Here is a 263,888-nt window from a genome sequence, read left to right as displayed (position 1 = left end):
CGTTTAATTTCTAAATCCTATTTTTCTTTGCCTAGAGAGTGGAAGTTTCCCTTAAGGCCTACATCAAGTTCGCCTTTACCATAAAATCTCACTTAAGGGTGCTATATGTCAATTATATCTCAATAAAACTGGAAGAAAAGAAAATATCACTTGAGGGACCAGTTGTATCAGCCATAGTAACAGAAGGAAATAGATGGTACACTCAAATTAAGAATATATGGTGATGGTTTAATAAAAGGAATGGATAGTTAGCAGTCAGGGTATACTCATAACATATAGTATAATACCCCAGGGCCCTTTCTATTCCCAAGTCCAAAGAAATGAGGAATTAGGAAATTCTGTAGAGAGAACCACCTTAAGAGGAGCTGTGACATTTGCTTGAAGGAACAGGTAACCAAAGGCAATCTAGAAGGAAAGCAGCTAGGGAAATGAATAGCCTGACCTAATATTACCCTTAGACCTGAGCAAAGGGAGCACCTACTCCAGCCCTCCTTCAGCTGCACAAAATCCTACAAGATATGGAGTCCACAGGGTCAAGGGGCATGGTAACCCAGAACTCATGCCCTCCATTCTAGACCATGCTCTGGATACACAGGATCCTGGGTTTCCCTGCTCAAGTGGCCCCAAGTCTGGTTCCAAAAACTGCTTAGGCTTTCCCAGGGTCAAGGCAGGTCAGCACCTGATGTGCACAACTGTATGCCTGGGGGGTGGGCCAGGAGCAGCTCTTTGCCACAATAAGAGGTGAGGGAAGGGGTGGGGGGAGCACAGAGCAGAGCTGGGTAGGAGAAGAATAAGGTTGGCTTCAGGCAGAGACCTGTTTCTCCCCATGTCCCTACATTCCTCTGTGTAACTCTGATAATCTGGAGACCTCAAATTTTGAACCTGGCCTTTCAGATCATTATTAAAATATATTCATCAAAATAGGAGGCTAGAACATATATTATTTGACAGTTTGTTTTTAAGCAATTAGTGTTCAGTAGTTAAGATATGGTAACTGGGCCTCCATGTGTACTCTTGCCCCACATCTCACACATGTGCCTACCCTGACTTCATTCTCCTCCCCAGGACACCTGCCTAAATGCAACCTTGAACCAAACCAGATGTCAGAGGGAAGAGAGTGTCTGTTGATATTGTCCAGGCTGCAGATGTCTCCAGGAAAAATTGGAAAAGATGAAGTTTGTGTCTAGAGAGGCTGGCATACCAGCCCACCTAATCCCATCTATTGTACCAGAAATATTTCTCTGCAGCAGAGTTCTGAATTTGCATATATGCTGACTTTTTTCACATATGGTAAATTGTCTACCCAACCACACAGTTCCTTGAAGTTAGAGAACATGTTTCATATTCCTCTTTGGTACCCTCTCCAGATTCTCAAGTAGTGTTATATATGTAATATATATCAGTAAATATCATTGGATAAAATAAACTGATCTTTGTTCCTACCTAAGACAAATGAATTAACTACAATTAATCAAAAATATTGCCTGGGGCTTCCCTGGTGGCGCAGTGGTTCAGAATCCACCTGCCAATGCAGGGACATGGGTTCGAGCCCTGGTCTGGGAAGATCCCACATGCCATGGAGCAACTAAGCCCGTGTGCCACAACTACTGAACCTGCGCTTTAGAGCCTGCAAGCCACTAATGAAGCCTGCATGCCTAGAGCCTGTGCTCCACAACAAGAGAAGCCACTGCAATGAGAAGCCCCTCACACCACAGTGAAGAGTAGCCCCCGCTCGCCACAACTAGAGAAAGTCCGCACACAGCAAAGAGGACCCAAGGCAGCCATAAATAAATAAATAAATAGATAGATAGATAGATAGATAGATAAATAATTTTAAATATATATATATATTGTCTTTGCTTTACATCTAGGCGTAGAGTTCAACCCAGTTATCAATCTACAGTACTTCCACTCAGTAGCATTTTGTGTTGCTACAGCCTAAAAGTATCAACTATAAAATCAAGTATGAGTTGAGTCATAAAAAAAAAATTCTAGGATTAAATTAATATAACTTTATATGCCTGCCAAAAGCAATAATATTACCTTGTTTGTAAGAAAACATGTAGTCAACAAATGAATCATAAGACAAATTTACTAACTTGTTTTTCCCAGCAAATATAGCCTCTAATAACATGTAACATTAGTAGTTCTGAAGAAACACACACTGCCCACACCACTCAACACCATTTCCCTCCCCCACACCAGTTATGTATGTATCCAGTAAGCAAATACTTGGGAGAAAATAAACACAGGATTTGTTAAACCATAGGCAGTTTTCCCTGGAACTAAAGATAGCATGTTTTATAGTTGCATGGCAACAATGAACAACTGAAGATGACAAGTAGGCAAGGAAACAACCCTTATTTAGCTGAAATTCAGATAAATCCTTTTAGGAATAATTGGAAATAAAGAACTGGAAAATGCGAAGAGGAAAAGGAGGTGAAGTGATATAGTAGGAAGAATAAGATAATAATATGTAGTTGTTTGCTGAGCACCTACTGTGTGTCTGGCATAGTGTTCACTATGTTACATGCATTGTCTCGTCCATCGATACTTGGAGGAAACCCTCTGGCTTGGAATCCAACTTACTCTGCATCTCTAAGGTTATGGTAAATAAAACAGTAAAGAAACAATAATAGATGTGAACAGTAAACTAATTTAACATAAGTCCTTCTATAATAATATAAGTATGAAAAAGCTGCATGGGATTTAGAAAGTCTCATTCAAAATTCACATATTTTAATCATTCGAGAACTGTATTCAGAACTGAAAATAGTAATTAGTTGGCATATAAGCCCTTGATGACTCTTCAGAGTTGGGCAAATAATTTCCTTTATATAGAATCCAAAATAGTATTTAGAGTAAAACAAATATTCTCGATAAAATCGATAACTAAGTAACCTTTGAAGATAACCATTATAGTGATTTGAAGGTCAGGATGCAGCAAAGGCTAAAAAAATGTAATTTCTCTAAGGAAAAATATCTCACATAAGAGTAGAAATAGTGGAGCAATTATATTACATATCAAAAATATGAAATCTGGGGTTGCTTCCATTTGCTGGGAGAAAAGGTGACAGATTGTCAGCACCTGATAGTCATTAGTGGTGATGAGATAATTGTCTCCAACTGTTCCATTTTTAATTTCAAATACATGCAAATAATAGGTTCTGAAACAGGGCCAAATATTTTTCAGTTTGTTCCTCGGTTTTATTGGAAAAATTATACAGTAATAGTTATCCAAAAATATTTTGCCACATTTGATAATTAAAATTAGAATACTGAACTTACCCAGAAAGTTTTAAAACTAAGAATTTAATCTGAAAACTAATCAGTATAATATAACCTCCGTCATTTAACATAATATAATACAGGTTTTGCTGTAATTTTAGCAGAGACAGGGCTGAAGTTTTTATCTGCCAAGCAGAATGCAGAGAATGTTGATTTACATGACATACATATAAATTCAAAATCCAAATGGAGTTTTTTTATATATTTATTTTTTTTTGCGGTACGCGGGCCTCTCACTGTTGTGGCCTCTCCCGTTGTGGAGCACAGGCTCCAGACGCGCAGGCTCAGCGGCCATGGTTCACGGGTCCAGCCGCTCCACGGCACGTGGGATCTTCCCAGATCGGGGCACGAACCCACGTCCCCTGCATCGGCAGGCAGACTCTCAACCACTGCGCCACCAGGGAAGCCCCCAAATGGAATTTTTAAGTGGGCATACTGCTTTCCATTTTCAAGAGTCAAGTAAACAAATAGAAATGATGAGTTTATATATTTTAAAAAAGGAAAAAATCAGCCATAAGGGAATGTTACACAGCGATGGTACTGTTTTCCATACTTGCCACAACTGTTATAAATCAGGGAAACTGTTCAGGATACCGATTAAGTGCATGAGTATTGGATTAAGTGACCTGATTCAAGTCATCAAGACATTATATAATAGTAATTGACTATGATTTGGAACAAATCTTTTAATCTCTTGGCTAATTTTTCATACTTGAAGGTATTTACTTTTTTTTTTTTTTGGCCTCAAAGCGTACAGGATCTTAGTTCCGCCACACCCACTCCCTCTGCATTGGAAGCACGGAGTCTTAACCAATGGACTGCCAGGGAAGTCCCTGAAGATATTTACTTCTTATGGATACTGTGAAGGTTACATGAAATAACATATAGATCAGGTGGCATAACACCTAGCACATAGTAAGGGATTAAGGAATATTCGTTATTACTGCATAATAGATAACCATAACAAAAATGAATGACATGCTGTAATGTCCTATAGTATTTTCTGAATCAAGTATGTGTTCTATGTTTGATAAGCTTTCATATGGAATATTTCATTGTACTCAAACTTTGAAAATAGGCTATCTGAACATGGTATATATTTAATTATTCAAAATAATGAATCAGACTATTTTATTCCAAATATTTTGGATGAATAAAAGTTGGTTTAAATAGTGAATATAAATTATAAGAGAAATGTTAAGAAAAAAACACTTTCAATCCAATCATTTTAAAATATAATAGGAAATTTCAACAGTTTAATTATGGCTATTATTACATGTTTATCTGCTCATTAAATCAAATCCTGAAGTACATTTATTTGGCAAATGAGTATTGCGAGTTATAAAATAAACTGGAAAATTATCAAACAACCTGTCTTCATGATTCATTGTATTTAATATTTCTTTAATTCAGAATAGTCTATTTCTAAATTATTTCAATTTATTGTGTTTCAAAGACATGTTGCATTATCTGCCTCCTTGGACATTTTTCTTAAATAAAAATATTAACAAATAAATTCCACAAGATATCTATTTAAATTATTCAGCATAAATTCAGTCCAACATGTATTGAGAAATTGTTTTGTAAAAGGCCTGACCTAAATGTTGGGAAAGAAAAGTGTATTTTCAGGAAGACCCAGTCTAATGAGGAAGAGTTATGTAATTGTGAATTATACAAGGCAGATTATAATGAGCTCTACAAGGAAATAAGCAGAATGAGGGAAAGATTGATTCTGATCAAAGAGATTAGGAATATCTCATATTTTAGGTAGATTTCGATTTTGACAGAAGATGGGATTAGAATGGTATAAGAACTACATGAGGAGAAAACCTGAGGGGATTTCTTTCTGCACAGGCCAAATATTAGATGTGAATGGCTTATGTTATATATGTGCCTAAGTTTGGAATAAATGTATAAAACTGAAAAAGCAGGTCAATACTAGATGATAAATTATCTTGAATACTAGGAAGAAGTTTGAATTTTATTTTGTAAGCAATTGATGATAACCAATGATGTGATTAATGCAGAACACCAGACCAGCAATAAGGATACCTGGTCCAAGTTCTACTGCCACTTAGCTCACGTGCACGTCATTCATCAACTCTGGGCATCAGTTTCCTCACTTGCATTTTAAAAAACAAAACTGAGAGTTGAACTGAATCATCTAAGATTCCTTTAAATACAAAAGTAATGTAATTCTGGTGAGTTCCCTGGTGGTCTAGCGGTTAGGATTTGGCACTTTCACTGATGGGGCCCGAAACTGGGCCACTGGTTGGGGAACTGAAATCCCATTAGCAGTGAGGCGTGGCCAAAAAAAAGTAATATAATTCTATGATTCAATATAAAACTATGGGACTACTTTCACTTTTTATCATTCTGTATAATTTACAAGCTGAAGATGGATTATTCCTATTTAAATAGAAAATAGAAAAATTTAAATCATATCATCCTCATGGTTGTTAAATGATGATTCAATTTTGCTGAAATCTGGCTCTAAATCTATAACAAATAAACATTTTCTTTCTGGAAATTAAATAAAATATATTCTAGCACAGGGAACTATACTCAATATTTTGTAATAACCTACAAGGGAAGAGAAGCTTAAAATATATATACATATATATATATATATATATATATATGTATAACTGAATCACTTTGCTGTACACTTGAAACTAACACAACATTGTAAATCAACTATACTTCAATTAAATAAATGAAGACATAAATACATAAATAAAATAAATTCCCCCAAAGAAAGTTTATCTCATCTTCTGCCATTATAGCACTTTCTTCTCTGCCAGGATCTCAAATGCTTTGAAAAAATACAGACTGCCATAAAAATTCAAAGCAAAATATTTAGGCACAGTATCTGTCATTTAATAAATATCTGTGAAATTTTTTTCTCTTTCCTTCCTATTTCTATTATTAACTTTAACTCAAGACCTCAATATTTCTTAACACAATCATTGGATCATCTTGCAATTGGTCTCATTTGTCTTGTGCTTTATCTTTCCTACATTTGCCATACTTCTGTGAGTGATCTTAGTAAACTTAAATCTAATTGTGTTGCTTCCCTGTATAAAATTGCTTACAGCAGTAGTTTTCAAAGTGTGGTCCCCAGACCAGCACCATAAGCATCACTCACAAACTTTTTATAAGTGCAGGTTCTCAGGTCCCACCCCAAACCTATGGTCCATGTTTTAACAAGCTCTCCAGGTGACTCTGATGTACCCTAAATTTGGGGATAACTGGCTTGTAGGATAAAAATGTACCTTAGGCTAGGATACATCCAGCACCAGTTCCTCATGTATTCCCCGGCCTCTCTCCCAAATCACACCCTATATTTTAGCCTTGCCATTATTTTATCTGGCCATTCCTTAAATACTATTATACTTCCTTTTGCTCACTGTACTCCTGGAAAGCATTTTCCCAACATGGTAACCTGATAGCCCCCTGCTCACTTTTCACAATTCTGCTGAAGTGTATCTGAAGTATTGTAGCAGATATAGATATTATATGGAACTTCTGATAAGCCCCAATAAGAGAATTAGAATGCAAAGCCCTAGGATTGTGCAGTAAGGGCATACTTTCTAATGCCAACAACCATTCTCCCTTTGAAAAGCAGCTCCTGACTTGCTGATGGGTGCTGGTAGAGACTCATCACCTGATGGAGGGACACCAAGTGATTACACAAGCTGAGCTGCTCCTCATGAAGTGAATGTTACTTGGTCAACCAAATCATACAGTTGAAACATGCACTCCATTATTTTTTTGTTTGTTTTTTGTTTTTGTTTGGTTTTTTTATTTATTTTTTTTTTCCATGCACTCCATTATTAATGGAAATAATAGAATAATGCATTCCATTAAATAGAAATGATATGGCAACACTGGGGCCAAGTAAAGACCACTTAGAAAGGGGGAAAAAACACAGGCCTGGATCTGCACAGTATTGCTGGCACCAGCCAGAAATGGAAAGCTATTGCATGACATCCCACTTGGGGTGGGCCTGAAACACATGGTGAAGGGAAATCCCCCCAATATGCAGAACTTTGGGCTGTTCACTTGATGGTCCACTTTGCATGGAAAGAAAAATGCCCTGGTATCTATTTACTTTGGCCACATTCCCCCAGGTACTCTAGCTGATATGTAAATTAACAAAGGGAATGGGTGAGTTTAAAGTCATGTGAAGAGCCCAAGGGCACAGAACTCCAGGCACTGCCTAAGCACTATTGATCATTCTGGTTTGCTGCTTATCCATTAAGCAACTTCTTTGTCAGAGTATTACCTTTAAGTCCTTAGTGAGAAGCACAATGGGAGAAGTAATTCAATAGTACAAGGATTTTAAAGGAAAGGTGGAGGAGGAATAAATATCCAAGGCCTACCAGTCAGTCTACATTCATTTTCATCACCACCTCAACAACGAGGCTTTGCATGGCCCTGATAATACTCTACAGTTATCAGCATCTGAAACCTGGACTGTTGCATCCATTTTCAGAAGTGAAGCTGGGACTTCCCTGGTGGCACGGTGATTAAGAATCCACCTGCCAAAGCAGGGGACACAGCTTCGAGCCCTGGTCCAGGAAGATCCCACATGCCGCGGAGCAACTAAGCCTGTGCGCCACAACTACTGAGCCTGCGTTCTAGAGCCTGTGAGCCACATCTACTGAGCCAGCATGCTGCAACTACTGAAGCCTGAGCACCTAGAGCTCATGCTCCGCAACAAGAGAAGCCACCGCAGTGAAAAGCCTGCGCACCACAATGAAGAGTAGCCCCTGCTCGCCGCAACTAGAGAAAGCCAGTGTGCAGCAATGAAGACCCCAAAATGGCCAAAAATAAAAAAAAAATAATAAGTAAATTTATTTTAAAAAAAAAAGAATCCACCTGCCAATGCAGGGGACATGGGTTTGAGCCGGGTCTGGGAAGATCCCACATGCTGCGGAGCAACTAAGCCAATGAGCCACAACTACTGAGCCCCAGTGCCACAACTACTGAAGCCCGCGTGCCTAGAGCCTGTGCTCGCAACAAGAGAAGCCACTGCAATAAGAAGCCCACACAACGCAATGAAGAGTAGCCCCAGCTAGCCGCAACTAGAGAAAGCCCACGCACAGCAACAAAGACCCAACGCAGCCCAAAAATAAATAAATAAATAAATAAATAAATAAATAAATGTATTTAAAAAAAAGTGAAGCTGCAAGTAATATCTATTACAAGGTAATGCAGGAGAAAGATAAGTGCAGACTTAAGCTTTTCTCCAACTAGTCCTTTCACTGCTGCCTCACCAGCCTGCCACCCATCAATCCTGACAACCTAGTTCAAGACAGTTCAAACTCCATAGGGTTCCTCTTATTTCCACCTCGTTCTGTAGTTTCTCTAGGGTTGATTATCAGAGAGGGAGCTTGCAGCTCCTGCTGTTATCCTATCTTAGCCAGGGACTAGAAACTCTCAAATTCTCATGAATGCAATACCTGGCATATAGTTTGCTCTTAAATGTTTAATTACTACTGAATGAATAAATCCTGGCACTAAGGCCTGAAACTAGAATTCTAAGTTCATTTCCAGTTGAAAATATGCTATGATTAATAATAACTAATATTTATTATTGAGCCAAACATGATTATAGGTGCTTATTTCTTTAATGAAGTAATGCATGCAATAGATGAAACAACTATGATTTCCTTTTGTGTTCTGAGAGGGAACTAAGAAAAAGAAGCATAACATAAGCCTTCTTCACCCACAGGTTCCACACCCACGAATGGAAAATATTCAAAAAAAATTCCAGAAAGTTCCAAAGATCAAAACTTGAATTTGCTAAGCTCTGGCAACTATTTACATAGCATTTACATTGTATTTACAACTATTTGCATAGCATTTACATTGTATTAAGTATTAAAAATAATCTAGAGATGATCTAAAGCATAGCGGAGGATATGCTTAGGTTATATGCAAACACTACACCATTTTATATAAGGGACTTGAGCATCCCCAGATTTTGGTATCCATGGGGATCCTGGAACCAATCCCCCATGGGCTATACTTTTTTACAATAATAACGTAAAACTTAAATGTTCACTATGTGTGATGGTTAACTTTGTGTCCACTTGACTGGCCTAAGGGATGCCAAGATAGCTGATAAAACATTATTCCTGTGTGTGTCTGTAAGGGAATTTCTGGAAGAGATTAGCATTTGATTCAGTAGACTGAGTAAAGAGATCTGCCCTCATCAATGTGGGCAAGAATTATCCATATCAAATCTTAACCAATCATTGAGGGCAATCAAGGGAACTAAAAGGGAAAGAAAGGGCAAATCACACTCTCTCTTCTTGGGCAGACACATCCATCTTTTCCTACCCTGGGACGTTGGAGCTCCTCATTTGAGGGCCTTCATACTCTGGACTACTCCAGGAGCCTCTGATTCTCAGGCTTTTGGACTTGGACTGAATTATACCACTGAATTTCCTAATTCTCCAGCTGGCCTATGGCAGACTGTGGGACTTCTCAGTTTCCATAACTGCATGAGCCAATTCCTACAATAAATCTCCTCTTATATATATATATATATATATATATATATATATATATATATATATATATATATACCAATACAGATATATATCCTATTGGTTCTGTTTCTCTGGAGAATCCTAATTCATACACTAGGCATTATGATTAACCTAATAGAGCTAATATCTTCCACATAAATTTAGTCAACTAGTACCTTGGCGTTTTTTCCTAGGAAAAAGAAGAAACTAGTTTTTCTGAAAATGTATTTTCATGAATTTGGTGTGTGGTTTTTTTGTCTTTTTGTTTGTTTGTTTGTTTTATTATATATTTATTTATTATTTATTTATTTTGGCTGCACCTGGCCTTAGTTGTGGCACTCAGGCTCTTCGTTGCGGCATGCAGACTTCTTAGTTGCAGCCTGCAGACTTCTTAGTTGAGGCATGTGGTCTCGTAGTTGTGGCATGGATACGGGATCTAGTTCCCTGATCAGGGATCAAACCCAGGCCACCTGAATTAGGAGAGTGGAGTCTTACCCATGGACAACAATGGAAGTCCCTAAATTTGTAAATTATGCATATACACACAGCACTTAATGCAAATTAATTTTCTAATAATTTCCTTTTTTTTTTTTTTTTTTTTTTTGCGGTACACGGGCCTCTCACTGTTGTGGCCTCTCCCATTGCGGAGCACAGGCTCCAGACGCGCAGGCTCAGTGGCCATGGCTCACGGGCATAGCCACTCCGTGGCATGTGGGATCTTCCCGGACTGGGGCATGAACCCATGTCCCCTGCATCGGCAGGCGGACTCTCAACCAGTGTGCCACCAGGGAAGCCCTCTAGGTATTTTTTGATTTCCTCTTTGATTTCTTCAGTGATCTCTTGGTTATTCAGTAGTGCATTGTTTAGCCTCCATGTGTTTGTATTTTTTATAGATTTTTTCCTGTAACTGATATCTAGTCTCATAGTGTTGTAGTCGGAATAGATACTTGATATGATTTCAATTTTCTTAAATTTATCAAGGCTTGATTTTTGACCCAAGATATCACCTATCCTGGAGAATGTTCCACGAGCACTTGAGAAGAAAATGTTTTCTGTTGTTTTTGGATGGAATGTCCTATAATTATCAATTAAGTCCATCTTGTTTAATGTATCATTTAAAGCTTGTGTTTCCTTATTTATTTTCATTTTGGATGATCTGTCCATTGGTGAAAGTGGGGTGTTAAAGTCCCCTACTACGATTGTGTTACTGTCGATTTCCCTTTTAATGGCTGTTGGTATTTGCCTTATGTATTGAGGTGCTCCTATGTTGGGTGCATAAATATTTCCAATTGTTATATCTTCTTGGATTGGTCCCTTGATCATTATGTAGTGTCCTTCTTTGTCTCTTGTAATAGTCTTTATTTTAAAGCCTATTTTGTCTGATATGAGAATTGCTACTCCAGCTTCCTTTTGATTTCCATTTGCATGGAATATCTTTTTCCATCCCCTCACTTTCAGTCTGTATGTGTCCCTAGGTCTGAAGTGGGTCTCTTATAGATAGCATATATACGGGTCTTGTTTTTGTATCCATTCAGCCAGTCTATGTCTTTTGGTTGGAGCACTTAATCCATCTGCATTTAAGGTAGTTATCGATATGTATGTTCCTATTACCATTTTCTTAATTGTTTGTTATTGTAGGTCTTTTCCTTCTCTTGTGTTTCCTGCTTTAGAGAAGTTCCTTTAGCATTTGTTGTAAAGCTGGTATGGTGGTGCTGAATTCTGTTAGCTTTTGCTTGTCTGTAAAGGTTTTAATTTCTCTGTCAAATCTGAATGAGATCCTTGCTGGGTAGAGTAATCGTGGTTGTAGGTTTTTTCCTTTCATCATTTTAAATATGTCCTGCCTCTCCCTTCTAGCTTGCAGAGTTTCTGCTGAAAGATCAGCTGTTAACCTGATGGGGATTCCCTTGTATATTATTTGTTGTTTTACCCTTGCTGCTTTTAATATTTTTTCTTTGTATTTAATTTTTGGTACTTTGATTAATATGTCTTGGCATGTTTCTCCTTGGATTTATCTTGTATGGGACTCTCTGCTTCCTGGATTTGATTGACTATTTCCTTTCCCATATTAGGGAAGTTTTCAACTATAATCTCTTCAAATATTTTCTCAGTCCCTTTCTTTTTCTCTTCTTCTTCTGGGACCCCTATAATTCGAATGTTGGTGTGTTTAATGTTGTCCCAGAGGTCTCTGAGACTGTCCTCAATTCTTTTCATTCTTTTTTCTTTATTCTGCTCTGCAGTAGTTATTTCCACTATTTTATCTTCCAGGTCACTTATCTGTTCTTCTGCCTCAGTTATTCTGCTCTTGATTCCTTCTGGAGAATTTTTAATTTCATTTATTGTGTTGTTCATCATTGTTTGCTTGAGCTTTAATTCTTCTAGGTGCTTGTTAAACATTTCTTGTATTTTCTCCATTCTATTTCCAAGATTTTGAATCATCTTTACTATCATTACTCTGAATTCTTTTTCAGGTAGACTGCCTATTTCCTCTTCATTTTTTTGTTCTGGCGGGGTTTTTCCTTGCTCCTTCATCTGTTGTGTTTCTCTGTCTCCTCATTTTGCTTAACTTACGGTTATTGGGGTCTCCTTTTCACAGGCTGCAGTTTTGTAGTTCCTGTTGTTTTTGGTGTCTGCCCCCAGTGGGTAAGATTGGTTCAGTGTGTTGTGTAGGCTTCCTGGTGGAGGGGACTGGTGCCTGTGTTCTAGTGGATGAGGCTGGATCTTGTCTTTCTGGTGGGCAGGTCCACGTCTGGTCGTGTGTTTTGGGGTGTCAGTAACCTTATTATGATTTTAGGCAGCCTCTCTGCTAATGGGTAGGGTTGTGCTCCTGTCTTGCTAGTTGTTTGGCATAGGGTGTCCAGCACTGTAGCTTGCTGGTCATTGAATGGAGCTGGGTCTTAGCGTTGAGATGGAGATCTCTGGCAGAGCTTTTGCCGTTTGATATTACATGGAGCCAGGAGGTCTCTGGTGGACCAATGTCTTGAACTTGGTTCTCCCACCTCAGAGGCACAGGCCTGACACCTAGCCGGAGCACTAAGACCCTGGCAGCCACACGGCTCAGAAGAAAAGGGAGGAAAAAAAGGAAGATAGAACGAAAAAATTAAATAAAATAATGTTATTAAAATAAAAAATAGGGCTTCCCTGGTGGCGCAGTGGTTGAGAGTCCGTCTGCCGATGCAGGGGGCATGGGTTCGTGCCTCGGTCCGGGAAGATCCCATATGCCGTGTAGCAGCTAGGCCCATGAGCTATGGCTGCTGAGCCTGTGAGTCCAGAGCCTGTGCTCCACAACGGGAGAGACCACAACAGTGAGAGGCCCGCGTACCGCAAAATAAATAAATAAATAAATAAATAAATAAATAAATAAATAAAATTATTAAAAAGAAAGAAGAGAGCAACCAAACCAAAAAACAAATCCACCTATGATAACAAGCACTAAAAACTATACAAAAACAAAAACAGAGAGCCAGAACCCTAGCACTAATGGTAAAAGTAAAGCTACGGAGACAAAATCACAAAAAGAATCATACACATACACACTCACAAAAAGAGAAGAACAAAAAATATACCTATATCTATATATATATAGAAAAGGAAGAGAGCAACCCAATCAATAAACAAATCTACCAATGACAATAAACTCTAAATACTAAACTAAGATAAACATAAAAGCAGAAACAAATTAGATGCAGAAAGCAAATGCCATGTCTATAGTTGCTCCCAAAGTCCACACCTTCAATTTTGTGATGATTCGTTGTCTATTCAGGTATTCCAGAGATGCAGAGTACTTCAAGTTTATTGTGAAGATTTAATCCACTGCTCCTGAGGCTGCTGGGAGAGATCTCCCTTTCTTTTCTTTGTTCGCACAGCTCCTGGGGTTCAACTTTGGATTTGGCCCCGCCTCTGCACGTAGGTCCCCTGAGGGCATCTGTTCTTGCCCAGAAAGGACGGGGTTAAAGTAGCAGCTGATTAGGGGGCTCTGGCTCACTCAGGCTGGGGGGAGGGAGGGCTATGGAATGTGGGGTAGCCTGTGGCGGCAGAGGCCAGCATGATGCTGCAACAGCCTGAGGCGCCGTGTGTTCTCCTGGGGAAGTTGTCCCTGGATCACAGGACCCTGGCAGTGGCAGGCTGCACAGGCTCCCGGGAGGGGAGGTGTTGATAGTGATCTGTGCTTGCACACAGGCTTCTTGGTGGTTGCAGCAGCAGCCTTAGTGTCTCATGCCCGTCTCGGGGGTCTGCACTGATAGCCGCAGCTCGCGCCTGTCTCTGGAGCTCGTTTAGGCAGCGTTCTGAATCCCTTCTCCTCACGCACTCGGAAACAATGGTCTCTTGCCTCTTAGGCAGCTACAGAGTTTTTCCCGGACTCCCTCCCGGCTAGCCCTGGTGCACTAGCACCCTTCCGGCTGTGTTCACGCAGCCAAGCCCAGTCCTCTCCCTGGGATCTGACCTCCAAACCCCGAGCCTCAGCTCCCAGCCCCCACCCGTCCCAGAGGGTGAGCAGACAAGCCTCTCGGGCTCGTGAGTGCTGGTCAGCACCGATCCTCTGTGCAGGAATCTCTCTGCTTTGCCCTCTGTACCCCTGTTGCTGCGTTCTCCTCCGTGGCTCTGAAGCTTCCCCGCCGCCACCCCCTGTCTCCTCCAGTGAAGGGGCTTCCTAGTGTGTGGAAACCTTTCCTCTTCACAGTTCCCTCCCACTGGTGCAGGTCCCGTCCCTCTTCTTTTGTCTCTGGTTTTTCTTTTTTCTTTTGCCCTACCCAGGTAAGTGGGGAGTTTCTTGCCTTTTGGGAGGTCTGAGGTCTTCTGCGAGCGCTCAGTAGGTGTTCTGTAGGAGTTGTTCCACATGTAGATGTATTTCTGATGTATTTATGGGGAGGAAGTGATCTCCATGTGTTACTCCTCCGCCAACTTGAAGATCTCTCCTCTTTAAAACTTTTGATTGTAAATCTTTTCTTTACTTTTTTTTTTATTTTTAAGAGGTAAGAATTTCAATTTACAAGAATATGCAGGAATGTTTTCTACTATATATAAATCAGCAGCCTGAGAGCTATAGAACCATATGTCCTTTAAACTCTTCATTTGAAAAACTTCAGTCAAAGATAAATTTTTAGTTTAACATAACTTAAAATGTCTAAGTAAATTTTTCTTTTAATATCATCCTGTCAATACCTAGTATTCTTTATACAGTGTCATATTCTATTAGGAAGCAATAAGTATTCTCCATTTACAAATAGGTAAAACAAGCCTGAAAAGAAATTTGATTGAGGCTCTATAGCTCCGAAAGCCAGGATCAGAGGTCAACATTTGACACCTTCTAGTTCCATTTTCTTTCTTTGACATTATCTTCTGCATTTTTGGTGTGAAATAGGAAACATAATATTGACACTATTTGAAAATTAGGAAGTAAATCTTAATTAAATGTATTTTTCTTGTTTTCAGTAAAGGTTCCCATCTCAGGACTTTTGTAATTGCTATTCTTTTTCCTTAAATGCTCTCCTACCAGGTCATGGACAGCTGCCCCCTTTGCATCATTGAGGTCAAAGTGCAGATGTCACTCTTCCCAAAGAGACGTTCTTTGAAAGCTCTACCTAAAAAGTAGCACTCTTCTTTCCCTACCCATTATCACTTTTTTTCTTAATGCTTATCATCATCCAAAAAAATACATTATTCTTTAACTTTTTAAAAATGTTCTGTGATTAGAACATAAGGTTTTTAGTGGTAGGACTGTATCCCAACACCTACAACAGTGATATACACTCAGTATGCTCAGTAAATACTTGTTTAATGACTAAATGAAGGTTTTTTAAATAAAATTATAAATTTTATTTTGATACCTTGACATTTTTTAAATAAAAGCAATGTGTGAAAATTAAATCTTTTGTTAGAACCCATGAGGTCAAATTTTTTTTTTTTTTTTTAAAGGTAATCATAGGCTCCAGCTCAGGCGGGGGCTTCAGACACGAATGCTCACTGGGTGCCCCCACCCTACACCCTCTTTCCTGCTGCTCCCTCTGCCCCACCCCTCCTTCCCTCCCTCCCTCCAGCTCTTCAAGTTCCCTGTTGCCTGAACCCAGAGCTGAAATCTGATGGAACCACCACAATGTTCACTCCTAGACTCCTGGTTTTCCAGAAGATGAAATACCCAAGGTGGCATTGCTGATCAACTGAGGCAAGGAAGGTCTGTTGAATAACGTGATACTGAGACAATTGGTTATCTGGATGGAAATAATGAAACTGGAGGCCTGCCTCATACCATACAGAAAAAGTATATCTAGGTGGATTAAAATTTTTTAAATGAGGGCTTCCCTGGTGGCGCAGTGGTTGAGAGTCCGCCTGCCGATGCAGGGGACGTGGGTTCGGGCCCCGGTCTGGGAAGATGCCACATGTCGCGGAGCGGCTGGGCCTGTGAGCCATGGCTGCTGGGCCTGCACGTCTGGAGCCTGTGCTCCGCAGTGGGAGAGGCCACAACAGTGAGAGGCCCGCGTACCGCAAAAAAAAAAAAAAAAAAAAAAAAAAAAATTTTTAAATGAGATTTTTTAAAACCCTGAAAACTCTTAGAAAATATAAAAGAATATCTTTTGGACTTCAGGGTAGGTAAAGATTTCTGAAGACACGAAAGTCCAAATCATAAAAGAAAAGATTGAGAAACCAGATTAAATTAAAAATTAAGAGTCTCTATTCACCAAAAAATGCCATGAAGAAAACAGAGGACAAGCCACAAACTTGAAGGATATATTTGCAACACATTTAGCCAACAAGTAATTAATATCCAGAATATAAAGAACTACAATAAGAAGTAACCCAATAGAAAATGTAAAAGACAGGGATAATGATTTCACTAAAGAGAGAATACAAATGAGCAATAAGCATGTGAAAAGCTGCTCACTTGCTGGTAATCAAGGAAATGCAAAACAAGAGCACAATGAGATGCTGGTTTTATATTCAGTATATAAGAGATCTGACAATACAATTTTAACTACTTTGGAGAACAGAAATTATGTGAGCTTGGACACGTCCTAAGACATGTGGCTCTTTACCCTAGAGAAATCTGTGCACATGTGTGCCAAGGGCAATGGACAACAATTTTCTCAGCATCATTATTCATGGTAAGCCAGACCCGAAGACAACCCAAATATCCATCCTTGGTAGGTGGTGTGTGCTCATACAATGGAATAGTATCCTGCAATAAAAGCGAACTCCAGTTCCAGGAAACAATATGGATAAATCTCATAGACATATTAAGCAACAGGCAAAACACAAAAGAAAGTATGACTCCCACCATGTAACGCTGAAAAACTGACAAACCAACTATATTGTTAGAATGAAGAGGAAAGTATACAGAAAGCCAGAAAAAGATTATTGTAAAATCAGGTCACTGGTTACCTGTAAGGGAGGGAAGGAAGAGGTTAAAGTTGGAAAGGGCACACACAGTGTTTTGGGGTCCTAGCAATGTTAGAATTCTAGACTTGGTAGGAAAAACAAGTCAGGTTCTACGTGCCCTAGAAGGTAGCACACTGCTCACACTCCCTGGGGGAGACTTACTCACATGGCCACACCTGATTGCAAGGGAGGCTGGGAAGTGTAGTCCATCTGTCTGTGTCCACTGCTGCCATTCCCAGGCCCAGAAGAGCACCTGGCATCTGAGTAGTTACCAGTCAAAATGTGTTGAATGAATACTGGCTGTGAGACTTTGGACAAGCAAATCAACCTCTGAAGACATTTGTCCCCTCTCTTGTTTAATACAATGTGACTTTAAACAGGGGTCATTAGAAAACAACTTTATGTCTATAAATGTAGCATGTGCTCCTTGAAGAAAAAAATTTTTTTAATTTAAAAATTAAAATGAAAGCAACAGGGGCTTCCCTGGTGGCGCAGTGGTTGAGAGTCTGCCTGCCGATGCAGGGGACACGGGTTCGTGCCCCAGTCCGGGAAGATCCCACATGCCGCGGAGCGGCTGGGCCCGTGAGCCATGGCCGCTGAGCCTGCGCGTCCAGAGCCTGTGCTCCGCAACGGGAGAGGCCACAGCAGTGAGAGGCCCACGTACCGAGAAAAAAAAAAAAAAAAAATTATCTGCCCAAGGTTACAAATGTTAGTTATTGATAAAACCGGATGCCTAATAGTATTCTTCCCACCAACATTTTTCTTTCCTTCATTAGTGGATCATATTTTAAACAGACCACCCTCTAGTGTTATATTATTATGTACTTTATTTCAGCTTTCAGAAGTAAGCAAAAAAATTACTCATAAAAAAATAAAGGCATATCCATTTTCCTTCTCCAAAGACATTTTTAAAACACATCATTACTAGCTCAGGCATTTTAATAATTCCACTAATATGAACAACTAATGCATATTACAGGCCTTCCCTGGTGGCGCAGTGGTTAAGAATCTGCCTGCCAATACAGCGGACACAGGTTCGAGCCCTGTTCCAGGAAGATTCCACATGCCACAGAGCAACTAAGCCTGTGAGCCGCAACTACTAACCCATGTGCCTAGAGCCCATGCTCACAACAAGAGAAGCCACTGCAATGAGAAGCCTGCACACCGAAACGAAGAGTAGCCCCTGCTTGCCGCAACTAGAGAAAGCCTGTGCACAGCATCCAAGACCCAACACAGCCAAAAATAAATAAATAAATAAATTAATTAATTAATAATAAAAAACATATTACAAGCAACTTACCTATCACCCTTTCAAGAAGGTTTTTTTAATCTGTTAGGATTTAAACCTTATGAGGCTCCGGTATGAGACAGTAATGTGCTGCTCCACAGTCCTACTCCCCAGTGAAACTGGTGAAAATTACTTTTTAAAACAACTATTTCAAGTCTCTAGAGGGAGGGACTTCCCTGGTGGTCCAGTGGGTAAGACTCCAAGCTCGCAATGCAGGGGACCTGTGTTCAATCCCTGGTTGGGGAACTAGATCCTGCATGCATGCAACTAAGAGTCCCAATGCCGCAACTAAGAGTCCAAATGCCACAACTAAGTCCCGGCGCAGCAAAAATAAATAAATAAAATATTTTAAAAATAAATAAAATCTCTAGAGGGAATTCCCCTGCAGTCCAGTGGTTAGGACTCTGCACTTTCACTGCCAAGGGCCCAGGTTCAATCCCTGGTCAGGGAACCAGATCCCGCATGCTGCAACTAAAGATCCTGCGTGCTGCAGCTAAGACCTGGCCCAGCCAAATAAATAAATAAATAATTTTTTAAAAAGAAAGAAAGAAAGAAAGAAAAGCTACTAAAATTTTGTAAGAATAGTAAGAACCTGTGGTATTTGAACAAAGACCCACACTATCCCTCCCCCTTCCAACTCAGTGAGATGGAAACTCCACTCCAGATGGGCACAGCCAGGAGTATCCTGTTCCTCCAGTGGGAGGAATTATAACCCAGTCAGAGGGTTATCTTCCTGGGAAGGCAGGATGTCAGTATTTCTCATCCTGTCCCATTACCTGTGGCTGAGGCTAAGTTCTGGGTGAGTGTGAGGGAGAGTTGGGGGATCCCTCCTTCTACTCCCACATTAGGATGGAGGATCTACCTTGGGAACAGCACAGCTGAGGACACTGGAGCCCTCAGGGCCCTTATACTGGTTCATGGGGCAGAGTTTCCATGCTTGGAGAGACAAGCTGAGGAAACCTGGTGTCACTCTCAAATTGCCCCCCACCCAGCAGCACTAAGCTCCTAAAGCAGGAGTGTCACTCAGAAAGATCGGCAACATTGTTCCTACCTGCCAGCACTAGTTTGACTGAGAGAGGAAAGAGATAAGTGGGCGGAGCCCTCCTGGGGTGAGAACAAATCTCAAACAAAATTTCAGAACTATCCTTTCAAAGGAATCTAATTTGATCAGTTTGTGGAGCAATTTATGGCCCAAGGGCTGTTGTTGAAAACAATAGAGTATCAATCAGCAATTAGTGTAGCTTAACAGCAGGGTGTGGTCAGGGAAAGAGACAAAGAAAGCCTTATTAAAATCACTGTCATCCCAGGGTGACTGAGCATACTCAAGGCTGCATCCTCTGAAGAGCAACACCAGAGGCTTCCCATCACATGGGGAAAATAGACTTTACTAAATTATTCAGCCAGTCACTAAAAATGTAAATAACAAGTCCTAAAGAAGGTGGGGACCAGTACCTAGAGTTGCTCTAATATATTATTGAAAATGCTTAATATAAAAAATAAATAAATAATAAGACATACAACGAAACAAAATATGACCCCTACACCAGAAAGTAAGAAGGCACAAGAACTGCATGTGAAGCAACCAGATGTTGGATTTAAAAACTTCAAAGTAGACAATATAAATATGTTCAAAGAACAAAAGGAATCCATGATTAATTACAGAAGATATGATGACCATGTCTCATCAAATAGAGAATGTCAATACAGAGAAATTATGAAAAAGAACCAAGTGGAAACTCTAGAGCTGAAACAACAATAACTGAAATAATCAGCTCACTAGAGGGGCTCAACAGTAGATGTCAACTGGCAGGAGAAGAAAATTAGCAAACTTGAAGACAGACTGATGAAGTTTATGCAATTCAATAGAATAGAGAGAATGAAGAATGAATAGAGAGAAAAAAGAGTGAAGGAAAATGAACAGAGCCTTGGAGAAATGTGGAACACCATTAAATGCCTCAATATATGCAAAACTGGAGTACCAAAAGGAGAGGAGAGAAAGAAAGGAGAAGAAAAAATATTTAAAGAAATAATGGCTGGGGACTTCCCTGGCGGTCCAGTGGTTAAGACTTTGCCTTCCAATGCAGGGAGTGCAGGTTTGATCCCTGGTTGGGGAGCTAAGATCCTACATGCCTCGTGGCCAAAAAACCAAAACATAAAACAGAAACAATATTGTAACAAATTCAATAAAGACTTTAAAAATGGTCCACATCAAAAAAAAAAATCTTAAAAAAAAGAAAGAATGAAAGGAAGGAAGGAAGGAAGGAAGGCTGGAAACTTCCCAAATTTATTGAAAAACATTAGTCTGTATATCCACAAAGGTCAACAAACTCCACACAGGATAAGTATGGAGATCCATAGGCATCATAGTAAAAATACTGATGGCCAATGACAAGAGAAACTCTTGAATGCAGCAAGAAATAAACTACTCATCACTTACAAAAGAACCCCAATAAAATCAGCTTACTTATAACTGGAAATAAGGGAGACCAGAGACAGTGGGATAAGATGTTAAAAGTGCTCCAAGAAAAAAATCTGTCAACCAAGAATCCTGTATCCAGCAAGGCTACCTTTCAAAAAATGAAGGCAAAATAAAGACATTCTCAGATAAACAAAAACTGAGAGAATTTGTTGATAGCAGACCCACATTACAAGAAATACTAACAGAAGATCTTCAGGCTGAAAGCAAGTGGCCGAAGACAGTAACTCAAATCCACATGAACAAAGAGCCCTGGCAGAGGTAATTATGTAATTATAAAACCCAATGCAAATCCTATTTCCTCTCCTTTCTTTCTCTTAACTGATTTAGAAAGCAATTGTATAAAACAACATACATATAACGTATTGACCATAATATATAGAAATGTAGTATATTTGCCAACGACAACACAAAGGAGATGAGTGAGAACAATGCTGTATTGGAGAAATTACAAATACTAAACCAGTCTTGCACTCCTAGAAAAAATCCCACTTGGTCATCATGTATACCTTCTACAAATTTAATGAGAATAAATGTATATAAGCCGGCAACTAATTTTTAAATAATACTAAGGCCCCATTATCAGTTAAGTGTTCTAGTTTTAACTTCTGAAAAATTTCCTTAAAGATTTATGAGTCAAATATTTTGGAAAAAAAGGCATAAAATGTTTAACTAGCCCTATTGTATAATTACTACTCTGAAGTGGGCTGTGCCAATTTTCTAGGTTGTTTTAATAAGTAAGGGAGTGTAATTTATAAAAGCCAGAGTAAAATATAATTTCCCCAGTTGAGAGAGGTATGTTTCTGAAAGCATTCGGTAGGAACACAATTAGCTGAGGAATTTCGGTTGTTATAGGAAAAAAAAAATGTTTTAGGCAGAGCAACCCTAAGAAGTCAGATTTTTCTTTTTCTTTTTCTTTTTCGGATTTGAGACTTTAAAATCCAAACTTGAAAATACCGGGGTTACTTTCTTTTCTAGTTTATGCTTCCTCCCCCAGCTCTGTCCCACCCTCGCCAAAGGCAAAGCAAGGTTATTACAGAAAAGTCAGAAAATCCAAGTAAGGCAAACAGGAATCACACACACACACACACACACACACACACACACACACACACACACACACACACACACACACACACACACACACACACTCCCAATACAGATGCAGGGGCAGAGGCTGATCCGGGCTGTGTGGGTCACACCTGGGCACCTGCTGGCCACCCTGTGGTTTGTAACTGACCTTCTGTCCTTAACAACCCGCAAACAGGAAATCTCTGGATGGTTTCAAACTCCACTCCCCCGCCCCGCCCCGCCATAAACACCACAGAACGGGAACAACTTGCTGGAAGTTAGAAGCTTGTTCAGAAGCAATCCAACTCAAAGAAAGTTTCTGAAGAAACGGACAAAAATAATCAAAGCCCCCCCGCCCCAACTGAAGCTAGCCCACGGAAGAATAGACTCTCAGAAACCCCTGCCTGGGGCATACGCGTTTCCAACCCAATTGTCATCTTAGTCAAGCGGTTTTTAGATTATCGCTTTTTCGGGACTCTGACCCGGGGACGCCGGGGTTGGCAGCCCAGCCACAGTGGCCAGGCCCTCTGAGAAGGCCCAGCGCCCCGCCCTCCCTTCCGGCCGGTGGGTCGGCCCGGCCGGCCTGAGCCAGGCTGCGGCGCTGGGGAGCGCGGGCCTGGGCGCTGCCCCGGGAGAGCCCGTGAGTGCGCGGGATGGGGTGGGTGAGGAAGTGGGGATCCCACGCACCGAAGGGCACGAAGAGCCCGGGGATGCGAGAGGAGAGGCCCGGGCGATGGGGTCGCCGGAGGTTGCGGTGGGGGGAGGTGGTCGGCGCGTGTGTTCCTGGGCGTGGGGTGGGGAACTCAACCGGAGGGACGGGGCTGGGGGGCGCGGGAAGTGGGTGGGCCCGGAGATGGCACCCAGTCCTACCGGAGGCTGGGGAGGGGGGCGCGCAGAGCTGGGGAGAGCGGGGCCCCCCTGTCGGGGCTGGGGGCCGCACAGCCCTCGGGTGGGCTTCGCCCGGAAGTCAGCGTTTATGGTCACTAAAATGATGGCTGCACGAAGTAAAAAAGAGTGATAGTCTTTAACAAGGAATAAATATGGCTTGCCAGTCCCTGCTTCCTAGAAACTTTTCAGGGTCGCTCATTCTCACAGCTTCAGTAAGATGCTTGAAAATTTATTTTTCCTTTGTTAGACATAACAGGTATATGAAGAAAGGCAATTAAGAAAAAAAGAAGCCTAGCCTCATTCCAAATGTTTCATATTTTTCAGGTTTTAGAATTCTCAGTTAATCCCATCTCTTGAACCCCTTCATTCCCAGTCCCAGAGATGCAAAATATATACTTCTGATTAAAAATATTGGGCAACCTTTAACCTATTAAACGTAACTAAATATTTCCCAAGCTCTTCTCTGATACAGATCTCCTGTTATAATTTAGTGTCACAGCAGTACTTCTGGTCCAGATTTTTTGTCTTCATCTCAGTGCCACCCCTCTAACAGAAACAGGAGTGGATTTCTTTGCCTCTGGTTTTCTCATGCTTAAGGTTGCATCCAAAATTTCTCATTTTCCTCTGTCATTCACTTTACTCTCCTTTTCTTTACCCAAATCTCCAGTTTCCTCTTTATAAGAATGGCTTAAGAACTACATTCACATAAACCAAAATTCTAACAGCTACAGAGATGATGTACCAATCAAATTTTAGTTGTAGGAAAGGTAGGTAAACATGTTTATCAATTAGCTTACTGAGATCCACAGTACTTCAAAACTATCCAGGTATCCAAGAACCTGGTTGAGTTTAAAGAGAACATTTTAAAATCAAAAGTATCTTCATAACTTAAGTAAATAAGAAAACTTTAAAACTCTTACATTAAGTCAAATTCAGTAAATAAAAATTGGGCACTTACTACAAACTAAGGCATTATTCGATATTGATATACTGAAAGACATGAAAAATATTGATATACTGTTTTTCTATAGCAATGCAAATTAATTTTACTACTAGAAGAATAATTCTGTACTTAAAAAAATACTTTTTAATCCAAAGGTTATCCATCTATCTAATCTACAAATCATTTATTTAACTTGGGAGAAAATGCTTAATCAAGGAAATTACAATAAATGACAGTGGGTTTAAAATAGAAACCACACCTACCACTCTGACTGATGCTTTTCAGCTCTTATCTCTTTAGACCTGTGAGAAAATTTCCATGATGTTCGTACTTCCCTAAGGAGTTTTAAATGTCACTCAGAGAAAAGTTATAAAGGAATCATTTATGAATTAGATGGAATAATATGCACGATTAGCTGAATTCTCTGGTATTTTCAAGCATTTTCCACTTGCAACTAAAGTATATGGTTATTCCCAACAATTTTACTCTTAGGTATATACCCAAGAGAATTGAAAAATTATGTACACAAAAACTTGTACAAAAATGTTCATAGTGGCATTATTCATAATAGCCAAAAAGTGGAAATAACCTAAATGCCCATCAACTAATGAATGGATAAACAGAAGGTGGTATATCCATACAATGGAATATTATTCTGCCATAAAGAAAGGAACAAAGTACTGATATATGATGCAACATGGATGTACCCTGAAAACATTATGCTAAGTGAAAGAAGCCAAAAAAAAAAAAAAGAGCCAAACATTGTTTGATCCCATTTATAGGAAATGTCCAGAATAGATAAATCCATAGGGACAGAAAGCAGATTAGTGTTTGCCAGGGGCCAGAGGAATGCGAAGTGAGTGCTAATGGTTATTCAGTTTCCTTCTGGGGTGATAAAAATGTTCTGGAATTAGAAAGTGGTTGCACAACTCTGTGAATATACTAAAACCACTGGATTGTACACTTTAAAAGGGTAAACTTTTTAGCAGGTGAATTATATCTCAATAAAGTGGTAAAGTATGTGGTGATTAAAACCTAAGTATTGAATTTCTAAAAGAAGACAATATTCTGCTGAAAGGTGATAGGGTCCAATATACCTTGTATACCAATCATCCTGAAAATCACTTTTGAACCAAAAACATTGGTTCAAAATATCATTCTCACTATAGCTATAAAACAGAAAACAGAATAACTTTTTTGTAGTTGTTGTGGTACACGGGCCTCTCACTGCTGTGGCCTCTCCCGCCGCGGAGCACAGGCTCCGGACGTGCAGGCCCAGCGGCCATGGCTCACGGGCCCAGCCGCTCCACGGCGTGTGGGATCCTCCCGGACCGGGGCACGAAGCCGTGTCCCCTACATCGGCAGGCAGACTTTCAACCACTGCGCCACCAGGGAAGCCCCAGAATAACTTTTTAAACGTAAATATATTTAAAAAATTAAAACACCTAAGAATGCAATCTATACATATGAAAAAGTAAAACACTTATATGCATAACAAGTAGTAGCAACATCATTCATAAGCAGCAGTTAGTGTTTATTTTCCCCATATTTTGGTTTAACACCATAGTGGTAGTTTATTCTTTTTAGGGAAATTGCATATGGTACATATAGCATATTATGAGTAAGTTATAGAAGGCTGTGTAATTGGAAAATTAATTCCAAGTAACAATATTTCCTCTAAAAACACATTTATTATCAAACAAATTATTTTTAACTAGTGGACAATAAAATGTACCTATAATTTATTAAGTCCAAGATATATAGTCAACTTGCATAAAATTATATGTGGCATTTTAAAAACAACCTATTTCTAAAATATCAGTAATTCAGGCCAATTGGGATTTCCACAGGAGATAAATTGCCATTAATATCCTTTTTATGAAGAAAAGGTCTGCCTTAAGAACATTACAACTATGTTATTAAGAAATGCTACAGCATACTTTAAAAATCAAAATGGTGAAATATATGTATTAGGATATCCTTTTATGGGTACCAGCCCTATAGCAGCATTTCATATGGTGACTTTAATCTAGTTAACCAGATTTCCAAGTGACTTTGAGTTTTTATTTTCTAGAAATACGTATCACATGTATAGTTTCGTTAAGGATTTAAATTTCCATTATAAATGAGAACCTATCATACTGATAATGTAAAGATATAAGACATAAAGTACTTGGATAACCTAGTACTTTATTAGAAATATATCTACTAACTCCACAGAAACAAGTTTTACATGTAAGCAAAATACTAAAATTTTCTGATTCGGGAGAAATGAAATAAAATACAGTGAATGGTTTTCTCTCCTTCTCTAACTGTAAAAATCCCTTTTGCCTTTTTATTTGACCCGTCTCTATTCATGCAATTTAATGAACCCTCGAAATAATTTACATGTCTTTATACAGAATTCACATGTACATCAGTAAATGGCCAGTCCTTTTATATTTTCAGTGCCTTATCAAAATATGGGTAACAAAGTTTTTCATTCTATGAGGCAGGAAGATGTTTCCTAAGTACTTCTTTGGATGATGAGGATATAGTATCTGGGAAGGACACCTCAAATTCTATTAGAAGGTCACCACGTTGCTCAGGATTTTTTGGAAACGGTAGCCCATATCCGATAATTCTTCGCCTCATTCCAGGTTTCACAATATCATTTATTGTCATAGGTATGGTTCTTCCATCCATTGTTGGCACATTAAATGAGCAGCCACACAATGCCTAAAATGGACCAAATAAAATTAACAAACTTCAACACGTAAAAGTCTAATCAAAAATATTACCAGCTGTAAAGGACGATACCTCTAAGGCAAATTTTTAACCTCCAAAAGAATATCAATAATTATAAGACTTTTTCCACATTAGAAAGTCCCTTCAGGACACATATAATCAGACATTTTACAAAAGAAGGAAAGGAGAAGGGGAAGGAAAAGAAAAGGAAAAACGGAGGAAAGAATGTCTTTCACATTGCCCTGGAATGAAATGGATTGTTTGAGGCTGCTATTACAACATTCAAGATGCAGGGATGGAATGGGAGAAGAGAAGAGGGAGAAATTTAGGACTAGAAAGAATAAGATAGGAGCAACTACAAACTTCTCTGGAGGGAAAATGTTAGGACAAGAAATATACTAATTGTTTTAGTCAATAAATATTTACTGAGTACCTACTATATGCCATATATTCCTGTTAGAGGCTGAGCATATAGGGACCATGCACACAGACCCCACCTCAAGGAACGCACAAAGAATTCAGAAGCAAACTAGTAATTATAATACAGTATAAAGTTGGCACAGAAGTATGTGCAGAAGTCTTTTGTGAGAGAAAGGGCACCCAACCTACCCCCTTAGCTTCAGGGGGTAAGTTTGGGGTAAGCATTGGACCAGTAGCAGGTGTTGAGGTAGAGTGAGGAACAGCAGTGTTCCACAGAGTACAGCTCAGACAATGACACAGAGGTATACAAGATAAAAATACATCAAGCTTAGGGAAATGCATATACATTGAGGGTTAGAAATCAGATTAAAAACAACCTTTTATTTTAAGATAAAGAGTTTAGACATTATGGTAGATGCTATGTGGAGTCATTTAAGAATTTTAAGCAGGGAACTGATATGGCCTTATTTGCAGGATTACAATCCAATTTGAGAAATAGTGCCTAAAAATAGAACAAATACGAACTAATGTATTAAAGCAGTACCCTCATAAATTATTTTGTCTTTTAATACTTTTTTTGTTATATAGTTATTAACCCAAGTTAACAATTTTGGAAAAATCCTATACATGGACTAAGGTGATGAGATTACAGTGCAGATCTCATAAGCCATACCCGTAAAAAACAGAGTAGAGTTAATCCAGACTAGGCCTCATAGTGTATAATTCACTTAAAATTGTGATTTAAGTTGTAAGTATAAATAACTAAACTTAGAAAGTATAATCTTATCCATAAATGAGGTATAATAGTGGTACTACCTCAGAAGGTTCTTATGATAATTTTAAAAATAATGTGTAGTAAACATAAAATTAATGTTAGCTATTATTTAGATAAATGCCCTAAGATCACATGCATAATTCTGTTTGGTTTCAGAATCCTATGTCCTACCAACTTACCTCTCGTAAACTAATTCTAGCAGTATAAATTATATTTGATCCATCCCTTTTGAATTTTGGGTGATCTTTATCTTTAATGACAAAAACAATGTCTGCTGGAATACTAGTTGGTGTTTCATCTCCTTCCCTTGGAAAAGTAATTTTGGTACCTTCTTTCCACCCTTTTTTTATCTCGATAGTAAGAATTTTGTCCTCAGTTCTATAACTCCTTCCATCAGGGTTTAACCTTTTTCGAGAAATCTTCATCCGTTTGGTACAACCACTATATATTTCTTCAAGTGATACTCTAAGTTCATGAATAACTGGAGGATCTTGTTTGAGGCGGGATGGCCCCACAGAATTCCTGTCTCTTGGATATCCATTCATGCTGAATCCAAAGGCGCTAAAAGGATCTCCATCTACTTCCATCTCATCAGAATCTCTACCACCACCCATCCGTCTTCCAAAGAAAATTTCAAAGGGGTTGGAACCTCCGAAAAATGCTGCAAATGTGGCATGAGGATCGCCATGAAAGGTGTACCGGAAGGTACCTCCTTGTCCATCAGTACCTCCTGCTCCTCCTTTCAACCCTAAATGAAGAGATAAGCATGATTAGAAAAATGCTTACAACTCTTGAACGTTAAACTTTCAACAACTGTATTACTAATAAACTTTGGCTAACTTAGGTTGCTATTTATTAATATTGGCCAGAAATGCCATTATAACTGAATACAGAACTGCTACATAACTTCCAATCATTCCACCCTAAGTTAACTTTTTATCTTTCAAATTCTTCTTCCAAACCCCATCTTTTTTTTTTAACTGTTTTTTTTAAACTTCATTGGTTTTTTTTTTTAATTTATTTATTTTATTTTTATTTATTTTTGGCTGCGTTGGGTCTTTGCTGCTGCAGGCGGGCCCTCTCTAGTTGCAGCGAGCGTGGGCTACTTTTCATTGCCATGGCTTCTCTTGTTGCGGAGCACGGGCTCCAGAGTGCAGGCTCAGTAGTTGTGGTGCACGGGCTTAGTTGCTCTGTGGCATGTGGGACCCTCCCGGACCAGGGCTCGAACCCGTGTCCCCTGCACTGGCTGGCGGATTCTTAACTGCTGAGCCACCAGGGAAGCCCCAAACCCCATCTTTAATGATAATTTATTCCTGAGTCTTTGTTCCACAGGTAAAAAGAAAATAAATAAAAATCGGGAACCTCTTATCTCATAAGCTACTGGTTTGATAACCTAAAGTATATGAATTTTAAGTTTTTAAAAGATTTTTTTTTTTTTTTGCGGTACGCAGGCCTCTCACTGTTGTAGCCTCTCCCGTTGCGGAGCACAGGCTCCGGACGCACAGGCCCAGCGGCCATGGCTCACGGGCCCAGCCGCTCTGTGGCATGTGGGATCTTCCCGGACCGGGGCACGAACCCGTGTCCCCTGCAACAGCAGGCGGACTCTCAACCACTGCGCCACCAGGGAAGCCCCAAACCCCATCTTTAATGATCATTTATTCCTGAGTCTTTGTTCCACAGGTAAAAAGAAAATAAATAAAAATCGGGAACCTCTTATCTCATAAGCTACTGGTTTGATAACCTAAAGTATATAAATTTAAGTTTTTAAAAGATGTCATTCAAGGGGTGGGGGAGGGAAGAATTGGGAATTTGGGATTAGCAGATGCAAACTAGTATATATAGGATGGATAAACAACAAGGTCCTACTGTATAGCACAGGGAACTGTATTCAATATCCTGTGATAAGCCATAATGGAAAAGAATATAAAAAATAATATATATATATAACTGAATTACTTTGCTGTATAGCAGAAATTAACAACATTGTAAATCAACTATACTTTAATAAAATAGAAAAATAATAATAAAAAATAAAAGATGTCAATTGAAAGGTCTTCAGTAATCAATGCAAAATACGTAACCTAAATCTTTGAGTACCATTATAATCAGTGAGCACAAATCAATAATATAAAATACCGTATTTATACTAACTATCTGTATTTCAGATCACCTTTCACTGTTTAAGAATTAAATAGAACTCATTTGTGGCAGAAAGGGAAAAAATTCTAAAAACAGAAAACCCTATGAAAAAAATTTTAGACACTAAAATTGTTATCCTATCCTAGATAATGAAATTCTTTATCTAGGCATACCATGTGATAGCATTAATTTCAACAGCATGTGAAAAGACTGAAATCATGAGCTGTGAACTCTTTTGACATGTAAGGCCTTTGGGCTGGTTATTTCTGTCTATTATGGACAACCTGCTTCAGACCCCAAGATAGTGACCCTTTGATCCTCTTTTTTAAGCTCAACTAAGTAATAAGTAGCTCACAAGAGATTACATATTTGAAGTAGCATTTTCTACTACATAATGAAGGAAGATTCTACTAAAACCCACAGAACAACAGTATAGTGATCTTTTAAGGGATCAATACTGACAAGGATTTATATCATTACAGTATCAGCAAAGTTTCTGAATGAGCCTTATGGGCATTCCTGACCAAGGAAACAAGCAGGAAAAGAATACAAAAATTATGAAACTGTAAAAAAAAATTCAAGAGAATTAAACTAAGAGATTCCAATATATTCAAGCAGTGACCAATTTGAGGGCAAGAAATACATTTTATTCATTTTTGCATTGCTCATGCATACAGGTCTGAAAATGACAGGCGCTCATGTTTATTTATTTATTTAAATTTATTTATTTATTTATTTTTGGCTGTGTTGGGTCTTCGTTTCTGTGCGAGAGCTTTCTCTAGTTGCGGCGAACGGGGGCCACTCTTCATCAGGTGCGCGGGCCTCTCACTATCGCGGCCTCTCTTGTTGTGGAGCACAGGCTCCAGATGCGCAGGCTCAGTAGTTGTGGCTCACGGGCCGGCCCAGTTGCTCCGCGGCATGTGGGATCCTCCCAGACCAGGGCTCGAACCCGTGCCCCCCGCATTGGTAGGCAGACTCTCAACCACTGCGCCACCAGGGAAGCCCCGCTCATGTTTATTGAATAAAGGGAATGAACTAATTCTTAAAGCCTCCGAAAAGAAACTTTAAAATGTCTTTTGAGTGCCAAGATATTTCAGAAAAGGCAGAAGCAAAAACAATATAAAGTATAATCACACATACACATATATGAGAAATTTAATAATAAAAAATTCTACTGAAGTCACTCAGCATGATTTCACAGAGTTTTACGTGTCTTATTCTATTTGGCAACTTCCATTAAAAGGTATACATGTACTCTACTTCATCCAACAGTGTCAGCTGATTTTTAAATTTTTACCTTCATCCGTGAATAGAAATCTGGAGACACAAAAAGAAATCTAACAATTTGAAAATTGTCAATATATGTATTGAATGATACATCCAAATAGCACTCAGGGATATGCCTTGTAGAATCAGAATGACAAGTACAAGCAGGACAAGAACTTTTAACACACAGCTCATCCAAAACTTCTTTTTATAAATTTTAGTGGTATAGTTATAACTCCAAATGTTAAAAAAAGCTAGTGGCAGATTTTTTAAAATGATATATATATATCATATAACTCAAGGTCATTACCAATGTGATTAAACCAATGCTAAATTATTTCAATCACTTCATCTTTCATCCCACAAATAGAGTATAATAATTTAAGAGTTAGTAAAGTAAATTGAGTGAATTAGCCTGCTCAATCTAACCCTCTACAAGACAAAATCTAAATGTTTTGGACCTATAATGGATTCATGAAAAGAAAGAATAACATTTTAAGTTATTACATCATGGGTTTGGCTTTTCTCTAAAAGCCCTTCCTTCCTCTGCCAAAAATGGTAACTCAATCAGGATTACAGAGTCCCTGAGAAGATTCACACACAGTCTGAAGTGACGTTTATCAAAGCTAACAGCCAACAATGCAGCTTTGACACTAAACAGTCAACTACGTATCCTCTATGACTGAGAAAAATCCTACCAAAATTCGCACCAATACAACATGAATTATTATGCAAGTATCACTTGCATTGTCCGGCACTTGAATTGTAACAAGCCTGTCATCAACTACACAGTCAACTCTTTACTACATACATTCTGACTGCTCATGGAAAATTTTAATATTCAGCTAGATTCCCTCTGCTATCCAAATTTTTTTCTAGACACCATCATCACTCGTGTGAGCAAGAAATGCACCCCAGAGTCAACATTTACCTATGTTGTACCGACAGCTATTATTTAAAAAACAACCAATCAACCAATTTGCAATCCAGAAACAATTATGTGTCTGGGATACTATCCATAACAATGATATCCATTAGTTAGTTGATTAAAAGTTTATCAAAAGAAGCAGCATTGGAGAATAATTAGGATTTCAAAAAAAAATTATAGGACTTTAAAAACTTTCTTTAAGGAGATCTAATATGTAAAAACCCAGATTTATAAAAATACTTACAGAGTTAACTAGCATAATGAAATTCTTTAGACAGCTTTGATTCATAAAAATATAATTTACTCATTTTTTAAAATATATAGTAAATAAAAAGATTCAGTTGATTAACTATATAAAGAATAGAAGCTGCAAGCTAGTATAAAGATTAATATACTAAACACAAATTTGATCATATAAATACTACCTTTCAGTATTTAAGTTATTGAGTAAAACATAAACAATAAAAAAAGAAGGCATAAGGAAAAAGAAATGTTAGAAAACGAGACTACTATGAAAATGTGTTATTGAAAATCTTTTTTTTTTTTTAAGTCTTTTAATATAAACTTCTGTTGACATCATGGAACAATTCAGAACTAAACCTAAAACTTTAGGGGAGAGACTGGATCAAAATCCAATTTTCAATTTCTGTAGTTCTATGTTTTTTGTTTCAAATGATTCAACTATCGAGAAACGTCTCCATATGGAAAAATAGTTTTATTTATTACATACAATGAAATTAACCCATTGTAAATATACAGTAGTTTTAGTGAAGTTGTAGAATTGTGCAACCATCACTACAATCCAGTTATAAAACATTTCCATCAACCCAAAGAGTTCTTTCATTTCTATTCGTAGTTAACCCCTGTTCCCACCTCTAGCCCTAGGCAACCACTGATCTGCTATCTTTCTCTATAAATCTTCCTTATCCATGCATTTCATACAAATGGAGTAACAGAATATGTAGTCATTTACATCTGACTTTTTTAGCATAGTTCATGAGGTTATTCCATTTAGTAACATGTTTTATTAAATCAGTCCTTTTAATTGCTAAGTAGTATTTGTGTGTGTGTATATATATACATATACAACACACTTTATCCATTCACTAAAAGATGATACTTTCGGATTTTTTCATTTGGAGCCATCACAAATGGTGCTGCTGTGAACACTCATGTACATGTCTTTCTATGGACCTACATTTTCATTTCTGTTTTACAGATTCCTAGGAGTGGAAATGCTGGGTCATATGATAATTTCAAAACATCTCTATTTTTATCCAACCTTTAAAAAACCCAGAATTTAAAATTGTAGATATTAGAGGGGCTTCCCTGGTGGCTCACTGGTTAGGAGTCCGCCTGCCAACGCAGGGGACACGGGTTCAATCCCTGGTCCGGGAATATCCCACATGCCGCGGAGCAACTAAGCCCGTGCGCCACAAATACTGAGCCTGTGCTCTGGAGCCCACGAGCCACAACCACTGAGTCCATGCGCCACAACTACTGAAGTCCGCACGCCTAGAGCTCGTGCTCCGCAACAAGAGAAGCCACCGCAGTGAGAAGCCTGAGCACCGCAACAAAGAGTAGCCCCTCCTCGCCGCAACTAGAGAAAGCCTGCGAGCAGCAACAAAGACCCAACACAACCAAATCAATCAATCAATCAATCAATCAATAAAATTAAAAAAAAACCCACAACCAAGTAGATATAAAAAAAATTAAAAAAAATAAAATTGTGGATATTAGAGATTTTCAAAACACAAATATACTGTGGGATCACTGGTTCTGTTAGGTCCTAAATATATAAATTAGCATGTTCAACTCATACAATTCTCAGTTCATGGTTCCTTATTTCCACAGTCTCAGGCCTTGCAAAAGAAAGCAATAATTGGGGGAAAAAAGTATATCAGGTAAATTAGTAATGGCCCCACAGTCCTAAAATTATTGTTATGTTACTTCTAGAGAAACACATAGGGCTATGGAACCAGGCCTGCAGGCACAAACAGATCAATGACAGGCAAAGACACAAAAATATTTTCCCACATTTTAACAGTATACGTAATGAGGTATTTTAAATAAAGGATAACTAAATATAATACTTTTCTGTAAAGGAAGATAATTTCTAAAACATAATCGAATAACTTTCATTTAACTGTATTTTAAAGTAACATAACTAGAGAATGATATTTCTGAATAATATATTTCAATGCTTTAAAAAACTTATTCTTCCCTTACTATTACCTCTATTGCTTATATCAATTACCTGAGTCAAGAACAAAAAAAAGATTTGGGGTACACAGATGATCCTGTTTTAGCTTTTTTTTTTAATTCATTCACTGATGATGCTCAGTAAAAATCAAACTGGAGAAATATCACCCAAGAAAAACACTATTAAGAGGTAATATTAAGCCAAGAAAAATGTATCATTTGGTGACTTGAAAATTCTGCAAATATCCTTAGTAAACACTGAATCTTATGGTTTAGTTATAGACAGATTTGAGCTATTTGTGAGATGGGGATTAAATCAGTGGATATTTGCTTTTTCATGGGAATTTATTGTGTTACTCCATGTTTGTAGATTTCTTTACAAAATTACAAAATAACTTCTTCAGAAAGAGTAGTATATGGTTAGTAGTATCTCAGAATCCTGCTTAGGTTTTGAGAAGAACCAAATCATAGCATTTTGAGTAGTATGGCCATAAGGAACCAACAGGATTGAACTGCCCACTATTTGCTTTTTTCAGCAAGTACTCTGTAAGAACCTGACACTGCAGGTCCTCATCACACCAAAACTGGCAGCAGAAACTGCAATTTGGGGCAACTCAGATCAAAAACAAACAACAACAGCAAAAAACCCTCTGCACAATCACCCTGCTTATCTAAATTTAACTCAAAATAAGCAGTCACTACTTCACTATACTTCAGGATATATTTCTAATTAGGAAAATTTAACATTAAATGCAATTAAGGAAGCAAAAAAACCTGAAAAAAGTTTTCATAACTACAATGATTTTAAAAAGAACATCTGGGGAGAAAAATTAGTAATAAAACAACTTAGTCCTGATATAAAACGCTGAAAATCCCAGAACCTGTAGAAATTAAAGTGTTTTGTTAAATTAGCAATTTAAAATAGTCTTACTTTATAGCTACATTTATATGGAGATGATGGACAAACACTTTAAAATCCAGAATAATAAAAGGATAACCTTCAATTATTCCCATTTACTGTATTCAACTAGTTTCTGATCTCACAATCCAAGAAACAAAAGTGCGGCAGGGAGAGGAAAGGGAAGTTATCATGCCTTCCTCTATACCTAGATAGTAAAATTTTAAAAGAAATAATGTTACCTTAAAGTAAATCAATAATTGTTCTAACTAGGTGGCCATTTTAGGTCAAAAAATTGTATTTCTGAGATCTCATTTTCTTGGCACACAATTACTGTTTACAATTAAGCTAAAAACTTGTTCTGGTATTTTATGACATCAGGAAAATTCTTTCCTCTCCAGGCAGAATGCCAAAAACAACTACAGCTAAATGCCTGGGCCTTCGGCTTCTCAGAGAGACGATTCTGTCCTGTTTAATTTAAACTAGCTTTGCCATAAGAAAGGCAAAAAACTTCTTTTGTTTTCGTGAATAAAATATAAACTACCCAGAATTTGAACTGCCAATCTTAAGATTTTAAATGACTAAAGAATCTTTATTGGTTCTGACAGAAAATTCATTAGAAAATAAAACAGGTTGCATAAGACTTTTGACACAATTTCTTAATGAGTATGGGAATTTAAGGTTTCTTTTCAAATATAATGTTAACATTATAAATCTAATGGTAGAATAAACATATTACAAAATGTCAAAATCCAAAAAAAGGCAAACAAATACATTTCATTCATAGCTATGTAACATTCATTCATATGATCAGAGATGAAATCTTGTTTTCATCCATTATTTGCCTTTCTACTTTTGAAATGTCAGAGAATTTAATTTAATAACCAGAAGGCTGAGAGAGAAAAAAGAGAGACAGAGCTGGAGAAACAGAAAGATGTACACTGAATACTTACCTTCCTCCCCAAACTGATCATATATTTCTCTCTTTTTAGGATCACTCAATACTTCATAAGCTTCTGCGACCTCTTTAAATTTTTCCTCTGCCTGAGGAGATTTGTTCTTGTCCGGATGAAACCTGAGGGCTTGTTTTCGGTAAGCTTTTTTAATATCTTCATCGGAAGCTCCTTTTTCAATTCCCAAAATGCAATAATAGTCTTTCCCCATTTCGAATGCCTTGAAATGAACTTAGATTCCCTTTGTGAAAGAAAACAGCGTCCCCAGTCTTAGCAATACAATGATTCTAAGAAAAATAAACCAAGCTGGGTATTTTAAAAGTTAAAGCAAATCAGCAATTCAGCTTGGCTGTCTTAAGACAGCAAGCAGACAGTGTCTCTGTATTTAATTCCTTCCCCAACAGCTCACTTACAGATAAATATACACTACACAGGAGACGGCCTCCTTCTAGATCCTCCCATTTTCACTACGTGTCTCTGTACTTTCTAGAACAGCAAATGCTACAGGACGTCACTTCCCCAGCTGCCTCTAGTGAAAGTATTGAGCTAGGTTTTCTCCTCCTCCACGATTAACTATTCATTTTCCTTCTGGCTCTACCATTTTTATGTCCTTTTTAAGAGGCCAAGTGGATTAAGAAACCTATATTTCAGCACAGAATGTCCTAACTACACATTTATTTACTCCATTCTAGGTAAAAAAGCAACAATAAAATCATTATAGCCATTAAGTATCTTACCATTAAAATAAGTTAAAGTTATTATACAAATAAAAATACTTATTTTAGGTATATTAATTTCAACTTCAAGTTATTCAAATGTAAGATATACAATACTAAAATATGGTTTGTTTACATTAAAATTGTCAAATAATTTGTGTCATTTTCAAAATTCCTAGGGTCTATCAATCAGAAATGCCAGGAATTTGGCATTGTAAAATTCTACATATCATAAATAGCAAAAGCAAGGTTTTTAAGTGAGTAAAGGACTTAAATATGACTTTAGCTGATGATTTTAACTTTTTTTTTTTTAGTATACAAGAGTTAATAGTTCAGGCAAACTAATAACTTCTGAAAGCTTCATATCTGATTTTAGTTACTTCAACTAAAACAGAATGAGATCTGCCCTCCCCACTCCTAGGGTCACTATTTAAAGAATTTTTGTTCTGCTTCAGGAAAGATAGGAGAAAGTATCAGGTTACAGACAGTAAAAACTCATGTTTCTTTTAAGACTTTAACTGGATCAGCTTAAAATCTGGATATGCTATTTATGAGGCATAATATGAGAGATATTTTTTCTTTTAAAAACACATTTTCCCGGGCTTCCCTGGTGGCCCTGTGGTTGAGAGTCCGCCTGCCGATGCAGGGGACACGGGTTCGTGCCCCGGCCCGGGAGGATCCCACATGCTGTGGAGCGGCTGGGCCCGTGAGCCATGGCCGCTGAGCCTGCGCGTCCGGAGCCTGTGCTCCGCAACGGGAGAGGCTACAACAGTGAGAGGCCCGCGTACCGCAAAAAAAAAAAAAAAAAAACCCTGAAAGTATATAACTAGTCATTCAACTGATACCATCTTCACCTTCTACTTTGGCTTTATTCACAGACAATAAAAAAGTAAGTTTTATTTCTTCAATTCACAAATCATTTCTCACTTTACAATAAAATTAGTACAGAGAAAGACAGTAAGCCTTCTAGAGTCTCAGAAGAAATTACTATTAAAATTTAGATCATCACTGCAATACTTGAATACAAATGATTTCTAATAGTTTACCGATGTTCCTGCTGAAAACTTTTTCTGTCAATATTTAGTTCTTAACTCGGTACAATCAGAACTGAAATTTCTCATTTAGTATTAATATTAGTAAATTATGACTTCCATTCCCTGATACTTCTTATCCAAGAATAAGCCAACTGAGGCTCTTTTATACCTTGTTAACGGTGCTTGAGATATTTGAATAGTGGTTATAAAATCTGCTAAGGTGCATCAGGGAATATTGACAGTGTAGTAGGTAAAAGCATAGATGTTGGAGACAGACTGCCTGTATTAGAATCCTGGCAACACCACTTACTAGTTGTGTGGCCTTGGACTTAACCGTTCTGTGCCTCAGTTTCCTTATCTGTCCAATGGGATTAACATTAATACCTACTTTGCAGGCTGTTATGAGGATTAAATGAGATAAATGTGTGATGCACTTAAATGTGGATAGTGCAGTCCATGCAAGTGTTAGCTACTGTAATGATAACAATGATTTCATCATATGAACTAGAAGAATTTTTTCCTGGAAAAATGATTACTATACCATATGTATAACAAAATGCCCTTATTTACAAGCACACACATCCACTCACAGAAAAGCTATCCAACTAAGAAGAATTGGCTTTTTCCAAATATTCCGGTTATTTTCTACTTACTCATATTGACTCTCTGTTAAATTTAGAATCATTAAGACATCCTATAGGTAGCATCCATTGTATTCAAATGCAGTGTATTTCAAATACCGTAACCAAGACAGTGTGGTATTGGTGAAAGAACAATAGATCAGGAAAGGCAAAAAGGTCAATAAAACAGAATAGGGAGCCCAGAAATAGATTCATATAAGTATAGTTAACTGATCTTTGACAAAGGAATGAAGGCAATATAATAGAGGAAAAAATGTTCCAAATAGTGTTTGAACAACTGGACATCCACTTGCAAAGAAATGAATCTAGATACAGACTTTATACCCTTCACAAAAATTAACTCAAAATGGATCACAGACATAAACGTAAAATACAAATGATAAAACTCCTAGCACATAGGAAAAAATCTAGATGACCTTGGGTTTGGCAATGTTTTTAAAATATGATACCAAAGGAACAATTCATGAAAGAAAGAATTCATAAGCTGGATTTCATTAAAATAACAATTTTCGGGCTTCCCTGGTGGCGCAGTGGTTGAGAGTCCGCCTGCCGATGCAGGGGACACGGGTTTGTGCCCCGGTCCGGGAGGATCCCACATGCCGCGCAGCGGCTGGGCCCGTGAGCCATGGCCGCTGAGCCTACGTTTCCGGAGCCTGTGCTCCACAACGGGAGAGGCCACAACAGTGAGAGACCCGCGTACTGCAAAAAAAAAAAAAAAAAAAAAAAAAAAAAAAAAATAACAATTTTCTGTTGACAAAGACACTATCAAAAGAATGAAAAGGCAAGCCAGAAATGAGCTATCAAGCCATATAAAAACATGGAGGAAACTTAAACGCATATTACTAAGTGAAAGAAGCCAGTCTGAAAAGGCTACATATTATGTAACATTTTGGAAAAGGCAAAACTATGGAGACAATAAAAAGATCAGTGGTTGCCAGGGGTTAGTGGGAAGGGAAGGATAAATAGGTGGAGTACAGAGGATTTTTAAGGTAGTGAAACTACTCAGTATAATACTGAATGGTAGGCAAATGTCATTATATATTTGTCCAAACCCATAGAATGTACAACACCAAGAGTGAAACCTAATGTAAATTACGGACTCTGGGTGATAATAATGTATCAGTATTAAGTTCATCTTTCCATCTAGTGGGAGATGTTGATAATGTGGGGGGGGCTATGCATGTGTAGAAGCAGGAGGTTTATGGGAAATCTTTGTACCTTCCACTCAGTTGTGCTGTGAACATAAAACTGATCGAAAAAATAAAGCCTATTTGTCAATTTAAAAATAAATGGATAGGGCTTCCCTGGTGGCGCAGTGGTTGAGAGTCCGCCTGCCGATGTAGGGGACGTGGGTTCGTGCCCCGGTCCGGGAAGATCCCACATGCCGCGGAGCGGCTGGGCCCGTGAGCCATGGCCGCTGAGCCTGCGCGTCCGGAGCCTGTGCTCCACAATGGGAGAGGCCACAACGGTGAGAGGCCCACGTACCGCAACAACAACAAAAAATAAATAAAAAAATAAATGGATAAAAAGTTGTGTTTATATTTTAAAAATATATATCTTTGATTTGAGAGTCAGAAAATCCCTCCAGCCTTGATTTGTTGCTGCCTCATATACCTCAATCATACTACATTACTTGAAAGATGCCTAGGGAAAACTATTATTTATCACTGAATCTTCAATTCCTACTAGTGGACTAGCATAAAGGGGCTACAAATGTCTAAAGTATAAGTTAAATAAAGACCTAAGAATTTCCATGCTTGGTTCCTAATCTCAGCTCTGCCATTTAGTAGGTAATTTAGGCAAATCATTTAATTTCTTTGAATTCCTATCTCACAAATGTTATTGTGAGAATCAAATAATACATGCATGAAATTTAGTGCATGAAAGCACTAAAATTTATATAATGACATACACATATAAGTTGTTTTCATTATTTTAAGCTATACAAACTATTCTGCCACCACTTGGAGGTCTATTGACCAATCATCTCTCTTTACTGAGGAAATTTTACTTGGTATAAAGCATTAGAGTAACTACCAGAATCACCCCCAAAGGACTCAGGCATCCTCTAAGATCATGCCCCTTGCCATGTTCCCTTTTCAGACCTTTATCACTGAATTTTAGTCTCTTAGTATTAAAAAAATAACTGTGGGGCTTCCCTGGTGGCACAGTGGTTGAGAGTCCGCCTGCCGATGCAGGGGACACAGGTTCGTGCCCCGGTCTGGGAAGATACCACATGCCGCGGAGCGGCTGGCCCTGTGAGCCATGGCCACTGAGCCTGTGCGTCCGGAGCCTGTGCTCCACAACGGGAGAGGCCACAACAGTGAGAGGCCCGCGTACCGCAAAAATAAATAAATAAGTAAATAACTGTGCTATGTCTTCTCTGTAATAATAAGTTATATATTAGTTTACAGTTTATCAAACACTTCCGTATGCTTTCTCATATGTCATCTATATATATGCACACACATCTGATATTGAAAGTAGTGATAAGATTTCAAAGAGCTTTTCAATGGCTAGCAATTTAATAGTGAGTAAAGATATTTTTTGTTAAATTTTTTTCTTTAATTTACTTATTTATTTTTGGCTGTGTTGGGTCTTTGTTGCAGAGTGCAGGCTTTCTCTAGTTGCGGCAAGCGGGGGCTACTCTTTGTTGCGGTGTGTGGGCTTCTCATTGTGGTGGCTTCTCTTGTTGTGGAGCACAGGCTCTAGGCACACGTACTTGAGTAGTTGTGGCACGCGAGTGCAGTAGTTATGGCTCATGGGCTCTAGAGCTCAGGCTCAGTAGCTGTGGCGCACGGGCTTAGTTGCTCCGCAGCATGTGGAATCTTCCTGGACCAGGGCTTGAACCTGTGTCCCCTGCACTGGCAGGCAGATTCTTAACCATTGCACCACCAGGGAAGCCCGAGTTAAGATATTTTAAACAATACTTAAATAGACATTGTTCTAATATTAACATAAGGAGTACTACCAGGCTGGTGCCCTAATATTTGGCCTGCGTTTTAGATAATACCTAAATAATTACATATAATCAAACTATGGCCATCTAATAATAGAATATATTTTACCTCTACATTTTATACTTTCCTAAAACTCCTTCCAGCACTGAGGAATCATTATAGATTTCTTATAGCAAATTGCTTGACTGCTAGTTTGGAACTTAGATTCTATATTCTCTTTCCTGTGGAAAGGCTTCAAATTTTGAGCATAAGTTATAAAACCTAAAAATTTTGTCATGGTTACAAATGCAACTTTAACTTTAGGGAAAAAAATTAAAAATTTTTGAAATGATTCATTTCTTACTCCATCCACATTACAAAACAGAAAAAGCAAACTTAAGGCAAGTGTCTTTAAGTCATTAAATGCCATCTACTTAAAATTAAACTGTTCTGGAAACCCTGTCTTTTTTCTTAACTATAAATGTCTTTCTTTGGGTAATTACAGTAATTTGGACTTGAATTTGGAATTAGGCAGTCAATAATAGCACGTGAGTGCCCATTTTATAGTATCTGATGGGTTCTACAAAACTTGTTTTAAAAGGTGGCTATGACCATAGGGAACATTCTCCATTAATAAAGTATCTCAATCATTCAGCAAATGTTTACTGAGTGCATACTATGTGCTATAAACTAGACAGAAAACATCCTTGCTCTCATTCAACTCATATTCTGGTGGGAGAAGACAACCAATAAACAAGTTAAATAAGAAATAATAAAATTTCAGATAATTTGAAGTACCTTAAAGAAAAATTTTAAATGTTGCTAAGACAGAGATGGAAAGTGGCTACTTTAGCCAGGGTGGCCAGGGAAGCCCTCTCTTTTTGGCTCCCTTTTAAAAATTATACTAAAAATTTGGCACTAAGGTAGGTAGTTATTTTGGCTAGAGGAAAAGAAGAAAGTCTGGGTATCATACTTTAAAAAATATAATGCTTTCAGAAAAGCAAATGGGCCAGTAAGGAGTTCTTAATGACCTCTTTGATTCTATTATCAAGAAGAGATGTATTCAGCTCTCATCATCTTTTCCATTTATTCCCATTCCCCATGTAAAAATCTGTACATATCCCTTCAAATCTACAGCTGACAATCAAATTAGTTTGATACAAAGACAGTAAACAATTAAAGGCCAAATAGGTGTTGTGTAACTATTATAGGAGTAAAGGGACCATTGAGGCAGAGAGGAAAGAGCATCAAACTTGGAATGAGAGGATTTGGTTCCAGTATTCTTAGTTTTGCTACTCAGCATTTATACAAAATTCTGGAAAAATCAGGTATTATTCCCTTATTCTCCAAAATGAATAACATCATCCACCTCATTAGATTGACATATAGAATGAGACAATATGGAAAGGGCTTTACGAAAAGTAAAATACTATACAAATGTTAATTATATGCTCATTTTGGGCAGAGTGGTGGGGATGGGAAAGGTTTCAGAAAAAAAAATGTGAGGATCTTGAAAGATTAATACAATTTAGAAAGAAAGAGAGGAAGGGGGAGGGTTTGTGATTTGGACCAAGAACTCAAAGCCCAGAAGCAAAAACAGCAAAAAGAATGGTCAGATTAAATCGTATGATTTAGGAAGGCTCACTGTAGGAAGCTGACAGATAAAAGTTATGGTCAGATTGCTGAAAGTTTTGAATGTCATTTTTTTACTTAATGACTGCTCGTTCATGTTCTTCAAAAAGTGCTAATTTGTTAGGTCTTTGAAATAAACTTTATTCAAAAGCTTGCTTCATTTCTTAAGTGTCAATTTACTTTGAAGCTAGTGAAATTACTTTTTTAGTTGTCTTAGTAAGCTAGTGAAATTAATTCTCTTATTAAGGTAAAAAATTTCACTAATATTTGTAAGCTTCCAAGAGCACCAGTAAAAGATGTCAAACTAACCTAAAAAGTTGATAGGAAGAGCTTTATCAATCATAATTCGCCTTGGAATACTGTCTATACTGCCTAAATTTCCCAGTACTTTAATCACTATAGTTATATTAGTAATTCCCAAGTTTTCAAGTTTTGATTCTGTGTCATTGCTTTTTTTTTCTTGTGCCAGTCTTCTGTGTATTTTATTTTTATTTTTATTTATTTAATTATTTAAAATTTTTGGTGTACTTCAAATTTATTTATTTAAGGCTGCGTTGGGTCTTCGTTGCTGCACACGGGCTTTCTCTAGTTGTGGTGAGTGGGGGCTACTCTTTGTTGCAGTGCGCAGGCTTTTCACTGCAGTGGCTTCTCTTGTTGCGGAGCACAGGCTCTAGGTGTGCAGGCTTCAGTAGTTGTGGCACGCAGGCTCAGTAGTTGTGGCACACAGGCTTAGTTGCTCCACGGCATGTGGGATCTTCCCAGACCAGGGCTTGAACCTGTGTCCCCTGCATTGGTAGGTGGATTCTTAACCACTGCACCACCAGCGAAGTCCTTCATTGCTTGATTTTACAATACTTTTCCTGGCACAAAGCACTATAATAGAATTTACACATTCAATTTGACCAACTTAACAGTATTTACCAAGAAAAAGATTTAAAATAATATTAAAACAAATTTTTAAAGTACACGCCTTTAAAAAAAGTAAGTAAAATAAAACTGCTTTAATCATTTTATAAAAAATACTAGAGTTATCTGGAGATACTCATGCATAAGAAATATTTTCTCCTTTTTAAAAAAGCATTTCCTTTTTGGGGAGTGTAGAACTGATTTTATTCCGTGGTGATATTAAAAAGTTTCCTAATAAAATAGCCCAATAATAACTTGCCCTTCTTTCTAACTCTCTTTTATAAGAAGTCACTGAAAAGCTTACCACAGGACTAATGAATATACAGTGAGCTAATGTCATACTTTCCTAACATTTTAGAATTAAAGTGTTCTGGGACTTCCCTGGTGGTCCAGTGGTTGGGACTCCGCACTTCTACTGCAGGGGGTGTGGGTTCAATCCCTGTTGGGGGAACTGGGATCCTGCATGCCGCGCAGGGTGCCCCCCACCAAATTTTTTTTAATTAAAAAAAAAAGAATTAAAGTGTTCTGTACAATATTTTTCAATATTGAATCAGAAAGCCAAAAGAAACTATAGAGTTTCTAGGTCACCTTAAATGGGTGTTGTAAATTGATATTTGATTATGTTGAAAGATCACATAACTTAGAGCAGTGCTGTCCAGCAGCGAGCTACAAATAAAGTGAGCTACAAATGCAAGCCACATATGTTACTGAAACATTTTTATAATCCACATTTTAATAAAAGAAACATGAAATTTTAATAATGTATATATTTAACTCAATAAATCTAAGATATCATACACTGCAACATGTAGTCAATAAAAAATTATCAATAAGATATATTTTACAATTCTTTTTTTGTACTAAGTCTTCAGAATCCAGTGTGAATTTTACACTTGCACAACATCTCAGTTCAGACAGCCACATTTCAGGCACTTACCTTCATGTGGCTAGTGACTACTGTATTAGACAGTGTAGATCTAGAGGTTCCTTCCAATTCCCAGTGCTATGATCCAACTTTTCAGGAACCTTAACCTATAAACTTAAGTATGTCATACATACACATCTCTGACATGAACATTTAGGGAAAACAGAATCTTAACAGATGAATATTAAAGAAAAGTTCATTTCTGGGAATTCCCTGGTGGTCCAGTAGTTCAGACTCCACGCTTAGGTAACTAAGATCCCACAAGCCACGCTGCATGGCCAAAAATAAAATAAAATTAAAAAAAAGTTCATTTTTACTCATAAAATAGTATTCCAGTGCTGACTTCAGCTGTACATATAATTGGCATAGTGCCAAGAAGATTAGTATGGCCCCTGCCCAAGGATAACATGCAAATTCGTGAAGCATTTTATATTTTTAAAAAAGACAGAGGGAATTCCCTGGCAGTCCAGTGGTTAGGGCTCCAAGCTCTCACTGCTGAGGGCCCAGGTTCAATCCCTGGTTGGGGAAGTAGGATCCCACAAGTTGCTGGCGCGGCTAAAAAAAAAAAGATAAATATGTGAGGTGATGGATGTGTCAATTAGAGGGGAGAAGTCCTTTCACAATGTATACATATATCAAAATTTCACAATGTATACTTTAAATATCTTACAATATTGTCAATTATATCTCAGTAAAGTTGAAAAACAAAACATCCCATTTTTCATCTGCAAAAAAAGGACTTTTTGTGAGGACTTTTTCAAAGTAATACTTTACTTTTAGGGTAAAGTAGTGGGGATGGTTCTATTTACACATGCTCACTCAGTATATGCTTTCACAGTGTTGAAAGTAAAAGCAACACTGGGAAATGAGGAATTTATGCGATTTTCACTTTATTCTTTTCTAAAGTTTCTCCTCTCACAAGTAACTAGGGAAGGCATCAGAATCACCTGGAAAACTTAACTGGCTGGCCAGAGAGGAGAGCACTCTGTGGCCAAAGTGAAACCAACAGCTTCTCAGGGTAAGACAAGTAGTAGAGGGGAAAAAAATGATTGTAGCCCAGAGGTAAAGCAGGAAAGGAGAGGATAAGCTGCTGTTTCGCCAAACTGTTCGGCTCTTAGGCAAGACTGCAATAAACTGATTATCTCGCAAGTCTGTTTAGCTCTCCAACTGTCTACAACTCAATAATATGATTTATTTATTTATTTATTTTGGTCGTGCTGCACGGCATGCAGAACTTCCCCAACCAGGGATCGAACCATGCCCCCTGGAAGTCTTAACCACTGGACCACCAGGGAAGTCCCTAAAATGATTTATTTTAAATTTAAATCAGTACCTAACCTTAAGTATGAAATATCTTTATAATATGTTGCACCTGTGAAGGCATAAATAATTAAACCTCTGCTACAGTGGAGACTAAAATATGATACAAAGACTTTATTGCTACCTACCAAATATTAAGTATTAGGACATGTATAAAATAAGCCAACCTGTTGTATAGTTAGTATCCACCAACTGCTATAAAATTAGGCCATCGACTGCCTAACTCCAAATACAATGAGCCCAAAGTACTGTAATTGCTTAAAGGAGGACATTTATAGGTAAAAGAAAAAGTAGGATTTCAAGAATAATTTAATTTTAACTGGATGGGTTTTAATGTTTGAGTTTTTAATATTTTAAAATATAGCCTTTTTATTATTAGGCTAAATCAGCAAGTAAAGGCAACAGTTACTGAGATCAAAACAGTCTAAGTCATGATCCCTTCCCATACAATATAAACATAAAATAGTACCTATTGTCTATTGCTGTTTTCCCCATACAGTGGCAGAGTTGAGTAGTTGTAGCAGAGACTGTGTGGCCCACAAAGCCTAAAAATTTTATTGTTTGGCCCTTAAGAGAAAATGTTTGCCAACCCCTGCTTTATACAAATTATCCTTTAACTGGAGGGAGAGGGCAGGCTAAAGCAGCAGTGAACACAATAAAATTTTGTTATATCTAGCAAATTAAAAAAAAAAAAACAGTTTTCACTGTAAACACTTAAGCTTATAAAACATCAGCCTGGCTGATGGTAAAATAAAACTTGTAAACTAAAATTCTCAATCTGGGCATGTTCACTAAGGGGAATATATTAGAAAACTTAGGGTAGTGAAGTGAGATGTTTATCAAAAGAGGGGCATGCTGTCTCAGTATCTCCATTTTTTTGTTTTTTTTGCTGTACGCCGGGCCTCTCACTGTTGTGGCCTCTCCCGTTGCGGAGCAGAGGCTCCAGACGCGCAGGCTCAGCGGCCATGGCGCGTGGGCCCAGCCGCTCCGCGGTATGTGGGATCTTCCCGGACCGGGGCACGAACCCATGTCCCCTACATCAGCAGGCGGACTCTCAACCACTGCGCCACCAGGGAAGCCCAGCATCTCCATTTTTGATGAGACCTAAACCCCCCCACACCCCTTAGTGTGACACTAATGGACACTCAAGTTTGGAAACTACTGATTTAGACACAACTCAGAGTTTTTATTAGCTTGAGAGAAAACAATTTGTTTTCCTCTTAAATCAAAAGGATAAATTTTGTAAATGGGGTGTAAAAGGGTTTCAATTTTTATTTTAACTACAATTTTAGAAAACCACATACTGCAAATGTAAAGAATGTAAAGAACGGATCTTAGTACCTTGTAGGAATCTAGACGGTCATTCCAATTAAAATTAGTCTTGCTTTTTTATTCCCATTGCAAAGATAGAAAAACACAGTGCTCAGAGTGTAGCTGGAACATTGGCACCCCATATATGTTAATAGAATAAAAGTCTCCATATCAATATAGTGATTAATATTAATGCCATTGAGCTGAGTCATGCAGTTTTTAAATTATATTTGCCTATCCCCAATTTCTCATTTGAATCTAATAGAACTAATCATACCTCTATATTGTTCAGCTTGACCATCTAACTCATCACTCCTGGCCATAAATGACTTTGGCTGGTTCCCAAAGTCAAATTTATCCTGTCTCATTATTTAACATATTTATATTCTATAAAGTTACGTGAATGCTGAATTAGCAAATATTGAATCATTGCCCCTGAAGGAAATGCTGGGTTAAGTCAACTCATGAACACATAACCTTGTTTCCCGTGTATTTCTGTAATGAAGACACTTTATTTATTATAACACTGAACTCATGGTCAAATAGTAGTGTAACTCCTACCTGAATGAAGCTTATCTAACACATGTATTCCCTCCATAAGGCACATCACAGACTTCTTGTGCTTAGGAACGTCAGACAGCACTTCAGCACCACATTCAAACATCTCTTTAAACAGTAAAATCACCAAAAAAAAAGGCAGGAAAACGCAAAAAATGCAAAAATGCACTAAATAGACTACAAAGACTTGTTAATGAGAGCTGATATAAGAAGGCTAAGCACTGCCTTGCTGGATATCAGCTGGGAACATAAGACAAATTTTTTTTGCTGCTCTGCTCATGCACATGCAAATGGCCAATAAAGCACCCTGATTTCAGGGTTACAAATAAATTTTAGTGAGTGGGCAAATCTGAAAGAACTGGTGAATATGAAGGATCAACTGTATGATGATGTACTACTACTGATAATCTAAATTAATTATGATCATTTAAAATATTATTTTTAAGCAACAGCAAAATGAAAACTACACAGTCACCCAAAGTAACGTCTTTAAAGTAATATTTCTTTGGTATGTATAAATTGAGTGGGGTGTGTTTGTATGTGTGTATTTCCCTCTTCCCCACTCCATACTCAGCTTAGTACTACTTGGAGACTCAGTCTCTAACTGGGCAAATCTGATCCCAACTTGGGTTAGGTTCCACTGACCACAAGTTCCCACATTTTTCTCGGTATCTCTACCACTTATCATAACTACATAACCATCTGTTTTCTTATGCCCTACTCACTGGGTTGTAGCCTCCCTACAACCCAGTTTTTTGTTTTTTGGGTTTTTTTCTTTTTTTAGAACATTTTCCTAGTATAAGGTCTTGTTATACATTGCTGTTCAATTAACTTTTACTGAGCGAATAATTCAATGAAATGAGAAATTACAAGGACCTAAAGTATGATGACTATGATATAAAAAGACAAATGGGCAAATTTAATAGAGGTAGAATACATACAATTTGCCAACCAACTTTATGTGGGGGATTTGGAAGAATTTTAGATTGCCCTGGTTTCTTCTTCTTCGTTTTTTTTTTTTTTTTTTTTTTTTTTTTTTTTTTGCGGTACGCGGGCCTCTCACCTCTGTGGCCTCTCCCGTTGCGAAGCACAGGCTCCGGACCCGCAGGCTCAGCGGCCATGGCCCACGGACCCAGCCGCCCCGCGGCACGTGGGATCTTCCCGGATCGGGGCACGAACCCACGTCCCCTGAATCGGCAGGCGGACTCTCAACCACTGCGCCACCAGGGAAGCCCCTTCGTGTTTTTTTTTTTTTTTGGCCATGTGGCTTGCGAGATCTTCCCGGACCAGGGACTGAACCCAGGCCACATCAGTGAAAGCCTGGAATCCTAACCATTAGGCCAAAGGTATGCAGAGTTGTGCTACTAATTAAAGTATAGAATATAGGAAGAGTACATTTCAAGAAAAGATGAGTTCCATTTAGTTTCCTATAACCTCTTCACCTATGCTACTTCTTTATTTTTTAAAAAAAATATTTATTTGGTTGTGCCGGGTCTTAGTTGTGGCATGCGAACTCTTAACTGTGACATGCATGTGGGATCTAGTTCCTTGACCAGGGATCAAACCCGGGCCCCTTGCACTGGGAGTGTGGAGTCTTAACCACTGTGCCACCAAGGAAGACCCTATGCTACTACTATACTTGGAAAATTTTATTGCTTGATAAAACTGCATTCCTAATTACTACCTGTGTTGGAATAACTTGTTCCAACTATAATGTAAGATCATACAGGGCAAGGTTTATTTACTTTTTGACTCCTAAAAACCTAGCACAACAATATCAATTGAATTGAATGTGGATGAAGATGTCCAGGAGACAGTTGGATATTCTAAACTGGGGCTTAGGAAAGAAGTCTTAGCTGGAGATAAAGATTTAGAAAAGATCATAACACAGGTGTTATTTTAAAGGGTAGAAGAATAATTTTTAAAAGAATCAAAGACAGAACTTTGGGATACTAGCATTTAGGGGGCACATCAATCAAGAGGAAAAAATGAAAAACACTAAGAAGGAACAATCAGAGATCAACCAGGTGAGAATGGTATGGCAGACACTATTGATTATGAACCACAAAGCCATTCCTATCTTCTTTCTGGATAACAGATACCTAGTTTCTTCCAGAATAATGAACTCAAGGAAGGTCAGTGCCTCCACCAGCCCCTGGGGAATGACTCATGGTTAGTTTAAGTCAATCATAGTAATCACATTTCCTTTTGCCAGTGACTGGTGTAGGGGTGGCCAATGAGATGTAAGGGAAATGCTCTGGGGAACTCTGGGGGAGACTGTCTTCTCCATAAAGAGATACCTACCCCAGAGAAACCCCAGCACTGCCTTTCTGCTTTGGGATGATTAAACTATGGTGCTTGCTATCTTACAATCCTGAAGGTAAACATCTGTGACACGGTGAGAATGCCAGAGTACAAAGAAAGCAAGAGCCTGGGTCCTTGATAGTGTTGTTGCATCCCTTAATCAATATTAGAACCATCTATCATTGGTCTTATTGTTAAAGAAATTCTGTTACTTGGAGCTGAAAACATCTTGATATCACTGGTGTCCCAAAACGAAAAGGAGGACAGTGTTTCATGAAGGATATAGGAAAGTCAAGAAGGGTGATAGAAAAGTACCCACTAGACTGAGAATGATTTTTGTTTCAGTAGTTATAGCTAATCATAGTAAGCACTCAAACATTAACTATGTGCCAGCATTATTCTAAAACTTAATACATATAACCTCATTTAATCTTTCACAACAATCCTATGATGTAGATGGAATTGTGGGCAATGAAAGCAAAAGCCAGAATCCAGTGAATTGAACAATAAGAGATATGAAAATGGAATAGGAAATTTAAGCTTTTAAAGAAAGTCATCTGAGGGAAGAAGAGAGAGTTGTAATAAAGTAGGGATAAAGAAGGTTTTAAGATGGTCAAGTGAGGGACATCCCTGGTGGCGCAGTGGTTAAAAATCCGCTTGCCGATGCAGGGGACATGGGTTCGATCCCTGGTCTGGGAAGATCCCACATGCCACAGAGCAACTAAGCCCGTGTGCCACAACTACTGAGCCTGCGCTCTAGAGCCTGTGAGCCACAACTGCTGAGCCCATATGCCACAACTACTGAAGCCCACAGGCCCTGGAACCTGCATGCCACAACTACTGAGCACACGCACCACAACTACTGAAGCCCGTGCTCTGTAACAAGAGAAGCCACCACAATGAGAAGCCTGCACACCACAATGAAGAGTAGCCCCCCACTCGCTGCAGCTAGAGAAAGCCCACGTGCAGCAACAAAGACCCAATGCAGCCAAAAATAAATAAATAAAAATTAAAAAAAAAAGATGGTCAAGAGAGGAAAAAATAGAGAGGAAAATGAGATATATAAAAATACATAAGAAAGGAAATAATTGCTTAATTAAGGTCTCAGAGGAAATAGGAGGGTTTGGTGCCAAGATTGGAAATAGATGAAATTTGAACAAAATTAGAAGTAGGGCTCTGAGATTAAGACAAAATAAATAAGGAAAAAATTATAAATTTGAAGGCAAGAGGACTAGGAAGACTAAAAAGTTTATAGATGCTATCAATCCTCTTAAAATTTTTTAAAAAGGACATCTGCAACTAAGGAGTTGAGAATAAAAGTAGGGCATTTGACACAGAATGGTAATGGTTTGACATAGTAGTTAAGTGAACTAGGAAGGAAACTAATCAGAAACAAGTAAAGGATTACTAAATCTCACTGAGGACCCAGCCAAAACCGGAAACCATGACAAGATGAATCAATATTCATTTTATTCATTTCTTCATAAGGTGGGAAGGTGAGAAGCCACTGGAGAGTTTTATGCAGAAAAATGATGGGATTACTTTGACATCTGGAGTAGAGAAGCATGGTAGGCAAGGATGGAAGACTAATTAAGAATGTATTGCAATAATAGTTCAGGTGATTTGGGCCATGATGTAGTAGTGGAGGTCCTACTTTATTTTAAAGGTAGAGTCAATAGGATTTTCTGATGAGTCAGATGTGGAATGTGAGAGAAATCAGTAATGACTTCAAGGTTTTTCAGCTTCAGCAAGCTAAAAGAACAGAATTGCTGTTTACTAAAATAGGAAGACAGAAGAGCTACAGGAGGAAATTGGAGAGTACAATATTGGACATATTAAGTTTAAGACGCCAGTTAAGCTTATAAATGGTAATGTCTAATAGGCATTTGGATGAGTTTGGAATTCATAGAGGCAGTACAGAGGGAAGACAAAATATCAGTAGAGGTGAACTTTAAAACCACAAGACTAAAGGAGAGTATACTAGAGTGAATGTAGATAGAAAAAAAAAGGGTCCAAGGAGAGAGTCCTAAGATTTACAAATATAGTAGTAACAATAACTATTACTAATAAGGTAAGGCCTCTCAGCCTCAGAAGATGAATCTTAATTATTCAAAACCAAGTATGATACTTGCTCGAGTAAGCCAGTAATTCAGCTCTGAGCAGCACAAGGTTAATCTAATGAGCAACCAGAGGAAGGAGGTAGTAGTGTTTCCTTGTTTTTAAAGGGAAGAAACTTTCTTTTTCCACTTTACAATCATGCCTGCATAACACTGGGAACTGTGGCAACCATTATGCAATCATTAGGGGCACTAAGCCACATGCTGAGGATGGCAGAGGGCAAAGATGAAAAAAATATGGATACCTCATGTGTTGTTGAGCTGCTAAATCAACCAGCCCTAGAGTGACTCTGCACCTGGACTTTTTAGTTATTATTTAATAAGGGTTTTCATTACTTATAGGCAATTGTATCTGGTTACCATAATCTCATTTAATTTTCGTAACAATGCTTAGAGCACAAAGAACAAAATGAGACTCAAAACAGATTAAACATGGCCAGGTTAAATAACTTGGCACATAGGTAGCAAATGGTAAATTGAAGCTTAACTGACTCCAAAGTCTATCTTAAGTGGTTTAGAGTAGATTTAAAGAGTGGACATAACTGAAAGACAAAGGGGAATGGGAGTTGAGAATTCTTGAAGTGACTGGCAAATAAGGCCAGGAAGTAACAGAGATTGAAAAAAAAGAGAAGTGTCAAAAGACTAGAAGAACAGAAGGAATACATTAGTAAACAGGCGATTAAAATAATAAGAGGTTTTCTTGAGAGAGTACTGGAATTGAAGATTTTTATTGTTTGAGTAGTCTGGATGAAGACTAGATGTAGGCTGTAGCTATGAGTAGGGAGGAAATTGTATTTTCAGTGGTCGAGGATTGATTTATTAATATTTACTAGCATCCATTATGTGACACATTATTTTATGCACTTAAGATACAGTGGTGACTAAAATAGACCCTGTGGAGCTCACACTACGGTGTGAAAAACTGACAACAAACAAGTAAACAACTAGAACTTTGGTGTGTATGGAGTTTGGGGCCAGCATAATCAGAGGCACTCAGTGGTATCTGATTTTTGATGAAGTTCCCTGGTTGTAGCTGGGCTAGCAACTGAGGCCTTTACTCATAAAGTTACACATAGAACATTTTACTCAGGGTTACAAACAGAACACAAGATCTGAATGACAATTAGGATGACAATGACTGGCAGTTATGTAATTATTTCAAATAATTTTACATACTCACACTAGGAAATAAATGTTTAAATGAATGAGTGGTCTGATTAAGCTTCTGCCATTCCAACTCTTCAACCCATTGCTTAATAAATTACAGACTATCCTTTTTTACTTCTTCAAAGGATTTTTTTTTTGGCCACACCAGGCAGCTTGTGGGATGCTAGTTCCCTGACCAGGGATCGAACCCAAGCCCTTGGCAGTGAAAGCGCTGAGTACTAACCAATGGACCGCCAGGGAATTCGCTAACCTTTTTTAGAGTGATGCAAATTACGATCTGAAAACAAATATAGAGTCTTTCCAAAGTGATTCATGGTTTCATTCAACATTCACTCACTAGAATAAGGTCCATGAGGATAAGGGTGTTTGTCTATTTTGTTCACTACTGTATATCTAACACCTAGAACAATGCCCAGCATTTTCACTGAACTGAATAAATGAATAGATTAATAAGCATCCACTAGATGCCAGGTAGTATATTCATCTCAAAAGTAAATAAGGCAGTTCCTAACTGGTCTGCAGGGCAGAAATGGAGACACAGATGTAGAGAACAAACGTATGGACACCAAGGGGGGAGAGTGGTGGAGGGGATGGTGGCAGTGGGATGAATTGGGAGATTGGGATTGACATATACACTAATATGTATAAAACGGACAACTAATAAGAGCCTGCTGTATAAACAAATAAAATTCAAAAGTTTAAAAAAAAGTGTAAATAAGGCAGTTCCTGCACTTAAAAAGAGTGTACCATTTAAAGACTCTAACTAAAATAAAATCTCTTGATCTTCACTTATATCAAAGTACAGTTAAAAAAGCAAGGTTGTTAAGAATCTAAAAGTAATACCTCTTCTGGATAAAAGGAATTTATTGTAGACTTCATATGCTTTTATACAGTTTTTTTTTTAATTTATTATTTTTTTGGCAGCATTGGGTCTTAGTGGCTGCATACGGGCTTTCTCTAGTTGAGACAAGCGGGGGGCTACTCTTCATTGTGGTGCGCGGGCTTCTCATTGCGGTGGCTTCTCTTGTTGCGGAGCACAGGCTCTAGGTGCGCGGGCTCAGTAGTTGTGGCTCTCCGGCTCTATAACGCAGGCTCAGTAGTTGTGGCTCACGGGCTTAGTTGCTCCGCAGCATGTGGAATCTTCCGGACCTGGGATCGAACCCGTGTCCCCTGCATTGGCAGGCGGATTCTTAACCATTGTGCCACTAGGGAAGTCCCGATATGCTTTTAAATTTAGAAAATAAACTACCATGCTATCTTGAAAATTTATAGTATTTGTATTATAAGGTACTATAATTAGATAATCTGTTATGAAGAATATTATGGTTAAGTCACAGGAAAATAGTAATTTCAGATACTTTAAAATTTTTTATTCCTTCTTTTCCTTCTCAAGTCCTTTCAAATACACTCTTTTAAAAATGAAGTGAGAATATCAGTTAATATGAAGCAACATAAAAGAACAAACAATCAGAAGGCAAATTCCAAAGAGATCATTGCTATAAATAGAGACATGGAAATGTCAGGACAGAGAAGCAAAGTTCCACTAAAAACAACAACAAAATTGTATGCCAAGTGAGTTTTATATCTCACACCCACCCATCTTCAGTTAAGGATTTCATCGGCAAAGATCCTCCATCTTCTAGTAATCTATCTCAAAAACTAAATGTGAGTAAAGGCAGATGTCCTGATTTAAAAAATCAAGCTGTTTCTGGTTGTGCACAGAGTTTTCTTCCCCTTGAACCTAAGAAGCAGAAAACCTCTATCTGAAACTTAACCCAATCACTGCTGCTTCAAAGAGAACTTATTTCATGAAATAAAGAGCACTGGACTAGGAATCTAGTCTTGGCTCTAGTCTTGCAATTCATCTTGTCACTTTGTACATACCACTCAAGCAATCTGGGTCACAGTTTCCTCCATAAAATGAAAGAAATGGACTAGACGATCCTAAAAGTCTTTCCAAGTTCTTAGGAAAAGTTCGAGTGAAGCTACTCTTCTGTGCCACCTAGCCTCGAAGGCCCCCAACATTCGTAACCACATATTCAACAATTTGTTTTTAGCTCTAGCTTTGCAGCAAAATAAGTATGATTACATATAAAACTCAATTCAATATTTATCAGGCTTCTACCAAAAGAAAAGCACTAAGCCATACTGGGCAAGCCGAAGAGTGAAAGCCAGTCCTTGACCACAGCCCTCTCTTACACAGAGGGGAAACGGGAAAGGACAAGATCTTTGTATTCAGAACATTTGCTACAGTCTAGCTGGGGAGACAAATTTTAATTCAGCTTAATTATGCAAATACTTATTAAATACTTTTTGCATAAAGAGTCAGTTTTCAAACTTTGATGAGCATAATTATCTAAGATGCTATTCTTTTTGGCCATGCCCCATGGCTTGCGGGATCTTAGTTCCCCAACCAGGGATGGAACCCAGGCCCCTGGCAGTGAGCGTGCCTAGTCCTAACCACTGGACCACCAGGGAATTCCCCTAAGACACATTTAAAAAAACGTAATTTCCCATAAAAATGATTCACTACATCCAGGTGGGGCCCAGGTATCCACATTTTTAAAAGCACCCCCAGATGATGCTGGTGGCCCTGTTCAATTAACATTGCCATTAGCCTAGATCAACAAAAAGTTGATAGGTTCAAAAACAGAAAATGTTTCTAGAGCTTGAGTTCTCAAGACTATATGCCCATAACAACTAGAGAACAAACTGCAAGGCATTAAAAATAAGCAAAAATCTGATGGAGCATATAGACTTTGTATTTCAGTGGTTCTCAAGTGTGGGCTGCACTTTAAAAAAATCAACTGAGGGGGACTTCCCTGGAGGTCCAGCGGTTAAGACTCTGCACTCCCAATGCAGGGGGCCCAGGTTCAATCCCTGGTCAGGGAACTAGATCCCGCATGCATGCCGCAATGAAGATCCCACATGCCGCAACTAAGATCCAGCACAGCTAAATTAAATAAACAAATAAAATCAACATAGGAAGTTTTTACAGATACAGATATAGACCAGTTAAATCAGAGTTGCTGGGAGTGGTAGTTGTGGCTCAGCTTTCACATTTTAAAAAAATCTCCCTGTAACAAATGCAGACAACCATTAAATTAAGGGCAAAATCACTGGAATTGGTTAGTCAGGTTAAGTTTCATGAAAAAAGATGATTTTTTATCAGACTCTTTACTTGGCTAAAAATTTAATGAAAAAGATAAATGTAACAGAAGAAGTGAAAGGAACTGATGTATAAATAAATGATCTAAGTAGGGGAGGAACAAATAAAGATGCTTTTGACCACAAAATAAAGGGAGACTAAGAACAGTAAATATATGAATTTTTTTTAGACATTTTGGTTTTGAGGCAACATACAAATAAGTCTTAGAGGTAACTGCAGACACGAGTTTGGAAACGCATTTAGGGAGTGAGTATAGGACCAATTTAATGTAAATTATGAAACCATACATATATATATTCTGCAGTTTCATCAAATATGATATTCTACAGCATTATATTCCAGCTTTATTACAAATTATTGAAATACATGCTATAGAACTAGCTAAAAATCACTCAAGAATTGAGTGGTAAAGTCCACTTTGAGACAGATGCTTTGAGTCCCAGATATTTGACCTAGCAACATCTCTAAAGTAATGGGAAGCTGGGAGTGTTATGGCTTCCCAGCAGGCAGCTCTAAACTTTTCTCACTGAATACTGATATTCAATTTTCTGTATATTCTATGATGCTACATTCTGTCTCCTATGATCCCAAAGGACAGATCCTGCTTATAGACAGGATGCCAACAGATGTGTGCAATTAGCCAAACACTCTATATATATTCAAAGAGGTCCTTTGTATGATACAGAAAGGATATTCACTCTCACTAGATTTGAAGGACCCTGTAAAGTTGGAAATGGTACTTCAGCAAACCCCACCCTTCTCCCTCATATGTCTTCCACCTTCAATGAAGAGGTCCTCAAGGGCAGAGAAAATTTATTATATTTTCACAAAGAACCTTTGTCTCAAGCATTAATTGTTCTAAAAGATTAAACTATAAAGATTTTCCTCAGAATTCTCAGAAGAGTCTAATCTAAAAACTCCTGATATGCTTCTTTTAGCAGATGGGTTATTTTGTAGAGGAATACAATATGCAGACAAACAGTACAAACATTATCACAGGGGCTGTGTGGTAATATAGGGGAAAAATTAAAATTAATCAATCCTATCCTTGTCTTGAGAAGTCTTACAATCTAGTTAGTGATGTGTACTACAAACACGTAAACCCCCTGAACAATGTATTTGAAAAATAACACTAATCATCATCAAATATACAGGTATATACGTATATATACACACACACCATAAAGCACTATATACTTTAGTAAGGCATATTACTAATCCACCCAGTGCAATTAGCAATACAGAAAAACAAGCTTCTATAATGTTATACAACACACGGGTTCTTTAAATTTTGTAAGTAATCTACTTTTATTACCTTACATTAAAAGCTGCCTTCCCATGAAGAATTTTAGCCTAAGTCTTGATAAAAACGAATGCAAATATTTTATTTTCCCTGTTTTTTTTTATTTTTTTTTATTTTGCGGTACGCAGGCTTCTCACTGTCGTGGCCTCTCCCGTTGCGGAGCACAGGCTCCGGACGCGCAGGCTCAGCAGCCATGGCTCAGCGGCCATGGCTCACGGGCCCAGCCGCTCCGCGGCATGTGGGATCTTCCCAGACCGGGGCACGAACCCGTGTCCCCTGCATCGGCAGGCGGACTCTCAACCACTGCACCACCAGGGAAGCCCTAATGCAAATATTTTAAACGTCCAAGTAAGGAATACCAAATTGTGACTCATACCCTAGAAATTACAAAGAGATACATTTCATAGATTTTTAATAGATTCTTCCATTCTTTCAAGTCAGGCTGCCTAGGTTCAAATCTCAGCTCTAACATTTACTAACATGTGACCTTGGGCAAGTTCGCTAACTCATCTGTACCCCAGCAAAATGGAGATTTTAATAGCGCCTATCTCATAAAGCCAATGTGAGGATAAATGAATTAAATACATGTAAAGCACTTACAGTGCCCAGTATATAGCACTTTAGAGTGTGCTATGCAGTAAAGACACAGAAAAAGACATAGCCCTTACTGTCATGAACCTTATAATCTAGTGGGAATTCTAAACAATAAATGATATTATGGTATTATTACCATGATATGGTACATGAATACATATAGGAATCCCTAAATTTGATAGTTCTGGACAGGTTTTCTGGAAAAATGGAAAAATTTCAACAGGCAACAGTGAAATGGAAGAGGTGAGGAGTGTTCCTGACAAAGAGAAAGATATGTGCAAAGGCCCAAGGGCTCTACAGTTATGAATAGGTGGGAATGACAAGGATGGCAAACAGCTGGATTTATGGCAAATCAATGGTCATGAGCAATATCCTAGAGGATTTGTCAGTGCTCTAACAGCCTTTCAATCAGGACATACTATTAAATCTGACATCCAAATCAGAGAAGAAATTTCTAATAACTGAGGGTGAGATGATACTATGGTGACTTCTGAAAGAGAAAAGACAGAAATCATGGTGTAAAAACATAAGACTTTTTTATTATCCTTTACTTTTCAAAAACAGATTAAACTGCTGTCTCTGGTACGCTAGTAAAAGGAAGTTATGTGACTTACCAAAGGGCACATGGGTCAGACTTGAATCTAGATCCTCTGGGACCAAGTCCAGAGTTCTTTTCACTACATGGGGCTGCCTCCAGTTTCAGACACTAGTCAAGCTGTTGTTCTCCACAAAGTTCCCTAGTTACATTTGTGTTAACAACTTTGTCCTTTATAATGCAAGTACTGATAGTTCTTGCTTCCATTCACACAGTCTGAAACAGAATCCTACAAACTCAATCAGAAAGGATACAAAAGTCATTAAGACCAATGACCAACATTAATGATCAAATACCCTAAAACAACATCCTGGACCACTTACTTTGAACTAACTGGCCACTTTCCTCCTCACATTTAACCTGAATCTGTTGTGACTGTGCACTGAGAAAATACAGGCCTGGTTCAAATGACACACAGAATACAGCATAAATTTATCAGCTCCTTTTGGCTAAGGGTTGTTAGCAGGTAGGTGATAGATATAAAGATGAGGCAGGAAGTCTGTACAATTTTGCCACTCTAAAATGCCTATCCAAAAAGCTATAATGGACTGTTTTTCTCCAATAGCTATAAAACAAGAATCTGTTAATATTCCACACAGATTTAACTAATCCAACAGTGGAAAGTTATGCTGAGAAAGAATCAGTCATTTGGTAACCAATAAATCAGAAGGTAAAATGAAGAATGTTGCCAGTATATTTAATAGCCCAACTTGTACTATCTTTACTAATCTTTTCATTCTGTTATTTGATAAATCTAAATGCCCCAGCTAGACTCTTATAAGCTTAAAAACATTGACTTTTGCTTCATCCTGAGAATGAAATATGGAATACTAACTTCTATGATAAGACAGTGACTATAAAATAGAATTCAGCTGAAAATTTAGCCAATCTCTCAAAGCACAATAAACCAGTTTTAGATTAGCTATGATACATCCACTTTTAAGAGGATTTACATTGCAAAGGGAAATGCATTTAGTCAAGAAAAGTCTGATTTCATCAGTTATAATGAAATTATCTAGAGTAACCAGCAAACTACAAATGGCTTTGAGAAGACTGAGTGGACTCAGAACTAATTCATATATAACCAAATCAAGTCACTGGTTATAGTTTTCCTACGATTCAGTTGCTGTTACAGGATCCTGGGTTTACCAAAACTAAGATTTGAACATAGTGTTTAATCCAAAAAATTTATAGAAGTGGAGTACCATGGATTATCCTTTCCTAATTATGAAATACCAGAAGCCAAATTATATGTTTAATAAAGCCAATTTCCATTTGATAGCACTTTCCAGTTTCTGAAGAGCTCACAGAGATACCTCATTTGAGGATACCAACGCAGGTTATGATCATTATGTAGATGAGAAATCTGAGACACAGAGTCTAAGTTCACTTGACCAAGGTCACAAAATAAACTAAAATGTAGAGATGGATTTTTTTTTGACATTCATTCATTCAACAGATATCTAGAATGCTAAGACTATGTGTTAGGGACTAGTCAGTGGTAGAGACAGACAAGGTCCTTGCTCTCCAGCAGTTTACAATCTAATGGAAGACAGACAATAAACAAGTAAACACATACGACATAATTTCCGATAAATTCTATAAAGAGAGCATGGTAATTGGAGAGTGATTGCAGAATGGCACAACAGAGGTCAGAGATGGTCTAGGGAGATGACATCTGAACTGGGACCCAAATGATGAGGACAAATCATCCATGTGAAGGTCTATAAGAACATCTGAATCAGGCAGAGGAAAATGCAAGCATAAAGCCCTAGAGGCAGGAATGTCCTTGGACAGTAAGGTGGCTCAAATGGAATGAGGAGCAGAAGTGTTTAGATAGTAGCCTGATTACATGGCGCCCTTAGGCCATTCCAGGAGATGGGATTTAAAGTGCAACAGGAGAGAAGACTAGGTGAGATGATCTCATTTATGTTTTAAAGAAAGCTTTTAAGCTGCTATATGAAGAAACAATTGTAATACATTCAAGTAGAGGCACCCCTGAGCTTCAAGAGTACTGGTAATGGTCTACTTTTTGGAGAACATTCCTGGAAAGGAGATACATGGGTGCTTGTTACATTTGAAACATTACATACATACATTATATACTTCGCTGTACAAAGTTTTATAATTTTTAAAAGTAAATTGTAAACATGTAAGGGTGGAAGCAGAAAAAACAACTAGAATGCTACTGTAACAGCCCAAGACTGAGGTGATGGTAACTCAGGAGTAGTGGAGATGAAAAGTAGTGGAATGTGGAATATACCTCTGAAGCAATGTAAATAGGTCTTCTTGATGGAAAAATCAGGGGTTAGCAATCAAGGCTCACCAGTGATTCTCACTGTGGCGTGATTTTGCCTCCCCGGGGACATCTGCAATCTCTGGAGACATTTTTGGTTGTCATAATTGGTGTGGGGGGTTCTCATATTGGCACAGGTGCTACTGGCATCTATGGGTAGAGGCCAAGGATGCTGCTAAACATACTACAATGCACAGTAGTGCTATAAAATAAAAAATTACCTGGCCATAAAGTGTCAGTAGTGCTAAGGGTGAGAAATCCTAATCTTGACTGATTCCAAATGGTTCCCATCCTAGAATACCCGTACTTCCAGGAGACTCTACCAAAAAAACTAGAAATGGAGGTCTTTACTTATTTTCAATGTTTAGAGATAACTAAAATTGTGGTATACATGAAACAAAGTTTATTTCTTTGGAGGTAAATTATATCACTCTGTGACTAACACTATGTTGATCAGGACTAACTGGTATATGTCTAATTAATAAAATATGAAAAAATCAACTACTGACTAATAAATGCCATTTATTGGACAGACTTTCTCAAAGCACAGCTGAAGAAATCCTATTTAGCAATACCACCCAACACTGCTTATACAGTTTTTCTTTTTACCAGTTATGCTTAAATCTGTAGTCCAACACATTCACTGCTTTTCCAAATACAAACTCCCCCCCCCCCCAAATCGAAATAGATGGCTATGCACACTGAAGGACATAATCAGAGCTGTAAATGGATAAAACGGTAGGAAAAGCTAATTATGGGAAAATGATGGCCCACTTGTACCTGTGTGCATGTAACTGTTATCAGACTTACTTTGGGCCTTGAGCAAGTGGATACATTAATTTCAGGTATAAGCAAGACTGCAGCACACGTTTCTCTTAATTACTCTAAGACTAGCAATGGGAAAAGTACTCTTTGAGACCTAACTCACTAAACACAAAATACCAAAGTTGGTAAAGTTCATTTTACTTCATTTTTTGTTATCTAAAGGGAAAGAATTTGGGGGAAAAATAAAATCACTGTGATCGACTCCTAAAGCATTCTAATGGGTCTGAAACTACTACCACTAATGACACGATATGCTCCAGAAAGAAATTACCTGGTAACTGAAGTAGATAACAAAAAACAAAATAATCAATATCATCATCATCTAGTCCTGGGATGACAATACAAAACATCCGAGTTCTCACAGGTTGCGGCTGAGGGAAACTATTTCGAAGAAGCCACAAAGCCAATTTTGGTCAAGAAATGGACGCTGTTTCTTATCTATAAGGATCTCAATAAAACTGGCCATGGATACATACGATACTAGGTTACTGAGTCTGGCTAAAACTGAATTTTAGGAACAATTACATTTTTAAAAAGGTAAAGAAAAAGGCAGTCATATTGTCACAGCCTCATCCAAAGAATTTACACAAAAACTTCGAAATCAGCCCGAGAACTAAGGCCTCCGGCCTAAATTCATCCCCACTTGTGACAAAACTCAAAACTGACAATCTAGAAGTAAAATGCAGGGACACTTTACTACCCTTAAAATCATGCCGCGTTCCCGCTATGCCGGGCGGACGTTTTCGGGAGCATCACCGCGCGGCGGCCAAAGCGCGCGTCTCCCAGATGCCCTCCCGGTGGCACGCTCTAGACACTGTTGCGCCGCCGTTACGCCTATCGACGTCCCCCACTTCCCCATTGGTACACAGAATGACCCTCGGCGGAAAATTCACCCATTCTACCTCCCTGAGGCGGCGACCGATAAGAAACTACTCCTTTCCTCCAGCCTTTCAAAAATTCAAGCAGACGGCGGCCAGCTCACCAGTCTTATCCACTAACCCAGAGGGATAACCGCACCACCTCAACCCACGAACGCACATAGAGGAGGCGCCAATAGAAATCCCATTCTCGCGAAATCTAAAGACAATTCTCGCGATATCTCGCTGCCTGTCTTTTTTCAGCCCCACCTCCACACCAGCGCGTTGCTTCAAAACATCGCGAGATTTTCTTCTTTCAGACTCCGCCCCTCTACGGCACGATGGTCGCACAAGAATGTGATACAGCCTCGACGGCCGCCATTTTCTTTCTTTCTTAGCAGTTGGCTGAGAGGTCCCTGCGAAGAAGCGGTAGCGGCCACTGTAGAGTAGGCATGGCAGATTATTCAACAGTGCCTCCACCCTCCTCTGGCTCAGCTGGTGGTGGAGGCGGCGGCGGTGGTGGTGGAGGAGTTAACGATGCTTTCAAAGATGCGCTGCAGAGAGCCCGACAGGTAAGTCAGGACCGCGCGGCGAGACCCCGACAGCTCACGGTAATTGGCCGCTGGCTGAGTAGGCCGCTACTTCTTCGCGCATGAGGAAGAGGAAAGAAGTGCCCTTCCGCCCTCTGAAATGTGACGAGACTCACGTTTCCCCGCGTTAGTAATACCGAATGGAGGCTGGAACTCGGTTTTGTGTTCTTGGTGTCTAAGCCACTTTGAACCCCAACGTGTGCTACGCGAAGATGGCTTTAGATTTTTCTCCCGTTTCTGCGGTGCTCGCGCTTTTTTCTCCAAGGTGTTAGCATTTTTCCTCGGAGTGAACATCCTCTTCCATGGGGTAAAGCGCGCGTAGTTTTACACAATAGTATGGAAGCTTCTAGTAATGAGTTTGGGAAAGGACTAGGGTCTGTCCGCAGGAGCCTTGGTAAGGGAAGGGATCTGTCATTAAAGCAGTCTTTAGAGCTTCCAACCCGTTTGAGCTCTCCCGCAGTTAATCTTTCGGTACCATACACTTTCACACCTTCAAGGAAGAGAATTAGAGGAGAGCACTCGTATTCCGGGTTGGAATCCCTTTTCAGGGCGGGATTTACGCGTGTTCTACGGTTCCTTCCCTCTTCTCAAAATGGCTTCAGGGCCATTATACCCTAAGTTTCAATTTGAATCTGCCTCTCAGTTCAGAGTCGTAAACTGACCAGACCTCTTTGTATTACGTAGGTGCGTACATTTGCCCTCAAGGCACCACTTTCCCAAACAAAAGCTGTAAAAAAAAAAAAATTATATTTCAGGATTTTATTTGAACTTTATCTTTATTAGATAGTCCCTTAATGTAATTTTAAAACGTGTGATGTTGGTATGGACTTGTGTCTAAGTAAAAGTAAGAATCATATTTTCGTTATGACACGATGCGTGTTAGATGCTAGACATTTTTAGAGTACAGTGTTAAGCTCATGGTAATCAGAATCCAATTTTGTGGTATATTTTGATTACATTAGGAGTTCACTTCGTTAACTTATTTTTCACTCCCCGGTTGGATTAAAGGATCATTTGAGTCAAAATCCATAAAATCTGTAGTGATGTAGCAAAGCGCTCATATTTTTATAATGTGAACACATTATTTAACAAAATGTACCTGTACTTGTATTTAATCAGAAAATTTCCAAGGAGTCAACAGAAGGTCATCATTAACCCTAATTCTGCGATTTATTCACCTAATTCTTATTTACTGCTTCTGAACATGTTTAGAATAGTGACTGAAACATTTATATAATGACAGGAACTCTGTTAGAAGGGTTTTATTAGATTGGATTGGAAGACTCACCTGAATTATTTTATCAACCAGCATATTGAATTAATTTGTGACACACACTGTACATAAATCCTGGAGCCTTTTAAATGTGTTAATTGGGTTTCTGCCTTCTATGAAGCTGTGATGGTCAAGGAACCAAAGACAAAAGAATAGAAGTATCTGATTAACGCTTTCAAACAGTAGACAAAATATGGGCACTGTTCATTCATCCATTTGTTCTGTAAACATTTTAGAGTTCTATGAATCAGGTACTGTACATAACACCAGGGATTGGGGTACCTAACTGCCAAAGTAAAGGACTGATATTTCAAGCAAGGCATTAAAGAATGAGTGAGAGTTTGACCAGTGGAGAAAGAAGCAGCATGTGCAAAGGTATGGGGGTTTCGGGGATGACAAGAACCTAAGAGTGAAGTCACTGGAGGATAGGGTTGGGTGGGGGAAGGAGGGTGGAAAATGAGGTGAGAAAAGGTACAGGTGGATACAACTTCTGAAGACAATTTTCTTATTTAGACTGCTTTTTTAAGTATAGAAATTGTCCTCAAACTATGAATTTCTTGTCCTCTGTTTATATGCCAATAGCTGCCCCAGTGCCCTTTCTGTAATATAATTTACAAGTGTCTTTGCTGTAATTAGATTGTTTCTACAGAATTGATCTTAAATTTGAGATTCTCATATTTAGCATTTGAGTTGAATTGCCCCTTCTGGTTACATTTGAGAATGCCTCCGTATTTTGGTTGTAGAGCTGCTTGTCTGATTATGTAAGTGGAGTATAGGGAAAAGTGCTTGGGCTGAAGGGACAAATTAGGTTAATCCCTGAAATACTTTTTTCCTTATCTATATTAAATGGATACTGAATTATATTTCCAAAATCTCCATCTAACCTTAAGTTTCTTTTCTTTGTCTAGAGTATTGTGCTGTGTTCTTTGGAAGGAAGAGGTATAAGAACAGCTTCTTGCCTTCAAAGAGCTGCATACTGCTTGGGAAGCTATTGGCATTTCAGCTGGATAGTTCTTTGTTATGCAGGAAAGCAGAACAAATGATTAGGATCCCTGGTCCCTATCTAGTAAATGCTAGTAGCATTTACTCTAGCTGATTGTTGCCATCAGGCAATTGAGGCCGAGTTGCTCAGTCTTTTTTCCAGAGAATTCTAGTAGCTTATTTTTTTACTGTGAAATTTCCAGATTTTTATAATATTCTGTGAGCTAAATCTAGCACAGGGGCACCAGACTGCTTCTCTAGTTTAGGGTTTCCAACCTGTGTACTTTAGAAATTTATATTTGGGTATTTCACACTGTAACTGCAGAGGGTGATGTTGAAACTCTTTGATTAGATATTTAGTGATCACACTGATAACAAGTTCTGTCTTTGAAACACTGGAAAGTTGAGCTATATCTATCTACTTTTTTCCCCTTAAGGTTATAAGAAGATAGAAGTGAATCAGAGACTGAGACTAAGTATAGTGGTAGATAACAGGTTATGCAAGAATATCAATCCTCATCACTTCCCCTCTAAAAAACTATTAAATTAGTCGTTAAGTACTCAATTCTTGAAATCTCTTTCTTGATAATTGTGAAAGTAATTCAGACTGTATTATGTTTGAATGCAATGAAAAATTTATAAAATAGAACTGTTGACTTTTTACTTACCATTAATCTCTTCAGTGAAAACTAGCATTTGAGTGTGTGCGGGGTGGGAGGGGGTAGTTTGGTTGTTTTTGTTTTTCTAACACATTTTGAGATGGGAGAGCAAAGCTTGATTATGATAATAAGCAAAGATTTCTGGGCTGTAAAGAGGGGACAGTGCTTAATAAAGGGGTGGGCTAGTAGTATTTCTAGCCTCTTCACATTTCTGGTGCATAGGAATTGAATCCATTAGGACCTTGCCCATAGTAGGTACTCATTATTTATTGAATTGAATCAACAGATACCTTTAATGAATTAAAGCAGTAATGAAATTTTGTTCTGAAAATAATTATGTTCTTTCAAAGTGTATATCTTTGGCCAGTACAACTAAAAACCTGTTACATTTTTTAAATTGAATATTTGAAGTCTTGTGAACCTGCTTTATAGTTGAATTAAAGTGTGCTGATTTGTTCATAGTAACTGGCAATTTATATGCTACATATTAGGCTCTGTGCTAAGCATATTTATATTAATTCATTTAATTCTCACAACTATTCTACAGGGTAAGTGTAGAAACTATTTATCTCTTTTGTACACAGAAGATGAATGAGGCACAAAATGCTTAAGAAAATTTGGCAAGGACACAAAGCAGTAAAACCAGAATTACCACTGACCCCAAATCACGGTTGGACCCCAAAGCCTAAGGAAGCATGTAGACTGAAAATTAGGAGATAGTCATTTTGGGCATTTAGGTAATTACTTCTGAAAATCAGCTTTTTGTGTGTTGTTGTTTGTGGTTTTGTTCTTGTCGTTTTAACCTCTAAAATCAGGTGGTATGACTGAATAATCTCAAATTTCCTTTCAACTCCAAAATTCTTGGATTCTAGGAATAATTGATGAAGAAAGATGGAAAATGCTAAAACATTGAAAGCACAAAAAATATTTACTCATTTGAGAAGCAGGGAGGGTCCAAATGGAAAGCTTGAATTTTTATTGTAAATTGAAAATGAAAGAAGTTACCTACACTTAATTCTACTAGTCTCATAAGAATTTTATATAGTTAGAGATTGGATTTTAGGAATTACTGTTTCTCTTAAATTCTGTGAAGTGACCTAGGAAGTGTATGTTTTCTATTGATCTTGGAGAATTGATTAAATCTGTGTTAGTATTTTTTTCTAAAAGTTCTTCTCTAATGTTTTCGTATTGGTTCTGAATTTTTGAGATGGTGTTAACTGGTTCTTCTGAGTGAACTAAGGATCAATTTTATTTTCAGTTGGATATTTTTAGAACTATTCAGTGGATAGGGAGGTATAAATAAATATCCTTTTTCTGTGCAGAAGTTCCTTGGAGTTCAAGGAGTGCTGCTTTGCAAACTCAGTGTTTATAAAAGCTAACTGCAGAAGGTATTACCAGCCTAAACCATTTTCTTTCATTACTGTTAACTCTTTCCTTGGACCAGAAATATTTTCCTCATAACATCAATGCCTAGGAGTATGTTAAATTTCCAAAGGAACAGTTCAAATGCTGATTGCTTTAAAGCTGAAGGGTGGAAAAGCAGTTCTCAGGTGTGATGAGGAAAACTTTCAGGAAAGAAATAAGATTTTAATTAGATCAAAGATTCGAATAAGCTTTTGAGAAAGTGAAAGATGATTAAGATAGGTTAGAGTGACCAAAGCTATAAAGTCAGGAAATATATAATTGTATACCTTTTTTGTTGAGCATTTTTATATTTAATCCCAATATGCTTTGTGGTGGGTGTTTGCATTTACAGATGAGAAAAGGGAAACCTAGGAATCCTAGGAAATACATTTGGTATATGGGAACTGTTATATGTTTAGGACTTAAGTGATACATATTGGATTCAAGTCGTTGGATATGCTTATCCTTTCCAGTTTTCTAATTATAATGAAGCTTGAGGCACTTGGTTTAGTTCCACATCAACACCCTTTTAGAAGAATTCCAGTCACCAAAAGTTTCATTTTCTGTTTAATTTTTATCATGGATAATTTCAAGCATACTCAGAATTGAAAGAATAACGTGATGAACTCTAATGAGCCCATCACCCATCTTTGGTGATTACCACTTGTAGTAACTGCCAAGGAGGTGTGTAGAAATTGGGACTTCTCCACCGTTGACTTACTGTGTAACATTGTTAAGTTACCTCTTGAGATTTTTTTCAATTGTAAAATGGATATCTATTTCACTAAGTACTCTACCTCATAGAATTGTTGTGATGATTCAGTGACAAAATGAGTATAAAACATTTATTATAATACAGAGTTTGGCCTTTTGCTGGCACTCAGCAATTTTAGTTCCATTTCCCTTTTCATAGAAAAATGCAGTAAATAACCCCTGGTTGTGCCCCACTTATGACTTGAGGCTGGTGTTTCTTATACGACGTTTGCCCCACTCTAAAAGTTAAAAGTCTCTAACAATGAAATGAGTTGTGGTTCTATAACAGAGGCTTCCTTAGACGTACAACTTCCCAGGCTTCCTCCACACCTCCTCGTTCCCTTAGAAAAAGATTGTCCAGGGCTCCCCTGGTGGCGCAGTGGTTGAGAGTCCGCCTGCCGACGCAGGGGACATGGGTTTGTGCCCCGGTCCGGGAAGATCCCACATGCCGTGGAGCGGCTAGGCCCGTGAGCCATGGCCGCTGAGCCTGTGCGTCCGGAGCCCAGGCTCCGCAACGGGAGAGGCCACAGCAGTGAGAGGCCCGCGTATAGCCAAAAAAAAAAAAAAGATTGTCCAATAGAAGTATAATGCAAGTTACATGTTTTGTTTAACCCAACATATCTAAAATATTACCATTTTAACGTGTTCAATATAAAAATTTTTGAGACACTTTACATTCTTTATATTTGTTCCAAGGTTTCGCTATCTGGTATGCATTTTACACTTGAAGTACATCTCAATTTGGACTAGACATGAAATACTCAGTAACCAAATGTGGCTAGCATTTTACCTTATTAGACAGCACAGCCTTAGCATGTTCGCATTCTCCCTATACCAACACATAGAGAGTCATGGGAGAGAGACATGGAGAAGATAGAATTAGGATCCATATTTTCCTCAAAGTTATTTGGTCAGTCTTCTAAAGATTCTTAATTGATTACTTCTTTGTTCTTATAGAGATATATCAGAAGCAATTCCAGATGATGATTATTTGTTAACTCTCCGAAGTTATTAATGATAGTAATAAATTGAACTGTAATTTTAATTTGTCTATCAAATTAATTTTCTTAGGTGATAGATACTTAGCATATATTAGGAAATAATGTAGTTATGATGCTATCTTTAATAACGGTGTGTTTTTTGTTTTTTAAGATTGCAGCAAAAATTGGAGGTGATGCTGGTACATCACTGAATTCAAATGACTATGGTTATGGGGGACAGAAAAGACCTTTGGAAGATGGAGGTAAGTTATAGCCATAAATATTTTAAATTGTTTTACACAGAGTTTAGTTGAAGTGATTTTCAGTATTTTTCAAATGTTCTTTTTTTGAAACATTGCTTTTATCATAAGGTTCCTAAAATTGTAAGGGTTATATTGGACTCAAAAGGAGAGGGGGGGAAAGAGACCTAGACAAGGTAGGTAAAATTTGAGTTAACCAGCCAGTTTTGTCTTACTAGAGAACATCATTTTCCCTCTTTTAGGATTGTGCCAGATTGATAGTTTGCACAGACGACTTGTTAATGTACTGAAGAAAACAAAAATACAAAATGTTTAGGAAACATTTCATGGGTTTTTCTCATCATACATGAATTAATCTGAGATGCTGTATTCTCATTACTTTGTTATTTCAGATTTCACTTTAAAGGTTGAAGTTGCTATAGTTTGCTACTTTAGTGTGTTGCAGGTTATACCATTTTTTGTTTGTTTTAGTACCTTGTTTTGTGTTTCAGGTTTAACTCAAAATGTGGCTTAAAACAGTAGATAAACAGTGCCTTGTATTTTTTAAAAACATAATTGTTGAACCTTCTGAACTTAGAAGTCTGCACATATTTTTTTTGTTTTAGATTTGATGTATGAATTTCGATACATTTTCTTTTTGCCCTTTTTTTTTTTAAAGGAGGATTCTGAATGAGCGTATAGAATGTATTTGTAGCTTTTGACCAGGAGTACTTGGTTTCCTTTTATTTAAGTGTCTTTCACATTTATAGTGAGGTTTTAATATACAAAAAAAATGAGCTAATGATGCTTCAGATGTTGTATGTAATGTATTCTTTTTATTTTATGTGTAGATGGCTCTTGGACAAGTCCGAGCAGTACAACACACTGGGAGGGAATGCCCTCTCCTTTTAAAGGCAGGAATTTTTATTTATTACCTGTGTTCAGTATGTAAACGTGAAATAAACCAGTGGATTCTTAAATGGACACAAATATTTCTTGGATTATGTGTCTGAATTTTTGTTGCACAACATTCTGATGTTTAATCATTTAAGTTTGAAGGGGGGAGGAGAACGTAGTACTTTGAGCTGTAGGTTGCCTATTCTAAGGTACGCATTGTATTCATGTGTGTAAAGGATGTAGATAAAGATGAAGTCATGTAGTTGTTTGAGTTTCTTTTGAAGTTTATGCTGTGAAATGTTTGGTTAGGAACAGTAGAACAGTTTAGATTGAGATTGCCTTGTAATGTGATTTTTTACTTACTTTGTATAGCTTTGTGTTCACTGTCAGATACACTCAACTTTTGATATGTCAAATTTTCACATTTTGATAGGTTTTTTTCCTTCCAATCTTCAGTTCCTACAGTGGGAAGCATCATTAGACTTTAGCATGTGATGTTTTGCTAAGTAACGGACTAAATACTTTGTCTTGTATCATTCTAAAGTGCTTAACATACATTAAGGTCAGTGATTTGATTCAGTAAAAAAGAATTTTTTTTAATGTCTGTGCATCTTTTAAACATGAAGAGAATGAAAGAAATGCCGTTTTCTTTTGATCACTAAGTGTTCGGGTTGAGTTTTGGCAGTTTTGGTTCAAATGATAAACCATACCCTCAGCTATTTCAGTAAATGTTTATATTGGTATTCTTGATTGGGCATGGGGGAGCTAAGTCTTATGTTTGTACTTACTGGCAAAAAATTAAAAGACTCTTAATTTTGCAGATCAGCCAGATGCTAAGAAAGTTGCTCCTCAAAATGACTGTAAGTATTTATTTTAAATTGGGTTAAAAGTTAAACTAACTGTGGATTTTAATATTAGGGCTTTGTTCCAATGTTTTGTTGGGTATCTTTGAAGTTAGTTGAAGGCCATAAATTATCTTTTTGTATGACTTTATTTGTAAAAATATACCTCCTATCTCCCACTTCAATTATGGCCATGTATCAATATAATTTAAGATTTAGTTGCTAAGTCATTTTACATGTTCAGTTTATTTTATAGCTCTGTTTTTGAAGTACAGTTGTTATATATTTCATTATGGTTTATCATTGGATATTGAATGTAGTTCTTTGTGCTATGTAGTAAGAACTCATTGTTTATCCATTCTGTACATATTAGCTTACATCTGCTAACCCCAGCCTCCCACTCCATCCCTCCCCCAGCCCAGCACCACCCCCCACCACCATAAGTCTGTTCTCTGTCCACTAGTCTGTTTCTGTTTCATAGGTAGAATCATTTGTGTCAAATTTTAGATTCCACATATAAGTGATATATTTGTCTTTCTCTTTCTGACTTAGTGTGGATATCTAGTTGCATCCATGTTGTTGCAAATGGCATTATTTCATTCCTTTTTATGGCTGAGTAGTATTCCATTGTATATACGTACCACATCTTTATCCATTCATCTGTCAGTGGACGTTTCGGTCATTTCCATGTCTTGGCTATTGTCAGTAGTGCTGCTATGAACATAGGGGTTATAGCTCCATTTCTTAATCTTTGCTTATGCTGCTTGAAAAAGGACAGTTTTTTTTCTGTGCTATTGCCAATAATGTCTGCCATTTCACTGAGTTTCTTGCCCACTCTCAGTGTTAAGTATTCTGCATAAAATTTTGTGCTCTTCAGGGTGTTGTCTGTGTGTCAGGGAAAGATTTTAGAATTGCTTAAAATGATTATATTGTTAAATATATGTCAATTAAATTAAATTCTCACTTTAATTTTTTGGTAGCTTTCGGAACACAGTTACCACCGATGCATCAGCAGCAAAGGTATAGTCAAATAAAAGCTTTTCAAAGAGCATTTTGCAAGTTTTAGTTGAACTGTATGTGAAACACAGCCAAGTTAGTATATAGTGAATATGTGTCTGCTTTTTTTTTTTTTTTTTTTTTTTTTTGGTATATATAGTTCATTTCCCTTGACGCAAATAGGTGATAGCAAATGATCTGTTTTCTTGAGTGAGATACGTTTGTAATTTGAAAGGATGGGTGGAACTAGCCACACTTTAGAAGAACTAAGCTGAATTAAAATAACTGTTAAAATGATATCTCCTGAACTGCACCCCAACTCCTTTTTGTTCGTGCCTTCAGACTGTTCCATCCACGATACCTTCCTCACTTGATGTGTATGACCTTGATTAAGATACTGGGTTTAACTACTCAGGCCCCATATTTTGACTTTTGAGTATTTTAAGTATGTGCCTGGAAATCTAGTTTAAGCTATTAGGAGCCATTAGATTCCCATTTTTATGTTTACCTTTTATTTGTAAACAAATTATCTTTCTTTGAAGGAAAATGTTGGTTTCTGTTATTTCTTAGCAGGTCTGTAATGACAGAAGAATACAAAGTTCCAGATGGGATGGTTGGATTTAGTAAGTAATCTAATTTTTTGAAAGCTATGAAAAAACATAATCAAAACATACTTTAAAATCTTTCAGCAAATAATTTTCTTTTTTCTTACTAGTAATTGGCAGAGGAGGTGAACAGATCTCACGCATACAACAGGAATCTGGATGCAAAATACAGATAGCTCCTGGTAATGTTATTCTCTTGCTATTATTTTCAAAGTGACAAGAAAACTAGCATTTTTAAAGTTGCTAGTGAAAATGATGCTGTTAACGTTTTCTTGGCCTAAGATTTTTGTTTGTTTTTAATTGTAGACAGTGGTGGCCTTCCAGAAAGGTCTTGTATGTTAACTGGAACCCCTGAGTCTGTCCAGTAAGTACAAAAATCATGTTCCAGCCCTTCCTTCCTACTGAAGGATATTGTCCCTGCAATTGAACTGACTTTCTCCTGCGCTATTCCTTTTCCCCTTAGAAAATTTCTAACAGCATATAAACATGCTTGAAAATCCCTCTAAACAGAAAACCATCCCTAAACCCCACATTTCTAATTCTCTGCTCTCTTTTACCAAAAAAACTCCGTAAAAGTTGGTAGCTCTGCTTGAATCTTCAGCCTTGATTTCTTTCCCTAAATTCCAGATTCATATCCAGCTGTTTCCTTAGTATACTGTCCAATTGAATGTCTACTAGACAGCTTTAAATGTTAAACTTCAAATTGTTAAAAACAGAATCATTGTTTTCCAGCCCATGCTTTTTCTTTTACTCAATCTAGTTCATCTCATTTTAGTGTATGAAAACTCTGTTTTAATACTTTATCTTTCTCTAAAGTCTCATTTATCGATAAGCATTTTTTCCTTCCCAGTTATTTGGAATTCAGCCTCTTCTTGCCACCTTCTATACTGTCACCTTATCTATGACACCAGTTGCCTATATTACCACAATGTGTCTCCATTCTTTTTAGCCTTGTCTAATTATAGTATAGCCATATTGATCCTTTTAAAATATGAATCAATTCATATCACTACTTTGCTCAAAGATCCTCTAATGCTTTCCCATTTAGAGTAGAAGTCGGTGTCGTTATTATGGCTTGGCTTACCTGCCACCTTTCTCACTTCATATTTTACCATTCTTCCAACTCACTCTGTTCTAGCCCCATTTAGCCTCTTTTCTATTTTTTCAGCACACCAAGCGTGCTTCTCATTAGAGTCCTTTGCACTTTCTGTTTCTTCTCCCTGGAACGTTTTTCCCCAGATATTTTCACAGTCACTCCTCTACTTCCTTCAGGTCTTGGTTCACATGTCTCCTTATCAGTAAGGTCATTCATCTTTCTTTCTTTTTTTTTTTTTTTTTTTTTTTTCGAACTTGAGTCTGCTTCAGTGGAAGCGCAGAGTCTTAACCACTGGACTGCCAGGGAATTGTTCATTCATCTATTTTGCATAAAATAGCATCCCTTCACATACATACACACAACCTGTCCTCCTTATCTTGTTTTGGTTTTCTTTATAGCACTTAACAAATGATATGTTGTTTCTTTAACCTGCTATTTTTACTTATTTAATGAAGTTAAGCCATGCCAGCAAGGACCTTGTCTTTTTATTTCACTGCTGTAACCCCATTACCTAGAATAGTACCTGGCATATAGTTGACATTTCTTAAGTATTTGTTGAATGAACAAATAAATTTTAACATGTGAGTAACCAAAGTAAAGGTTTAAAAAGTAAACACATTGTTTAATTTTTGGAAGAATGAGCTTTATTCTGAGATAACTTTAGAAGTAGGGTGTGTCTTCTCGGAAATTTTGGACTACTCTCAAAAATATTGATTATATTGATACCTAGAAAATTTATTGTGTGGTTTCAGTCTTTGACACTCATGGCATTTTCTTTTAATTGTTAAAATTTAGTTTTAGGCCACCTTATCCTCAATTGGGATGGGAGGAGTACCTGATTATATTATTTTGTATTGGCTATTAATTTGTTAACAGATCAGCAAAACGGTTACTGGACCAGATTGTTGAAAAAGGAAGACCAGCCCCTGGCTTCCACCATGGTGATGGGCCAGGAAATGCGGTTCAAGAAATCATGATTCCAGCTAGCAAAGCAGGATTAGTCATTGGAAAGGGGGGAGAGACTATTAAACAACTTCAGGTATTACTGTGTTTGTAAAATGATTACTTTTTGTCTGTTTTGAAGCCTGTTTTCTTCCTCTCCCCTTTTGTTAATACATCTGATTTCTGTGATTAACAGGAACGGGCTGGAGTTAAAATGGTTATGATCCAAGATGGACCTCAGAACACTGGTGCTGACAAACCTCTTAGGATTACAGGGGACCCATACAAAGTTCAAGTAAACTTAAGTTTATATTTTACAAAGAGGGATTTGGGGTGGATGGCAGAGGGGGAACACATGCATGAATAATTACAGTGTTTTGAGACACGATTCCTAAATTGGGTAATTTTTTCTACTTCAGCAAGCCAAGGAAATGGTGTTAGAATTAATTCGTGATCAAGGTGGCTTCAGAGAAGTTCGAAATGAGTATGGGTCAAGAATAGGAGGAAATGAAGGAATAGATGTAAGTAAAAATACCAGTTTAGAACTGGTTGAATGCTAGTCCATAAATAAAATAAGGTTTTTCCTGTTTTGTTTTACATAGCCTTCTCTTAACATTGTACTGTCTTTCCCCCCCACTTTCTATCTTAGAATACAGAATGTGTACTTTGTATCTTGCCATCCTCTTTGATATAAATATAGTACTTCTATGGTTTGGGGCAGATTAATTTTTCAGGAAATGGCTTTCCTAATTCTTAGTCCTCTCTGCGTAAGGTCCCCATTCCAAGATTTGCTGTTGGCATCGTAATAGGAAGAAATGGAGAGATGATTAAAAAAATACAAAATGATGCTGGTGTTCGAATTCAGTTTAAGCCAGGTGAGTACATATATTTATTTTCTAAACGTTGGTGGCAGTTACTTTTGACACTGATTAACTTAATGCTAAATTAATCCAGTTTGTTCCTTTGTTTAAAGATGACGGAACGACACCAGATAGAATAGCACAAATAACAGGACCTCCAGACCGATGTCAACATGCTGCAGAAATTATTACAGACCTTCTTCGAAGTGTTCAGGTTTGATAGAATGTTAAATTTTCATTGTTTTGTTTTCATTTAAAAAATACTTTTCCTTCATTAAATGTGAAAGTCCCCCTCCATATTTTTTTTATCCGAATCTGTTTGGTGATACTTTATTAATAGCTAGAAAGTTTAAATTGCTTTAAGGTAAACATTTTGGAGCAGGATGTCAGCTACATAAGTGCACTGCTTTATTCACCACGGCATAAAAGGAATAAATGGTGGTGGACATTTCTTGATTATTTGGGCCAAGTTGTGTCCCAACTTCTCTAAACTTCTCATTTAGGAAAATGAAAGTTAAGGGAAATAGATGTGTAATAATTTTACTGTGGAAAGAAGAGCATATTTCTGACTTTGTCTTTCCCCTCTTTTAGGCTGGTAATCCTGGTGGACCTGGACCTGGTGGTCGAGGAAGAGGTAGAGGTCAAGGCAACTGGAACATGGGACCACCTGGTGGACTACAGGAATTTAATTTCATTGTACCGACTGGGAAAACTGGATTAATAATAGGAAAAGGCAATGTATTTAAAACTATTAATGTGTGGTTAATAATTTAACGGTTCTGTTGCTGTTGTAAATGAGTAGCAATAATTTTTTTCTGACTGTGTTTTAGTAGAAAAGTGTTCTTATGCTGATAGTAACACCTAAAGCCTAAATGAAGGGCTTTATATGTACTTAAATCAAGAGTAGGATTTGAATCACGTTGGCTTCTAGAGAAGGGAACCAACAGTATAATTATCAGTGTAAGAAATTTTTCTTCTGACCCAGAAAGTGGTTAGTGTTTTTGTTTATTTTGCTGTTTCCTGACATGTTTTTAAATTTTTGAATTTTTAAATCATTGTGTTAGTTTATATATACATTGCTTAGAAAAGCAATTTCTTTGAAGCAAATATTTTGATGTTATAATTCATTTTAAGGTTGGGTGCAGACATACTAAGTTATGTCTTAAAACTTAAATGTTTGAAATGCTTCATATAATTTGATTTAAAGTGTAGAATAAATGGAAACTCCTAGGAGAATATTGGTAAATGGGATACTGTTCATATCTTCCTTCTTAATTGTGACCAGTTTGTTTTGAATAGCTCCTCTTGTATCCTTTGAATCTTTAGAGAAATTACTGTGCTTTGATTTTAGGAGGTGAAACCATAAAAAGCATAAGCCAACAGTCTGGTGCAAGAATAGAACTTCAGAGAAATCCTCCACCTAATGCAGATCCTAATATGAAGTTATTTACAATTCGTGGCACTCCACAGCAAATAGACTATGCTCGGCAACTCATAGAAGAAAAGATTGGTGTGAGTATGCTTTAAACTTCCAACAGGGGCTTCCCTGGTGGCGCAGTGGTTGAGAGTCTGCCTGCCGGTGTGGGGGACATGGGTTCGTGCCCTGGTCCAGGAGGATCCCGCGTGCCGCGTAGCGGCTGGGCCTGTGAGCCATGGCCGCTGGGCCTGCGCATCCGGAGCCTGTGCTCCACAACGGGAGGGGCCGCAGCAGTGAGAGACCCGCGTACCGCGCAAAAAAAAAAAAAAAAAAAAGATAAACTTCCAATTGATACCACAGATCCTGTTAGTTAAATAAGACATTAATTCATATGTTCCTGTAAGTGCTGTACAGAAAAATGTTAATTTCTACTCTAAAATTATAGGTCTGGTTACATAATAGAAACATACAATATAGAAGAGATTTTCCAGCAATGAAAATAACCCAGTTAATACACAGTTACAGGTGTTCAGAACCTTGTACTTGAGGGTGGGTAAATAAGAGGATAGCATTACTTGAGTTATGGTATTAGGGCTGGTGGAAGATTGTGGAATATACCTGAAGGAGACAGTTAACAGGAAGTCACTATTTATTAAGGGCTTGCTTATCCAACTTTGGTGAAGCAAAGGTGAATCCGATGCCTCCCCCCTCAGTAAAGTAGAAATCTATAAATCCTAATTCTTAGACTGGCTGACAGTTGTCTGGGGAGTTTTAAAATGTCGACCGCTTGGGTGCTTTACACCTTGACACATATAACATACACAGTTCTGATTCAGATTGTCTGCAATAGGACCCAGCATCTAATTTTGGAAGGATGTTCCAGGTGATTCTGATGCATGATCAAATTTGGAAATAGTGAGGAAATAGTGCTTTACTGTGTTTCTTTTATTTTACTATGAAGAATTAACGTGAAGGAGCATCTTAAATTATTAATAATAATTAGAGTATCTTAGGAAAGTTCTTCTTGATGTTTGCCATGCTGTGAATGGGGTGTTTCTCTCTGCTTGGAAAAACAAAAATAGATGTACAAAAGACACTTCAGAATACGTTATAGGGACTTCCCTGGTGGCTCAGTGGTTAAGAATCCACCTGCCAATGCAGGGGACATGGGTTTGATCCCTGGTCCGGGAGGATCCCACGTGCCGCAGAGCAACTAAGCCCGTGTGCCACAACTACTGAGTCTGCTCTCTAGAGCCTGTGAGCCATAACTACTGAGCCCACATGCCACAACTACTGAAGCCCCTACGCCTAGAGCCCATGCTCCGCAACAAGAGAAACCGCCGCAATGAGGAGCCTGCATACCACAATGAAGAGTAGCCCCTGCTCACGGCAGCTAGAGAAAGCCCTCGTGTAGCAACGAAGACCCAACGCAACCAAGATAGATAGATAGGTATGTAGGTAGGTAGGATAGTTAGATAGATAGATTTATTTTTTTAAAAAGAATACTTTATAAAAATATACACAAACATAAGTTCTGTGGTATGGAGAATAAGTATAATTGTTCAAAAAAATGAAGAAAATAATTGTTGGACTCAGTAATGGCAGGAATTGATGCCAGAAAAATGAATAGTGCATCTTCGTTTTGGATTTTGCTATCATTATGCATGGATCAGCATTGCTTCTGGATTGATGGACAGACTAGATACGTTGTTCAAGAGAAGCTCTTAAGAAGAACTTGGACTCTTGAGTCAGGCTATTTGGATTCAGAATACTCTGGATCATTTACTGACTGTGTGACCTTGGGGGAAGATATTTACACTCTTCTTTGCCTCTTTTTCATCTGAAAGTGATGATAATCATACCTACCTTTTAGGGTTACAGGGATTAAATGTTTGAAGTATGTGTGTTTATCACTTAAAAGAGTGCCTGGCACAAAGCCCTGTAAAAATGTTGCTACCTTTTTTCAGTAATCCTTTTTTTTTTTTTTTTTTTTTACTATTTGGAAAGGAAAGGTTATGTATAATTGAAGTGAGGGATAATGACAGCAGTTTGAGACTTAAAGAGACAGGTTATTATGAAAGTCTTGAAGTTTGGCTTTATTGTAGTGAGAAAATTGATAACCATATATAGATTAAGCATTTTTGTCCAAGTTGTCACATGGTGAGTATTAACTGCATGAAAGGAATATTTTATTTTAGAACAGTTAAATCTAGTGGTCCTTACAAGTTGGATTATCAAAGAAGAACTAAGCATTATTAATTACGATGTGGCATGAAATGGATACGAAATATCCTGATTTGCTAAATCAGTTAAAAAGGGAATCTTCATGGTATTCAGAAAATTATGATAAAGGATAAGGGAGGAAATAAATTATTTATTGAAATGGGGCTCAGTGACAGGAAGGCTGTGAGAAGGACTGGTTTGTTGAGTGAGAACTTGTTACATTATTGGGGAAGTATTCAATAGCCAGTTCACGATATGAGACCTAAGCAATTTGAGGACTGTATTGTCAGCATGGTTCTCTGATTACAATATTAAGTGAATAGATGTAGAGTAGATGCAGAGAAAGAAGAGCTAGAGGTAAGAACTTGATATTTGATAAGCTTCCATGATTAAGATGATAAAGGGCTAGTAAAAGTAAAAATTGTGCAAGGAAAGGGAAATAATGGAAAAGGGAATAGCCTGAAAAGAATAGAAGGTAAAGTTAATGTTTCAGTTCTTTGCTAATGCTGTTGATTTTAATTAATTTTACATGCCTCATTAATATGGTAAGAGTTCAGAAGTTTTGCAACATGAGTGAAGAAATGAAGGAAAATCATAAATTTTAGATTGCTTGTGGTTAGGTAAAAGGGTAGAAATAGAAGGTTATTTGGCCTTTGAAATGTTTAACCATTACTGTCTTTCTGATTTTTGTTTGTCTTTTGCTTTTTTGCAGGGCCCAGTAAATCCTTTAGGGCCACCTGTACCCCATGGGCCCCATGGTGTCCCAGGCCCCCATGGGCCTCCTGGGCCCCCTGGGCCTGGAACTCCAATGGGACCATATAACCCTGCACCTTATAATCCGGGACCACCTGGCCCTGCTCCTCAGTAAGTTTTAAGTTTGGTTCTAGGTTTTTCCTCAAAGATTCTAGATTTTGGGAAACTATTTTAAAATTGATTTCTGTGTTTTCAGTGGTCCTCCAGCCCCTTATGCTCCCCAGGGGTGGGGAAATGCATATCCACATTGGCAGCAACAGGCCCCTCCAGATCCAGGTAAAAGATGCTTATCATTTGGGTGTAATCTGTGTTTTTGTTTGCCACTCCTGTTATAGTTATACATTTTCTAGTGTTGATTCTACATTGTGTGCATTTTCTGCACTTGTTTCACTCCTTCAGCAGAAGTGTTAGGTTCTGGTTCTACTACAGTGTATAAGACTGTTGTGAATATGGTCTGTTTTCGTAGGTCTTTCTCTACCTGCATTTGGTTTTCTCTACTTTAGAAGAGAAAGTAGAAAGTATAACAATGCTAAAAGCCAAAAGTATAGGAAGAAGTACAGTGTCTTAGGTTTTAGATGCTAGTGTCATCAGATGTATTGTATGTTAATTGTGACATTATCCATGAAAGAATAGTGTACATTTATTTATAAAATTGTGTGAGAGTCAGTTGGAGTGTTTAATCCTTGGGCATTAAACTTCCAAATTCTCAAATAAGATATATAAGTTGCCTATTTTAGTATTCCTGATATAACTTCACATTAGTAAAAAGCAGGCCTGTATTAAATACCTGCATGTTGGAACTCTCAAATTAATTTAGTTAAATATTCTCTCTGTTCAGATGTGATTTGTATCTGTTACATTTTATTCTATCCATGAATCTTTTCCCACCCTGTCGTTTTCTTTCCATCACGGTCAAAGAGCATTCATTGAAACCAGTAACTTTTATAAATGATCCTTTTTTTTCCTTCACCTACTACATACCTCTTAGGCCTCTTTCACTGGAGTAGTTTCAAGGAAGGTCCTTTTCACACTAGTATACTTATTTTTTAGTTTTTGTTTTTTTTGTGTGTGTGGTACGCGGGCCTCTCACTGTTGTGGCCTCTCACGTTGCGGAGCGCAGGCTCCGGACTCGCAGGCTCAGCGGCCTAGCTGCTCCTTGGCATGCGGGATCTTCCCGGACCGGGGCACAAACCCGCGTCCCCTGCATTGGCAGGCAGACTCTCAACCACTGTGCCACCAGGGAAGCCCTATACTTATTTTTTTTAAAACTAAAATAATTTAAATGAAATTGTTTTAGTGAATTTTATTAAACATTTCTGGAGTTAAGGGTGGCCCTGTATTATAACATACCTTAATTTCATAGGAGGTATGCTCTTTGGAACATGGATACAACATGACAGTTACCAAATAACCATAACTCCCACACATTCAAGAAACTAAACTGTGTGCACTAAGGCCTGAGTATGCAGCAATGAATTTACATTCTGTAGAAATGCGTACTTAAAATGTTAGCAATACTGTGCTAGAAGGACTTAAGAAGGGTCAAATATAATTTATTGTATAATAGTGTTTAAAGAATGGAAGGATTTTTCTTTCCCTCTTGTAAGCTAATTGGTATGGTGTTATTAAGCAGAAGAATCCCACCACTGAAGAGACTGAGAAAATTAAGGGGCAGATTTATATTGGGTAACTTGGATCTGCAGGATTGCACCTATTTGGATGCTCTGTTTGGGTAGGTAGTATGATTGAGAGAAATGATGGTAATAAGAACTGGTCTCTGTTTCACAGTCTCATTTTCCCACTTGGGGTAGTGGTGAAGTCATCAATGAAAGAATTGGTTAATGAATGTGGCTTTCAGCAACGCCTTTGGGAAAGAAATAACCCGTTTTGCCAAAAAATAACAGCTAGGGTTAGATATTGCTTATATGTAAAAACCAAAATGAAATTGTTTCATTACTTTGTATTAAACATCCTGGTATTTAAATGTGGCCCTATATTGACAGTAAAGTCTGTATTCTCTGAATTAAAATCTGTTTCTATAAAAAAATTACTGGGTTGTTTAAAGATTTATGTAGTAGTCACATACTTAGAGTGAAACAGACTTGAATGAGTCCTAGTCATAACTTACTAATTACGGGATAGTAAGCAAGTTTTGAACCTCTCTAAATCTGTTTTCTTATCTATAAAATGATAAGTAAATGAATGAGTATAATAATGAATGAATTTAGTAAGTTCTCAGTACATATTAGTTATATGTAATTAAGAAACTGGTTTTCATATATGGTCTACACATTTTAAGAGTGTAAGTATCAATTCCTAAAAGTCTGTTTTATCTCAGTTTCTCTATCTAGACATGCTGTGACATATTTGTATTAATTACTATACAGGTAATGATACTATATATTGGGACACAGGTATTAATTTAGAAACTTATGGAGAGTGGCATAATGCCTTATAATTGTATCACCTTAGACATTGGATCACTCTGGGAATCTTTACCCTTTTTTTCTCAAACATCACTAACCTTTGTTTTATTAGGCAGCTGAGAATTGCTGCCCATTTGGGATGAAGGCTAAATAGATTACATATAGATATAGAATCTGGTTAAGGAAATTACATCTTTTTTCAGGATATAAACTAACAAAGATATACCTGTAGTATCATATGATACACCCAGTATAAAAGACAGAATCAGTAAGAGGATTTCTGTTTCTGACTGAGAAGTCTCAAACTTTTAATGCATCAGTTGATTTTTATGAAGGATGAGTGAGGGACAGTCAAGTGCAGAGGAAACATAACATGGTGAAACGCCCAAATATGAGCATGATGACTTTTGAAAAGTACAACCAATTTACTGTGGCGGAACTTGAGTATTGGAAAAATATTGACAGCAGGGAGAGGAGGCTGGAAGGGAAAGTATAAGCGAGGGTATCCAAATATCTTGTTAAATATGTTGAATGATATTCTGTACTTAAAAGCTTTAATAGTCCCTAAAGACTCCAGGAAATAAATGAAGAATTTCAAATAGGGCAGTGACATCAAGTTTATCTTTTAGGATAATCACTGAAATATGATGAGATGAAATATGGCGAATCTGTTTCTTTTTCCAAGGTCTTTAAGTTGTCTCTTTATTGAAAACAAGATAGGACAGAGTTCATAGTTGTAAAATAATTCTTTCTTGTACAGGTTAGTCCCTGGAATTCCTTTCCTTTAGTCATCTGCCACATAAAACTGTTGTGCTTGAGGCAAAACTGGTTTAGAAAAAGAAGGGCACAGGATGGTTTGAGACAAAGCATTGGATTTGGAACCAAAAGATCTTTATTCGTATCCCAACTCTGCCAGTCACTAGTTTTCTAGGAACTAGGAAAGTTACTTAATCTCTGAGACTAAGTTTTCTATAATAAAAGCTAATGATGACAGTAAAAATAATAGAAGAATTTGAAAGTGTCCACTTACTGTTTTTTAATGTCCAGTTAATTTGGGGGTCTATATTTGCTAGAGAGGTGTGTGTGTGATTGATTGATACGGGCTTTAGATACAAATATAGAACTTGTGTTTATTCTAGCTAAAACAGGAACAGATCCAAATTCAGCAGCTTGGGCTGCTTATTATGCTCACTATTATCAACAACAAGCACAGCCACCACCTGCAGCTCCTGCCGGTGCACCAACTACAACCCAGACCAATGGACAAGGTAACTATGGTAATTAAAGAATTTATTTTCTATGTGGAAGTGAAAACCTGTGTTTGGAATTATATATAAAGTGCATCGGTGTATTACCCCCAAATTTATAATATTATTTAGTTACAGCTTCAGTAAGCAGCCTTTGCTTTTTAAAAACAAGTTACTTTGAAATAACTGCAAACTTTCATAAAAGTTGTAAGATACATTACCAAGAACATCCAGATAATCTAGCTGTTGATGTTTATCTTCCCCATTTGATCCATTACCCTATCACATGTGTTCATATCCATTATCATTAGTCTTTTTCAGAACCATTAAGACCAGGCTGTAGACATAATGCCCCATTACCCTTAAATACTCCTTCCTGTATTTCTCCAAAAATAACCATCACAGAGCACTCCTTAATCAACGTTGATACATCTTACTATCCCAAGGCATAGCCGTTACTGAGATTTCACCAATTGTTCCAACAGCTTCTCATCAATCAAGAATAATTCCTGTCTTTTTCTTTCAAAAGAGTACAGACCTTTTGTTTTGTGAGATGTTTAGGGATCAACCTAGGTCCCTTCAACCTTTTCTTATGAAGATGAGGTCACAGTCAGGGTTCCTGCTTACATTATGGCAAGAATACGTCAGAAATGAATGCTTTTCTCTTAGTGCATTACGGTAGGGGTCGTATAATGTGGACCTGTTTTATCCCCAGAGGTGGTAACCATGGTCACTTAGTTATGTTGATGTCTGCCAAGATTCTATACCATAAAATCACCATTTTTCTCTTCGAAATTAATACTGTCTGGAGAGTTATACTGAGATTATACCACTATTCTTTTCTTTTTTTGGAGGGGGGCAGGACAAAGAGGATAAATTTATTCTCATTTTTCCTTAAAATAAAGATACAGTAGAAGTTTTACAATTCAGTTTGATTAGACGTGATTTATAATCTTAACATTTTTTTAAAAACAAATGATAGCAGAAACAAAGAACTAGTACAAATTATAAAACTACTAGAGCAAAGAGAAAACTACCTTTCTGATCAAAACATGTACCACAGCTAAACTTCCTTAGAAAACTTGCTAGGATTTCTAAGCTAAACTTTCTTAGGATTCTGTTCCTTAGTGAAGGCCTTAGCCTTCATTGATAATAGGTGCCTGATTCAAATATGATAATTTCTCCTTTTGTCATTCATTCTGCATTTATTAGGTGGTATTTTACTATGGAAGAGGTTTCCTTTTTCTTTCTGTTTATTTCTCTATGTCAGTATGGATTCCTGTTTTATTCAGTAAGTTATATTTTTAACTTAACCAGATTGTCCTAGATTTGGCCAGTCAGGAGTAGCTTCAAGATGGCTCCTGTATCCTTTTGACATGCCTGTCATTCTTTAAGCACTTCCCTACCTTCTTGCACAATAAGATGCTTATATTGTGCTTTTTGAGCTCCAGCCCTTGAATCAGCCATTTTTCCAATGATCCCTGATTTCTTTTAGTAGATGATGATATTTAGAAACTTAACAGTTGTGTTCATTGCTGCTGAGGTGTTACTGCTACTAGCTCCTTTCAGTGTACAGAGCTAGGAAATGAATTTACGTACATGTATACCTACATACATATAAAAAATACATAAATATCCATATGTGTATGTATTTTTAAAACTGTACATTCATATCACCTGCAATTCCATTCCAGGGTTTCAAAGTTCTTCTTTCTAGCTTTTCCCACTTTCCATGCTTATAAATGGTGAAAGACCTGGTATCGTCAGTGTGTTTTATTTGACCAATGAATTTACTTATATGCTCAATGTAACTACTCTTCTAAATAAATAGACCATCTTCTCTGTACACTATCTCTGTACTCCCAGAGTCCTGTGTCTTTGGCACCAGCAAGGATGCCACTATCACACAGCACTTCTCTCCTACCCTCATTCTCCATGACAGGCTACTCCCAACTCCTCTACACAAAAAACAGAAGGAAAGGGCCAAAATTGCTTTTTAAAAACCTTAATCATAATTTTTTATGTTTTTCTTAAATAAGGAGATCAGCAGAATCCAGCTCCAGCTGGACAGGTTGATTATACCAAGGCTTGGGAAGAGTACTACAAGAAAATGGGTATGTTCTACATTTCTTTTTTTATACATTTTATTAAACTGAAACATTTAGTAAATATCACACTAAAAGGTTGAAGATTTTGATAAAAAGCCTGTTTGTTCTGTGTTTTTATTACCTTGGACTTCTTTCATCCGATAACTTTTAAAATCTTGAGGTATAGAACTGTTGAACAAGAATGCATTCCAGGGCTTCCCTGGTGGCACAGTGGTTGAGAGTCTGCCTGCCGATGCAGGGGACACGGGTTCGTGCCCCGGTCCGGGAAGATCCCACATCCCACATGCCACGGAGCAGCTAGGCCCGTGAGCCATGGCCACTGAGCCTGCGCGTCTGGAGCCTGTGCTCTGCAATGGGAGAGGCCACAACAGTGAGAGGCCCGCGTACCAGAAAAAAAAAAAAAAAAGAATGCATTCCAAAATCACTGAACTTCCAGAGGTATCATGGTCATTACAAATAATAATTGTTAAATTTGTGGTTAAGAAATCTTTTTATTTCTAAGTGCATTTGTCAGCCATTTACTAATTGAAACTAAAAGTTTCCCCACTGGCACATAGGACATTGAATATTACCTATACTTTTGTCAAAGATAAGTTACATGTCAGTAACCTAAATGGCACCGGTTAAATTATAGAGCACCAAGCAAAAATTGGTTACGTGTAATATTTGTGCTGCAAAGTAGCAGATAAGAAGTAACCTACAGGGCTTCCCTGGTGGCGCAGTGGTTGAGAGACCGCCTGCCGATGCAGGGGACACGGGTTCGTGCCCCAGTCCGGGAAGATCCCACATGCCGCGGAGTGGCTGGGCCCGTGAGCCATGGCCGCTGAGCCTGCACGTCCGGAGCCTGTGCTCTGCAACGGGAGAGGCCACAACAGTGAGAGGCCCGCATACCACACACACACAAAAAAAGTAACAGAGGAAGTTAATTACTTAAATAACATTTTCATTATGAAAAAGGAAAAACAGTCACCTAGAAGGGCTGTTTTCATTCAGTAAATGTAGAGCATATACTATATGCCAAGCATAGGAATAGATACTGAGAATGTGACTCTGGGCATAACACCTAGGAACCCTGCCCTTCTGGTTATTATATTCTAATGGAGAGTATTGCAAACTGCTGTGAATGAAAACTGTACAGTGGTCCCCCACTTTTACATGGGGGATATGTTCCAAGTCCCCTCCCCACCATGGATGCCTGAAAGTGCGGATAGTACTGAACCCTATATGTACTGTACTTTTTACCTATAAGTACATAACTATGATAAAGTTTATGAGTTAGGTACAGTAAGAGAGTAACAACATTAATAAATAGAACAGTTATAACAGTATATTGAATGAAAGCTACATGAATGTGATTTCTCTCAAAATACCTCGTACAAATGTAATGCCTCTTCCATCTTAACTAAGCAGATAATCACATACCGTAGCTGTAACCTGCATTTTGAGGTGGGACAGCAAAACTTGGATGAATTTCTTTTTCCTCTTCCACAATTTCATGGAAGATTTGTTCTTACTATAAATCTTAGCGACCTCAGTCAGCATACGATTTTTTTCTTTCCTTATTAAATGGAGAACTTTTAACCTTTTCACTTAAAGGAAAAGGCTTCTCTTTGTCATATCCAAATTGCCAGCATCACTATTCTTGCACTTCAGGGCCATTATTAAGTAAAATAAGGGTTACTCAGACACATAAGCACTGCAGTACCAGGACAATCTTATAAGCAAGATGGCTGCTGAGTGACTAATGTGGGATATGCTAGACAAAGGGACAGTATGAGATTTCATCATGCTCCTCAGGATGGTGCACAATCTAAAACTTAAGAATTGTTCACTTAATATTTTCAGGCCACGGTTGACCACAGGTCACTTCACTGCAGAAAGCAAAACCGTGGATGGAGTTCTTTCTGTTCACTGACACTTAGATGTGCACACTGCAAAACAGGTCACACAAGTACAAAGTGGTGGAACCAGACTTTGAACTCTTAAGAGGGTCTAAGTCCCAAGCCTGTCTCCTGAATTTGCATTTTTCAGGAACCATTTCAAACTTGATGTTATACTTCCGGACAGACCAGGTTTTTTTCAGATGCTTATTCTCATTCATTCAAAATTAACACACTTACACCATAGCCAGTTGTCACAAACAGAAGCTAATAAGATAAACTTGCTCATCCTTCACTGATACAGAAAGTATCTATAGGTGATAGTTTTGTCATAAGATACAGTCTACTTGTGATTCTCAATGTAAATTTCAGTGTTCTATGCCATAACACCATGTTAGAAGATCCTCCTAACCCCCACCTTCTTTTCACTTGAATGTTTTTCTGTAGCAGCACAATGATAAGCTATTAATTTTATGAGCAAAGTGAACTGGTTGAGTGATTCCCCCTTACTTGTAAATCTTAAATAATGTTAGGTTGTCAGGTCTTTAATGATAGCTACAAGGTCCATATATTTTTCCTGTATGTCTTTTTTTGTTTTTTTGTTTTGTAAAGGATTGATTGCTTAACTACTTTGATTTCTTCTAGATGCGTTGCTTGTCCTTAAGATCTTTTTAGGATAACTACAAATAAGAAACCTTAAAGCATCAAAGTAATCATTTCAATCTTTTGATGTTTTTAAATGGAAGGGAAAGAAAGGGGTAATAAAATATCAGGGAGAGAGAAAGATCTTTATCTCTAAGTCAAACTCCCTTATTTGGAAATACTGAGTTTTACTCTTCTAAGTGGCATAGGTAGGATTTCCTAGGACTCTGGATGTCCTGGTTTCTTTTTTGTGTATCTATTGCAGTTTTTGGGTTTGCTATTCCCATGAGGTTTGTTCCCCCCCCCCACACACACACACACGCACACTGTATTTTATTTTTACAAGAGATAAATTGACACCAAGCATTGTAAATGGATAACCACAACAAAAGCAACAATGATTACAATTATGAAACACACTCATACTATGTCATAATATTGACAGTCCAGTAAGGATGTCCTGATTTCTAATCCAGTGTCCTCCTCACCAAACTAGGGAGACTGTCTCGGCTTTTGAAGCCATTTCAGCTTTTTCTGTTAAAAACAGAAAATTCCCACTAACACTGTAGATTTGTCAGTTTGCTTATTAATAAAAGTTTGTTGAGGGCTTCCCTGGTGGTGCAGTGGTTGAGAGTCCGCCTGCCGATGCAGGGGACACAGGTTCGTGCCCCGGTCCGGGAAGATCCCACATGCTGCGGAGCGGCTGGGCCCGTGAGCCGTGGCCGCTGAGCCTGTGCATCCGGAGCCTGTGCTCCGCAACGGGAGAGGCCACAACAGTGAGAGGCCCGTGTACCGCAAAAAAAAAAAAAAAAAAAAAAAAGTCTGTTGAAACATGAGTTTTTTAATTAGTTTCGTTTTCTGAAACAATTGTAAATTGCGTAGATTAGCATGAAGAGAATTTAAGAGAGAAATTCTTAAAGATGAGATTCTGGAGGGTTAAAGACGGAAACTTTAAGGAATTCATATCGCTGTCCTATACGGAATGACAGCAGTCTGGATGTGGGTGCTTTTGAAGCTAGAATGAAGGGAACTTTTGTATAAAAGTAAACACCCTAAAGAGAAATAGGTTTCAAAATAGAGACAGGCAGTTTCTATTTGGAGGAAAGTAAATGAAGGCATTTTGGGATAAGTTTGACTTGAGGCGGAGTCCCTTTTAATGTTAAGCACTGATATAGTGGACTCTGAACCCTTAGCATATGGCCTAAAAGAGCCAGGCGAGAGTGGTTGTGGGAAAGATGCAGGTGTATGGAGAAATAACTGAGGGTAAAAATCAAGCAAGGCTGTCTCGGGCTGTAATAGAATGTTACATATGAACTCTAGGACAAGTCTTATCTCTTGAATGAAATGAAATTAAGACTTTATACATTGTAAAGTTACATGTAAATGTTAAGTATTGTTCTACTAAATTATCTCATATCAAAACAGTTTTTGAACTGAGGAGAAGACTAAAGGGAACAAGTTAAGGACATGGCTTTCCAAAGGGCGAGAGGCTAGGGGAAGAGCCAAAACATAAATAGATTAGATAGGAACAGTTCTTTCCCTGCTTTCACCTGGGCAAAAAGAATGACATTTGCCCTTCACATAGGAGTGGAATGAGATTTTCTATGGACGCTTTCAAGATTGGAATGTCAAATGTTGATGACTTACTTAACCAACTGTTTATTTTTCTTAGAGTCTAACATGTTTACTTTTAGCTTTCCACAGGGCTATTTGAGTTTGGGATGGGGGGTGTTTTTCAGGAAACATTCGAGTTTGATGAATTTTCTTGATATGTCTCCCTGATATTGTTATTTTTTGCCTCTAAAATATGAGTATCTCTTAACAATGAGGTTTAGTTCCACTTGTAAACCTGAAGAGGAAATTGTTGCTGTCTTAAATAAGTTTGGCCTCAAGTCAGCAAGTTTTCAAGTGTGCAGTTTGTAAGAAAATGTTGTATGGTTTTATTACTATTGGTACCAAGATATTTGGCAGTTGTCTAAATACTGAAACTGGTTTTAGATTTACTTGAATTGTGTCTCCTCATAAGATCAAAATGTTAGACTCACTTCCTCTTTGAAAAGAGTATGGAAAACAAAAGTGTGAGAATTTTGTTTACAGTATATGGGATTTCTCTGTGCTGTTGCCCATATAAGTAGGGGGGAGTTTCTTGCATTTTTTTAAGTTAGTCATAAATCTGAAATTTTTATTTACTCAGTTGCTTTTATTCTTTGGCCAATTTTGTGATGGTGAATAGACCACTTTCTAAAACTATAAAGTTGCCTTGTTGGCAACATCTAACAAACATAAAAACAGCTTTCTGCCAGTATTTTTTTGTCTAGCTGTAATAATTTCATAAAGTCAGATAAGTTACAAACTAAATAAAATTTTTTTCAAATAAAGGAGTTAAATAGGGAAACTGAGGTTCTCATTTATATTTCCTATCCAGATTGACCATTTTCAAAAAGTTTGCGACATGTACTTTGTATGTATACTTTTTTTGGTGCCTGAGCCAATTCAAAGTAAGTTGCCAACTGTTGCTCTAAATAAATTTTCAATAATATCAACATATTTAAGTTTCCCTGGTTGTCAGAAAAAATGTCTTTTGTAGCTATTTGTGTGTTGGGGAGGACTTGTTTTTATTTTGTTTTTTAAATCCAGAGACCATTCAAGGTTCATGCATCGCACTTGAGTATGTCTCTTTAGTCTCTTAATTCCAGAAAGTCACCTAGAAGAACGTGCTTGTGCAAGCTGTTGAGCTTTGTGTTTCATTGATTTTGCTTCTTACAACCTCTTCAGTAGTGATTATTTTTTATGTCCTTCATCAAGTTATTTTTAATAAAATTGTGTTGTAATTTGGACACAGCATATAAAAACTTTAAATGTCATATTAAAAGATATCTTGAAGATTAGTGTTTATACATGTAGTTTATAGGTTACTTATCAGGAAACAAAAATGTTGGCCAGATCTTAAAATAATGAAGTCTTTAAATAATAGCTTTTAGGTGGGTTTTTTTTCCTCAAAACATGTTTTTTCTTTTTCTCCATTGAAGATTTACATTTTATTTAAAATTTGTAGTGTAACAAATCCAAATGGATAAGAAAACAACAACAAAAAAATAGTGGCCCATCCATTCCTCCCAGCATCACCACTGGTGAACCGTGGACTGCTATTCCATACTGAATTTAGAACATTAATTCTGTAATTGAATTGAGATTATGCCTAAATGTTTACCTATCTTAGTTAAAACTATGTGGATGGCTTTGTTTTTTATTAATAGTGATGGTCTAGAACTAAAAGTTCTGATTAGTATAAGGCAAAAAGAAAATAAAAGAGCATTTAGATTTTTTTTTTAATTACAGAGTAGTTTTCTGACACTAGTGAATATTTAAAATAAAACAGGAGCAATTCTGACCCTCTGTGCTTTTGTCTTTATAACCTGTACTTACAGTGGATATAATTTTGTATTAAAATTTAGGGGGTTTTTTTTAGGTCAACAAGGGCAGACACAAGATTATTCAAAGGCTTGGGAGGAATATTACAAGAAGCAAGGTATTGTTTTTATTAGAACTGAGATTCTTTGGGGCTTTTAGTTGTGGTTACAGCAACAAAGTTGTTTTGTTTTCTCAAAGGTCAAGCAGTTCCTGCCCCTACTGGTGCTCCACCAGGTGGTCAGCCAGATTATAGTGCAGCCTGGGCTGAGTACTATAGACAACAAGCAGCCTACTACGCCCAGACAAGTCCCCAGGGAATGCCACAGCATCCTCCAGCACCTCAGGTATAATAAATTTGCTGATGTGTTGATTTCAACTCCAGTCCTGTTCTCTGCATGTTTACTGTTGTCTGGGATTATGTTTGCCTTTTAAATTTTTATCAGGCAAAGTATAAAGTATATACTGTGCTATATTGTTTGGGTTTTTTTGTTTGTTTGTTTTTTACAATGCTTTCTGGCATCTGAGTGCTAGATATCTCTATAATGCCTTTGATTTTAAAAATAAATTTTTTTCCCCCAGGGATTTGCAAATCATGCAAGAAGCCACCACCATTTATATTAACCAGTTTTTCTTTCTTAAAGGATTCACTCCTGAGTTAGCTCCATTTAAAGGATTTTCTTTAACTTTTTGTGTATTTCTTATGTATCTCTTCTGCACAGGGCCAATAATAAGAAGTGGACAATACAGTATTTGCTTCATTGTGTGGGGGAAAAAAACCTTTGTTAAATATATGGATGCAGACGGCTTGATGAAGATCTTAATTTTGTTTTTGGTTTAAAATAGTGTTTTTTCTTTCTTTCTTTCTTTCTTTTTTTTTCTTTTTTTTTTGAAAATGTACAAAATATCTATCACTACTGATAGGAGGTTAATATTTCTGTGTAGAAATGAAAATTGGTTTGTTTTTAGTATTTAGTGTAGATGTACACATTCCAGCAAATGTATTTGCAACTATTATGTGGTCAATGCTTTGTGATATAAATGTACTTTTTTCAATGTATACTTTCACTTTTAAAATGCCTGTTTTGTGCTTTACAATAAATGATATGAAACCTCCTGTGTCGGTAAGTTGGATATGTGGGTATTTAAAGGATTCATAATTTCTTAGCAATGATAAATTAAGATACATATACACAAATATATAAGCTTTCCCCATGAAATATTAATTTGAGTTTTTAAACACTGGCATGTTTTTTTCCCCCTTGCAGTATAGTAGTAGGTTGGAGGATCTTTTCCATTTATTGTATTTGGCTGTTTCAGCACAAGTAATCCTGATATCTTCATTTTTTTCCCCTTCTGTTTGATTAAAAACTGCATGTGTGTACAGTGATCTTTTGGCATACTTCCATTGCATTAACAGTGAAATTTCCTTTTATACATGACCACTGTTTCAGACCTGTACTGCTGCTATAACAGTTAACCTTTCTGTTTTTAATTTGATAATTACTTGATTTCCAAGACTGTTTCAGCATAACTAATTTTAAACAGTTTTCAGATAGTGAATATGAGTAGTCTATAATAAGAACAGTTTTTTCATGTAAAGCAGCTCTTGCAAATGTATACAATATTAGAGTGTTTCTTTCTAAATTTAGGGTAGAAAAAGTAGTAGTGTGCAAAAAGTATAGCTACAGTGCATCTGCCATTGAAACATTATTGGGGTATGAAAATGTTCAAGCTTTTTTTTTCTTTTTTTCTTTTTTTTCTTTTTGCAGTATAGATAAGCTTTGTTTTGTAAATGCACAAGTCCAATCATTGAATCAACTTAATTTTTTTATGTACTTGAAATCATTTTATTACTCTATAACACTCATGCTGAAGTTCTGATATTTTGTTGAAATCCATTGTTTTACTCTTTGCATATTTGTTGGCTCTTTGCATATTAATATATTAGACTACATGCAAATACAGTCTGTCTTGCCATTGTCTGTTGAAGTGCAGGTTTGATCCAGCCAGTATAGAACTAGCTCTGTAGGGGTGAGGAGGACTGTGCTGTGTATCATCCTTGATTGTGTTCCTTCAAGGAGCATTGCACTGTAAGTACATCAGAATGACAAATTGATGAACTGCAACAGTATCTTTTTGTCAATGTTCCACATAATGCAAATGCCATACTTTGTGTGAATATTATGTTGGAATACAGTGCTTATATCTTGGAAAACCATAACTGCTTCTTAATTTAACATAGAATAATTCATAGGTCTGTATTTTTTTTTAAAGTGAGCTTAATGGGTAAGTATTTTTGACATGCTTTAGCTATAGCTAAAGAAAACTGATCATTAACAAAGTTGAATAGTATTACTCATTGGTGCTCCTAAAATATATTGTTTTTCAGTGTAAAACATGCATATCTTATATATTAATATGAAAGACTTGAAATGTATCAGACAGAGTGGTTTTCAGTTTGCAAATATTAAGCAATGTAGTGGTTTTAACACCATTTCCTAAATATATATATACTAGTTCTTTCATTGGTGGGGGAGCACCATTTGCTGTTCTGAATATACTATAAAGAAAAGATGTGCAAGGACATAAATGTTGAGATTACTTATAGGGTAGAAAATAGCAGTATAGTTAGTTCATTGTAGATGTTTTGAAATGTTTTTTGACTGTTTTATAGAACCTAGAGTGACTTCCCTTACCCTTATTTAGATATGGATATGTAGTTCTAGCTTCAAGTTTAATAGTTAAGGAGTTATCTGTTATCTTTAAGAGTAGGGTATTGATGTGAACAGTTTCAGTATTTTGCATGATACTGTTTTATAGATGAACTTTTAGGAAAGTGGTACATTTATTAATTAAACTGAAGAGATAGTTCAGTTGGATTCAATATCATGACTCACAAATTGGAGGCTGTTGATTTTGATTCATTTAAGGTTTAAAATCTTTATTAATTGCAAACAGTGCAATTATTTATACTTCACAGTGCCTTCCCAGACCTTCCACCTTAGGTTCTGCTGCAAAAAGCAACAGGTAAGCACAACCTAAGGACATATATAAATAAATATTTCAGTACATTAATGTTGTCCCTGTGAGGGTTTTGTGGTTGTGTATTCAAAAGCAATCTGCTACTGCTTACTGCTTCCCCAAAGTGTATTTTGTTATTTATGCTACCATTTCAGTGGAAAGTCTTTAAGTTGTTCAAACAACTGTTTACATTTCTGGGTAATGTTTTTTATTTTAATTTTTTAAATTAAAATGGGAAAATATGATGAGTAGATTGCTGCTGTAATTAAACTACATCCGAACTTTTCCCAAATATAGAAGAATTGTTAAAATTTTAAAAAGGACAATTACATAGTTTTCAAGATTTAGGAAATCATTTGGTCAGAAACTTCAACAGCCTTCACAATCTGTTTATGATTGACAAGACATTTTCTTTGCCCTCCAAAGCTATGGAGTCTTTATTTTTTTTCTTATTCTTGAACTGTAGTAATTCAGTAAGGACGTTATGGGTCAAGAATTTCATTATGACTTTTTTTTTAGACAATTCAGTTTTCATAACTATTTTATATACACTGAAAAAGGAAAAAATTATAAGAAATACTGGCAGTATGTTTTGGTAAAGGCATGTGCATCAGTGAAATGTTAACTGTATAGCAAATAACCTTTCATAATCTGTATAGCAACCAATATTTTTCTGGTTTATAATACTTTAATAACTGACGCTGCATTTATTTTATTTTTTGCCAGTTTAAAATGTTTGTGTGTTCTTATAGATGATTTTAACTGGTACATATTTTGAGTTAAGATGAATGTATTAAAGCAGCATCATATCAGTTTTGTTTATTCGATTTCTAAAATGTGCTGATCCTTTTAAAACTCCTGCTTATCTTTGCAACAAAGAAAAATATTCAAAAATACTGCCTTCATTTTCACACACAGTGCTGAAGATGCTGCAAGCACCAAATCATAGCTCATAAAATCAGGTCCTGAGATAGTTACCCATAAGAGGAATCCTTTGAGTGTATGCCATTGGTGAGCCGATGAGCATGGACCATAGAAGGGCTCAATGTAGAAGGTAAAATTGGCAAATCATAATTGAGAAAAATGAAATGTTTTCCCATACATAATATATGGTATAGGGTGTAATGTACCTGCTTTGATCACTTTTCATTTTAAAGTGCTATTCACTTGATCTTAAATGTTCCATGAACTGTTAAATTTTGAAAGTTATGTAGTTATTGCACCACATTTATGTGTGTGTATGTGTGTTTTAATAGTCAATGATAGGTATGTTAAGATTGATATTAAGGAGCTCTTTGAACCTTAAGAGCCTGTCAAGTTTTGGTTAGTTGTAGTTTGCATTTTTATAAAAGAAAATACATATGAATGCTGATAGATATTGGGGCATTGTTTCTGTCTCATGAGAATTTTTTTTATTATCATAAGCCTTCACTGATACTGCAAGCGTTTTTTAAATGGCGCTAATCTTAACCTTGAAATAAATGGAAAGCAGAACAGGTGAGCCAGTTGATTTGAATGCAATGGATGTTAGGAGTGGTAGAAAGAATGTTTAGCTTGAAATTGATTTATTTTATTTAGCACTTAAACTTGACAATGTGTTTTTGTTTTTAAGATTTCTTAGTGTGGTAGTACTTAGAATTCTTATGGTTTGATGTTTCTTTTAGAAATGGGAAGTATACTTTTATTTTTTATTAATGAAAATGGTTTTAATACTAAAACTAGTGGTTTAATACTAGTTGTTTATGAGCATTGTAAAATACATCCTTAGACAGATGCCTTAGTAGTTAATGGACAGGAGTGGGTTTGGAGAGGAGTAAACAGTACCTTAAGAGGGAAATAGAAATGTATTCAAAGTGATAACATTTGTTTGAATACTCTGCCAGGAGAACCACTTCTACCTGCAAAGTTATGTTGTCTAGAATAAGGTTGTAGAAATTACTAATTAATGAAGATGTCTTTATTTTCTGAAAATTCTGCCTCACTTTAAAATGTATTTTAACAATACCTAGTTAAAGGTAATTTTGACTCTGAAAATAACCTTATTTTTTGTTTAGTCACTTGAGTTTTCTTGCCACAGTAAACTTTTGAGGGATTTTTTTAAATTGGTGCTTTTAGGAAAGCAAATAAGTCCCAGGATTTTATTTTCTTCAGTGATACCCCTATAGAAACTCTTAAATGTATTTGCACATATATATATATTTTTTCTTATGCATGCTCAATGCATTTTCGTCCTGAGAAAAGTGTTCTCTACAGAAACTACCCGTGTAAAAAGAAGATTGGCTTAAAATGGCTACTGTGATGGGAACAGTGTCTTAGGGAGATGCAGCTTGGACTTGAGGTAAATTGAATACTTTACAAACCGTGGTTTAGAGTTTGCTTTAATACCATTGTATGTAAAAGGGTACATGATTGCTGTAATTTTGTATTGATTATGGTTTCCTCAATAAAAAAATAAATGTACATTGGTGAATATTATAAGGGAATGTTCGTCTCTTTTCTAAAATACTGAAAGACTTTTTTTTAAATACAGAAGTGACTTTATTATGGGTTTACATTGTAAAATAAAATTGTCTTCCAGACAATTAAAATATAAAACAACTTGATTAGTACATGGTTGCTAATTATTTACAAACTCACTTTAAAAACTCAAAATTGAAGATTGTGCCATTTTTCCCTAAATCTAATTCTAGATCTTGAAATCTTTCATTATGTTGAAATTGTTTTCTCCTGTATGAACTATTAATACAAAGTTTTCTCATTAAAATATAATTTGTTCAGGCAAGGTCACAACATAAATTTGCTTTATAAGCTTGAATATATATCACACACATTTGAAAAGTACATTTGATATTCTCAGCACTCAGAACTCTGTATTAGGCAGTGGTGTCCATCAGATTTGCTCTGGCAGTTGTTTCTTAAAAGTCTTTAATTTTTTTGTTTTCTCCACACAGAGGGAGAAATGACACCCCTACCCCTTCATATCTCTGCTTCAGAAAGACTCTGAAACTACAACAACCAAAATGATAAACTACTGAGGGAAAAAGCCCACTCAAATTGATAGGTTCCAAATTCCTTAACTCAGCTATTTCAGACTAATTTTAGGTGTGAATAGCTTATAAGTGGTATTCTTTCATGCAAAATATGTCTGATTTTTGATTTTTTAAAACATAATTGCTGTAAATATGGGAAATACGCAGCCTTTGTATAGGTTCTGATAGAAATAATTGAGTAAATTTCCCACTTGGCCTTATTAAATTACACACTAACGTATACTGCGTAATGTGAATCTGGTGCTCATTTGAAAAGGAAGGAGGTACTTTTCAGACGAGCTTGTGTTGTGAAGACTGTTGGGGAAAGGAATGAGAAGTCAGCATAGTGGCACTTCCAGTTTCCTTTTCTGGCCCCGCCACAGAAAGGATGGATGCAGTAAGAAAGTCGGAGAGAGAGGGTGTGTTCCAGGGAGAGGGAAGGGGACCTAGTAGTCGTCAGCTAAAAAAGAGAGAAGAAAAGTGATTTTCTTTTTTAAAGGAAAACATTTTTAAATAGAATAAAAGTTCTAGATTCAAAGAGTGATTAATTCTTACTTTCAATGGTAAGAATGCAGGTACTAGCTGCAGAGCCTTTATTGTTCACTGCTTTACACATATATTCTCCTTCATCTTCTGGGAAAGTTTCTGGTAAATAAAGACAGTAAGTTTCTCCTCTTTCAATATATTGATAGTCTTCTCCATCCTGCAATATTTCTCCTTCAAACCACCATGTAATTTCTGGTTTGGGTTCTCCTGTTACTTTAACAGTAAATCTAACTGGCTCACTGTCTACAACCGATGTGTTTTTTAGAGGCTTCTTAAACCACGGAGCTCCTGATCTGGTTTGTTCTTCATCTTCAATGGTGGAGCCATTCATGTTGCTACCCTCTTCTTCTTCCTCTTCTTCTCTTTTCTATAATAAAATAAGGGCATTCAAGTTGGCATTTATACTATAGTGCTATTTTCAGGACAGTGGTTTAGTAATAGAATTTGGAGGTAAATATATTTTTCCCCCCAACGTAAAGAACATGTAAGTATGCTTACTACAAAGTATTTTATAAAACATTTCAGTTACTTGAAAACTATTAAAATGTTTTTTTAATACCTCCTCATAAAACTTCATTGTTTTTAAAAGGTCATCTTTGGAAAATAAAGGAAATGTAAGCCTGGTACCTTTTGTAGTGCTGCATCAATTTCCTTTTGTTCAAACTGCATGCGTAATAACTTTTGCTCTTCAATTCTTCTTTGTTCTTCTTCTTCTCTTGCCTTAGCCATTCGTTCAAATCTAGCTTTCATATTCACTTTATGAGTAAATGGAGCCTCACTTTTTTTTGCAGGCTTGATATCAACATCTTCTTCCTTTACAAAAATGGGCCAAGAATAAGAATTGTTTTCTAAAAACGAACAAGAACTGAGATGCTAATAGTTCTGAAGATGTCTAGGCACAAAATAATTAACATGTTTGGTTATGCCTATTTGCCACACTGCAGACATGGAGATTTCCCCAATTTGGGAAAGATGAAAGTTTCATTTGTGAACTATTTTCTTAACTGCTGGAATCCTTTTCTCCCCGTGTAAAGATCATACATTATCTCTGGAGTCCTGGTGTATTTATTTGCCCAACCAAATCTCAGTGCTTGTTGATACTGAGTAACAGAAAGGGGTGAGGATATGATACATTGTTAACAATTATTAAAATACTTCCTTCTCGTTAGAGTCTCCATATCACTCTTCACCCTACTACATAATACCAAAATGTAATTTCTGTTATTTCCCACTTCATGATTTCCTTCCTCACTCTTCTTTCAACAAATAATGTATTGATGGGCAATGGCATAGAATGTTTGCAGGTAGAACAAACAGGAAGACAGCTACTGAAAGAGGCAATGGCTGGAACTTGGGGAAATCGTTGAGGTGAAGTATGGTTCTGAGTCAGTCTGTTTAGGGGTGAGAGCTGGAAGCCATGAAAATAAGGGGGTAATTTAAGAGCAGCAGAATTTAAACTGTCAAATAGTGTGAGTCTGTAAAACCAATTTGGTGATGATGAGATCACTCGCCTTTTGAGAGCAGTTTTAGTAGAGTGGGGTCTTATGGGTACAGTTAATCCATGGTTTCAAAAGTTGTAGTCGACTCTTGGTTTCTAAACTACTTAGACTCTTGTGGGTCTATCTGGAAATCCCACCACTTATATTTCACTGTACTATGAGGAAATTGCTTCCAGGTACCACATGCAACCAATAAAGGAAGTTTTGAAACAAGCTGTAAAATAACTGCCTGTATAAGAAGAATCTTGGTTCATCAGTGTTTTACATTAGTTTGAGGTGTTGCACCACAGCTCCAATGAATGTAGAAGGAGGAGTTAAAAGTAAGTTGGATAGTTTTTCTGGTTCTCCTGAATCAAATTTTTATTGATACTGGAAAGTGCTAGAACATCAGGCACAACCAGAGACGTAATGGGTAAATTCTATTGTTAACGCCATTATTTAACCTTCAGTGGATAAACATAAAGCCTGACTACCATTATTGTTTATGAACGGTGTCGATATGATTGTTTATTATATTTAAAAGATAGGGTAAAAAGTACATGTTAAACAATGGTTTGCTTGCTTAACAAGCAAAGTATTAAACTGCAGTTTTAATCTCAGCAGGCTTTTCTGAGACTTACATGGAAAGAAAAATGGACCTCTTTGTTCAGACTTTAAACAGTTAATGTTATTCTTTGCTTACAGAATAAATCCTCAAGATAGGATATTTCGGCAGGTACAATAACTGCTATTCTGACTGAATCCCTCCTGGTTAATAACTTGCCTTCTGGATTTTTGGATAAAAGTTTGTGTAAATTCATAACTGTTACTCTTGGTTACCTCAAACCTGCCTTTAGAAAATAATCATTAAAAGGATCCATCATGGGCTTCCCTGGTGGCGCAGTGGTTGAGAGTCCGCCTGCTGATGCGGGGGACACGGGTTCGTGCCCCAGTCCGGGAAGATCCCACGTGCCGCGGAGCGGCTGGCCCCGTGAGCCATGGCCGCTGAGCCTGCGCGTCCGGACGCGACAGGAGAGGCCACAACAGTGAGAGGCCCGCGTACCAAGAAAAAAAAAAAAAAGGGATTCATCATGGGCTTCCCTGGTGGCGCAGTGGTTGAGAGTCTGCCTGCCGATGCGGGGGACACGGGTTCGTGCCCCGGTCCGGGAAGATCCCACATGCCACGGAGCGGCTGGGCCCGTGAGCCATGGCCACTGGGCCTGCGCGTCCGGAGCCTGTGCTCCACAACGGGAGAGGCCACAACAGTGAGAGGCCTGCATACCGCAAAAAGAAAAAAAAAGATTCATCATAAGTTAACTGGGAGAAAGTTCATGAACAGTCTTTCAGTTATTGAGTACAGTTGCCTTTTCTTGAATCCCTGAAAAGCCAGGTTAAAAGTGTTTCCAGGAAATTAAGAGAGTCACGTTATAAATGGAATGATCTTTGTTCTAGAGTCTAGGTGCATTCTTAGCAGGGCATTGATACTCCCAGCATGTGGATATTACAGGCAACCCAAATAGGCAATGAATTTGGGATAAAAACGCAAGGAATGGTTTTGGAGTGCACCTTATTGTAAAATCTAGATAGAATGTCAAACACACTAAGGCAATTAAGTGGTTTACGTACCAAATGTTGGTACAGGTTAAGGGCTACAGGAGCTGGGATGGAATTCTTAGGTAAGGTTACATGAATGAGTTAGGCCTTGAAAGGTGTCTGGAACATAAAGAGAAGGTATTTTCTAAAGGAGGAAAACAAATATATGATTAGATGGGAGGGGAAGATCCTACTCTGGAAGCTGATTATACTCTGCCAAAACTATGCTAACACAGGATCTCAGTGACCCTTAATCTAGATGGATATGGTAGGAGGAATGTCAGATTCTACAAATTCTAAATTGAGGAAACTCAATTTAGGACATCCTCATGGATTACAGAAGATCAGCCAGGTCCTAATCTCATATCCTTTTATACAAGAGTCAGTAATAGCATTAAAACAAGAAGCCACCTACCTCATTTATTTTACCTACAAATTTTATAGGACTAGGTATCACTGAGGTTTCACTCTCTTAAAAAAAAAAAAAAAGGAAGCGCATGCTTATTTAAATTCTTTACCTTCTGTGATTTGTCTCTGAAGGATCAACTGATCTTGTGGCCCATCCGTCCATTTAATGTTGGTGTTCTCCAGGGTTTTATCATTCACCTTCCAACTATTAACTCTCAAGATGGCTTTATCTACATCTATTCTTTGAAACAATCTGTAGCTCCTGCCTCTTCCCTGAGCCCAGTACCTGTGTTTCAGACTGCCATTACCTTTCCAAATATAGCTCAAACTTCACAGGTCCAAAACACTTTATTCACCCGTCCCTCATCTCCTGACCTCCTGAATTCTCTGTAGCATCATCTAGTTTCCCTGGTAATCTTGAAGCAATGTTAGGCTTCTCAGCAACCACCTGCCTGTAACTCAGTTTTGTTAAATTTGGGTCAGTTTTTCTCCCTTGCCCCCAACTTCATGACCATCTTCCACTTTATCCTCCATGATCCCAGGATTCTGTAAACATAAGCCTTTTATTACTCTGTCTTAAAACTGATTATTTTGGGCTTCCCTGGTGGCGCAGTGGTTAAGAATCAGCCTGCCAATGCAGGGGACACGGGTTTCAGCCCTGGTCCGGGTTTGAGCCCTGGTCTGGCAAGATCCCACATGCCGCAGAGCAACTAAGCCCGTGTGCCACAGCCACTGAGCCTGCGCTCTAGAGCCTGCGAGCCACAACTACTGAGCATGCGTGCCACGAAGACCATGCTCTGCAACAAGAGAAGCCACCGCAATGAGAAACCCACGCACTGCAACGAAGAGTAGCTCTCATTCGCCGCAACTAGAGAAAGACCGCGCGCAGCAACAAAGACCCAGTGCAGCCCCAAAAATCCCTGATTATTAACATTGTTCCCGGATTATAGTGTCCACAAGGTTAAAAAGGCCCTTCAGCTAGCTGCAACCTAGTTTTACAACTTTTTATCCTATCACCTATTATTATATGAACCTTTCCTTTGAACCTATTTAGCCAGATAAAGTTTTACAGCCTTCGTGTTAACTCACATTGTCCTTCCAATCTGGAATGCTTTCCCTTTTCAACTGAAACTTCTATTCAACCTTCACATTCAGCTAAAATGTCATTTTCTCAGCCCTGTTAAACATCTCCTAGGAATACTGATTCCATACTACTTGATCCCATAACACTAAATACATAACTATCTTAGCACTTGATGGCAATTTAAATTGTTTTCATACATCTCATTAGGCTGGATTTCTTGAAGGCATATTATATTCTTTTATGCACCCAAAACTTAACATAGGGCTTCCCTGGTGGCGCTGTGGTTGAGAGTCCGCCTGCCGATGGAGGGGACACGGGTTCGTGCCCCGGTCTGGGAAGATCCCACATGCCGCGGAGTGGCTAGGCCCGTGAGCCATGGCTGCTGAGCCTGCACGTCCGGAGCCTGTGCTCCGCAACGGGAGAGGCCATAACATTGAGAGGCCCACGTACAGAAAAAAAAAAACAAACATAGGGCCCAACATAGAAGATATTAAAAATAGCAATGGCATTAGTTTTTAGCTGTGACAAAATGGTTTATAACCCAGTCCCTAAGTCCTTATGTTTTTGTGTATGTTGCACTAAGTTCAGATGCATATCAATTTAATTGATATCTGGATGTTCTACAGCATCTCCATTTGTGTAGCTTGTGACCTCTCTTCCTACCAAACTCCTATGTTCCCCTATTACCTAGTATACCCAGTCACTTTGATTCCTCTCCACCACCATTCCCAAGCTAAGTGTTGCCAATTTTGTATCCTACATACTTATCAGTCCTCTCCATTCCAGTTCTGGTTCAAATCTTCATGTTTTCTCTGACCACCCTGTACAAAATTATACCACATACTCTATAGTCTTTTACCCTGCTTTGTTAATCTCCATAGCTTTTATTTACTACCCAATCATTGTTTTCCATCCCCTGTCTCCTGCCCCACACCTGTTAGATTCTAAACACCATATGAGCAAGGACTGCAGGTTTATTCACCAATGTAGTCCCAGTGTCCAGAACAGTCCCCGGAACATAGTAGGCTTTCAGATAATTTTTTAATGCATAAATCTAAAGCCATCTTTAGCTTCAGCATGATCTTGCGGTAAAGATGCCTATTTGATAATATCATTCCATGTTTTAAAAATACCTTCATTGCACCCCAATAGAACAAAGTTCCTTAACATGGCATCTAAGATGGGTCATCTTGCCTGTGCTTGCGTCTTCATCATCTTTTGCTGTGCTTGCACTCTACTTGTCTCAGTAATAATGAATTGCTTATAGTCCTGGAATTTGCCCATAGTTTCATCATTCTTTTTATTCACCAATCTCCTCTGAAGGCCCTCCTAAATTCCCATACCTGTTTTATAGTTAAATATATGATGAAAATCAATTTTTAGAAGAATATATGTTAAATATAACATAAAATGGCAATTTTGACAGAACAAGTTTTCCAGATCTTATTTAAACCAATATTCATAATCATGGAACTAGTCCTTAAGCTGGAAGGGACATTATAGGTCATCTAGTGAGTGCCTCCTTATTTTACATATGGAGGTACTTCAAATTCATGTCACCTGAATTCTGATTTAGGCTCTGCCACTGAATGATTGGCATGACTTTGAACATATCATATAGGCTTTGTTGGCCTCATTTTTAAGAAAGTATGTATGAATAATCTCTGGAGTTTAATATACACTGGTTCTACTGATTCAAAGTAAAACTTGTGCCAATAAATATTTCTAAGCTATTTTTGCTAAAGTGAACCATTTGATGTTCACTGTAGGCTTTAATTCTTATAAAAGTCATTTTGGAACAATGCTAGAGTAGGGAAATCTTTCAAAGTCTCTTAAGATTTTAATGTGCTTTTGCTATTTAAGTTCCCAGATTATTATATACACTGATGGTTAACTATAAATTCCAACACTTATTTCAAAGTCAGTGTTATTTCTGTTAAGTTCATCATCATTACTGAACTATAACTGTTAAATATAAAACAGTATACCTCATGAAAGTTTTCTGCTTCTCGCTCTTTAATTTCAAGATCAATTGCTCTTCTTCTTGCTCGTTCTTCTTCTATCTTTTTCTGTATTTGTTTTTCAGATAATTGTCCAATTTTTTCAAACTTGCTTTTTAGATTTTTAGCTTGAATAGAACCACTCCTTTTCAATTTGATTAATTCTTCATATTCCCTACTCAGTTCAAAGGTTTCATTTTCTTCTTCTTCCTTCAAAAAAATTAAGATTTTTATATATTAAATACCAGAAAATTAGTTTGTACAACAAACCATCCAGAAAGTTCACTATTTCTTATGTGCAGCCAAAACTAAATGTTAAATAACTTCCTCCCTAAACACAGTGCCTAAATTTACTAATTAAAAGTAGTGCTACAAATTTAAGACTGTAGATAACATCTTATTTCATTTAAAATGCTATTCAATTAGGGACTATGGCTCAAAACCTCATTAACATTCCATTATAACCTGCTAAAAGTAAAATATATATGTTAAGATTAGCTTTTACTAGGAATTGTAGGAAGGCCTTTGTTTAGGGGAAGGTAAAGAAAATTCAAAATATACTGGGCTAGGAGTCAATAGTTCTGACTCTGATACTGTGTGGCCTTTTGCCTGGTCACTTAGTCCACTGGACATGATTTTTTCATCTCTATATAGAGCCACAGTATCTCTAAAATTGCTCCTGTCTTTGATTTGATGATAGTCAAAGTTAAATATTACTCTTAATAACTCAACTGAATTAAGCATTTCTACAGATATAGTCTAGTAAAATCCCTACATTTTGCTACATATCACTTGTATTCTCAATTTTATATTCTGCCAAGAAAGATGAGTCGACAAAAATTGGGTTCCAATTCTTTATACAATTTTATCTTGAATACCTTTTATTCAGGTTCCTTTCCCTTGTCTTTTACCTTGTCTTTCCCTTTTCTTTGTATACTTCTTACACTAAACCCTAATGGAGTGGTAGAATATTGCAGTTATTCCTGGTACACTTCTCCTGGGGAAGACCTAGAGTTCTAGGCAGAGAAAAAAAAAAAGGTGGGACTGGGCAGGGTGGGGTTGCGGGAAGAGTCACGGTGGATGATGTTGACATGAGGCTTAATTTCTTGGTTCAACAAAGGGAAAAAAGAAAGTTTATTCCTTTATACTACCTCCACTTTTTGGTCTATGTGGGTGAAAATGGGCAACTCCTAAAATACCAGAAATTAACAAAATTATCAAATTATCAAATTAACAAAATTAACAAATTATCACATCATATCACAATGGTTCCCACATCACTCTGATCAAAATTAATGGTTGAACTAATCAGTTATGATCTATGTAATCTTGGAATTAGCATTCTACTTGTTTGAAAACTCCCAGACACAGTGGAGTGAGTCACTTAGTAGCACCAGAATGTCAGACAATTACACCCTGCCATATATGAATTAGATTACTTCCCAACAGTATTACTAAAATATATTCTAATTTACTTTGTTTTTCTAGACAGACAATTCATTTTCAGCTTCCTTTATAAAATAAATGCTATTACATTTTTTAAAAATTCTGAGGGTACACTTTGCAGTATTTTTCTACAGCATATTCATTATATTTTCTTATTAACTATATATTTATGCAGCATTTATAGTCTCTTGGTTGATCTGGGCAAGGAAGTAAATATCCCCACAGTCCCATTGCTCCAACCCATGACAAGGAGGCAACTTCTAAGAGATTGCAACCTCTGTGAAGGAACCCCACTCGGTTCCTAGATCAGGAGTTGGCAAGAGGCCCCCACCAAGTCACCTACCAAACATGCCATATCACTGTCAATCCTACTTAGGCTGGGAAAGCCACTGCTCACCTCACCCCAAGTAATGGGGTTGTGCACTCATCCCAGACACTGCTGTTCGTGTTGTTGCTAGGGCCCCCTGCCCAGCCGGAGGCCAAGGGTGACAGTGGAATGCTGGCCTCTTCCCTCACCCTCCCCACTTGTGCCTATGTAACTGGTTGGCCATCCAGATGGAGAGAAGCAGTGTTCAGGGTTAGGAAGGTGAAGGTTAGACAGGGTCCTAGGACATCAGGAGGTAGGAAAAGGGTTGCTGAGAGCCCACCATGAGGAAGCATGGAGATGTCACGTGGAGTGGGTGAGCCAAGGCTCCGAGACTCTGGTGCAGGCTCCACTGTCCAACCAACTTTCAATTACAACACACACAAGTTCAAAGATAAACTTATTTAAAATTTCAAAGGCAACCTCAGAGCACTAAATCCTGTGTCCCTTCTGAGCATGGCGTCCTGTGAGGGCACAAGTTGCATGTTCATGAAGCTGGCCCTGTACAGTCTATAGGTATGTATGTGTATATATGTATTTTTTAAATTATTTATTTTGGCTGTGTTGGGTCTTTGTTGCTGTGTGAGGGCTTTCTCTAGTTGTGGTGAGCAGGGGCTGCTCTTCATTGCGGTGTGCGGGCTTCTCATTGCGATGGCTTCTCTTGTTGTGGAGCACAGGATCTAGGCACGTGGGCTTCAGTAGTTGCGGCACACAGGCTTCAGTAGTTGTGTCTTGCAGGCTCTAGAGCGCAGACTCAGTAGTTGTGGCACACAGGCTTAGTTGCTCCACAGCATGTGGGATCTTCCCAGACCAGGGCTCGAACCCGTGTCCCCTGCATTGGCAGGCTGATTCTTAACCACTACACCACCAGGGAAGTCCCTATATATGTATTTTTAAAATTCATTTCAATGCTGGTGAAACCATACTAAGGTATTTAATAGTATCAAAATTCTATCTTAGAATAATTTAATAAAATACAGGCATAACTTGGAGATATTGGGAATTCAATTCCAGACCACTGTAATAAAGCGAATATCTTAATAAAGTGAGTCACATGAATTTTTTGGTTTCCCAGTGCATATAAAAGTTATGTTTACACTATACTGTAGTCTATTAAGTGTGCAATAGCATTATGTCTAAAAAAATAATGTACATACCTTAACTTTAAAATATTGCTAAAAATTGCTAACCATCACCTGAGCCTTCAGTGAGTTGTAATCTTTCTGCTGTTGGACAGTCTTGCCTCAGTGTTGATGGCTGCTGACTGATCAGGGTGTTAATTGCTGAGGCTGCGGCGGCTGTGACAGTTTCTTAAAATAAGACAACAATGAAGTTTGCTGCATCAATTGACTCTTTCTTTTGTGAACGATGTCTCTGTAGCTTGCAATGCTCTTTGATAGCATTGTACCCGCTGTAGAATTTCTTTCAAAATTGGAGTCAGTCTTCTAAAACTCTGCTTAATGGTACCTGGAATGTTGACTCCTTTCCAGAAGGTTTTTAATTGATTTTGTCCATATCCATTGGAGGAATCACGATCTATGGCAGCTATAGCCTTACAAAACGTATTTCTTCAATAATAAGACTTGAAAGTAGAAATTACTTCTTGATCCATGGGCTGCAGAATGGATTCTGTGCTAGCAGGCATGAAAACAACATTAATATCGTCACAACTCTCCATCAGAGCTCTTCGGTGATCAGGCGCACTATTTATTTTTTAACATATTTATTGGAGTATAACTGCTTTACAATGGTGTGTTAGTTTCTGCTTTATAACAAAGTGAATTAGCTATACATATATGTACATCCTCATATCTCCTCCCTCCTGCGTCTCCCTCTCACCATCCCTATCTGACCCCTCTAGGTGGTCACAAAGCACCGAGCTGATCTCCCTGTGCTATGCGGTTCCTTCTCACTAGCTATCTACTTTACATTTGGCAGTATATATAAGTCCATGCCACTCTCTCACTTCGTCCCAGCTTACCCTTCCCCCTCCCCATGTCCTCAAGTCCATTCTCTACGTCTGCGTCTTTATTCCTGTCCTGCCTGTAAGTTCTTCATAACCATTTTTTTAAGATTCCATATATATGTGTTAACATATGGTATTTGTTTTTCTCTTTCTGACTTACTTCACTCTGTATGACAGACTCTAGGTCCATCCACTTCATTACAAATAACTCAATTTCGTTTCTTTTTATGCCTGAGTAATATTCCATTGTATATATGTGCCACATCTTCTTTATCCATTCACCTGTCGATGGACACTTAGGTTGCTTCCGTGTCCTGGCTATTGTAAATAGAGCTGCAATGAACATTATGGTACATGACTCTTTTTGAATTATGGTTTTCTTGGGGTATATGCCCAGTAGTGGGATTGCTGGGTCGTATGTTAGTTCTATTTTTAGTTTTTTAAGGAACCTCCATACTGTTCTCCATAGTGGCTGTACCAATTCACATTCCCACCAACAGTGCAAGAGGGTTCCCTTTTCTCCACACCCTCTCCAGCATTTATTGTTTGTAGATTTTTTGATGATGGCCATTCTGACCAGTGTGAGGTGATACCTCATTGTAGTTTTGATTTGCATTTCTCTAATGATTAGTGATGTTGAGCATTCTTTCATGTGTTTGTTGGCAATCTGTATATCTTCTTTGGAGAAATGTCTATTTAGGTCTTCTGCCCATTTTTGGATTGGGTTGATTGTTTTTTTGATACTGAGCTGGATGAGCTGCTTGTAAACTTTGGAGATTAATCCTTTGTCTGTTGCTTCATTTGCAAATATTTTCTCCCATTCTGAGGGTTGTCTTTTTGTCTTGTTTATAGTTTCCTTTGCTGTGCAAAAGATTTTGTTTCATTAGGTCCCATTTGTTTATTTTTGTTTTTATTTCCATTTCTCTAGGAAGTGGGGCAAAAAGGATCTTGCTGTGATTTATGTCATAGAGTGTTCTGCCTATGTTTTCCTCTAAGAGTTTTATACTATCTGGCCTTACATTTAGGTCTTTAATCCATTTTGAGTTTATTTTTGTGTATGGTGTTAAGGAGTGTTCTAATTTCATTCTTTTACATGTAGCTATCTAGTTTTCCCAGACCACTTATTGAAGAGGCTGTCTTTTTTCTCCATTGTGTATTCTTGACTCCTTTATCAAAAATAAGGTGACCATATGTGCGTGGGTTTATCTCTAGGCTTTCTATCCTGTTCCATTGATCTATATTTCTGTTTTTGTGCCAGTACCATACTGTCTTGATTACTGTAGCTTTGTAGTATAGTCTGAGGTCAGGGAGCCTGATTCCTCCAGCTCCATTTTTCTTTCTCAAGATTGCTTTGTCTATTTGGGGTCTTTTGTGTTGCCATACAAATTGTGAAATTATTTGTTCTAGTTCTGTGACAAATGCCATTGGTAGTTTGATAGGGACTGCACTGAATCTGTAGATTCCTTTGGGTAGTATAATCCTTTTCACAATGTTGATTCTTCCAATCCAAGAACATGGTATATCTCTCCATCTATTTGTATCATCTTTAATTTCCTTCATCTGTGTCTTATAGTTTTCTGCATACAGATCTTTTGTCTCCTTGGGTAGGTTTATTCCTAGGTATTTTATTCTTTTTGCTGCAATGGTAAATGGGAGTGTTTCCTTAATTTCTCTTTCAGATTTTTCATCATTAGTGTATAGGAATGCAAGAGATTTCTGTGCATTAATTTTGTATCCTGCTACTTTACCAAATTCATTGATTAGCTCTAGTAGTTTTCTGGTAGCATCTTTAAGATTCTCTATGTTTAGCATCATGTCATCTGCAGTGACAGGTTTACTTCTTCTTTTCTGATTTGGATTCCTTTTATTTCTTTTTCTTCTCTGATTGCTGTGGCTAAAACTTCCAAAACTATGTTGAATAACAGTGGTGAGAGTGGGAAACCTTGTCTTGTTCCTGATCTTAGTGGAAATTGTTTCAGTTTTTCACCATTGAGAACGATGTTGGCTGTGGGTTTGTCATATGTGGCCTTTATTATGTTGAGATAAGTTCCCTCTATGCCTACTTTCTGGAGGGTTTTTATCATAAACATGTGTTGAATTTTGTTGAAAGCTTTTTCTGCATCTATAGAGATGATCATATGGTTTTTATTCTTCAATTTGTTAGTATGGTGTATCACATTGATTGATTTGCATATATTGAAGAATCCTTGCATTCCTGGAATAAACCCCACTTGATCATGGTGTATGATCCTTTTAATGTGCTGTTGGATTCTGTTTGCTAGTATTTTGTTGAGGAGTTTTGCATCTATGTTCATCGGTGATATTGGCTTGTAGTTTTCTTTCTTTGTGACATCTTTGTCTGGTTTTGGTATCAGGGTGATAGTGGTCTTGTAGAATGAGTTTGGGAGTGTTCCTCCCTCTGCTATATTTTGGAAGAGTTTGAGAAGGATAGGTGTTAGCTCTTCTCTAAATGTTTGATAGAATTTGCCTGTGAAGCCATTTGGTCCTGGGCTTTTGTTTGTTGGAAGATTTTTAATCACAGTCTCAATTTCAGTGCTTGTGATTGGTCTGTTTATATTTTCTATTTCTTCCTGCTTCAGTCTCGGAAGGTTGTGCTTTTCTAAGAATTTGTCCATTTCTTCCAGGTGGTCCATTTTGTTAGCATAGAGTTGCTTGTAGTAATCTCTCATGATCCTTTGTATTTCTGCAGTGTCATTTGTTACATCTCATTTTTCATTTCTAATTCTATTGATTTGAGTCTTTTCCCTTTTTTTCTTGATGAATCTGGCTAATGGCTTATTAATTTTGTTTATTTTCTCAAAGAACCAGCTTTTAGTTTTATTGATCTTTGCTATTGTTTCCTTCATTTATTTCTGATCTGATCTTTATGATTTCTTTCCTTCTGCTAACTTTGGGAGTTTTTTCTTCTTTCTCTAATTGCATTAGGTGTAAGGTTAGGTTGTTTATTTGAGATGTTTCTTGTTTCTTAAGGTAGGATTGTATTGCTATAAACTCCCTCTTTAAACTGCTTTTGCTGCATCCCATAGGATTTGGGTCGTCGGCTTTCATTGTCATTTGTTTCTAGGTATTCTTTGATATCCTCTTTGATTTCTTCAGTGATCTCTTGGTTATTAAGTAGTGTATTGTTTAGCCTCCATGTGTTTGTATTTTTTACAGATTTTTTCCTCTAATTGATATCTAGTCTCATAGTGTTGTGGTCGGAATAGATACTTGATACGATTTCAATTTTCTTAAATTTACCAAGGCTTGATTTGTGACCCAAGATATGATCTATCCTGGAGACTGTTCCATGAGCACTTGAGAAGAAAGTGTATTCTGTTGTTTTTGGATGGAATGTCCTATAAATATCAATTAAGTCCATCTTGTTTAATGTATCATTTAAAGCTTGTGTTTCTTTATTTATTTTCATTTTGGATGATCTGTCCATTGGTGAAAGTGAGGTGTTAAAGTCCCCTACTATGATTGCATTACTGTCGATTTCCCCTTTTATGGCTGTTAGCGTTTGCCTTATGTATTGAGGTGCTCCTATATTGGGTGCCTAAATATTTACAATTGTTATATCTCCTTCTTGGATTGATCCCTTGATCATTATGTAGTGTCCTTCATTGTCTCTTGTAATAGTCTTTATTTTAAAGTTTATTTTGTCTGATATGAGAATTGCTACTCCAGCTTCTTTTTGGTTTCCATTTGCATGGAATACCTTTTTCCATCCCCTCACTTTCAATCTGTATGCATCCTTAGGTCTGAAGTGGGTCTCTTGTAGACAGCATATATATGGGTCTTGTTTTTTTATCCATTTAGCCAGTCTGTGTCTTTTGGTTGGAGCATTTAATCCATTTACAGTTAAGGTAATTATTGATATGTATGTTCCTATTCCCATTTTCTTAATTGTTTTGGGTTCATTATTGTATGTCTTTTCCTTCTCTTGTGTCTCCTGCCTAGAGAAGTTTCTTTCAGGTGCGCTATTAATGAGCAGTAATATTTTAAAGGAATCTTTTTTTCTGAGCTGTAGGTCTTAACAGTGGGCTTTAAATATTCAGTAAACCAGGTTGTGAATAGATTGCTTTATCTAGGTTCTCTGTTCCATTTATAGAGCACTGGCAAAGTAGATTTAGCAGAATTCTTAAGGACCCTAGGATTTTCAGAATGGTAAGTAAGCATTGGCTTCAACTTAAAGTCACCTGCTATGTTTTACCCCATAACAAGAGAGTCAACCTGTCTTTTGAAGCTTTGAAGCCAGGCATTGACTTCTCCTCTCTATCTAAAAAAGTCCTAGATGGCATCTTCTTCCAATACAAGCCTGTTTGTCTACATTGAAAATCGATTGTTTAGTGTAGCCACCTTCATTTTGATTATCTTAGATCTTTTGCATAACTTCTGCAGCCTCTACAACAGCACTTGCTGTTTCACCTTGCACTTTTACGTTACGGAGACAGCTTCTTTCCTTAAACTTCAAGAAGCAACCTCTGGTAGCTTCAGACTTTTCTTCTGCAGCTTCCTCATCTCTCAGTCGTCATAGAATTGAAGAGAGTTAGGGCCTTGCTCTGGAGTAGGCTTTGGCTTAAGGGAATGTTGTGGCTTATGTGACCTATCCAGGCCACTAAAACTTTTTCCACATCGACAGTAAGGCTCTTCCACTTTCTTATCATTTGTGTGTTCACTGGAGGAGCACTTTTAATTTCCTTCAAGAACTTTTCCTTTGCATTCACATCTTGGCTAATGGTTTGGCACAAGAGGCCTAGATTTTGGCCTATCTGTCTCAGTTTTCGACGTTCCTTCCTCACTAAGCTTAATCTTGCTAGCTTAATTTAAAGTGAGACAAATCGCTTCTTGGCCAAGTGTAAGTGAGAGATGTGCGACTCTTACTTTCACTTAAACACTCAGAGACCATTAATTGGCCTAATTTCATTACTGTTGTGTAAGGGAACAGGTAGGCCTGAAGAGAGGGAAAGAGATGGGCAAACAGCCGGTCAGTGAAGCAGTCAGAACATAGACACTTATCGATTATGTTGACCATCTTATATGGGAGCAGTCTGTGGTACCCTCAAACAACTACAATAGTAACAATGAAGATCACTGATCACAGATCACCATAACAAATATAATAATAATGAAAAAGTTTGAAATATTGAGAGAATTACCAAAATGTGACACAGAGACACAAAGTGAGCAAATGCTGTTGGAAAAATGGTGGCAACAGACTTGCTCCATGCAGGGTTGCCACAGACCTTCAATTTGTAAAAAGTGCAGTACCTGCAAAGTGCAATAAAGTGAAGCACAATGAAATGCAGTATGCCTGTAAAATTATTCAAAGACTTGCCAAACTGATATTCCTATTAACATCCATGGTACTCTTACAGTTTTTTCTTATTTTGATTACCAGTTTAATTCTGTTTCAAGGAAAATAAGTATAAATGGGTATATTAAGTACTCTAGAGTGACAGTTCTCAATCATGGTGTAATCTCACACAATTGTGAGGCATATAGGAAGAAATATTTACTTACGTACTACAGTAATATCTCAGTCACTTGGAATCTTATATATTTTTCAAACTAGCAAGAAGGAGTAGAGTTATAGCAGGCTGGGAAGGTACACTCAACTATGCTGAAACTTGTACCAAATGCCTCATAGGAGTGTCCTTTATGTGAATAATAATACTTAGAAAGTTATTGTAAGGTAATGCATGTGAAATACTGAGATTAATAAATATTTGTGGAGTAAAAATGGACATTTCTTAAAGTCTTACCTCTCCCATTTCTTGTCTCAGTTGTTCAAATTCCTGTTTTTCCATCTCTAGCTTATGCTTCCGTTCCTCCTCTGTTCGTCGTCTTTCTTCTTCCATTTTTTGTTTTAATAATTCTTCAAAATTAATTTCTAGTTTTCCCGGTGTAAGAGGAGATTCTTGCGAGATTGTTTTATACATCTCTGGGGAGTCATCATCTACTACCTATTTAAAATAATTCTTTTATCACTCTTGACAGAATTATACATACTACAAAGGGAATATTTCTTGAATAGAAAGGTTTCACATTGAACTAAAAACCAAAAATTCTCTTTAAAAGTATAAAACAATAAACAAGAAGGAATTATTAGAAACTGTAAGACTAAAGTATTTTGTAGTAACAGAGAAAATGGTGACCATAAAGTCTCCATTCCAGTGAACACAAATAAATACTTTGACTTTATACTATGAGTAATTTGAATTAGACATTAAGATGTTCTAACAAAACTTTTTTTAATTAAAAAAATTAAAAAGATGTTCTAATATTGGGAAAACGTTTTAATTGGATTAAAATGAACCTCCATTCTGGTAATTAAAATAGAACATTTCAGTTAAATCATGGTTTTTACCTGAATGAATTAGATATCATGACCCCTTCATAATCAGGCAAAAATCAGTTAATGCTGTGATTTATTGTGCTGATTTATTTACTGTCAGGGTAATTAAAAATAAATAATAATAGTTAATACTTATAGCTGCCAGGTACAATTCTAAGCACTTTATGTGTATTGACTTATTTTTCTGTAACCCTGTGAAGTAGGTGTCATTAATATCCCCATTTTATAGATGAGGAAACTGAGGCACTAAAAAGTAACTTGTCCAAAGTCAACACAAATACTATGTGGAAAAGGTGAAATTCCAAACTTTAAAAGTCTTTCTAATAAAATTATAAATAACTATTTAGACTACCTTTTTGTAATTTCATGAATTACATGTCTAACTGCCATTTAGTTATGACCCTGGGCAAGTTAAATAGCCTCTCTAAATCTGAGTTTCCTTATCTGTGACAACTTTCATAGAGTTGTCATGAGAATTACATAAAGTTTGGAAACACTTTGCAGTGTGTCTGACACTATGGTAAACTCCCAAATAGCAGTTTTATTATTACAATATCATTCCCTGTATATAGGCAATCTCTAAATTGCAAATAGAAACTCTGCTTTTAAATCACTGACTTGGAGTACATTTTGCCATGAAAACCAATGACCTAATTCTAGCCCCTGAAAGTATATACATAAACCTCTCACTTGAATTGTGTCCCTGTGGCTGAACTAGACATAGGAATAAGAGAGGTACAGGGTAATTATTATTTGTTCCAAGTTTTATATATGACAGGCTTTACCACAGAACCAGTTCAACTTAGAAATAATGTTTATATGGTCTTAAAATCCAGATTGCCAAAAAAATTTGTATTAATATATGAGTTAACTGAGCAATAATATGAAATGACAATACTTGGCCCTAGATAAGAAAACAACATAAATGAAAGAAAAAGTTTCTCTTTCCTTTCCTGATATAGAAATGTCTTTAGGAAACCAGAGTTTTGGTTTAATGCCATTTTCCTTCCCTGCACTTTTTCCACTAGTGAGTCATTACAAAACGGCAGATTTGGCCTAAAAATCTGCTCCCAGGACTAGATTTCCTGATCTTCACAGCTACTTCTTATCTACCACTTCTGAACCAGCTGATTCTCCAGAAATTAAGTGCTTTCAGAATGTTTGTAGGGTTTCTGTGTAGAAACCATTTGTGAATCAAGGATTACCTAATAAGACAGTATTAATATCACTTATTCCAATTTAGCCATAAAAAAGAAGAAAATAATGCCATTTGCAGTAACATGGATGTAACTACAGATTATCATACTAAGTGAAGTCAGAAAGAGAAAGACAAATACCATATGATATCTCTTATATGTGGAATCTAAAATATGGCTCAAATGAACCTATCTACAAAACGGACTCACAGACATAGAGAACAGACTTGTGGTTGCCAAGGGGGAAGGGGTGGGGAAAGGGAAGGACTGGGAGTGTGGGATTAGCAGATGTGAACTATTATATATAGGATGGATAAACAACAAGGTCCTACTGTATAGCACAGGGAACTATATTCAATATCCTGTGATAAGCCATAATGGAAAGGAATATTAAAAAGAAGAATGTATAAATGTGTATAACTGAGTCACTATGCTGTACAGCAGAGATTGGCACAGCATTGTAAATCAACTCTACTTCAACAAAAAATAATAAAATAAAATAAATCACTTATTCCACAAGCATTTACAGGAAGTTTGTTACACTAGAATGCATTGTGCCGTGTGCTTTTCTTTTCCTAAGTCCAAGCACCGTCTTTTTCCTTTTTTTTGGCTGCATTGGGTCTTCATTGCTGTGCACGGGCATTCTCTAGTTGTGGTGAGCAGGGGCTACTCTTTGTTGCGGTGAGTGGGCTACTCATTGCAGTGGCTCCTCCTGTTGTGGAGCATGGACTCTAGGCACGTGGGCTTCCTTAGTTGCAGCATGTGGGCTCAGTAGTTGACGCACGTGGGCCCTAGAGTGCGCGGACTTCAGTGAAGTCCCGTGCCATGTGCTTGATGTGGTCTCAGCCTCACTGAGTGAGGAAGATGGCCATAAGCCACAACAATACAGCACTAGTGCTGTGCTAGGGGAGCACTAAATGCTCTAAGAATACATGAAAGGAACACCTTTCTGGAACTTGTATTATCAGGAAAGGCTTCCAGAGGAAATGGAATATATGAATAGGAGATAGCTCAGCACAGGGAAAAGAGAGAGACACGTTTCATATAGCATTTATGAAGTTCCAGAGATGAGAGCATAGCGTTTTGAAGAAATGGAAAGAAATTTAGTATGTCTGGAACAAACATGGCAGATTAAGGAAGAATCAAGAGGGACTTTCCTGGTGGCGCAGTGGTTAAGAATCTGCCTGCTGATGCAGGGGACAGGGGTTTGAGCCCTGGTCCGGGAAGATCCCACATGCCGTGGAGCAACTAAGCCCGTGAGCTGCTTAGTTGCTCTAGAGCCTGCGCTCTAGAGCCTGAGAGCCACAACTACTGAAGCCCGTGTGCCTAGAGCCCGTGCTCCGCAACAAGAGAAGCCACCGCAATGAGAAGCCCACACACTGCAACAAAGAGTAGCCCCCACTCGCCGCAACTAGAAAAAGCCCACATGTAGCAACAAAGACCCAATGCAGCCAAAAATAAATAAATAAATACATTTATTTAAAAAAAAAAAAAGGAAGAATCAAGAAATGAAACTGGAGAAAATACTAGGGCAAGGTTATAAAGAAATTTATTTTAAAATTTTAGTGTTTGGATTTTTGTTTTAAGGGACGTGGAAAATTTTTAAGCAAAATAGTAACATAATCAAATTTACTTTTTTTTTTTTTTTAAGAAAGGCCACTTCTGGCTTTATAGGAAAATAATGGATTATAGGCAAGAAAGCAAATTAATTAGGAGTTGGCCTGAGGCAAGGGATAACAGTGACCTGCATTATAGTAGTGGTAGTGGGAAATGGGGGAAAACTGATCAATTTTTAGAGTGATATAGGAAATGAGACAGTGAATGACTGGATGTGAGGCATGAATGAGAGGTGGAAGTGCTTAAGGCTCTCAGGTTTCTGATTTGAGCATCTGGGTGGGTGATGAAGCCAAATAAACACTTGGATATATCTGTCTGAAGCTCACCCAGACACAGGAAGAAAACCAAGTCATGATATCATTGAAGCCAATTAAAATGTTTCAGGAAGGGGATGCAGCATTCACGTGTCAACTTACTTAAAAATAAAGTTTCTCAGGTAACTATATTTAACAAACATTAAAATGGTATAGAGGCTTCCCTGGATTCTGTGGTTAAGAATCCGCCTGCCAATGCAGGGGACACGGGTCTGATCCCTAGTCTGGGAAGATCCCACATGCCGTGGAGCAACTAATCCCATGTGCCACAACTACTGAGCCTGCGCTCTAGAGCCCGCGAGTGACAACTACTGAAGCCCACGCACCTAGAGCCCGTGCTCCACAACAAGAGAAGCCACCGCAGTGAGAAGCCCGTGTAGAGTAGCCCCTGATCTCCACAACTAGAGAAAGCTCGTGCACAGCAACGAAGACCCAACGCAGCCAAAATAAATAAATAAAATTTTAAAAAATGGTATAAGAAGTATAACTTTGTAACAAAGTTTAGTAGCAATATCCAGAGTGATGGTAAGCATTTTGGAGAGTTAACTAATTGTGATTAAATGGCTTTGATCATTTAATATATCCCAGATGGGATGGATACTGGAAAGAAAGGAGGAAAGGAAGGAAGGAGTGAGGGAGGGAAGGAGGAAATGTGGAAAGGAGAAGAGAATGGAGAGGAGGGAAGGAAAGGTGGGGGTAGGAACCCCCCTCCCTCCTCGCTTAGATACTTAGTTCTGGAAAACATGCCTTCCCAGAGAAGGACGATAACATACACCCCTCTATGCTAGGCATAGCAATTTAATCAGAACTTTCTCAACACTATAATGAAGCAAACACCTTTAACTGACAGTGTTATGCCATAGGAGACTTTAATAACTTATATGTCATCCCTACTTTTGGCATATAAGTTCAGAAATAATAGGGTATTCCCCAAAGTTGAATGATTCTCATAACATACTGAATCCCAATGGCCTTCTCCAGTCATATTCTATCTTACCATGCTTCTCCTTGCTTCAGCAAATGCCTTCTTTTCTTCCTCTATTCTTTTTCTGGCTTCTTCTTCTGCTCTCCTTTTTTCATCTTCTCTCCTTTGTCTTTCTATTTCTTCAAAACTGAGTTTGAGTTTACCAGGGCGGTACCCTTTAAAAATGTTTTCTGTGTCTTGGTTTTCCTCCTCTTCATTTACCTAACCAAGAAACAACTCACTACTAAGAACTGGGATTCATCAAAGACAGGAATGAATTATAAATCAAAAGGCACAGACTCAGCCACCTTACACAGAAATGTTTCTTTGTTCTAGTATTCTTGACCAAAATCCCCTTCCTTTATAACGTCTCATATGATTTAAAAAATCAAATTTGGAAAAATTCCAAATAAAGATGTACCCAAGTTAAATAAAACTGCTCAAGCAAGTCAAATTTTTAAATGGATAAGATTAATTGTTTAAAATTCTTAAGGAATCATTTAAAAGTTTTATTAAACATTAACTCTCCCAGAACAAACATAAAACATGTGTGTGGACCTACTAGAGAAAGGACTTGAGGACACAGGGAGGGGGAAGGGTAAGCTGGGACGAAGTGAGAGAGTGGCATGGACATATATACACTATCAAACATTAAACAGATAGCTAGTGGGAAGCAGGCGCATAGCACAGGGTGATCAGCTCGGTGCTTTGTGACCACCTGGAGGGGTGGGATGCGGGGGTGGGAGGGAGGTAGACGCAAGAGGGAAGAGATATGGGAACATATATTTATGTATAACTGATTCACTTTGTTATAAAGCAGAAACTAACACACCATTGTAAAGCAATTATACTCCAATAAAGATGTTAAAATAAATAAATAAATAAATAAATAAATAAAAGTAACACCAACACACAGATGTGGGTCCTACTCAGTTTAAGATATGGAATGTTTCCAGTACTCTTGAAGGTCCTCGTGTATCCTTCAAGAGCCCATCCACCTTTTGCTGGCTTTTCAGAGGAAACTAATATGCTTAATTTTGTGTTTGTTATTCTTTTGCTTTGTTTGAATATGTAAAAATTTGTTCAGTGTTGCAGCTTTTGAATTTTACATATAAGAAATTATACTGTATGTGGTCCTATTGACTTACAGTTTTGCTGAATCTTGTAGTTTTTTTTAGATTTATCTGTGTTGATGGGGCTACCTGTAGTTAATTATTTTCTATTGCTGTGTAGTATTTCATTGATTAAAAATTCTACAATTTATCTTCCAAAAAAAAAAGTGTGTGTGTCTGTGTGTGTGTACTTAAATTGAGGTTCAAGTATACACAAACTGAGTCTCTTACATAATAAAAGAAAGTTCTCATTCTGTAATTTTCATGGATTTTTTTTACTATGAACTATGGTTATTAAATGGATAAAACATTATCTGGAAATATTTTATATACAATTCAAATTTTATGATTTTATAATTAAAATTCTAATGTAATTCTAATTAAATTAATTAAATACTCATTGAAATTTATGATTTGATTAATTAATGATATTTCTATGTCTTTTCACTAAATTGACCACCAGTGATATCTAAAATGTGTAGGTATTATCCAACTGTAACTACCCAAAATATTGGGTTGGCCAAAAAGTTTGTTTGGGTTTTTCCATAACGTTTTACGGAAAAACCTGAATGAAATTTGGCCAACCCAATAACAACATTTTCAAACAAACATCTAGAAAATTAAAATTTTGGAGATATAGACCTCAGAACATCATTAATGAAAGCTGATCAAGAAAGTCTGAAAGTTTAAAAAATTATATATATTCCATTCTTAAATTCTTGCAATGAGATTTGGAATCAGTGTTTTATTTCAATTTTATTTCTTGTTAAATCTGTTACTATAATAATAGCAGTTAACATTTTTAAAGCACTTATTGGGAATTCCCTGGCGATTTAGTGGTTGGGACTCCGTGCTTCCATTGCAGGGGGCATGGGTTCAATCCCTGGTCAGGGAACTAAGATCCCAAAAGCTGTGCTGCGAGGTCAAAAATAATAATAATAAAAAGATAAAAATACATAATAAATGAATAAATAAATAAAGCACTTATTATATGCCAGACACTACTCTAACTGCTTTCTATATTAACTCATTCAATGATTTAAGAAGTAGGCACAGTTATTTTCACCATTTTACAAATGAGGAAACTAAGATGTAGAGAGGTTCAATAACTTGTCCATGGGTACACAATAAAGGTTAGATATCTGAATCCAGACAGTCTGGCTCCAAAATCCATGCTCTTAAGCACTTAGATTATATACATTACACACATATATACATATCTCTCTCTATATTCAGTATATATATATACTGACACTAAGTGTACAATTATGATTAGATTTGAAAGTGTGCTGCACCATGCTATTAAACACATTGCAGGCTGAGCTAACAGATGAAGAGAAATCAGATTTGTTGAATAACTATTTTGTATGTTTACAACAATTTATAAAAATAAAAATTTAAGGCATATTAGGTAAAATATCTCAAAATGAAAACTAGAAAATAATATAAATGCATGTTATATATGGAATATGTATACAGTTTCAAAATCAGACCCTTGTATATAGAAAATCTCCTTAAATATATAGCAATGAACCTTATCTAAAGCCAGCTACCTCCCTTAATATTAAATGTTTTATATATAACATTTATATAACATATTATACATATAATATATAATTTGTATAATATATAAATGTTATGTATCATAATAAATTATGTATTGTAATATCATATATAAATGTTACATATATCAGTTTGTTTTACCATTTGCCGCCTTGCTTCTTCAAAAGCACGCCTCTCTTCTTCTAAACGTTTTCTTGCTTCCTCCTCAGCTTGCTTCCTTCGGTTTTCTTGTCTTTGTCTTTCCAATTCTTCAAAAGTCAGTTTCAATTTTCCAGGAGAAAGTGACTCTTTTTTTGCCTCACTTTCCAGTTCATCGTCCTAAGAAAACATAACAAAAACCTGTTAATCATAAAGGGATATGCTGCTAACCAACTTAACTGCTTTTATTTGTTCTTTATTTTAAAAAATTACCATGACCAATGAAAGACACTTTGCTTCCTTGAGAGACCGACGTTGTTCTTCATATCTTATTCTTTTATCTTCTTCATACTTGATCCTTTCCTTTTCTTCTTGTTCTTTTTCTAGATCTTCAAAATTCTTTTTTATTTTTCCAGATGTTTTGTGTGATTTGACAGGTACCACTGTTACAAGCAGTGAATCATCTCCTTCCTAATTTATAAAATAGAAAATTAGCATATTTCTTCCTAATCAAAATTTAGGTTTCATGGGACTTCCATCATTGGTGGATTTCATTACATTGCCATCAATGTTATGAAGAACAAAAATTAATATTTTTTACAGATTTCTATTAAATAGCTCTTTCTCTGAATTCATTGTACATGATGAGTTAATCTTATTGAAATCCACTGCTGACAGGTTTCAAGAAGCATCTTTTTTCCTAGAAGATGGTGTTAATACAGCTGTTTGGATAAAATTGCATGAAATTATCTGAATTTCACTATCCGTGCACTCATCCCACAAAAGGTAATGTGCATGTGAGCATACTCTAAATCAATTTGATGGTGGATGGCTTCAGTTTAAACACACAAGAAAGGTTTCTGTGTTTGATTTTTCTCTCCATGCAAGTTTTTAAATATTTAATAAAACTAACATTTTAGCAAGGAAAAAAAACCCCAGTATTTCCAAGTGATTTAGAAAACATTTATATTATGGACAAAACTCTTTGGCCTTTGGTCCTATTCAAATATTCTTAAACTTGTTTTTAAAATCCATTTTAATTAGTTCTATTACATCATCTGTTATTGCCTTTGAACTTTTTTCAAAAACAAAGTGAAGAACTGTAATATGTAACACATGCCTCCTAAAATAAAACTGCTTCCAATTTATGTGGCTGTAGTTTTAGGCACACCATCAAATTGATTGATCTTTAACTTTCTCTGTTAGATAAAAAGAGATAACTAAAATTTTTGTGGTTTGAACATTCCTTCATGGTAATAGGTACTGTACTCTCTGCTAGTATGTGATAAGCAAAACAAACTATCAGGAACTCTGAGGAAAGAAGACAAATGATGAAAAGAAAACTGCCTTTTTCAAATGTTAGCTTTCAACAATCTCAACTATTAGTAACAGTTCAAGAAATATACAGCCTTGGCAGAGTATCTCAAACCGAGACTTGTGTCTCTAACCATGAAAGCAAAAACATACTTTTCTTTAAAAACACTAAGCTATAGCGTTTGAAAGTTCAAAAGTATGATCTTGCTTTGCAAAATATTTTTGTCCTTTTTGTTGTTGTTGCTATATTTATAATAAAAAAACTCTTAATTTTTTTAATTGAAAGATTATTTGTGAATCAGATAATTTTAGGTGAATGTTTCATTAAAGGAAATGTCCATTTACCTCTGATGCTGATTCAGTTCCCGTATTGTTTATGTCCTCAATCTATTGAATAAGAATTTTATATCATTACATTACATCAGATTTCTGCTTTTTGCTTTAAACATACAACTGAAAAGTATTCGTTGTGATTTATGGTAAATTTCAAAATTTAGAATTCTGAAGTATTTTATGTTGCTCCAAATTAGCCAATTATGTCCTTTTAAATAGAGATTAAACTTTATATTAATTTTTGCATTTTGATATCAATATCTAGGGAACAACATATTAAGAAAAAATTAAAATAAAGCCTACCTTTGTAATTCTGGAATTTGAATAATGGACCAAACTCTTACAATCTGGCTGTGAGCTTACAACCAGCAGTTATTAACGTTTCTGTAGCAATTTAAACGGAGCTACAGAAACATTTCTCCATTCTCTCTCTGCCACAGTGAAAGGAAAACCTATCATTAGCAATCAAATAATCATCATGACTATATTTTATAATATAAATAGATGGCAAAAATATAACTGACACAATAATAAAGTGCAGTAAAAGGTGTAGGCTTTCACATGGCTAGTTTAGAAGGGAAAATAATTCTGGAAATCATAATTGTTTACTCTATATTTTGACAGATCTAGGTAGGAAAGGCCCTCATTCAAAAAGAGGGAGCTCAATTTAGCCATTAAGATTAGCTTGAGGGGCAGGCTAATGTACAATACATAACAGAGTGAGAAATGACAGAAAGGTGATTTAAATAACACAATGTTTGAGATCTCAGGAAAAGGAAACATAAGCAACAGGAAAATGGAAAAAGTTAGAAAGTAAAAATTCAGATTGTTTATTATTTTAATTTGATTTTTAACACCAGTGAAAGAGCTGGAAGTAGTTTGTTCCTCACTCAGTCTAAGGGAATTCTGCTGTACCTTGTCTCATACTAGGAACTGGGCTGGCTAACTCCCTGTTCTCTCATCATCCCACTTTTCTATATTCTCTGTCAAGAAGAAATAATACATATTATTAAGATACCAAATTTCTTGAAAAAGAAATTATTCTGAACAAATCATTTATTAAAAATAAAACTATTTTGTATCTTAATAGTTTATTTTATTTTATTATTATTATTTTTTTTATGGTACGCGGGCCTCTCACTGTTGTGGCCTCTCCCATTGCGGAGCACAGGCTCCAGACGCGCAGGCTCAGCGGCCATGGCTCATGGGCCCAGCCGCTCCGTGGCATGTGGGATCTTCCTGGACCGGGGCACAAACCCGCATCCCCTGCATCGGCAGGCAGACTCTCAACCACTGCACCACCAGGGAAGCCCTTAATAGTTTATTTTAAATAGCTTTGTTCAGAATAATTTGCTTTGTTACAGAATTATTTACTACACTGATTTGTTGTGTAAATGGTGAAGGTTTTATTGAATGATAAATGATACTATGAAAAATTTTCATGAATCTGTAATAAAATAATTACAAAATTATTTCCCTTCAAAAGAGTGCTAACAATTCCTCTACAAATCATGTTAATCTCAATAAAAAGTTCTAGGAGATATGGTGAGAAGCGAGACATTGAGAGCATAGGGAAGAAAAATTCTAAATTTTTTAACTCCAAATTTCTTTTTCTTGCTGCTACAACCTTCTTAGATTTTTATTAGCTTACAGTAGAAAATAAACTATATTTAGAATAGTTTTTCTTTGTTTGGTTGGGTGTTTTTTTGTTTTTATTTTTGCTTTATTCTTTGCTCATTTTAAACCATTATCAAAACAACAAAAGATAGAATTTTTTTTCCATTGGGTTTCAACAAACAAAGAAAAAGATGAATTTGCCTAAGTGGCCATGGTCTCAGTATATTCATAGAGAACTAAGATATTCAGTTCAGTTATAGTGCTAGCTTTCAGAAGCTACTATTGAAGATCTGCTTCCCAATTATTTCTTTTGATTTATGGAAAGAAAACTCCTTTTGCTCCTTCCCAAATCAACTTCCTTTCTCCCCTTTCTTTTCAACATCTCAATCTCCCACCAATAACTTCTCTTTTTCTAAGTTGTTAGACATTAACCTTGTCTATCAAAATATCCTCAAAGATAACCAGATTATACCAAATTAAGATTCTCCCCCCAATTCTTTTTTTTTCTTGCGGTACGCGGGCCTCTCACTGCTGTGGCCTCTCCCGTTGCGGAGCACAGGCTCCGGACGTGCAGGCTCAGCAGCCATGGTTCACGGGCCCAGCCGCTCCGCGGCATGTGGGATCTTCCCGGACCGGGGCACGAACCCGTGTCCCCTGCATCGGCAGGCGGACTCTCAACCACTGCGCCACCAGGGAAGCCCTCTCCCCCAAATTTTATTGGTCTTTGATTGCAACATCCAGAATACGAAGTATGCCTTTTTTTTTTTTTAATTTTTTTTGCAGCACACGGGCCTCTCCCACCGTGGAGCACAGGCTCCGGACGCGCAGGCTCAGCGGCCATGGCTCACAGGCCCAGCCGCCCCGCGGCATGTGGGATCCTCCCGGACTGGGGCACGAACCCGCGTCCCCTGCATCGGCATGCGGACTCTCAACCACTGCGCCACCAGGGAAGCCCGAAGTATGCCTATTTTTAATTCATCATAATATCCTAGAATCTCAGAACTGGTAATTATCTTAAATGTCACTCAGCTACCTGTCTGACTCAGGAATCCTTTCTATAGCGTTCTTGAATATGGACTTATACAAGAGGATTTTTCAAACAAACATTAAGACTCTCTTGACTATGTCATGCCTTACTTCTTATAGTCAAAGTTATATTAAATTTTATTAGATTTGAGTGGAAAATGTATCTAACTAGGTTTTAAAATTAGACTTCCCATATTTGCAAGATGAAATTACTATTAATAGTTTATATTGCTCTACCTACATATTCTCAAATAATTTAATAGGCTAAAAATTTTATTAACCAAGATTCTCTCACACCCTGCCATGTAGTATCTAGGGTTACTAAAGAAAGTGGTTCTTTTTCATGATTAGTTTTCTTCCATCTCTCTCTGAGTATCCTATGTCTTCATCATATTCAAATTCACCTCAACACACACACTTCTTCTTTTTGAAACCACTGCCATATTCAGTTCTTGGGGTGGTAGTGTAATCAGTGCTTTTTGGAAAAGGGCACAAGACTTAAAAGAGGTAGACGAACCCCATGTGTATACTCACCATTTCCTGCCAAACAAACACCATATACTTTAATTATATATTTTATTACCTTATTTTACAGTTTGTATTATAAATATAATTACATATAGTGATATATTTTATATATAACTTAAAATATTGATTTATTATATATTGTATTCCCTTATTATATAATAAGGGAACTCCCTCCTTATAATTGTATTCCCTTGTGAAATTTCATTTCTTTTTTAAAAAAATTAATTATTTATTTTTAGCTGCATTGGGTCTTCATTGCTGTGTGCAGGCTTTCTCTAGTTGTGGCGAGTGGGGGCTACTCTTCATCGTGGTATGAGGGGCTTCTCACTGCGGTGGCTTCTCTTTGTTGCAGAGCACGGGCTCTAGGCATGTGGGCTTCAGTAGTTGTGGCTCGTGGGCTCTAGAGCGCAGGCTCAGTAGCTGTGGGCATGGGCTTAGTTGCTCTGTGGCATGTGGGATCTTCCTGGACCAGGACTCAAACCTGTGTCCCCTGCACTAGCAGGCAAATCCTTAACCACTGCACCACCAGGGAAGTCTGAAATTTCATTTCAAAATGAATACTAATCTTTGATGACTGGAGGTGGCAGAGGTAAAGTACACCAACCTTTCTTCAGACAAAGAGATACAAAGTAATAAAATATAGGAAATTCCAATTCTTTTCTGTAATTCATCCGGCATATGACATTATTTGTCACCATATAAATGACTGTTTGTGCCATAAAAGTGGTTATTTGCAAAGTCAGGGTAAATGAATTTCTTTGACATGCAAATATAGCATATGCTTTGCCTTCTTTGTCACTTAAAAAATTTTTCTTTGTTTGTTTGGGTTTTTTTTCGGCTTCACTGCGTGGCTTGCAGGATCTTACTTCTCTGACCAAGGATCCAACCCTGGCCCCGGCAGTGAAAGCGCCAAGTCCTAACCACTGGACCGCCAGGGAATTCCCTGTCACGTTTTTTAAAGAAAAGTAGTAGAAACTGAAAGAAGCATAGCAAATAGATTTAAGGCACTTAAAGAGTAGGCAAAAAAGAGCCAAGTACAATCTCACAATAAAAACGGTTATGAAAGACAATATACAGTGAAGACGATGTTAGGATAGTTGTTGAAATACTGATGACAGAAGGAGGAGAAACTAAAATGATTTCATGACATTTTATCTATATGTATCATTATTTAGGTGAAACATTTATTTATAGCCCACTTACTTTGTACCAGGCACTGTACTAAGTGCTTTGCATTTATTAACTCATATAATCTTATTAAAAATGCTAGGAGATAGATACCATTATTGTCTCGTTAAGCTCAATAAATTGATCATCTCTTTTGATCCTACAGTGTAGACAAGGTTAAAGTACATAAGCAATATAACTGTCTTCTGTGTCTTTTTTCTATGTCTCTATGACTACAGATCGTTTATAATATAAAACGAATATCAATATATTAAAGAACTTTTTGTGAATTGACCAGTTCTTTACTTAATAAAATGTAATTATGACTATTAGAATTTCAAGTTTCTATGTCATTACACTCATGAATCATTTGGAGACATTAGCTTTTTCTGGAAATTAGATCAGATTCTTGAGTATTTTAAAATACTTACCAGCTTCTTAGTTCTCATGCTCTGAGAAGAAAACATATGGGAATTCTAAGTTCATTAAGAGACTATATAAAATCATAGTAATAATGTTTTTCTCCCTCTAATTTGTCCTCTGTGGCTATGGGCAACAGTAATGGCTATACGACGGAAATGACTGTCACACATTTCTCCCTTCTACTACCATCCCCAACTTAAAAAACAAAGCTAAGCTAGCTAATAATACCATTATTGAATAAAATGTGACTTGAATTTGTTTCAAATAATTGAGTAGGAAGATATCCTAATTAAGCCTGTGTTTGATAATAACCAGCAAGTATTTTTTGATTGCTATTAAAAGACCAGCATTTTGTTATATGCTTGTGGATAGTTTATGTGTGAACTTGCCTTATATCTTTGTAAAATTCTCTAATGTGTCAAGACAAATAAGGAATGTGGACATTGTAAGGAATGCAGAGAGAATGATAAGATGGTATATAACAAAAGTCATGTCAGTATTCAACCTTGAAATACGCACATTCTGCCCTTATCCTTCTAGGCATTTGATATTAAATATTTGTGCTTAAGATCTTATTTCCATGTTAGCTACTATTTAATAGGTTTCTGTTATATTAAAATATTTTGATTAGGCAGCATACTGATTAGTTTTACTCTGTACAATTAGTTTCTGAAGCAAATACCAACTTAATATCTAGTGTATACCTGCTCAGCCCTTTTTGCTAATTCACGTTGTATCTTCCTCTTTTCTAACATATCTTGCTCAATTCTGCGTTTTCGTTCCTCTTCTGTTCTCTTCCTTTGTTCCTCTTGTCTTTGTTTCTCCATTTCAGCAAATTTACCTTTAACAGTTCCTAAGAATATATGAAACATGTTTGATATTTTGCTATGCTTCCTTTTTTGCAGTTTTATTTACAATTTGCCCCTCAAGTGTCTTACCTGTTAGCTTTGGGACATAAGCCTTTTCTACTTTAGAAGATACCTCTTCCTCATCATCAGAAGCAAGCATTTCTTTAATCTAGATGGTTAAATAAATTAATATGAACATATCCAAACTTTAGACTAGATCACATTATATGCAGAGTTTGCAGTTAGCTTATAAACACAGAAAATATTAAATATAGTTAATATGAAATGTAGTTAATGTGAATAACAAATAAAATGTAAAAGATGAAAATGAATATTTACATGAGAATAAAATAAAATAAAATAACCTCCTGCTTTTTCCTGTTCCATTCTCTCTCTCTAATATATTGTTCTTTTCTTCTTTGCTTTTCGTTTCTAGATCTCCTTTGATTTCTTTCTTCCCTGGCTCTTTGCATGGCTTCAAACTTATCCTTTACATCACCCTTGCCAAGTTTTGGCACATAGGTTTTTGGTACAGGTTTAGATGAAGAAAGCAGAAGCTTCATTAGAAGAAAATAAAGAGAAGAAAGTTAAAAAAATAAGAAAGGAAGAAATTAGGTAAAGATAGATCAGAATAAGCAATATAAGAAATATTTATTGAAACAGACTATAGATAGAAATGAGTTTGAAACCTTTATTTGTATAATCGGAATCTGATTAGATACTTTCTAAAATCTAAGTATGAAAAATGAAATTACAGAAAATATGAGAGTAAAAATGTTATTAATATATAGCAAAGAAGTCCCATTTTGTAGGTATGTTCCACTGCAGCTGAAGACTAGCAAAATATAAAAATTGAAGACTGGATTCCAATTTAAAACAACATGTATTTTATTGTCGTATTTCATTACATTAAAGATTCAGATTTTACACCTCTTGCTTAAAAGATACCAAGACTAATTTTAATAAATTACATGAAGTTGAAAACAAAGCAAAAAGTTTAAGACTAATTCACATAAGCCTAATTCTTGCTTGTTTCCATATCTAATATCAGCAAAACTGAAGGCCTTTACTTCTCATTTGTGGCTGAGGTGAGCCAAGGTCTTTGTGCACAAGCAGTGATTTTTGTTGTTACTACTGCTATACTGCCCATCTAGAACTTCTTTAAACCCAAGTTGAAAATATGTAAGAATGCTGTATCATTCCAAGTAGGATGTGCCCTAAGAGGAAAATTCCCAAATGACAAAAGAGCTTTCCAAAGAAGGAGGAATCTGTTAAAAGACTAGAGAAATGATTTTCCTCCATCTGAAACCAGGAAAGCAAATTATTTTCATCTTTTTGAAAATTAAACTGATCTCTAAAAGAAGTTTCAGAAAATAAAACTTCATTGCCTCAGAACACCAAACCCTTTCTTCTAGTGATAATGGCAAATTGCTTAATTAATCTGTGCCATACCCAGCCCCATTTTATTTTCTACTTATGGTGCCATTGGCCATTTTAAGGTTTTTTAAAGTTTATAATTTTGGGGTGTCAGCAACTGATTTCTTCTTATTACAACTCTCAGTAACAACAGCCAAGAACCAGAAAAAGGCCTAAGATAAGTTTAATTGCAGCTGCTAGAAGTAGCTAAGAAGGATCCTCATCTGAGAGTGAATTATCTCTTTCTCCTTAAAGTATATACATCAATTGTTTTTTTAATACTGAAAACATAACTTCTAAAATTTATCAAGATATTAAAATCTACTCAAGATGCTAGCCATCACATCCACTTCACTATCACTCACAAAACTTAATAATCATGCTTCCTAGATAAGAATCCAAACGAAAATACTGGGCCCAAGACCAGCCTATGAATTTTACCTCTTCTTATGTTTTACATCTTGACACTATGTCACTATGAACTTCTGTGAATGACCTTTCCACCAGTTGCCCTTTTCAGCAATTCTACAGTCAACCCTATGACTCCCCTATTTTTTAACTTTTAAGACTTACCTCAGCCTTTTGGGAAATATCATTCATGTTTGCTCTATGCGGTCTTGGGGTGATTATGAAGCTTTGTAATTTTTTGCACCTGAAAAAAATATATTAGTATTGAATAAGAATTTTGATGCCTTAATTTTTTAATATGCTGTGTATTTTTTTAAAGAGAAATAGCACGTTAATTGCCCCTCAAAAAATAATGACATCATCCAAGCAAGTAATAAATTATAATAACCCTCAGCTTCTTTTCCCAAGATTCAGGGTATAGAAGGTACAAGGCGCAAGGTGTTAAAAGATTCTTGTAAGTTTACAGCCCAGAATAACTTAGTGAATGTATCAAGTACCCTTGCAAAAAAATTGTATTCTGCAGTTATTGGATGTATTATTCTATAATTATCAATGGGGCCAAGGTGGTTGATTTTGTTATTTAGGTCTTCTATGTCTTTACTAAAAAAAGTTTTTTTTGGCCTAGTTATATCAGTCTTAAACTATATGGAATTTTCTACTCCTTTATTATTTTATTTATTTTTGGCTGTGTCCGGTCTTAGTTGAGGCACGTGGGATCTTCGTTGAGGCATGAGGGATCTTTTCGTGGCAGCGCGGGCTCTTCATTGTGGTGTGTGGGTTTTCTCTTCTCTAGTTGTGGCACGCAGGCTCCAGGGGACATGGGCTCTGTAGTTGTGGCGCGTGGGTTCCAGAGCACGTGGGCTCTGTAGTTTGCAGCACATGGGCTCTAGTTGAGGCACGCGAGCTCAGTAGTTGTGGTGCACAGACTTAGTTGCCCCGTGGCATGTGGGATCTTAGTTCCCTGACCAGGGATCAAACCCACGTCCCCTGCATTGTAAGGCGGATTCTTTACCACTGGACCACCAGGGAAGTCCCTGTCTATTCCTTTAATTCTGTCATTCTTGTTTTATGCAATTTCAAACTTTTAAAAATGCATATGTTATGACTATAATATCTTCTTCTTGAATTGGCTCTTTCATCAGTATGAAATTTCCCTCTTCTTATCTCATTGTATTGAATTTATCTGTTATTAAAATAGCCACACCAACTTTCTTTATTGCATGGTGTATAATTTTCTAGCCATTTACTTTCAACCTATTTATCCCTTTATATGTAAAGCACATCTCTTGGACACAGCATATAATTGGATGTTACAATTCTGATAATACCTTTTAATTGTAGTGTTTAGCCCATTAACATTTAAGGTAACTATGTATATGAATGGACTTAAGCCTACCATTTTACTATTTGTTTATTGTTTGCCCCTCTTTTTTTGCTCCTCTATTATTCTTTTTCTGCCTACTTCTGTATTAATTGAATAATTTTTAGAATTTTATCTATTGGCTTTAAACTTTTAATTAAAAAAATTTTAAGGTATAATAGACATACAATAAGTTATACTTTTTGAAAGTGCACAATTTGATAAGTTCTGACATATGTATATACCCATGACACCATCACCACAATCATGATATAAATAAATAAATAAATAAATAAATAAATAAATAAATATACGGGGACTTCTCTGGTGGTCCAGTGGTAAAGAATCTTCCTTCCAATGCAGGGGATGCGGGTTCGATCCCTGGTTGGGAACTAAGATCTCACATGCCGTGGGGCAACTAATCCTGTGTGCCACAGTTACTGAGCTCACCCGCCTCAACTAGAGCCCACGTGCTGCAAACTACAGAGCCCACGTGCTCTGGAGCCCAAGCGCCACAACTAGAGAAGAGAAAACTCTCACGCCACAACTAGAGAGAAGCCCGTGCACTGCAAGAAGATCCCATGTGCCACAACTAAGACTAGATGCAGCCATAAAAAATAAATAAATAAATAAATAAACAAATAAATAAATGAAATATTTAAAAAATATATGTATATGTAGGGATTCCCTGGCGGTCCAGTGGTTAGGACTTGGTGCTTTCACTGCTGTAGCCTGGCTTCAATCCCTGGTTGGGGAACTAAGATCCCTCAAGCCATGCAGCATGGCCAAATAAAAAAAGATATGAATATACACATTACACCCAAAAGTGTTCTCAGACCCCCTTTAACCTCCCTTTCCTTCTAGACTTTCCCACCTCCATCCCTAGGCAGATATGCTTTCTGGCACTGTAGATTAGCTTAAATTTGCTATAAATGGAATCATACAAGTATATACTCTATTGTTTGGCTTCTTTCACCATGCATAATTATTTTGAGATTCATCCATGTTGTTGCATATAACAATAGTTCATTTCTTTTTATTACTGAATTTTATTCCGTTGTATGAATATACCAGAGTTAACCACTGTTAATCATTCATCTGTGGATGGACATTTAGGTTGTTTCCACTTACTATTACAAATATAGCTGGTATTGGGCTTCCCTGGTGGTGCAGTGGTTGAGAATCTGCCTGCCAATTCAGGGGACATGGGTTCAAGCCCTGGTCTGGGAAGATCCCACATGCCATGGAGCAACTAAGCCCATGTGCCGCAACTACTGAGCCTGTGCTCTAGAGCCCATGAGCCGCAACAAGAGAAACCACCACAGTGAGAAGCCTGCACACCGCAGTGAAGAATAGCTCCCGCTCGCGGCAACTAAAGAAAGCCCACGCACAGCAACGAAGACCCAGTGCAGCCAAAATTAAATAAATTAATTAATTTAAAAAATAATAAAAATATAGTCTCCTTATTAAAAAAAAACAAATAAGCTGGTATGAATATTCACGTACAAGTCTTTCTGTGGACATATGCTTTTTTATTTCTCCTGGGTAAATAAATAAAGTATAATGGCTAGGCCTTATGGTAAATGTATGTTTAACTTTTTAAGAAACTGCCAGGCTGTTTTCCAAGTGGTTGTACCATCTTATCTTCCCACCAATAGTGTACAAGAGCTATACTTTCTCTACATCTTGATCAACACTTGGTATCATCTTCTTAATTTTAGACATTCTAAATGTGTGTAGTGACATCATATTATGGTCTTAACATTTCCCTAATACCTAATGATATTGAACATCTTTTCATATGTATCTTTTCTATCTGTAAATATTCTTTGGTGAAGGTATTTGTTTAAATCTTTTGCCCATTTTATTACTTGGTTGTTTATTTTCCCATTATTAAGTTTTGAGAGTACTTTGTATATTCTAGGTACAAGATGTATATCAGATGTATGAATAGGAAAGATTTTTCTCCCACTCTTTGGCTTCTCTTTTATTTTATTTTTATTTTTATTTTTTTTTTGGTCGTGCGGCACAGCTTGCGGGACCTTAGTTCTCTGAGCAGGGATTGAAGCCAGGCCACGGCAGTGAAAGCACAGAGTCCTAACCACTGGACCGCCAAGGAATTCCCTGTCTTTTCATTTTCTTAACGGTGTCTTTTGAAGAGCAGAAGTTCTTCATTTTTATAAAGTCCATTTTATCAATTTTTTTCTTTTATGGAATGTGCTTTTGGGGTTGTACTGGCACAAAGAACCCAAAGAGAATTTATCCTACATTTTCTTCTACAAGCTTTATAGTTTTAGGTTTTGCATTTAGGTCTTTGATCCATTTTCAGTTAAGTTTTGTATATGGTGCAAGATCTTTCTTTTTTTTTTGTATTTTTTCAGGGCCAGTTATTGAAAAACTTATCTGGGCTTTGCTGGTGGCTTAGTGGTTAAGAATCCGCCTGCAGGGGATTCTTGGGGACATGGGTTCGAGCCCTGGACCAGGAAGATCCCACATGCCACGGAGCAACTAAGCCCGTGCACCACAACTACTGAGCCCGCATTCTAGAGCCCATGAGCCACAACCACTGAGCCCGTGAGCCACAACTACTGAAGCCCACAAGCCTAGAGCCGGCGTGCCACAAGAAGAGAAGCCACTGCAATGACCAGCCTGCGCACTGCAACGAAGAGTAACCCCCGCTCGCCACAACTAGAGAAAGCCCTCTCGCAGCAACAGACCCAACGCAGCCAAAAATAAATAAATAAAATAAATTTATAAAATAAAAAAAAAGAAAAAGCATACCCTTTCTCCACTGAAATGCCTTTGTACCTTTGTCAAAAATCAATTGACCATATACATATGTGGGTCTATTTTTGGACCCTCCATTCTGTTCCATCAATTTATCTGTCTCTCTTGATGCCAATATTACGTTTGTTTGTTTGTTTTTAACTATAGTCACCATGCCACAATTTTTTTTTTCTTGGTCATGCCATGGGGCATGTAGGATCTTAGTTCCCAACCAGGGATCAAACCCGTGGCCCCTGCATTGGGAGCGTGGAGTCCTAACCACTGGACCACCAGGGAAGTCCCTGATTAGTGTACTATATAATAAGACCTGAAAAGGGTGGTGTAGGGAATTCCCTGGTGGTCCAGTGGTTAGGACTCCATGCTTCCGCTGCTGGGGCTTGGGTTCGATCCCTGGTCAGGGAACTAAGATACTGCAAGCCGTGCAGCATGGCCAAAAAAAAAAAAAAAAAAAAAATTAAAAGAAAAAGAAAAGGGTAGTGTAACTCTGACCCTTCTTTTTCAAACTTGTTTTGGCTATTTTAAGTCCTTTGTATTCACATACAAATTTTAGAATCAGATTGTCAATTTCTGTAAAAACGCCTGCTGTGATATTCATTGGGATTGTGTTGAAAACTGTAGATGGATTTGAGGAGAATTCACATCTTAATACTGTTGAGTCTTTTGATCTATGAACACAGTATATCTCTTGATTCAGTTACATCTTCTACAATTTTTTCTCAGACATGTTTTATAGTTTTCACTGTGCAGGTCTTCCACATCTTTTGTGAGATTTATCTCTAAATAATTTCATGTTTATTGATGCTGTTGTAAATGCTGCTTTTTACATTTCAATTGATGATTGTTTGTTGCTAGTATATAGAAATACAACTTTTTTTTTTTTTTTTTTGGCTGTGTTGGGTCTTCATTGCTGCGCACGGAAGAATTTCTTTATTCGCGGCGAGCGGGGGCTACTCTTTGTTGTGGTGCGCAGGCTTCTCATTGCAGTGGCTTCTCTTGTTGCAGAGCATGGGCTGTAGGTGCGCGGGCTTCAGTAGTTGTGGTGTATGGGCTTAGTTGCTTCGCAGTATGTGGGATCTTCCCAGACCAGGGATCGAACCTGTGTCCCCTGCATTGGCAGGCAGATTCTTAACAACTACGCCACCAGGAAAGTCCAGAATTTATTTTTGTGTTCTGATCCTATATCCTGTTACCCTGCTGAAGTAATTTATTACTTTATTGTAGATTCCATCAGATTTTCCACATAGACGATTATATCATCTGTGAACACAGTTCTAACTTTTACTTTCCAATCTGGATGTCTTTTATTTCTTTTTCTGGCTTGATTGTACTAGCTAGACTGTTCAGTACAATGTGAAATAGAAGCAGTGAAAGGAACCAACAAGGACCTACTGTATAGCACAGGGAACTCTGCTCAATATTCTGTAATAAGCTAAATGGGAAAAGAATTTGAAAAATAGAGGTATGTATATGTACAACTGAATCACTTTGCTGTACACCTAAAACCAACACAAAATTGTAAATCAACTATAGTCCAGTACTTTTAAAAAAAGAAGAAGAAGTAGTGAGGACAGACATTTTGCCTTGTTCCTGATCTTAGGGGGAAAATGTTCGGTCTTTTACCATTAAATATGATTTTTAACTATAGATTTTTCTTAGATGCTCTATATCAGATTAAGTTCTTTTCTATTCCTATTGTGGTGGAGTAATTTCAGGAATGGAAGTTGTATTTAATTTAATGCCTTTTCTATGTCTATGAAGTAATCATATGATTTTAATTTTCATTATGGTGAATTACATTAATTTTCAAATGTTAAATAGACTTCATTTTTTTAATGTAAGTTTGTTTATTATTATTATTGTTATTTTATTTATTAATTTATTTATTTGGTTGCGCCCGGTCTTAGTTGCAGCAGGCGTGCTCCTTAGTTGAGGCTCTCAGGTTCCTTACTTGCGGCTGGTGGGCTCCTTAGTTGCAGCTTGCAGGCTCCTCAGTTGCAGCTCGCCAGCTCCTTAACTGTGGCATGTGAACTCTTAGTTGCAGCAGGCATGTGGGATCTAGTTACCCAACCAGGGATCGAACCTGGGTCCCTTGCATTGGGAGCGCAGAGTCTTAACCACTGCACCACCAGGGAAGTCCCTTAAATAGACTTTATATTCTTAGGATAAATTTCATTTCGTCATGATGCATTATTCTTTCAACATACTGATAACTCAATTGGATAAAATTTTGTTAAGAAGTTGTGCATCCATGTTTATAAGGCATATTAGTCTGCAGTTTTATTTTCTTGTAATGTCTGCTTTTGTTAACAGAGTAATACTGCTCTCATAGAATGAGTTAGGAAGTATTTCTTCTTCTTTAGTTTTCTGTAAGAGTTCATGCAGACTTGGTATTATTTTTTCCTTAAGTGTTTGCAAGAACTTCCCAGTGAAGCCATCTATGGCTAAACTTTTCTTTGTAGGAGGAGACAATATGATAGGAGTGGGTTGGACAAGATTCCATGTAATTATTAACAAGATCCTAACTTTGGTTGTTTAGTGGGTCTGTGGGTGCTTATTACATTATTAACAATAATTACCTAATAAAAGGAGGTCATGCATGAATGAGAGTATCATTAACCAAGGTTTGAGTAATCTATGTGCCTGAGATAAAAATAACAAGCAGCTCTAGTTCTGTTCTCTTACCTGAGCCACTGTATCATATCTAGAGTTACCTATTAGATATTTCTTCTTGTATAACTAACAAAACCTAGTCTTCATTCTCATAGCTTCTCAAGCTTTAGAGTTATTTATGGTACATCCTTCTTCTATATCTCCTAAATTTTAATAGATTGTCATGATTTGTGAATGTTATTTTCAAATTTGCTCTTATATATTACTTGACTATTTTCACTGCCCTCATACTAATACAAGCCTTCATCACCTCACACTTTGATTACTACAATTTGATAATCAGACCTAAATCTAAATTCCAACTCTGCTGCTTCCTAGTTAGGATTAGATATCTCAAGAATAATACCTACCATTAGTGGGTATCAATAAGTTTGATGAGTTTCATTATTCAGTCTCCTTCACCACAATTTACCCTTTTCCATAAAAACCAACATTTCCCTGCTAGTGAGCACATTAACATATTATTTGTGCAATTTAAAAGAGTAATACCACAGGGTATGATGAAAATTTGAGCATCTCACATGGGATTATAGGGACTGATCATTTTAGCTGAATTAATTGGCCAGAGGGAATTTCAGGAAGCCTTTTTTTCCTGGTGAAATAAAAGAAGATTGTGTGGCTTGGTGATAGTGAAGAATTAGCCTGTCAAGAGTAATCCTGGAGAATACACAGATCAGCTAGCCCTCGTCATCTATTTTTAAAAAATCTTCAAATTATACCTTGACTTATTTATAGATTCAGAATAAAATGAGATTGATTTTTTAAAATTTAGTATGAGCAAAACCACTTAAAATAGTTTTTTAAATGTCATTTCAGGGACTTCCCTGGTGGCCCAGAGGCTAAGACTCTGCACTCCCAATGCAGGGGGCCTGGGTTTGATCCCCGGTCAGGGAACTAGATCCCACATGCCGCAACTAAGAGTTTGCATGCCACAACTAAAGATCCCACAACCCACAACTAAAAAAGATCCCGCATACCGCAAGGAAGATCCAGCACATGGCAACGAATATCCCACGTGCCGCAACTAAGACCTGGCACAGTCAAGTAAATAAATATTTTTGAAAAAAAAATTTTTAATGTCATTTCAGTATTCTGAGCTCTCTTTTTGAAAATCTGTGAAAATTTGAATAGTACTAACTTTAACATTTTTGGTTAAAATATAAGCAAGTTATCCTTTGCCGACAGTTTGCTCTATTCTGCATTTTGAGGATAAAAAAATTGTAGCAAAATAAGTTTATTAGCTTTTTGCATCATAGGACTGTCTTTTAAGGTGTAGATTGAAGACCCATAGGACCCATATCTCTTACATAGTTTTATGTTGAAGAAGAAAATTCAAAATCAACAGATAAATATTTGTAGGATTTATAGATAATTTTTAAAAGGCATGACTCTGCCTGGTAGAACAACAGCGTGTTTCCATTGCTAACTCAGTTGTCCTTCTGTGCTAAACCAGGTTAAAGGTATAAATTTGACTACATTTGGTTTATTAACTTCACAGGAAAGAACTCTGTGCAACAGTCATTGATGTATTGCCTTATCGAAACCCACTATCTCACTAATAAATCCTTTGATCACAATATGAATAATTTATGATGATAATAATCCTAGCTAATATTTATTGAGCCTTTACTATGTGCTAGGTAATGTGTCAACTGGTTAACAAGCATTATTTCATTTATTTCCCACAATAACCCTTTAAAGTAAATACTACCATAAAACCCTCTCTCAAAAAACTTTCCAAGCTCAATAATTTAAAATTTCTTAAAATATTAATATGAGAACAATGTCTCAGAGTTTATGTAATAGAATTTGAAAAAAAAACCTGAGTCTCTGAAAAGTCAAGTAACTTGTCAAAGACCACACAACTAATGAGTGGTGGACATAGGATTGAAACAGGCAGTGTGACTACTGAGTCTGCATTCTTACCCACTGTATTATGCTGATGCCAAGAAAGCAGCACAATTGTTTTGTATGGGAATACCAACCAGCTTATAAGCTTTTACCTACTTATGTAATCAACATAGCCTTTAATCCAATTATTTGAGAACCACAATTCTGAGCAGTAGAAATATGTTGGAAGCTAAAAAGACATTACTAACAGTATTCTCTACATTTAGTGAATTTGTAATATTTAGCTGGCAACTGGCAGCAGAACATGGTGCTGGATAAGTGAGAAGCAGGTATTTTGCCCTATGTGAGCAGCACAGAGTTTTTATTTAAGAGGTTTATTTCCTTTTAAAGTGATACATGCTAGCAGTTATTCTCTTAGAATTACTTGGAGTTAATTAAGCAAAACACACAGTGAGGTTATTAAAGGATTCCCAGGTACTGAATGAAATGCTGCTATCTCAGCTGGTTGTGGTTTAGAATTCATTTAGTAAACTCATTCATGTATGATAAAGTTAGGGACTGTTCGGTCTCTGATTTTGAAAGTGCCTAAGTCAGCAACATGCAAGCAGCACTCCTATTGCTGTAACTAATGACAGTGAAGAAGCCAGTAACAATATTCACATGTATCTTATTCTCTTGATTAAGGAACACAATGATATATCTCATCATTCTGCTAAATTGCCGAGAGTACAAAAGGCTTCTGAATCTCTAATCTAACAGAACATTATTTAACAGTGTACTCCTAGGGTAACCAAATTCACTTTTATTTGTTTAGTGCCTGTGAGGATTTTGGTTTTATGAAGGCTTTTTAAAGTATTAATCGACTTCAACAAAGTCATGACAAAGACTCTGTGAAACGTTTAAAAACTAGTTGAATGTCACACATTTTAGTGACTCTCAACACTAAACCATAAACCCATAAAAGAAATTCCTGTGAAAGGGAGTCATAGACAGTGAACTTTAGTCAAGGAATGGAGCCATAATGCACTCTAAACTGCAGCTGAAAATGCTTCAGTTTCCTTAAATCCTCTCCTTTCTGCCTCCTAGTACCCTCTCTCCATCCTAACTCCACAATGTCCTAAATATTCATGCCCTTCCTGCCAGGAGGGCACCGTCACCTTCAACTCTGCCCAAACTACCTCCTTCTTTTCTATCAGCCAACTAGGGACCATGCCGTGGACTAAGCTGCTCAATATGTATCAATAAATGATCATAATTACATGTGGTGGAATGTGTATTATGAAATTAAAATTTCAGAACAAATGACATATACAGGTTTGAACTTGTCATAACTTTTCATAACTTCTCTCATACAAAAATGTACAAACCTGTGTATTTTTAAATTTGATAAAAGATTCGTACAAATATAATTTGAAATCTTCCAAAATATTCTCCTAGAACTTTTGCTGCTTAAGGACCTTCGTAGAATTTAGAATTATAAATATATCCAAATGATACTTTCTCAGTTAATTGTTGACGTTTCTAACACAATAAGACAATGATGGTGGAAATTCCCTGGCTGTCCAGTGGTTAGAACTCGGCACTTTCACTGACCTGAGCCCGGGTTCGATCCCTGGTTGGGGAACTAAGATCCCGTAAGCCGTGCAGCGTGGCCAAAACAAAAACAAAAACAAAAGACAATGATTACGGAAGAAGTACTGGAGTTAGAGCCAGAAAACTTGGATGAGGTCATTTATTAGATGTATGGTCCTGGGCAAGCCAGTTAACTTCTATGAACTTCAGTTTTACATGTAAATTAGGCATAATAATACTTTTCTCATATTGTCAAATAAAATGGACAGTTCCTGCCTTCTGAACCTCATTGCTACATCTGACACTCTCAGTCACTCCTTCATTCTTTTTTTTTTAACCAAATTTATTTATTATTTATTTGTTTATTTATTTTTGTCTGTGTTGGGTCTTCATTGTTGCATGCAGGCTTTCCCTAGTTGTGGCGAGCGGGGGCTACTCTTCGTTGTGGTGCGCGGGCTTCTCACTGTGGTGGCTTCTCTTGTTGTGGAGCACGGGTTCTAGGTGAGCAGGCTTCAGTAGTTGTGGCTGGCAGGCTCAGCAGTTGTGGCTGGCGTGCTCAGCAGTTGTGGCTCGCAGGTTCTACACCGCAGGCTCAGTAGTTGTGGCGCACATGTTTAGTTGCTCTGCAGCATGTGGGATCTTCCCGAACCAGTCCTCGAACCCATGTCCCCTGCATTGGCAGGCGGATTCTTAACCATTGCACCACCAGGGAAGCCCCATTCTATTTTTTAAATATTTATCTTCTTTTGGCTGCGTTAGGTCTTAGTTGCAGTATGCGGGGTCTTCGTTGCAGCATGCAGGATCTTTCGTTGTGATGCAGGCTCTTTGTTGTGGTGCACAGGTTTTTCTCTCTCTAGTTGTGGTACGGGGGCTCCAGAGCGCATGGGCTCTGTAGTTTGTGGCACGTGGGCTCTCTCACTGAGGTGCGCAAGCTCAGTAGTTGTGGCATGCGGGCTTAGTTGCCCCGTGGCATGTGGGATCTTAGTTCCCCAACCAGGGGTCTGGGATCAAACCCACGTCCCCTGCATTGGAAGGCGGATTCTTTACCACTGGACCACCAGGGAAGTCCCACTCTTTCATTTTTGAAATCCTTCTCATGAGCCTTCACTTGGCTCATGACACCAGTTCTCTCCCTGTTCATGTCTCTGACCATTCCTTCTCTGCTCCTCTGAGGGCTTCTTTGCCTCTCTGCACTTCTTCAGTGTTGTCTGCCCCCACGTTTCAGCCTTTGCCCTTTTCTTCTGACTCTACACTTTTTCTTCAGTGAGTTAATACACTTTGGTCGTTTAAATTACCTCTCTGATCTCATCTCTCTCCATACCTCCCTCCATCACCCATACTGAAATACTGGCACACCTGAGCCTTCACACAGCTAGCTCCCCAGCCTGATGTTCTACTCATTCTCTTATTCTCTTAGCTAACTCCTACTCATCCTTTAGTTCTTAGATAAACTGTCACTTTTCTCCAGGAAGCCTTCCTTGCCTCCACGAGACTGGGTTAGGTGCTTTTCCTGTGTGTGTTTCTGTAGCACCCCCATGCTTACCCTAACTGTGGCATTTACCACAATGTATGGTAATAAAGGACTTTCTTGACCACCTCCTCTACCAGAAAGTGAGCTTTCTGAGAGTAGAGACTGTATTTTATACACCACTGTATCCACAGTATTTAGCATGTACCTGGTACATCGAAGACATATATAATAATTTTTTACTGAATAAGTAAATCCTGCCAACTTCAAGAGGAAGCACTTTATAAACAGTTAAGGATTGTTGGGATATAATGTATGACTCTCACTAGGATTATCATTATGCCGGACTACAATATAAATAGAACACACCGTTCATTACAAAAATATTTATTAAGCATCTATTATGTGCCAGGCATTCTGCCAGGCATTGAGCAATGCAACACTGAATAGACAGATGCTCTCCCTATTCTCACGTTATTAACAGTCTCTTGGCCAAAACTCTGAACAAAAGCCTTGGAACAGGATTTTTAATGGTTCAGTCTGCCTTGCTATCTGTAGACACCAGTATGGTTCTAACACCGTACTTGATACAGAATTGAAAACCAGCACACACCATACCCCAAACTTCCCGTTAGATGCCTAAGGTCAATGACTTCCATTCTCGGTCTACATTCTGCAATACTCTTAATTCCCCCCAGACTTTCATCTGTACATCTGGTAGACTTTATGCTCCTTTCCCACAATACAGAGGATTGGTTCCTTTCTAGTGCCTAGCTCCATGCTTGTTAAATAATAAATTATAATTTAAAATAAATCCCAAAAGCCATCATGGAAAGGTTTTCAATATCCATGTAGTAATCATCAAAACCAGGAACTCTAAAAGATTCCATTCCTCTGACTCAACTTTTATTCCCTTAATAAACTGTCAATACTACATTTTAAAATATGCTATCGAACACTTAACAAAAGATTTTCAAATTAATGTTTTGGAAACAGATTCTCAAATTCCAAATACCCATTCAATCTTTGATCATTTTATCAACTCCTCCCACTTTCATGCTTTTTTACATATATTATTAGTCAACATTTCACCTACTAGTCTATAAACTCATGTGGAATTTGCTGCTTTATTTAGCACAGAGGTCCCAGGCCCTCCTTCAATTTCACATAATAATCCTTACTAGAAATACTCATATATATTTATTATTCATATGGATCATTATTTTGATTAATAACTTACAAAATGAGAAGCTATAAAATTCAAAGTATTCACTTTAATAGTTTTCTCTCCTTCAGAATGCTGATAAACATTTCTGAATTATTAAAACTTTTCAATAGGTACCAGAATCCAATGTGGTGAGTACATAAAGTTACCTCAGTTGCTATAGGAAAGCTTTTTTAATGCAGTCTCTTCAAAGTTCTTAACTGGTACATATTATCAGAATAATGATTTTTTTATACTTCTTCATTGGAGCATAATTACTTTACAATGTTGTGTTAGCTTCTGCTGTACAAAAGAGTGAATCAGCTATATGTATACATATATCCCCTCCCTCTTGGACTTCCCTCCCACCCTCCCTACCCCACCCCTCTAGGTCATCACAAAGCACCAGCTGATGTCCCTGTGCTATGCGGCTGCTTCCCACTAGCTATCTATTTTACATTTGGTAGTGTATATATGTCACTTCTACTCTCTCACTTCGTCCCAGCCTCCCCTTTCCCCACTGTGTCCTCAAGTCCGTTCTCTATGTCTGTGTCTTTATTCCTGCCCTGCCACTAGGTCCATCAGTACCATTTTTCTAGATACCATGTATATGTGTTAGCATACGGTATTTGTTTTTCTGACTTACTTCACTCTGTATGACAGACTCTAGGTCCATCCAACCCACTACAAATAACTCAATTTCCTTCCTTTTTATGGCTAATATTCCATTGTATATATGTGCCACATCTTCTTTATCCATTCATCTGTTGATGGACATTTAGGTTGCTTCCACATCCTGGCTATTGTAAATAGCGCTGCAATGAACACTGTGGTACTTGTATCTTTTTGAATTATAGTTTTCTCAGGGTATATGCCCAGTAGTAGAATTGCTGGGTCATATGGTAATTCTTTTTTTAGTTTTTTAAGGAATCTCCATACCGTTCTCCATAGTGACAATATCAATTTACATTCCCACCAACAGTGCAAGAGGGTTCCATTTTCTCCACACCCTTTCCAGTATTTACTGTTTGTAGATTTTTTTGATGATGGCCATTCTGACTGGTGTGAGGTGATACCTCATTGTAGTTTTGATTTGCATTTCTCTAATGATTAGTGATGCTGAGCATCTTTTCATGTGTTTGTTGGCAATCTGTATATCTTCTTTGGAGAAATGTCTATTAGGTCTTCTGCCCATTTTTGGATTGGGTTTTCTTTTTTATATTGAGCTGCATGTATATTTTGGAGATTAATCCTTTGTCAGTTGCTTCATTTGCAAATCAGAATAATGATTTTAAGTACACATTACATATTAGTAAAATGAAGTTTTCTTTTTCTTTCTTTTTCTTTTTCTTTTTTTTGCCTCACCATGTGGCATGGGGGATCTTAGCTCCCCAATACCAGGGATCGAAGCCACACCCCTGCAGTGGAAGTGCAGAGTCTTAACCACTGGACTGCCAGGGAAGTCCCTAAAATGAGGTTTTAAAAGTTCCAGAGTAACTTCTAGCCATGATTCTTTTGATTTCTAATAAGGTAACAGCTTGCCATTCTTTCTACTTTCATCAACTCGGCTACTGCCTTCTCTACTGCTCTGTGCTCCTTAACTCTGGTCTGTCACTCAGCTCTGAGGATATAAACTGCACAGTGTATCATGCACCAGAACCGAAATTCTTACCTGGGCTTGTCAGGCCCTTTTGCAGGTTCCCTTAGCCTCTCTGATTTACCTTGTCTCCTTCCATTCCTTCAACCTCCCACCTCAACAAATACATTCAATGCCTGTTTCCATCTCCAAGACAATTCTTAAGCCACTTCTTTCCCAATGAAGTATTTTCCCAAACTAACAATAAATAGAAATGGTGATTTTCTGCACTCCAACCTAAGCATGGATTTTTTTTCCTTCAGTCTCTGACATCTCAAAATGTGCTTAGATTTTCTAGATATACTAGATTTTTTAGTTGCTAGATGTACCTGGCATAAATTTAAATATTTTATATTAAACATCTTAGATGTATCAGTCTAATCTATCTTCTTTAATTTTTTTATTATTTCATGCATATATAAAATTAGAGCAACTCATATCATAGACCCCCATACACCCACCACAAAGCTTCAACAATTATCAGCTTTTTCCATTGTCTTCAACAACGCAAAGTCTGTTTCTTACAGCCTGCCCAATGCCTATTTCAGCACAGCGCACAGCACTTTACAGACGCTTTAAGCCCTGCTGCAGTGGCACCCACCACATTCTAGGCACTGCACAGGACCTCCTCCTAGCCCTCAGAATTATGCCCAGGATCAAACCCCGCAACTCTCGCCTTTTATTCTCTCGTGGGAAGACTTTAAAGTAACCACTCAAAGAAAATTGGCAAGTTCTCATTTGATGAAGTCATTAATGAAATGAAGTTACATATATCAATAAAATGTAAGAATTTTTTATAGGGGCAGGACAGGAATAAAGACGCAGATGTAGAGAATGGATTTGAGGACACGGGGAGGGGGAAGGGTAAGCTGGGACGAAGTGAGAGAGTGGCATGGACATATATACACTACCAAATGTAAAATAGATAGCTAGTGGGAAGCAGCCGCATAGCACAGGGAGATCAGCTCGGTGCTCTGTGACCACCTAGAGGGGTGGGATAGGGAGGGTGGGAGGGAGGGAGACACAAGAGGGAGGGGATGTGGGGATATATGTATACGTACAGCTGATTCACTTTGTTGTACAGCAGAAACTAACACACCATTGTAAAGCAATTATACTCCAATAAAGATGTTAAAAAAAAAAGTAAGAATTTTTTTTAAGTTACAGTAATTAGAGGAAAGACCTGGTGTCTCTACACTAATTAAGGAGAAGCGTGGAAAATAACAACTGAATCCCTATTATGTACCATATACTAGGTGGTTTGCATGTTATTTCTTAAATTCAGAGGTGATGAGTATGATAGAACTAAGAATAAATGGGAAATGAAGAAATTTGCTAAAATGAATAAATATGTATTTATTATTAATTCAAGAAACATTTATTAAACATCTTTCTACAATGTGTTAGACAGTATAAGGCACTACATATACAAAGATGAATATAGAATAAAATATGTCTTTTCATGGAGCTCATAGACCACATGGGATGAAAGATAATTACCAAGAAAGTATAAAAAGGCCTAATGTCTGAGCCTATTATTGAGGAGCCCAGAAAGCTTTTGATTATATAGATTATATCTATAGATATATAATATATTGAACATTAAAACAGAATTTCCAAATATATACTTATTAAGTCATTTGAAATAAGAAGCCCATTATACATCAACATAAACACATTTTATGAAAAAAACTACTTTCCAAAATAAAAGTAATTAGAAAAGTGACATTGTTTTACATTTTTTATTATTATTATTATTATTTTTTGCGGTACATGGGCCTCTCACTGCTGCGGCCTCTCCCACTGCGGAGCACAGGCTCCGGACGCGCAGGCCCAGCGGCCATGGCTCACGGGCCCAGCTGCTCCGCGGCATGCGGGATCCTCCCGGACAGGGGCATGAACCCGTGTCCCCTGCATCGGCAGGCGGACTCCCAACCACTGTGCCACCAGGGAAGCCCTGTTTTACATTTTTGAATACCTCTTTAATATCTGGCTTAATAAAAGACAGGTATATTCTCATATCTGCTTCTGCATTCAAACTATCGTGATATGTTGTTTTGACTGAAGTATATAAAGAAAACATGGCCTCATACAGATATGTTTTTAGGAAAGGAAGGACCTCATGGGTCCTTGAAGGGTCTTGGGGACTCCCAAGGATTCTAAAACCACATTCTGAGATTTGCTGAATTATAGGAAAGGATATTCTATCAAATCATGTCAGTTCTAATTCTAAAAATAAAGTAGTAGACTGAGCACTCCCTTACTGTATTTTAGAACACTAAATGAGGCTTAGTTTAACAACTTAATTCCTATACTCAGTAACATAAATGCCAAAAGATTTATATCTGGAATCTCACACACTTTTCTTAATCTAGTACTAAGTAACTTTTCTTCTGTTTGGGCAGGCAGATGTAATGTCTTTAGCCACCTTAAAGGGGCAGCAGCAACACAACAATTAGGCCTCACTGTACTTTTCTAAGTGTCTAAGATCTCAAGCAAGCCAGTCAAATTGTCATCAAGAATAAGACAAAACACTGACCAAAGGATAAGGTTGAACATGTGGTTCATCAACAAAAGCTTGGTCATAATAAAGGTATGATGAAGGGATTTAATAATGCCATTCCAGCATATTAAGCATTCAATGTCTTCTTAAATGAAGACAAGTATCCATCATAGGTTTCAGAGGGAATACTGCAATATTACTATAGCCTGTCCATGATTTATCAAGAATGCATTTTTTTTTTCAAACTTGACAGATTAGGTCTGTATTTACAAACACAGTATTTTTGTGAGGAGAACCTACTGTGTACCAGACATTATGCCTGGTGATGGTATACAAAATGTAGGCGACAGCTTTTGAAATCAATTAGCTTTGTTAGGAAAAACAGATGGTACCACAACTAATTATAAAACAAAGTAATAAGTGCTATAACAGCAGGATATACTGGGCTACAGAAATATGGAAAATTCATGGAAAGACTATGGTTGGTTAAGGAGGGGGCTGGGGTGAGGGCAGATGACACAGAGAGAGATGGTGACATTTGATTTAGATCTTGAAGGATAAGTAGGATTTCGCAATGTAGAAAAGAGAGTAAGGGCATCCAGGCAAAGAAGCAACACGAACAAAAACACCAAGGCCTGATAGCCCAGTACAAATTGGGGGAGCTATAAGTTGTCCAGAGAATCTATGGTAAAACTGGAGAGACAGACTGGGCACAGAATAGGAAGATTCCTAAATGCCATATTTAGAAACAGTTTAGACTTGATCCTATAGTCAACAGGGAGCCAGCAAAGGATTTTTTAAAAGTAGAAATGTGACTTAATAAGATATGTATTCTAGAAAGAAAAAAAGAGAGACTGAGAGCAGTGTAGAAAACTGGAATAAAATGGGGAAAGACTACAGGGAGGACAAGTAGAATGATCTTGGCAAGAGAAGATAAGGGCCTGAATTAAGATAGCAGCATTAGGAATGAAACGTTGGAAAAGACATTTCAGAAGTATAATTGACATGACATGGTGACCCATTCATTCATTTATTTAACAAGTGTTTATTAAGCTCCTACTACATGCCAGGGACTATCCTAGGCTGTGGAGAGATGAAAGTGAACAAAAAGACAAAGTCCCTTCCTCCAGGGCAGGGGGTTGTACTGGGGGCATTACTGCAAGAATTTTAACCAATTAAATTTGGAGGGTAGAGGTGAGGAGAGGAATACTGTCAAGAATTAGTTCAGGGACTTCCCTTGTGGTCTGGTGTTAAGGAGTCCGCCTTACAGTGCAGGGGACATGGGTTCGATCCCTGGTCAGGGAACCGAGATCCCACATGCTGCGGAGCAACTAAGCCTGCGCACCACAACGTGTGCCTCCACTAGAGCCTGTGTGCCACAAACTACAGAGCCCACGCACTCTGGAGCCCACACCGCAACCAGAGAGAGAAAACTCACACACCACAACTAGAGAGAAGCCCGTGCGCCTCAAGGAAGATCCGTGTGCCACAGCTGGGACCTGATGCAGCAAAAATAAATAAATAATAAATCTTTAAAAAAAAAGAATTAGTTCAAGTTTCTTAGTTTGAGTTAATGGGTGGACAGGGTTACCATTAAAAGCATGTTTAAGGGGTAAAAAATTGAGTTCAGTTTTGAACAGGTTTTACTACCCGTCAGAATTACATATGGGGTCTGGTTATATTTGTGCTAAGAATTATGGACTTTTAGAGCTCATTCGCTAAAGACCTTAAAGATCACTTAGTCCAACCTGTTCATTTACCATATGAAAAAATGGGAGGCTCAAAAAGATTCAGTGACCAATCCAAGGCTACAAACTATTCAGCAGAAGAAGAAGGAACTAGACTCCAAGTTTCTTGACTTCTAGTCAACTACTCTTTCACTCCGTCATTCTCCATTTTTACCTAAAAGTACATGAAGTATATGTATATGAATTGTATATATGTATACATACACAATATACTAATATTGGTATCAGCTGGCATAGCAATAAATGAGATAACCTTCAGAAAGTCTTTGAAAATGACTTAATGGCCTGATAAAATATGTTTCAAAAATAGTATATACTTTTGAGCTGTTATAATTTCCAGGTTGAATATTAAAGTATAAAGCTCAAGCTGTGAAACAATATGTAAGTCTCATAGAGGAATATAATAGTAGGTATAACAGATGGTCTTAAAATATGCATGTTAATGTTCCTGTTCTAGAATTTCATTGGACCTATGTTTGACCTCTAAATTTTCTAAATTTAATTACTTTACTTGACTTTTTTTGATACGCAATTAAAATATTTCAAGATAGCAAGTAATGCAGGAATCAAGAAAAGAATTTTAAATCATAGCTAGCTATCATTTACAATAACTATTTCATTGTGTTAATGTATTATCTCTTTTCTCAAGGAGAACAGAATTGTCAAGAAAGTGACAGCTTTAAATCTGCGTTTCATTAAACTCAAGTAAATTCTTTGTCTCAACTTTTAAGAAGGTTTTAGACAGAACATTTACCTATACACTAGAAGTAAATGTTAAAACCTACCTCTTTACAGTCTTTGGAACAAACAACATTATTTTGAGCTTCATAAAATGTGAGCCTAAATTTTTTTAAAATTTATTTTAATTGATTTATTATTTTTGGCTGTGTTGGGTCTTCATTGCTGCACGTATGCGCTTTCTCTAGTTGCGGCAAGTGGGGGCTACTCTTGGTTGCAGTGTGCGGGCTTCTCATTGCAGTGGCTTCTCTTGTTGTGGAGCACGGGCTCCAGAGCACGTGGGTGGGCTTCAGTAGATGCGGCACTTGGGCTCAGTAGTTGTGGCTCGTGGGCTCTAGAGTGCAGGCTCAGTAGTTGTGGCGCATAGGCTTAGTTGCTCCGCGGCATGTGGGATCTTACCAGACCAGGGCTCGAACCCATGTCCCCTGCATTGGCAGGCGGATTCTTAACCACTGCACCAGCAGGGAAGCCCCTAAATTTTTATAATTTTGCACTTGTACAAGAAATATAAACTTAAATATTATGTAACCTTATTACATGTAATGAAGGTTGTAACCTTATACTCTAAAAATTATATCACAAAACATCATGAACCTCATCACAGCTCAAAAATATGAAACTAGATCCTATTTTACCTATTTAAAATAGTGAGTTTTTTCTCCTACCAATATATAATTCCTCACTTATAACCAAGAATCTTATTTTCAACCTGTCTTGACATGCTTCTGTATTAATATATAATACTTTGCCCTCAGATGACTGTGTGTAACATTTTCAAAAGAGCATTCACCATACTATGAGTCCCTGAAAGGTAAGAACTGTGCTCTAGTTGGTTCTTTATCTTTTGCGTCTCACATAACAACTAGGACACAGTACAAACTCGATTCATATTTGAGCTAGTGAACAAATAACAAGGAGGAGGAAAACTGTCTGATCCAAAATCAGCCTAAATGAAACTTATGAATGATACCTCTAAAAGGAGGGCTGATGATGAGGATGCATGAATGAATGAATGAATGAACAAATGCACAAACAAATAAATAAAATTATAGAAAGTAAAATAAAATGGAGTGAGTTTACGTTAAACGAGATATCATGAAAAACCAGAAATTGGGCTTTAAGGATGTTGGCTTCCCAAGTAATTTCTGGAGGAGACTGGGCCTCCTCACCCCCTCTTCAAGTGGAAGATGGCCGTTCAATGAAGGACACAGCTGGGAATGGGAAGACCCAGGCCGCTGGCTCCAAACAAGTGGGTGGGGCTGTGAGGTGGAAGAATAGTAGTTAACTCCACTTTATGAACAATGTCTAAGGGTCGCAGAAACTCTCCTAAACACTTAAGATGGGGAAGGAGTAGGATTATTTAAGAGTTCCTAGGAAAGATTTCTTTCCCAGAGATATCTCCCCTATGCTTTCTAAAGTCCCACCAGTTAAAATATTTTTAGTTCTCAATACATGGTTCCTTTTAGCTCAATGGACACTAGCAATTAGTGTCAATGAAAGTTAACCTCTCCTTCCCATTCCCATGATCAGATTATTTAAGAAAAGGACTGCTAACCAAAATATATATTCAACATTTAACGTCCAGGTTCCTAATGCCAAGTCCAGCAGACTTTCCATCATATCATGGCTTCAGACCTGCCCTAATATTGATACTTAGATCAGGGGCCTGCATATTCAAGTGTCTATGGTCAGGTAATATAAGTCCATGTTATGTAGTATAATTGACAGGTAATATAAATGAGTGATGACTAATTGTCAGACAGTAAGGGATGGTGGAGACTATGTCAAAAGAAGAGTGTGTACCCTATCTGAGGAGGGAGCCACTACTTAGTTCCAGGGTACTCTTGCTATGCAGAAATGTGGACCCAGTTTTGCAAAGATCTTCCAATTTTTCAAGAGAGGCTGAAAATCCGTATTTTAATGTAAAATGTACAATTTTTAAGCATGTCTATGGCTGAAAGTGGCTTTTTGGCTCCCAATTTGTGGCCCTTGATCTACATGAACAAGCATCATTGAGAAAATGCAGAGACAAAGGGGAGGCCTATTTTGGCCAGAAAGAGGGAGGCAGAGTCAAAGGGAGAAAAGGGCAGGAAAGAGGCACAGAAAGGAAGGTGGAAGTCAAATTTCACCAACCTCAAAACCTGGCCTAGGGACCCCAAACTATCTGTCTTCTAATCTGAGAACAAAAAGGAAGAGGTGAAGAAAGAAAAAAAAAAAAAAAAGAAAAAGAACCAACTCTTGAACACTTACTAGATGGCAGATGCTGTATCAGATGCTTTCACATATGCACTTTCATTGAGATATGGCAATGCGAGAAAAAAACATCCTATGCATGGGGAAAAGAGGGAACTATATCAAAATACTAACTGTTTATGTGTCAGATGATGAGAGCCCCCTTTTCAGTTCCCCACAATTTTTAAGCATAAATATAATATGGTTGTATTAACTTTATAATAAAAAGCAAATTTGACCGAAAGTTAAATAAATAAGTTGGATTTCTGGGTAAAAATCCACCCATCCTAGAGTGTAGAAAGTATACTACCATTAAGTCAAGCCAAACTATGTGCTGAGCATTTAAATAGAAAAAGAAAATACAACAACTCTAAGTGTATATAGATATGTAATCTTGCAATTATAAAACCAGAAGAAAGAGAACATGAAAGAAACTATACAGGTGATGTAGACCACAGGCAGATTAAATAAGAATAGAGATATGTGAAATTGTTAAGAATGCTGTAGGTCATTCTCCTTCTTAATTATAAAGTTGACTACTAAGATGTTTTGTGTGTGTGGCCTACAAACATACAATGTACTAAGTCCTCTCTTCTATAAAATCTTTCAGACACCTGCCCATCTGTTACATACTTTTCTACATTTACTACATTGTATTCTTTCTTTTAGGCATGAATTTTTATTTGAACAATACTTTTATTTGCCTTTAGGGTGTTTCAAAGGTAACAGTAGGTTTTCTTTTTTTTTCCTAAATGAAGTAGTATCTCATTTCAGGCCACTTGGGTTCTAAGCAATCTAAATTCCCAGTTAATCTCTTCCAAATATACATATCCAGTTTTCATTCTGCTCACAAATGAAACCCTAACCCAAATACCTCAAATGTAATTTCAGGGGAAAAATACTGTTCAAAAACCTAGATAATGCATTCCTTCGCTGATGCTAAATATAGTCATCTCAAGATGACATACATTTTGACAATGATCAGTCTTACATATCAAATTTTCAAAAATAGCACAGATTCCATTTTCAATGAGTAGGAAAAATTGCTATTCACTACATTTCAGCTTAAAATGGATTTAAAAGTGTGACTCTTTCATGAAAATGGAAATTACATCAATACTGTATCAACGTAAACTGGATTTAAAAGAATTTTGTTGTGGTTTTTGCTTAGGGCTCTTTAAGGGAGACAAAATACAGAATTGCCCACATTTTTCTTTCAAGTATTCCCATCCAGAATATAAAATATCTTCAAAAATAGGGGGCTAATAGCTGTGAGAAAGAATCTGACTTAACTACATTAAGTAATCAAAGTTCATTTATACTAAATATACCTCCTCCAAAAAAACCCTGTCCCTCAATTTGGTTGATGATGCACTTTTCCACCCTACCGGGCTTCAAAACTCAAAAGAATTTCAGAGACTTATGTGTAATCTGAGTTTTCTTATGGCAACAATTTAACCTGTAAAAGGATTGGCGGAGAATAATGTGGTTCACTCAATGACGGGTGACTAAGATGGTATAAATACCTAAGTTTATATAATCATGCTACCCAACACATAGTTATGCTGTGACTCGAAGGCCAATGGGCCCATGCATGAATTCATTAACAAAATTAAGCTGGTGAATGATGCTCCCGTTGCTTTGCTCACGGAACTAATTTCTTTCTTATTATGGCTTAACTTCTTTTCTTTACCTGCCTCCAGCCCAAGGACAGACATTTTGTTAGGGCATATCCTTATGCTATTTTTATCTTGTTCTCGTTCTATCCTCCCTCTCTGTCTCTCTCTCCCACTCTCTCTTCATCCCACCCCCCTTTCCAACTCTCTTCGTTCGCATTATGGACCTTAAATTAAATAAATATGAAATGAAGATCTTGAAGCCACTGCGATAATCAACTAACCTCTCAACTAGGTTATTTTCTTTATAAACGCCATTAATAATAATTTTTTAGCATTTGTAGAGCTTTGCAGAGTTTACAAACAGTTGGAATGTCTCGGCGTTTTCAAAAAGCATACAGAGAAGGGAGGTCTCGAGAGGTGACTACATCATTCACTCCAACTTCCAGCTCTAGTTGCACAACTCCCAACATCCGACATCGGTTAGAATCACGAAAAACTAGTCTGGAGGGAGGGGGCAGATGATGGGCTGTTAAATCACATTTCAGTCCCCAGCCTCCACAGGGACCGATCAGGAATGACTTCTCTTAAAAACAACAGGCACTGCCGGCGGAGACGGAGACCGCGCCGGGGGCACGTGGTGGGGGACGACACGGCGCTTTACCTGCCGGGACCCCTGGGACAGAGCAAGGGGACCGGCACCCGCTCCACCGCCTTAGGGCTCACTCCCTGCAGGACCGAGAAAGCTCCCGAAACTGCACAGACAGGGCGCAAGCCGAGCTGAAGCTGCGGAGCCGGGCAAGGAAATCGTGGCCAGGAGCCCGAGGCCGGTGACCACGGAGGGACAGCCAGGCCGACCTCGGTCCGCCCTCCGCCGAGCCCGCGGAAGCGGCTCCGAGGGCCGTTTCGCTCGCGCCGGGGGACCAGCGCGTCGCCACAGCTGGATGGAGCCGGGCCAGGAGCCGGGGCGCGCATCCCCGCCGCCCCGGGGGAGCCAACGGCTCCGTCTCGGCCGCCCCCTCCCCACGTCCCCCCGACTCCTCTCACCCGCCTCGAGCCGGCGACACGCGAAGGTCCGGGGTGCGCGCTGGCAGGCTCTGGGCGCCGGGGTGTGGTCAGGGGTCCTGGCGCTCCGGCCGCCGCCGCTCCAGCCGCTACGAGCCCTCTGGCCGCCGCCGGCTCCAGCAGCAAGTTTCCATAAAAGTCCTGGTGTGCAGCCTGTTCCCGCATTCCAGGCGGGCCCTACGCCGGCTGCAGCTGTTCCAAAACACGAGGCCAGTTCCCCCAACCCCCCGCCTCCGCCGTGTGGCCCGGAGAGGGGTGGAGAGTCCAGGAGGAAGGCGGGCGAGGGGGGCGGTGGCTGCCAACTTTCCGCCGGGACCTGCGGGTCGCCCGGCTCTGGGTCCCTGCGCTGACCCCCTCCCCGCGGGTCCCCCTCCACTTCGCGGCGGGGTCCGGGGAAGGCAGGCTGCCTCCCTTGTGGGAAATGGTTGCTACCGGAATGGGATTCAGAAACAGGAGGCGGCTGACTCGCCGCGACCCGCAGCCACTTTGCGCTGGGCCCGCTTCTCAGCTGCCCTACCGGTCCTGGTGTCTAAGAAGCCGAAGCACTGCCTTATCTTCATCCAGAGCGTCGACCCTTGGCCAACCTTCCTTTTACTGTTGAGAGCACAGGGCAGCAGACTGGGGACCACTTCATTTGTCTGTTGCTCTCCTTTTCTTGGTTCTGGTCTTCAACTCCAAAGAGAATGGCTGATAGAGAAAAGTGGAAGAAAGAGGGGGGAGGGGGCGGGGAGGAGGAGGCATAAAAATAAATAATACTTATATAATCTTCCAATTTTCCTTAATTGAAGGCAAATCATCTCTGATCTTTCTAAACCTACATTAAGGCATCTTGCACAGAACTTCTCAATCTGGACCACCAGACTTCCAATTAAATCCATCAGACAACCTACATTAAAACCTGAAATACTAATCCAGCGGCGACATTTTCCTGGTGGGGAGATCTTCAGTTCTTCACTGCATGCATAAAATGAATATAAATTTAATGAATGAGTGAATGAATTAACAAAATCGAACTAGCATCCACACAGATAAGCCAGGGACAACCACCTCCAATTTCCAGCCCTGGGCACAGTGGTGCTCAGGTTATATTTTAAGGGATTTTGAAAAGGCCTTCTCGTCTTAACTAAAACTTTCCTTCTCCATCCCATCCCCATACACTATTTACTCGGGATGGAAATTCTTTTAAGAGGTATAAACCATTCATTCTTCAATTAGAGAAAAGTTCTAGATTGGTAATTAAAACAGCTATTTAAACTTACTCTAATACAGATTAGCGTGGCCTGGATGATCTACCTTGTTCCCTTGCACCCGTCAATACCATCACCCTAACCTTCTTCAGTTCATGGAATTTTCCGTGGTCATTCTGGCTGCAGGGCCTTTGCATAAGCTATTCCCTCTGCATGAAATTCTCTTTCCCTGGACTCTTCACCTACCTAACTACAACGTATGCTTTTGCTGTCTGCTTATATGTTGCTCTCTCAGAGAAGCCTTCCTTTTACCCCATTCTTTATCAGTCCCCCCATTATAAATTCTCACTCCACCCTTTTCTTCCTTACACTTACCAAGTTATAATTAACACATTTATATTTATGACTTAAAGTCTTAAATGATCCACTCGGATTCACCAGATACAATAAAGCTCTTCATTCTTCCCATAAACTCTGCTAGCTACCCACAGCATGCAAGGCCTACCTCTTCTCCCCTCAATTCATCATTCATTCATTCAACAAATATTCAGTTCTAGATACTTAGGATACAGCCGTCACAAAACAAATAAAAAGCCCTGCCATCATGGGACATACATTTTAGTGGAAGAGGGCAGCCAGTAAGCAAATAAACAACTAAGTGATATGCATTAGAGATAAACCAGAGCAGAAAAGTAGGGAATGCTGGGAACGGAGTGGGAGAAAAGTGGTCCAGAAGGAGGTGCAAAAGCCCCAGGAAGGATCCTATCTGACATGTTCTAGGAAGAGCAAGAAGGCTTCTGTGGGTGAAGCTGAGTAGGCAAAGGGGGAAATAATACTGAGTGGAGTGGGGCAGGAGATAGACTGTGAGAAACCTTTTTTACAGTGTTAAGGACTTTGGCTTTTACTCTGAGTAAGATGGGTGGCCACTGGTGGATTGTGAACAAAGCAGTGACATAATCTGACATATTTTTAACATGTTCACTCTGGCCAATGTGCTGCAAACACACTAAATGAAGCAGGGAGACCAATTAGGAGGCTTCCAAAATAATCAGGATGACAGGTAATGGGAGTTTGGACCAAGATGATAGCTCTGAAGGTAGTGAGAAATGCTTGGCGTATTTTTTTTCTTGGTACTTTTTAACAAGTGGAACTGGTGTATAAGAATGCCACAGATTTCTGTTCATTAATTTTGTATCCTGCTACTTTACCAAATTCATTGATCAGCTCTAGTAGTTTTCTGGTAGCATCTTTAGGATTCTCTATGTATAGTATCATGTCATCTGCAAACAGTGAAAGCTTTACTTCTTCTTTTCCGATTTGGATTCCTTTTATTTCTTTTTCTTCTCTGATTGCTGTGGCTAAAACTTCCAAAACTATGTTGAAAAGAGTGGTGAGACTGGGCAACCTTGGCTTGTTCCTGATCTTAGTGGAAATGGTTTCAGTTTTTCACCATTGAGAACGATGTTGGCTGTGGGTTTGTCATATGTGGCCTTTATTATGTTGAGATAAGTTCCCTCTATGCCTACTTTCTGCAGGGTTTTTATCATAAATGGGTGTTGAATTTTGTCAAAAGCTTTCTCTGCATCTATTGGGATGAGCATTTGGTTTTTCTCCTTCAATTTGTTAATATGGTGCATCACGCTGATTGATCTGCGTATATTGAAGAATCCTTGCATTCCTGGAATAAACCCCACTTGATCATGGTGTATGATCTTTTTAATGTGCTGTTGGATTCTGTTTGCTAGCATTTTGTTGAGGATTTTTGCATCTATGTTCATCAGTGATATTGGCCTGTAGTTTTCTTTCTTTGTGACATCTTTGTCTGGTTTTGGTATCAGGGTGATGGTGGCCTTGTAGAATGAGTTTGGGAGTGTTCCTCCCTCTGCTATATTTTGGAAGAGTTTGAGAAGGACAGGTGTTAGCTCTTCTCTAGACGTTTGATAGAATTCGCCTGTGAAGCCATCTGGTCCTGGGCTTTTGTTTGTTGGAAGATTTTTAATCACAGTTTCAACTTAGTGCTCATGATTGGTCTGTTCATATTTTCTATTTCTTCCTGGTTCAGTCTCGGCAAGTTGTGCATTTCTAAAAAATTGTCCATTTCTTCCAGGTTGTCCATTTTATTGGCATAGAGTTGCTTGTAGTAATCTCTCATGGCATTCTTGTACACTAGTGATGAAAAATCTGAAAGTGAAATCAAGAAAACACTCCCATTTACCAATGCAACAAAAAGAATAAAATATCTGGGAATAAACCTACCTAAGGAGACAAAAGACCTGTATGCAGAAAATTATAAGACACTAATGAAAGAAATTAAAGATGATACAAATAGATGGAGAGATATACCATGTTCTTGGATTGGAAGAATCAACATTGTGAAAATGACTCTACTACCCAAAGCAATCTAGATTCAATGCAATCCCTATCAAACTACCACTGGCATTTTTCACAGAACTAGAACAAAAAATTTCACAATTTGTATGGAAACACAAAAGACCCCGAATAACCAAAGCAATTTGAGAACGAAAAATGGAGCTGGAGGAATCAGGCTCCCTGACTTCAGACTATACTACAAAGCTACAGTAATCAAGACAGTGTGGTACTGGCACAAAAACAGAAAGATAGATCAATGGAACAGAATAGAAGATAAACCCACACACATATGGTCACCTTATCTTTGATAAAGGAGGCAAGAATATACAGTGGAGAAAAGACAGCCTCTTCAATAAGTGGTGCTGGGTAAACTGGACAGGTACATGTAAAAGTATGAAATTAGAACACTAACACCATACACAAAAATAAGCTCAAAATGGATTAAAGACCTAAATGTAAGGCCAGACACTATCAAACTCTTAGAGGAAAACATAGGCAGAACACTCTATGACATAAATCACAGCAAGATACTTTTTGACCCACCTCGTACAGAAATGGAAATAAAAACAAAAATAAACAAATGGGACCTAATGAAACTTCAAAGCTTTTGCACAGCAAAGGAAACCATAAACAAGACCGAAAGACAACCCTCAGAATGGGAGAAAATATTTGCAAATGAAGCAACTGACAAAGGATTAATCTCCAAAACTTACAAACAGCTCAATAACAAAAAAACAAACAACCCAATCCAAAAATGGGCAGAAGACCTGAATAGACATTTCTCCAAAGAAGATATACAGACTGCCAACAAACATATTAAAGAATGCTCAACATCATTAATCATTAGAGAAATGCAAATCAAAACTACAATGAGATATCATCTCACACCAGTCAGAATGGCCATCATCAAAAAATCTAGAAACAAAAAATGCTGGAGAGGATGTGGAGAAAAGGGAACCCTCTTGCACTGTTGGTGGGAATGTAAATTGATACAGCCACTATGGAGAACAGTATGGAGGTTCCTTAAAAAACTACAAACAGAACTACCATACGACCCAGCAATCCCACTGCTGGGCATATACCCAAAGAAAACCATAATTCAAAAAGAGTCATGTACCAAAATGTTCATTGCAGCTCTATTTACAATAGCCAGGACATGGAAGCAACCTAAGTGTCCATCAACAGATGAATGGATAAAGAAGATGTGGCACATATATACAATGGAATATTACTCAGCCATAAAAAGAAATGAAATTGAGTTATTTGTAGTGAGGTGGATGGACCTAGAGTCTGTCATACAGAGTGAAGTCAGAAAGAGAAAAACAAATACCGCATGCTAACACATATATATGGAACCTAAGAAGAAAAAAAAAAAAGGTCATGAAGAACCTAGGGGTAAGATGGGAATAAAGACACAGGCCTACTAGAGAATGGAGTTGAGGATATGGGGAGGGGGAAGGGTAAGCTGTGACAAAGTGAGAGAGTGGCATGGACATATATACACTACCAAATGTAAAATAGCTAGCTAGTGGGAAGCAGCCGCATAGCACAGGGAGATCAGCTCGGTGCTTTGTGACCACCTAGAGGGGTGGGATAGGGAGGGTGGGGGGGAGGGAGATGAAGAGGGAAGAGATATGGGAACATATGTATAACTGATTCACTTTGTTATAAAGCAGAAACTAACACACCATTGTAAAGCAATTATACTCCAATAAAGATGTTAAAAAAAAAAAGTGGAACTGGTAGGATTTTGGCAACAGATTGAGTGTGAGATGTGAGGAAAAGAAGTTTTGGGCCTGAGGAACTGGAAAAATGTTTTCATTTACCGGGATGAGAAAGATGGGGAGGAGGTTTAGGCTGGTGTGGTCAGGAGCTCCGTTTTGGACATGCTAAGTTTGAGAAGACTATTAGAAATCCAAGATTTGTCTATCTGTCTAAACATTCCTTGTATATTTATCATGAATCAATTAGATTTGTTCTCACTCTTGATTACATCAGTTGCATGTTACTGAAATTACACAAACATTACAAAAAGGAAGAAATACAAAAGCAAAAATGAACAGTTAATAGTTTTTATAAAAGCTAAGTTGAATGCTTTGAAGACGTAATAAAAGCAAATAGCTTATAAACATTACCATCAAGCTAGGTGTGGGGAAGACAAATGTAAAAGATTGGGTAGAAAATTATGAAAACCTAGGGGGATTTGGGACTCATTGCTTTTCATGTAACTTTTTCTCCTTTAAATAAGGGAAACTGGAAAACCCAGATGATGATTTTGAGGTATAGTTTCTACAACAAAGACGTCTCAGAATACCCAGTAGATCCATACTCCTAGTAAAGGCCTTCACCCTACCTCAAAATATTGGTCCAAGAATGTGCACATATTCATTTAAAATTAAAATGTCTACATTATCTATATACAATTTATTATGATTCCCTGGTGTGATATCCAGCCACCAAGATAACCCCAAATGATCCCGCCTCCTAGTCTTTCCACCCTTGTGTAATCTCCTCCCACATTGTGTCAGCGTTGGTCTGTGTGATTAATAGAATATGGTACAAGTGATGGTATGTCCTGTTCAAGTCTAGGTTATAAAAGATACTGTGTCTTTTGCCTTGATATCTCTTGGATTACTCACTCTGGGGAAAGCCAGCTGTTGTATTTTAAAGATACTCAGGCAGCTCTGTTAAGAGGCCCACGTGGCCAGGACCTAAGTCCCCCTGACAACAGCCATGTGAGTGAGCAAATCTTGGAAGCAAATCTTCCAGCCCTAGTCAAACCTTCAGATGACTGCAGTCTCAGGACAGACCCTAAAACCCTGGACCACTAGAACCAGCCATTCCTAAATTCCCAACCCTCAGAAACTATGGGAGATAATGTTCGTTGTTTAAAGCGGCTAAATGTGGGGATAATTTTTTATGCAGCAATAGATAACAAATGCACCCGCTTTAACCTACTTTTAAAAAAATTATCCATCTGCTACCACATTAAGCACTCAGTCCTTTTTAAAGTCCCTGGGCCTATTCTCTCACAGTGTTATTAAATAAAAGAATTAGCAAAATTCTAGAAGTCACATATTTCAGGTGCTTTCAAATGTCAAAGTTCTTCTCTATATTTAAGTATTATGGTATTATTTCAAATAGCAAATTACAAAAGTTCTGTAATTTTCTATATATAAGTATACTTTGTGAAAGCCTTTTGTGACACACATAGAGACAGTTAAAAGCAAAACGTTGAGGTGGTATTTGATATACCAGTTGCTTTGCTGTGGCTTTTAAGTACAGAATAAAAAGCATCATAGAAGGAAGGTTTGCTTTTTTTTTTTTTTTTCCTGTACTGGAATTCAGTCCTTTCCTGCCCAAACGATAAAGGTTACTTAGGGGTTTTTCACTGTTCAAAGGTAGAAAAAAACAAAAAAAGAACCTCATCAGACAAAAGAGCTGAGCAGCCTGATCAAAGATGTCAGTAGCATGAGGAGAGACAGAGATTAAAGGAGAAGTGGCAGGGTAAAGTATTACGGAATACAGAGTGTAGAAAGAAACACTACATAAAAAATAGAAGTCAAAAGCAAGAACAGTAGAAAAGACAGCTGAATAAACCAAGTGAGTTTATAACAATTTCCAGCAAAGCTCTACAAAGAGTGTAACAATAGGACACTGAGACTCTTGTAGAGGAGTATTTTAGACAAACATAAAAATTCGGAGAGACATGTTTAAAGGGCAAAATATTAAGTTCATGTAGCAGGGTCAAAGAGGACGGCATGAGACAACAGGAGGATGGCGGATGACAAAGAAAACAGAAGATGAGACTGAGACATGGATTAGGTTTCCCATTCCATCTCCAACCCTATATCCTTGCTAGGAAAAACTTTAACTCATATTTTTATGGTTCGTTTATTAAGTAATATACTTAAGTTGATGTTTAGTTTAACAGTCTAAAAATATAACTATACACATTTATCTATACTGTACAGGTTTATTCTAAAATAAACCTCTTCATTAAAAAGTCCCAAATCGAGAATACTGTTTTTATAACGAGATAAACCCTTCTCACCATCCGGTGTCTTCAGTGGTATCCAGGCAGCATCCCTCTCCTTGAATAAATGTATCTGAACCAAGAAGTGGTGGGCAAGGGGCATGTCTGAATAGGGAAGGATGCACGTACATCAATAAGATAAATTTATATTGTGTTTGATGGCAATTTTAACCAAAACACTTTAAATTATTAATAAAAAACCACAAGTACTTTGCCTTTATTGATCACAAAACTGTTTTCTCTCCCAGTTAGTACATAAAGAAAACATACTTTTACACTTGATTTCAATATTTCTGCAGCGCTCTGTATTCTCCATGCCTGTATATGTGGTCTTATGGAGACTGAAAGCTCCCATAAGGTAGGTAAGGGTTTGCTGAGACAAGTGTGACCTTGCAAATACGTATAAGCATTGTATAAAATATTCAATACATCAGCAAGATGTACCATCACTTTTTTATTTGGCAGAAGTAGAAATACATCCATGTTACAGTGCTTATTTTGGCTAAAGAGCCAATGCTATTTTTTTCTGCTACTGTAGTGTTTCACTTTTACATAAATTAATAAGTGCAGTCCTTACATATAGGAAATAGACACATTTACTGATATCAGCCAAGTAAAGCTAATACACGGTTGTTCTCCAACTAAGCAAAACAATAACATAATATAATCATTAGGAACAAAGAAAGGATGCTCTTATTTCCATTAATCACAGACTATACAAATTCTTAAGTCTCACATACAGAGGTATTTCTAATTTGATTAGTCCAAGCAAAAATAATATTTTTTTAAATTCAGCCTAATTCTTATAACCACTTTGAAATATATATTCCAAATAATTTCCTAATATGTGTTCATATTAAAATAAAAGCAAATTATGTTATGAACATAATTTAAAATTTCTAATTATGTAAGGTCACAGAGAAGTATGTTAAATGTTACTTTGGCATTCCTATCTCACAGGTTTAAAGGAATGATAAACTAAAGAATTCTTTTGTAATGCAAATAATCACTCCCTAGATAATCATTTAAGTGGAAAATATTACATCTTAAGGCAAGAAAAAGTTTGTAAATATTTTTTATAAAGTCAGTTAATTCAACAAATTAATAGAATCACAATAAATATATACAAATAAAAAATTCTTTATGAGAAGGAAAAAGTTCTTTGGAGCTGACTATAACACTATGAAAAACTTGCCTTCTTTTTAAAAAGAATCTCATTTTGACATTTAATAAACATATCACAATCCTCCAAGAATAAATAACTAGCCTTTTAGTTGAACAAAGACGTAGAGAAACCAAAATAGAAAAAAAAAAAAATCATCAAATATAAATTACCTGAACACTTATCTTTTTTCTTCCAGAAAACAGGAGGAAAAAAAATCCATTTTCTTATGATTAATTCAAGGTCCTCTTATAATTCACATAGGGAAGCAGTTGGTAGAACTCACGGTGGCAAAGGCAATATTCTGATAATACTACCATGAAGAAGTGTTAAATAGGGTTTTATCCTAAAAGGCTCTGGACTAATTTACTTTTTATTTTTTAAAACTGCTTTTATCTATTTAACCCAATTTCAAGGCAAACTGAAATTGGAACATATGCCTCAAGTACTCTTCAGTGGTCAGAAACATTTTTAAGAGCTGTTTCTTTAGAAAGGTCAAGTTTCTTCCCTTATAATAGAGAGGGTTTTTTCTATACCTATTACCTTGAAAGTCTATTTGGTCATTCTTGTCTCTTGAGTCAAAGGCCACATAGAAACCCTCTTACTAAGGTAGTAGCTTCTGAACTGACCAGAAACTAATCAACCTCAAGCACTGAATTTGACAAAACAACCTCTTAAATATGGGCAATTTCTTTCTTTTTTTTTTTTAAGGTGAAGTGTAAAAGAAAAAACACCTTCTGGAAAGCCATTCATCTTATCTGATGAAATAAATTTCCCAGAGTTGTTTCATGTACTAGCAGCATTATTAAATAGTGCAATTCTTCAAAACAGATTTTAAACAATATCCTCCTCAAATAAAAAAATAATTAAGTTTACTTATAGCTTTGTTTATAAAACCACAGCTTAAAACATTCAGCCCCCCAAACAGGAAAATTAACATAAGCAATAACTATCTTGCTTATACAATGATGGGAATAGGTGTGTGCACACGTGTGTGTGTGTGTGAATCATTCAAGGCCAGTGGTACCTCAACAAGAAACCAAAATACAGGATACAAATTAAAAAGTAAAATATTACATAATGGAATTTTTAGCTTTGATACCTCTAAAGATACTCCTCCATCAACAATAAGAATTATGAACAGCCAAGTGTTAAATTAAGAATATATGTAATATGTGTAAGAAAAGTCAAGGAACTATATACTCAAAAAATATTAGAGCGATATTTCATATTGTTTAATGTTGTAACCTACACATTATGGAACACAGTACATGCAAACAGCATAAAGGTTCTGAATGTCCTATTTTGTAACTAATATTACATAAATGTGGCACATATATAAACTTAAAACCTTAAAAGATTATGCTTCTTTCCCCACTTTTCATTTTCTATTCATTCATCAGAAACTAGGCACTTTAAAAGTGCATTTAAAAAAAATATATTTTAGATCCTTCTGGATAACTCACTCCTAAAATGAATAAAGCCCACTTTAGGAGCAAAGTCAACAAATCCAATCCATTGTTTTACTCAGACAGCCACTCTAAATAAGTGGCATATGATTTACACACAAAATTAATACAACTCTGAAAGTATCTAATATACTCTGAAGAACCTTATTCATGTGAACAACCCACTTGTTCATATATCTATCATAAAGGACAGGAAACATACTTCCATACCATTAAAAAATATTTTGTTCTATATTCTGGGGAAAAACCTTCAAGACCTCCCTAAGATTCAAAGTATCAATGAATAACTTAAAAATATGGTTATAATATGACAAATTCTGTGTGCTAAGTTCTCTGTGGAAAAAACTAAAAGCCAGTTTTGCATAAGGAGAAAGAAGAAATGATATTACTGTATCAAGATTAATACCCTAGGATGTTGGGAGATAGTCTCAAAACTACATGGAAAAATTTCAATTGCCTGTCATAGTTAATAAATGTTACATTTTAAATCAATATTCATTAAAGGGAAATGTTCTAATCTATACCAAGATAAAAGAAATTTCTTCAGTCTCTCTATTGTAACATAGGACCAACTGTAATGTGTTTTGGAAACTTCAGTAAATCTAATATAAACTTGTAACTTGTAAACTTCTCAGCGGCAATTCATTTAAATGTTCTGTAATAATACTTGGCTATTACAATTTCTTTGATTCAAATACTTAAGCAAATGCACAAGCAATAACATAAGCAGTACGTATTAAACACCACTACCGCCTAAACTTGATTAAACAACAAATAACTTTACAATTAAAAATACACTTTCAGGCAAAGTTAACTTTGTTGACACTAGGAGTAATATATTCTTGCATGTGTGGGCCATAAAAGTCTTGGCTAAAGTATATATATTCCAGGTGCAAAGCATAAAAACAAAGCTTTTGAGAATGAAACTGGACATTTCAGACAGCTTCAAGACAATAAATCAATTAACTCCCAAGTACTGGTTTCAATTCAAGCAGTATTTCTGTAAAATATACATTTCACAAAGATTATTACCTAAAGATTAAAGAAAAGCACTTTGGATACACTACATGGGGATTCAATGACAGAACTTCTGTGTAAGTACAGTACAATCACTCATTCTTTACTAGGTTTTTTTTTTCCTCCCTGAGTCCATATCCACCAATTTTGTGTAATATATGTTACAAAATCAATAGTTACCTTAAAATATTTCATAGCACACTGAAATTGTCTGATTTTTATGGTACTTATTGTACTTTGGCTTCTAATAGGCCACTGGGCATAACATGACTGTGACTACTTATACAGCTACTTGTATGCCTCAGTGCATCGGCTCCAAGATAGGCCATTAAAAGTTCAGTGCGGCGAATAAGCAACTGCATGAGGTCTTCAGCCAAAGTCTCTATACTGGAATAGCGCACCTTCTCAAAATCAAAAATGTCTTTGAGAAAGAAAAGAACTTGATTCTGGAAAATGAACACAAAACAAATGGGCACTTATTAGACCAAAATTATATTAAAACTAAATAGTTACTAATATTGTAACAAACATTGAATTAGGGGTCAGTTCCACTACTAATTTCAAATCTCAATAGAAAAGGAACCTTGAACAAGTGATTAAACCTTTTTGGGGAGTCTCATTTTCTTTTTCTGTAAAATAAGGGATAATTACTACTTGTCATTTTTACTACTCAGAGCTGATGTAATGATTAAAAAAAAAAATCTCGGGAGGGTGGGAGGGAGATGCAAGAGGGAGGAGATATGGGGACATATGTTTATGTATAGCTGATGCACTTTGTTATACAGCAGAAACTAACATACCATTGTAAAGTAATTATACTCCATTAAAGATGTTAAAAAAAAACCTCTGGGAAATGCTGGTAAATACTAAAGCACTGTATAAACCTAAGGGGCTACTATTAGTCCTTTCCCAATAATTGAAGTTTTCATTGTTACCTATGAGCACTGGTACTACTTTAAGACAGAAAAGTAAACTATTTCCAATAATTATAACTTATAAGTTTCAAATGTTTATTTTTCTGTACCAAAAAAGACTTAAGACGTGAAAAATAAAAATAATTTCAGGTCTCAAATCAGTGGAAGATCGTGAAGGATATATCACTTCAGTAACTTAATACTTACGCTGAAACCCATTTTAAGCAACTTGTATACTACTAAGTAAGTCTCAGGTTGTTATGCCATGATGGAAAACAAAGTAATTCCAAAGAACAAAAAAACAGGAATATTTAATTTCTATCCTACAGAAATCAACTGTTAATAAGTCCTAAGAAGGCACAGTTCATAGATTTCATTGGATTTTATATCTGGAAGGGTCACTGGCAATCAACCTGTATGGTCCCCTCATTTTATGAAGAGAAGGAGGACAAAGCATGATTTGCCCACAATTAATGAGTGCTCATTAATGGCATACTTAATTCCCAGTCCAAACTTTTCCCTCTAAACACATACCTTACACTTGAGAGCTCAAGTAAATTAATCAAAAATTGAGTTTTCAATGACAGTAAAATAAAAAATGTCCTAAACCATTTACATAAATGCTACATTAATGGCACATAAACAGAATAATTTAATTTTTTAAGTGAAGGGTATAGAGAAACATCCAAAGTTTCAAACATCAAAAACTTTAAGATTCATACTTGATTATGTTTACTTTTATTTGCTCCTTGAAACTCAACCTAAATTCAGGACTATTAAATAGTGAGACTTTTCTTGGCACTGTGCCAGGCAGAAATTTCTGCAACTTGTGTTTTGGTAAATTTAAACTGCTGACTTTGGAATACAATTTTAAACTCCCACCTTATGTCTCATAGCTGGGATTTTATCATTCACATTATCTTTAACTAGAACTTATTTCTAAATTGCCACATGTGCAATAAAGACAGATATTATTTGTTTTACAGATTTCAGAAGTGTCCAGGCATGCAGAACTGTCTATAGCAATTTGTTTAACATTGTAACACATATGAGAACATGTACACATTACAGAAGGAACTGATAAGGTGAATGGACTTGTTGAATCTTCTCCAGGATAAAACATCAAATCTATGTAATACTGTTTAACTGGCATGGGTGACTTTTATAATCTTACATTTAAATAACATTCTTCTACAAAACCAAAACCAAATAGAATAAAACTTTATCTGTTTTTCAGTTTAGAGAAAAGAAATGATTCAATGACTGAACATACCTTAAAGAAGCAACATAAATCATAGAGAGAATTTCTAGGACCCAAAAAACCCCAGGCTAGGACAGGGCTGATGTGCTCACAAATGGCATAAAAATGGGCAAAAAATCCATCTGGGATCTGTTATGAAGTAAAGGAGAATCAAGTTATTTTAACCTTCTTGCATTTGCTTGCTATCCATCATATGACCAGCTCTTTTTGAGGACAGACGAAGGGTCAATGATAAGCTAGCCTAATAAGACAGTTAATACACTTAACAAGTAACTGTTAGAGTCACAGAATGCTTTAAGTAGATTTCATATCCTAGCCAACAGTCTCAATTTGCTGAAAACATTATTTCTTAAAGGCATTTTTACCTCATAAAAAAGCAATCACAGTGCTGTAACCAAGCGATAACAAGAATGTTACAATATTCCATAGCAGTATAATTTTTAGGATGAACGAGACTACCATGGTTTTAGCTAGTTCAGTAGAATTTAAGAAATTCTACTCAATCACTTAATTAGATTATCTGAAAAAGACTAAAATGAATTTTTAATTGATTAAGCACAAAAATATGCTTACTAGAACCCTAACTTTTAGTTAAGGAACCAGATATTATTGAAGCATTTAATTATGCAATGCACCTTCTTGTGAAATAGTAATACATACAGTTGTGATTTAGGAAACTCTCTAAGTTTATTAATAACTTCCTAAATTTCCTTTGTTAAATAACATCCTGTGAGATTTTGTCATAGCATCTACTGGGGATAAGTATGCCTTAAGATCCTGTCTCTTGGAGGAGTTATCTTCTATTTTACAGGCTCCAAGACATCTTTTAAACTTCAAATTAAAAATATATTATAACAGCAGTTACCATTTAATGAGTACCCACTATACACCAGATAATATGCTAGGTTCTATTTAATTTAATAAAACGTTCCTGAAAAATTAGCTCATGTTAAGATCATTTTAATATGTAAAAAGTGAGACTTCAGAGGGGTTAAAAAACCTATCCTGGGCTTCCCTCGTGGCGCAGTGGTTGAGAGTCCGCCTGCCGATGCAGGGGACGCGGGTTCGTGCCCCGGTCCGGGAGGATCCCACATGCCGCGGAGCGGCTGGGCCCGTGAGCCATGGCCACTGGGCCTGCGCGTCCGGAGCCTGTGCTCCGCAACGGGAGAGGCCACGACAGTGAGAGTCCCGCGTACCAGGAAAAAAAAAAAAAAAAAACAAAACACCTATCCTAACTCACATACAGCTAGTTAGTAAAGGCCAAAAAGTTATCATGGATACACGGACTGTAGTCTAAGAGATGTTCTGCATATATTAAAATTCTAAATCCCATACTTATATTAACTATATATATTAACTATAATAGGAATTCAGACAGGTAAGAAGTTAGCATAGGCTGAAGTAGAAGAGTCATGCTTCACCAAGGAATAACGTGAACTGAAACAGTAGGTAAGATTTATTTAAGTAGACAGGATAGAGTATGACATTCCAGGATAGGAAATAGTTCCCCAAGATGTAAGATATATAGCTATCTGCAGATACAGGAAGAATATTAGTCCAAGGCATGAGATTTATACTAAGAAAGAAATACGGTTAGGTATATTGATAATAATATTACTATCATTATTATTATGGAAACTACTACTTATTCAACTCTTTTTTATATTTACTCTTAATTTTTTTTTTTTTTTTGCAATACGCGGGCCTCTCACTGCTGTGGCCTCTCCCGTTGTGGAGCACAGGCTCCGGACGCGCAGGCCCAGAGGCCATGGCCCATGGGCCCAGCAGCTCCGCGGCATGTGGGATCCTCCCGGACCGGGGCACGAACCCGTGTCCCCTGCATTGGCAGGCGGACTCTCAACCACTGCGCCACCAGGGAAGCCCTACTCTTAATTTTATGTTTTATCTCATTTCATCTTTACAGCGGCTCTATGAGGTAGGTATTAAGTTCATTTTGCAAACAGGAAAACTGAAGGTCAGCTGAAAGTAACTTGCCTATGATCATAACAGCTAGTGCGAAAATCAAACCTAAGTCTACAAGTCTGTTCCCCAGCCCTAAACCAGTGCTTCTCAGATGTTAAGAGTTTCTAATCATTTGGGGAGCTTGCTTAAAACACAGGGTCTTTAGAGTCATTTTTTATACAATTTTTAAAGGTTACATTCCATTTACAGTTATTACAAAATACTGGCTATATTCCCCATGTTGTACAATACAACCCTGTACAACATCTTTGAAACAAGAATTACGCAAATATATGGTTTCCAGAATTATTTTTAACAAGCACCTTCTGCAGATGCTGTGAGAACTATGCTCCAGAAACACTGCACTTGGCAATATGATCTCAAAGGTATAAGGCTCAGACTTAGAAATATGGACATGACAAAATATTGTAGGTCAGTGGGCAAATGATAATAAAATAATAATAACCTACAGGTGCATAATGCGCTGTGTCAAGCACTGTTCTAAGACACTACATTTAATCCTCAAAAAAACCCATGAGGTAGAAACTATGCTCCTCTTTAGAGATGAGAAAACTAAGGCATAGAGAGGTCAAGACTTGCCTGAGGTCACAGCTAGTAGGTGGCATCTGAACTCAGGCAGCCTCACCCCAGAGTCCATCCTCCTTTACCACAGGAGTGTATGTGACAGCAGTGTGTGGTGGGTGAGATAGCCTGGAGGGTGTGGAGCATGCGAGCAGGATACGACTTTAAGATGTTTTATGGTAGGCGCTCTCAGTTGAATAAAGCAGCTAATCAATCATCATTTCTCAACTGGATTACATGAAGTGGAATCCACTATGCTAAACAATTTTTTTAATCTTAAAATATCATTAAGTGTAAAAACAAAAAAAAAGTCTATTAGCACTGTTTGCAACTTTAAAAACAGAGAAGGCAACCCAGTGCCAACAGATCACTCATCTAGCTTGAGGGACAGTGCTTATGAGCTGCCATCCCCCGCTGAGAACTGACTCACAAGTTTCTTTGACAGGAGCTTCAAATTACTTTACAAAGAACCCCAAGGCATAATGAATTTTACCTTCATCTGTTGCCTTTTCTGTTTCAACACTGACCAACAACTTGAAGCCACAGCCTAAACATATACAGAGGAGAAAAAGCAAGATTTAAATTTATAACTATATAAACTTTCCATTTAGAAAAGAGTGACTTTTATTAGAAATTCAAAGTTTAAAGATCTAAAATATTTAAAACATTAACTAAAAAGAAATAGTCCATGTTCCTTCTATTGTTTGTAAATATCAGTGAAAAGATGTTTATAAATTTTAAAATTAAATACAAAGCCACTAAAAGAAAAAGGGTGGACTCTGGTGACAAGGAACTTGGTAATTATAGTTCAAGTAATATTTTTTTCTTCAAGAATAGTAGTGCTGGAAATAGCTGTGAGTTGAGCCAACAGTCTTATTCAAATAAAGAACTAAGAAACAAAACCATAATGACAGGGACAAAAACACCCAAGTGGATCCTGAAGGAATCTGACCCTACTCTGGCATGACCCCACTTCGATCAACGTCACTGTCCCAAATCAGTTACAGAAATGGAGACATGTATCTTTTATGGTTAAAACATACTTTGAAGGAAAAGTATTATAATATATATATATATCTTTTTCCTCCAAAAATACATATGTCGTCTTTTCACTGAAATTGCTATATTTGTTTAGTCATAGAGCCATTTCAGTTACAGATAATTTTTTGTTAGGTCTGAGCTAGTTTGAAACCCAAGTGTTTTTTGAGATCTGAAGAAATACTGGGTCCTCCAGGTCAAGGCAGGGACTGACAGAAGAGCCAAAAGGAAAATTTCATCTTCAGATGTTATATATCATGCACATCTGATCCCAATATCAAAGGATGAGCTCAGTTTCCATAACAGTCGTTCTACAGGCAGACACATATATATAAATCTTATTCATCTTCCTATTTTTTAAAAAATATTTATTTTTTTGGCTGCACTGGGTCTTAGTTGCAGCACGCGGGATCTTTTAGTTGCGGCATGAGAACTCTTAGTTGCAGCACGTGGGATCTTTTAGTTGCGGCATGAGAACTCTTAGTTGCAGCATGCAGGATCTAGTTCCCTGACCAGGGATCGAACCTGGGCCCCCTGCATTGGGAGTGCGTTGTCTTAACTGCTGAACCACCAGGGAAGTCCCCATCTTCCCAATTCTGACTAATTTTCATCAAATTTAAATGATTGAGAAAGGTAAACCACCACTTACGGTTTCTTTGAAGGAGGAGTTTAGCCAGCGATTATTTACTACATTCTGTATGGATGTGGGTGGGTTTTCTAAATCTTCAAAGGAATCCATTAATATAAAATCCAAAACAACATCATAAAAATTTAGATTTTTCACCTGCATTAAATTATAAGTTAAAACAGAAATTATTACTACATAGAGCTGAAATGAAGTCTGAGCCAGGGCTTCATATTGATACATTACAACAGCAGTACATTTTTAGTTGAATCAGATTATATCTCTGACAAAAACAGAGGAAGAAGAGAGACAACTATGAGAACAACTCACCACCAGAAATTATAATTCACATGATAGTTGTTCCCTCCTAGATCCTATCAGGTGAAATTAATCTCTTCCTCCACTCTATTCTAGGAGTCCTTTGTTCATGCTTTTATTGGGTTGGCCAGAAAGTTTGTTTGGGTTTTTCCATAAGATGTTAAGGAAAAACCCGAATGAACTTTTTGGCCCACCGAATATTATGGTATCCACAATGCTCATTCTGTTGTCATTTAGTTACTGGTATATCTGCCTGTCTTCCCCACCACATCATGAACCTCTCACTCTTTCATTCATTCATGCAAATTGTATTGTACTACATGCTGTACCAGGTGCTGAGACTTCTACAGTAAGCAAACTATATGCTTAGAGGTTAGTGGGGAAAAGACAGCAATAAATAATTCCACAAATACACAATTAAAACTGTGATAAGCACAGTAAAGGAAAAAGTACACGGTACTATGAAAGCTTATGATGGAGCTTCTAATCTAGACTGGATGTCAGTGAGGGCTTTTTTCAAGGAGTGAGGCAAGCCAAGTACATGAAATACCTTGTCAAGGACTTGAAGGTAAGAAAGAACACAGTGATGTTGAGCCAAAGAGTATCACTGAAAGTGTGTCGCAGCTCTCTACAGCACGGAGGCGAGTGCCTAAAGACAGGAGGAGGGGCCAGCTCCTGCACAGTTTATGGCCCATGTTAATGACTTTGGATTTTATCCTCACAGTACTTTGGGGGGTAGTGGTGGAGGGGAGATGGATGATCAGATGTTCCTTTTTAATCTTTGGTACCTCATGAATCTATTTCACTTTTTTTCCAGTTTCAGTGAGACATAATTGACATACAGCACTGTAAAAGTTTAAGGTGTACAGTATAATCATTTGACTCACATACATCATGAAATGATGACCACAGTAAGTTTAGTGAACACCATCATCTCACAGAGATACAACACGAAAGAATTAGAAAAAAAAATTGTTTTCCTTGTGATGAGAACTCAGGATTTACTCTCTTAATGACTTTCATATTTATACAGCAGTGTTCATTATCTTTAATGTGTTGTACATTACATCCGTAGTACTTATTTATCTTATAAGTGGAAGTTTGTACTTTTTGACCACCTTCATCCAACTCCCCTTCCCCTGACCCCCTGCCTATGGTAGCCACAAATCTGATCTCCTTTTCTATGATTATGTTTGTTTGTTTGTTTTTGAAGTATAATTGACCTACACTATGTTAGTTCCTGGTATACAACACAGTGATTCAATGTTTCCATGCATTTCAAAATCATCAACATGATAAGTCTAGTCTAGATATTACATAGTTACTGACTATATTCCCCACACAGTACATTTCATACCTGTGACTCACTTATTTTATACCTGAAAGTTTGTACCTCTTAAATCTCCCTCACCTATTTCTTCACCTCCCTCCATCCCCCTCCCATCTGGCAATTACCTGTCTGTATCTATGACTCTATTTCTGTTTAGTTAAGTTTGTTCATTTGTTTTGTTTTTTAGATTCCACATGTGAGTGAAATCATACAGTATTTGTCTTTCTCTGCCTGACTCATAGCATAATACCCTCTAGGTCCATCCATGTTGTCACAAATGAGAAGATTTCATTTTTTTTTTTACGGCTGAGTAATATTCAGATTTGTATTGTTCAAGACCGTTTTGGCAGAAATGTGGAGAGCAGAACAGAGAGGAGGAAGAGTGAATGCAAGGAGGGGAGGAGCAGGCAAGAAATTCGGGAATGCAAAACCCTGGGGTAGTCCAGGGAAAAACAACAGTTACTCAGACTACCACAGGGCCAGCAGCAAAAGAGAAAAGTTGCAGAAACTGAAAGATATATAGGTGTTAAACTGACAAAACTTAGAGATGAATATGATAAAGTAGGCGAGGACCAGTGACGTGTAAAGGATGAGTCCCAGGTTTTGGGCCTGCGCAACTGAATGGATGGAATTCCTTCACTGAGTGAGGGAACACCAGAGAAGGAAAGATTGTGCCTCCGTGTTTCTGCACCTACTCTTTTCTCTGCCTAGAAAGCCTTTCAGCCCCTTGCAAACTCATTCTTTTAGCTTCCATAACAACAAAATATTCCAGGCTCATCATGTGCTTTCTTTAACCCAGTGCAGAAATCAGCCATTTTTCCAAGAAGTCCTAGTTCCTTTTAGCGGAGAGTGGTACTTAGAAGTTAAAATCTGTGTGCTACAAATAATTTCTTTTGAGGTGTTTCTGCTCCCAGACCCTCTCAGTGAATAGAGCTAGGAAGTTTATGTGTGTTTATGTATATGCAAACCTTTCTATTTATTTCCCTATCTATCTATCTATATCTATCTATCTATCTATATTGTAAACTATGAATTTACACTGACAGCTCCAATTCCAATCCTAGCTTTTTTATACCTCCCTTCTCTGACAGTGAGCTATCTGGCTCTGATCATTCTTAACATATTTGTTTGTTTGATCCTGTGTATGCAGCCAATTCCCTGGCCCCACTGAGCTGCCACTGTCCTACCTGAAACCATCCTTGCACAGGCTACCATTACCACCCTGCTGGGGCCTGCTCATTGACTTCTGGATGGAAGAGAGGGAGAGAAGGAATGAAGGGCTTCCTAAAAAATAGTATTTTCACCTGCTGCCTCGATGTATAAAGACTGTGGTTGCTCTTGTTTCTGACTCTGTCGTAGCCACCGTCACACAATTGGTTTTACTGTCATTTAACAAGGACAAGGAAACAGTGGCCTCAAATTATGTAAATATTATGAGTAAATAACTAAGGGGGACAACTAGTATAAAAAATTTGAACTTACTCCTCTAGCAGCAAGTTCCATTTCAGTACTATCCCAGTGATCAGTCTGCTCTAAAAAATAGATCATTTCATCAAAAACTTCTTCAAACTTCTTCGGATTCTGTAGAAGAAAACACACTTTAATCCTAAGCCTGACTTTATAACAAGGCTCAAGCCTACAAAGTAAATAAGTTACTCTTCAAATAAGTTTGTTAGATCTTCATTCTATTAGGTAACTGAATTAAAACGCACTTTCAAGGGATGCCATATTCATTTGATTTAATATTTTGTTAGTCCAACATTTTGCAGAAGCCAAGACTAAGAATGTAAGTAAAATGTCATAAGCAAACTGCTTACTACTCAAATATGTGTGCTTATTTAGGTCAGTCCTTAAGATGAAAACTCGGTTACAGCAGATACTATGTGATGCTTTCGATGCAGTTCTATTCCTTTTGGAGGAACTCTAGTTCAAATCAGTGGGTTTATCTGCCTTGGGAAGGCCAAGAAAAGCAACATAAGATTTACACTGGGTTTATTGTCTTTTTAGTGGTAGCAACTTGATAGGCAGAACAAGCTATTGTGTTGTTTTAATTTTAATTTCTTTGACTATAATGCTATGGAACTTTTTCATAAAATCATTAAACATTTTGTTTCTTGTTAAAAAAAAAGATTTACATTGGAATTGCAAGTAGTTAATATCACCCTAAATTTATGTTGTATTTTTTAAAAATTTGCTTTCCCATTTATCATTTATTTAATCATCGTAAGAACTCTCTGAAATAGGGTACCATAAATAAAATTCTATTCTACAAATGAGGGAACTGAGGTTCAAAGGGACGGGGTCTGAAAACCAGGTGTTGAAAGGGCTCAGAGGAAGTCTGGTTTTTGTTTTTTCCCTCATCATCTGGACACAACCTGCATAAAGGAAAGTGGTTCCTCATAGTCTTCATAAAGTTCTTGTCATTGCTTCTGCCTCTGTCAGTCCCATGAAGATGAGTAAGAGGCAGCTCAATTTGTATTTCCAGATTTCTGAGATCTATACTACTTCCTGGAACCTTCTTACTGAACAGGATTGAGGGACGTAAGAGAAGAGGTATTAGAAATAACAATAGTGGTGGCTGTAGTAGCAGATCGAATGATAATTCTTACCATGATAGTCACAAGTTTTACGGCTAATTGAGAATAATTTATCAACTTGATCAAAACAGTGTGAACTTTATACAAAGAAAATAAATGAACCCAAGTAGAAATCAATGCTCTTTGGGTTACTTATTTATTTATTTTTTGGCCATGCCACGTGGCATGAGGGATCTTAGTTCCCCAACCAGGGATCAAACCCATGGCCCCTGCAGTGGTAGTGTGGATTCTTCACCACTGGACTGCCAGGGAAGTCCCTGGGTTATTTATTTTCAATATGTGAACCTTTGTAACTATCTACAAAAACATTTTCTTCTATTAAAAGTTTAATGCATCTTAATCTTCAGCTCAACTGAAATAACAACAATAAAAAACCTGCCAACAAAACAAGTTTACCTTTCGTGCTTTTACAATTAACGCTGATAAAATTTTCCTCCCACTTTCAGCAAGGAATATCCTGTTGGCTGTTTCTGAAAGAATTACCTGAAAAATATCCATCCCCAAACAAAGAAAAAAGAGACCTATAATTAATTTGAATGGACATTTGACTTTATAGAGTATCTATGCATAAATAACTCAAATACAGTCAATACATGGTATGTGACTCTATTTCAGCAGGCAGACCACAGAAAAGGTCCTAAGTTACTAAAATATAAATACCTCTTGAGGGCTTCCGTGGTGGCGCAGTGGTTAAGAATCTGCCTGCCAATGCAGGGGACACGGGTTTGAGCCCTGGTCCGGGAAGATCCCACATGCCGCAGAGCAACTAGGCCCAAGCGCCACAGCTTACTAAGCCTGCGCTCTAGAGCCCGCGAGCCACAACTACAGAAGCCCATGCACCTAGAGCCCATACTTCACAACAAGAGAAGCCACTGCAGTGGGGAGCCTGCGCACCGCAAAGAAGAGTAGCCCCTACTCGCCGCAACTAGAGAAAGCCCACGCGCAGCAACGAAGACCCAATGCAGCCCAAAATAAATAAATAAATAAAACAAATAAAAATTTTTAAAAAATACTTAAAAAAATAGCTCGTGAACATATAATAAAAAAGATTAAAGGGAGATAAATATGAATTTAAATTCTGTTCAATTTCATATTAGAAAATCCAAAATAAATATTATACAACTCCAAAACATAGAAAAATAAAGATAATTTTGTTGTTAAATGACCTTATTTCATTTTAGGAAATCGATGATTTCACATCTGATTCAAATAAAAACATTCTAGAACACATACTAATTGATAGTAAGAAAAAGGATCTATATTTTAAGCAGCAATTTATACACATACATCTTTAGCATCAAAATATTCTATTCTGACAAAATGTGGTAGACCCAGGAAGTTATAGCAGAGGATGACAAATGGAGACAAATGAAGAGAAACAGCAGGCAGGGAAAATAAACTTAGCAGACTTTTAATTTGCCAATAGGAATAAGGATAATAAAGAGCAAAGGGCTGTCCTGTTTATATGCAACTGGACTCTATGGCATGAGGGTGGGGATGAGTGGCTGGGTGAAGTCACTTACTGTTAAAAAAAATACCTGAAAAGCCTGTCGAATACAGTGAAGTTTGGCAAGAAAATCACTGTCTCCTAGGCACTCCAACATTTCAGTTCTAAGTAATAAACAGGGGAGACAACTGTTAAAGTGCATTTAAGATCAAGCCTACTACAGATTTGGACTCGAACAAGGCTTAACCTCGGGACCTTAATAAAAAAACACATGTCTTTTCAGTACTGACAAAACATGTAAAAATAATTCTTTTTGAGCCTAAAAACATATTTTCCCCTATTCTAATAAATATTTTTAACAAATATCAGACAAACATAGCAATAGCATCTTAATATTTTTTATAAACATAAGCAAGATACCTAAGCACTCTTGAGTAAATTTTTCCTTCTTCAACTAAATGCATGGCCTCTTCGTAAAAAGGGCAGTGGCAAAGAGATTCCAGACTGTAGATATGCTGTACTTCTTTGTGTTCTGCAAGCTAAGAATACAGTGGGTTAAAACAGACTACACTGATACGAGAAGAAAAACTATAAAAAATAGAAAATAGGATCTTGCTAATATTAAAATATACTCAATTTTATCAAAATGTGAAAATAATTCAGTAAGATTTTACAGCTAGTAAAGATCTGAATTCATTTTATTTCAAAATTCAGTTGTAAAAAAAGAGTAAAACTTTATAACAAGCTTAGTTAATTCTGAATCCAACTACAGTTCACCAACAAGAAAAACTGATGATGAAGCCTTGAAAAAAAAGAAGAGAATTTTATCATCCAAAGAATGCTAAAAAGTATTATAACTCATGATTGTAAATGAAGTAAAGTTTTCTATAAAAACACTGTAATAATCTCAATTTGGCTAATTCTAGGGAATTTTTTTTATATGTAGCTTCGACTAACCTTTGTATAACTGAAGAATAGTCATGTACATATGGCTAGCATAAAAACTCTACAAATGAAATTCCAGCCTTCTGATAGTTCATTAAAAAACAACAAATTTGTTGTACAGCAGAAACTAACACAACATTGTAAAGCAATTATACTCCAATAAAGATGCGAAAAAAAAGAAAATGATGACAAAAAAAAAAACAACACTGCAAACACTATAGAGTTGCCAGCTAAGCAGGAGAACTCTGGAGTGATTTTATTTTTCAATACCAGGTGATCCATTTAAATGGGACACTGTAGAGGTTTTTTGTTTGTTTTTAATAACAGCTTTACTGAGAGATAATTCACATACCATAAAATTCACCTATTTAAGTGTACAATTCAGTGGCTTTTTAGTATATTCACTGGGTTGTACAATCAGCACCACTTTCTAATTTCAGAATATTTTTACTATGCCAACAAGAAACCCTCTGCCCATCAGCAGTCGCTCCCCATGCCCCTTTCTCTCTAGGCCCTGGAAACCAATAATCTTTCAGTGTCTGTGGAATTTCCCACTCTGGAAACTTCACATAAATTGAATCAAGTAATATGCAGCATTCTGTGTTTGGCTTTTTTCACATAGCATAATGTTTCCAAGGTTCATCTATAACGCAGCATATATCAGTACTTCATTCTTTTTTATGGCTGAATTGTAGGGATATACCACATTTTGTTTATCCTTTCCTCAACTGATAGACTTGTGGGTTGTTCCCATTTTTGATAAACATGAATAAGAAAGACTGCTTTGAACATTTATGTACAAGTCTTTTTTTTTTTTTTTTTTTTTTTTTTTTGCGTTACGGGGGCCTCTCACTGTTGTGGCCTCTCCCATTGCGGAGCACAGGCTCCGGACGCGCAGGCCCAGCGGCCATGGCTCACGGGCCCAGCCGCTCCGCGGCACGTGGGATCCTCCCAGACCGGGGCACGAACCCGCGCCCCCTGCATCGGCAGGCGGACTTGCAACCACTGCGCCACCAGGGAAGCCCCTATGTACAAGTCTTTTATGTTTTCAATTCCCTTGAGTATATACCTAAAAATGGAAGTGTCAGATGGTAACTTTATGTTTAACTTTTTGAGGAAACTGTTTTGCAAAGTGGCTGCACCATCTTCCATTCCCACTAGCAATGTATGATGATTTAAATCTTTTCACACCTCTGCCAACAATTGTTATTGTCCATTTTTTTTTTTATTATAGCCACCCTAGTGGGCGTGAAGTGGTTTAAATTTCTCTAATGACTAATGATGTGGAACATCTTTTATCTCCTTATTGGCCCTTGTATATCTTCTTTGGAAAAATGTCTGTTCAAATACTTGGCCCATTTTTAAATTGGGTTATTTGTCTATTTATTGTTGGGTTGTAACAGTTCTTTATATATTCTGGATATAAGACCTTTGTCAGATACATGATTTTCAAATATTTTCTCCCATTCTACTGTCTTTTCACTTTCTTGGTGTCCTTTAAAGCACAAAAGTTTCTACTTTTGATAAATGCCAATTAATTGTTTGTTTTCTTTTGTCCGCCTTAACTTTTTCTTTTGTGCAGAGCATCAAGGTTGGCCAGAGGTGAGAGGTTAGGGACTTCTAAGGTCTTTCCTGGACACATGCATAGCCCTGCACATGCTTATGGCCATCTAGATTCTCAGAAATACACTGGAGCTTTTCAAAGCTCCCTATAAACATCTCATTGCCCAATTTTTCCTTTTAAAAATTGGGCAATGAGGCAGCTCCAGTGTTAAACAATTACCACTGATATTTTTCAACAAAGGCTCTAGGGATGGAAATTTTGCACAGAGCAAGCTCTAAGTCAGGTCAAATAAAGACAAGTCCTAAGAATGGAGCTCTGCAAGGAGCTGCCATACAAACCAAATAGTGACGATTCTCTAGTGATGGGACTTTTGGGAAGCTCCAAAGCCATTAAGTTTCTTCCAGTGGCTGCTGAGCCCCTGATTTTTAGTTACCATAGTTAGTTATGAAGCTGTTGGTTTTCAAGACTCCTGTGGAGAGAGGGCTAGAAATAGAACAAGTTAAAAATTTACAAAGTTTACTGTTCTCATGGAGGTTCAGCTATTTTCCTTGAATAAATCCTCCTTGAATTTTTACAAATGTTTAATTTTCAGAGTTCTGAAAATTTTGATTTTTGACAATTTTTGCCAGTGTTTCCATTGTTTCTGTGGAGGAGATCTTTGGAGGTTTTTGCTCTACTATTCCAGAAGTGTTTCTCCATGCTGTAGTTCTGGCACTTCATATGCACCCATGCTGGGCTAAATGCTTTAACTTGATTATCTCATTTCTTTACAACCACTCATAAAGTAGGTACTATTACTATCCACCTTTTACAGGTAAAGAAACAGAGATTTAGATTAGCAGGAACTTGCCCAAAGGCCCACTACTAAATGGTAGAACTTAAAACCAGGCATTCATTCCAGAGCTTATATGTACTTTTAAATATCAAACTATACGTACTCTCCTATCAGCCTTATCCAAAAATCCAAAGGAGAATAAGTTTACACATCAGCATTATTTAGGACAGTATATATATATATGTCTATTAGTCCAGAGGCAAAAAAAAAAAAAAAAGTAAAAAAAATGACAATACCTGACATTATATACTGTCTGCTTTAAGTAATATTTCCCGCATGTTTTAAGGAAGATATATTATGCTAAAGGCAAAGTGTATTTGAGGTTAAAAAAAAACTAACAGTTTAAAAAATTAGAGTGGAAATTCTTTAGATATTAAATAATTTAAAGTTTTGTACCACTGTCAAAACAAATAGGATCTATGTACACCTACCAGCAGAGAAAAATTCTAAGGAGGAAACTGGAGCTCCAATTAAACTCTCTACATAAAATAATTTATACTAATAAGAAGTGAACAAATCCAACAATGAGGGATTCCAAGATCAAGTCTTGATTTTTTAGTCTATCTTGTTTATTTGTTGGTTTGGCTGAGGTGATAGTTTAAGCCTCTTAAAACAAGCCTGCAGCTGTGAAAATACATCATATTGAAGATTTGACACTGGCTAACATTATCATCAATTCTTCATAAGAGACAATGACAACTCAGAAACAATCATTTAAATAATGTCTTAAGGGCTTCCCTGGTGGCGCAGCGGATAAGAATCCGCCTGCCAATGCAGGGGGCACGGGTTCGATCCCTGTTCCAGGAAGATCCCACATGCTGCGGAGCAACTAAGTCTGTGCGTCACAACTACTGAGCCTGCACTCTGGAGCCCGTGAGCCACAACCACTGAGCCCACGTGCTGCAACTACTGAAGCCCACACACCTAGAGCCCGTGCTCCACAACAAGAGAAGCCACCGCAACGAGAAGTCTGCGCACCACAACGAAGAGTTGCCCCGCTCGCCACAACTAAAGAAAGCCCGCGCACAGCAGCAAGACCCAAGGCAGCCAAAAAAGTAAAAATAAAATTAAATCTTAAAAAAAAAAGTCTTAAGTTTTTTAAAGCAAAAAGAAAATCACTAAGATGATGGCTTTAATTCTCATTTTAGCATGTATCTTAGAGGAAGAATTTTTTTGACAAAATTCCCAAAAACTTTTTAAAAGGTTTCAGAAAAAGATTAACATTTTACTAGAGCTGTTACTTCAGAAGCAGTCAGAAACACAGTTTAATCCCTGCAAAACATGCAATTTACCATGAAAAAGGGTTCTTTTTCTTTGCTGGCTGAAACTTGAAACGTCCTTTATTTCTAAATTATTTAACATCCCAAATTACTTCCCCCTTGCCCTCCATGAGATGCAAGAGGGACTACGTCTTATCCTCTTTGACAAGCAATGACTTTGCTGAATGTGAAGTAGTATTTTTAAAAGCCTTAATATTTTCTAAAGCCTCTGAACAACCATGAAAGAAATGTCCAAAGTTCCAAAACTATTATAAGCTGGGGCATAAATAGGCTAAGTTCAATTTTAATATGGACTATTTTTTACATTTACGTTTTCCTTTCAAAATAATCACGTAAAATTACAAATAGGACTTACAGTTAAAGAAAGCGGGCTGATTGTATCTCCTATGTCACTAATAGAAAAGAAATAAAAAAGGAAATAAACCCACAATAACCACCTTCTAAAACGGCCCTCATAATGATTCTCTCTTCCTGGTACTTCATGCCTCATCCCATGTTGAAGAGGGCTGACCTGTGTAACCAATAACATATAGAAATAATGGAGTGTGATTTCTGAGGCTAGATCATAACAGTCACTGCTTCTGTCTCACTCTCTCTTGGGGAAGCCAGGTGCCACGTTGTGAACAGGCTCCAGCAGTCTTATTGAAAAGTCCATAAAACCGTAAAAACTTAGGTTTTCTACCAACAGGGAGCACCAACATGCCATTCATGTAAGTGATCTTGGGGCAGATTCTCCAGCTCCAGTTAACCTTCAGATGACTGTAGCCCCAGCCAACATACTTGACTACAACTTCACAAAAGACCTCAAGCCAGAACCATTTCCAAATTCTTGACCCTCAGAACAATGAGATAACAAATATTTGCTATTGTTATTATTGTATGGGAAATAACTGGGGGAGTGGGCAGGCGTCCAGTCTCAGAATTTCTGGAATCACTTCTTTGTGCTGGCAACCTCAGTGACCTTGAGCATGCTGAACTTGCAGTCTTGATCAGGGGCCAGTCTCCCCCACTGTGACAATGTCACCAATCTGGATGCCCCTGAAGCAGGGGGACAGGTCCATGGACATATTCTTATGTATTTCTGGATGTAGTGGAGGTAGTCTCAGCGGACAACAATAGTCCTCTGCATCTTCATCTTGGTCAACACACCAGATAGGATCTGCCCTCAGATGGAGACATTACCAATAAAGGGACATTTCTTGTCAATGTAGGTGCCCTCGATGGCCTTCCGGCTGCCTTGAAGCCCAGGCCAATGTTCTTGTATTGTGGGAGCTTCTCCTCGACAGTTTCTCCAAGCAGGACCCTCTTTTTATTTTGAAAGATGGTATCTGCTGCCTTTGGTAGGGAGGCTCAGTCCAGGAGTCACTCCTTATCTAATATATGCGGCTTCACAATTAAATACCAAAACGATGGGCTCCTTAGATTAGCCCTAGGATTTAGTTCTCACAGGACTAACCCTAAGGCCCAAGAGCTCCAGAAAACTACCCCATAAGACTTGGATTTTAAGAAGGTGACTCCTAAAATGCTTGTGCCTCTATTAAACTCCAAGTGTGGAACCCCCAGGACTTAGAAGGCTCTAATCTAGATTAACACAAAGACACATGCCCTCTACTTGATTTAATCCCTAGGAAATTGAGGACTCTGGCAATTAACTCCCAAGCTGGGGCATGTGGTCCACTTTTTAGCACACACTTCTGAGACCCAGGACAGGACCTACAGCCTTGGCACCAGCCCCCAGCCCACACCTGAATTCTACTGGTTTTAGGACAGTAAATTGTGGGTAATTTATTACATAGCAACAGATAACTAATATAACAGTGGAAATAATACTAAGAGCAAAAGGAAGACACACAGATTTCCAAACACTGGAAAGCAAATGGAAGTGTGTGGACAGATGAAAGAGATGAGGAAGCCACAGTCCAGAGTAAGTTCAAGAGGGGATACAGTCAAAGAGGAGACATTTGCTAAGCAGAGCCTCAAAGAGAACCAGGCTCACAGTGAGCAGGTATGAGGGCAGGACTGAAGAAGAGGGATTGAAAATAGTAGTTTAAATGACAGTCTGTCCAAACAACTGTAGTTGTCCTATATCTTATTCTACTCTCTGCCCCAGAAAAAAAGAATTTGCAACCAGAGAACATTTCTCTTTAAAAATTACTTGAACAGGGGCCTCCCTGGTGGCGCAGTGGTTAAGAACCTGCCTGCCAACGCAGGGGACACAGGTTCGAGCTCTGGTCTGGGAAGATGCCACGGAGCAACTAAGCCCATGCGCAACAATTTCTGAGCCTGTGCTCTAGTGCCCGCGAGCTACAAGTACTGAGCCCAACTGCCACAACTACTGAAGCCCACATGCCTAGAGCCCGTGCTCCGCAACAAGAGAAGCTACCGCAATGAGAAGCCCACGCACCACAACGAAGATTAGCTCCCGCTCACTGCAACTAGAGAAAGCCCTCGGGTAGCAACGAAGACCCAATGCAGCCAAAAATAAATAAATAAAATAAACTTATTAAAAAAAAATTACTTGAACGGAAATTCCCTGGCAGTCCAGTGGTTAGGACTCCATGCTTTCACTGCCAAGGGCCTGGGTTCAATCCCTGGTCAGGGAACTAAGATCTCACAAGCTGCGTGGTGCAGCCAAAAAACAAACAAACAAAAATTACTTGAACTACCTGGGGAAAGTAAGTCTGCTAGGGTGAGTGATGGGTCCCCCAGAGTAAGGCCCTCTTCATTCTGCACCCAGGTGTGCCCTATTAGGCTCTTTACAGACCATTCATCCTAAAGAAAAGCCTGCCAATCAGCAACCTCAAAGAAGTCAACTGAGCCCAGTTATCCTTCCTGTTCACCTATTCAAGGAAGAAACAAACAGAAAACAATGCTCTAAACCTCCACAATCTACCTAAGGAAATCAGTTCGGTCACCAGCTAAGCTTTCAAATTTAAAAGGAAAACCACTGGCACAAGAATGAAAGCCCAAGATAAAAGAGACAAATTGACCCCAGAGGAAGTAAGATAATTCTGGATTGCTAAAAACAAGTGCTATCAAGTCAGAGAGGTACAGCAAAAGCTTTCCAAGCTTCCTTTTAGACTATGAGTATAGGTATCTGAATTATAAGAAATAAAATTTTTTCTCTTTAAAGAGCACCCTAAAATTTATATATTAAACATGCCCACAGTGCAGAGTGGTAATTCTAAGAAAAACTAAATTTACAGCTAAAAACGCTCTCTCTGCAATATTAGTTTCTACCTATCAAATGACAATCTCTTTAACAGATGGGAGAGTTAGGAGAGTACTCAATGCAGTCGTACCCTAACATTAAAAAGACTTTTCAGAACTTGAAAATTAAGCTAAGTGAAAGAACATCAAACACAAAAGATCATATATTGTGTGATTCTATTTGTATGAAATGTCCAGGATAGGCAAATTCATAGAAACAGAAGGTATAGGAGTAAGTGCCAACGGCGATTAGGCAGAGAAAAGGGAGTGATGACCAATAGGGAGGAGTTTCTTTTGGGGGTGATAAAAATGTTCTAGAATTACAAAGTTTGCACACCTCTGAATATACTAAAAAACACTGAATTGTATACTTTAAAACAGTGAATTTTATAGTATGTGAATTATATCTCAATAAAGCTATTATTTAAAAAAAAGACTTTTCAGAGAAAAAGGGCTCTGGTTCCAAACCAATGTTTGGCAAAGCTTATACAGGAAAATTTTGTTAATCACTTTCACAAATGATGACCAACCTTAGAGAAAAGCCTATGCCAGGACTTGTTCTAATCTAAATAGGTGAAAACTCTTTCTGATAATTCTGAATAAAGCTTTCAAATGATCACACTGTTTAACTTCATAAGGAGTTCTGGTCTTATTTTCTTAATAACTTTCTTCATTAAGCAGTTTTTCTTAAGTGCTTGGCATACAGTAAATGCTATTAAAAACAATTTAACAAACATTTCTTAGTACGCAATTTATCTTGGAACATTCACATTCTGAGATCATACATTTATACCCTAGAAGCATTCCTAGGGTTTCTCAGATAGTGAGTCCTTCTTGTGGTATTCATGCATTTTGTTTTCCATAAGATTTTTTTTAGTTTATCAAAGCTTTGTTAACTTAAACCACAAATTTAAAGTGACTACAATGAATACTTGGCAAAATATTTTTTAAGGTTGCATATTATAAAGAAACTTTAGAGCAATTTGCTCTAAAAGTATATTGTTCTTCACAGTGGAAAAAATGCAAAGTGACTTGCAATTCTCTTTACAAACCATTTAGGACATAAGTGTCTACAGCAAGAAAGATAAAAAGCATTTGACAAAATAAAACATCCTTTTATGATAAAAATTCTCAACAAATTGGCATAGAAGGAATGCACCTCAACATAATAAAGGCCACATATGACAAGCCCACAGCTAACGTCATATTCAACAGTGAAAGGTCGAAAACTCTTTCTCTAAGATCAGGAACAAGACAAGGGTGCCCACTCTCACCAATCCTATTTAACATAGCACTGTTAAGTTCTAGCCAGAGCAATTAGGCAAGAGACACGAAGAAAAGACATTCAAATCAGAAAGAAGTAAAATTGCCTCTGTTTTTACATGATATGATCTTATACACAGAAAGATCCTAAAGATTTCACCAAAAAACTATTAGAACTAATAAACAAATTCAGTAAAGTTGCAGGATACAAAAATCAATATACAAAAATCAGTTCCATTTCTATGCCCTAAAACAAACTATCAAAAAGAGAAAATAAGAAAAGCCCATTTACAATAGCATCAAAAAAGTAAAACACTTAGGAATAAATTTAACCGAGGAAATGAAAAATCTGTAGAGTGAAAACTATAATATTTTGATGAAGAAACTGAAGAAGACACGAATAAATGAAAAGATACTCATGTTCATGGATCAGAAGAATATTGTTAAAATGTCCATACTACCTAGAGCCATTAGAGATTCACTGCAATCCCTACCAAAATTCCAATCGAATTTTCCACAGAAACAGAAAAAAAAAACCCTAAAATTTGTGTGGAACCACAAAAGACCCCAACTAGCCAGAGCAATCCTAAGAAAGAACAAAACTGGAGGTATTTTACTTCCTGATTTCATACAATAATACAAAGCTGAAGTAATCACACAGTATCATACTAGTACAAAAATAGACATAGACCAATGGAACAGAACCAAGAGCCCAGAAATAACCCTTGCATATAAAGTCAACCAATATTTGACAAAGGGGCCAAGAATATTCAGTGGGGAAAGGACCCTTCAATAAATGGTAGCGGGAAAACTGAATAACCACATGCAGAAAGACACTGGAATCCTATTTTACACCACTCACAAAAATTAACTCAAAATGAATTAAAGACATAAACATAAGACCTGAAACCATAAAACTCCTAAAAAAAAAAGTAGGGAGAAAAAGCTCCTTGACATTTGTCTTGACAACAATTTTTTGGATATGACACCCAAAGCACAAGCAGCAAGGCAAAAATAAACAAGTGGGACTGAATTAAACTAAAACGCTTCTGTACAGAAAAAGAAACAATCAACAAAATGAAAAGGCAACCTACAGAACGGGGAAAAAATATTTGCAAACCATCTATCTGATAAGGGTTTAATATTCAGAGGGCCTGAATAGACATTTTTCCAAAGAAGACACAAATGGCCAACACGTACATTAAAAGGTGTTAAACATCACTAATCATTAGGGAAATGCAAATCAAAACTATAATGAAACATCACCTCAAACAGAATAGCTATCAGCAAAAAGACAAGAGATAACAAATGCTGGCGAGGATGTGGAGAAAAGGAAACCCTGGTGCATGGTTGGTAGAAATGTAAACTGGTACAGCTACTATGGAAAACAATATGGATGTTCCTGAAAAAATTAAAAATATAATTCAGCAATCCTACTTCTTTTCTGGGTATATACCAAAAAATATAATTCAGGGCTTCCCTGGTGGTGTAGTGGTTAAGAATCCACCTGCCAATGCAGGTGACATGGGTTTGAGCCCTGGTCCGGGAAGATCCCACATGCTGCAGAGCAACTAAGCCTGTGCACCACAACTACTGAGCCTGTGCTCTAGAGCCCACGAGCCACAACTACTGAGCCTGCATGCCACAACTACTAAAGCCCGTGCGCCTAGAGCCTGTGCTCCGCAACAAGAGAAGCCACTGCAATGAGAAGTCCAAGCACCTCAACAAAGAGTAGCCCCCACTTGCCGCAACCACAGAAAAGCCCGCATGCAGCAATGAAGACCCAATGCAGCCAAAAATAAAATTAAATAAATAAAATAAAATAAAATAATTAAAAAAATATATATGTATATAATTCAGCAATCCTACTGCTTTTTGGGTATATATCAAAAAAAAATGAAATCACTATCTTGAGATATCTATATTCCCATGTTCACTGCAGCACTATTCACAATAGCCAAGAAATGGAAACAAGTCAAGCGTCCATCAATGGATGAATGGATAGAGAAGATGTGGTATACATATATTTATATATATTCAATGGAATATTATTCATCCATGAGAAAGAAAGAAATCCTGCCATTTGCAACAATATGTATGCGGCAGGGCCTTGAAGGCATTATGTTACGTGAAGTCAGACAGAGAAAGACAAATACAGTTCACCCTTCAACAATGTGGTGGTTAGGGGCGCTGACCCCCCATGTGGTTGAAAATAGTCATCCCTTGGTTTCCTCAAAGGACTGGTTCCAGGACCTGCCTCAGACACCAAAATCCTCAGATGCTCAAGTCCTATTGTTGGCCCTTAGTATTCGCAGTTTCACATCCTCGGATTCAACCAACTGCAGATTATGTAGTATGTATTTATTGAAAAAAACCCATGTATAAATGCACCTACACAGTTCAAACCTATGCAGTTCCAGGGTCAACTGTACTGTATGGTATCACATACATGTGGGATCTAAAAAAGCCAAACTCATAGAAACAGAGATTTAGAATGGTGAGTGCCAGGAACTGGGGGTGGGAAAAATGGGGAGATGCTGGTCGAAGGGTACAAACGTCCAGTCAGAAGATGAATAAGTTCTGGGGATCTAATGTACAGCATGGTGACCCCAGTTAACAATACTACATTATATGCTTGAAAGTTACTAAGAGAGTAGATCTTAAACGTTCCCACCACAAAGAAAAAAAGGTAATCATGTGAGGTGCTGGAGGTGTTAACTAACCTCACTGTGTTCATTATTCCACAATATATGTGTATCAAATCATCACTTTGTACAGCTTAAACTTACACAAAGTTATATGTCAACTATATCTCAATAAAGCTAGAAAAAACAGAAAGATAACCCTGTCTATATAGAATAGTAAAAAGAAGAGGAAATAGCTTCTTCACAAAACAAGTAGATATGTTCTGTGTGTTGCAAACTTACAAGTATAAAAATGTAAGGAAAAAGATGAACAATTCAGGAGATGATACTGTAAGCAATAGCTAAAATATACATATACAGAAAAATCTTGAGACGATGAAAGATTATGGTCAGTACAGCTTTAAAAAAGGCAGAATCAAGGTTTAGGGTACAGGGTGTTGGAACACCTAAAGCTTTCCACACTAGAGCTTGAATTCACACATCAATTACAGCTGTGTGATACTATCGATATGAAAAAGGACAGCATTAGTATCCAAAATCTACCATAAAAATGAAATAATTCTAAGACAAAATTGGCCATATGTGATTTTTTAAAGCTGTTTCAAGTAGAAAAAGATGACCACTTTGCAATCTTCTCTTTGGATAAAAAATTTAAATCTCAGTGGAAAATAAATTACCCATAAATCTGTAATTCAGTGATCACCACTCCTTACACATTAGTGTATTTATATCTAGTCTTCTTTTCCTCAGCCTAAATACTTACATAATATACCACATACATGCTTTTCTTTGTTACAAAATTATAAGCATACTCTCTCTATAAAACCTACATACTACTCTTTTTGCTTAACATATGTTCCCATGTCATTAAAAATTATTGGAAACATGTTTATGGCAATATAATACTTCAAATTATGGATGTTCCATAATTTGGCATTAGACTGTTTTCAGGTTTTCATTATTATTAAAAATGCTACAGTGAATATTTTTATATATAAATCTTTGAATCCGATCATTTCCTTGGAAAAAATATCTAGAGGTATGATCTCTCAGCTAAAGAATCTGAATATGTTTAAGACACTTGATATAAGGTTAATTGCTTTCCATTGAGACACTTATATGCCTCACCCATAATCCACAGTGTATGAAAGTGCTTATCTAAAGTTTGTGTTTACATGTCCACCTCTCTAAAGAGACTCTAAGCTCCTGTGGGAACTTATATTCATGGTATATTCATCTGTGTATCCCAGTATCTTATCATCTTTGTATCTCTGTATCTATCTACAGAGTTGATACTAAATAAATGGCTACTGAACTGAATTACAGCACAATGGCAAAACTGTATTCTCCACCTAAAAAGAATAAGAAATCCTCATTAGGAACATACATGTCCTACCTCTGCTGCTGAAGCAAAAGAATCGGTTGATGTGACACTCAAGGTGTCTCTCAGGCCAAAGTCATCCATATTCCCCTTCATGGTGATATCTGTATCTTTATCTTAAAAGAAAAGGTGAAAAGTTCAGAAATTGACATTCCTTGTCATTGCCATATTTCATATTCTATGGTTGTTCTTTTTTTTTTTGTTTGTTTAAACATCAGTCTTTATGTAGAATTCTGGAATCTAAAAGGAAAACAATACAGATCAATGGGATATAATCTGACAAGACTCTCCAAGTGCTTCAAACTGATTCTAAACACTGTCAAGAAGAGGAGAAAGTACTATAAAGGAGACATGTTTATTTTTCAAAGATATTAAACTATTTCAGATTTTAAAAGCTTTTGAGTAAATAATAACTTAAACTGGTATATAATAACTGGAGTTGGATTATCTACCAGCTATCAGCATATACCACAGATAGTTTGAAACAGAGCAATTTAAGTTGCCCAAATCGGGATAACTGGTAGGTTCATTCAAATTAAATGAATTATGCGCATAAAATGTTGTCTGGCCAGTCACTTGTGATAAACTGACCAATTAAAATAATTCAGGAAGATATCTTCAGTCTCTAAGGTCTACTTTAAAACACTGAAAGGCCCAAAATGATCTGGTTTAGGTCCCTGATGTTTATTCTGCTTACTTGATGATCAAATATAACTGCCCCAATTATTTTATTTTTATTTATTTATTTTTTGGCCACACTGTGGCGGCTTGTGGGTCTTAGTTCCCCAACCAGGGATTGAAACTGGGCCCCTGGCAGTGAGGGCACAGCGTCTAACCACTGGACAGCCAGGGAATTCCTCCCCAATGATTTAAAGTGTTGAAAATTTTTAAAGGCATTTGTAAACGGCTAATATGACCATACCAAGACAGGCTACCTATTACCAATACAAAGCATTCTGAACGTCCATGTCAATATCTTCACACGCTATCATCAGGAATCTAACTGTTAACATTACATTTTCATTGGTACAGCTACTATGGAGAACAGTACGGAGGTTCCTTAAAAAACTAAAAATAGAGCTACCATATGATCTTGCAATCCATTCCTGGGCATATATATGGAGAAAAACATGGTCCGAAAGGATACATGCACCCCAATGTTCATTGTAACACTGTTTACAATAGCCAAGACATGGAAGCAACGTAAATATCCATCAACAGAGGAACGGATAAAGAAGATGTGGTACATATATACAACGGAATCTTATTCAGCCATAAAAAAGAACGAAATAATGCCATTTGCAGCAACATGGATGGACCTAGAGGCTGTCATACTAAGTGAAGTAACTCAGAGAAAGATAAATATCTTAATGATATGGCTTATATGTGGAATCTAAAAAGAAATGATACAAATGAACTTGTTTACAAAACAGAAACAGACTCACAGACTTAGAGAAGGAACTTATGGTTACCAGGGAGGAAGGGTGGAGGGAAGGGATAGTTAGGGAGTTTGGGATTGACATGTACACACTGCTGTAGTTAAAATGGATAACCAACAAGGACCTACTGATTGGCACAGGGAACTCTGCTCAATGTTATGTAACAACCTAAATGGGAAAAGAATTTGAAAAAGAATAGATACATATATATATATATATATATATAACTGAATCACTTTACTGTTTATAGTTTTTTAACTATCACAATATTGTTAATCAACTATACTCCAATATAAAATAAAAAGTTTAAACAAATTACATTTTCAAACAAATTCAGTACTCGCTTATAGATGTGACTACATTGTAGCAAGCAACTGATACTCTTCAAATTCTATCACAAGTATGAAAAAAGCAAAGAACAAAATATATACGGATTTTTATTTTGATTTTCAATCTGCTTAATTTGTCAGATACTTAATCTTGTTTGAAAAGAAATCGGAAATCTCTTTGGCTTTCATTAATCCAAGTTTCTATTCCATCATTTTTTCCCAAAATAAAGGTCATTACCTTTACCATAAATGTTCCAAATCCTGTTTACAACCCCCAAGTACCAGAAAAGAGACCTTTTGTGATGCTCTACAGGAAGTGTAAAGTTTTAAAAAATCCAAACCATTAATTTAGTTGAAACTCAAAAGTTTTGCCATTTGTATTCCAATCTCTAAGCCAAGCAGAAGAGCGAATTGGGACAAGGTTTATTCCTATTAAGTATCAAAAATAACCATACGCATAGCATATTTTTTTCTACTTTATATTTGGTGGGACCATAGTTGACATTTTAACCATTTATCTTCCAAATTTAAGTTATAATTGTTTTCAAATGAAGCTTACATCAATCCTTTTAAAATACCTAACTTGTCAGTTCAAAATCCTACTACTAAATGACTATTAACTGAACAAAATCTGAGGTTAAATTATTCTATTTTCAAAAATAAAAGTTCTTTTAGGAATTTAAAATTTTTTCATCAAACTTGAGAACAAAACAACATAATCATTTTATACTTATAAACAGCTATAAAACTGGTATTTTGGGGCACTCATGTATCCAGAAAAATTCCCAGTATTCTCTTTTCAGTGCACATATGACCTTTGAAAATACATACACAAACTCTGAGGAATCAATTATTTACAAAATTAAATCAGCATTCATAACTTTCAAACCTTTATCTTCTTAATTATTTTCCATCGTTGGTATTAATTCTGCAAAAAAAAAAAAATCACAGTACAACCTTCATTATGCCAAAGCACGTTTAAAGTGGGATTAAGTTACAAGTCAACTAAGTTAAATCTTGGTTCCATATGCCTTTTGCTATTTTCGGAGTAGAACACAGACGTTTATCTTATGTCACTTTACCTTTCAGACATTACCCAGGAGCTGTTAAAAGTCTGTTTTACTTCACTCAACAGTAACCAGCCATTCAATGTCATCCAGATCAGCTACAATGGTTGTATTTTATTTTTTTTTAATCTAACAAAGAAAAGTGGCTCAGAGGAACTGGAAAGTCTTACTCATTAAACCCAACTTCATAAACCACAGACCATATCTCTCATTTCAGTAATTGTTATGATTCCTGGAATGACAACTTAATAATTTTGAAGAGAAATAATACATCTGTTTTTTAGATAAGCCAATAAAAAGTATAAAGAAAGAATATTGGGCAATATTTAACTGCTTTTGTGCAGTTTTAAAATTTACATACTTAAACTTTTAATTTTTCTTTTTTTTTTTTTTAAGTTTTGCCTGCGTTGGGTCTTCGTTTCTGCGCACGGGTTTTCCCTAGTTGCAGTGAGCGGGGGCTACTCATTGTTGCAGTGTGTGGGCTTCTCATTGCAGTGGCTTCTGTTGCGGAGCACAGGCTCTAGGCACGCGGGCTTCAGTAGCTGTGGCACGTGGGCTCAGTAGTTGTGCCTTGCGGGCTCTAGAGCGCAGGCTCAGTAGTTGTGGCGCGTGGGCTTAGTTGCTCCGAGGCATGTGGGATCTTCCCGGACCAGGGCTCAAACCCGTGTCCCCTGCATTGGCAGGCGGATTCCTAACTACTGTGCCACCAGGGAAGCCCTGCCAGATGTATTCTTTACTCAAGTTTTCGGTTTCTCTTGAATCTTCTCCAACATATAAATTTCTCTCCTTCTGTTCCCTTGCCCCATGCTACCCAGGAACACATACTGTTTTATAATATGCAGCTCAAGTACTATCTAACCCCTGCATGCATTCTCCTCCAAAAACTACCTAATTTGTTGCTTCTATGTAACGCAGTACAAAAAAGATGTTAAAACCATGGGTTTTGGAGCCAGACAGCTTAGATTCAAAGTCTGACTCTGCTACTTTTTAGCTGTGTAACCTTGGGTAAGTCTCTTATCTTCTCCATTCCTCAGTGTTCTCAACTGTAAAATCGGAATAAAATCTACCACACAGGGTTGTGTGAGAATTAAACAAGTTAATACAGTCGGCCCTCCGTAACTACAGGTTCCACATCAGAGGAGCCAACCAACCACAGATGGGGGGGAAAAATCCAGAATATTCCCAAAAGCAAAGCTTGAATGTGTTGTGTGCCAGGAACTATTACATAGCACTAACATTGTATTTGCAACTATTTACGTAATATTTACATTGTACTAGGTATTATAAGTAATCTAGAAATTATTTAAAGTATATGGGAGGATGTGCATAGGTTATATGCAAATACTACAACATTTTATATAAGGGACTTGAGCATCCACGGATTTTGGTATCCATGGGGAGTAGGGATGACTATATATGTAAAGTAAGCACTGGATAAATGTTAGCTATTCATATTATTATGCAAAAGATAAGGACATACCATTTAATACACTCTCTGAATCTTTATTTAATTACTGCCTGAATATGCAACCTGTCTGTCCAGCTGGACTGAAACAACTTGAGTGGATGAACTTTCTCTTTTTTTTCTCTTTCCTTTTTCTTTCATTTTTTCTTTTTTCTGATGGTTCCTAAAGTTCTCAGTACAGCATTGAACACAATGTAAACTTAATTATTTGTTCACATAAACTAAATAAAACTTGTTATTATAGACTGACCATTCTCAACACATGAAAAATCCCTATTTTAAAACCTGTCATGTATTTCCCCTGGGTTATTTTGCCTGTTCTATGACTTTAACTTGTTTTAAGAGCACTGTTAAAATTCTTATGTTTCGGGCTTCCCTGGTGGCGCAGTGGTTGAGAGTCCGCCTGCCGATGCAGGGGACACAGGTTCGTGCCCCGGTCTGGGAAGATCCCACATGCCGTGGAGCGGCTGGGCCCGTGAGCCATGGCCGCTGAGCCTGCGTGTCCGGAGCCTGTGCTCCGCAACGGGAGAGGCCACAGCGGTGAGAAGCCCGCGTATCGCAAAAAAAAAAAAAAAAAAAAAAAAAAAAAAAAAAAATTCTTATGTTTCTAAAATCCAACCCTAAATTAATTAAACTTATGATACTATAAACGTGAAATATGCAGCTTAAGCCCCTTAAGGACTCATCATTAACCTTAGAAGTGCCTAAAAGAAAGCTTTCCACATAATTGGACGATTAAATATAAAAAAAATGCTCCATGCATTGCCTCACTGGCTGTCAGTGAGGCAGCTTTTTTTTTTCTAACCTTCTTAAATAGTAAATCTAACATTTTTAAGAACATTTTTTTACATGTCTCCATCATCCAGAGCTTTTAAAACATTCATGCATAGACATAAACTATGTTCTTTGGAAGAACACTGAAAGTATACTGCTTACTTTTAACTAAACAGTCATATATTTTAGGCCGAAAATCTGACTGGGTTCAAGTCTTCCTCCTTCTTTAACAATCTCATAATTCACATATTACTTAAGTTTTTTCCAAAGCAGAATTTGCTTGAAAGTTATACAAAGAAAAAGAAAAAACTAGAGGACACTTCAGCTCTGGAACTTGGAACCTCAAACCTGGATCTATTTCTTTAAACCAAACCAAGTGGGTTTTCTGCATGTCTCATTTTTGCCATGCCCAGGCATATTCTATTTTCTGTCACTTAGAAGGCATCAGGTCTATTTTAACTTCAGCAGATTCTAGTGGAGATTCCAAAGATGCCACTCTTCTTTTCAAATCCAGGCTGTCCACTGTGGATTTTATAACACCAACAAGAAGAGGAAGCCTGCCAAATGTCTCAATGTCATCTGACTTCTATGTCACCAGCTATTCTCCAGATGATTTTTAGCAGTTTAAATATGACATGGAACCTTATCTTTTTTATGGTTTTATTAAAAATGGAAAAGGTCCTGCTGCTGACAAGTTATTTTCCAGAATCTGCTATAATCTGTTAAAATAATTAAGAAATCTAGAAAATTACTGCTGTTCTTTGTTTATCCTGTATGACTATGTGCTCCTTCCACACTGTGGATAAGTTTTTACTCTCATTTATTTTAATACTACAGAAAAGTTTGAGAGAAAAAACCAAACTGGAATACAAAAACCAAAAACAACATAGGGGAGGGGGAATTGGATGAAGGTAGTCAAAGGTACAAACTTCCAGGTATGTAATGTAAAACATGATAAATATAATTTGCACTACTGGAAGTTACATATGAAAGTTGTTAGGAGAGTGAATCCTGGGACCTCCCTGGTGGTCCAGTGGTAAAGAATCCGCTTTACAATGCAGGGCACATGGTTTCGATCCCTGGTCAGGGAACTAAGATCCCACATACCGCAGGGCAACTAAGCCTGTGCCACAACTACTGAGCTTGCGCGCCTCAACTAGACAGCCTGCATGCTGCACACCACAGAGCTAAGGCGTTCTCAACTCCACATGCCACAGCTACAGACCCCATGTGCTCTGGACCCCGCACACCACAACTAGAGACAGAAAAACCCGCACACCACAACAAGAGAGAAGCCCGTGCACTGCAACGAAAGATACTCCATGCCTCAACGAAGATCCTGCGTGCTGCAACTGAGACGCGACACAGACAAAAAATAAATAAATAATAAATAAGTCTAAAAAAGAGAGAGTAAATCCTAAGAGTTCACATCACAATAAAAAAATTTTTTCCCTATTTCTTTTTTTGTATTGCCTATTTCACCATTTTATTTTTTTACGTATTTTTTAATATATCAGGTTCTTATTAGTTATCTATTTTATACATATTAGTGTATATATGTCAATCCCAATCTCCCAATTCATCCCACAACAACCACCCCAATCCCCGCTTCCCCTCTTGGTGTCCATATGTTTGTTCTCTACATCTGTGTCTCTATTTCTGCCTTGCAAACTGGTTCATCTGTACCATTTTTTTAGATTCAACATATATATGTTAATATACGATATTTGTTTTTCTCTTTCTGACTTACTACACTCTGTATGACAGACTGTAGGTCCATTCACATCTCTACAAACAACCCAATTTTGTTCCTTTTTATGGCTGAGTAATATTCCATTATATATATGTACCACATCTTCTTTAACCATTTGTCTGTCGATGGGCATTTAGGTTGCTCCCATGATCTGGTTATTGTAAATAGTGCTGCAATGAACATTGGGGTGCATGTGTCCTTTTGAATTATGGTTTTCTCTGGGTATATGCCCCGTAGTGGGATTGCTGGGTCCCATGGTAGTTCTATTTTTAGTTTTTTAATGAACCTCCATACTGTTCTCCAGAGTATCAATTTACATTCCCACCAACCCTGCAAGAGGGTTCCCTTTTCTCCACACCCTCTCCAGCATTTGTTGTTTGTAGATTTTCTGATGCCCATTCTAACAGGTGTGAGGTGATACCTCATTGTAGTTTTGATTTGCATTCTCTAATAATTAGTGATGTTCAGAAGCTTTTCACATGCCTCTTGGCCATCTGTATGTCTTCTTTGAAGAAATGTCTATTTAGGTCTTCAGCCCATTTTCTGATTGGCTTGTTTGTTTTTTTAATATTGAGCTGCATGAGCTGTTTATATATTTTGAAGATTAATCCTTTGTCTGTTGATTCGTTTGCAAATATTTTCTCCCATTCTGAGGGTTGTCTTCTTGTCTTGTTTATGGTTTCCTTTGCTGTGCAAAAGCTTTTAAGTTTCATTAGGTCCCATTTGTTTTTATTTCCATCACTCGAGGAGGTGGGTCAAAAAAGATCTTGCTGTGGTTTATGTCAAAGAGTGTTCTTCCTATGTTTTCCTCTAAGAGTTTGTCTGCTCTTACATTTGGGTCTTTAATCCATTTTGAGTTTATTTTTGTGTATGGTGTTAGGAAGTGTTCTAGTTTCATTCTTCTACATGTAGCTGTCCAGTTTTCCCAGCACCACTTATTGAAGAGGTTGTCTTTTCTCCGTTGTATATCCTTGCCTCCTTTGTCATAGATTAGTTGACCATAGGTGCGTGGGTTTATCTCTGGGCTTTCTATCTTGTTTCACTGATCTATATTTCTGTTTTTGTGCCAGTACCATATTGTCTTGATTACTGTAGTTTTGTAGTACAGTCTAAAGTCAGGGAGTCTGATTCCTCCACCTCCGTTTTTTTCCCTCAAGATTGCTTTGGCTACTCGGGGTCTTTTGTGTCTCCATACAAATCTTAAGATTTCTTTGTTCTAATTTTGTAAAAAATGCCACTGGTAATTTGATAGGGATTACATTGAATCTGTAGATTTCTTTGGGTAGAAAAATCATTTTCACAATATCGATTCTTCCAATCCAAGAACATGGTATATCTCTCCATCTGTTTGTGTCATCTTTGATTTCTTTCAACAGTGTCTTATAGTTTTCTGAGTACACGTCTTTTACCTCCTTAGGTAGGTTTATTCCTAGGTATTTTATTCTTTTCTTTGTAACGGTGAATGGGATTGTTTCCTTAATTTCTCTTTAGATCTTTTGTTGTTACTGTATAGGAATGCAAGAGATTTCTGTGCATTAATTTTGTATCCTGCAACTTTACCAAATTCATTGATTAGCTGTAGTAGTTTTCTCGTGGCATCTTTAGGATTATCCATGTATAGTATCATGTCATCTCCAAACAGTGATAGTTTTACTTCTTCTTTTCCAATTTGTATTCCTTTTATTTCTTTTTCTTCTCTGATTGCCATGGCTAGGACTTCCAAAACTACGTCGAATAACAGTGGACAGAGTGGACATTCTTCTCTTGTTCTTGATCTTAGAGGAAATGCTTCCAGTTTTTCACCATTGAGAATGATGTTTGTTGTGGGTTTGTCATATATGGCCTTTATTATGTGGAGGTAGGTTCCCTCTATGCCCACTTTCTGGAGAGTTTTTATCACAAATGGGTGTTGAATTTTGTCAAAAGCTTTTTCTGCATCTATTGAGATGATCATATGGTTTTGATTCTTTGTTAGTATGGTGTATCGCATTGATTGATTTGTGTATATTGAAGAATCCTTGCATCCCTGGGATAAATCCCACTTGATCATGGTATATGATCTTTTAAATTTGTTGGATTCCGTTTGCTGGTATTTTGTTGAGGATTTTTGCATCTATATTCATCAGTGGCATTGGTCTGTAATTTTCTTTTTTTGTAGTATTTTTGTCTGGTTTTGGTATCACGGTGATGGTAGCCTCATAGAATGAGTTTGGGAGCGTTTCTTCCTCTGCAATTTTTTGGAAGAGTTTGAGAAGGATGGGTGTTAGCTCTTCTCTAGGATAGAGTTCACCTGTGAAGCCATGTGGTTCTCGACTTTCGTTTGTTAGAAGATTTTTTTTTTCCCAGTACATGGGCCACTCACTGTTGTGGCCTCTCCCATTGCGGAGCACAGGCTCTGGATGCGCAGGCTCAGCAGCCATGGCTCACGGGCCCAGCCGCTCCGCGGCATGCGGGATCTTCCCAGACTGGGGCACGAACCCGTGTCCGCTGCATCGGCAGGTGGACTCTCAACCACTGCGCCACCAGGGAAGCCCCATTAGAAGATTTTTAATCACAGTTTCAATTTCATTACTTTTGACTGCTCTGTTCATATTTTGTTTCTTCCTAGTTCAGTCTTGGAAGGTTATGCCTTTCTAAAAATTTGTCCATTTCTTCCAGGTTGTCCATTTTATTGGCATAGAGTTGCTTTTAGTAGTCTCTTATGATGCACTGTATTTCTGTGGTGTCCATTTTAACTTCTCCTTTTTCATTTCTAATTTTATTGATTTGAGCCCTCTCCCTCTTTTTCTTCATGAGGCTGGCTAAAGGATTATCAATTTTGTTCACCTTCTCAGAGAACCAGCTTTTAGTTTCATTGATCTTTCCTGTTTTCTTTGTTTCTATTTCATTTATTTCTGCTCTAATTTTTATCATTTCTTTCCTTCTACTAACTTTAGGTTTTGTTTTTTCTTCTTTCTTTAGTTCCTTTACGTGTAAGTTTAGATTGTTTATTTGAGATTTTTCTTGTTTCTTGAGGTAGGACTGTATTGCTATAAACTTCCCTCTTAAAACTGCTTTTGTAGGATCCCATAGGTTTTGGATCATCGTGTTTTGTCATTTGTCTCTAGGTGTTTTTTGATTTCCTCCTTGATTTCTTCAGTGATCTCTTGGTTATCTAGTAATATATTGTTTAGCCTCCATGTGTTTGTGTTTTTTATGTTTATTTTCCTGTAATTATTTCTAATCTCATAGCGTTGTGGTTAGAAAAGATGCTTGATATGATTTCAATTTTCTTAACTTTACCGAGGCTTGTATTGTGACCCAAGATGTGATCTATCCTGGAAAATGTTCCGTGTGCACTTGAGAAGAAAGTGTATTCTGTTGTTTTTGGATGGAATGTCCTATAAATATCAATTAAGTCCATCTGGTTTAATGTATCATTTAAAGCTTGTGTTTCCTTATTTATTTTCATTTTGGATGATCTGTCCATTGGTAAAAGTGGGGTGTTAAAGTCCCCTACTATGATTGTGTTACTGTCGATTTCCCCTTTTATGGCTGTTAGCATTTGCCTTATGTATTGAGGTTATCTAAGAGGCTTGTACAAGCTTCCTGATGGGAGGGACTGGTGGTGGGTTGAGCTGACTGTTGCTCTGGTGGGTAGAGCTCAGTAAAACTTTAATCTGCTTGTCTGCTGATGGGTGGGGCTGGGTTCCCTCCCTGTTGGGTGTTTGGCCTGAGGCGACCCAGCACTGGAGCCTACAGGCCCTTTGGTGGGGCTTATGGCAGACTCTGGGAGGGCTCACAGCAAGGAGTACTTCCCAGAACTTCTGCTGTCAGTGTCCTTGTCCCCACGGTGAGCCACCGCCACCCTGTCTCTGCAGGAGACCCTCCAACACTAGCAGGTAGGTCTGGCTCAGTCTCCTATGGGGTCACTCCTCCTTCCCCTGGGTCCCGATGTGCACACTACTTTGTGTGTGCCCTCCAAGAGTGGAGTCTCTGTTTCCCCCAGACCTGTCGAAGCCCTGCAACCTAATCCCGCTAGCCTTCAAAGTCTGATTCTCTGGGAATTCCTCCTCCTGTTGCTGGATCCCCAGGTTCAGAAGCCCGACATGGGGCTCAGAACCTTCATTCCAGTGGGTGGACTTCTGTGGTATAAGTGTTCTCCAGTTTGTGAGTCACCCAACCAGCAGTTATGGGATTTGATTTTATTGTGATTGTGCCCCTCCTTCCATCTCATTGTGGTTTCTCCTTTGTCTGTGGATGTGGGGTGTCTTTTTTGCTGAGTTCCAGTGTGCTCCTGTTGATGACTGTTCAGCAGTTAGCTGTGATTCCAGCCCTCTTGCAAGAGGGAGTGAGTGCACGTCCTTCTACTTGCCATCTTGAACCAATCTCCTTTTCCTATTTCTTTAATTTTGTATCTATATGAGACAATGGATGTTCACTAAACTTATTGTGGTAATCATTTCATGACGTATGTAAGTCAAATCATTATGCTGTACACCGTAAACTTACACAGTGCTACATGTCAATTAAAATAAAACTGGAATCAAGAAACCCATAATTTCAGAAAGTGAAAGAACTGAGTGAGCTAACAGATGATATTTTCTTGATTTTTCCCTCAATGTACCTTAATATTGAAAAGGGCAGCAATGAAATCCACTGGAGCAAAAGAAAGGCTATCTGATCAATTCTTGATGTGTTATAACTTACACAGTTTTGCCTATGTGAAACAGTACATGTACAAAACAGCCTGATACTATGTCCCTACTCAAAATAATAGTTCCACAACAGTTGTCGGTGGCTTTCCCTGTTTATCAAAACTTCTTATATGCCATGACTGGCCAACATAACAACTGTGATTCCTAACTGGGAAATACAGCTGCCAATGCAAAACAAGTAATAGAAGGAAAGAGAAAGGAGTAACAGCACTTTATACCTTTTTTAGGAGAAGAAAGAAGTAACTGGTTTACCCAAAGGGCAAAAAGTAATTAAGGGTAGGTCTGCAGTTATGGAGACTTTAATGGGGACACTAGAACCACTGGTCACTCTGTACACTACACAAAGGCCCCTGGCTGATGGGACAAGTGGGGGCAGAACTCCAGCCCACATCTTAGGCCTACATCTTCCTGGAAGAAGTTGAACCTTTTTCTTATCACAAACGTGCCCTTCCCAAGAGGCTACATGGGCCTTTATCTAAATAAAACAAAGGCCTTGGATGGGCTAGTGCAGGTCCTGTACTTAGAAATCCAAGTGGATAAGATATAACTTGAATACAAAAAAGGCAAAGGCAAGAAGCAGGAATTTCCCTTGTGTGTGCCACCCCAGCAATTTTCATTATACTGCTTTCATCTCTGAACTGATTTTGACTTGCATATATAACACCACTTACACTTCATTTTGTAGTTTTGTTTAACACTTTGAAATTAAGATTATGAGCCTTAATGCGTGAGAGAAAATTACAGGGCAAATTTCTCACATGTTCTGCAATTTGCAGTCTGTATATTTAGAGGTCTGAGTATACAAGTTAGGCCTGTAATTCACGTCATTCCCTAAAAATAAACCCTCAGGGAGTTTATCCTCTGACCACAGTGATTCTGCAGGAAAGGAAAAGGACAAGGTCGTAGAGTGTCAACTCTGGGCTGTCTGACATTTGACATAAGATGATAGGGTGAGGTTATTTCCTCTTGCTGCTGAGCTCTTTCAATATCGCTAAATGTTCTATCTGGCTCCTTACCAAAAGAGAAGAAAATCGTCTCTCTAGCGGTCGGGAGGTCCCACTTTACAGCTTTTCCTGTTCTCTGCCAGAGAATTTGTGCAGTCAGTACTAGGCTGGAAAAATTTCTAATTTCCCCTGAAATCCTAGGCATAAGTAAGCAGAAAGAAAGATGGATAAAATATTTAAACTGTACCAGTCAATGTTTCTACAATCTCCTGCAAACAAGTAAATTTGATTATAACTTCTTATAATTCTCAGTGGCTCCCTGTTGCCTAAAGGTATAAAACAAAGAACTTCAAGATTTATCTCCTGCCCACCTTTTTAGATTCATTTCCCACCACTCCCCTATATACATTGTGTTCCCAAGACATATCAAACAACTTATAGTTCCCTGAACAGGCTCCACTCTACACCTTGATCCGTGTTATTCCCTCCACTGGGAATGCTCTTTTCTCACGCTCCTGGTGGACTGTCTTTCTTCAAGTGTCACACTTTTCGTTGTGTGACACCTCCACAGCACATTCTAAACACATTATTACAGCACTTACTTCACTGTACTATAAAATTTTTTAATGCCTATCTCCAAAACTAGATTCTGGGTTGCCTAAAAGCAAGAGTGAAATCTTCTTCATTCTTGTCTCTCCAGTGCCTTATACCGTGTTTGACATATACCAGGAAAGCAAATGTTTGCTAAATAAATATTCCAGACCTAAGATTCTGAGTTCATTCTGTTCAAAAAATAGATTATAAAGAGGCCTAAACACATATCTGAAATATGCAAAGCGATGCTGGTAAGCTACAAAAATTCCTGGTTTGTTTTTAAGGGCTAAATTTGTTCCTACACATCATTATAAAAGAATTTCAAAGTCCTTTGCTTCAGCCAAAAAAACAACATTTATCAAACTTATGGCTTCAGAGTTGCCTGCTAACATGGTTATTGCAAACACATACTATTCTTTACAGAATATGTAAGCATACAACAACATGGATACAACTAGAGGTTATCACAGCAAGTCAGAAAGAGAAAGACAAATATCATACGATATCACTTATATGTGGAATCTAAAATATGACACAAATGAACCTATCTATGAAACAGAAAGAGAATCACAGATACAGAGAACAGACTGGTGGTTGCCAAGGGGGAAGAGGGTGGGAGAGGGATGGATTGGGAGTTTGGGATTAGCAGATGCAAACTGGTATATATAGAATGGATAAACTACTGTATAGCACAGGGAACTATATTCAATATCCTATGATAAACCATAATGGAAAAGAATATGAAAAAGAATCTATATATATATATGTATAACTGAGTCACTTTGCTGTACAGAAGTAATTAACACAACACTGTAAATCAACTATACTTCTATTTTAAAAAAGAGAGAAAATATAAGCATACAAACTACAAAGCCCAATTAATTTTAAAAGAAATCTGAAGTATAGATTAAACTTTATCTGTTGTAAACCATATCAACTAAATAATATGCCCAAGAAATTGTAAGCAAGCTTCATTTGTCATTAATCAGGTTTATTTTTACACTGGTATTAAATTCAGCAATCTGGTCCTGCCCTAATAATCTAACCAAAGTGAGTAAAAAATAATCTTAATTCCTGAATGCACTGTTACAGAAATAAACTACCAAACTATGTAATGATGTATACTCTGCATGATATGACAAGAAAAGTCTCCTAAAATATAACACCATTCCTTGGTGTTAGTTGTTGTGACCAACTAAAGTCTAATTTTTTCCAAAATAATTCAAATAACATAAATTTCTGTTTAACATGAAAAATATATATACTTTTATTGTGTAATATTTGATATGTACAAAAACTATATATAGGGGCTTCCCTGGTGGTGCAGTGGTTGAGAGTCCGCCTGCCGATGCAGGGGACATGGGTTTGTGCCGTGGTCCGGGAAGATCCCACATGCCACGGAGCGGCTGGACCCATGAGCCATGGCCGCTGAGCCTGCGTGTCCGGAGCCTGTGCTCCACAACGGGAGAGGCCACAACAGTGAGAGGCCTGCGTACCGCAAAAAAAACCCCAAAAAACTATATATAACATAGGTGCATATTTTGAATCAAAATACTAAAACAAACATTTGTGAATCTACTACTCATTTACAGCCACTTTTCTTTTCTTTTTCTTTTTCTTTTTTTGGCTGCACCATGTGCCTTGCTTCCCAATCAGGTATCAAACCCAGGGCCCCAGCAGTGGAAGCACAGAGTCCTAATCACTGGACCGCCAGGGAATTCCCTACAGCCACTTTTCAACATTTACAAAATTATTTACTTATTAAGGAAAAAATAATATAATCATGCAGAAGACACTACTGTAAATATCATCTCCTTACCTGATACTCATGAATCTCCAAATGAATTTCATAGATATTCAGCAAAAACAGCAGCAGATAACCAAAGATAACCACATGTCCCAAACCCTTATCTTAGGCTCTTAAACAGACTGAGGGCACTTCAGTTGGGAAGTATGGGAAAGAATGGAGGTGGGAACGAAAAGTTAGAAGAAGGATCTTCTGCTTTGTAGAGGGAGCTTAAGCTCTGAGTTTTACAAAATAGCTCAGTATTGAGGTTTATACTAATCTACATGGTATTCTAACTGCTTCCTAAAAGTCTTAATCGGCCAATCAGACTATAAGTAACCTGAAAACAGGCATTTTAGTCCTTATTTCATCTGCACGTCATCACACATAAGGCATACAATAAACAGTTAAATAAATATTTGCAAGGTGACTTTTAAGCTTTAATTCACTTTAGCAGTATTCACGAGTCCCTACATCAACACTCTTGTACCTAACTGGGAGCCTACAGCAGTAGGGGCACAGTCTTTGATTCTGTGTAGTTGGCCAGCTAACTCATGGTCCTCCTTTCTACACAGCTCTCTTCAGAGGCAAAAAGACTCTAAGAATCTATCCAGAGCAGTAAGATGGGGGAAAAAAAAGAAGGAAAGAAAAGAACGCATAAAGGTCGGAAAAAAGCATAAGGGTTGGAAAGAAAGAAAGAAAAATAAACAGGTTATCATTCATAGATACATGGTCTAGATAAAAATTCCAAAAGAACCTATGACAGGGACTTCCCTGGTGGTCCAGTGGGTAAGACTCCATGCTCCCAATGCAGGGACCCCGGGTTCAATCCCTGGTTGGGGACTAGATCCTGTATGCATGCCGCAACTGAGAGTCCGCATGCTGCAACTAAGAAGTCCACATGCTGCAACTAAGAAGTCTGCATGCCGCAACTAACAGTCTGCATGCCGCAATTAAGAAGTCCGCAGGCCACAACTAAAGATCCCACGTGCAGCAACGAAGATCCCACGTGCCGCAACTAAGACCCGGCGCAACCAAATCAGTCAATCAATCAATCAATATTATTAAAAAAAAAGAACCTATGACAAATTACTGGTGGTAGAACTAAGAGTTAATAAGGTTGTTGATAATATTCAAATGTAAATATCAACAACATTTTAGATACCAGCAATAAAAAATTAGAAAATAAATTTAGAAAAGATACCGTGTACAATGACAACAAAACTATACGGGACCTAGGAATGAAGATATATAAGACCTCTATGGAGAAAACTATAAAAAACTATGAAAGACATAAAAGACTTAAGTAAATGAAGAGCCATATCATGTTTGTAGATGGAAACATTAATATTATGAAGATATAAATTCTCCCACAAGCTGACCTAAATATGCAAAGCAATAATCAAAATCCCAAGAGGGGCTTTCATGAAACTTGACAAGTTGTCCTAAACTTCACATGGAAAAGCAAAGGGCTAAAAATAGCCAAAGCAATCACAGTGGGGACTTCCCCCGTGGTGCAGTGGTTAAGAATCCACCTGCCAATGCAGGAGACTCGGGTTCAATCCCTGGTCCGGGAAGATCCCACATGTGGCGGAGCAACTAAGCCCATGCACCACAACTATAGAGCCTGCACTCTAGAGCCCACGGGCCACAACTACTGAGCCTGTATGCTGCAACTACTGAAGCCCGTGCGCCTAGAGCCCATGCTCCGCAACAAGAGAAGCCACCTCAATGAGAAGCCTACATACTGCAACAGACCCAATGCAGCCAAAAATAAATTAATTAAAATTAAAGAACTTAAAAAAAAAAAGAACACAGTGAATGGACTCACCCCGTCAGGTGTCAAGGCTCATTATAAAATTTTATAAAGCTACAGTAATTAAGACACTAGAAACCAATGCAGAAACAGACAAACAAAACAAAACAGAGAGTCCAGAAAAGACACACATATAAAACAACTTGACATATGACAGGGGGCATTTCAAATTAGTAAGAACAGGATACATCATTCAGTGAATGGTACTGAGGCAACTAGTTATCCAAATGTTTTTTTTTTTTTGGTAAAAAAAAGAGTAATAATATACATTTAAAAAATCAGCTCCTGACTGCTTCCACAACAGGCAGAAGCAAATGATTCAAAGCATGTTGAATTATACAAAGGAAGAGCATCAGCAAAGAAATGGCAAAAGAAAAACACTGAAAATTTACTAAAAACCCGGAGTCGATTATAAAACTAAAATCTTAGAGAAAAATTTCAGTTTTGGAAGAGAGCTAGTCTGGCTGGAATATACGCGAAACAGTAAAATAGGTCAGAAAAGTGGTCTGAGAACCTGGGAGTGACAAGATGAGAGCTCTGCATCACGAAGATAACTACAGAAACAAGGTACAGATTTACCAGTGGGGAGAGAGACTGGAGGTAGGAACCTTATTAGGGGATTATTAAATCCCAGCAAAATACAATGAGGGTGCAGAGAAAGGGGAACGAACGACAGCTATATTATGGAGGCAGAATTGACAGAACTTACTAGATTACTGGATGTGCTGGCAAGGAGTATATCCACTATCATTTTTTGTTTTCCTCCTATGCATATGGCAAGACCAAGGATCAAGTAAAGTAAAAAATCTTAGCTATATCTGAAATAAATACTTCCACAAAGTATTTGTCCTTCAGATGGCAGTTTTCTTTTCTAATGCAGAGAAAAAGTAGATTTATAAAGAGCATCTTTTTTTACTTTCCCAAATAACTTTGAACATGGTTTAAATACCTTATTTCAGGAAATGCAAACTTGTTACTACTAAAATATGAGAAAAATAAATTTCCAGAAACAAATAAATGCTGTCTGGAGCATAACTGAACAATATCACTGTAAAACAAGTTATGAACATGTGATAGCATCTACCTGTAACCACGTGTTTTTTTTTTAAATAAGAGCCTATTCAAAAAAATTTATTCAGAGAACTAATTACAATGAAATAAAATTTCCAACAGTATCAGAAAGAACACACACTTTGAAAAGATACCACATGTAACATAAAAGTCCAGAGTATTGGAAATGAGTTCATTTCTGCCACAACCAACATGATTGAACCGAAAGTGCAATAATTAAAAGAACAACCAGGACACAAAATTCATATTTTAAGATTAATCTTCTAACAGGTTAAGAAAGAGTCAAATGTGGGCTTCCCTGGTGGCGCAGTGGTTGGGAGTCCACCTGCCAATGCGGGGGACACAGGTTCGAGCCCTGGTCTGGGAAGATCCCACATGCCACGGAGCAACAAACCCCTGCGCCACAACTACTGACCCTGCACTCTAGAGCCCGCAAGCCACAACTACTGAAGCCGTGTGCCACAGCTACTGAAGCCTGCACGCCTAGAGCCAAAAATAAATAAATAAATTATAAACAGACGCCCTCTGGCGACCTACACGCAGAGGCGGGGCCAAATCCAAAGCTGAGACCCGGGAGCTGTGAGAACAAAGAAGAGAAAGGGAAATCTTTCCCAACAGCCTCAGAAGCAGCGGATTAAAGCTCCACAATCAACCTGATGTACACTGCATCTGTGGAATACATGAATAGACAACGAATCATCCCAAATTGAGGAGGTGGGCTTTGAGAGCAAGATTTATGATTTTTTCCCCTTTTCCTCTTTTTGTGTGTATGTGTATGCTTCTGTGTGAGGTTTTGTCTGTACAGCTTTGCTTCCACCATTTGTCCTAGGGTTCTGTCTGTCCTTTTTTAAAAAAAATTTTTTTTCTTAATAATTATTTTTTATTTTAATAACTTTATTTTATTCTATCTTACTTTATTTTACTTTATCTTCTTTCTTCTTTCCTTCCTTCCCTCCTTTAGACAACGAGTCATAAATAAATTAATTAAAAAAAAGAAAGAGTCAAATGTATAAATTGGACAGGAATACATACAGGGATGATAAGTCAATGGCATATAATCTTATTGCCTGTTTCATAGGGCAAATATGATCAAATACTGGAAATTACATAGGAGTCAAACTAAAAGAAGAACTTCAAAGAAAATGATAAGTACACAATTCAGGAGAGTGTCTGCCACTTGAGTGGACAGAGTGATATGAGTGGGAGATTGGTTAGGTGGATTCTATGGTGATAAACCATGTATTTTTAAAACAATCTTAGAACAGGCCTCATAAAAATGCCAGAATATATATGAATGGATAACAAGTGTTACCATATACCTATGCTAAAATACGATATACATGTTATCTCATTTCATCTTCACAATTCTATGAAGCTGATCCTAATATAGTCCTCCAGCTTACAGATGAAGAATATGAGTCTAAGAAAGGTCAAGGCTTGCTTAGGTTTCATAGCTAGTAAAAGTGGTAGAGCCAGTATTTGAACCCATGTTTGTTTAACTCCAAAGCCCACGTTCTTAACCACTAAGCTATACTGTTTACAACTGAAAACGTATTGCAGTCTTTTGGTTGAGTCTTCAAAAATTATCAGTACGATAACAAAATTATCATTTAACAATTATAATTTAACAACTATCTGAAAAACAAACTACAAATAAATGTAACACTTCTACATGCTGTTAGCTAGAAGAAATTGCACACAAATGGAAATGTACAGTAATATTATTTCAAGTCTCTGTGCATACCCTCCTAATTCTGTCTCACTCTGAGTTACAGTAGCAGGTGTATACGAAACACGCCAGAAAAAAAGTGGTGACCTAAACTTAACTCCCAGTGCTACGAACAGCACAGAAGGGTAGTTAGGAGTCACAGGCGTCCCACATGCAGATAAAATGTGCTGCCCTCTAGTGACTTCAACACCTTGCATTTAACAGTAAGTGGTCTCTTGTAAGTGAAGGGAAATGATTTTTTTTTTAATTAGAGAACTAAAATCTTTATTTTATTTAATAATCAGAAGAATAGAACAAATAAGTTTTGTTTAAGCCAGAAGTAAACTTTGTGGTGTGTAAGAGCAAATACAGAACTATACCCAATAATGATTCATTAATTCATAATGATTAAGGAAATATCACTACAGAACATGACAAAGGTGAATTAGAGAACACAGGGTGGTTACATTTTATACAAGGAATTCATGCCTTAAAACGTAATTCAAACCCTGCCTAATTCAAAGCTACTTTGCTATAGGAATAAATGTAAAGAAATGCTGACATACAACTACTGTACTATATTTCTTTTCTCAAGCAGAGTTTCAAAGCACAATAAAGACTATAATACGGTCTGTTTTTAAGAATGTTTTAAAAACACTAAGTATTTGTAGTAAAGTTTTTTGTATCACTATCACTTCCTTCCCAGATATCAAAAATATTTCCTATTTCAACACAGATGATAACTTAGCTTAGGGGTGCATTAGAGTTGTGATTTTAGAGCCAGGTAGCCAGAGGTTTTTTTCATTTTTTAAATAAAAGGGCTCCTGCTTCAATTCCGCTCTTTTATTTTCTTAGCATTAGTTCCAATATTTCCAGGATGCTCTGTACTAAATTAACAGCAGGAGTGTCAGTAGTTATTTGAGCTTCTTTATCACATTTAATTTAATGACCACTTGGGTGATTATATTATAGAATATAAAAAACATTCTAAAGTTAACAATAAAAGTAAAATTAACAGCACAATAATCATCAAAACCATTTGTAGAAGTTCCCATGCATGTAACCAATAGTATGGTTCACTGGATATTGACATAGGATACTCAGTATTTCTGGTTACCAGCTAAAGTGGCACCACCTTGGGTAAACACAATTTGTAATTCACCATGTCCATGAGCTTTGAAACTAAGAGATTCTTAATGAATTAAAAAAATTTTTTTTGACATTTGCATTATTTAAAATTTTTAGTATGAAGTGTTATTTTGCACTTTTTCAAATCACAAAAAATTACTTACTTAAAATTAGCTTAACAGAATCACACTGTATTTTTAACAGCTTTATTGAAGTATAATTTACAAACCATAAAACTTCCCCATTTTAAGTGTACAATTCAATGAATTTTAGTAAATGTATAGAGTTGTGCAACTATCACCACAATCCAGTGTTAGAATCATACATTTTTAAAACTGTTATTAACTTCACCTACCTAAACTAACCAAATAACTCACAACACTGACAAGTCAAAAGTATTTTTGGATCTGCTAAAGAGGATCGATATAATTTACTTTCAACAAATACACTGTTATCAAAAAAGAAAAACTCTAAGACGATTTTAAACATACTAAAAGAATCATGCTGAGGAGGATTTAAACTGTCCTCCTATAATCCACAATGTTAACTTGGCAAACTACTTACTACTTACTATAAACAGTACAAATGAATGTAAAAGTAAGTAGAGCCCCCGTTTATATTTTGAATTCCAAAATTAGAGAAATAAGTTTTGCTGAGGCTCTTATACTCAATAAAACCTGACACATGTGCCTTTCAAAACTAAAATGATTTATTTATTTGCGAGTGTAAAACCAGCCATGAATACTTGATGGCAAATACCTATCTGCAAAACAGCTCAGCAATGACAATATTTCCAAATAATGTGAATTGATATTAAATCTTTTTCAAAAAAATTTCATATAATATTTTCTTAAATTAACTAGTTAAGTACATAAATATAAACATATTTTGGCATGATATATAATAAAGTATCCCATGATCTCTTTATGATCAAGATGAAAAAATATGAAAGTAGAAACAGTTGAATTTATAGCTTATTGCACAAGTTGCTAAGGCTACTTGGAAGTCATGCCTCAGATCTTTGACTCTGGCCCTGTCCACTTTAAAATATGGTATTGTGATATAATAAGTAATATATATTTATCATGGTTCCTGGCACAGAGCTTCTAAAATTCTTCAAATTTCCTGAGTGATGGGGGTGAGAGGAGTATCTTTTGCTATTCATAATAAGTCCCTTTCAACTATACCTGAGTTTATGTTGATGAGGTGACTCTTGGAGGATGGGGGATGGTTGCCAAAGGAACAAACCCTCTGATTAGAAAGTTGGAACTTTCAACTCCAACCCTGACCCCTGAAGGGAGAGAGGCTGGGGATTAAGTTAATCACCAATAGCCAATGATTTAATCAATCATGCCTACATAATGGAATCTCCATAAGAACACTAAACTGTAGGGTTTAGAGAGCTCCACGTTGGTGAACACAACCCAGTGCCGGGAGAATGTTGTGTCTGGAGGGGGTATGAAAGTTCTACACCCATTCCCCATACCATGCCCTATGCACCTCTTCCATTTGACTGTTGCTAAGTTATATCTTTCATAATTAACCAGTAATAGTAAGAAAAGTGCTTCCTGGAATTCTGTGAGCCATTCTAGTAAATTATGAAGCCCAAGGAGGGAGTGGTGGGAACCTCTGATTTACAGACAGTTGGTCAGAAGCATGGGAGGCCTGGATTTGCGATTGGCATATGAGGGGGGGCAGCCTTGTGAGATGAGCCCTTTACCTGTGGAGTCAGTTAACGCTGGGTAATTAGTGTTTGAAGTGAATTAAATTGCAGAATACCCAGTTGGTGTCCAAAGAGAACCGGAGAATTGCTTGGTGTGGAAAATCCACTCATTTGGTGTCAGAAATTGTTAAGTAGAGGGAAATAAGTTTTCCTTTAAGCATTTTTTGTTAATGGTTTCAATGAGAGCATTGATGACGAAATAGACCAAACTGAACAAACTAGAAAGTGACAGAAAGCTAAAAGGGATGTCAAATCAAAATCTAAAACTATCTTAATTCAGAATGATGACTGAGAAATGACAATTCAGTAGGAATAATAAACATAACATCTAAACCTTGGGTCCAAAAACACAACTGCACAGGAACAAATCAAGGAAGATGTGGCTTAATAATAACATCTAACAGTAACAACAAAGAACTTAAAAGTTTTAGTTAACCATTAGCTCTACATTAGCAATGTTACAAGTTAATGTAGTCCTTAGGCTCTGTAATTATAATGTCCAGAATTTCTAGTTCAAGATGACAGAGCACAAGCATCTACTTCTCCAGACTTCCCTGGTGGTCCAGTGGTTAAGACTCCACGTTCTTAACTCAATGCAGGGGGCCCAGGTTCGGCCCCTAGTTGGGGAACTAAGATCCCACATACCACAACTAACCCCACGCGCCACAACTAATGAGCCTGCACGCTGCAACTAGAGAAATCCTCGCACTGCAATTAGAGAAGCCTGTGTGCCGCAATGAAGACCCAGCACAGCCAAAATAAATTAAAAAAAAAAAAAAAAAAAAAAAAAGCATCTACTTCTCCTTCCTAAAGCCCCATTAAAAATGACAGGAAGAGGGAATTCCCTGGCGGTCCAGTGGTTAGGATTCCGCACTTTCACTGCCAAGGGCATGGGTTCAATCAAGCCACGTGTAGTGGCCAAAAAAAAAAAAGACAGGAAGAAAATAACTGCCTCACTGGAAAACACGGAAAAGGTATCACCAGACCAGAAATTTTAAAGAATACCTTGAAATTGGTCAATGTAGGATAAGGTAGGTCCTATCAAACCATAGCCTAATATCCTAGAGGTTAAAATTATGGTCTTCCTCAGAGAGTTCCAGAGAAGTTCCAAACTCCAACCTAATAAATATTGTTACCCTGTTCCCTAGACTTTTTATTTGTTAATATAATTCTCATAATTACTTTGTTAAATAGGTACTACATGCCCATTTTTCAGATGAAGAAGCTGAGGCTTAGACAAGTTACATAATCACACAGCTAATAAATGGTGAAGACAGAATTTGAACCCAGTTGGTTTGAATCTTGAGTTTGTATTTTTAGCTATTATGCAAATATAGGCCAAAAGGTAATCCACCAGAGTAACTCATTAAAGTGCTACACTAAATTCAGCTGGCACAGTTGAGCCCTCTCCCCCCATTCCCTCAGGTAAATACAGCAGTTCACATCTTCAGTTCCTGGATTAAACCTTGATAACTCCCTTCTAGAAAACGCGTGAGGGACTTCCTTGGTGGTCCAGTGGTTAAGAATCTGCCTTCCAGTGCAGGAGATGCAGGTTCAATCCCTGGTTGGGGAACTAAGATCACACATGCCATGGGGTAACTAAGCCTGTGCACTCTAGAGCCTGCACGCCACAACTAGAGAGCCCATGTGCCACAGATACTGATCCCGCGCTCTGAAGGCCACGCGCCGCAACAAAAGATCCCACATGCTGCAACGAAGATCCCGCGTGCTGCAACTAAGACCCGACGCAGCCAAATAAATAAATAAATAAATATTTAAAAAAAATAAAATGCGTGAAGTCTGTCTAGACTGCCTAGAGGGCCTGAGAGAGGAGGAAAGATGCATGAGTTCACTGCAGATCCCCAGATAGATATGGAGGAAGAAAAAATTTAAAGGAAAGGAAGATCCACACTAAATAAATGATACCATCACCAGAAATAAGGTTCCTTACTTCCACAGCTGTGGGGATTCCAGACTACCTGCTCCAAGACATTTCTTACAGGGAACTTTGCCACAAAGAGTTCACAGTCAATCCTACCATTCAAAGAACATGTCTGTCTTCTAAGTGGTGAGGCAATACAGCATGGTGGTTTATGGACTCCAAAGCCAGCCGCCTGGGCCCAAATCTAAGTTCTGTCACTTAAGAGCTATGTAACTCTGGGGAAGTGATTTAATACCTCTGTACCTCTCTCCCCGTCTGAAAAATAAGGATAACTATACTTACCTCATAAAATTTGTAAGGATTAAGTGACATAATTTTTACTTAGAATTGTGCCTGACTCAGAGAAGAAACTATGGGCCTTAGCAAAGGTCCTGGAACATGGTGACATGCAAACAATGGTACCTGTCAAATATTAAGTCCAGGGGGAAAGGAGAAAAATTAGATGACTGCTAAAAAATCTTCCAACCTTGAAAACCTATCAAATTCTTATGAGAAAAAAAAATTGATTTTATCAAATAAGACAAAGCAAATTCCAAAACAATAAAGTATTCACTGAAGTCAGTTCAATACTTGGTTTAAATTCACCCCTGAGCCTCTGAAGGCGTTTGTTAACCTCTCTCTATTTATGACTACTAATTATAAGTTGCCTCTCATTAATATACATTAAACGTGTAAAATGAATTTGGATTTAGAGAATGAGGAGAGTTAACTGACTTCTAAGCAATTTTGATTAATATCAAATAACAGATATAACAGAACTACTTCCCTACTAGACTCCTGGCCATAGATTCAGCTCTTTGAATCCAGAAGTTCCAAAATGGAAACTTGCGATATAGAAGAACATCCAAATAATTCCCAAGAAGGAACAAAATATAACAGCTTCATGTCAACTGGAATCTCCAGGGCAATAACAGGCCAAGGCACTGCTAGGCTGCGGGGAAAAGCCAGCCAGCCTAGTAGCCACTGACAGCTCAGGTTAAGACAGGAACTTATTACAAACCTAAGCTAACCAAATGGATAGACTGATTATGAGTCCCACTCTAGAAATCCTACCCATTTAGAGTTCCAAATTAACAACAATTTCCTCAGAAACAACTTGAAGGCCCCAGAAATTAAGCCATTTGCCCAGGGGTCTTCTTGTCCAGATGCAATGTAAACCCAAAGCAGACCCTCTGGGCAATACCAAAAAAACCTTTATTACCTAATAAACTGAAGAAATCAGAGATGGATTCCAGCAACCTCTATGGACAGTGTAGAAAAAAGAAACTTTGGGTATGCCAAACAGAACAAAATCTGAGATGCATATTAGAAGACTAACAAGTACAAGAACTACACATCTACATGATCCTTATCATGAGGCTAAACAAAAACTGCAAGCAGAAGATTAGAACAGTGAGGGCAAAGCCTCCATTCCTAGAATAAAAGGATAAAAGTCTCAGGTCCTCTTCCTCTTCCTTCCTTATATTTATAATTTTTTCCTACTTCTTTTTCTCTGTGGCTTTCCTTACTACTTAACCACTTTGCTATCTCTTCTAGTTGTTCCATTCCCATTTTTACATTTGACTTCTTTTAAAAATGCTTCTGCGGGGGGAGGAATTAGGAGATTGGGATTGACACATATACACTATTGATACTAAGTATAAAATAGATAACTAATGAGAACATACTGTACAGCACAGGGAACTCTACTTAATGAACTGGGATGACCTAAAGGGGAAGGAAATCCAAAACAGAGGGGATATATGTATAGCTGATTCATTTTTGCTGTACAGTAGAAACTAACACAACATTGTAAAGCAACTATACTCCAGTAAAAATTCATTTACAAAAATGCTTCTCTCTGTTCTTTTTCCTACCTACTATCATAAATGCCGTTCTAATAAGTTACAAAAGAAATTGTGTAAAAAAATATATAAATAGAAACCTTTGACAAATTCTATTTGTTGACATGAATACTGTCTACTTTTCTTCTGGCCTGAATCTCCATGTCAAAATATTATACCTATGCCAAAAGCAGAGAAACTTTTAAAAAACTATTCATTCAAGTCTAATGAATAATTTTTGGTGACAGTAACAGTTTGAAAAAGCAAAGACCGAAATTAATGCAGAGGTTTCACATAACCCTCACTGTAACATATAGACAGAAATTCATAATTCTAATACAAGTGAAATCTTTTACCTAAATTCAAAATATATAAATATGTAAACATCTCAAAATGCAGCCACTTTCAGTACTTCATGTTCAGAAATAAATGTGGAAAAACTTAACAAGCCTTAACAATTTTTTCTTTATTAGAAAACAAAAATCCTCCTCAAATAAAAAATTTAAATTACTTTTAACAAAAAAAATATATAATGTAATTTTATTTTATTTCATTCTTTGGATGATTTACTGAAGTCAAGGAAGCTTTTTTTTGGCCGCGCTGGGCAGCTTCCAGGATCTCAGTTCACCAACCAGCCCAGGCCATCACAGCGAAAGCCCAGGATCCTAACCACTAAGCCACCAGGGAACTCCTGGAAGCAATTTTAATCATTCTTTCCTTGGAAGACTTCACTTAAGAAGTCTCTTCAAAGTTCTTTTTTCTTTAAAGTAGGAAACAAAGATAATGGTATATATTAACATATGTATTGACTACTTACCTCAAAATGTAGCCTGCAACTGAAATTGGGTCAAGAAATAGAATCACTTAAAATACTTTAAATGTAAGTCATGAGCTACATGCCTGTTTCTGAGGTAGTGTGTCTCTCTCCCATTTTTATATTATTATTTTTTTCCTCTCTCTAACACTTTAACTGGGATTCTTTCACTTAGAATGTAATTTTAAAATAATGTTACAATCCTATCTATGGTAAGTACTTGAATTTATGTCAATAAGTTCACTTGAAAAGTTAAACTGAAAGAAAAAAACAATAAATATGATAGTACTCTTTTTCTCTTGGCTATTTTCTAAAAAGTATGTAGCCAATGATTCCAAGAATAGAAAAGAAAAAAAATCACACATTTCAGAAAAACCATATAAAATAACCACCTTACCCATATCATTAGCAAGGGAATTAGGATCAGATGCCCCTAGAGTAGCTTCAAACTCCTCCTGGAGACGATATGCTCTTTGCAACAGAGCTTCAAGTTTATGGATAAATTCAGTACTAATAATATCCTATAAGGAGAGAAAAAGTACACACAGCAAATATTAGATTCTAATGTTAAAATTCTAAGAACTTTCCACTTTTAAATGAAAGGCAGAAAAGTGAGGGATATAAAAAAATACTGTTGGGGTGGTGAGAATACTGTGATAGAAGTCAGGAGGCCTGAGTTCTAGCTGTGCCTCAGATAAAATCATTTCCATTTCGTAATCTGTAAAATTAAGGAGTTGGACTAGATCTCAAAGTAAGGTTCTCAAAATAAGGTCCCTGAACCAACATCATCAGTATTACCTGGGAACTTGTTAGAATTGCAAATTAGAAATGAATTAGAAACCCTAAAGGTGGGACCCCCGAATCTATTTTTCAGCAAGCCTTTCAGAGGCTTCTGATGCATGCTCAAATTTGAGAACACTAACCTAGATGAGTCTAGCTCTAACTCTGTGTGATTTTTATGTATATAATGGCACTTAATTAAACCCAAAGTACAAAACAGACTTTTAAAAATTCCTTTAGACATCATATCTGCTTAATTTTTTATTTTCTTGAACACTCAGGAAACAATGATGAATTGCAAATTTGGGGTTTAACAACTAACCGAACAGGAAACGCCCAGTAAGAAATATCCCCACACAATCCCAAGGAAGAAAAAAAAAAGTTCTATTAAATGCCACAGAAATCAAGTACACTGAATCAACATTAAAAATAGTTCAACTCTTCCAATATTATGAAGACCACTCCCAAATAAATCATCCTTACATCTACACTTTCTTCTGCAATGGCATCTCCCGCACCCAATTTAATGGAACTACAGGCTTCGTCTTCAGCCTGTCTATTTCGAAAGGTTAGAGCTTGTTCCCATCGACGCAATGCCTCTTCAAACAATTCCATACCTAAAAATTGAGAACAGAACAATTTTATTTTATTTTTTTTCTGGCCGTGCCACATGGCTTGCAGGATCTTAGTTCCCCAACCAGGGACTGAACCCAGGTCCCTGCAGTGAAAGTGCTGAGTCCTAACCACTGGACTGCCTGCGATTTCCCAAGAACAGAGCAATTTTATTAATTTTTAAAAGTTTTAAAATTTATTTGGTTGCATTGGGTCTTCGCTGCTGCACACGGGCTTTCTCTAGTTGCATCAAGTGGGGACTACTCTTTGTTGCGGTGCGCAGGCTTCTCATTGCAGTGGTTTCTCTTGCTGCAGAGCTCGGGCTTTAGGCGCGCTGGCTTCAGTAGTTGTGGCTTGTGGGCCCTAGAGCGCAGGCTCAGTAGTTGTGGTGCATGGGCTTAGTTGCTCCACAGCATGTGGGATCTTCCCAGACCAGGGATCGAACCCACGTCCCCTGTATTGGCAGGCAGATTCTTAACCACTGCGCCACCAGGGAAGTCCCAAGAACAGAACAATTTTAAATAAGTGAAATCAATACCAAAATCATTTTCAGTCTGAAGTGTTTTTCATACAGTTAGCACCAATGGCACAGTGTGACTGTAATTTTGGCACTAAAGAATAAAATTTATGCTCACATCATTTCTTAGCAGAATTTTAACATCCCAATACATTCCAGGTCTACAGATGTAGTCAACCAACAATAAGAGAGAAATGACTGATATGTTTTCCCTTTTTAAAATATGTAACTCAAAGGTATACGGTGCTTGGAATTTTTCTAAAAAATATATCATGAATTCATCAAAAGTCCTAACAATAATGGCTAATTTTTATAGTCACATAACTATCTTTCAAAATATCCCAATAAATGAAAAAGAAAACTGATGGGCAAACAGAAGAAACTAGTTGATAAGAAACTATCAGGGGCTTCCCTGGTGGCGCAGTGGTTGAGAGTCCGCCTGCCGATGCAGGGGACACGGGTTCGTGCCCTGGTCCGGGAAGATCCCCCATGCCGCGGAGCGGCTGGGCCCGTGAGCCATGGCCGCTGAGCCTGCGCGTCTGGAGCCGGTGCTCTGCAACGGCAGAGGCCACAGCAGTGAGAGGCCCGCGTACAGCAAAAAAAAAAAAAAAAAAAAAAAAAAAAAAGAAACTATCAGGTTTACAAAAGGTTCTCAGAAGGAGAGAGTAAAGCTAAGAAGAAAGATAACAGCACAGAGGTCCAGAATAAAGTCTTTTCTATCTTTTTTTCCACCAAAAGGTGTCTTAGACCATCCTGACACCAACTTGCTGATTTGGATGGATAAAGTGCTGGGCCAGAGTTAAAAATATACAAGAAGAACCAATAAAGGGTTACAATCTGAGTAGGAATTTCACATCCCTCCTTATAGAAAGCTTTTGTGGGAAAATAGGTGAATATGTACCTCTTTTTCTCCAAATTAAAAAAAAAAAGGCTTACCAAAATAATTATGCACTTCAAACAAAACCAAAATATTTCAAAACCTCAATTTTTCTAGACATATAAAAGTAAAAGATCTTTAAAAGCTGCTTAAGAATCTGACCAAGTCATTCTGAAGATGTTTTTAAGATATGGTAGCTAGAGAATACCTGTCCTCGAAAATCATTTCTTCAGTTATATGGAGAACCTACAACTCTAAACAAATAAGATGTTCTTTAAATGAAATGTAAGCCTTAAATTGTTTAATTTTCTGTAGCAAAGAATCATTGTCTGGATCTTCCTTCTAAAAAATTTATTCACTTAAAAGACTTCCTTTTTCCAAGCTATACAATTCTAATTCCTTCATCCTCCTCTCACTCCATCCACTCTCTATCCTTCTGATTATTTTGGCTAAATATAAGGAAGAATTATCTAACAGCAAAGTTGTCCAAAGATAAAAGTTACCTCTCAGGAAGTACTGTGTCTCACTTGACTGCAGAACGTGGCCCAAACTGTCACATATCAGCAGTTTTGTAACAGGAATTCAAACATGTTACCAATATATTTTTTATGTCATCAACACTGTGAAGGGAACTGAAACTATAGGTGGGAATTGAAACAATATCTCCTACCGATCCTAATTCTATGACACTGAGACTCCCTGTAGCTTCCCTAGTTTTACTCTATTTCTCTTCAATTCTAACTCTCAATATTCCTACAGAAGTGTTGAGTGTACGTTTACTAGGCATAGTTAATCTAGAAACATAGTGAGCTTAATTCTCAGAAGACCTGGAAAAGGTGGCAGAAGAACTACTCCTATATCTCCCCCCCCTGCAGGATTACCTACTGTGACATCATGGCGGATGATATAGTCTTTTTTTTTTTTTTAACATCTTTATTGGAGTATAATTGCTTTACAGATGATATAGTGTTTAACTATTCTAGAGTGTGGGAATGCACACAGGCACACACAGTCCTTCTGCCAACTCACTATCCCCTTACTACTCACTGGCCAAGGCCACATCAAGATTTTTTTGGTTTTGTTTGTAGTTAGTATGCATTTCCCTTAAAAGGAATATAGCCTGAAATAGAGTACAGAAGAATAGGGGAAAGGATTTGAAAATGCACTTGAATGTGATTTGGTGTTAAGGTCTCTCGTTCTCTTCCTGGGCTCCAGTGAGACTTTCTAGACATGCTCATGTTTGAGCTGTAAACACAGGCCTCTTTCTATCTAAAATCCTTTCTAGATATAGGAAGAATACAAATGATATCTAGATAAAAGACTATATAAAGTGGATTTTGATAGATTCATTAGATAAAAGTCAACAGATTAGGTTAGGTAAGTGTAATAGATTGAATAATAACCACCCAAAGATATCAGGCCCTAGTCTCTGGAACTTGTAAACGTTACCATATAAGAAAAAAGTATCTTTGCAGATGTGATTGAACTAAGAATCTTAACATGGGGAGATTATCCTAAATTATCTGGTGGGCTCTAGATCCAATCACAACCATCCTTATAAAAGAGAGGCAGAGGGAGATTTGATACACACAGTGAAGAGGAAGGCAGAGATTAGAGTCATGTGGCCACAAGCCTGAAGCCACCAGAAGCTGGAAGAGGCACGGAATGAATTCTCCTCCAAGCCTCCAGAGGGAGCATGGCCCAAATGCCACCTTGATTTCAGCCCAGTGATAATGATTTCAGACTTCAGGCCTCCAGAACTCTGAAAGAATATATTTCTATTGTTTTAAACCGCCAAGTTTGTGGTAATTTTAACAGTAGCCTCAGGAGGCTAACACAACATGTTATGTTATGTAGACTAGAGTCAACAGATGAGAACATTTTAGAATTATAGTTGCTTCCCTTAGAACAATTCATCATTCTTCTGTTTCACATTAAATGTGAATACTGTATCTTAAAACTTCATTATGTTATTCCTACCCATCAAGTATAGGTTCTCAGGAGTGGTCACAGGAATATTAACAAGTTTAATATCATCTTCATCTGCTTTGTCCCAGGAATTAGAATTGCCACAAGCACAGCTATGACAAGAATTGACACTCTGGACCTAAAATTAAAATGGACAGAAGTTACTTCAAAATCTCTTTTGTAATAGTATTTAGCTATCTTTTATATTTATAAATTATTTATGTAAATCCAAATCCTGGTATAACAACCCATGGAATTTCTACCTGAAGAATTAAATCTGATTATATTCAGTCAAACTTAAGAGTCATAGGGCCCTAAGTATTCTGAACCCTTGTTTGCTCAAAAATATACAACTAGAACAATATTTTGAACATAAATCAGATATTTCCATCAAAAATCAAGGAGTTATTTTTATACTTTACTGTCATTAAGTATTTACTTATAAATGTTACCCACACCTACTTTGATTTGAGGGAGCTAGCTTATTTTCCTTTTAGAACTTATTACAATGCTGATTCTCTACTATGTAATAACGAAAATCGAAAAGCCCCTGTCATCTTCCCTTCTCTAGCAAGGTCTGCTGAGCCAATCATTTCAGTCACCTCTATGCAAATGACTCTCAAATCTTGAACTTCAGTTCTGTCCTCTTTTGAGAAATCTAAGCCCACACTTCCACCTGCCTATTTGGTGACTCCACTTGGCTCTTCTGTTGGCATCTCAAAATGACTATATCAAAAAAGAGCTCTGCTTCTTCCCACAACAAAAACTCTTCCTCCTCCCAAGTTCACTAACAGTACTTTTATCTCCATAATTCCTCAAACTAGATAACAAGAAGTCTTCTCTAACTTCTCTTCCCACACCTCTCATATCCAGTTACCAAGTTTTGTGGACCCTGTTCCCTCCTTTTCCACTCCTGCTGTCATGACCCTCACTGAGGCGCTCATTAAGAGGCAGAAATCTGGGTTCACAGCCCCAGCAGTGGAATGACTAGGTCAGCTAAGGCACATATAGTAAAGTGATTCTAAAGACTTGTACTTATACTCTTACCATAAAACTCCTTTTCTCTAGTCAAGAAAAGCTTCAACTTTCAGTTGAGAGAATTCAACACAGAGGTACCCCAGATTATAGAATGGGCATATACTTCATTATCCAGCTCAGTTTCACAGATGAATTGAGAGTCTGCATGCCTTTGATCTAGATGTTCCTACCACAGAATAGCCTTTAAAAATTTGGTATATTTTTAGGCATTTAAGAATGGGGCAGCTGTATATTCCAACGAAATACAGAAGCAAGGTATGGAACAGATTATGGTATTCTATAAAGTATTTTTTATTTTTTAGACTATTTTTTAAATGAATATACATGATGGTAGAGGCATATTCTCCCTGGAAGTATACACATAAGAAATTGTCGGGCTTCCCTGGTGGCGCAGTGGTTGGGAGTCTGCCTGCCGATGCAGGAGACACGGGTTCGTGCCCCGGTCTGGGAAGATCCCACGTGCCGCGGAGCGGCTGGGCCCGTGAGCCATGGCCGCTGAGCCTGTGCGTCTGGAGCCTGTGCTCCGCAGCGGGAGAGGCCGCAACGGTGAGAGGCCCGCGTACCGCAAAAAAAAAAAAAAAAAAGAAATTGTCAGTGTTCATCTCTAAGGAGGGGAATTGAGAAGATCAGGAGCACATTTTTCACTGTTTGCTTTTTGCCTCTTCTTTATTTAGTAGGAAGTGCACATCCTACCTAATTTTTAAAATAATTTTTAAACTACATTAGATTTAAACAAATATTAACTTCATTTTTCACCTGTCAATCAATACTATATTAATACTGTCAAGAAAGAGGTGAAGAACTCCACACTTGGCAGGTTCATCAAGTGATTTTTGTGACCTAGTACCATGTTTGCTGCATCTTCTAGCTTTCTGCAGAACATCTAGCTTTGAAGCAACACTTCCATACCAACATCATCCTCAGAGGACCCCATGGGACCACATCACTTAACTCAAAAAAACCTGGAACCAAGCTGGCTGAATATTTAGCAAAAGGATAATTTTACTTGCCTGAAGAAAATAGGATCAACCAGATTTCTTAAGCTTCTTTCCATACTAAGAGCTATCTATAACTGTATGACATTTAAACCAATAGATAACAATAGATATATAAATAAAGTTAAAAGAAAAAACTAATAAAAATTTTTTCTTTACTTACAGAGGCCAAACTTTGTGCAGAACCTGAGTATTTACTGAAGAGTCCTCCATTAGCATAATTATAAGACTGAGATCCTTTGTCTTTGGCAGAACTTAAAGATAATGTCAAATTCTGTCTGCTACTGGAACAACTTGAACCTACCAAACAAACATATTAATATTAAAAGTATCAATAACTCCAATGATAAATTTCAGGTAAAATTTCAAAGTTTATATATTCATTCAGAGGACTCATTTTAAAACACATTTCCCTCAATTGTGTAAATTATTAAATGTATACCATTATTAAAATCTACAACTCTATATAATGTTTTTAACACTGCTAAAATCTGCTTCTGAAATGAAGATTAAAACATGCATCAATTACTCAAGGTGGTATTTGAATGGTCTACTGTAATCAGCATAAAAGTACTGGCAACCATGAACCTTCAAATTATAAATTTAACAAAATATAAGAACTTCTTTCCTGAATTACCTCTAAACTTTATCCTTATCACATTATATTGTAATCAGTCTTTTATACGTCTGTCTCCCCTAACCATCTACGCATTCATCTAGGGCAGACACTGTGCCTTAGTTTATCTGAATGCAGCAGTTAAGACACTCCTCAATTCAAATCCTTGCACTTATTAGTTATATGAACTTGAGCAAGTCACTCAACTTTTCCATATCTCAATTTTCTTTAGGTATAAAATGGGAACAATAACATAGGATTATAGTCCTAATTCATAGGATTGTTATAAAGGTTAAATTAACACAGTGAATATATAGCATGTAGCACTGCACCCAAGGTCTAATAAAACATCAGTAAGTGAGAGGCATCATTATTGTTGTAATGTTCACTACACGTGGCACAAAATAGTCATTCATTCATTATTTGTTGGGCCAACAAATCACAAAATCATACGATAAATCAAATAATGAATTTAAAATAATTTAAAATTCAAAGATAAATCAGCATGCTCAAGAAATTATTTCTATTGATACAATTTGATAATATGTATCAGATCTCTAACAAAAACTATAGATCCTTTAAAGGCCAGCAATTCTACTTCTAGAACTTTATAAACTTAGGAAATAAACCAGACAAGTATATGCAAAGCAAGAAAAACAACCTAAAGAGAACAACAGGGAACTAGTTAAATAATTAGAGTACATTTGTACACTAAATACATATTAAAAATGATAGCACAGAGATATATTTATTGACATTTAAAGAAATTCTTATATAATGTTAAATATTTTAAAGGCAGGTTACAAAAGGAATGAATTTTACTTAAAATGCATAAATCATTTACTTATACATAATATAAAATTTTATGTCTCAATATGATATTTAAGTGCAAATATAAATGGATAGATATATACCAAAGTATTAGCAGTATTTATTTCTGGGTAGCAGAATTTCAAGTGATTTTAATTTTTTCTGTTTGCTTGTCTGTATTTTCTAATCTTTCTAAAATTAATCTGTATTACTTGTGAGTTAAATATTAAGCAAGGAAATTTTAGAAACCAAAACACTGAAATCACTGCATTCCAGTAATGATTTACATAAAAAATTTCCTTTGCAGACTTAATTCAGCTATTTCTACATACCTTTGTCTGATGCTGCTCTTTTAGTGTATTCAAGTATGAGATGCTCTGGTTCCCATGGTAATATTTTTCCTTTCTTCTTTCCACGTCTTCTTTTAAAGTGACGGGCCAGAAAAATTACAGATACAACACTCACTGCAGTTACCACAAATAACTTTTTAGCTACTGGCGAAAATTTGATCTGGAAAAGATGCAATTAGATTGAAAAAAAGTCTTATTTGTTTGTTTAAAATCAACATAAGGACTAAAATTATTCTTAAGCTAATCTAGTTCTAAATACTACCAAGATATTATTTTACTCTTTCAATGACAACTAGCCCAATTTGAATTTTAAAGACAAACCCAAAAAATGTAGTAATTTATTATCCACTGCTCTGCATTTCTCAGGTAAATAATAATGCCCCAAAAGTTACCAGGAGCACAAAATAATTCAATCCCATTAATATCTGTTGAACAACTAATGATTAATTCATGCAACTCAATCTTCTATCTGAATCACAGCAAGATATTTAATTGCAGTAATGATTAAATCAGACTTTTTAAATGAACCAATTTTTTAAAACTATCTGGAAATGTGGGTAAACATAAATTAACTCAATTTATAAATATCATTTAAATAAGCCCTTTTATTCATGAATTAATCAACAAATATTTACTTAGCATCTTACAATATACCAGGACTGTGCTATGAAAATAAAAATTAAAATCTTAGTATAATTCTATTCAATAAGCATATATCAAATGTCTTTCATTTATCAAGAAGCACCAAGTATACAGAAGATACAGATCTTGCTTCCCTCAAGACTGTACTAATAGTAGAGACAAATATACAAATAATGTATTACAAATAATTACAGTATAGTGTGATAAATACAGTAATGTAAGTATGTACTAAGTACTAACATAAGAGCAAGAGGTAATTAACTTTGTCTTGAGGGACAAACACTATTAATCACCTAAAATGCAAAAGAACTTTAAAATAAAGCTATAGGCTTGGGGATGCAGAAAGCTAGAAAGACTGTCACTTCCAAACTTCCAAAAACAAAAAAGCCAAATAACAAACCCTCAATTTTTTTGAACCCATCAGAATGCAGAAGTTGGAGGGTAATCAACTGGCCCCAAAACTAAGAAGACACAGGTTCTCACCCGGAGAGATAAGACATGAACACTGACATGCAGGAAGAAGGCATATCAGGATATCAGTAAGAAGAGTTCAGCTAGCATGGTTGGTAAATTGGTGGAGACTGAGAGAGTACTGGTAAAGGACGGTGAATCACCCTTCCCAGGGGGGCATGTGTGGTTCAAATATAAGCGTAATTCACACTTTTTGGACGTTTTTATCTTCATGAATTCCACCAAGTACGCATAGAAAAGACTGCAAGAGTCCTAAGAAAGTCTTCCTAATGGTGAACTGCGGAAGGGAAACAGGAACTTTTGTTGAGGGACGTGAACTGCATTAGTACCCTTCTCTTTTGTCCCCCAAAAGGAACAAAAGCCTTAAACTGTGGGATGCAGTTTTAACTTTAGAGGGAAATTTATACCATTAAATGTTTATATTAAGAAAAAAAGGGGGCTTCCCTGGTGGCGCAGTGGTTGAGAGTCCGCCTGCTGATGCAGCGGACACCGGTTCGTGCCCCGGTCCGGGAAGATCCCATATGTCACAGAGCGGCTGGGCCTGTGAGCCATGGCCACTGAGCCTGTGCTCTGCAACGGGAGAGGCCACAACAGTGAGAGGCCCGTGTACGGCAAAAAAAAAAAAAAAAAAAAAAAAAAGAAAAAAAAGAGAAAAATCTGAGCTTTGACCTTAGAAAAAAAAGACCAAATCCAATCTAAAGCAAGCAGAAAATTACGAAGTAATAAAGACTACACAGAAATCAATGAAATGGAAAACCAACTCAATAAAATCAAGAGTTGTTTGGGTTTTTTAATTTTTAATTTTTTATTGTTTTGGCTGCGCTGCGCAGCTTGCAGGATCTTAGTTCCCTGACCAGGGATCAAACCCAGGCCCTGGACAGTGGAAGTTCAGAGTCTCAACCACGGGACCGCCAGGGAATTCCTGGTTTTGTTTTGTTTTGTTTTGTTTAATTTATTTTATTTATTTATTCTTGGCTGTGTTGGGTCTTCGTTGCTGTGCATGGGCTCTCTAGTTGCGGTGAGCAGGGGCTACTCTGCCTTGCGGTGCGTGAACTTCTCATTGCAATGGCTTCTCTTGTTGTGGAGCACGGGCTCTAGGCACACGGGCTTCAGCAGTTGTGGCATGTGGACTCAATAGTTGTGGCTCACGGGCTCTAGAGCGCAGGCTCAGTAGTTGTGGCGCAAGGGCTTAGTTGCTCCGCAGTATGTGGGATCTTCCCAGACCAGGGCTTGAACCCGTGTCCCCTGCATTGGCAGGCGGATTCTTAACCACTGTGCCAACAGGGAAGCCCTTAGGTTTTTTTTTAAATAAATAAAACTGATAAACCTCTAGTCAGTCTGATCAAAAAGAAAGGGAGAAAGAAAAGATACATATTACCAAAATCAGAAATGAAAGAAGGGCCACCACTACAAACCTCACAGATATGAAAAGGATAAAAAAATAATGATTACTATGAACAACTCTATGCCCATAAATTCAACAACTTAGATAAAACGGGCTAATTCCTTAAAAGAGAGAACCCATCAAATTTACTCAGGAAGGCGCTTCCCTGGTGGCACAGTGGTAGGAATCCGCCTGCCAATGCAGGCGACAAGGGTTCAATCCCTGGTCCGGGAAGATCCCACATGCCGCGGAGCAACTAAGCCCATGCCACAACTACTGAGCCTGTGCTCTAGAGCCCGTAAGCCACAACTACTGAGCCCGTGTGCTACAACTACTGAAGCCCATGCGCCTAGAGCCTGTGCTCTGCAACAAGGGAAGCCACCGCAATGAGAAGCCCGTGCACTGCAACAAAGAGTAGCCCCCAATCGCCACAACTAGAAAAAGCCCGCGCGCAGCAACGAAGACCCAATGCAGCCAAAAATAAATAAATTTGGAAAAAAAAATTTACTCAAGAAGAAATAGATAGCACGAATATTTAAATACCTACTAAAGAAACTGAATATGTAGTTAAAATCTTCTAACAAAGCAAATTATAAGCCAAATTCTACCAGATATTCAAGGAAGAAATATCAAATCCTACAAAGAGGGAACACTTCCCAATTTTTTACAAACCCAGCATTACTATTAACATCAAAACCAAAGACATTACAAAAACAAAAACAAACCTACAGACCAACATTGATAGATGCAGAAATCCTTCATAAAATATTAACAAATCAAATCCAGCAATATATAAAAGGAATAATATATATGACCAAATGGTGTATATCCTAGGAATTCAAATCTGGTTCAACATTCAAAAACTAATCAATATACTTCAACATAATAACAAACTAAGGAAGAAAAGCCATAATATAATCTCAATATATTAAAAAAGAAGTATTAATATGAACTCATGTTTTGCTTTTTCTTTTTAATATATACAGATAGACAAAATCAGAAATACAGTTGTGTATAAATACACTGATCAGTATGCATTCACACATATCCTAGTTCTGTCTCCTAAGAGGGCCTAGAAATAGCAACATCCCAGTAGCAATGCACACACCTTGCATCCAGATCTTAGTTTCTAATTACCAGAGACTAAAGAGAACTAAATATGGAGACTAAAGAGAGCCAAAGCTCCCCGGAAAAGTGGGTAATTCCAGGATTGAGGCAGAGAAAATACAAAATGAACATGGAGAGGTGAAAAAAAAAGAGGGCATGTCAGGCATGTCAAAAGACACAGGAGCCAACCTGAAAGAGCTTCCAAAGCCAAATATGGAACAATTTGAACAATAAAATAAATAATAGTATTAGATTATAAACCAAAGAACAAAATAAATACCCAAAATGATATAAATCAATAATTGAATAAATTAATAAAAGGGGAAGAAGGGACAACTCTCCCTTACAGAATAATTTTAAATAATGAGTGTAGAAGGAATGAAGGAAATAGAAAATCACCAATAAACGCTATGGTAATAACTGCTTAAGGCAAGATTCACTACTAAGTGCTAAAATTAGGGGACAGGGACTTCCCTGGTGGCGCAGTATCTAAGAATCTGCCTGCCAATGCAGGGGACATGGGTTCAACCCCCGGTCCAGGAAGATCCCTGGACATGCCACAGAGCAACTAAGCCCATGCACCAAAACCACTGAGCCTGCATGCAACAGGTACTGAGGTGCGCGTGCCACAACTACTGAAGCCCACGGGCCTAGAGCCCGAGCTCTGAAACGAGAAGTCACTGCAATGAGAAGCCTGTGCACCACAAAGAAGAGTAGCCCCTGCTCACCGCAACTAGAGAAAACCTGCATACAGCCAACAAAGACCCAACGCAGCCAGAAATAAATAAATAAATAAATAAATAAATAAAATTTATTAAAAAAATAAAATAAAATAAAATTAGGGGACAAAAGTTTAAGGAGAAACAATATATTTGCATAGTCTCAAAGCACCTACCTCCAAATTTATTTACAAAGAGAAAAAACAGCGGAAAAACTTAAATCAAGTGATCAAGGTTAACATCACCTGTAAAAGACATATACACATCATCAAGTATCCCGATATAATGCACTGTGGTTTTGTGTCAAAAATGAATAATCTCAATGCAATCCTGAGAAAACATCAGACAAATTCAATTGAAGAACAGTCTATAAAATACCTAATTTGTACTCTTCAAAAGTGTCAAGCATTAAAGGCAAGGAAAGATTGAAGGAACTGTCACAGATTAAAGAAGACTAAGGAGACTTAACAACTAAAAGCAATGTGGAAAAAGAAATGAAATTTAAGTAATTACATTAAAAAAAATTGGATTGGCCAAAAAGTTCGTTCGGTTTCCCCATAAGATTGCTCTAGTAGCACCTATCTCTTTAACTTCATGAGAAACAATTTTGTTAGACTGAATTGTGACAGCTGCCAATCAATGTTATACCACACAGGAAATAGCCGACATACTCAAAATATCCAAATCAAGTGCTGAAAATCATTTGCACCAGCTTGGTTATGTTAATCACTTTGATGTTTGGGTTCCACGTAAGTTAAGCAGAAAAAAACCTTCTCGACTGTATTTCCGCAGGCGAATCGCTACTTAAACATAACAAAAACGTTCCGTTTTTAAAACAAATTGTGATGGGTGATGAAAAGTGGATACTGTACAATAATGTGGAACAGAAGAGATCATGGGGCAAGTGAAATGAAACACCACCAAACACACCAAAGGCTCTTCTTGATCCAAAGAAGGTGATGCTGCGTATATGGTGGGATTGGAAGGGGGTTCTCTATTATGAGCTCCTTCCAGGAAACCAAACGATTAATTCCAACAAGTACTGCTCCCAGTTAGACCAACTGAAAGCAGCACTCAACGAAAAGCATCCGGAATTAGTCAACAGAAAACACAAAATCTTCCATCAGGATAACGCAAGACCGCGTGTTTCTTTCATGACCAAGCAAAAGCCGTTACAGCTTGGCGGGAAGTTCTGATTCATCTACCGTATTCTCCAGACATTACACCTTCAGATTTCCATTTATTTTGGTCTTTACCAAATTCTCTAATGAAAAAATTTCACTTCCCTGGAAGACTGTAAAAGGCACCTAGAACAGTTCTTTGCTCAATAAGATAAAAAGTTTTGGCAAGATGGAATCATGAAGTTGCCTGAAAAATGGCAGAAGGTAGTGGAACAAAATGGTGAATATGTTGTTCAATAAACTTTGTGGTGAAAATGAAAAATGTGTCTTTTATTTTTACTCAAAAACCAAAGGAACTTTTTGGCCAACACAATAAATAAAGTCTACAGTTTTTAGTTAAGAATATTATGCCAATGTTAATTTCTTAGTTTTAGTGATTATACTAGAGTTATGATAGATGTATACATTAAGGAAAATTGGGTGAAGAGTATATGGAAATTCTCTGTACAATCTTTACAACTTTGATAAGTAAAATTCTTTCCAAAAAAAAAGAGATAAAGCTCTGACAGACCTTGTTAAGAGGATGAAAAAACATGCTACAGACTGGGAGAAAATACTGTTATTCGTAAGCCACCTATCTGACAAAGGACTTGTTTACAGAATTCATGAAGAACTCTTGAAATTCAACAGTAAGAAAACAATCCAATTAGAAAACAGGCGAAGGACATGAAGAGACATTTCATTTCACAGAAGATGATACACGGATGGCATAGTCACACACACACACACACACACACACACACAAAAAGATGTTCAACGTGATCAATCGAGAAATGTTAATTAAATCTACTGTGACATATGACACACCTATTAGAACAGCTAAAAAAAATTTTTTTAGTGACAATATCAAATGCTGGTGAGGATATGAAGACTACTTCTCATATATAGTTGTTGGAAATTTAAAATGGGACAACGATTCTGGAAAATAATTTGGCAATTTCTTTAAAAACTAAACATCCACTTACCATATGACCCAGTAATCACATTCCTGAGCATATATCCCAGAAAAATAAAAACTTGTGCCCACACCAAACCTGTACACAAATGTTCATAGCAGCTTTATTTATAATAATCAAAACTGGAAACAGCCAAAATGTCTCTCAATAAATGAATGTTAACAAACTGGTAAATCCATATACAGACTACGGAATACCACAATAAAAAGGAACAAATTATTGAACCTCTCTGTACTATTTTTTCAACCTCCTGTGAATCTATAAGTACTTAAAGTTTTTAGAAAATAAAGCTGTATCAACACAGCTGCTAATCCCAGTTAATTCAAACCAATGAAAATTTGGAAGAATTTTATGATTGGGTTGTTTTCCTTTGCACAACTATTCAATTAAACTGAACTGGGAATTCCCTGGCAGTCCAGTGGTTAAGACTCCGTGATTTCGCTGCCGAGGGCCTTGGTTTGATCCCTGGTTGGGGAACTAAGATCCCACAAGCCGTGCGGTGCAGCCAAAAATTAATAAATAAATAAAAATCCTTAAAGAACTGAATTGACCCATGGTACACAGTCTCTTGTCTTTAAATATCATTTTACACTAAAGGGTTTCTTGGAGAAGTGGCTGATTCCAGGTATGGGGCATGAAAAGTATGAGAGGAGCCTGTAACATCTTCTCATACCAGATAGCAAGGAGGCTGTCAACAGAGTTGTATCTAAAGCACAAACAGGCCAACTTGAATAGGCTCTCACTGGCCAAAATGAGTTCATTTGAGCATAAATAAGGATAAATAAAGTCATGGTTTAATATATCATATATAATTAAATCTGTGAGATCAAAATGATCTTTTTTTAAACCCTCCTTGATCAGCTCTGACGAATACTAAAGAACCATCTCATTATTTTACAATCTGGTCAATAAAAAGGAAAGAAGCAATTATTCTGCCATTTCTATGCAAACTGCACCAAGGTACCCAAGTAGTGACAGAAAGTTTCTCTTCATTGATATATTTTATCTAATAAATTAAGAAGGAAATATAGAATGATGTCACCATTTTATGACCTCTTGAATTAGCAGATCCAATAATAATTATCAAAGACCGCCAACATCACAGAGTCAACCAGATATTATGTATTTCCTATAACTTAGTTTAGCAACAAACAAACTGAATTTAATTGATACTCCAATCTAACTCAATTCATAGAAAAATACAGTGGAGAGAATATAATCAGGATTATCCTGTCACAATAAAGAACATGGTTTCTTCCACAGAGAAAATAAAAGCAAAGCAAAAACAAACAAACAGACAAAAAAAAACGGTATGGGCAAACTACAGATTAAAAGAGATCTAAGAGTTGACAGATACCTAAGAGATTTAAAAGATACCTCAATTCCATCAAACAAAACAAAAACAAACAAAAAATACTCATAGGACAACAGGAGAAATTAAACACTGACTGGATACTGATAGTATTAAGGAATTACTATTGTATGGAAGGATGTAATGTTATTGTGGTGGTTCTACTTTAAGAGGTGAGATATAAAATGAAACAGTTACAGATGAAATAATATGATGTATCGATTTGCCTCAAAAGAATCCAGTGAGGGGGCTTCCCTGGTGGCACAGTGGCTGAGAGTCCGCCTGCCAATGCAGGGGACACGGGTTCGTGCCCTGGTCCAGGAAGATCCCACATGCCACGGAGCAGCTGGGCCCGTAAGCCATGGCCGCTGAGCCTGCGCGTCCAGAGCCTGTGCTCCGCAACGGGAGAGGCCACAACAGTGAGAGGCCCGCGTAAACACACACACACACACAAAAAAGAATCCAGTAAGGATGGAGGAGTAAATGGATATGAAAACAGAGGAAACAAGATAGGCTATGCAAACTCTACTCAATACTCTGTAATGACTTGTATGGAAAAGAATCTAAAGAAGAGTGGATATATGTATAGGTATAACTGATTCACTTTGCTGTATACCTGAAACTAATGCAATATTGTAAATCAACTATACTCCAATAAAAATTTTAAAAAAGAAAAAAAGAAAAATAAGATTGCCCATGCATTGCTATCTGTTGAGGCTGAGTGTCAGGTATATGGGGGTTCATTAAACTATTCGATTTTGTATATGCTTAAAATTTTCTATAATAAAACTATGTGTAAAAATAAAAATTGAATTAACATAAACTTTAAACTATAATGTAATAATAGAATAAAAACAATTATTCATTACCATTTAAAACCACATGATCATCTGTGTAGAAAAACCCTATGAAACTTACAAAAAACTACCAGAATAACTGAGTTTAATAAAGCTATAAAATATAATATCAATATACAAAAGTCTATTTTCATATACTAGTAATAAATAACTGGAAATTGAAATTTCAAAAATACCATTTACAGTAGCTTCATACAATATGAAATACTTAAGGATAAATCCGACAAAAGATGTGAAAGACATGTATCCTGAAAACTAGCAAACACTGCTGAGGTTCAAGAAAGAAAACCTAAATATTTGGAAAGACGTAACACATTTATAGGTTGAAAGACTCAAAGATGTCAACCGTCCCCAAATTGATCTATAGATTCAATACAATCCCAATGACAATCCTAGCAAGATTTTTTTTCTTTTTTGATAAAAACTGATACTTGATTTCTAAATTTCATATACAGGGAATTCCCTGGTTGTCCAATGGTTAGGACTCCGTGCTTTCACTGCTGAGGGCGCGGGTATAATCCCTGGTCAGGGAACTAAGATCCTACAAGACACACAGTGCAGCCAAAAAAATAAAATTCATATGGAAATGAAAAGGATCAAGAATAGTCCAAACAATTTTGAAAAAGAAAAACAAAGTTGGAAGACTAACCTTACTTGATTTTGAGACTTACTATAAAGCTACAGTAAACAAAACACTGTCGTGTTGACACAAAGAGACAAACAGATCAATGCAACAAGAGAGAGAGTACAGAAATAGACCCATAGATATACAGATGACTGATTTTTGGCAAAGGTACAAAAAGGCAGTCCAGTGAAAAAAGAGTAGTCTTTTCAACAACTAGTGCCAGGGTGGGAGGGAGGCTCAAGAGGGGGGGGATGTGGGGATTACGTATACGTATAGCTGATTCACTTTGTTATACAGCAGAAACTAACACAACAATGTAAAGCAATTATACTCAAATAAAGATATATAAAAAAAAACTAGTGCTGGAAAAAACTGAGCATCCATATGCAATAAAATGGAATTCCAATCTATGTTTCACACCATACACAACAAATAATTAATGGATCACAGACTTAAACACAAAACCTAAAACTATAAAGGTTCCAGAAAAAGTATAGGAGAAAATCTTTGTGATCTTTGATTAGACAAATATTTCTTTGAGATGACACCAAAATCCTGACCCAGTTTTTTTAAAAAGTTGAAAAACTGGACTTCAGAATTTAAAACTTCTGCTCTTTAAAAGGCACTGTTATTTGTTGGAAGATTTAAAATCACAGTCTCAATTTCAGTGCTTGTGATTGGTCTATTCATATTTTCTATTTCTTCCTGGTTCAGTCTTGGCAGGTTGTGCATTTCTAAGAATTTGTCCATTTCTTCCAGGTGGTCCATTTTATTGGCATAGAGTTGCTTGTAGTAATCTCTCATAATTTTTTGTATTTCTGCAGTGTCAGTTGTTACTTCTCCTTTTTCATTTCTAATTCTATTGATTTGAGTCTTCTCCCTTTTTTTCTTGATGAGTCTGGTTAATGGTTTATCAATTTTGTTTATCTTCTCAAAGAACCAGCTTTTAGTTTTATTGATCTTTGCTATCGTTTCCTTCATTTCTTTTTCATTTATTTCTGATCTGATCTTTATGATTTCTTTCCTTCTGCTAACTTTGGGGGTTTTTTGTTCTTCTTTCTCTAATTGCTTTAGGTGCAAGGTTAGGTTGTTTATTTGAGATGTGTCCTGTTTCTTAAGGTAGGATTGTATTGCTATAAACTTCCCTCTTAGAACTGCTTTTCCTGCATCCCATAGGTTTTGGGTCGTCGTGTCTCCATTGTCATTAGTTTCTAGGTATTTTTTGATTTCCTCTTTGATTTCTTCAGTGATCACTTCCTTATTAAGTAGTGTATTGTTTAGCCTCCAGGTGTTTGTATTTTTTACAGATCTTTTCCTGTAATTGATATCTAGTCTCATAGCGTTGTGGTCGGAAAAGATACTTGATACAATTTCAATTTTCTTAAATTTACCAAGGCTTGGCTTCACAGGCGAATTCTATCAAACATTTAGAGAAGAGCTAACACCCATCCTTCTCAAACTCTTCCAAACAATATCAGAGGAAGGAACACTCCCAAACTCATTCTATGAGGCCACCATCACCTTGATACCAAAACCAGGCAAGGATGTCACAAAGAAAGAAAACTACAGGCCAATATCACTGATGAACATAGATGCAAAAATCCTCAACAAAATAGTAGTAAACAGAATCCAACAGCACATTAAAAGGATCATACACCATGATCAAGTGGGTTTATTCCAGGAATGCAAGGATTCTTCAATATACGCAAATCAATCAACGTGATACACCATATTAACAAACTGAAGGAGAAAAACCATATGATCATCTCAATGGATGCAGCGAAAGCTTTGGACAAAATTCAACACCAATTTATGATAAAAACCCTGCAGAAAGTAGGCATAGAGGGAACTTTCCTCAACATAATAAAGGTTATATATGACAAACCCACAGCCAACATCGTCCTCAATGGTGAAAAACTGAAACCATTTCCACTAAGATCAGGAACAAGACAAGGTTGCCCACTCTCACCACTCTTATTCAACATAGTTTTGGAAGTTTTAGCCACAGCAATCACAGAAGAAAAGGAAATAAAAGGAATCTAAATTGGAAAAGAAGAGTAAAGCTGTCACTGTTTGCAGATGACATGATACTATATACATAGAGAATCCCAAAGATGCTACCAGAAAACTACTAGAGCTAATCAATGAATTTGCTGAAGTAGCAGGATACTAAATTAATGCACAGAAATCTCTGGCATTCCTATACACTAATGATGAAAAATCTGAAATGAAATCAAGAAAACACTCCCATTTACCATTGCAACAAAAAGAATAAAATATCTAGGAATAAACCTACCTAAGGAGACAAAAGACCTGTATGCAGAAAATTATAAGACACTGATGAAAGAAATTAAAGATGATACAAATAGATGGAGAGATATACCATGTTCTTGGATTAGAAGAATCAACATTGTGAAAATGACTCTACTACCCAAAGCAATCTACAGATTCAATGCAATCCCTATCAAACTACCACTGGCATTTTTCACAGAACTAGAACAAAAAATTTCACAATTTGTATGGAAACACAAAAGACCCCAAATAGCTAAAGCAATCTTGGGAACGAAAAATGGAGCTGGAGGAATCAGGCTCCCTGACTTCAGACTATACTACAAAGCTACAGTAATCAAGACAGTGTGGTACTGGCACAAAAACAGAAATATACATCAATGGAACAGGATAGAAAGACCAGCGATAAACCCACGCACATATGGTCACCTTATCTTTGATAAAGGAGGCAAGAATATACAGTGGAGAAAAGACAGCCTCTTCAATAAGTGGTGCTGGGTAAACTGGACAGCTACATGTAAAAGTATGAGATTAGAACACTCTCTAACACCATACACAAAAATAAGCTCAAAATGGATTAAAGATCTAAATATAAGGCCAGACACTATCAAACTCTTAGAGGAAAACATAGGCAGAACGCTCTATGACATAAATCACAGCAAGATCCTTTTTGACCCACCTCCTAGAGAAATGGAAATAAAAACAAAAATAAACAAATGGGACCTAATGAAACTTCAAAGCTTTTGCACAGCAAAGGAAACCATAAACAAGACCAAAAGACAACCCTGAGAATGGGAGAAAATATTTGCAAATGAAGCAACTGACAAAGGATTAATCTCCAAAATTTACAAGCAGCTCATGCAGCTCAATATTAAAAAAACAAACAACCCAATCCAAAAATGGGCAGAAGACCTAAATAGACATTTCTCCAAAGAAGATATACAGATTGCCAACAAACACATGAAAGAATGCTCAACATCATTAATCATTACAGAAATGCAAATCAAAACTACAGTGAGATATCATCTCACACCAGTCAGAATGGCCATCATCAAAAAATGTAGAAACAGGGCTTCCCTGGTGGAGCAGTGGTTGAGAGTCCGCCTGCCGATGCAGGGGACACGGGTTCATACCCCAGTCTGGGAGGATCCCACATGCCGCGGAGTGGCTGGGCCCGTGAGCCATGGCCGCTGAGCCTGCGCGTCCGGAGCCTGTGCTCCACAACGGGAGAGGCCACAACAGTGAGAGGCCCGCGTACCGCAAAAAAAAAAAAAAAAAAAAAAAAATGTAGAAACAATAAATGCTGGAGAGGGTGTGGAGAAAAGGGAACCCTTTTACACTGTTGGTGGGAATGTAAGTTGATACAGCCACTATGGAAAACAGTATGGAGGTTCCTTAAAAAACTACAAATAGAACTACCATATGACCCAGCAATCCCACTACTGGGCATATACCCTTAGAAAACCATAATTCAAAAAGAGTCATGTACCAAATTGTTCATTGCAGGTCTATTTACAATAGCCAGGAGATGGAAGCAACCTAAGTGTCCATTATCAGATGAATGGATAAAGAAGATGTGGCACATATATACAATGGGATATTACTCAGCCATTAAAAGAAACGAAATTGAGTTATTTGTAGTGAGGTGGATGGACCTAGAGTCTAGGTGCGTGTCATACAGAGTGAAGTAAGTCAGAAAGAGAAAAACAAATACCATATGCTAACACATATATATGGAACCTAAGGAAAAAAAAATAAGGTCATGAAGAACCTAGGGGTAAGACGGGAATAAAGACACAGACCTACTAGAGAATGGACTTGAGGATATGAGGAGGGGGAAAGGTAAGCTGTGACAAAGTGAGAGTGGCATGGACATATATACACTACCAAATGTAAAATAGACAGCTAGCAGGAAGCAGCCGCATGGCACAGGGAGATCAGCTCAGTGCTTTGTGACCACCTAGAGAGGTGGCATAGGGAGGGTGGGAGGCAGGGAGACGCAAGAGGGAAGAGATATGGGAACATATGTATATGTATAACTGACTCAGTTTGTTAAAAAGCAGAAACTAACACACCATTGTAAAGCAATTATACTCCAATAGATGTTAAAAAAAAGAAACAGAAAAAAATAAAAATAAAAAATAAAAGGCACTGTTAAGAGAATGAAAAGACAATCCACGAATTAGGAGAAAATAGCTGCCAATCATGTATCTAACAAAGGAACTGTATCTAGGGTATATAAAGAATTCTCCAAACATAATAAGAAAACAAAAAACCCAATTTAAAAATGGGCAAAATAGACTTCCGGGTAAGATGGCGGAAGAGTAAGACGCGGAGATCACCTTCCTCCTCACGGATACACCAGAAATACAGCTACACGTGGAACAACTCCTACAGAACACCTACTGAACGCTGGCAGAAGACCCCAGACCTCCCAAAAGGCAAGAAACTCCCCACATACCTGGGTAGGGCAAAGCGGAGAGATTCCCGCACAGAGGATCGGTGCCGAGCGGCACTCACCAGCCCGAGAGGCTTGTCTGCCCGCCCGCCGGGGCGGGCGGCGCTGGAAGCTGAGGCTCGGGCTTCGGTCAGAGCGCAGGGAGAGGACTGGGGCTGGCGGCGAGAACTCAGCCTGAAGGGGGCTAATGTGCCACAGCTAGCCGGGAGGGAGTCCGGGAAAACTCTGGAGCTGCCGAAGAGGCAAGAGACTTGTTCTTCCCTCTTGGTTTCCTGCTGCGCGAGGAGAGGGGATTAAGAGCGCTGCTTAAAGGGGCTCCACAGACGGGCGCGAGTCGCGACTGAAAGCGCGGAGCCCAGTGACGGGCGTGGGACGCTGGGGCTGCTGCTGCCGCCGCCAAGAAGCCTGTGTGCGAGCGCAGGTCACTGTCCACACCGCCCTTCCGGGAGCCTGAGCAGCCCGCCACTGCCGGGGTCCCGGGATCCAGGGGCGGCTTCCCTGGGAGAACGCACGGCGCGCCTCGGGCTGGTGCAACGTCACGCCGACCTCTGCCGCTGCAGGCTCGCCCCGCACTCCGTGCCCCTCCCTCCCGCCCGGCCTGAGTGAGCCAGAGTTCCCGAAGAGGCTGCTCCTTTAACCCTTTCCTGTCTGAGCGAAGAACAGACGCCCTCCGGCGACCTACACGCAGAGGCGGGGCCAAATCCAAAGCTGAGACCCGGGAGCTGTGAGAACAAAGAAGAGAAAGGGAAACCTCTCCCAGCAGCCTCAGAAGCAGCGGATTAAAGCTCCACAATCAACTTGATGTACCCTGCATCTGTGGAATACATGAATAGACAACAAATCATCCCAAATTGAGGAGCCAGGAGTCAGTACTGTGCCTCTGAGGTGGGAGAGCCAACTTCAGGACACTGGTCCACAAGAGACCTCCCAGCTCCACATAATATCAAACGGCGAAAATCTTCCAGAGATCTCCATCTCAACACCAGCACCCAGCTTCACTCAACGACCAGCAAGCTACAGTGCTGGACACCCTATGCCAAACAACTAGCAAGACAGGAACACAACGCCACCCATTAGCAGAGAGGTGGCCTAAAATCATAAAAAGTCTGCAGACACCCCAAAACACACCACCAGACGTGGACCTGCCCACCAGAAAGACAAGATCCAGCCTCATCCACCAGAACACAGGCACTAGTCCCCTCGACCAGGAAACCTACACAACCCACTAAACCAACCTTAGCCACTGGGGACAGACACCAAAAACAACAGGAACTACGAACCTGCAGCCGGCAAAAAGGAGACCCCAAACACAGTAACATAAGCAAAATGAGAAGACAGAAAAACACACAGCAGGAGAAGGAGCAAGATAAAAACCCACCAGACCTAACAAATGAAGAGGTAATAGGCAGTCTATCTGAAAAAGAATTCAGAATAATGATAGTAAAGATGATCCAAAATCTTGGAAATAGAATAGACAAAATGCAAGAAACAGTTAACAAGGACCTAGTAGAACTAAAGATGAATCAAGCATCGATTAAAAACACAATAAATGAAATGAAAAATACTCTAGATGGGATCAATAGCAGAATAACTGAGGCAGAAGAACGGATAAGTGAGGTGGAAGATAAAATAGTGGAAATAACTAATGCAGAGCAAAATAAAGAGAAAAGAATGAAAAGAACAGAGGACAATATCAGAGACCTCTGGGACAACATTAAACGCACCAACATTCGAATTATAGGGGTTCCAGAAGAAGAAGAGAAAAAGAAAGGGACTGAGAAAATATTTGAAGAGATTATAGTTGAAAACTTCCCTAATATGGGAAAGGAAATAGTTAATCAAGTCCAAGAAGCACAGAGAGTCCCATACAGAATAAATCCAAGGAGAAATACGCCAAGACACATATTAATCAAACTGTCAAAAATTAAACACAAAGAAATCATATTAAAAGCAGCAAGGCAAAAACAACAAATAACACACAAGGGAATCCCCATCAGGATAACAGCTGATCTCTCAGCAGAAACTCTACAAGCCAGAAGGGAGTGGCAGGACATAATTAAAGTGATGAAGGAGAGAAACCTGCAACCAAGATTACTCTACCCAGCAAGGATCTCATTCAGATTTGATGGAGAAATTAAAACGTTTACAGACAAGCAAAAGCTGAGAGAGTTCAGCACCACCAAACCAGCTTTACAACAAATGCTAAAGGAACTTCTCTAGGCAAGAAACACAACAGAAGGAAAAGACCTACAATAACGAACCCAAAACAATTAAGAAAATGGGAATAGGAACATACATATCGATAATTACCTTAAATGTAAATGGACTAAACGCTCCCACCAAAAGACACAGATTGGCTGAATGGATACAAAAACAAGACCCATATATATGCTGTCTACAAGAGACCCACTTCAGACCTAGAGACACATACAGACTGAAAGTAAGGGGATGGAAAAAGATATTCCATGCAAATGGAAACCAAAAGAAAGCTGGAGTAGCAATTCTCATATCAGACAAAATAGACTTTAAAATAAAGACTACTAGAAGAGACAAAGAAGGCCACTACATAATGATCAAGGGATCGATCCAAGAAGAAGATATAACAATTGTAAATATTTATGCACCCAACATAGGAGCACCTCAATACATAAGGCAAACACTAACAGCCATAAAAGGAGAAATCGACAGTAACACAATCATAGTAGGGGACTTTAACACCCCACTTTCACCAATGGACAGATCATCCAAAATGAAAATAAATAAGGAAACACAAGCTTTAAATGATACATTAAACAAGATGGACTTAATTGATATTTATAGGACATTCCATCCAAAAACAACAGAATACACATTTTTCTCAAGTGCTCATGGAACATTCTCCAGGATAGATCATATCTTGGGTCACAAATCAAGCCTTGGTAAATTTAAGAAAATTGAAATTGTATCAAGTATCTTTTCCGACCACAATGCTATGAGACTAGATATCAATTACAGGAAAAGAGCTATAAAAAATACAAACACATGGAGGCTAAACAATACATTACTTAATAACGAAGTGATCACTGAAGAAATCAAAGAGGAAATAAAAAAATACCTAGAAACAAATGACAATGGAGACACGACGACCCAAAACCTATGGGATGCAGCAAAAGCAGTTCTAAGAGGGAAGTTTATAGCAATACAATCCCACCTTAAGAAACAGGAAATATCTCGACTAAACAACCTAACCTTGCACCTAAAGCAATTAGAGAAAGAAGAACAAAAACATCCCAAAGTTAGCAGAAGGAAAGAAATCATAAAAATCAGATCAGAAATAAATGAAAAAGAAATGAAGGAAACAATAGCAAAGATCAATAAAACTAAAAGCTGGTTCTTTGAGAAGATAAACAAAATTGATAAACCATTAGCCAGACTCATCAAGAAAAAAAGGGAGAAGACTCAAATCAATAGAATTAGAAATGAAAAAGGAGAAGTAACAACTGACACTGCAGAAATACAAAAGATCGTGAGAGATTACTATAAGCAACTCTATGCCAATAAAATGGACAACCTGGAAGAAATGGACAAATTCTTAGAAATGCACAACCTGCCAAGACTGAATCAGGAAGAAATAGAACATATGAACAGACCAATCACAAGCACTGAAATTGAAACTGTGATAAAAAATCTTCCAACAAACAAAAGCCCAGGACCAGATGGCTTCACAGGCGAATTCTATCAAGCATTTAGAGAAGAGCTAACGCCTATCCTTCTCAAACTCTTCCAAAATATAGCAGAGGGAGGAACACTCCCAAACTCATTCTACGAGGCCACCATCACCTTGATACCAAAACCAGACAAGGATGTCACAAAGAAAGAAAACTACAGGCCAATATCACTGATGAACATAGATGCAAAAATCCTCAACAAAATACTAGCAAACAGAATCCAACAGCACATTAAAAGGATCATACACCATGATCAAGTGGGGTTTATCCCAGGAATGCAAGGATTCTTCAATATACGCAAATCAATCAACGTGATACACCATATTAACAAATTGAAGGAGAAAAACCATATGATCATCTCAATAGATGCAGAGAAAGCTTTCGACAAAATTCAACACCCATTCATGATAAAAACCCTGCAGAAAGTAGGCATAGAGGGAACTTTCCTCAACATAATAAAGGCCATATATGACAAACCCACAGCCAGCATCGTCCTCAATGGTGAAAAACTGAAACCATTTCCACTAAGATCAGGAACAAGACAAGGTTGCCCACTCTCACCACTCTTATTCAACATAGTTTTGGAAGTTTTAGCCACAGCAATCAGAGAAGAAAAGCAAATAAAAGGAATCCAAATTGGAAAAGAAGAAGTAAAGCTGTCACTGTTTGCAGATGACATGATACTATACATAGAGAATCCTAAAGATGCTACCAGAAAACTACTAGAGCTAATCAATGAATTTGGTAAAGTTGCAGGATACAAAATTAATGCACAGAAATCTCTGGCATTCCTATATACTAATGATGAAAAATCTGAAAGTGAAATCAAGGAAACACTCCCATTTACCATTGCAACAAAAAGAATAAAATATCTAGGAATAAACCTACCTAAGGAGACAAAAGACCTGTATGCAGAAAATTATAAGACACTGATGAAAGAAATTAAAGATGATACAAATAGATGGAGAGATGTACCATGTTCTTGGATTGGAAGAATCAACATTGTGAAAATGACTCTACTACCCAAAGCAATCTACAGATTCAATGCAATCCCTATCAAAATACCACTGGCATTTTTCACAGAACTAGAACAAAAAATTTCACAATTTGTATGGAAACACAAAAGACCCCGAATAGCCAAAGCAATCTTGAGAACGAAAAATGGAGCTGGAGGAATCAGGCTCCCTGACTTCAGACTATACTACAAAGCTGCAGTAATCAAGACAGTATGGTACTGGCACAGAAACAGAAAGATAGATCAATGGAACAGGATAGAAAGCCCAGAGATAAACCCACGGACATATGGTCACCTTATCTTTGATAAAGGAGGCAGGAATGTACAGTGGAGAAAGGACAGTCTCTTCAATAAGTGGTGTTGGGAAAACTGGACAGGGACATGTAAAAGTATGAGATTCGATCACTCCCTAACACCATACACAAAAATAAGCTCAAAATGGATTAAAGACCTAAATGTAAGGCCAGACACTATCAAACTCTTAGAGGACAACATAGGCAGAACACTCTATGACATAAATCACAGCAAGATCCTTTTTGACCCACCTCCTAGAGAAATGGAAATAAAGACAAAAATAAACACATGGGACCTAATGAAACTTAAAAGCTTTTGCACAGCAAAGGAAACCATAAACAAGACCAAAAGACAACCCTCAGAATGGGAGAAAATATTTGCAAATGAAGCAACTGACAAAGGATTAATCTCCAAAATTTATAAGCAGCTCATGCAGCTCAATAACAAAAAAACAAACAACCCAATCCAAAAATGGGCAGAAGACCTAAATAGACATTTCTCCACAGAAGATATACAGACTGCCAACAAACACATGAAAGGATGCTCAACATCTTTACTAATTAGAGAAATGCAAATCAAAACTACAATGAGATATCATCTCACACCAGTCAGAATGGCCATCATCAAAAAATCTAGAAACAATAAATGCTGGAGAGGGTGTGGAAAAAAGGGAACACTCTTGCACTGCTGGTGGGAATGTGAATTGGTACAGCCACTATGGAGAACGGTATGGAGGTTCCTTAAAAAACTACAAATAGAACTACCATATGACCCTGCAATCCCACTACTGGGCATATACCCTGAGAAAACCATAATTCAAAAAGAGACATGTACCAAAATGTTCATAGCAGCCCTATTTACAATAGCCCGGAGATGGAAACAACCTAAGTGTCCATCATCGGATGAATGGGTAAAGAAGATGTGGCACATACATACAATGGAATATTACTCAGCCATAAAAAGAAATGAAATTGAACTATTTGTAATGAGGTGGATGGACCTAGAGTCTGTCATACAGAGTGAAGTAAGTCAGAAAGAGAAAGACAAATACTGTATGCTGACACACATATATGGAATTTAAGAAAAAAAAAAGGTCATGAAGAACATAGGGGTAAGACAGGAATAAAGACACAGACCTACTAGAGAATGGACTTGAGGATATGGGGAGGGGGAAGGGTAAGCTGTGACAAAGTGAAAGAGCGGCATGGACATATATACACTACCAAACGTAAGGTAGATAGCTAGTGGGAAGCAGCCGCATAGCACAGGGAGATCAGCTCGGTGCTTTGTGACCGCCTGGAGGGGTGGGATAGGGAGGGTGGGAGGGAGACGCAAAAGGGAGGGGATATGGGAACATATGTATACATATAACTGATTAAATTTGTGATAAAGCAAAAAATAAAAAATAAAAAAAAAAAAAAAAAAAAAAAAAAAAAAAAGACTGCAAACACAGCAGTACCATTTCAAAAGTGCTTTAGATTGGCAGCAAAGGCTCAATCTGTATGGGGCAGCTTTGGTGAAAATACAAGCTCACATCAGTACACCACCTTGGCCTATCCTCTTTGTTCTTGTGATGAAACCTTGATTTCAACCATTTCAAAACATTTTCCCATTGTTATCAGACTGGTTCCACTAGAGTCCCTGCTTCCAAAGAGCATTTATATGAAGTTACAAACAGTCTGATGCAAAAGTAGGACGTCTGTGTCATTTGGTGCTTCGAAAATATTTTTTTAAAGAATTGTCTGAACATTTCCTAAAAAAAAAAAAAAAATAAATAAAAAATAAAAATGGGCAAAATATGGAGATATATGTATATGTATAGCTGATTCACTTTGTTATAAAGCAGAAACTAACACACCATTGTAAAGCAATTATACTCCAATAAAGATGTTAAAAATAAATAAATAAATGTAAAAACATGGGCAAAAGCTTTGAACAGACACATCAACAAAGAAAATAAACAGATAGCAAATAAGCACATGAAAGCACATTCAACACTACTCGTCATTAGGGAAATGCAAATTAAAACCACAATGAGATTCCACCACACACCTATTTTAGAATGGCAAAAATTAAAAAAACTGGCCATACCAATGGTATAACCACTTTGGAAGAAGTCTTGTATTTCCTTAAAAAATTAAACATACACCTACTTTTGATTCAGTCATTCCTCTCCTAAGTATTTACCCAAGGAAGTGAAACCATATGTTCATACAAAGACTAGTACAGAAATTTCTTAGCAGCTTTATTTATAATTAAAAAAAAAAAAAAGACAAAACAGGGCACCCAAAAGTCCATCGCAGGTGAATAGCTGAACAAACTGTGGTATATCCATACAATGGAATACTGTTCAGTAATAAAAAAAGAACTGACTACTGATACATGCAACAACATGCATATATTTCAAAATAATTAAGTTGAGTGAAAAAAAGCCAGACAAAATGAAGTACATACTGTATGATTCCATTTATACAAAATTCTAGAAAATGCAAACTAATCTATAGTGACAAAAAGCAGATCAGTGCTTGCCTGGGTAAAAGTGGCGGAGGGGAGCTGGACAGGAAGATGCAAAGGCAGAGATTACAAAAGGGAATGATAGACTTTTAGAGATCATAGCTATGTTTATTACCCTGACTGTGGCAAGGATTTCACAGGCATATACACATATATGTTAAAACTTAAATTGTATTCTTTAAACACGTATAGTTTAATGTGTGTCAATTTTACCTCAATAAAGCTGTTTTTTAAAAATAACATCTTCGGGACTTCCCTGGTGGTGCAGTGCTTAAGAACCCGCCTGCCAACGCAGGCGACACGGGTTCAAGCCCTGGTCTGGGAAGATCCCACATGCCATGGAGCGACTAAGCCCGTTCACCACAACTACTGAGCCTGCGCTCTAAAACCCGCAAGCCACAACTACTGAAGCCCGCGTGCCACAACTACTGAAGACCATGCATCTAGAGCCCGTGCTCCGCAACAAGAGGAGCCACTGCAATGAGAAGCTCGCATGCCACAACGAAGAGTAGCCCTTGCTCGCCACAACTAGAGAAAGCCCGCGCACAGCAACAAAGACCCAATACAGCCAAAAATAAATAAAAAATAGATAAATTTTTAAAACTAAATGAATAAAAAAAAATAACATCTTGGTTCTACACATAAATCCAAAATAATTGCTCATTTTCTGGTATACCAGAAATGATTTACTTCCACTTGTCATTAGTATTTGGCCTCAGCGACTGTGATCTAACAAAAATTTAAAACTATTCTTACTCTACTTTTCTTCCAAATCCATTTAAATTCTTCCAAAACTATCATGGAAAATTGGAACATTCCAGTGTTGCCTCAGATTTTTTCCCTTCGCAAACTAAGAATTATTCTCTTCAGTAATGTCTCCATACAGGAATTGCCAAATATTTGTTTCTTTCCATTTCTATGTTTTTCCCTCTGGAACCACAGCTCCAGTGTTCACTGCAACCAAATGAGATTCAGGGAAAACAAAACAGTTCCTGGAATTTGGATGTTAAACAACCAATAATAAATTCTAAAAAATAGCACTATTATTAAGAACACCTTACTTTTCATTATATTTTATGAACTGCCTTGACCTCATTACCCCCCCCAAAAATGTTTCTTAGATCAAATATAAAAATTAGTATTTACTGGGTTTCCCTGGTGGCGCAGTGGTTGAGAGTCCACCTGCCGATGCAGGGGACAGAGGTTCGTGCCCCGGCCCGGGAAGATCCCACATGCCGCAGAGCGGCTGGGCCCGTGAGCCATGGCCGCTGAGCCTGCGTGTCCGGAGCCTGTGCTCCGCAACGGGAGAGGCCACAACAGTGAGAGGTCCGCATACCGCAAAAAAAAAAAAAAAAAAAAAATTAGTACTTACTGAACAAGCAAATGTAAGATAACAAAATTAAGACCTCAACTAAAGAAAATAATCTATTGGGAGTTCCTTGGTGGACTAGTGGTTAGGATGCGGCACTTTCACTGCTGTGGCCTAGTTTCAATCCCTCCTCAGGGAACTGAGATCCCATAAGCCATGTGGTGCAGCCAAAAAAAAAGAGAAAGAAAAGGAAAGAAAGAAAATAATCTATTAACACAGGCCCAGCCATAACTAAGTGATCACGTGTTCTTAAATTGTCAGTTCTGCTATATCTTAGGGCACTGAAGTTAGAGAACTATTAGGAGACATAAATACAAAATTAAAACTACTGTCAGAAATATAATATGCTTTTATTAATATGAATTCAAATACAATATAAATCAATTCACTTTTATTAAGATCCAAGTTCTGTGTGTATGTTAAATATTATTTTTGCATAAAAGACCCATTACAACTTACAGTCATAATCTCATGAAAAAAGAAACGTTTCCATGACAAAAATAAGGTAAATTTCCCAGGAAAAGATTTTTATCACAAGTAATCTAGATGACACAAGGTTTGAAAGTCTCTATTACTCCTGCCTATCACTTCTCATTTTGTTACTTCTTTCTTCCCCAGAGGAAAGTCAATTACTTCCTATTATCATTGCCTGGAACACTGAAAATACAGCATCTCTGGATCCCAAACTCTGAGGGGCTTTTCGAGGTGATACAGTTCCTTACCTCCAGACAAAATGGAAACCAGACACGTGTCCTATTCATTCAACATGAACTGAGTACCAACTTATGGGCCAAACACTGAGAATACAAAGAAAGGAATAAGACACTGTTCCTGGTGCTCAGATTTCACAGTCCTCCCCACTCCATAACCCGATGCCATTGTTTAACATTCCTGTCAAGTTTCCCCCATCATCTAATGTTCTCTGGAGACAGAGAATAGCTATTTAGTCACACACAAGTCTCCTGCTCCAATAACCTATTTCCCTTTATTCAGCATGAAGTTCTAACTAGAACTAAGTTGATCTATTCCTCTAACACAGTACTTAACACACTTTTTTTTTTTTTTTCTGGCAGGGGGACTCTTAAGAGCGTTACTGAAGTTCTAAGCTCAATAATGCCAGGGATTATATCTAGATCTTGTTCACCACTTTATATCAACTGAAACAGAGTAGATACTCAATAAACATAGTTTGAATGAATCTCTCTGATAACTTGAACACACCACATGTCATATGCTAACTGTGACCTCTGGACAAATGAGAATAATACCATCTTCCTCACAGGGTTGTTGTGAAAGGAGATAACATACGTAAAGTTATATCTGACACATGATACACATTCCAAAAATGTACGCACTTATTATTTTAATTTAAAAAATTTTTAAACACCTTATTTTGAAATTATTTTATTTATTTTTTAAATCTGCATGTTTTATTTCCATTAGAAAAATATTATCTATATAAAATTTGGTCCAGTTTCTTCTCCTTTACCTCTAACATTCAAACTTAAATAATTTTACTCAAGTAAAAGCAGAATCATGTATCTGACATGAAAACTAAATATTTCACATCATTAAATTAATAGTTTAACTGAATTAGGTGTGCTCTTATTTCTCAGGAATAGTAACTCATCTTTCCTACATGTTATTTCCCTTTACTTTTATTTTTCTGAGTAACTATGTAATGCGTAACATGTAATGAGTAACATATGTAACTATGTAATGTGTCTCTTTTCCCACATCTAGTAATATGAGTGTTATAGAAGTGTAATTTATAACTTCAGTAACTAGATGCATCATTAATCTTTAACTCATGTTCAATTCCCCTTATTATATGGTATTTCCATAATAACTTCAGATATTTCAGTCAACCTTACACTTTCCAACAGAGACTGTAAAAATTAAGACATTAATTTAAAAACATTATTAAAATTCCAGACTAAGTAACACTGGGCCCACTTAGAGTGATGCTGTCACAAGGTCCTTGGACAGCTACTGCTTCAATCTCAACACGGCCTCCTTTGGGCAAAGCAGCAACCTGGTAAGCAGCTCTTGCGGAAAACGACTCTGGAAATATTGCTTGTAGATGTCATTGACAGTACTGAAGTCATTTATGTCAGACAGCAAAACAGGTGTTTTTACCACATTCGTGAAGTCACAGCCTGCTGCTTTCAGAATTTCACCCACATTTGGAAGAGCTTGTTTAGCCTCTTCTGCCACCCCTCCTGGCACAAGCTGTCCACTTGCAGGATCCATGCCTAGCTGTCCTGAAATGTAAATGGTCCTGTCGACTAACACTGCCTGACTGTAGGGACCAATGGCCGCTGGGGCTTTCGCGGTGCTTATCACCTTTCTGATCAAAGACAACATGGTTAATCCTTTTCCCTTGCCACCCCTCGGAGACAACTACCCTGTACACTGCTCCTACTCGCATCTCAAGGGTCTCTGAAATAATTTTAAATTTACAGAAAAGTTGCAAAGATAGTAGAGAAAGTTCCCATATCACTCAGTTTTTCTCTGATAGTAACATCTTACATAACCATAGTACTCTTGTCAAAACTGAGAAATTAACATTAGTACAATATTAACTAAACTATAATCTTTATTCCGCTTTTACCAGTTTTTCCACTAATGTTCTTTTTCTATTCTAAGGCCAACTCAAGGTACCACACTACATTTAGACAGATTTTTATTTTTTAAGTGCTTAGTTAATTCTTAGTCTTTTCCACATAACACTCTGAATTGGGAGAATCAACAAAACTATTTAAAGCTATAGAACTGTCTGAACAAGAACTCTGAGCTTTTCCTTGGTCTTTTCTTGGCCCTTTGACGCTATCCAAACTATAGCCTACTCTCTTAGTACAGGGCCAACAAACTTTTTTGGTAAAGCACAGGTAAATTATTTTAGGCTTGTGGAACATACGGTCTCTATTGTAACCAATGAACACTGCTGTTGTAGCACAAAAACAGTCACAGATAATACATTAACAAATGAGCATGGCTGTGTTCCAATAAAACTTCACTTGTAAAAACAGGCAGCGGCCTGGATTTGGCCCATAGCCTGTAGGTTGCTGACCCACCTTAGTGCATTTCATAACACGGAATGAGTTTTGGATACTCAATACCATGACTGAGAGTAGAGGATGTATCCTTAAGTTTACTTGCAATGATTCTTTATATTATTTAAAAAAAAATATTCCATGGAACAATGTGGACAATAGTCCTGGCCTCAGAAATTATTCTTAGGATTGAAAAGCAGGTTGTATAGTAGAATCAGTGTGGGCAAAACACACAAAAATAACTGGCAAAAATCCCAAAGCTTTGGGGAGTGCAAAACAATACTATCCTTATGGAAGGAAATTTAGCAACATCTATCAAAATTTAAATACATTTACTCTTTGACTCAGAAATCCGAAGTCTAAAAATTTATCCTATACCTGTACCTATGTGAATTGAAGTATATCAAGCTTATTCGTTATAGCATTGTTTGTAATGAACAAGATCAGAAACAACCCAAATGTCCATATACAGAAACATCATGTAGCTGCAGGAATAAAAACAAAAACAAAAACAAAAACAAAAAACTACATATATTAATATGGAAAAAACTTCAGGAAGTGTTTTAAGCATAAAAAAAGCAAGAACATAAGTAGTATCCTACCTTCTATAAGAAAGAGAAAATAAGAATATATAATTGCGACTTCCCTGGTGGCGCAGTGGTTAAGAATCCGCCTGCCAACGCAGGGGACGTGGGTTCAAGCCCTGGTCCAGGAAGATTCCACATGCTGCGGAGCAACTAAGCCCATGTGCCACAACTACAGAGCCTGCACTCTAGAGCCCATGAGCCACAACTACTGAGCCCGCGCTCCTAGGGCCTGTGCTCTGCAACAAGAGAAGCCAACACAATGAGAAGCCCATGCACAATGAAGAGTGGCCCCTGCTTGCTGCAACTGGAGAATGTCTGCACACAGCAATGAAGACCCAACGCAGCCATAAATAAATAAATATTTTTTTAAAAAACCAACAGAATATAGGACTTCCCTGGTGGTCCAGTGGTTAAGAATCCGCCTTCCAATGCAGGGGACCCGGGTTTGATCCCTGGTTGGGGACCTAAGATCCCACATGCCGTGGGGCAACTAAGCCTGTGCGTCAGAACTGCTGAGCCCGCATGCTCTGGAGCCCACACGCCACAACTAGAGAGAAGCCCACACGTGACAACTAAGACCCAACACAGCCGAAGAAAAGAAGGAAGGGAGGAAGGGAGGGAGGGAGGGAGGGAGGGAGGGAGGAAGGAAGGAAGGAAGGAAGGAAAATATAATTGCTTTTGCTGATATCTGAATAAAGAAACGTTGAAAGATATCCAAGTAATCTAGACGGTTACCTATAGAAGTGGGTAGGCATTGAGAGAAAACATCTCCATGTATGTACGTGTGTGTGTGTGTGTGTGTGTGTGTGTAGTTTTGGTTTTTGAACCATGTAAATGTATTAGCTATTCAAATAATAAATTTTAAAGAATAATATTAATTTAGAATCATTGTAAGGATTAAAGAGTTTGTAAATGTAACCAATATAAAATCTCTAACACACTGTTTTACACACAGTGAGTACTGTTGCTGGTCTTTTTAAATGTCATCCAAATGGTGTGATAACATAAATGAATAAAAGAATAAATACCAAACACTTAGACTCAATATTTTCATCTCTAGGAATCTACCTTAATAAAAATCTAAAAATTGGACAAAGATTTAAATATAAATAATGAACTGATGAAACAACCCAAAAACTCAAAAATAGAGAAATATTCAATAAACTATAGTACACCTATACTTATAAAGCATTTTTAATGACAGAGAAAATGCTCAAAATATACAACTTTATAATCTCAAATGAGGGGGACAGAGTGGTGAGGGTGGGGAGTGAGGGACTGGGAAGCAGAGAGATATATGCAGACATAAAAGACCTGAAGTACAGCCAATAAACTTTTACAGAGGGGTTGTTGGCAATTTTTATTTTCTCTTTAATTCTTTTCTGTATTTTTCAAATTTTCTTTTAATCATGTAATCCTAAAAAGGAAAAGAAAGAAAGAGAGAGAAAATGGATTTCGGGATCAAAGAAATGCAAGTTCAAATCCCATATTATATACCCAATTTTAGACAAGTTAATTAAGCTGTTAAAAAGCTGCCAGATTTGTAAAATGGAGATGATACAGAAATTCCAGGGTTATTTTAAGGATTAGAGACATTATATGTAAAAATGACCTAACTAATGTCTTAAACATAGTGAATACTAACTAGTATTATTCTCATACATCTCATCTGTGTAACATCCTCGCCTATATAAAATTACACTAGGGGACTTCCCCAGCAGTCCAGTGGTTAAGACTCCACACTTCCACAGACTGGGGCGTGGATCCAATCCGCAGGGATCTAAGATGGGGGAACTAAGGTGGGGGAACTGGTTGGGAAACTAAGATCCCACATGCTGTGCGGCATGGTGAAAAAAAGAAAAAGAGAGAGAAAAATAAAATAAAATTATACTATGTTTTATCAATCTAAGGTACTATCCTTTTAAGATGCAAGCAAGTTTTAGAAATGTTGAAATGTGAAAAATGATCATCCTAGATTTGATGAAATTCAGTGTTTAAGTTTAGTGAAATAAATGCTACTTTCCATACGTATCTTTTTATTTACTACAATGGAGTGTAAACTGCATTAGAAGCAGATATTAAAAATAACAGGAGGGACTTCCCTGGTGGCACAGTGGTTAAGAATCCACCTGCCAATGCAGGGGACACGATTTCGAGCCCTGATCCGGGAAGATCCCACATGCCGCAGAGCAACTAAGCCTATGCGCCACAACTACTGAGCCTGCACTCTGGAGCCCGCAAGGCACAACTACTGAGCCCGCGTGCCACAACTACTAAAGCCCATGTGCCTAGAGCCCATGCTCCGCAACAAGAGAAGCCACTACAATGAGAAGCCCACGCACTGCATCGAAGAGTAGACCCTGCTCGCAGCAACTAGAGAACGCCCGTGTGCAGCAACAAAGACCCAACGCAGCCAAAAAAATAAATAAATAAAATTTATTTTAAAAATATATTAAAAAATGGGCTTCCCGGGTGGCGCAGTGGTTGAGAGTCTGCCTGCCGATGCAGGGGACATGGGTTCGTGCCCTGGTCCGGGAGGATCCCATATGCCACGGAGTGGCTGGGCCCGTGAGCCATGGTCACTGAGCCTGCGCATCTGGAGCCTGTGCTCCACAGCGGGAGAGGCCACAGCAGTGAGAGGCCTACGTACGGCAAAAAAAAAAAAAAAAAAAATATATATATATATATATACATATATATATATATATAAATATAAATATAAAAGGATTGGGAATTCCCTGGCGGTCCAGTGCTTAGGACTCAGTGCTTTCACTGCTGGGGCCTGAGTTCAATCCCTGGTCGGGGAACTAGGATCCTGCAGGCCGTGCAGCTTCTACGTTTCTATATAAGATACAAGAATGGATAGTAAGCACGTGAAAAGATGCTCATCATGAATAATTAAGCAAATGCAAATCAAAACCACGATGAGATACCAACTCACTACCATGAGAGTGGCTACTATTAAAAAAACAGAAAACAAGTGTTGGCAAGGATGTAAAGAAATTGGAACCCTTGTGCAGTGCTGGTAGAAATAAAAAATGGTGCAAGCACTATCATAAACAGTATGGCAATTCCTCAAAAAATTAAAAACAGAATTACCATATGATGCAGAAATTTCACTTCTGGGTATATACCCAAAATAACTGAAAGCAGGAACCTGAATAGATACTTGTACAGTCATGTTCACAGCAGCATTATTCACAAAAGCCAAAAGGTAGAAGCAACCCAAGTTCCAGCAATGAATGAATGAATAAACAAAATGTGGTATATTCATAAAATCAAATGTTATCCAACTTGGGGAAAAAGAGGGAATTCTGACACATGCTACAACATGGATGAACCTTGAAAACATTTTGCTAAGTGAAGTAAGCCAGTCACAAAAAGGCAAATACTATGTAACTCCACTTATGAGGTACCTAGAGTAGTCAAATCAAATCCATAGAGACAGAATAGAGAATGGTGGTTGCCAGTAGCTTGTGGGAGCGGGAATAAAGAATTGCTGTTTAGTGGCTCCAGAGTTCCAGTTTTGCAAGATGAAAAGAGTTCTCAAGATTGGTTGCACAACAGTGTCAATGTACCTAATGCTACTGAACTGCACATTTAAAAATGGTTAAAATGGTAAATTATTATTTTTTCTTTTTTTTGCGGTACGCGGGCCTCTCACTGTTGTGGCCTCTCCCGTTGCAGAGCACAGGCTCCGGACGCGCAGGCTCAGCAGCCATGGCTCACAGGCCTAGCCGCTCCGCGGCATGTGTGATCTTCCCAGACCCGGGCATGAACCCGTGTCCCCTGCATCGGCAGGCAGACTCTCAACCACTGCGCCACCAGGGAAGCCCTAAAATGGTAAATTTTATGTTACATGTATTTTACCACAATAAATTAAAGTTAAAATTAAAGGACTGTAATAGTGAGAACAAGCCTATTTGAATAACATAACTCTGAAAATAACTGTAATAGACTGTAAATTCACTTAAGGTAGGAAGATTTCTTTAAAGTAATGCAATCTCCTTTGAAGAGTTATGAATATGATAACAACAAAAAAAGTGACATAAATAAAAACCAAGTAAGTTTTAAACTACTTTAATAAATACTTTGAAGCATTTAAAACCCCAAATGAAATTTAAATACTGTAAACACAATACGCTCTGAGCAATAGACTTATTATTCAACTTCGTATTTCTTTTTTTTTTTTTACCTGGCAGAGAGAATAGTACCAAGACAGAGGAAGATCAAACACTCTTAGTGCTGCTGTCCTCAGGGAAAACTGTGATTCACTTACTGTTTCTTCTGACATGACTCCTCTTCTAATCTTCAGTAAATGAAACAAAAAATATATTAGCCACAAAGATTTCTGGTTATTCTACAAATGAAAGATACAAATTGAAAATTTAACTCTTTTTAAGCAGCTTTCTTTTTTGCACTTAATTAAACAGCTTTCCTTTTTGCACACTAACCTGAAGAAAATAACATTCTGAGCCAAATTTACTTGAGCTAAAAGTTTATTAATCACCAAAGTAACCAAAAAGAAAATGAGTTAGATTTCAATTTTGAGTTCAAGTAGTAAATTTTCCTTAGAAAACTGCAGGTTCTAGATTCTCTCTTTTCTGGTTAAATAAATGTTTCAGCTGTTAAATAGTAATTTAAAATATTTTTCTTCCCACTTATTTCCTTCTAATAACAGCATTGGGTGGGGGCAGGTACTGAAAGAAATCTGATTGGAATCTTGACTCTAGGGGCTAGAAATGAACCTCAGGGCTCACTGAACTTCAGAACTCATGCATTTATTCTCCTACTGTCCCGTTTTAGAAAATTTTTAATTTTATATTGTAATATAGTTGATCCTACTATCCCATTTTAAAGCTCTTGAAAGAAGACATACATGCTATGAAATTTTAATATTGTTTGAATGCCTATTTCTATTGAAACCAAAGAAAGAAACATCAGTTGTCCACAGAGAAGGCAGTCATCACTGAGCAAGGCCCTTAAAGGTAGCGGAACACTGACAGAAACATGATGGTTCAGGGTCTGGGTCTATGCTTTGTAGAGCCAGAAACTCAATTTTATCAGTGTACCCAGCTGGATACACACTAAACAAATTCACAGAGTACTGATATAAATTAGTTTACAAATTTGCTCATTTATAATAAGGAAATACACTATCTAGTGAAAGAATACCTTTATATGCTATCGAAACATACCCTTTCTGAAATAAGACATTGCAGGGAGTTGAATTAAGTATAAAAGGCTGTGTGGTGAGCACAAAGTTAACGGACCCTGAGGAATATTTCATGCAGGCTGGGAAAGAGCCTGAGAACTGTTTCTGTTGTACAAGAGTAGGCTTCCCCACTAGCCAGAATGTTTAGGCCTACCGAATTCAATACTTCTTTCCTTGCAGAGTGCTGTACAAACTACCAAAGAGAAAACAGAAACTAACAACAATCCCTCTATAAAAACTTATTTGCTATACTTTAAGTCCTTTATTTCTGCATATATCTCTGCTCTCTTTTTCTAAACTCTAGTAGACTAATCCCTTCCGTTAATAAGCCCCATTTTTTTTTCTTTCGGACAACTATCAAAACTACTGATTAAGTAGTAGTTTCCTTTCACATCAAGCACAGTAATACTTCTTAAGGTGGGTTACTGCTACTGACCGTTTACCTTTTCCCTATTAGGGACACTCAAGGAGTATAAACTTAATTCCCCCTCACTCATATTCTAATTAGAATATTTCAGCTCAGTGTAATTAGTTCTAATTGAAGTACATTTATTCTAACCAACAAACTGTGATAGAGACATATTATTCAGAAATACAAAAGAAATCATGAAGAAACAGTTAAACAAGTGAAAAATAGTCTTCTGAGGAATGAGACTAGGGATGTAGGGAGGCTGGGCAGGGAACCACTGTTTTTCATTATAAGTGCTTCTGTAATATTTGATTGTTTAAGTGCCTACATGTACTACTTTTTTGAAATGTTACACAAAAAAAAGGAGGGGAAGCACATTTATCCCCCCACCCCAAAAAAAACTGACAACTTCTTTTAGAGAAACATTTTTGGTAACGAAATAGATTCTGGATCATTAAAGTTATCTGTGCTATTAAATTAAAAAATTTTTTTAAAAAAAAGTACTGAGAGTAATTCACCCAAAGTGATTTTCTCCATAACAAAGTTTCAGATTTTTAAGCAGAGGAGAAAGAAAATAAAGCAATCACTTCAATTTGCTGCAGAGGTTTTCTTAAAAGAATTCTGACAAATGTCTATTTTTGCATTCTAACCACCTCATTCCCTTTCATTTAAAATCACTGAGGAAGTGATTCCAAACTTAATCATTAATAATTGAATAGCTTTTAAAAACTGGTCATTTCAGTTGCTTTCATAAATATTAATTTAAAAAAACATGAAGGCAGTTTCATGATTATTCGAATTTCGAGAGGGGGGGTCTAAAACATCACCCAAAATATTATACTCTGTAATATTACTCGCTTCTCTCCATTCTAACCACGAGAGAGTTAAAAATAAGTGTCATAAATAGAATTTGTTTCTTAAACACCCTAAAATTGGATTTTATAATCCAAGCAAGAATGAAAGTCTGAAATATCCACAAAATTTTGATAATCTATACAACCGAGCTCTGAGAAGATACTTGAAACACAGCAAAAATGCTTACTTACAATAATGATAAAATAATAATAAAGGTCTGTGCACGAGCAAGACCTTTTTGGAGTCCTCCCTCCAGAAAATAAAAGTTGAACAACTTTATTTACAGAAGGCCTCTAACGCCACAAACCTCCCGATGCTAAATTATTCTCGGAAAGCATCTTCAAGGAAAGCGTAATCTTCCTCATCCAAAAACCACTCCCCGCTCAAACCACTGACATTCTTGCAGGAATTTGTACCACACTAGTTGCCCCTCCCTCAGGCCTCCCTCACCCCCACCGCGCTCTCCTCTGCGGGCTTCCTTTTTCTTTACCAAAAGGACCAGGAAAGGGGCTCCCTCTCGGCTCAGCCGCCCCGACCGACCCTCGGTCCGGCTCCAAGCGGCCGCCAGCCCACCCTGATTCAGCGGTCCCGGGCGGGCCTCCCTCCGGCTTTCTGTTCTTCCACCCGCACTCGGAGTCCAGAGGTCGCAGGCTGTCACTCTTGCCCGCCCAGCAGCCTCTACCCCGTGGCCACTGCTACCCCACCCGACCCTCCGCCCGCCTGCACCACCCGCGTACCTGGCGCTCCAGGGTAAGTGTAGCCTGCCCACGCCTACCTCCCCGCCGCAGCAAGCCGCAGGCTGACCCCAGGGGCGGAGTCCTTCCGGGGTCAGGAGTGGGAAGGTGGAGAGAAAGTCGCGGGGCCCTCCTAGCCTTTCAGCGTGAGGGGATACGTGTGAAGCAGTTCCCGCCATTTTTGTTTAGGGTAGAGGCTCTCACCCTGCCAGATAGATGTAAAATATAGAATGGAAGAATTGCATCCTCTTACAGTGCTATCAAGAGCTAGCATCCTAGTTCGTAACCATTTGAGGGCTCTAGGACCATACTATGAATCTGGTGAAAACTATGGGGCCTTTTCTCCATATGTCATTTAAATACAGTGTTAAAAAAATACACTCACATACTATTAAAAGAAAAAATAGTGCGTGTGTGTGTGTGTGTGTGTGTGTGTGTATGTATATATATATATATATATATATATATATATATATGAGGTTAGATGCCCAAAACCAATCCACAGGTCCCAGATTAAGAACTACTATAGACGCTCAGCCCCCAAACAAATTAATGTTGAGGTATTCCAATCCTGTATTAATGATGAAGTTATTATTGATTTCAATTCCTCTTTAGCTTTTCTCCACGTTTCCTACTGAATTAGGCTACCAAATAATATGTGAATATGGTCAACTCTGAGGGGTTAGGCAATGTATTCACGGCTCCAAGTTTCTGTCTAATACGCAGTAAACTAATGGAGTGGGAGGGAGAACAACAGAAAACAACATGCTGTTTCTATGTGCAGTCCTGAGCCAAAACGTTCCGTCAGAACTGCAGATTTTCAAATTCCAATTTCTGAGCATATTTGTGGTGAAAAGCCAAAATAATTTTGTAAGGATTGCTAAAACATGAGAGCACATGCTACTATTCCTATCTAAGAATCAAGAATGAACAGTCTTTTCTGGTAGTGTTCAAAATTCCCATTTAGTGAAATGGAAAATAGGGAGAATGGTAATGCCAGTGTCTGACGTTACCGGATGAATAATAACTAAAAATGCACAGACTGAGTTGTGTGTGAGAGAATTGCGCACTTGTGAACAGTGCTCTTGACACTTGAAGAACCTGGAATTTGTAAGGCTATGTTTGTTTATTCCTCCATCTCCTGTCTGTGCCTCCTCCCTATTTCCCACAACTTCCAAACATTCAGCCTCATGGGAAGAACAGTAATAATGATGACTACCACTTAAAGCAACTTTCCTATGAACACTATCTCCTTTAATTCCACAATAACCATTAGGAGAAAGATATTATTACACACTGGGTATGGATTTTACTCTTTAACAGGAGAATAAGAACTATCAGATTTTATTTATTTTGCTAAATCAGTGTAATTTGCTCCAAGCCTCCCTTCTCCTGGGTTACCAGAATATTCAGTCTTAGTCATTATTGAATATATCAGGTAGGATGCTGTTAGCTAGAAGCAAAAGAAAACTGAACAAATAGTAGCTTAAACCATAGGACAGGGTGGTCCATGTGGATGTTAGCAACAGATAGACACAGTCTTATATTTGAACATTGATATCTTTGATAGCTTCTGCTATCCTGGCCCAGGAAAAAAAAATGGCACTTGGATTAATTCTAAAGGTCTGATCCTCCCCCAGATAACCAAAGTCATCATGTAGTGCTCACCAAACCAGGAAGTGGAATTCATGAAATAATATTAGTTGTTGCTATTGTTCAAATACTGAGGTACTTGCTACATCAACCATTAGTGAATTTGGGTATCCTGTCTGCATAGTACTGAACAATACTGTGGAGTCAGATTGCCACAGTTTGAATTCTTTCTCTGCCACTTACTAGGTGCATGATCTTAGGCAAGGTACTAACCCTCATTATGCCTCA

The 263,888-nt window shown here is 37.4% G+C and overlaps 4 protein-coding genes and 1 pseudogene across 11 annotated transcripts; 1 reads left to right on the top strand and 4 right to left on the bottom strand.

Moving 5' to 3' along the window:
• Positions 1 to 26,351: 26,351 nt before the first annotated feature.
• DNAJB4 (DnaJ heat shock protein family (Hsp40) member B4) lies at positions 26,352 to 36,386 on the bottom strand (the record flags this gene model as incomplete). The annotated part of the gene is made up of 3 exons (XM_079727190.1): positions 26,352 to 26,585; positions 27,969 to 28,537; positions 36,176 to 36,386. 3 exons carry the CDS (start codon positions 36,384 to 36,386, stop codon positions 26,352 to 26,354), a joined length of 1,014 nt encoding a protein of 337 aa, XP_079583316.1.
• A 27,369-nt stretch (positions 36,387 to 63,755) lies between these two features.
• FUBP1 (far upstream element binding protein 1) lies at positions 63,756 to 98,101 on the top strand (the record flags this gene model as incomplete). Of its 5 annotated transcripts, XM_079726226.1 has the most annotated exons (23): positions 63,756 to 63,956; positions 70,197 to 70,287; positions 71,115 to 71,177; positions 71,982 to 72,020; positions 72,983 to 73,022; positions 73,572 to 73,621; positions 73,714 to 73,785; positions 73,910 to 73,967; positions 75,576 to 75,738; positions 75,838 to 75,936; positions 76,061 to 76,162; positions 76,414 to 76,516; positions 76,615 to 76,715; positions 77,093 to 77,234; positions 77,853 to 78,013; positions 80,854 to 81,005; positions 81,091 to 81,170; positions 84,460 to 84,588; positions 86,607 to 86,681; positions 92,807 to 92,952; positions 95,589 to 95,635; positions 96,548 to 96,683; positions 97,883 to 98,101. In XM_079726226.1, the coding sequence occupies exons 1-22, from the start codon at positions 63,837 to 63,839 to the stop codon at positions 96,576 to 96,578; spliced, it is 2,064 nt and encodes a 687-aa protein (XP_079582352.1). In that variant the 5' UTR covers positions 63,756 to 63,836. The 5 variants fall into 5 exon arrangements, with proteins under 5 accessions (XP_079582352.1, XP_079582353.1, XP_079582355.1 ...); XM_079726227.1 differs by lacking the exons at positions 95,589 to 95,635; positions 96,548 to 96,683; positions 97,883 to 98,101 and adding an exon at positions 94,599 to 94,637 and having other exon boundaries at positions 73,569 to 73,621; positions 84,460 to 84,597; XM_079726229.1 differs by lacking the exons at positions 71,115 to 71,177; positions 95,589 to 95,635; positions 96,548 to 96,683; positions 97,883 to 98,101 and adding an exon at positions 93,188 to 93,229 and having other exon boundaries at positions 84,460 to 84,597.
• A 1,101-nt stretch (positions 98,102 to 99,202) lies between these two features.
• On the bottom strand, positions 99,203 to 156,449 carry NEXN (nexilin F-actin binding protein; the record flags this gene model as incomplete). 2 transcript variants are annotated; one of them, XM_079726208.1, is made up of 12 exons in its annotated part: positions 156,321 to 156,449; positions 132,054 to 132,132; positions 130,155 to 130,233; positions 129,921 to 130,069; positions 124,468 to 124,509; positions 123,082 to 123,279; positions 122,812 to 122,988; positions 120,029 to 120,217; positions 115,312 to 115,512; positions 105,756 to 105,977; positions 99,832 to 100,017; positions 99,203 to 99,571 (listed from the first exon to the last, which is right to left on the bottom strand). In XM_079726208.1, exons 2-12 carry the CDS (start codon positions 132,078 to 132,080, stop codon positions 99,203 to 99,205), a joined length of 1,839 nt encoding a protein of 612 aa, XP_079582334.1. In that variant the 5' UTR covers positions 132,081 to 132,132; positions 156,321 to 156,449. The 2 variants fall into 2 exon arrangements, with proteins under 2 accessions (XP_079582334.1, XP_079582333.1); XM_079726207.1 differs by lacking the exon at positions 156,321 to 156,449 and adding an exon at positions 130,430 to 130,621 and having other exon boundaries at positions 132,054 to 132,095.
• An 11,357-nt stretch (positions 156,450 to 167,806) lies between these two features.
• Positions 167,807 to 262,034, bottom strand: MIGA1 (mitoguardin 1; the record flags this gene model as incomplete). Of its 2 annotated transcripts, XM_079727110.1 has the most annotated exons (16): positions 262,011 to 262,034; positions 258,990 to 259,103; positions 228,195 to 228,372; positions 226,600 to 226,736; positions 224,416 to 224,542; positions 220,913 to 221,046; positions 220,047 to 220,170; positions 192,792 to 192,892; positions 180,074 to 180,192; positions 179,745 to 179,817; positions 178,603 to 178,689; positions 177,092 to 177,190; positions 173,986 to 174,120; positions 172,792 to 172,845; positions 169,767 to 169,883; positions 167,807 to 168,025 (listed from the first exon to the last, which is right to left on the bottom strand). In XM_079727110.1, exons 2-16 carry the CDS (start codon positions 259,086 to 259,088, stop codon positions 167,807 to 167,809), a joined length of 1,803 nt encoding a protein of 600 aa, XP_079583236.1. In that variant the 5' UTR covers positions 259,089 to 259,103; positions 262,011 to 262,034. The 2 variants fall into 2 exon arrangements, with proteins under 2 accessions (XP_079583236.1, XP_079583237.1); XM_079727111.1 differs by lacking the exon at positions 262,011 to 262,034 and having other exon boundaries at positions 259,074 to 259,097.
• On the bottom strand, positions 253,088 to 253,518 carry LOC307048176 (2-iminobutanoate/2-iminopropanoate deaminase-like; annotated as a pseudogene). Its single transcript has one exon. The product of its transcript is annotated as a 2-iminobutanoate/2-iminopropanoate deaminase-like (transcript).
• Positions 262,035 to 263,888: the final 1,854 nt, after the last annotated feature.

Source organism: Hyperoodon ampullatus (assembly GCF_949752795.1).
Source record: "Hyperoodon ampullatus genome assembly, chromosome: 2".
Taxonomy (NCBI): domain Eukaryota; kingdom Metazoa; phylum Chordata; class Mammalia; order Artiodactyla; family Ziphiidae; genus Hyperoodon; species Hyperoodon ampullatus.
The sequence above is the reverse complement of the archived record's forward strand: the minus strand, read 5'-3'. Positions and strand labels throughout refer to the sequence as shown.